We start from the raw sequence: 288,358 nt of genomic DNA, 5'->3' as shown, positions 1-288,358 counted from the left end.
GAGTGTGAACTTTATAAGCATCTTAATGTTTTACCTTCATTTTATTCTAATCTCAAGCTGGAATATTCATGTTCCTTAGAAAAGATTATGTACCACTAGTCAGCGGCACAGAGAAGGCAATGGCAACCCACTCCAGTACTCTTGCCTGGAAAATCCCATGGACGGAGGAGCCTGGTGGGCTGCAGTCCATGGGGTTGCTAGGAGTCAGACATGACTGAGAGACTTCACTTTCACTTTTCACTCTCATCCATTGAAGAAGGAAATGGCAACCCACTCCAGTGTTCTTGCCTGGAGAATCCCAGGGACAGGGGAGCCTGGTGGGCTGCCATCTCTGGGGTCACACAGAATCAGACACGACTGAAGTGACTTAGCAGCAGCAGCAGCAGCAGCAGTCAGTGGCAAGCTGGTAAATGTTTAATAATATCTCTGTAGAAAAGATAACTTAACCCTGTGGAAAATTCTGAAAGAGATGGGAATACCAGACCACCTGACCTGCCTCTAGAGAAACCTATTTGAAGGTCAGGAGGCAACAGTTAGAACTGGACATGGAACAACAGACTGGTTCCAAACAGGAAAAGGAGTATGTCAAGGCTATATATTGTCACCCTGCTTATGTAATTTATATGCAGAGTGCAGCATGAGAAACGCTGGGCTGGATGAAGCACAAGCTGGAATCAAGATTGCCAGGAGAAATATCAATAACCGCAGATATGCAGATGACACCACCCTTATGGCAGAAAGTGATGGAGAACTAAAAAGCTTCTTGATGAAAGTGAAAGAGGAGAGTGAAAAAAGTTGGCTTAAAGCTCAACATTCAGAAAACTAAGATCATGGCATCCGGTCCCATCACTTCATGGGAAATAGATGAGGAATCAGTGGAAACAGTGTCAGACTTTATTTTTTTGGACTCCCAAATCACTGCAGATGGTGATTGCAGCCATGAAATTAAAAGACACTTACTCCTTGGAAGGTAAGTTATGACCGATCTAGATAGCATATTGAAAAGCAGAGATATTACTTTGCCAACAAAGGTCCATCTAGTCAAGGGTATGGTTTTTCCAGTGGTCATGTATGGATGTGAGAGTTGGACTGTGAAGAAAGCTGAGCACCAAAGAATTGATGCTTTTGAACTGTGGTTTTGGAGAAGACTCTTGAGAGTCCCTTGGACTTTAAGGAGATCCAACCAGTCCATTCTAAAGGAGATCAGTCCTGGATGTTCTTTGGAAGGAATGATGCTAAAGCTGAAACTCCAATACTTTGGCCACCTCATGAGAAAAGTTGACTCATTGGAAAAGATTCTAATACTGGGAAGGATTGGGGGCAGGAGGAGAAGGGAACAACAGAGGATGAGATGGCTGGATGGCATCACCGACTTAATGGACATGAGTTTGGGTGAACTCCAGGAATTGATGATGGACAGGGAGGCCTGGCATGCTGCAATTTATGGGGTAGCAAAGAGTCGGATACGACTGAGTGACTGAACTGAAGTGAACCCTAACTATAAGCAATTCATGAGGTTGCAAAGAGTCAGACACGACTGAGCAACTGAACTGAACTGAACCTTAAAAAGGGACTTCCCTTGTGGCTCAGCTGGTAAAGAATCTGCCTGCAATGTGGGAGGCCTGGGTTTGATCCCTGGGTTGGGAAGATCCCCTGGAGAAGAAAAAGGCTACCCACTCCAGTATTCTCGCCTGGAGAATTCCATGAACTATACAATAAAAAGAGTCAGACACAACTGAGTGACTTTTGCTTACTTATGTAGAAAAGGAGGAGGAAGAGGAGATGTTTCTGACTGGCAGCACTGCCAAATACCATGGTGTAAATACTTCCACTGTGGCTAATATCCAGCTGCCAGTGGAATATCAGGGAATGCAGAATTTGGAATAGAGGCTCAGTAGGACACCATTATGTAGTATTTCCACTATACAGATCCAAAGACATCAGTGAACTCAAGAACATATATAATAGTGAAATGGAGTAAAATAGAAAGTGATGGCTTGAGTATTTATTACTTTTTTATACAGTGGATTCAAGTTTATATAATGAAATTTTTAATCATTAATCATGGCTGAGTTTCACAATCACTTTACCAAGTTCCTGAAAATTGAACAAGCATCTCTCATGAGCCAATAAAAGCAGACAGCAGCACAGCCCAGTTATCTTGGTCATCTCTCTCCTTGGGTCTGTTTTTGTTCTTTTCCCTGAAATCATAGATCTAATACTCACTTTATGTTTTTTTGTTTATCAAGACCACTAAGGAATTTAATCATGTGAATGCTACATACCATGGAGATTTTTAAATATTATTTTTCCATCTATCTTATAAACAGTTTGTATTATTGACTAGATGCTATTTAGGAAACTTTGTGGGTTTCATCTTTTGTTTGCTTGTTTTTTACTTCCATCAGTTTACATTTTCTTGAGACTTACTAATTTTTCATTTTGCTACAGTGTGATTTGAGAATGTGGCCCATATCATTTCTACTTTTAAAGTTCAGATTTTATTGTTGTGAAATATTTTTGTTAGTAGTAAGAATAATAAAAGATAACAAAAGTTACTATTTATGGAGTATCTCCCAGAAACATTACATTATCTTCTCAAGAATCTGATAGAAAAGTGTTTTAACTCTGAATACTTATGAAACAAAGCTGAACAAAACCCTCTTTGCAATGCTTTGTTGGTGAGTACAGTCCCAGGCAGCAAGGGCAGGGAATGAGGAATAAGGAAGGAGGAAAGGCTATCAAGACAGCTGCACAGTCACCCAGGACATCTCCAGGTAACTATGTGGAACCAGTACACCTCAGAATGGTTCACTGGGAAGGAAGAAGGGAGTTTGCCTGTGGATCTTGTCCTCTTCCTTCTGATCTCCAAAGTTCACCTTAGCAGGCATTAACACCCTATGGTAGACTGTTTGCAAAAATGGTCACAGTAATTCCTCCCATTCCTGACTGCATGGTCCTTTGAAATGTGAATGTACAGCAACTCCTAGCAAGAGGAGGAATCTATTTCTCCAGCCAAGACCAAACCCTTGAATCTGGGTTTGATCATGTGACTTTCTTTGGCCAAGGGAACATTAGCAAGTATGACATTGAACAGAGGTTGAGAAGTGTTTGCGCATCTGGGTTTGCTTTCTCTTGCTGCTGGGAACTTCTACCACCACGAAAATGACCCTGGGCTAATTTGCTGAGTGTGGAGACAGTCATAGGGTTGTCTCAACTGACATTGAGCCAACTGTCAGATATGTGGGTGAAGCCTTCCCCACAAGGATCCTCCCTGGCAAGAACAACCAGCCTGCCAACAAACAGACCTGTTACTTCATTATATACCCCGCCAGTCCCAGATGAGCCTGTTTAGACTAAAAGAACTGCCCAGGCATCCTTAGAATTATGAGATGTTTAAAGGCCTGAAGTTTGTGGGTGTGTAGCAAAAGCCAATTCATGGACTGTACCACACTTCCAGACTGGATTACCTAGCCCATTAAGTGGGTGCTGGAGAAGCCAGTCCTATGATCAATGTTTCAGTGTTTTCTTAGAGCCCAGAAGAAGTGGGAGCAGCTGTATATCTGGTGCTCCAATACAATCACTGGAACCACGATAGCTCCTTGAATGATGGCTGTAGTGGGTGTCATGCTGAAGCCACACTACAGAGTAGGTGGGGGCAGCCAGTATGTGAAAAGACAAAGTGATGGGTGGAATATCCATAGAGCAAGAATCAAAGTGTGGAGGTAGGGTCAAGCAATATGGAGACCTGCATAAGCTGCACAGACAGCAGCTTTCATTATGTGTGAATTCCATTCAGGTATGACCTTATCAAATCCCTTATGATTATACAGTGGACCTGAGAAATAGATTTAAGGGACTGGATCTGATAGACAGAGTGCCTGACGAACTATGGAATGAGGTTCGTGACATTGTACAGGAGACAGGGATCAAGACCATCCCCATGGAAAAGAAATGCAAAAAAGCAAAATGGCTGTCTGGGGAGGCCTTACAAATAGCTGTGAAAAGAAGAGAAGTGAAAAGCAAAGGAGAAAAGGAAAGATATAAGCATCTGAACACAGAGTTCCTAAGAATAGCAAGGAGAGATAAGAAAGCCTTCCTCAGAGATCAATGCAAAGAAATAGAGGGAAAAAACAGAATGGGAAGACTAGAGATCTCTTCAACAAAATTAGAGTTACCGAGGGAACATTTCATGCAAAGATGGGCTCGATAAAGGACAGAAATGGTATGGACCTAACAGAAGCAGAAGGTTTAAGAAGAAGTGGCAAGAATACACAGAAGAACTGTACAAAAAAGATCTTAGTGACCCAGATAATCACAATGGTGTGATCACTCACCTAGAGCCAGACATCCTGGAATGTGAAGTCAAATGGGCCTTAGAAAGCATCACTACAAACAATGCTAGTGGAAGGGATGGAATTCCAGTTGAGCTATTTCAAATCCTGAAAGATGATGCTGTGAAAGTGCTGCACTCAATATGCCAGCAAGTTTGGAAAACTCAGCAGTGGCCACAGGACTGGAAAAGGTCAGTTTTCATTCCAATTCCAAAGAAAGGCAATGCCAAAGAATGCTCAAACTACCGCACAATTATACTCATCTCACATGCTAGTAAAGTAATGCTTAAAATTCTCCAAGCCAGGCTTCAGCAATACATGAACCGTGAACTCCCTGATGTTCAAGCTGGTTTTAGAAAAGGCAGAGGAACCAGAGATCATATTGCCAACATCTGCTGGATCATGGAAAAAGCAAGAGAGTTCCAGAAAAACATTTACTTCTGCTTTATTGACTATGCCAAAGACTTTGACTATGTGGATCACAATCAACTGTGGAAAATTCTGAAAGAGATGCGAATACCAGACCACCTGACCTGCCTCTTGAGAAACCTGTATGCAGGTCAGGAAGCAACAGTTAGAACTGGACATGGAACAACAGACTGGTTCCAAATAGGAAAAGGAGTACGTCAAGGCTGTATATTGATACCCTGCTTATTTAACTTCTATGCAGAGTTCATCATGAGAAACGCTGGGCTGGAAGAAGCACAAGCTGGAATCAAGATTGCCTGGAGAAATATCAATAACCTCAGATATGCAGATGACACCATCCTTATGGCAGAAAGTGAAGAGGAACTAAAAAGCCTCTTAATGAAAGTGAAAGAGAGTGGAAAAGTTGGCTTAAAGCTCAACATTCAGAAAACGAAGATCATGGCATCTGGTCCCATTACTTCATGGGAAATAGATGGGGAAACAGTGGAAACAGTGGCTGACTTTATTTTGGGGGGCTCCAAAATCACTGCAGATGGTGACTGCAGCCATGAAATTAAAAGACACTTACTCCTTGGAAGGAAAGTTATGACAGCATATTCAAAAGCAGAGACATTACTTTGCCGACTAAGGTCCGTCTAGTCAAGGCTATGGTTTTTCCTGTGGTCATGTATGGATGTGAGAGTTGGACTGTGAAGAAAGCTGAGTGCTGAAGAATTGATGCGTTTGAACTGTGGTGTTGGAGAAGACTCTTGAGAGTCACTTGGACTGCAAGGAGATCCAACCAGTCCATTCTAAAGGAGATCAGTCCTGGGTGTTCTTTGGAAGGACTGATGCTGAAGCTGAAACTCCAATACTTTGGCCACCTCATGTGAAAAGTTGACTCATTTGAAAAGACCCTGATGCTGGGAAGGACTGGGGGCAGGAGGAGAAGGGGACGACAGAGGATGAGATGGCTGGATGGCATCACCGACTCGGTGGACATGAGTTTGGGTGAACTCCGGGAGATGGTGATGGACAGGGAGGCCTGGTGTGCTGCGATTCATGGGGTCGTAAAGAGTCAGGACATGACTGAACGACTGAACTGAACTGATGACTCTTAACTTTTAAATAATGAAAATAACTTGAAATAGCTTAGAGGAAAAAGGTTAACTCCTTGCGGCTTGTGTGTTTTGTGTGTAGCAAGCTTCTTCTTCATGCTGTAGCTGTGCTGTCTGTGCCAGGTGTGGTAGTGGGGCTCCCACTGTGGTCTTTGGGTATAGGTCGGGCAACATATATACAAGCCTCCATTCTCTGGCTCACCAGAAAATTCCATAACCACCTAAGCTATCTGAGGTCAACAAATTTCTTAGCTGCCAAGAGGCACAGACTTAGAGACTGAAGTTATCATTATCAGAGGGGAAGTGGGAGAGGGACACTTAGAGAATTTGACATTGACATGTACACACCACTATATTTTAAATGAATAAGCAACAAGGTCCTACTTATAGCACAGGGGACTCTGCTCAATGTTATGTCACAGCCTAGTGGGAAAAGAATTTGAAAAGAATAGACGTATGTATAAGCATAACCATAACCGAATCACTTTCCTATACATCTGAAACTAACACATTGCTAATCAATTATACCCTAACATAAAACCTATTAAAATTTTCTTATCTGCTTAAACTAACCATATAGATTGTGTCATTGACAGTTAAGACTACTAACTGATATAGCGGGTCATAGGATTACAGCTTGGGAATCATTTTCTCTCAGAATTTGCAAAGCATTTTTCCATGGTCTTCTGTTATGATGTTTCTCTTGAGAAGTTTGATGCCATGCTGTTCCTAAACTTCTGGATGTGACTAACTTTTCCTCTCAGAAAGTTTTCATGTTATTCTTTTTAATCCCTAGAACTCTGAAATTTCTAGTTGAAATGCCATGGCATGGGTCTTCTCGCATTCACTTGGCGGCCACACACAGTTGTATATGTTGTACACTGCACCACTTTAGGGAGCACTAGTCCCATCTCAATCCATAGACAAGCCTGTATGACTTTTCACAAAGACCCTGTGGACACTCAGTGGGACTTTAGAATCTGGAGACCACTATCCTTGAGTTCCAGGAAATCTTTCATATAATCTTCTGAACCATTGTCTCTATCCTATCTCTGGAAAACCTATTTTAGTCAAATATTGGGCTTCTAAGATTAATCTCATTTTCTTATTTTGTCCTTATTTTCCATTCCATGTCTCCTTGTTCCACTTTCTGAGAGATTTTCTCCACTTTATCTTCGAAACTTCTACTGAATTTCAGCTCTGCTATTTTTAATTAATAAGAGTGCTTTCTAAAAATAGCAATTCCTTCTCCAGGATCTTGATCTCATCTCTCTGAAGATATCAATTATGGATTTACTTTTCTCTTATTTTGACTTTTCTCCCATTCACTGCATTCTGGTTCCTTTTTTACTTGTTGTTTCTTTTTCACCTGTCAGTGCCCCTCTTCTGCTTTAGATAGGATGTAAAATGCTTTAATTTGAACCCCAGCTAGTTTGATTCCAAAGACCTTTCTTATGAGTAAAATAATTTGTGCAAGATATGATTGTTATAGCTTCTAGTTATTAAAGATCTACTATAACCTATGAGTTTACATAGTACTTAGCATAGTACCTACTATTCTCCAGGTAGTCAATATTTGTTGAATGTATATTTATTTCCTACTCCCAACAAGTATTTTCCTTTATTTTTCTTCTCTATTCAGTGTACTAGCATGGCTTGCCCAGAGCACCTGGTCACTCAATGAAAGCAAAGAAACACTGACCCATGCATTGTCATCTGTGTTCCTTGAAATTTCTCTAGGCATCTACAGATCATCATTCTTATCTCATCACAATACATTCCTCAAAGAGGCTGGATAGACAGACAGATATATAGACAGGTAATGAAAGACAGGCTGCTGCTGCTGCTGCCAAGTCGCTTCAGTCATGTCCAACTCTGTGTGACTCCATGGACGGCAGCCCACAGGTTCCTCTATCCCTGGGATTCTCCAGGCAAGAATACTGGAGTGGGTTGCCATTTCCTTCTCCAAATGAAAGACATATAGACAGATAATTTGGATATAGATACTTGGGTCAGTAATGACTTTCTCTGTAACAATTTTATTTTTAAGATTTTTTGACATGGACCTATTTTAAAGCCTTAATTGAATTTGTTAAAATATTGCTTCTGTTTTATGATTTTTGGTCTCGAGGCACATGATATCTTAGTTGCCTGACCAGGAATCAAACCAGCCAACCCCTGCATTGGAAGGTGTAGTCTTAACTACTGGATCACCAGGCAAGTCCCCTATATCAACTACTTTTGATTTACTCCTGCTAAGAAATGCTTATAGTATAGCCACTCTGATTCAACTAGGAGAACCCCCTCCTGCTCAAAATGAACTTTAGTGACCATCATCTCTTGGGGTGGGCTATCTTTGCAGTTTGCTGCTCTGACACATGTATACAAAGATTCTTATTAACCTTAACTTCAGAAGTCTCATCCTTAAATTATAAATATGACACTTATATGGAGCCTCTAGCCCACTAATTCCCCACTAATGATATATTTATTTGTTTTCTTTTTTAGGGGTGAAGTGAAGTTTCCTTATTTTCTTTTAAAGACTTAGTGAATGAGTAAACATTAGGAAAGACTACCTAATTTTAAGCAGAGTAGATCACATAAAACTATTCTAAAAGAAAATTAAGCAGGACAGTGTAAAAGAAAAACAATTTGAAAATAGAAAGAGGGAAAAGTAAAACCAGCAAAATCCTAATGAAGCAAGATCTGTAAAAACTGTGGGGGGAAAAAAAACTTTAAAAGGATAAAGTTTTATATATTGTTCTTTCTGAAGAAAACCATGGCTTGTGTGGAATGCCAGGTTGTCAAGATATTTCTGATATACTAAAGAACAAGAATAGAAATAGAGAGGGGTGGGAAAGAGTTTCAAGAGGGAGGGGATATATGTATACATAGGGCTGATTCACTTTGCTTTGTGCCAGAAACTAACACAATATTATAAAGCAATTATACTCCAATTAAAAGAGAAAAAAGAATAGAACTAGAAAGATAGCAGCCTTCTCAAAATACGGAAGGCTTTGCAACATGTATATATTTAATCTGTAGCAATTACATTGTTGAGGATCTAATTGAGAACATTAAATTATGGAAACTATTACTTCTACTTTTATATCTTTGTAATGTGAAACAAGTTAATGTATACTTTACTCATAGATACTTCAATAATCTTCTTCTTGAAGAGTTTTCTTCTTCACTTCTTTTTGTTACAACAGCTTGGCTTAACTATTAAACTGTGCTGTCTGCTCCTGTAGGGTCAAGCTGTTTTCTAAATTGGTATAGCCATCTCTTTGCAGATTGCCACAATTCTTAGTAGTGACATCTGCCAAGTTAATCAATAAAATGAAAAGGTAAAGAAAAAGAGAGCTATTTTCCTTTGAAAAGTTCAACATACATCTTAAATCTCTCTCCTCTTTGTCCCAGAATTCTGTATAAGCTGGAATTACTGAGGTGTATTCTCGGGTGTGCTCACTCAGTCGTGTCCAACTCTTTGCAACCCCATGGACTGCCAGGCTCCTCTACTACTGTTTATTAGACATGAGTTTTGTTTAAAGTAAAAAGCATAATTGTTTACTCCCCCACATCTGCACTTTTCAACAACATGGCAAAGACTGTGAAATGACAGCTAAGGATTTCCTGACTGTTCTACTTCTTTCATCCTGTTACATATCCAGTATAGCTCAAATTTCATTGCAAGAAATAAAAAGTGTGAATGTTTCCTGTTTGTCATTAGAACTGAAACCCTTACTTGAGTTTATTTTACAAATTGGCTGCACAGGTGTTCTATGACACATCGGTATAAATTCCCTCCACAATTACCTAATTTGCACACCACTTTGTTGTACCTTGATAAGCTAAGAAATACAACCACACAGACCATTACTAATTATTCAAGAGAATTTCTAATCTAAGTGGAACATTCATTTGAGGGCTTTCATTCATTTCATTCGAGAAAGAAATCTGCCTACAATGCAGGAGACTTGAGTTCAATCCCTGGGTCCAGAAAATCCCCTGGAGAAGGGACCATTCATTTAAACTTAGTCATTACTTCAAGCAAACATCACTGAGGCTGCCTCTCTACATATTCCCAATCCACTAGACATCAACACTCACTAAAAGCACCCCAATTCAAAGTATAAAAGGCTGGGACACGGTGGGGCAGGAAGTGGGAGAAAGGGGAGAAATTTCTACTTTAACTGCTTTAAAATATAAAATGCACATTTACCACTGGGGAGTTTTTTCAAATTGTCATTGTCTATTCAAAAGCAAACTTATGGTTACCAAAAGAAAAAGGTAGGCGAGGGATAAATTGGGAGTTTGGAATTAACATATACACACTGCTGTATATAAGACAGACGTCCCTGGTAGTTCAGCTGGTAAAGAGTCCACATGCAATGCAGGAAACCCTAGCTTGATTCTTGGGTCAAGAAGATCCCCTGGAGAAGGGATAGGCTACCCAATCCAGTGTCTTGGGCTTCCCTGGTGGCTCAGACAGTAAAGAATCCACCCGCAATGCGGAAGACCTGGGTTTGATCCCTGGGTTGGGAAGATCCCCTGGAGTAGGGCATGGCAACCCACTCCAGTACTCTTGCCTGGAGAATCCCATGAACAGAGGACCCTGGTGGGCTATACAGTCCATAGGGTTGCAAAGAATCCGACACGACTGAGCAACTAAGCATATCACAGCATATAGAAGAGAAATAATTAACAAAGACCTACTGTATAGCATAGGGAACTCTACTCAGTACTCTGTAATAACCTAAATGGGAAAAGAATCTGAAAAAGAATGGATATATGTATAAACTGAAACACTTTGCCATACACCTGAAACTAACACAACACTATAAATCAACTATAATATAAAATAAAAATTAAATTTAAAAAACTGCCCTTATATGGACTAAAAATTGTCATTCTATTGTCTTTTCTCAAAAACTGTCTAAATTCTATTTATTAACACACTAATGCAAGGTGCCTACTCAATCTGTTCAACCATTCTAACCAATATGAGGGGAAAAATTTTTACCTTCAAGGAAAGAGAAGGCCAGGAAATGAAAGACTAACTTATTTACACAATGCAGACATAATATACATTTATTAAAGAAGTATTAAAGAGAGGTCTTCTCTGATAGCTCAGTTGATAAAGAATCTGCCTGCAATTTGGGAGACCTGGGTTCCATCCCTGGGTTGGGAAGATCCCCTGGAGAAGGGAAAGGGTACTCACTCCAGTATTCTAGTCTGGACAACTCCATGGACTATAGTCCATGGGGTCACAAAGAGCTGGACACAACTGAGTGACTTTCACTTTCATTAAAGAGAGGAAAAATTTTTAAAAATTCATATTTGTACTAGACCTGTCTATGTGTACCATGATATGGAGTCTTCAATGAAGACCTGATATTTTAATTACTTTATCATTAGCATATCTTGGTAGAATAAATTAAAAAATGCACAGCATGGGGAACTCCCTGGTAGTCCAGTAGTTAAGAATTGACCTACCAATGCAAGGGACACAGGATTGATCCCTGGTCTGGGAAGACCAGCAGTGGCCATAGGACTGGAAAAGGTCAGTTTTCATTCCAATACCTCAGAAAGGCAATGCCAAAGAATGCTGAAACTACCTCACAATTGCACTCATCTCACAAGCTAGTAAAGTAATGCTCAACATTCTCCAAGCCAGGCTTCAGCAATACATGAACCATGAACTTCCAGACGTTCAAGCTGGTTTTAGAAAAGGCAGAGGAACCAGAGATCGAATTGCCAACATCCGCTGGATCATGGAAAAAGCAAGAGAGTTCCAGAAAAAACATCTACTTCTTCTTGACTATGCCAAAGCCTTTGACTGTGTTCAGTTCAGTTCAGTTCAGTCACTCAGTCGTGTCTGACTCTTTGTGACCCCATGAATCGCAGCACGCCAGGCCTCCCTGTCCATCACCAACTGCCGTTGTTCACTCAGACTCACATCCATCGAGTCTGTGATGCCATCCAGCCATCTCATCCTCTGTCGTCCCCTTCTCCTCCTGCCTCCAATCCCTCCCAGCATCAGAGTCTTTTCCAATGAGTCAATTCTTTGCATGAGGTGGCCAAAGTACTGGAGTTTCAGCTTTAGCATCATTCCTTCCAAAAAATCCCAGGACTGATCTCCTTTAGAATGGACTGGTTGGATCTCCTTAAAGTCCAAGGGACTCTCAAGAGTCTTCTCAACACCACAGTTCAAAAGCATCAGTTCTTCGGCACTCAGCCTTCTTCACAGTCCAACTCTCACATCCATACATGACCACAGGAAAAACCATACCCTTGACTAGAAGGACCTTAGTCGGCAAAGTAATGTCTCTGCTTTTGAATATGCTACCTAGGTTGGTCATAACTTTTCTTCAAAGGAGTAAGCGTCTTTGAATTTCATGGCTGCAGTCACCATCTGCAGTGATTCTGGAGCCCAAAAAATAAAGTCGGACACTGTTTCCTCATCTATTTCCCATGAAGTGATGGGACCAGATGCCATGATCTTCGTTTTTTGAATGTTGAGCTTTAAGCCAACTTTTTCACTCTCCACTTTCACTTTCATCACGAGGCTTTTTAGTTCCTCTTCACTTTCTGCCATAAGGGTGGTGTCATCTGCATATCTGAGGTTATTGATATTTCTCCTGGCAATCTTGATACCAGCTTGTGCTTCATACAGCCCAGCATTTCTCATGATGTACTCTGCATATAAGTTAAATAAGCAGGGTGACAATATACAGCCTTGACGTACTCCTTTTCCTGTTTGGAACCAGTCTGTTGTTCCATGCCCAGTTCTAACTGTTGCTTCCTGACCTGCATACAGGTTTCTCAAGAGGCAGGTCAGGTGGTCTGGTATTCCCATCTCTTTCAGAATTTTCCACAGTTTATTGTGATCCACATAGTCAAAGGCTTTGGCATAGTCAATAAAGCAGAAATAGATGTTTTTCTGGAACTCTCTTGCTTTTTCCATGATTCAGCAGATGTTGGCAATTTGATCTCTGGTTCCTCTGCCTTTTCTAAAACCAGCTTGAACATCAGGAAGTTCACGATTCACGTATTGCTGAAGCCTGGCTTGGAGAATTTTAAGCATTACTTTACTAGCGTGTGAGATGAGTGCAATTGTGCGGTAGTTTGAGCATTCTTTGGCATTGCCTTTCTTTGGGATTGGAAGGAAAACTGACCTTTTCCAGTCCTGTGGCCACTGCTGAGTTTTCCAAATTTGCTGGCATATTGAGTGCAGCAATTTCACAGCATCATCTTTCAGGATTTGAAATAGCTCCTCTGGAATTCCATCACCTCCACTAGCTTTGTTTGTAGTGATGCTTTCTAAGGCCCATTTGACTTCACATTCCAGGATGTCTGGCTCCAGATGAGTGATCACACCATCGTGATTATCCGGGTCGTAAAGATCTTTTTTGTACAGTTCTTCTCTGTATTCTGATCACAATAAACTGCGAAAAACTCTGAAAGAGATGGGAATACCGGACCACCTGACCTGCCTCTTGAGAAATCTATATGCATGTCAGGAAGCAACAGTTAGAACTGGACATGGAACAACAGACTTATTCCTAACAGGAAAAGGAGTATGTCAAGGTCATATATTGTCACCCTGCTTATTTAACTTATATGCAGAGTACACCATGAGAAACGCTGGGCTGTATGAAGCACAAGCTGGAATCAAGATTGCCGGGAGAAATATCAATAACTTCAGATATGCAGATGACACCACTCTTATGGCAGAAAGTGATGAAGAACTAAAGAGCCTCTTGATGAAAGTGAAAGTGGAGAGTGAAAAAGTTGGCTTAAAGCTCAGCCTTCAGAAAACTAAGATCATGGCATCTGGTCCCATCACTTCATGGCAAATAGATGGGGAAACAGTGGAAACAGTGTCAGACTTTATTTTTTTAGGCTCCAAAATCACTGCGGATGGTGACTGCAGCCACGAAATTAAAAGACACTTACTCCTTCGGAAGAAATTTATTACCAACCTAGACAGCATATTAAAAAGCAGAGACATTACTTTGCCAACAAAGGTCCATCTAGTCAAGGCTATGGTTTTTCCAGTAGTCATGTATGGATGTGAGAGTTGTTTTATAAAGAAAGCTGAGTGCCAAAGAATTGATGCTTTTAAACTGTGGTGTTGGAGAAGACTCTTGAGAGTCCCTTGGACTGCAAGGAGATCCAACCAGTCCATTCTAAAGGAGATCAGTCCTGAGTGTTCATTAGACTGATGTTGAAGCTGAAACTACAATACTTTGGCCACCTGATGCAAAGAGCTGACTCATTTGAAAAGACCCTGATACTGGGAGGGATTGGGGGCAGGAGGAGAAGGGGACAACAGAGGATGAGATGGCTGGATGGCATCACTGACTCAATGGACATGAGTTTGGGTAAACTCCAGGAGTTGGTGATGGATAGGGAGGCCTGGCGTGCTGTACTCCATGGAGTCACAAAGAGTTAGACACGACTCAGCGACTAAATTGAACTGAACTCGGAAGACCCCACATGCTGCGGGGCAACTAACTGTGCGCAGCAGCTACTAAAGCCTGCACTCCCTACAGCCCACGCTCCAAAAGGAGAGAAGCTACTGCAAGGAGAAGCCAGAGCACCATAACTAGAGAGTAGTCCCCACTTGCCACAACTAGAGAAAGCCCACATGCAGCAATGAAGATCCAGGGCAGCCAAAACTAAATAAATAATAAAATTTAAAAGTGCATAACATGGTAACTAGACTTACTGTGGTGATCATTTTGAAAGGTATAGAAATATTAAATCACTATGCTGTGCACCAGTAACCAATATAGGTCAACTGTATTTCAAAAACAAATTCACAGAAAAAGTGATCAGATTTGTGATTACCAGAAGTCAGGGGTGCATGGGGGGAGGAATTGGATGAAGGCAAAGGGTACAAACTTCCAGTTATAACTGAGTACTACAGTCGCCAAGTTGTGTCCAACTCTTTGCCACCCCTGGACTCTAGCCTACCAGGCTCCTCTGTCCATTTTTCAGGCAAGAACACTGGAGTGGGTTGCCATGCCCTCCTCCAGGGGATCTTCCTGACCCAGGGATCAAACCCATGTCTCCTGCATTAGCAGGCAGATTTTTTACTATTGAGTCACCTGGGAAGCCCCAGGAATGTACAGTACATGATAAACATAATTAGCATTATTATATATTACATACAAAAGATGCTAAAAGAATATATCCTAAGAGTTCTCATCTCAGTGGGAAAAAAAGCTATTTTTTTTCTATTTCTTTAATTCTGTATCTATTAGATGATGGGTGTTCACTAAACTTGCTGTGGTAATCATTTCATGATGTATGTACGTCAAATCATTATGTTGTACACCTTAGACTTACAGTGTACCATATGTCAATTATAATTCAATAAAACTGGAAGAAGAAAAAAGAATCACAATAACTAAAAAGATCTATTTAAAAAGTTAAAACATTGATATATTAAGGAAAAAACACCATTAGGAAACATAAACACTATCAATAAAATTTCACAAGCAGAAGGAAGACAACGGCAGGTACATGCTATGAAGGATGGCACACAGCAAAGAGGGAGCAAAATATTAACCAGGCAATGATATCAACTCCAATTTTGAGGCTTTGGATAACTAATACATGTTGTTTGTTTAATTTTGATTTAATGTGCCACTGCACACATTCATAAGTCCCTTAATCAAACAAATTCAGCATTTCCAGGACACCATCAAAGGTAAAAAGGAAGACAAAGGCAAAAAAAAGGTCTCTGGTTGACTAAAAAGTAAGCTTAAGCACATTACTCATAGCAGAGCATCCTGGTGCTAAATGAGAAACTCATTTCGTATTATCTTAGAATCAATTCTGACAAACATGCTTGATGGAGTCTCTAATTCAACATGGGAAATTAAAATGGAGAATTAGGGCTAGAGAGACAGTAGTGAGAGGAACAATCAGAAAGTAAGGGAGGAGACAGAAAAGTACAAAACATGAAAAAAAAAGTCCCAGCACTCTGAGATCCTTTAAAGTACAAAGGGACTATCACACATTAGCAATCCACCAAGGTTTCAAGGCCAGAGACCCTGGCCATCAGGAGACCCCCCTCCTCCAAGTCATTAAGGGAAGATTAAACTGTACTGTTATTTTACAAAGGCTAAGAAGTGTACCATAGGTTACCTCTTTAAGAGTTTTATAAAAAGCAGTTGTTCTGGGGACTTCTGGCAGTCTAGTGGTTAAGACTGTGTTTCCACTGCAGAGGACTCTGTTTTGACCCCTGGTAGGGGAACTAAGACCCTGCATGCCACTAGGTACAGTAAAAAAAAAAAAAAAAGGCAGCTGTTCTGTTTTATAATTTACTTGTAAATGGACTATTCAATTATTTAGAAATTTCACTTACGAGAAACCAGGCTAGATAATGTTTTACTATGAGTAATCTGATGACAGTGAACTCTGTGAACTTGACTCACAGAATAATGGTCACTGACCTAATTTACAGCAGGAAGAAATACACTGATTTCCCCCCCCCCATAGATCTGTTTTGATCTGGTGCGTGCTACTCACCCAGGCTCTACACCAATGGCATAAGCATGCAGCTAGGACTATTGAACACAACAACCTAGAGAGCATGTTTGAAATCTGTTCCACCATTCCCACCTTCCAACTAGGTCATAGAAAGAAAACAGCAAAACTAGGAATTGCTGTAGACTAGACTTGGGATGGGTGTTACCCCAAAGCAAGTCAGAGTAACTCCCTTTGGACATGGCAACACCTTTAAAATCACTTTAGTGAAGTTCTCCTTTTAAATAATCTTTCTGAGCTTGGTCTCAAGATGTTTGGAAGATGACACAAAGAGAAAAATCAACAAATTCTAAATTTTGGTTTCAAAAACCTACCTTTTTCCATTATAGAATTCAATACTTTAATCCTCTTTTTATAAAACTACCTCAGTTTAAGATGTTCAGAATTGTCAGTGATAATTCCCAGTAATTTTAGAGTCAAATCATTTTTGTTTCACATCCACCAACTAAACTCCAAAACTGTATTTCCCTTCAGTTTGTTCCTTCATTCAACAAATATTTACTGAATATTTTGTACTCTGCCAAGTACCAGCTTGGAAGGCAGGGGACTAGAGAGAGAACCCGTGTCCATGGCATTGTGTACATTTGGGGAACGAAACTGAATTAAATGCCATCCAGTTTCTTGGTGACTCTTTGAGACAGTTATAGACGCTCTGCTGCTGCTGCTGCTAAGTCACTTCAGTCGTGTCCGACTCTGTGTGACCCCATAGATGGCAGCCCACCAGGCTCCCCCGTCCCTGGGATTCCCCAGGCAAGAGTACTGGAGTGGCGTGCCATTGCCTTCTCCAATAGACACTCTAGGGATGTCAAAATAAAGTCTGGATTTACAATTTCATGTGACAAGTAAATTTGAACATCATACACATTTGAAGGATATAATCTTGAATTGAGAATGTTTTGAACTGTGGTATGGGAGACTTGACAGTCCCTTGGAATGCAAGATGAAACAAGTCAATCTTACCAGAAATCAGTCCTGAATATTCATTAGAAGGACTGATGCTGAAGCTGAAGCTCCAACACTTTGGCCACCTGATGCAAAGAACTGACTCACTGGAAAAGACCTGGATGCTGGGAAAGATTGAAGGCAAGAGAAGAAGGGGACAATAGAGAACAAGATGGTTGGATGGCATCACCAACTCAATGGACATAAGTCTGAGCAAGCTCCAGGAGATGGTGAAGGACAGGGAGGCCTGACTTGCTACAGTCCATGGGGTTGCAGAGTTGGACACGACTGAGCCACTGAAGAACAACTCTTCAATTATTCCACTACATTTTCCTACATATGAAATTATCCAATGTCCAAAGGTCTAAAATCTATTTTTATTCTTGATGCTTTTCCATCATATGAGCACACTGAACACCAAGCTAAAATTTTAAGTTTCTCATCTCTTTCTCATCTCTTCGGGAAAGAGGACAAAACACATAAAGTAGTGAGATTATCTCAAGATCCTTTTTCAGTACAAAAATTATGAAGAAAAGACTGTAACCTAAGACTATATTTACCCAAGCTGAAACTAACCAATTCTGATGTTCAAAGGCTCCTAAGGCATTTCCTCTTCTCTATAAAATGTGGTTTCTGGGTAAAGGCTCTGTGCCTCATGAATACGTTACTATATAAGGCATATGGACTACAAGTTTAGAAAAATGTAATTGAAGAATCACATTTGAATGCCCTTGTGCCAGTTATCAATAGTGGTTTACTTCTCAGTCCAATTAAATATGCTAACACGAGTCTATTTTATCTGAGAAAAAAAATGTGAGTGGCAAATGAATAAAAGGGACTTCCCTGGTGGTCCAGTGGTAAGAATCTGCCTTGTAATGCAGGAGACACAGGTTCAACCCCTGGTCTGAGAAGATCCCATATGCCTCAGAGCAACTATGCCCACGTACCACAAGTACTGAGCCCTCATCCTAGAGCCAGTGGCTCTCCAACAAGCCACCGCAATGAGAAGCCCAGGCACCACAACAGAGACCTAACACAGCCAAAAATAAATAACTTTTTTTAAAGAGGAGAGAAAATGAATAGAGGATCAAATTAATTTTAGATTTTCATCAAAATCTTGACATACTATGCCATTTTTAAATGAGACAATAAGACAAAAATCACACTAATATTTGTATATTTTTATCTGTGTACTACTTTAATACAATTTTCAAGGTAACAGTATGATTTTCATACTACTTTACCTGAAAACACAATTAGATTTCCTTATAGAATCTATACTCCTCCATCATGTTTTACAGGGTAGTAAGCTCTAAAGAAGCTTTAGCTCACAGCATCAACTGAACACATCATTCCTTCATATAGTTTTGAGCCCCTTAGCTGCTATCTGAGTAACTGAAAGAATGAACTGTTTAATAAATGTTTGCTAAAAGGAAATGAGTCAACCACATTTCCATCTCTTCCACTGCTCAAGTCCTTAGTGATCCAGGATTGTTAACTGCTAACATGTAAGTGGGATGGCAAGAAAGAATAAACATGAAGCATAAAGGAGTGACAAATATTACATTTCTTCCAAACAACAGCAACAAAAAACCATAGAAAAAGGATGCTGCTGCTGCTGCTATGTCACTTCAGTCGTGTCCAACACTGTGTGATCCCATAGACAGCAGCCCACCAGGCTCCCCCGTCCCTGGGATTCTCCAGGCAAGAACACTGGAGTGGGTTGCCGTTTCCTTCTCCAAGACAAAGGATGAGAAAGACATAAACCTTTCAGACAAGACAACCAAAATAACATGCTGCCTTGGAATACAATCTTAGAATCCATTTAATGAAAGGTATTATCCTCCTTGGGAATCTAAATCCAGGACTTGGGATTCCAATTTGAAAATGAAACAGAACAACCCTGTGGAAGGAAATTGTTTCCTCAAAACTGTAATAGAAACTGTAATAGAAAGCCTTTTAGGAACTTTTATACTTATACTTTTAGGCCTTACAGAAAGCCTTTTAGGAACTTATACTTAAGTCTATTCATTTCGTGTGTAAACTTCAAGCACCCCAAACTTTATCCACTTCTAATAAAGTGGAGAAAAGGGGGAAAAACACATTTAGCTGTGTAATTCAAACAAGGAATTTCTTTCTTCCCATGTTATGTAATTAGTGAAGCTATGAAGCAAAACTTATCTTAACAAAAAACCAGAGATTCATGGCTAGGTAACATTTTAGACCTTTGACAAACTGCCTTCCCTTAGTAGCCAATGGCATCCTTCCATTGGTTCTTGACCATCTTTCCATGGTTAAGCGATGAACTCAAAGTCAACTGTCTATAAGCATGACATCAACTGAAAAGTAAGAAATTAAACTAGTTGGGTTGATCCTGCAATAAGCATGTCAGCATTATGTGTACAGACACACTTCTCAACTAAATCTGACAACACATCTTAAAATTAAGGTGAAGTCCCTCAGTCTTTGTGACCCCATAGATTGTAGCCTATCAGGTTCCTCCATCAGTGGGATTTTCCAGGCTAGAGTACTGGAGTGGGTTGCCATTTCCTTCTCCAGAGGATCTTCCCAACCCAGGAATCAAACCCGGGTCTCCCACATTGTAGGCAGACGCTTTACCGGCTGAGCCACCAGGGAAGCCTGAAAATTAAGGGAGTCTCTTAATCTCAAGAGGCCAGACTGCATAAAAGGGCATTTCTGTGGTTACTCTAAAACATATAAATCTGGGAATTCCCTGGCTATCCAGTGCTTAGGACTCTGTGCTCCCAATGCAGGGCACATGGATTTGATCCATGGTCAGGGAACTAAGACCCTGCATGCCGCCTGGTGCAGCCAAATAAAAAAATAAATGAAAGTTACTTGAGGCAAAAAGACACCATAAAAGTAAAATTATGCATTTTATTCACTCATTCCATCAGCTGAGAATTGCTCTATTGTACAAATACAGTATTGTACAAAAAAAATCACAAAATGTTACAAAATAAAAAAGTACAAACTGCATTACTTAATAAATACCACTAAAAGTAGTTAAAGTGGAAATGAGATAGATTTTAGGTTGAAAACATTGTTTGACCCAGCAAACCATACAAGCTCTGTATAGACATTTGTACTGTACATAATGCAGGGCAATCCTATTTTGCCTTGTGAAAGAATTTAAAAGGAATAGACCATTAAGACAGTATTCTCCTGCTATAAAATAATTGCCAGGGTTGATTGGAGGCATTTATGCCATTAATTTTCAAATCTCTCAGTTGAATCCAAGAAACTATATATGAAGCAGGAGGCTTACCTTGTCACAAAGTTTTCTATCATGTTAAAAAATTCTTTTCAACAAAAAGACAAATATAAATAAGAACAACCGAGAGCACCAGACAATCTAAACATCAACTGGAGTACAGAATAATCACTCTGCCATCAGCAAATATCAGACTTTCATTCAAGTAAGAGCTGGTACTATTCTTTAAAAAAAAAATCTTCCCACAACCTCCCCTTAAGTATTTTCTCTTTAAAAGGTTGACCATTTCTAGAAAAATAATGATTTTCCAAACAACTAATCTGTCATCAAAACGGAATGGGCCAATTATCTGGTAACATGAAAGCATCAATAGCCATTTGAAATAATTATCTAAGAACTCTAAAATTCAAATCCAACAACATAAAATACAAAATCACAAACTCTGCTCAAAATAATAAACTTCATATAAAGCACTTCTCTGGATTTATGCCGGAAAGCTGTTTGTCAAAATGGATCACATCCTAGATGAAGGTACACCAATTGTTAAAAATGTTGTGCAAAAATACGTTTTTATAGAAAATAGATTACCAGGAATGAACAAATTTACACTGAGAAATCAGCTTGCAAATTAAGTAGTGCCAACTTTATACAGCAAATCATAAATAGCAGTAGGATCACCCAAAGCTACTATGAAACATCATTTAGGTGCCCAGCAACCTTCAGCTCTGAGGAGAAAACATTCAAAAAAATGATTAAGGCATTACACCTACAGTAAATCTACTAGAAAGTTTAAAAGTGCAATTACCCTGATTAAAGTTCATATAACTCTCCAAACACAAATTAGGTATGCAATTTTCCCAGGCCGAGGGTCTCAGACACTTCAAGAGCATGCATTTTGCTCAATATACATTTTGGACAGGGATATGGCCATGGACTTCGCAAGTTCTTCATCGCGTTTTCTCTGCACTTGAGTCTGCCTGCACCAAGTGTCATACTCCGGGTTCGGATACGAGTGATCAAACACCGCGTCATAATGTCCGTTACTGAGCCAACTGAGCCAAATGCTAGGCCTTAGGGAATCCTCCGGGCCCAAATAGTGAATCATGGTAGACACCGTGGGGCTCTCCAGCCTCCCTCCAGTAGTCAGATGGATATTCACATTCAGCATCTGCCCCATGGCCAGCAGTTCGGGGTACCCGGCCCAGGCCCCGTCCTGGGCAGCAGCGATGATAAACTCCCCCACGTCGCCCTCAATCAAGGGGCTAAAGTGGTCGAGATGGTCGGCGATATAGTGCACCGTCTGTTCCCGTAGCTCCCGGTGCAGGCTCTGGTCCCCGTACACCGCCTTGCTTACCGCCCGGTAGAGGCAGTTGCCGTCGGGAATGATGTGAAATCGGTACTTGTTCCTCTGCCGCAGGTACTTGTCCTGCCTCTCCACCTCCGCCAGGTACAGGGCCAGCTTCTCGTCCCTAGGATCCGACCTGGACACGATCACCGCCTCGGTCGCGCCGCCCGGGGCCGCCTCGCCGCTCCGGGCCGGGGCCGCCTCGGCCTCCGGGTCGGGCCGCCCCGGCTCTTCGGCGCCGGGAGCGTCGCCGCGGTCGCCAGCTCTGTCCCAGCCGCGGAGGTTCCTCTCTGCCGGGCGCTCCTCGGCCCACGGGCCAGGGCCGGGCTCCGGGCTTCCCGGGGGCGGCGCGGGGCCGCGGTGCTTGGCGGCGGCCAGGGCCTGGCGGTGCTCGCTCAGTCGGAAGTTTCTGTCGGACCCCTCGCGGGTCGCGTCCAGACCGGCAGGCTCCGGGCCATCGGGCCTCAGCAACTCCTCCAGAAGCCAGGTCGAGGAGCCCCGCCGCGGCGGGATCGGAGCGCCTGGTGCCGGGGCCAGCAGGAGGCAGCGGCCGCGTGGGGCGGCGGAAGCCGCGGCGCCGGGCTCGGGGCCGCGCAGCAGGAGCCGGTCGGCGCCCAGGGCCCGCACGGTGATCTGCGCTGTGGACGTGTAGTGCGGCGGCAGAGGCGGCTTGCAGGACCCGCCGGGCGGCCCGGCGGCGGCGGCGGCCGAGGCGGGGGCGGCGGCCCCGGACACCATCTCGAAGCAGGAGGAGAAGGCGGGCATCTTGGCGGCGGGAGCGGCGGCGGCTTCGCGGGGCTCGGCGGCCGCGGCCGGCTGGCACTCACCGGTCTCGGGCTCCGGGGCGCCACCGGCGGGTCCCGGGGGCTGCAGAGAGACCTTGAACGAGGCGGCAGTGGCGGCGGCGGGCGGAGCGGCGGTTGCGGCCGTGGGACCCGGGCCCCCGGCTGGGTAGTGGGTGCAGACGCTGCTGTAGAGCTGCATGTCCCTGCCCGCCGCTCGGCCCCTTATAGGCGCGCCGAGCCCCAGTGAGGGGACACACCCTCCGGGCCCGGGGGAGGGGGCCGGCCGAGCGCGGTGACCCAGTGCCCTGAGAATAGAAATGACCGAAGGGCCGCCGGCGCGTCAGGAGCTGCAAATAGCGCCCGGGTCCCCGCCAAATTCCTGCTGCGCCACAGCGCGCGGTGGGGGCGGGGAGGGGACGCGCGCTCGACCCCTGCCGGCGCTAGCGGCCCGCAGACCCGGGACGCGTGCGCCCGCCGTCGCTGCTCCGGCCCGCGGCGGCCGCTGAGGACTCTCAGAGGTAGCCGCCCGCCCTGCTGGAGCGCGTCCCGCCGGCTAGCAGCTCTGCAGGGCGCGCGGACGAGCCAGGAGGCGGGGCCACGGTTGTTTACCTCAGGCAGCGCTGCCGCGTCACGTGCCCTTATTGGAATGTGCGGCTCGTCGCGGCGTCCCATTCAACCGCCGGGGCTCGCCCCACCCCCTCCGTCTCGCCCCGCCCCATTCGGTGACGTCATGGGCGTGGCCCGCAGCGCGGGCGACGGGCGCGCGGGCGGCAGAGCGCGGAGGCGCGGAGGCCTGTGCAGCCGTGGCCGCTGCCCCACCTCAGTGTTAGTTTCTAGGCGCCGCGCTTTTCTACGCCTTAGCGGTGGATCTTGGAGGGTTCGGGGCAGCTTGGGGCGGCCAAGAGTGCTGAAAGTGCGTTTCAAAACAAGCTTCCGAGTTCTGCGTGGGGACAGCTGCCCTAAAACCTGCATGGCCTCTGCATGGTCGTTGCACCACTGCCATCTTTTTCACTCAACCCTGAGATTATATTGTTAACGTAGCACTGTGACGCCTCCCTTTCTCCCCAGCACCTTGCCGCCCTGCTAAACCGAAACCAACTTTTCTGCTGTCCTAACCCGTATTTGATAAGCAAATACAAGTCTTGGGTGAAATACCAAATGCCTAACCGGGCCTCTTGAAAATAGGTGCAGCTGTTCACCGTAGGTCAGCGGTAAAGAGGGTCGTGATGCATTGCGAGAATGTTGAAATTGAATAGAATGTTGAACATAGTTCTACCCTATTGTGTTAGATGTCCCTGTTTGTAAAGGAAAGCTAAAATGGTCATGATCAACTTGTATACTGACTGTATAGCAGTGGGCAGCTCTTGCTATATTCTCAGCTTTGATCACATGCTAACTGACAGACCCTAAATGTTCAGAGTGAACCTACAAAGCTGTTTCACTGTTTCAGTGATGAGGAAATAGCTTATGTTATGGTATAAGCCTCCCCACTCCACGTATTGTTTTGTGAATCTTAGGTTCCCTGAATGGAAAGACTTAGTCTTGATGGCTATTATAGTTACAAACCCAGCACAGAGGCTGGCACATAGATGGAACTAATTAATATTTATTGAATGAGTTAATTAATGGAAGAGGAGTTCCCAAAACAGTGGAAAAGGCAGAATTACGATCCTGGTCTCCTGACCCCTAGCCAGAGCTTCAATTTGCCGTCGTGCGTGTGACTGACAGGATCCCAGCTGCCTTTGCCCAGGTCACTTGAACCTGTTAGGTAGGTCAACTGGAAGGAAAAACAACCACATAAAAGTCTAACCGTCTTTTCAGCTTCTGGTGACACCCCACTGTAAGCTTGTAGACCCCACTGGCTAACTAGAAAAAGGAAGTTACCTAAATTTCATCGCTGATTTGGAGATTATTTGTTATTCTACCTTTAGCCTTTGAGTAGCTGGCATTCTGAAACAGAATACAAAACAATTAACAATAAAATAATCCCCCAAATCATATTTACTGAATAGCCAGTGTGCCTAGCAGAGCTAGCAAACAGGAGTGTGGAGGGAGATAAGGAAGCTTTTATTTATTTATTTATTTATGTAAATCCTAAAGCAAGAATATGTTTTGAACAGACTGGAGTAAATACAGGGAGAAAAAGTAAAGCTAGGTACTCAGAGGACAGGCTAGGTCTGATGTACCTAATTAGGAATGTCAAAAAACAAAATTCAATTGAGTAAATTTGATGATCTGATTGATTTTATTAAGCAATTCAGACTTATTCCATCAAGCAATGTCCCATCCAGCAGCTAGAACCATACTTCCACCTGTTGCAGAAAGTGCAAAGTTGTTATTGTTGTTGTTGTTTTGTTTAATAGGAAGAAGGGCGGAGTAAGGGAGTTCTTAGCCAAAAAAGGATAATGAATTATTTTTAGATCAGGGCTTTGGGAGTCAGGAGAGTCCTGTCATGGTTTTATCACACAGACTCCTGCTTCTTCCTCTGGGGAATGGAGATGACCTATATGACAGGTGACCTCCCTGATACTAATAAGATAATTCCAAACCAGTTGATTATGATTACATTTTTTTTAATGTTCATAGCTACTTCCTTTATTTATAAAATTTATTTATTTTATACTGTAGTGTGGCTGATTTACAATGTTGTGTTAATTTCAGGTGTAGAGTGAAGTGACTCAGTTATATATGAACTGAATTTTTTTCAGATTCTTTCCCCATATATGATTAAGATTACATTTCAGCAGAACATTGAAACTGCAATTAAGTCTTGGTTTGTTGTAGTGAGGCCCATTTGGGGCCTATTTTTTCTTTTTTAAAAACAGGAGCAAATTATCAACAGAGATGTGAAGATTCAAATCGTCAATGTATGTGAAGCACCTTTTTTTGCTTTTTAGTTTGTGTGGAGATGATAGACAATATAATGAGGTACTCACTAGGTGTATGTAAGCACCAGTGTAGACGAACATGGCTGTGCATGCATGCGTACAAAGTTGCTTCAATAGTGCTCGACTCTTTTTGACCCTATGGACTGTAGCCCACCAGGCTCCTCTGTCTATGGGATTCTCCAGGCAAGAATACTAGAGTGGGTTGCCTTCCTCTCCTCTGGGATCTTCCCAACCTGGCAATTGAACCCACATCTGCCTGCATCTCCTGCATTGCAGGTGGATTCTTTACCCATTGAGCCACATGGGAAGCCCATGATAGACTATACCACACTGCATATTCTTACAGTGAATATGTGTCCACTCTGTGTCTAGGTCTGGAAAATCTTGCTGGAAGAGATGGTACTTCAGGAAACTCAAGGCAGGGATGATTGCCAGCCTTGGAATGGGATTGTTTCTGGCCCTGGAGTATAAGAAAAGGCAAGACCTTCCCTGTGACAGCAAAGAGATTAGGGTAGGAAAGTGTGTGTGTTCGGGGGGGTAGGCAAATTCAGTTCCTTGATGTGCCATCTGAAAAGAATTCCTAATGATTGTCTTCTGGAAAAATCATCTGTCGAGCATATTTTGGTGCTATGCAGAAGACTGGCTGAAGTATAAACCAAAATTGCATAGTTATTGAACAGGCTAGAAAAGCAGGAAATTTCAGCAACTGTCCTTCAAAAGTTAGCAACAAGACAATCAATAGGTTAAAACAAAACCAAAAGGACAAGGCATTTAATCGATGAATATTTATTGAGCACAAGCTCTCCTCCCAGCATGGTGCCAATTACAGGGATTTCAGACACAGATTCTGTCCTGCAGCACAGGCCACAGAAACCTAAGCCCCAAAGGCATCTTTCATAAATAGGACCCAATCTCAGCATGATTTTTGAAAATATATATCCTTAGATATCCCCATCTCGTAGCTGATTCCTTTAAAGACGAAAAATTCCCAACCTCTTCACCTCCCACCAAATTAAAACTTTTAAACATGCAAACATTCATCCATTTATTCACTTATTAAATTATCATTTCTTTACACACCTAATATGAAAAATGCCCTTCAAAAAGAACAAAGTTGGAGGACTCATTCTTCCCAATTTGAAAACTTACCACAGTGCTACAGTGATCAAAACCATGTGGTACAGGCATAAAGATAAACATATAGATCGGTGGACTAGAACTGGCAGTGCAGAAATAAGGTCATATGCGTGCGTGTGCATGTTCAGTTGCTTCAATCATGTCCGACTCTGTGACCCTATGGACTTTAGCTTGCCAGGTTCCTCTGTCCATTTGATTCTCTCGGCAAGATTACTGGAGTGGGTTGCCATTTCCTTCTCCAAGGGATCTTCCCAACCCAGGGACTGAACCCACGTCTCTTATGTCTCTTTCATTGGCAGGCGGGTTTTTTACTAGTAGTGCCACCTGGGAAGCCCTTAAAAAGGCCATATGTATATGATCAATTCTCTTTGACTGGGTGCCAAGACAATTCAGTGGGAGAAAGAATAGCTTTTTCAACAAATGGTGCTAGGACAACTGGCTATCTGCATACAAAAGAATGAAGTTGGACCCCTTAACATAAACAAAAGTTCACTTAAAGCAGATCAAAAGTAGAAGCTACAACTATCAATTTCAAGAAATTTGAGGCAGAAATCTCAGTGACTGTGGATTAAGCAATGATTTCTTAGTTATGACACCAACAAAGACAGCCAAAGAAGAAAATGGTAAGTTGAACTTCATCAAAACTAAAAACTATGTGCTTCAAAGGGGACACCAAATAGAAAGTGAAAAGACAAACTGAAGAATGGGAAACTGTATTTACAAGTCATATATCTGATAAGGGACTTTGAAATACATAAAGAATGTATTAAAAAGTCTTATATAATTCAACAGTAGAAAGACAACCCAACTTTTAAATGGACATAGAATTTGTATACATATTTCTCCAAGGAAGATATACAAGCAGCCTATAATGTATGAAAATATACTCAATATCATTAGTCATCAAGAAAATGCAAATCAAAACCCATAGTGAAGTCCACCAAATAACCACTAAGACAGCTGTAATGAAAAAAATGACAGACAATAGCAAGCACTGGTAAAGATGTGGAGAAATTAGAATCCTATCCATTGCTTGTAGAACATTTTTCTTTTTGGCCACGCCACATGTGGGATCTTAATTCCCTGATCAGGTTATTAGACGCATGCCCTCTGCATTGGAAGCAGGGAGTCTTAACCACTGGATCGCCAGGCAAGTCCTACTTGTAGAATTTTAAAATATAACTTTGAAAACATTTTGAAAAGCAACTTGGCAATCCTCAGAAGGTTACACATAGAGTTACCATATGATATGATAATTACACTGTTGGGTATATAACCACGGGAAATAAAAAATGTTATATCCACACAAAAACATATATGTCAGTGTTCATAGTAACATCATTCATAATGGCCAAAAAGTGGAAACAACCCAGTTTCCATCAACTAATGTATAGGTATATCCACACAATGAAATACTATGCAGCCATAAAGAGAATGAAGTACAGATCCATGCTGCAACATTGGTAAACCTTGAAAACATTATAAATGAAAGAAACCAGACATGAAAGGCCACATATTGTATAATTTCTTTTGTATGAAATACTCACAGAAGAACTATACAAAAAAGATCTTAATGACCTGGATAACCATGATGGTGTGATCCCTCACCTAGAGCCAGACATCCTGGAATGCAAAGTCAAGAGGGCCTTAGGAAGCATTACTATGAGCAAAGCTAGTGGAGGTGATGGAATTCCAGCTGAGCTAATCCTAAAAGATGATGCTGTGAAAGTACTGCACTCAATTTGCCAACAAATTTGGAAAACTCAGCGGTGGCCACAGGACTGGAAAAGGTCAGTTTTCATTCTAATCCCAAAGAAAGGCAATGCCAAAGAATGCTCAAACTACCGTACAATTGCATGCATCTTACAAGCTAGTAAAGTAATGTGTGAAATTCTCCAAGCTAGACTTCAACAGTACGTGTCCTGAGAACTTCCAGATGTTCAAGCTGGATTTAGAAAAGGCAGAGGAACCAGAGGTCAAATTGCCAACATCCGTTGGATCATAGAAAAAGCAAGAAAATTCCAGAAAAAACATCTGCTTCTGCTTCATTGACTGCACTAAAGCCTTTGACTGTGTGGATCACACCAAACTGTGGAAAATTCTTAGGTGGGAATTCCAGACCACTTTACCTGCCTCCTGAGGAACCTGTATGCAGGTCAAGAAGGAACAGTTAGAACCGGACATGGAACAATGAGCTGGTTTAAAATTGGGAGAGGAGTACTTCAAGGCTGTAATTTGTTGCCCTGCTTATTTAACTTACATGCAAAACACATAATGCTAAATGCCAGTCTGGATGAAGCACGAACTAGAATAAAGATTTCTGGGAGTAATACCAATAACCTCAGATATGCATACGACGCCATCCTTATGGCAGAAAGCAAAGAGGAACTAAAGAGCCTCTTGATGAAAGCGAAGGAGGAGAGTGAAAAAACTGGCGTAAAACTCAACATTCAAAAAACAAAGATCATGGCATCCAGTCTCATCACTTCATGGCAAATGTGAAGTGAAGTGAAGTGTTATTCACTCAGTTGTGCCCAACTCTTTCCTACCCCATGGACTGCAGCCCACAGGCTCCTCTGTCCATGGCATTTTCCAGGCAGGAATACTGGAGTGGGTAGCCATTTCCTTCTCCATGAGATCTTCCCAACCCAGGGATTGAACTCAGGTTTCATGGCAAATAGATGGGGAAACAATGGAAACAGTGACATACTTCCTTTCCCTGGGCTCCAAAATCACTGCAGATGGTGACTGCAGCCGTGAAATTAAAAGGTGTTTGCTCCTTGGAAGAAAAGCTATGACCAACCTAGACAGCATATTAAAAAGCAGAGATATTATTTTGCCAAAAAATGTCCATCTAGTCAAAGCTATAGTTTTTCCAGTGGTCATGTATAGATGTGAGAGTTGGACCATAAAGAAGACTAAGCACTGAAGAATTGATGCTTTTGAACTGTGGTGTTGGAGAAGTCTCTTGAGAGTCCCTTGGACTGAAAGGAGATTAAACCAGTCAATCCTAAATATTCATTGAAAGGATTGATGCTGAAGCTGACGCTCCAATAGACTTTGGCCACCTGATGCAAAGATCTTACTCATTAGAAAAGACCCCGATGCTGGGAAAGATAGAAGGTAGGAGCAGAAGGGGACGACTGAGAATAAGATGGAGGGATGGCATTACAGCCTTGATGTCATGAGTTTGAGCAAGCTCCGGGAGTTGGTGAAGGACAGGGAAGCCTGGCGTGCTGCAGTTCATGGGGTCACAAAGAGTTGGACGCGACTGAGCAACTGAACAACAACAACAACAATGAAATGTCCAAGATAGGTAAATCTATAGAAACAGAAAATAGATTAGTGGTTGCCAGAGACTAGGGAGAAGGGGCAACAGGGAATCACTACCAGTAGGAACAGATTTCTTTCTGGAGTGATGAAAATGTTTTACATTAGATTATGGTGGTGATTGCACAACTCTGTGTGCACTAGAAACCACTAAACATTTTTAAAGGATCAATTTTAGGGCATGTAAATTACATCTAAATGAAGCTGTTTAAAAAATAAAAAACAAACCTACTATGAGCTAGGTACTGTGCTAAGTGTTTGATATAAAAAGATTTTATAAATGTCTCACCAGCAACAACACTTACTTTGTTACATTATTTCATAAATCATGGACATTTTATATATCTTAATGACTTTTCTGGCAGATGCACAGTCCAGTCCAGTTCCAGTTCAGTCGCTCAGTCGTGTCTGACTGTGCGACCCATGAATCTCAGCACGTCAGGCCTCCCTGTCCATCACCAACTCCCGGAGTTCACCCAAACTCATGTGCATCGAGTCAGTGATGCCATCCAGCCATCTCATTCTCTGTCGTCCCCTTCTCCTCCTGCCCCCAATCCCTCCCAGCATCAGAGTCTTTTCCAATGAGTCAGCTCTTCGCATCAGGTGGCCAAAGTATTGGAGTTTCAGCTTTAGCATCAGTCCTTCCAAAGAACACCCAGGACTGATCTCCTTTAGAATGGACTGGTTGGATCTCCTTGCAGTCCAAGGGACTCTCAAGAGTCTTCTCCAACACCACAGTTCAAAAGCATCAATTCTTCAGCACTCAGCTTTCTTCACAGTCCAACTCTCACATCCATACATGACCACTGGAGAAACCACAGCCTTGACTAGACGGACCTTTGTTGGCAAAGTAATATCTCTGCTTTTCAATATAGCACTTAAGGGTAATTGTTATATGATGTAAGGAGTTAAAACTTACTAAAACCAAATCATATATGACCAAGTGAAAGGGATATTTGACAAGCTGGGCTAGTGAAACGCTACTTGAATTTATAATTTGATTTTTAAGCTCTTTATGTCATCATATAAAAAATAATTTTACATTCTGTTTATTAAATGCTTAATGAACATTGATATTGCATAAAACATATAGGAATATGCCCCAGTTTAACCATATATATGTATGCTAAGTCGCTTCAGTTGTGTCCGACTCTTTGTGACCCTACAGAATGTAGTCTGCCAGGCTCCTCTGTCCGTGGGATTCTCCAGGCAATAATACTGGAGTGGGTTGCCATGCCCTCCTCCAGGGGATCTTTCCAACCAAGGGATCGAGGACATATCTCTTATGTCTCCTGCACTGGCAGGCATGTTCTTTACCACTAGCACTATCTGAGAAGCCCTTAACCATATATAGGACCAGTCAAACATAAAATGTATAGTATGTTGTGGAAAAGATTCTGAAAACTGCCTGAGATACAGCAGGCTCTCACTAAATATTTTCTGAATATTGTCAAGTAAAAATGGAACATAAGCAGTAAAAGGCAAGCATCTTGGAAAGTATTGCGTGGGCCGATATATATTCATGCTGTTTAAAGTTAGCAAATAAATAAATAAAGGACACAACTTCATGCAAACACGACAATATTTTCTTTCTTTAGCACATTTCCCGCTGCTGATATGTCACAGTGTGGAAGTGAAATTTCCAAGCAAAAGTGAAAGTTCGTCTCAATTATTGAAACTTTATGGCTCTTCTGAAATATTTATTAGTTGCTGAAAATCCTATTATCTAAAAGTATTATAACTCCAGGAAATATAACTCTATATATGATAATTAGATCAGGTAATCAGAGGCTTTTGCTTTTTGAAGGAGAAAAAGTTAGGACTAAGAATGGAGTGAAAATGGGCAAGTATGTATAATCATTGACTCCTAAATTTAGGCTTGGAAAAGGTGCAGGTCATTTTGATAAATAGCCCACAGTTTGCTTGGTGATTAGAATATGGTTCAACTCTCTACCCATGCAGTGGTATTTTTCTTCTTGTGAATTCAGGGGACTATTGAGAGAAGGGAAAGAAAGAGCTGTCATTTTCATGGAGGTTCAGATCATGTCATTTAGTCAGAATAATCAGTTTGTATACACAGTTTTGAATCATTCCAGCATGAAGGGGAGAAGCCCAAAACCCTAGGTTTCCCTGAATTCCCTTCATCAGATTTGGCATTATGTTAGGGAACGGTTGGTTAGACCCAAAGCAGTTTGTTCCATGCTCTGTTGCCTGCTTCTGGTTGCCTTAACTAGTATAATGATCAGATCTACTAATAATAACTAGGCCTGCTAGTTGCAGAAAGAGAAACAAAGCCTGTGACTCATGATATGGTTTGAGTGTTTGTGTTCCCCCAGAATTCACACATGAAAATCCCTGCAAAGACAATGGTATCAGGAAGTGGGGACTTGGAAAATGCTTAAATCACGTGGGTAGAGCCCCCAGGAATGGGATAAGTGTTTATAAAAGAAGCTCCAGAATTCCCTAACCCGTCTCACCTTGTGAGGACAAAACAAGATACTTGCCACCCCGAAAAGGCCCCCCAGGCGTCCAGCCTCCAGAACCATGAGAAATCAATTTCTGTTGTTTATAAGCTACCCAGTCTGTAGTATTTTTTTAGAGCAGCCCCAACGGATTAAGACAGGCCCTGCTTATAAAGGGCTTAACATAAAGTAGGGAAAACAAGACACCACACACACACCAACGTGAAATAACAATGTAGTGTATGCAGTAATCTGTTGCCAAGGGTGGTTCTATTTCAACTCAGTAGGCTGGATGTGTGCCAACATTTTCAATATCCAGTCTTCAGTGTTTACTTAGTAGTTAAATAGCTATAAGCAAATGAACATGATAGTGTGGCTTACCCCTCTGGAGATGAATAGGGAGAAGGGAGGTACCTTTTTACACTGCTCTCCCTCTATATGGGTACAAGGCCAGGCTGAGCGACACACCCTTAATGACTAAGAGGTCAGTTGTAAAAATGCCCAGCCGTTATGTAACTATTTTGCCAAGATTTAAGAAAAGGAAAATATGGAGAGTAGAAATGAAGTTACTTCAAAATCAAGTTTAATTGTGCTTTAACTTATTACATTCAGAAAACTAAGATCATGGCATCCGGTCCCATCACTTCATGGCAAATAGATGGGGAAACAGTGGCTGGCTTTATTTTTTTAGGCTCCAAAATCACTGCAGATGGTGATTGCAACCATGAAATTAAAAGATGCTTACTCCTTGGAAGGAAAGTTATGACCAACCTAGACAGCATATTAAAAAGCAGAGACATTAATTTACCAACAAAGGTCCATCTAGTCAAAGCTATTGTTTTTCCAGTAGTCATGTATGGATATGAGAGTTGGACTATAAAGAAAGTTGAGCACCGAAGAATTGATGCTTTTGAACTGTGGTGTTGGAGAAGACTCTTGAGAGTCCCTTGGACTGCAAGGAGATCCAACCAGTCCATCTTAAAGGAAATCAGTCCTGAATTCATTGGAAGGACTAATGTTGAAGCTGAAACTCTCATACTTTGACCACCTGATGGGAAGACCTGACTCATTTGAAAAGACCCTGATGCTGAGAAAGATTGAGGGCAGAAGGAGAAGGGGATGACAGAGGATGAGATGGTTGGATAGCATCACCGACTCAATGGACATGAGTTTGGGTAGGCTCCGGGAGTTGGTGATGGACAGGGTGGCCTTGTGTGCTGCAGTTCATGGGGTCACAAAGAGTTGGACACAACTGAGTGACTGAACTTATTACATTCTTTTTTTTAATGTTCTTTTCCGTTATGGTTTGTCACAGGGTATTGAACACAGTTCCCTGTGCTGTACAGTAAGACCTTGTTGTTTATCCATCCTATATATCATAGTTTACATCTGGTAATCTCAAATTCCCTGTCCTGTTTTCCTCTACCCTCCTCCTCGGCAATCTGTTCTCTTCATCTGTGAGTCTGTTTCTGTTTAATAGGTAGGTTCATTTGTGCCGTATTTTAGATTCTACATATGAGTGATATCATATGATATTTGTCTTTCTCTTCCTCACTTACTTCACTCAGTATGGTAATCTCTAGTTGCATCCATGTCACTGCAAAGTGCATTGTTGCATTCTTTTTATGGCTGAGGAGTATTCCATTGTATATGTATGTTGAAAAAAATACAGTGATGCAAATGTATAAAATTTAAAGTGCAATTTCCTGCAGTGTCACAGAGAGCATCTTTGCACTTATATTTGCACTTTTATGTGAGGGACAATTTCTTATAAATATTTTAGAAAGTAATTCATGAGAAGGTTTACCAACCTGAGGAGGTTTTGAATGTCATTGAATCTGATTTGTTTTGGAAATTATTGTATTAACAAAGTACACTTTGTGACTTCAATTTCCTGTGAGACACAGGAATAGCACTTATTGCATTTCTAAAACCTGGCTCTATACCGTATGTACACTTTCAGTGTAATTAGTGGTGCTAATATGTAGACATTTTTGATTGAATGAGTGGATGAATGAATAGAAACAAAATTAAAGAACTCACAGTTGACCTCAGCATTTGCACATTTGAGCTTCTTACTTGATTTTCCAGGAACATTTTACTGCTTAAGAGTTTCAGTCATCCAAGTTATAAAAATAACTGCTGTGAAGCCAATAAGTTTTTTTAAATATAAATACAGTTTTATGAGATTTTTATTTTGAAAATAATACATGCTCATTATAGAAAATTAGAATCTTTAAACAGACAAAAGAGAAAACATTTTTTAAAATCTATTCACTGAAGAGACAAGTCGTTAGTCAATTATATCTGTGGTTCTCAACTAGGGTGACTTGACAAGGTCTGCAGATATTTTTGGTTGCCACGACTAGAAAGGTCAGTGTGTGTGCACTGGGGGAGGGATGTGTTGTGGTGGTGCTGCTACTTGCATCTAGTGGGTAGATGCCAAGAATGCATCTAAATATTCTATAATATAGGACAGCCCCTGTAACAAATAATTGTCTGGCCCAAAACGTCCATAGTACAAAGACTGACAAATCCTGATTCACCATACACACACACACAGTACACACACACACACAATTTTCAACAAAAATGAGATCACACCATAGACCCGTGCTCTACCTATGGCATGATGACTAGGAAGAAAAAGTATACTATTTTTTTTTTACTTGATATGTCAAAATATCTTTCATATTAAAAATATACTTCTACATTTTTCTCTAATAGCATTTTGATGTCAGCTATCCTTGAGTCTTTTAGAAATCTTATAGCATTCTCAGATAAAGGCTCTCTGTAAGTGCCAAATAGTATTTGCAACAGGTGGATTTGCTTTCTGTTAGCTGCTTAGTAACACCCTGGAATATGAAGACAACTAAAACGACTAAAGAATATGAACTTTAAGGTGATTGTTGCTTCTTCTGACTCTAGAATTTCAGTGAAAACTTTAATATTTATTTTTTACTGTGTCTCAAAGTGTGTCATTTTTAGTTACCTTGTTGATACAGCCAATTCATCTAGTAGCTGACTGCAAAGTGGTAAGAACTTCTATGAGCTTGTATCTTCTTTTGTAGAGCACTTTAAGTCCTAGATTTCTCTAAGTAATGTCTTTCCCACTTTTTTTTTTTTACTACAACAAGAAATAGATTTTACATTGAGAACCAGGACACTACTGTATGTATGTATAACCAAAGCAAGTTTTGAAAAATAGCTTGACAGGAGTTCCCTAACAGTGCTGTGGTTAGGATTCAGCGCTTTCACTGCTAGGCCAGGATTCAGTCCCTCTTAGGGGGAGTAAGAATCTTTTTTTCCCATGTGGTGCAGTTGCCCTTCCCACAAAAACAAACCAAAAAAAAAAAAAGAAAAAAAACCCACTTACCTTTACTAAGTATATGCACTCTATTTTATGTACTGTTCTATTCCTCCTTTTAAAGAATTATAACGTGAAATTCATTTCATGGCCCACCAGTGGCTGTGATTTGTAATTTGAAAACTGCTGCCTTATGGCTTTAGTTTTACTCTGATTAACCATTGTATCACAGTTTAAGCCAACTCTTTTACATCAGCACATTTGCTGAGCAAATGGAATCATTGAAGAACAAAGAAATTTTTCATTCAGTAAGCTAACCTATAATTTATGTTCTGAACCAGTACACTTTTGAGAGAGAAAGGGATTCAACTTAATAATTATTCCAGACATTAGGGGTAAATCAGAAGTGTCCTAGACAAAATAACACGTGTGGTCAGCTATCAACTCTGACCGAAGAGAAAAATAGTTATTTTCATATGCTTTCGTATTGTCTGCCACAGCCCTCATTCCTCTGTTATATCCATAAAGACCTAGGATCTCTGATACTTGGTGTAGGTATCTTACTATTTACTAATAGAAGCTAGAATTGGAAGCTCTGGATTCTACTCTCAACTTCAGACCTAAATGACTTGGAGCAAATCATTACCTCTTTCTGGCCCTTCATTATTTCATCTATAAAATGAGGGTTTAATGATCTGTGGGATTCCTTTTGATCTTAAAATTATATGATTTTATGCCATAGGAAATTATCTGAAAGCAGCTTAAAAAAAAGATTAAAGAGCATAAATGAGGTGTCTGGATTATGTAAAATTCTAGCCTTCCCCCAAAATACAATTTCTTCGAACATTTCAATACAAATGCTTGAGTAAGAATACCTGGGTTGGATTAGAAATATAAGCAACCAAATACATAACAGAATTGGAGGCCTCAAGAGAGTTCTTTCTTCTATCAACCCAGCCAAAGTTACACACACACACACAGAATGATTGGGTAAGAGTCTAAGTTTCTTCGATGAAACACAGGAAAATAAGCAGAAAGAATCTGTGATTGAAATAAATGATGCTAAGAGGGTAAGCGGAAAGTTAAACACATTGTCAGCTCCACAGTTTTGTTAAGAGCACACCTATTTTGGATAAAGAGGTACAAACTATTATGTTCAAAATAAGCTACAAGAATATATTCTGCAACATGGTGAATAGAGCCAATATTCTCTGACTATAAATGGAGTGTAATGTTTAAGAATTGTGAATCACTATATTGAACAGCTGCAAGTTATATAATATTGTGCTTCAACTGTGCTTCAACTTAAAAAGCACACCTGTTTAAAATCAAAATTGTTGAATAAGTTAATAGTCATAATTGTGCATAAATCAAATGAGCTATAGCACACATACAGTATAGACAGCATTTGTCATATTTGTCACTGCCCAGCATCTTTTCCAAAAGCATTCTTTTCTTTTTCTTTTGGTGCACAGCATGTGGGACCTGCCACGCTGCACTCCACGGGGGTGCAAAGAGTTGACTATGACTTGGTGACTGAACAACAATAACAAATGCAGGATCCTGGTTCCTTGACCAAAAGCCAAGATCTTGGTTTGCCTGCTCCCTGCAGTGGAAGCACAGATTCTTAACCACTGGGCCACCAAGGAAGTCCCTAAACACCATTTTCTGACATTTCCTTCCTAGCTAGAAGCCTGGATACGCTCTTCCATCACATGAAACCAGAATCGGACCTAGGCTGCAACATCAAACACACTCACAGGCTTAGGACCTGGGGTTACTATTGAGCATACACAAGGCGCTGGGCTAGGTGTTTTCTATACACTGATCATTCCATACAGTTGTCTGTATTTCACAAAGGTGAAACAAGCTCAGATTAAAGGTGGCAGGGTCTGCTAATTGTTCCCCAATATCCAGTTTTTCTTTCTTCTTTTATTTTTGACCGTGCCACGTGGCTTATGGGATCATAGTTCCCTGACCAGACATTGAACCCAGGCCCACAGCAGTGAAAGCACCAAGTCCTAACCACTAGACCACCAGGGAACTCCCTCTTTCTCCTTTTAATACTAGAACCTCCATAGTTTAGGTGAGGATATGACTAACCAACCAAAGACTACAGTTCTCAGCTTCCCTTGCAGCGCAGTATGGCCAAATGATTCTGTAATGGCCAATGGGATGTGACTAGAATTGATGTGTATACCTGGTAGGGCCTGCCTTTTAAAGGAAAACCTTGCACTGCCCTGCATTTCCCCCATTCCCAGCAGGCAGAAGCACAGATGCAGTGTTGAGTCAACTTCTATAGTGCAGGTAAGCCCACACCTTATGGCGTGGCAAATCCCGAGTCCTCCGATGACCACATGAAGCTACCTACCAGCCTGGACTTTTAAGTAAGAGAGAAAAACATGGTAATGTATTTTATTCAAGCCACTCGTATTTTGATCTCTATGAAAGCAGTTAAACCAGTATTTTAACTAATACATTAACTTGGCGGAGATCACCCAGCCCAGTATGGCAGACCTGAGAGACACTTGCTTTACGACTTCTTCCACTGTCCCATCTCCTGACGTACACTTTGACGAGGTCCTTACCAACAGAGAATGTTATTTTTGCTCTTGATGTTCTTGTGTATCCTAAGAGCTCGATAAATATTTGAAAAGCGGAGTTCATTCTGACAATTTTATGTCCTTATTTAGTGAAGAACCAAAGCTACGTTTCCTCTGATGTTGAATGCAATCTATCTCCATCATAATGAATGTTACACTTAAAAAAAAAAAAAAGTTGGGCTCTGCTTATGCTGTTTTGAGGTTCTGACTCATTTTCTTTGGAACATAAAACTATCTGAAGGATGTTAAATTTACTGATTGTTTTCAAGTGCAGTGTTCTCTGAGCACGTTCTTCCCGTACCTTGAGCAGATGCCTACCATCTTGCCATGTTTAGGTAGCTCTTCCTATTCATACTAAAAATAAGAACATGTACAGCTAATATTAAGCCAATATCTACTGCTATGGTCATATGAAAGTGAAAGTGAAGTTGCTCAGTCATGTCCAACTCTTTGCGACCCCATGGACTCTAGTCCTCCAAGCTTCTCCATCCATGGGATTTTCCAGGCAAGAGTACTAGAGTGGGTTGCCATTTCCTTCTCCAGGGGATCTTCCTGATACAGGGATCAAACCCAGGTCTCCCACATTGTAGGCAGACACTTTACCATCTGAGTCACCAGGGAACCCTTCATACTGGTTGGTAATAAAATATTGAAATAGTTCCATATTCCTTGAGAAACAGCCAACAACCTCTGACCTCCAAGGTTTTCCAGCTGCTCTAGCATCTATGGTTCCTCTTCAGCACTCACCCCCACCCTTAGAAACCAGCAGGGAGCCTCCAGCTCTGTGCTCTGAATCTTCTTTGATTAATTGGTGCTTGCTTGTATCCTTTGGCTAGTAAATATTTTTAATGTCACTTCTGGGAGGATGTCCAGACTATGGCTGGCAAAGTAACTTCACGATAGTTTCTGTAATTTCATTTCAGAAAGGTCTTTGAGAAAAATCTCAGTATAAAGATGCTACCCTCATGACAGTTTTATGTCCTCTCAAATCTTTATGTATACTTCCACCCAAGACACACATTTTTAACATTCTTCAAAGGCCTTCCCATGAAATCTCCACTTACTTGTTACACACACACACAATTATTATACTGATATAAAACTGCACTATAGAGAAATGAAAAATAATTCAAACTTATTCAAAGCTACTCTGTAGGGACTTCCCTGGTGGTCCAGTGACTGAGACGCCATGATCCAAATGCAGGGGACCCAGGTTCGATCCCTGGTCAGGGAACTAGATTCCACTTGCTGCAACAAAAGATGGAAGATCCTGCTTGCCACAACTAGGACCCAGCACAGCCACGTAAGTAAATATATTTTTAAAAACTACCCCAATACAGGAGACTTGGGTTAGATCCCTGAGTTGGGAAGATCCCCTGGAGAAGGAAATGGCAACCCACTCCAGTATTCTTGCCTGGAAAATTCCACGGACAGAGGAGCCTGGTGGGTTGCAGTCCATGGGGTCAAAAAGTCAGACATGACTGAGCAACTAAGTACAAGCACTTTGTAGTTTAACCACTTTTCCCAAGTAATTCTATGTTCTCAAAAACTTCAAATCTCATCCTGTTACCCTCCTCTGCATAAGATCCTGTGCGGCTCCCCATGGCTTGGAGGTCAAGGTCTCGGGTTCCTTTTCAGCCCTCACCTCCCAGCACTTTTGATTTGTCTTCCCTTTATCCTCCAGTCATAGGAAATGACAGTAAATTTCCTAATTGAACTCTTTCTCTCTTTCATTTCCAGGATTTTGCCCATACTGCTCTCTTTGCTGAACACTGCCTCTGGGTCACTCGAATTCACCCACAAGGTCTCAGTTTAGACGATGCTTATTCCAGACAGGTCTGTGTACCATTCAGTTACTTGCCCATTTCCTGGATTACAAGCTTTATGAAGCTTAGGCAATGATCAGTTCCTTTTCCTGGTTAATATGCATCTAGTTATATAAATTTTATATCCTTTCTCTATTAATCAACAAACATTTTTTGTGTATTAAAAATGTGCAAGGTATGACTGAATTGTACTATTTTTTAAAGAGATGATCCATATTTAATCTACCACTTCCCTAAATGTCATGATTAGTGTGTCTTTAATTAATGTTGGTGTTGATATATTTTTTTATTCAAGGAACCTGTAATCACATTTATCATACCATAAGAGAGAGATAATTCATATGAACATTTAGAACTAAAAGAGGTAGATAAATCTTACACCTTAAAATATATACTAATAACTAGTATAATTAATTGCATCATATTTAATTAAGAATATTCTTTGAATTTACTTATATATGCCATGATACCTAGTTATGTTTCTACTCTTGAGTGGAAAAACTATTCAGTATTCTTGATGAAAACAATGTGATCAACCTTAAATAATGACCCAGTTCAAAATGAATGCCTGAAAATGAGAAAGGGTGCCTTCAGCCTTCTGAATATTTTCTTGATCCAAATGTCTAGAACCTTTTCTCAAATAGAAAGTTGAATACATTTCTTGTTACAAATAGGGGAGAGTTGCTGTAGTTAGACAATGGGTAGGCTTCCCATTGGGTAGACTGCAAGGAGATCAAACCAGTCAATCCTAAAGGAACTCAGTCCTGAATATTCATTGGGAGGACCGATGCTGAAGCTGGAACTCCAATACTTTGGCCATCTGATGTAAAGAACTGACTCATTGGAAAAAACCCTGATGCTGGGAAAGATTGAAGGCAGGAGGAGAAGGGGATGACAGAAGATGAGATGGTTGGATGGCCTCACTGACTCGATGGACATGAGTTTGAGCGTGCTCTGGGAGTTGGTGATGGACAGGGAAGCCTGGCATGCTGCAGTCCGTGGGGTCACAAAGAGTCGGACACTGAGTAACTGAACTGAACTAAACTGAGGCTTTCCCATTGAGCTCTGAGATCATGTTTTGTGAAGGAAACCAAGGATTAGAGGAGACAATTTTACCAGAACTACTTTTTTTTTTCTTTTTGGTGGGAAAAGACATACAATGAAGTGAGAATGTATTATTAGACTGCCTATTGGGGGAAAAAAATGGGGAGGTTGTAACTAAAGATGCTCAAGTTTAAGGAGAATCAGATCTGTTGAGGTAACCTTGAACTGAACTGAGTTTCCAAGAATAAGGAGTGGTCAAAGAATATTAAGTGAAAAGACAACCACAGAATGAAAGAAAATATTTGCAAATCACATATCTGATAAGGGGCTTCTCCATAATATGTAAAGACCTCTTGTTGTTTAGTCAGTCAGTCGTGCCCGACTTTGCGACCCCACGGACTGTAGCCTGCCAGGCTCCTCAGTCCATGGCATTTGCCAGGCAAGAATACTGGGGTAGATTGCCATACCCTCCTCCCAGGGAGCTTCCTGACCCAGGGTTGGAACCCCAGTCTCCTGAATTGGCAGGTGGATTCCTTACCTCTGAGACACAGGGAAGCCCATAAAGACCTCCTCTATGCAACAATAAAAAAGACAACCTAGTTTTAAAAATAAGCAAAGGGTTTTAATAAACATTTCTCCAAAGGAAGTGTCAGCACATGAAATGATACTCAACTCTATTGTCTTTAAGGAAGTGTGAATCAAAACCACAATTATATATGAGACTTCCCTGGTGATCCAGTGGTTAGGGCTCTGCATTTGGACTGCAGGTGGCATGAGTTCCATCCCTTTTGGGGGAACTAGGATTGCATGTGAAAGCAAACAACAATTAAAAAAAACCTTATCACTGAACAATCTTTAATCAAAATAAACACCAATCCATAGAGACAGAAAGTAGATTAGTGGTTGCCTAGGTCTTAGGGGGCAGCAGGGTGGGGATGCGGAGAGATGGGGAAGTGGGAGTTCCTGATGTTGGGTACAAGGTTTCTTTGGGAGGTGGTGACAACGTTCTAAAATTAGATTACAGTGATGGTTGCACAACTTTGTATATATATTTTTAAACACTGAATGCATGCTTTAAACTGGTGAATTGCATCGCGTGTGAATTATATCTCAATAAAGCTGCTGAAGGAGAATGAATTACTTGGCATTTTATCAACACAGTTTTCAACCTTTTACTTCCTCAAAATGGTCTCATTCCCTTAGTTGGCCATAATTCTTGAGTAAAAGCATGTCCCTTCTACCTGAGTAAATTGAGTTTGAGCATTTTCCATTTTTCTTGTAAAAAAAAAAAATCAAATAACTAAATTGGCATTCTGCATCTTCCTCTTTCTGATGTCAGGGATTGCTGGTCTAAAACTGAGAGCTTAAGTGAAACAATCTCCCCCGAGATATTTGAGTAATCCTCCAAGTTGAAAAAAGCTATTCTTGTTATCCCGTGAGACTGTCTAACCTACACTGTTCTAAATTTGTTCAAACTGCAAAACTTCTGCCGTCACTCTGTAAATCTCACTCATGTAAAGATTTATCACTCGCTGAAATAGCTTCTGGTTAAACATTTCTGGATTGCTAAGTTTATTTTTTCAAAAAGTTGGAATGCAGTCCTCCTTCCCATTTCAGGCACTCATGAGTCTCCAGGGCTAGGAAAATGAGAACAGGAAAAAAAATCTCTAAATACTTTGTGGAAAATAAAAACTTTTCTTTTTCTGTAGGGCTTGTTTTGTGCTTTTGCTTTTTCTTTCTTTTTTCCAAGGAGAAATTCCCTCTATCTCTGGCTCTGTAAGTGAGATCAGAGCTTCAAAAATACCACCCTGTATCATTTACTTGGACACTTTCTCAGAAGAGGATTAACTTTAGGAAGAGTTTGGAAGGTTACAAATGTCTCAGAGAGATGCAAGATGAGTCAATACGTGTTGCTAAAACTGTGGTCCCTTCACTACAACATTAAGGATATTGAATTCGTTTGCAACTTGGCTATCGTGAACATATATATTGATTTGTTTAATGGAATCTTTGTAAGTATGATAGTAGGACATGGGCAGAATGTTCTTGGTTGTCAATCATTCTATCAGTCGTTATTTGATACTTGGGGAAAAAAAACAACAACACTAGTCTCGGACATGGCAACCCACTCCAGTGTTCTTGCCTGGAGAATCCCAGGGACGGGGGAGCCTGGTGGGCTGCCGTCTATGGGGTCGCACAGAGTTGGACATGACAGAAGCGACTTAGCAGCAGCAGCAGTCTCAAGAAGCAAAGTTTTAAGTACATAGAAATTTTTGCATTACTCCTGAAAAGCCAACTGGGAAGAAAGCAACTCCCCACTGGATCTCTGTTTACTCAATAATAAGCCAAGATCAAAGGACTTTTTTTTTAATTAAAAAACAATTAAAATAAATAAAAATAAAACCTGGGGCTACTACCCTAATGGTCCAGTGGTTAGGACGCCATGCTTCCACTGCAGTGGGAATGGGTTTGATCCCTGGTAGGGGAATTAAGATCCCACACGAAACTCAGGGGCAGACTAAAAAAAAAAAAACAAAAAACAACTTATTTGGGGAGCCTACCTCTCCTCAAGCCACTGCTTGAGAAATTTGCTGATTACCTGCACATCAAGAAATACTGTTTTAAACAAAACTCTTTTGAATAAAACCACATACTAATGACTAACATTATTGAACCCTCAGTGTGTTCCAGGTTCTGTTTAATAAGAATTTTCCATTTTATGAGATAAGCACTATATTTATATCACTTTACAGATGAGAAAATTAAGGTACGGAGTATACAGTAAGTGGCAAGAGAGATGCTCGAACCCTAGGCAGTTGCACTCCAGAGCAAGCACTCTTTAATGTTGTGCCATATTGCTCCCAGGTCCAAGGTTTTCCTGAGGAGAAATGAAACTCCATTCACTCTCATGAGCAGATCTTTGTGATGAAGATGACTCTAATTAGCACTGATCCTGAAGATCTTTGGGTGATTTTAGAATGAAATTTCAGGACCCATCTGAAAACCTTATCCAAACTGAAAAAGGAGTGTGTCAGCTGAATCAGATCAGCAATTGCTGTGTTAATTGCTCAGTCATGTCCAGCTCTGTGCAACCCCATGGACTGTAGCCCACCAGGTTCCTCTGTCTTTGGAATTCTAGAGGCAAGAATACTGGAGTGGGTAGCCATTCCCTTCTCCACAGCATCTTCCCAACCCAAGGACTGAACTTGGGTCTCCTGCATTGCAGGCAGATTGATTAATGTTGGAGTCACCAGGCAAGCCCCAATTAATCAGATCAGCAATTAACTAAATAGAGTGATAATCTCTGACATGAGTAGAAAGGAGGCTCCAAATATATAAAGTTCTTGAAAAGTATCTTATTTTAAAGAGTAACTTTAAGTTTATGCCACTAAAGACTGGAGTTTTCCATCCAAGACCATCCGAAGAAAAACTATAATGACTTCAACACCTTGGGATCCAGTTGGAAGCAATCACTTAACTCAGATATGTTTCACAACTTCAAAGTAGTTTATTATATTTCTCCTTATTTTATAACATATCTAAGAGCTCTACATATTTAAGACATGTTTAAAACCATAGGCAAATAATAATAAGACTGAGAATAGAGATTCTGACCTATTGAGACATTGGTGTTAGTTGCTAAAATTTGTGACATAATCAGTGGTCCCCAGCAGGAGTCCAGGAACATAATAATGGGAAATTAGAGCTATTTTTAATGTTTTTGAAAGATGAGTAAAAATCGTAATTTCATAATGTTACACAAGTTAGTTAAATCTCAGTTTCTTTGCCTCACTGTAATATATTGACAGTGTGGTTATTGTTTTGGTAAGTCACTAGACAGCTTATTAAAAAGCAGAGGCATCACTTTGCCAACAAAGGTCCATATAGTCAAAGCTATGGTTTTCCCAGTAGTCATAAATGGATGTGAGAGTTGGACCAAAAGAAGGCTGATTGCCAATGAATTGATCTTTTGAACTGTGGTGTTGGAGAAACTCTTGAGAGTCCCTTGGACAACAAGGAGATCAAACTAGTCAATCCTAACGAAAAGCAACCCTGAATATTCACTGGAAGGACTGATGAAACTCCAATACTTTGGCCACCTGATGTGAAGAGCTGACTCCTTGGAAAAGACTCTGATGCTGGGAAAGATTAATGGCAAGAGGAGAAGGGGGTGATGAGGATGAGACGGTTGGGTGGTATCACTGACTGAATGGATATGAGTTTAAGCAAACTCCAGGATATAGTGAAGGAGAGGGAAGCCTGGCGTGCTATAGTTCATGGGGTCAGTCTCAAAGAGTCGGACCTGACTTGGCAACTGAACAACAACAAAAAGTCCCTGTGAGCTCTCCACAAAGGGCTTGTTTTATTCATCTATCTTGGGACAGTTCTCAGTACATGCCTGGCACATGGTAGGAAGTAAACAGTTATTTAGTCGAATGACTAAATGTCAACAGAAGCTCTGATTGGCTGCTGATGACATCATAGGGATTCCTGAGGTTTATTAGATGGAGCAGATGGTTACCAGTGTGTTCCAACCTGCTAGAGTTATAACAACCCAAATTTTATCAACCTAACACATAATTAACATCATGCATAAGTACAGAGTAACTGCTAAATTTTAGTGAGCAATAAGAAGAGTGAATAGTGCTGAAGTGTCTGTGTTGCTTAAAAGTATTGTTTGTTGGTATCAACATTTTTGCTTATTAGCATTAGAAGTACAGTACTGGTCTGTACAGTTTTTATACTATCAACTCTTTGATAATGATTTTTATCTGATAAGTGTGTGGCTCAATTTTGCAAAAGGAAAAAGGAAATAGAAATTTGCAACTGATGCTTTCCCAATATATGTGATTTGGTCAGATGAACTCTCTCAAAGGATTGCAAACCACTGGAGAAGATAATAAAAGAAATTATCATGGATGGAAAAGAGATGGAAAAAAATCTATATAGATATATATTTCTGAGCCTGCTGGTCATGGCTAACAGTTTCTGAACTGTATGTTAGACTGGGCCACAAGACTTGGACTGTGGTATTGATATAGGAAGCATTCCCCGCCTCCCACTACTTCTCCACCACCTTTCCTGTCCCCTCCACCCCTAACTGTCCCATTGCTCTGCAGCCTAACTTTCAACTTGAACCCTGCTTTACTCATGTTCTCCAAAGTGCAGTCACAAATAGTAAAGAGAAACTTTGTTTCCTGTGGCCATTATTCATGGTGGGATGAACAAACCTAAGAGACAGGAAGGTGACTGGATGATTGGCAAGGCAGAATCCCAGCATTCCTGTATCCTCTCACTCAGTACCTTCGACAGTTCCTTTCTTAATCACCCAACACAATTTGCACTGCTCTTTAAAGCTCTAAATACTTAGATATTGAGCCTCAATCCCCAAAGCACAAAGTGATGTAAACTTGAATTTGGAGGAAAGGACCCTGCTTTGAGAACAGGACATGGATTTACTTTCTTCTTTGTAGCCTACGTTTTCCAAAGTTCCCAAATACTGAAATAGATAGGTATTGCTTTTGTAATTAGAGAGCAAAACAATAAAGCAATTAAGAATGCTGAGGGGTGGGGAACTAAGAAAACATCATCACAGCTGTTGATAGGCACAAGCTGAAATCCAAACTTCAGGGCATGAGTTTTATTACTGCTAAGAGTAATGTTAGGATAAGAGTAAGTATGGTTTATAATGTGGTTTTATATACACCTTCCAGTGTATGTTGTTAGTTCTTCCTTCCCATAGGCTGATGACTACCTAACTGCTGAATTCCTCTCTTCTAGGAGAGATGGGAGGAGCGCAGTGAATCTGAGTTTACTCCCGTTCCCCACCCTCCAACCTTCATTAATATAATATGCAAATATTGAGCATCTACTAAAGTCCAGAGAAAGCCTAGGTACTCTGAATCTAAGAGAGGGTAGCATAGGTCTCTGTCCTCTGGAAGCCTGCTGTCTAGTTGAGGAGATGAGAGAAAATGTAGGCAGATAAAATAACCAAAACATTGGGTCCATGCTGTGCGGAGTCAGTTCCTTCCGGAGGAAGACCACCTGTGGTTGAACAAGTTGGTGTATTACTCATCACAGCCCGGAGAACACACACTGCATAGAGTCACGAGGCATTTCTGTGAAAGGGTGTTAGAACCTGGTTGGAAGAACCCAGCTGGGTAACTTCTGGGAGGGTCTAAGGAAATGGGGCTTCACTCCATATTGGATGTTTCCAGAAAGCAGAGGCATTTCTCTGCCTGGTATAGACACAACCATCATTCATTCAGTAGGGAAGTGAGTGTTTTCTATTCTGTGGCTTGTACAGTGGCCTAGCTTTGTCTGTGCTGAGACAGAATGAAGAAATGGCCTTGCTTTGTTTCATTTGATCCTGGTCTCAGAGTGGCCTTGTCTGAGCTTGATATTCGAGACTGCTTATAATCTAAGAGCAGAATAACTTGGCTGGGCTGTGAATGCCAGGACAGTGTCAGGAGGTCGATGGTTTCCCATTTTTGTTTGTTTTCTTCTTTCTCAAGGGAAACAGATGGCTGGGGGAGGGGCGGGGGGGGGCGGGGGGGGCGCTGCTGCAACAGCTGACCACAGGGGAGAAAACCATATTTGGGTGGGGGTGTTCAGGGATTATTAATAATCTTCCCCTGAATTGTATCATGAGGAATCCTTAGAGAGGCTTCTAGGAAAACACATTAATCAGTAAAACAACTACATATCACTTTGTCTTGTCTAGAAAGAGGCGTGTGTGTGTGTTTGTAAAACGTTCTGGGCTAGGTGATTTTAAAGTCCATTTCTCTCAGCCTGTCTGTGGTATTCTTCCCTGGTAAGACACTTCATGTATATTTAGTGATGGAATAATTACCCTGCAGACCTGATTAGTAAGTAGACAGAGGATCATCTGTCTATAGTTAACAGTAAGATGGGCATAAGACACTCCAAATACACAGAGGCAAGTTCCAGGTGTCTGACTCCATCTGAAGATAGCTATGATATTCACTGAGGCTTAAACAATGGTATCAAACATGGTTAAAAAAACATAATGAAGTATGGTTTAGAAAACATAATGAAGCATGGTTTTTCCTTCAGTGCCCTCGCCCTCCTTGAATTCACTGCTTTCTCAGCTTTCTGTTTTTATTAGAAAAACTATGTTAGGAAGATGTTTGTGCTTTGTGAGTGCTGTAACAAGTGCCATGGCAACCACTTGCTCTTAGTCAAGCATTTTGTCTAGATTATACATTTAGAAAAATTTTTTAATGATGCTTAATGTGATGGGTGTAGCTCAGTAGTAACTTTAGTCATGGACTTCTTGTTCAGAGAGACAGACAGTTCAAAATTCAGTGAGAGGTGCGTGGAAGATACAGATCTGACTGGTGTTTTTCACCAACAATGGAATATATATGAGCGCTCTCTTGTTGGCAGATAAGTTTTCCATCACCACCACACAAGTGTCTGCAAGTATAGAGATAAATGGCTAAAAAAAGGAAAGAAAGAAAGGAAAGGGGGGCTTCCTTGGTGATTCAGTGGTTAGGACTCACACTTCCACTGCAGGGGGCACAAGTTAGATCCCTGGTTGGGAAACTAAGATTTCACACACACACCAAGAAAACCCTAGAGACAAAGGGCAAAGGATTGGTCTGTGGGCCTGGAGACCCTGGTTGCATGCTCTGCCTCAGCTGCTAAGCAGATGACTGAGAGCCATGTGACTCAGTCTCCCCACCTGGACAGCGAAGGCCCACTGGCTCCGCGTCTGTGATCAGGGGATTTCCCTCTTGAAGCCACCCTCTCAAGAATGTTTTCCCTGTGTTTCTTCTTAGATAAAGCAGCATGATTAAGAGTTCAAGCTTGGAATGGAAACAAACCTGAGTTCAAATCCTGCTTCTGCCCACTTACTTGCTATGCATCCTTGGGAAGTTTCTTTATTTGTGAAATGGATCTTATAATACTAGTAACAAGTATTTCCTTGGTGGTCCAGTGGCTAAGACTCCAAGCTACCAATACGGGGGGCTCCAGTTCCATTCCTGGTCGAGGAACTAGATACCATATGCCACAACTAAGACTCAGCACAGCCAAATAAGTAAATATTAAAAAAAAAAATAGTAATCACTTCATAAAGTTGTTGGGAGAGCTGACATGAGCTTAATATTAGTATCTACCTCAGATGCTGTGTGAGCGACATAAGACAGTACATATAAACTTGCTTAGTACTGTGGTTGACCCATCAAAAGCAACCAATAAACATGAACAAATATCAGTAACAACCTTTAAGATGTTAACCTTTAAATAAGACATCTTTCCCTATAGAGTGTCTTTTAGGCACAGTAAGCCGGGTGTGTTGAATTAAAAATACACAAACAAAACTTAAAGTAAGAAAGTCTTCATACAAAGTGTTTGCAGAATACTGTCGCATCTTCACATTTCTTAAACCCTCTTGAAACAATTTAACATTCATTTCCTAATGCTTACTGGTTCATACCATTAACCGTCACCAGTGGGATTATTCAAGCCTGGGTTCCAGGGTGAAACAGCTTTCTGCAGAGCCATCTAAAAAATCAGTCTATGTGACAGTGTCCCAGGTCTCAGCCTTTTCAAGCTAATTTGCCTCTGGTCAATGAATGTTTACCTGGCAGGTGCTCCAGCTTTCACTCCTTACCTTACTTTGTAGTTTTGTTTTGTTTGTTTCTTTCTTTCTTGCTGTGCCCACCTTGTTGTTCCTTTAAGGGCAGCTTACGCCCCCTGCGCTGTTACCTGCACATAGGCGGAGTCATACTTCCATGTCTTGGCCTCATTTGTACAACACCTGTCAATCAGTTATAACAGCACTGTAAGTGCATTAAACTCTTGTTCATGTCATGATTACTTTTGATCCTTCTCAATTTATTTAAGAAAGCAATTTAAAAAATCTATATATGTAAATATCTTTCCAGTTGCAAAATCCTAAGTAATTATTAAACTTTCAAACATTACAATTTCAAAAAATGATTCATGGCACTTGTTAAAGATAGTAAGGCAAACTTTTCTTAAGGGTGAGGAGAAGCTACTATTGAAATGGAGCGGGACTCTAAACATTTACCCATATTAAGGGCAAGAAAAAGAGGAACAAGGATCCCTACCATCCAGTTCTTACTGAGGCTTATCAGTAAGTGTATCAGTAGTTATATCAGCTTGCTTGTCCTTAATTTACCAATCTTGTACTACATTTACTTTGTTTTTTGCTATCTAACCTTAAAATCCTTTTCTTTCATTTGGAGCATTTACTCTATAATAAATTACTAAAACATTTTGGGGGAAAAGCTGGCCTACAGCTGTTTTGTTCATGAATGTATGCCCAGAACTCACACCTACTACAGACTAGATACTCAATAAATGTATGTTAGTTGCAAGTTGAGTGTTTGAATGATTAAATAGCAAAACCGCCACAGACTTCTCAGTGTATTTCTAGAATGATTCTTAAAGCAAAGTTGCTTCATCAAATTTATGAACATCTTGTGTTTTTATAGATACTGCCAAATTGCCCTACAAGGAATATGTACCAATTTAATTTTTACGATTTTTTTAATGACAAAAATATGCAAGACCAAAAAGAGGAGCTATTTTAAAATTTAATTCATTACATCTCTATAATTTTGAAGAGATAAGAAATGTTATTTTGGCTTGAGGGGAGAGAAATTTCTAAAAGTAGAGTCTGCTTTAAATGAGAGATTTGGGTCTATTGGACTTTGTAAAATTTTCAAACATTATTTGATCTACGATACATCTCAATACATATTGTCATGTGTATATGGTATGCTATTGTAATTTTTCGTATTTTTCCTCAAAAAGCAGGTTAAATAGGAAATGTTTAAAACTGTTTGTTGAAATATAATGTAATACAGAAAAACACAAATACTGTAAGTCTTTGGTTCGGTGGATTTTCACAAACTGAAATTACTCTTGGGGATTTCGCTGGAGGTCCAGAGGTTAAGACTCTGCCTTCCAACACAGGAGGTGTGGGTTCAATACCTGTTTAGGGAACTAAGTTCCCACATGCTGTGGAGAGTAGTCAAAATTTTTTAAAAAATAAAATGACTCATGTAAGTAGCACAGGATCAAGAAATGACGCTCTTAGCTCCCCAAAAGCCCATCAATAGCAGTTTCAATCTATACAGATATTTGTCCTGACTGTGTAAGCAAATTGATACTACTACCTATTTTAGTAATAGTAGTATTATGCAATTTTTATAAATATATTTAAAATACCTTTGAATGCACCACATGTACTATTGTACATATGAACTTTGATTCATACCAAAGTTTTCTCCTCACTTTCTTTCACCATTACACTCTGTATTTTAAGACAGGTCAGACTGTGATCCCACGGACTGTAGCCCACCATACTCCTCTGTCCATGGGATTCTCCAGGCAAGAATCTCCTACTGGAGTAGGTTGCCATTCTTTCTCCAAGGGATCTTCCCAACCCGGGGGTCAAACCACATCTCTCAAATCTCCTGCATTGGCAGGAGGGTTCTTTACCACTAGGACCACCTGGGAAGCCAAAGACAGGTCACTGGAGATAAATAGAAGATCTCTCACATCGTGTACAGCTAAAATTAAAATAACCGATTACCCTGCACATTCTTAGAGGTTTCCAGATAGCACTTGGAGCCAGCCACAAAAGTCCTGGCAACAGCTGAGGACACGCTATGACAGGCAGTGACGCAGGATGATTCGGGCTCAGGGGCTATTATTAGAGTAAGCAAGTGCTAGATGTGTAAGCACACTATTAAGTAATCTCTTTGGAAGAGGAAGGAGGAAAGGAAGAGTGAATCTGAGTCCCCTGGCGCTTTCTCTCTCCAAACTGTACTAGTCACAATCCAAATGTAGTGTCAGCCTGTGTCCGACTAGCTCTGGTTCTTGGACTCCATGCGTCTGCAGAATTCCTATGGGCTGAGCCAAGCTCTGTGTGTCTCTGTGTTCTTTGAGTGAACTCAGGGTCGCTGCTCTCCTCAGTGAGTCCCAAGTACTCCCTGAGAAGCTATCCGTAAATGGGGTCCCGAGTACTCTGGAGCATAATCTAAAAGGAGGCATGGGTGCTGGGTGGACCCGTCTCTTTGGCTCCATCTCCTCACCTAGAGGCTATAGCTGGAGGAGAGTGGACTAAGGCTCCCCACGTGTAGGACCCCTCCTGCTGGGGTTTATGTGCAGGAGGTACTGCCTGTGGTCCTCAAAGCCACTTTCAAAGAAGCATCTTTCAAACAGCCAACAGTGCCTTTTATAATGAATTCCAGGGACTTCCCTGGAGGTCCAGTGGTTAAGCGTCTGCCTTCTGATGCCAAGGATGCAGTTTCTAACCCTGGTTGGGGAACTAAGATCCCACATGCTGTGGGGCAACGTACCTACATACCACAGGGAAGACCCAGCACAGTGGAAAAAAAAAAAAAAAACAAAACAGTCTTTTAAACTTGCTTCTGTTCTAAAACATTAAATGTCATCCAGTACAGAAATCCCAGCAATAATTCTTATTTATTTACTTACACTGTAGTATAGTTGACTTAAAATATTGTATTACTTTCAGGTATTTAGCAAAGTGATTCAGTTATATACACAAATTTTTTTCAGATTCTTTCCATTACAGTTTATTATAAAGTGAAGTCGCTCAGTCGTGTCTGACTCTTTGCAACCCCATGGACTGTAGCCCACCAGGCTCCTTCGTCCATGGGATTCTCCAGGCAAGAATACTGGAGTGGGTTGCCATTTACTTCTCCAGGGGATCTTCCCGACCCAGGGATCGAACCCAGGTCTCCCGCATTGCAGGCAGACACTTTAACCTCTGAGGCACCAGGGAAGCCACAGTTTAAATTACTGAATATACCCATGTTTCGCTGTACTATACAGTAAATCCTTGTTTATCTACTTAAAATATAAAGTGCTATAGAGCACTGGTTTTAAAACATTCTCCTGAGGCCAGGAACCCATCTAAAAATGCTAGTCCTTTCTTTCTGATTTTACACATGAATGCCATCCATTTTCAGAGAACACCACTTTAAAATAAGTTCTGCTTTTAGTAAACTATTAGGTTCCCGTTATACTGGGTAGTGGAATAGTAGTTACGCCTGTGTGTGTGCTAAGTCATTTCAGTCATGTGACCCTATGGACTGTAGCCTGCCAGGCTCCTCTGTCCATGGGAATAGTAATTATACTGGGTTGGAAACACTTAGGTGTGAATCTTCATTCTGGCATTCACTAACCACATGAATTTGGGCCTCAGTCAGGTCATCTATAAATAGACTATGCTAATAAAATGTTCCTCACAAAGTTGATATGATTCAAAGCAGAGAATGTATAGAGAGGATGTAATAAACTATCCGACATTCAGTAAACGATAGCTTGGCTAATATTACTAGCAAGAAAAAAAATAAACATATTGTTAGAGTTTCCCAAAGACAGACCTCAGTTTTCCATCAGGAACTTCCCCTGCTATAAAATGCATGGCGATGATGCAAAGACTCTCACTGCAAATTCATACTTGCAGTTGACTGAAATTTTCACAATTTTCCAGGAGGTTACCTTGTTATCAGGTCATGGTCAACAGAGTTTTGAGTTCATTGTGACTTTTAATGTCAGGTCATCCTTCTTTTAAATATAAAACACTTTGGGTATATTTTCTTCAGAATGAGTATGTTTGTTGTGGGTTGTTTGGTTAACTCTAGAGTAAGCAGTCACTCAGTCATATCCAACTCTTCGCGACCCCATGGACTGTAGCCTATCAGGCTCCTCTGCCCATGGGATTTTCCAGGCAAGAGTGCTGGAGTGGATTGCCATTTCCTTCTCCAGAGGATCTTCCCGACCCAGGAATTGAACCTGGGTCTCCCGCGTTGCAGGCAGACGCTTTACCATCTGAGCCACCAGGGAAGCCTTAGAGTAAGCAGTAATGCGGGACTTCTCAGGTGGTGCTAGTGATAAAGAACCTGCATTAGCATTCAGGTTAGATGTAAGAGACACGGGATCTATCCCTGGGTCAGGAAGATCCCATGGAGGAGGGCATGGCAACCCACTCCAGTATTCGTGCCTGGAGAATCCCATGGACAGAGGAGCCTGGCAGGCTGCAGTTCATGAGGTCCTACAAAGTCGGAGAGGACACACACATACACAACAATAATGTAAATTTGCATCAGCTATTCTGGACCTGTAATTTTGCAATAACTAGACTTTAAGACATGAACACATTGTGCCTCAAAAGAATTATCATTACACTTTTTTTCTAAGATGTTTCTGCAGTTTTGAATAACTTTTTCATGAAAAGTGATGCTTAGGTGGGCTTTGAGGTCTTGTTCCACTAAAGTGAACCAGTTTTAAAATTATGACAGTATTTTCATTAAATTATTCAAGACTACCCCTTGAAAACTTCGTTGTTTTTTTTTTTTGTGGAAAGATTGATCATTTTTGAAAACAATTAACAAATCTTAGAGCACAGCATGTAAGAACTGCTCAGTTATTGGCCTCTAAATTTGGTACTAATCATATCCTTGCAAATACTAGATTTAATTCTCAGCTTTGTCTCTAAAAGGAGACAGAAAAACTTGGAGAAAGTTTAAAGGAGAGTCATAAAAAATGATTAAAGGTTGGAGAAGCAGGGCCCATGAGAAAAGGCTAACAAGATGTTGCTTATTCTGTCTGTAGCCACAAGTGTGAATCTAAACTTGAGAAAAATTTTCAGCTTAAGGATAGCTACTGTCTCCAAGCCACCGAGTAGAAAGAATTCAAGGTAAACATGAAATATCCTGACAATGGAGTACTTTACCCAAAAGGCCATAGAAAACCCATGTTCAAAGAATTATTATTACAAATGTAGTAGATTTTCAACTGTCAGATAGAGTTTGACCTAATGATAAGAAATGTATAAAATGTCCTTTTGAAATTTCTTTTAGTTTCGGTATTCTAGGATTATTTCTATTTCTGTAAATGAATGTGCATGCATATTCAGTCATGTCCAACTCTTTGTGACCCCATGAACTGTAGCCTGCCAGGTTCCTCTGTTCAACGGATTTTCCAGGCAAGAATACTGGAGTGGTTTGCCATTCCTTCTCCAGGAGATCTTCCTGACCCAGGGATTGACCCCATGGACTGTAGCCTGCCAGGCTCCTCTGTCCATGGAATTCTCCAGGCAAGAATACTGGAGCAGGTTGTCATTCATTTCTCCAGGGAACGTTTTCAACCCAGGGATTGGACCTAGGTCTCCTGCATTGCAGGCAGATTCTTTACTGTCTGAGCCACTAGGGAAGCCCCAAAGAAGGAAAAACGACTGCAATATAAAAAGTGAAGATTGGAGAAAAACAACTATTTGTTGGAACAATGGAGACATTTTTTGGAACAACTGAGGAAATTCAAATAGAGACTGTATATTAAATGATGGTATATAACTACTGTTAATTGTCATTAAAAATTATTTTATTTTATTTTATTTGACCACACCACACATCATGCAGGAATCTCAGTTACCTGACCAGGGATCAAACCTGTGCCCCATCTTTTGGAAACAGAGAGTCCTAACCACTGGACTCCAGGAAGTCCTGAATTTTTTAAAGTATGATCATTATACTGGGATTGGTTATAGAAAATATATCTTTATTCTTAAACAGTTCTCCCTCTATCTCTCTTTCCTTCCACATGTGTGTATGTGTGTGTATATATATGAATAACAAAGAATTTAATCAAGTCAAAATATTTCAGATATATATTTGTATGAATATGTGCATAGATAAATAAATGAGGCAAATGTGATAAAACATTGAAAAGTGATGAATAAAAAAAATGTTTTAAGTAGAAAGTGATGAATTTAGGTAAAGAAGATACATGTTCATTGTACTATTCTTTCAACTTTTCTATAGATTTGTTTTCAAAATAAAAATGTGGGGAATGCATGGAATTGCTTCAAAACAGCGCGGTTAACAAACCCCAACATATAGTTAAGACTCTGTATAGTATTTGACGTAAAAAGAGAAGTGACCTTCTTTTTGTGTCATTATTTTCGTGCAGACTCTCTTATTCTCAATTTAATAATTGCCATTCAAGAAATATTTGTTTCCAGTACAAAAGTTTCCAAAGCTAAGATACTAAAAAGCAGAGACATTACTTTGCCAACAAAGGTCCGTCTAGTCAAGGCTATGGTTTTTCCACTAGTCATGTATGGACGTGAGAGTTGGACTATAAAGAAAGCTGAGCACTGAAGAATTGATGCTTTTGAACGGTGGTGTTGGAGAGGACACTTGAAAGTCCATTGGACTGCAAGGAGATCCAACCAGTCCATCCTAAAGGAGATCAGTCCTGGGTGTTCTGGAAGGACTGATGTTGAAGCTGAAACTCCAATATTTTGACCACCTGAAGAGCTGACTTGTTGGAAAAGACCCTGATGCTGCAAAAGATTGAAGGCAGGAGGAGAAGGGGATGACAGAGGATGAGATGGTTGGATGGCATCACTGACTCAACGGACGTGAGTTTGAGTAAACTCTGGGAGTTGGTGCTGGACAGCGAGGCCTGGCATGTTGCAGCCCATGGGGTCACAAAGAGTTAGACTCGACTGAGCGACTGAACTGAACTGAAGAAATTAAGTGCTGTAGAAATTAAATACAAATACAAAAAGTACTGTCATTTGGCAATATATATTTATATAAAGTCATTATATATGTTAAGTCATTATGTGGGATGCCTTAAATTTATACAGAGCTCTATGTCAATTATATCTCAATAAAACTGGGGGAAAATAAGTACCATAGAAATTAAAATGTAGAGCCATTGTCACATAACTCACAATTCTTTTTATTCCTGAGTTTTCAGAAATCTCACCTGTGTTTCCCTATGTGATCATATCCAATAGTGAAAAGATGAATAAAGTTTTAGGGAGTAATTATAAAAATGCTTTGAGTTCCTGTTCTGTAAGATGTCAGACTATGGACCAAAGCCTGTAATTTTTAAAATAACTTTAGTAGTGCATAAAATTTATTTAAGCAGATTATCCACAGAGTTGATTCCGTTAATCCAAACTGCCACAATTTTTATTTTTATGTTCTGATTTTGTGAAGTATAAATAACTGATGAAACTGTACCCAATTCAATGCACTTTGCCAACGTTAGCCTTTTTATTATCTTGGTCTATCACGGTTCTCCCTATGTGCATTTGTGCAGATCAGTTGTAACTTGCATATTTTACATCTGGATTAGGGAATTCTTCTGGATGCTACAGACTTGTCTTGCTTTGTTGCTCCAACTCTTTATTTCGAGTCTTGCAGAAAAAGGATTCAACTGGATCATGAAAGGCTACACCCAGTAAATGCTTCAGAAACACAGGTTGGACAGAGTGATCTTGTTTTCTGCTCAGCAGTTACCTGAATCACTAGGTGACTTGTTGGATCTTGAGAGCTTGCTTAAGTAGAACAGGCTTGAGACATGAATCAGAGCAACTGTTTGAAGTGTGCCTATCTCACATCAGATTCAATACATGGTCCGTGGATTTTGTTTCTTGTAATAGTCACATTACCAGATTTCTTCTGAAGCGTTTATAATTGATACACTATTCAAATTCTTTTGTGTTCGCCTATAAGGTATGAAACAATTTGGCAGAGTCAGAGGCTGTTAAAATATTTCAGGAACATGCAACCCATTCTTGCAATGAGATACACAATATTTTACAACGGCATGGGAGTATTCCTCTATGTTTTGTGGCAGGCAAGTTCAAAGTTCTATGATTAATCACCAAGGAGAAACCTAATAATTATAGTATGATGTACTTTCTTTCCTGGCGAAATCAAGATTTGTGCCATGGATACATCTGTAGCCAATTATTTGTTATGCAATATGGCATAGATCAGATTTCAGGGATAACAATAACAATTTTGCACAAGAAAAGGCCACTCCAGTACATAAGGTTTGGGAATTGAATGGAAACATTGCAGGGAACAGATTTATCAGTTGGGTGCCATTTCCTTTCATGGGTCATTTTGACATTAGTGGATAAGAACAACTCAGGAAATCATTAAAGGAAAGAAAGAGAAAGGAAGAAAAGAATAACTCAGGGGTCACAGTCAACATATGTTCCCAAATGAAATGTACCTCCCCTTGTTACATTTTATTCAATAGCAGCTTTATCAAAAGATCTTTCTCCAATATACACTATATATAGGAATGCCTAATTAAATGCTAACAGATTATTAATTGACTGGGATAAGAAGGTATGAGAAAGTAAAGGACAGTTAAATCCCAAATAAAATGTGTTGTCTGAACAGCCAAGATAAAAATGGAGCAAGATACACTCAATCTGGAGCCTCTTGGAACAGCTTACGCTTCATTCTGAGTGTTTATGAGCAAGTAGAAATGGCTGTTGAATGCCTTTCCATTCTTCCCTTCACTTTTGTGATTTGTTCTTTGTGGAAGTAATTGGCTACTGAATTTCTGAGGCTGCAGGAAACATACTGAAGTGACTGAACTTTTGATCCAAGTGCGCTCTCTTGGAAGGCCTCTGGAGGAAATGTTTTATCTATCTGCTTAAAAATGGGTTGTTGTCTATTTAATTGTATCTTTTAAAGTGTCTTTTGAAAACCTTTGGGCTGGAATTCTAAGAGAAGGCACTGCCGGTGGCTCAGGCCCCCTGGTCCTGTGGAGTTTTCCGAGGGTCACCCCTGAACCCTCTGCCTTGTTGTCTTGCTGTGTTAAAGGATGTGTTCTGAAAAAGATGTAAAGGAGCTTCTTCCTCCTCTTCCGCCTTGTCCTCCATCTCCCAAGTGACTTTCCAGAAGACCTTTTCCTGCGTCCCCAACAAGGCTCCTAGCAGTACTATAACTGGCCTGAGATAATCCACTAAAACCTCCAAACACTGGATGTGTTTTAATTTATTATTATTTTTTTAATAATCCCTACCACTTGTACAGACATCATGGATTCACGAGACAATAGTTCATGCCTAAAAGTAATTCATCAACTTCTAGATTGCTATTAGAACAATGTATCTTCTTACGTCTATATTATTTCATGGGTACATGGACAATAGCTTCTTAAAACAACTTCCTTTTAAAAACAGTTTGGTTGAATGGGAAGGAAATCCAAAAGAGAGGGGATGAATATATATGTATAGCTGATTCACTTTGCTGTACAGTAGAATCTAACACAACATTGTAAAGCAACTCTACTCCAATGAAAATTAAAACAATTAGCATTCCAGTTTTTCAGTTATAAATCATATTGATTTAATATCGAGGTCAACATCCAATTTTGTATGTTTCTGTACAATATAGTTTTCATATCCATGATAATGTTTAATCCTTTCCCCAGGTTGTATCTGACAGCTCAAAATTTGTCATTTTATGGACTCATATTGAACTACTTTTCTCTAATTGCATTACTTGTCACTTGCCCTTGATAAAGCCCCTGTGCCACTTTTCTGCCTACAAATGTGAACTTCAAATTTCCTCCCTTCCTTGATGTCTTAATTTCTCCTTAGTGAGTTTACTATAGCCACAAATCTCAGAACTCATGTTATACTGGCTCCTCCAAATTAATTAAAACACTATTATAATTTTTAGGTAAAGAATTGAAGCTGTAGATTATTTTCTATGACCTTTCTTTCAATGCTTTCCCCCAACAGTGTGAGGAATCCTACAACTTGAAGCCTTTAGAGCTGAAGGGATCTTTGTAAGTCTAATCAAAAGCTCCTTATCAGAAGCCCCTGGAATTCAAACAAAATAGAAATTATCTCTATCTTTCCCACTTTATCCACACTCATTTACCATCTCAAAGAACTGTTTTAAATTACTAAGGCCTGATTTCTCCTTTATCTTTGCTTCAAGATGCCTAATACTTCTTTTTCTGGTTCAGAAATTGGAGTTATCTCTGAGGATGTGACTCTGTGTGTGTGTGTTTGAAAGATGTAACAAGTTGAATAAGGTATTAGTATTTCTTTTTCTTTCTTTCTTTCTTTTTTTTTTTTTTTTTTGCATATGGGATCTTGGTTCCCTGACCAGGGATTGAACCCGAGACCCATGCAGGAAAAGCTCAGAGTCTTAACCACTGTACCAACCAGGGAAGTTTCAGCATTGGTATTTCTTAAACAATCGGAAATTCATATTTTAAACTCACACAGGAAAAACACACACTCACTAACAGGTCATGATCTCGCCACATAAGCCAGTTCCAAACTAAAAGACCATGTGCACAAGTTCCCCACATTTTTCTACTTCTGGGAAGACTGGGCTTGGTTCTCTTCCCTGGATCAGAGAGGAGCTGATAAAGCAAACTATAAGCACTTAGTGATTACCCTCCATGACTAGACACTGTACTAACTGTTAGGGATACTCAGAGGCCTTGAATTCAAGGAGCTTGTGATTTAGTAAAGGACACACCAAGGAGACAATGATAATACAATAATATTATGATAATACATTATAATAGGATAAGAGCATATAAGGAGATCAAACCAGTCAATCCTAAAGGAAATCAACCCTGAATATTTGTTGGAAGGACTGATGCTGAAGCTGAAGCTCCAATACTTTGGCCATCTGATGCAAAGAGCTGACTTACTGAAAAAGACCCTATGGTGGGAAAGCTTGAGTGCAGGAGAAGGGGATGACAGAAGATGAGATGGTTGGATAGTATCACCAACTCAATGGACATGAGTTTGAGCAAACTCCTGGAGATAGTGAAGGATAGGGAAGCATGGTGTGCTGCAGTCCATGGGGTCACAAAGAGTCAGATACGACTTAGCAACTAAACAACATCTTCTTTGGAAAAATGTCTATTCGAACCCTTTTTCCATTTTTAAATTGGGCTGTTGAGTTGTAAGAGTTCTTTATATATTCTGGATACCAGACCTTGATCAGATATATGATTTGCAGACCTTCCACCCCATGTACTGTGGGTTATCTCTTTGTGCTCTTTTGAGAGGACTCTTGCATGTGACCCTCTTTCCTCTCCATGTGTGTCTGTGCCTTTCTTTCTTCCAGCACTTTTTCCTTCCAGTTTTCTTGAGATATCATTGACATACAGCACTGTGTAACTTTAAGGTGTCCCTCTGCTTGTTGACATAATTGACTGGTTGCAGCCAGCCTGCTAGAGGCCAGAAAATGAGCTGAGAAATCACAGAGACATAGAGTTGGAACTACTGGATTGAGCCAATGCTTGGGGGAACCTTTTATCTTATGTCTCAGCTCCCCAGTTCATGAGCCTGTACATTGACGTAGTGTTTAATTGGGATGTTCAGTTACCAGCTGAAAGTCTCCTAAACAATGTGTGTGCTCAGTCTCTCAGTCATGTCCAGCTCTCTGTGGCCCCCATGAACTGTAGCCCACCAGGTTCCTCTGTCCATGGAATTTTCCAGACAAGATACTGGAGTGCATTGCCATTTCCTTCTCCAGGGCATCTTCCCAACCCAGGGATCAATCCCACATCTCTTGTGTCTTCTGCATTGGCAGGCAGATTCTTTGCCACTAGCGCCACCTGGGAAGCGCCCTCCTACACAGTACAGGTACCAAAGCCAGCCTGAGAGAGGGGAAGTCTTAAATGTTACCTTCTTTGCCAATCAAACCATAGAGTTTAAGAACTAACCTTCAGGAAATTCTCTGGCAGTCCAGTGGTTAGGACTCTGCACAACACTGCCAGAAACAAATTCACACACAAAGACTCATTCATTAAAATTACTTAAATTTTTTGCTTAGAATAGCAGGAAAAGGATTCACATGGATTCCATACACTTTTCTTGAATCTATTATTGATTAATTTTAAAACGGAAGATTACATTCATGATGCTCCTCTCCCTCAGTTACTATGAAAGGTTCAGACTATAAAAGGAGGACTAATGCCAAGCTTTGCACTTGTGCAAAGTACTCAAGTAACAAATGACACATGCTTCTTCATTACTGCTTGCTATATTATTACCTGGGGAGAAAGTCTGAATTAAGTCTGAACTATTGCCAAGTCAAGGGAGGATTCCCTCATTCAGCTCATTTCTCCTTGAATAATTCATTTGGCAAAGTCCTTTTTACTGCAACAAGCCTAGACCAGAGCTTCTTATTGTGTCATAATGAATTTTAATTGTACCCCTCCTTATCTTAATGTCAACATTGTCTTATTTATGACTATATTTTGATCACTATTCATAATTCTTCAGACTCCAAAGCTTGAAACAATTTGTAGTTTCGTTTTTTGTTTTGTCTTCTCAAACTACTTAGCTCAATGGATAAACTAATGAGGCTAATGTGTCCAAAGTCATGGGCTTGGCTAGCGATGCCTTCTCTCTGGCCACAGAGTGTCCCTCTGACCACCCCCAACTTCACCCCATATTGTTATTTGTAATAAGAGAAATAAATGTTGGTCTTCACTTCATTTCTGGCATGGTTCTTTAAAACTCTTGGAACTTCCTGAAGGGTAAGAGTGAAAAAGATGTCTTTTGTTATTTATAACAAGTCCCTTTACAACACACCGGAATTTATGTCAGTAAGTGACTTCGGGGTCCAATGGTAAAGACATTCATTCACTGCAGGGGGCATGGGTTCATTTTCTGGTCGGGGAACTAAGATTCCACATGGCAGAAAAAAAAAGAAAATAGAAGTGACTTTTGGAAAGCCCTAAGGATGGGGGCTGGTTGCCAGGAGAGCCAATCAGGATTTAATCAAATTAGTAGATTAGAATTTTCCATCCAACCACCAACTCTGAAAGGGGAGAGGAGCTGGAGGTTAAATTAGTCACCAGTGGTCAGAGATTTAATTCATTATAGCTATGCAATGTGGAGAAGGCAATGGCACCCCACTCCAGTACTCTTGCCTGGAAAAGCCCATGGACAGGGGAGCCTGGCAGGCTGCAGTCCATAGCGTCGCGAACAGTCAGACACAACTGAGCGACTGAGCGACTGAGCGACTTCACTTTTCACTTTCATGCATTGGAGAAGGAAATGGCAACCCACTCCAGTGTTCTTGTCTGGAGAATCCCAGGGACAGGGGAGCCTGGTGGGCTGCCGTCCATGGGATCGCTAAGAGTCAGACACGACTGAGCGACTTCATTTTCACTTTTCGCTTTCATGCACTGAAGAAGGAAATGGCAACCCACTCCAGTGTTCTTGCCTGGAGAATCCCAGGGATGGGGGAGCCTGGTGGGCTGCCATCTATGGGGTCGCACAGAGTCGGACACAACTAAAGTGACTTAGCAGCAGCAGCAGCAGCTATGCAATGAAGCTCCAGGGTGCTTCCCTGATAGCTCAGATGTAAAGAATCTGCCTGAAATGCAGAAGACCCAGGTTCCATCCCTAGTTTGGGAAGATTCCCCTGGAGAAGGGAATAGCAACCCACTCCAGTATTCTTGCCTGGAGCATTCCATGGACAGAGGAACCTGGAGGGCTACAGTCCACAGGATCACAAAGAGTCGGACACCAGTAAGCAACTAACACTTTCACTTTCAATGAAGCTCCACACTGTTGTTGTTCAATTGTTCAGTGGTGTCCAACTCTTTGCAACTCCACGATGCCAGGCTTCCCTATCCTTCACTATCTTTTGGAGTTTGCTCAAACGCATGTCCATTGAGTCAGTGATACTATCCAACCATCTCATCCTCTGCCACCCCTTCTCCTCCTGCCCTCAATTTTTCCCACCATCAGGGTCTTTTTCAATAAGTTGGCTCTTTGCACCAGGTGGCCCAAGTATTGGAGCTTCAGCTTCAGCATCATTCATTCCAACAAATATTCAGGGTTGATTTCCTTTAGGATTGACTGGTTTGATCTCTTTATATGCTCTTATTCTATTATAATGTATTATCATAATATTAATGTATTATTATTGTCTCCTTGGTGTGTCCTTTACTAAATCACAACCTCCTTGAATTCAAGGGCCTCTGAATATCCCTAAGAGCTAGTACAGTGACTAGCCATGGAGGGTAATTTTGGAGCCCAAGAAAATAAAGTCTGTTACTGTTTTCATTGTTTTCACACCTATTTGCCATGAAGTGATGGGACCGGCTGCCATGATCTTAGTTTTTTGCACGTTGAGTTTTCACTCTCCTCTTTTACCTACATCAAGAAGCTCTTTATTTTCTCTTCTCTTTCTGCCATAAGAGTGGTGTCATCTGCATATCTGAGAGAACCTAATAAGAAAGGTTTGGAGAGTTTTCCGGTTGGAGTACATGGAGGTACTGGGAGCTGGTTCAGGAGGTCATCTTTGCTCCTTTCCCCAGACCTTTGCCATAGCCTCCCTTCCATTTATAATAATTGAGTAAAGTACACTGTTTTCCTGAGCTCTGTGAGCCACACTAGCATATGAACTGAACTGAGGAGGGGAGTGTGGGAATTTCTGACTTATAGCTGGTCACTCAGAAGCACAAGCGACAACCTGGACTTGCATTTGGCCTCTGAACCGGGGAGGACAGGGACTGTCTTCTGTGACTGAGCCCTCAGCCTGTGGGATCTGGTGCTGTCTCCAGGTAAATAGTGTCAGAATGAACTTGTAGGTCTCAACAACACCCACCTAGTGTTGAAGAATGACTTGATGAGCAGAAAACCCACACATGCGGTATCAGAGTGTTGTAGTAGAATACTGAGAATAGAGGAGACACACAGGAGCTTTTAAGGAGTTTTTCCTTTAGCCTCCTTAAGTCCCATCTCTTTCCCTGGCACATCAGTGGTTAAGACTCTGCCTTCCAAACAGGGGATGTGGATTTGATCCCTGGTGGGAGAACTAAGGTCCCACATGCCTTGAGGTGTGGCCAATTCTCTTTTAATGCACCTGTGTAGTCATCCAGCTGAAGTGCTGGGTTAGTTGAGGGGATAATATACAACTAGCTGAATTCTTTGGTCCAAAGATTTGCCTTTCGTAAAAAGGGTGGCTAACCTTTAATTTCAGAGAAGGCAATGGCACCCCACTCCAGTACTCTTGCCTGAAAAATCCCATGGATGGAGAAGGCTGGTAGGCTGCAGTCCATGTGGTCGCTGAGGGTCGGACACGACTGAGCGACTTCACTTTGATTTTCACTTTCGTGCATCGGAGAAGGAAATGGCAACCCACTCCAGTGTTCTTGCCTGGAGAATCCCAGGGACAGGGGAGCCTGGTGGGCTGCCATCTAGGGGGTCACACAGAGTTGGACACGACTGAAGTGACTTAGCAGCAGCAACCTTTAATTTATTGAGGATGGTCATTAGCAGCTTTCTGAGGCTCAGTTTCTCCACTTATAAAAAGAGGATAATGATTAATATGAATAATTATGAAGACTATGCACCACCACATAATTGTAAGACATGAAATTATGTGTGCCCCATGAGTACAACCATTTAAGGATGCCTGCAGTTATAATAGCCCAAAAATGAAAGGGAAAACAAAAAAGGAAAAGCAATTATTTTTTTACAGAGGTGGGATTATGAATGAGCTTAATCTTTCCTCTAAAATTTCTCTGAACATTGTTTCACAAACAAATGTTTATTTATGAATGAACAGATGTTCAAAACCCCTCTAGACTTCAGCACTCCAACTTTCCTTTTATGTCTAAATAAAATGGCTTAATTATATATCCCAATATTTTCCTATGATATTTTTAAACTCCCAGCTTAGATGAGGGGAGATTTCATTCTCCTGCCCATTTCCATTTGCCCCCCTGCCTGGAGCTGAAGCCCATCCTCAGCACAGCTCCCTGAGCAGAGACCAGCCTCTTTGTCAAGGCAGAATCACCATTAACTCAAGGCTATTCATTCATTCTTATCTTGCTGACTCTTTGAAGAGACAGAGAGGATGACAGAATAGCACAGAACACAAAACAACTTGAAATTTGCATATTATATCCATTTTCAAAATTGTTCCTCCTCCATCTCTGACCAGATGAAATGACCCTATAAATATACTCTTGCCCCAGCTCTTCTTATCATATAAGGCAGTTTTAATTCTGCATTCATGTGTGTGGTTACTTGGATCACTCACTGTATTATACTGTACTTGTCTCTCCCACTGCATTATAAGCTCTATAAGGGAATGGTCTAGTTTTGGTTTTGTTCATCATTGTATTATCAGCACCTAGCTTAGCACCTGAGAAAATGAGTAGTGATTGTTAAGTACATGAGATTTCATAGGCACTCACTGTGCTCATGTGCTATGCCTGATCCAGACATTGTTCTCAGTTCTTTCGGTCAAACATCTCATTTAATACTCAAAAATGAGATAATATTTTTTATTATTTTTGTTACATTAATGACAAAAAAAAAGAAAAAACAACTGAGGCACAGAAAGGTTATGTGATTGCCCAAGGCTACACAGCTTCTAAGTGCAGGATATGGGATTCAAGCAATCTGTGTTGTGAGCCCAAGATCCTAAACTGTATGCAAGCTAAGCTATTTAAATAGATGAATCAGTGAATAAAGAGGCAGATTCTTTGAATTATTTATCCTGTGGAAAATTATCCATCCATTTTTTTTTTTAGGCATTTGGAATAAGGTACAGATGAAACAATTTGCTTTTCTCGAATAGCTTATATTAGTATGTGTGTGTGCACCTGAGTTGCCGGCATGTGAGATAAACAATCAACAAATGAAGATATACTATGTCAGCTGGTCAGAAAATAAAGCAGGAGAGGAAAACAGAGAAAAAAGCAAGTTTTTGCCAGTGTGGTCAGGCAAAGCTTTATTAGGAGAGCTATGTCTAATATCTGAGGATTTAAGTCAAAGAGAAGGTATAGAGATGACTGAGAAATAAATGGCTCCATTAAAAAGATCTGAGAAGATAACATTCAAAGCAAACATTTATTAAAGCTCCTTAAAAGTCCAGGGCTGGAGAAAGCAGCAAAATAACCTGGGAGGTCATTTTACCCAGCATAGCTGTGGTTGTTCTAAATTCCAGGGTATTGGCAATAAGTTGGTCCAGAAGTACTCCTTCTCTGTCTTTGGCTGGTTGACTGGGGTGCCCTCCACTGCTTGGTCCCGCCAGGCTCCAGGTGGGAAGCAGTGCCAACCAAAGAACACAACAGCACCAGTTAAACTCACCTCTGGGGAATTCCCTGTCGGTGTAGCGGTTAGGAAGGACTCTGAGCTTTCAGCGCACAAAGCATGGGTTCAATCCCTGGTCAGGGAACTGAGATCCCCATACTATATAAATAGATAAATGCACGTCTGATTCATTAAATCAAATAGCAGTGCTTAGTCACTTAGTTATGTCCAACTCTTTGCAAGCCCATGGACAGTAGCCTGTTAGGCTCCTCTGTCCATGGGGATTCTCCAGGCAAAATACTGGAGTGGGTTGCCATGCTCTCCTCCAGGGGATCTTCCCAACCCAGGGATGAAACCCAGGTCTCCCACATTGCAGGTGGATTCTTCACTGAGCCACCAGGGAAGCCTGAGAATATGGGAGTGGGTAGCCTATCGCTTCTCCAAGGGAACTTCCCAACTCAGGAATCAAACCAGGATCTCCTACAATGCAGGCAGATTCTTTACCAGCTGAGCTACCACGGAAGCCCAAAGTGAAGTCATTCAGTCGTGTCCGACTCTTTGCGACCCTATGGACTGTAGCCTACCAGGCTCCTCTGTCCATGGGATTTTCCAGGCACGAATACTCGAGTGGGGTGCCATTTCCTTCTCCGGGGGATCTTCCCTACCCAGGGACTGAACCCGGGTCTCCCACATTGTAGGCAGATGCTTTACTGTCTGAGCCACCAGGGAAGCCCAAACCACACGGAAATCTAATATAATCTATGCCTCTCCAGATCAGCCTATATGCTTGCTATCCTGTGACTTTGCAAGGAAAATGTGCTTTTTAAAATGTCTGGTGCGGCAACCCACTGAAGGATGCATGGATTTCCCTCAGATGTTTTGTTGATGCCCAGGTGGTAGGTTGAGCACTTGGACCACCTGACTCAATGCTGTCTAAGAGGAAAGTCTTGGGAACATGATACCTAATCCGAACTTTTGTTACTAAATCTTTGTGAGAAAATGGATTGAGAGAGATCCACAGAACAAAGTGGTGGTGAAAACAATGAAATGTTTTGATTCCTAAAGCAAAGGAGTTCTCTTTTAAGAAAAAAAAAAAATCAGGTAGGTGTTGAGTGGCCTCAGTTTCTAAACAAGGATGAAATTCACCCGCTGGTGGCTTGGATTTTTTATTAATACTATAATCACTTTTTTTTTTTTTTACCTTTTATAATTCAGTAGCAGTCCACAAACCAGCAAAGCCACATACAGGAAGCTGGTTAACCTAGACACCTTGAGGTTTTGGAAAATAAAAGAGCTGAACATTTCCTTTGTGCCAAAGGAGAGGAAGTTAAAACTGACTAAGATGCTGTAATTTATTAAGAAGCCTATTTAGTTAGAAAGGTTTCCTGATTAAGGAGGTAAATTACTTGTTCAGTCTTTCCTCTATTGATCTGCCTAAAAGCCATTAAAATATAGATTATGTCTCAGAAAACTGGATTCAGAGATAAAAGTTCATTAAACCAACATTTCATTAGCAATGCAACAGAAAGGTCCCTAACAACTGTGTCTGAGAAGGTGTCATCATCTGTTCCCTGTCTTTGAGGTGATACTACTTATGACTCTTGGAATGCCTTTTTTGGGCAAAGGTGGGTAGTGAGGCTTGTAGGATCTTACTAATAGTTCCCTGACCAGGGATTGAACACTGACCCCCAGCAGTGAAAGCCTGGAATCCTAACCCTTAGGCCACCAGGGAATGCTCTATGAAAGCATTTTGAGCATCTTTTATGTATCACATGCAATGCCTGTTCCACTTATACAAAGATAGATACGGCCCTTTCCTGGAGATGATCATAATCTGTGAGATAGAGATAGATGTACAACAACTAGGAATAACAGAGACATCCTTGGTGGTCCAGTGGCTGAGACTCCATGCTCCTGATGCAAGGGGCCAAGGTTTGATCCTTGGTCAGAGAACTAGATCATAACTAAGAGTTTGTAGGCCACAAATTAAAGATCCTTGATGCCACAACAAAGATTGATGATCCTGTACATCACAACTGAGATCCAGTGCAGTCAAATAAAGATTAAAAATAAAAGAACTTAAACAGAGTTCAGTCAGTTCAGTCGCTCAGTAGTGTCCAACTCTTTGTGATCCCATGGACTGCAGCATGCCAGGCCTCCCTGTCCATCACCAACTCCCAGAGTTTACTCAAACTCACGTCCATTGACTTGGTGATGCCATCCAACCATCTCATCCTCTGTCGTCCCCTTCTCCTCCCACTTTCAATCTTTCCCAGTATCAGGGTCTTTTCAAATGAGTCAGCTCTTCACATCAGGTGGCCAAAGTATTGGAGTTCCAGCTTCAACATCAGTCCTTCCAGTGAATATTCAAGACTGATTTCCTTTAGGATGGAGTGGTTGGATCTCTTTGCAGTCCAAGGGACTCTCAAGAGTCTTTTCCAGCACCATAGTTCAAAAGCATCAATTCTTCAGTGCTCCGCTTTCTTTATAGTACAACTCTCACATCCATACATGACTACTGGAAAAATCAAAGCTTTGACTAGATGGACCTTTGTTGGCAAAGTAATGTCTCTGCTTTTTAATATGCTGTCCAGGTTGTTCATAACTTTCCCTCCAAGGAGTAAGCATCTTTTAATTTCATGACTGCAGTCATCATCTGCAATGATTTTGGAGCCCCAAAAAATGAAGTCAGCCACTCTTTCCACTGTTTCTCCATCTATTTGCCATGAAGTGATGGGACTGGATGCCATGATATTTATTTTCTGAATGTTGAGTTGTAAGCCAATTTTTTCACTCTTGTCTTTCACTTTCATCAAGAGGTTTTTTAGTTCCTCTTCACTTTCTGCCATAAAGGTGGTGTCATCTGCATATCTGAGGTTATTGATATTTCTCCCAGCAATCTTGATTCCAGCTTGTGCTTCTTCCAGCCCAGCATTTCTCATGATGTACTCTGCATAGAAGTTAAATAAGCAGGGTGACAACATACAGCCTTGACGTACTCCTTTTCCTATTTGGAACCAGTCTGTTCTAAAAACAGACTAAACAGAGTTAGTCATTGATTTACTTGATAAATACTTAAGTAAACACCTACTATGTGGATGCCATGCATTGTCCTGGGGATACAAGGATGAATAAGATACAGATCTTATATATCAAAATCAGTCATATTAAAGCAGCTTTTCTGATCTCCTCTGGCCTCCCAGAAAACTTTGGTTACATGCAGTTATTAGGTTTCTTTGGATAGATGCTACATCCTTGAAAGAAGTTTGATGAAAGCCAAGGTTAGCTATTTCCCCACAACCTTGCTTTCAGCTTACAACAAAAGCATCTCAGACATTTATTTAAACAAACACTAAAAAAATTAAAACAAAACTAAAACAAATTTTAAAAAAAGAGAGAAAGAGAAATAAAAAGCACTCATTAGTAAACAGAGCCCAAATAGTTTATGCAACCTGATTCAGAGAGGTCCACAAAGTCCCACCTTCCTGTTCTTTCAGGTGTTCTGACTACTGTCAGGTATGGATGGTTTCTTTGGTAACTTTCCAGAAGCAATATTCTAAGCCCTTCCGGTGGGGATGAGGAAACTATACAGCAAGGGCTAGACAGAAGGCTATTAGAGGATCCAGCCTGATTCCTCAGGGTTTAAGTTACAACCTTCCTGAGGTTCTTGCATACTATTTCTGCAAGCATGGGAGGATTTCAGAATGATTTTGGCTGACGTATCTTGAAGATCTTTAAAGTTACCAATTCAAGCCTGCTTCTAACATCTATCATGATGGTCAATAAACCATAACATTCGATAAAAACCCACTGCTGGAGTTCAGTGTATTAACTGGCACAACATGGCTTGTTGGTCTAAGCTGTTAACAACAGAGCCTGGAGTAGTCCCTCCTGTCATGCGTGCTTCCTGATTTAAGCGACGGTGGGTGGACCATCCCTGGACTATGTGTCCTGATCAGCACCTTGGTTATATGCTATAGGATAACCCATGTTATATGAATATAATACCTCTCAGTGTGCACTAGGTAAGTAACACACACTGGAAGAATAACAGCCTGAGTTTCATGCTACTGTATTCACCTATGTCCATCGTTCTTCTCTCGTTCTCAAAATTGCTAAATTTGAAATTTTTTTCTACCACTTTTCCAAGATAGGGTTTGAAGCTGAAGCACAATGACGAGTGCCTGTGTTGCAGTTATAGGATGTCAGTGAGCTGAACTCACTGCCCAGGCAAAGCCTGACTTGCAGGTTTGTTGTGGGAAAAGCCTTGCCTCGGAGTCTAGTCCATGAGAAGCTGAATCTAAATCCTTATTTTATCAGTTCATTAGGTCAGGCTACAGGGGAATACTCACACCAATCAAAATCACAGTTTTGCTGCCTAGACCAGGTTTTCTTGGTAATCTATGTACCTGTAAGTCTGAAATGGTTATTGGCAAGCTGCCCTGTGACACCGGAAAAAGAACAGAAATAGATGGTAATATGCGAGTACTTTATTCAAGTTATGGAAAAAAACATAACTTGGTTAAAATACTTTAACTGGGATAAAAATGATCTCATGAGTGTTCCACATCTCATGAGATCAAATCCCTCTATGATCTGATGAAATGGAGCCCCCTGAACAAATTTTGGTCTGATAAATTCTTATTATACCTTATTTCACTGATTCTAAGATTCACATTTTTAACATCTTTTAATATATTGCATGAAATATAGTAACTGCCTTTTTTATTACTCTCCATTCAGACTTCTACCTTTCCTGAATCATCTCACTATATTGTAATGAACATTACAGATATCTTGTGTCCCAACCATGAAGATCCATTCTGGCCACATGATCAGACCTGGAGATTTCCCAAATTCCCTTCATCCCCAGGTACATAAATCTTCTCTCAGATGGACTCTTTTTTTTTTTTTCTTTTTTGGCCTGTGCCCTAAGGTTGGGTGAATCTTAGTTCCCTGAGTAGTGATCAAGCCTGTGCCCCCTTCAGTAGAAGCTTGGAGTCCTAACCACTGGACCACCAGGGAATTCCTACCTCAGATGGATTCACTTCTGCAGATGGCTAAACTCTACCATTTTCTTCACATTTTTATTGATCTCCCTTTTAAAGATCTAAACTTAGCTTTAAATAGATGATACCTTTAGTACAGTGGTCAAAACATTTGGCGGTAAGAACTAAAGCCCATATATCAAATTTACTCCTGTCCAAACTCCCTATCAAGGTTCTTATCTTTGTTTTCAGCTTTAGCCAGACAACAAACACTTCTTGATGCACTTTTATAAGAGTGGACATGTTATCTCATTGCAGCAAAATTTAACACATTAAAATGATCAAGTCTCAGGAGTTTTTCCATGAAGGATTTAATACCGTAATATTGTCATTGCTTCCCAGGTGGCTCAGTGATAAAGAATCCATCTGCCAGTGCAGGAGATGCAGGAGACTCAGGTTCAATCCTGGGTCAGGAACATCCCCTGGAGTAAGAATTGGCAACCCACGTCAGGATTCTTGCCTGGGAAATGTCATGGACAGAGGAACCTGGCAGGTTGCAGTCCATGGGGTCACAAAGAGTCGAACACGACTGAGCAACTGAGCATGCACACATGTCCTGGCTAAGGGGCTTGCTATTTCCTTTTCCAACTCTTTATTTAAGAACTCTGGTTTTGGATGAAGCATGACATAAAACAAGTTTATATAACAGAGCCTGCACCACATAATCATAGATTACAGCTGATGATAAAAGAAAAATAAGCACTTTACATAGGATGACGCTCTAGAAAGAATTTAAATTACAAACCTACACTGAAACCCTCTTGGCTTTTACTAGGCTCTAGAACTGATAATATCCAACTGCAATATATAAATTACTATGTTTAGAGTCAGCACTTGACTCTTAATCAAATCCTCATGCTATTTAATCTGTGATGTTAACACTTTTAATAATTGGTAGGTGATCTTTTCATATAAGGACACATTATATTTATATATGGTTCAGAGAAGCACTTGAAAATTTACAGTTGGAGCCCAAGTCCTATTAATTTAGCAAGTAAAGATGATTGTAGCTAATGAAATATTCAACTTTTTTAAAAATGGAAAACTTTAAAGAATATATTCCTCAGTTGTGGTTTAGAAGGAAAGAATACACTCTCTGAAAGCCTGGGCCTGGTTAGCACTGGATTTGCAGTGTGTTCTATGCTGCCTGCTTTTCTTGCTTTATGGATTATTCCCAATCACCCTAGGAAAGGTTGATTATCTTGTCTATAATGGCGAAAACAGAGAGGCTCAGAGACGCTAAAACACAAACAGAATATTTGTCCCATATACTAAAGCCAGTTTCAGAACTACTATTTTTTTTTTCTTAATGTTTAACCCAGAGCTCATGAGCTTTCCACTAGCAACTATCAATTAATTCAACATGTGATACAAAAGGTCTGCATTTAGTATGACAAATACTCTGACAGTCCCCACCCCAGGTATTGAAGGTGGGAATGTGATACGAAATGAACAATTTTACAAGTCAGAACACCTGAGAGATCAGCGTAAGTAACTGGTAAGAAGAGTTATGTAATTAATAGTTTCAAAAACATCATCATCATAACTTGGTCTCCTAGACGCTGAAATTGAAAGCTCCTTGATATGATACACAGCATGGCTTCAAACAAAAAGGTTTTGTTCAGTACATGTTTTTGTGGGAACATAACTATGCAGCCCCTATAGGTCAACCAACACAGGACAGAGCTGACTAATGACTATGAAATCTATCCTGAGATCTCCCTCCTCAGTTTCAAAACATTCATCCAGCACTGCATTAGCGAAATAGCCAGCAGCTTGTCAGTCTTTCCCCCTATCTTGACCTGGGTTCTGAAGAGATTAGGCTTTTTACTTTAACTTGGAATTTAAGTCATTTAAAACATTTCACCTGCATTTAGGCAAAATAAAAATTCACCTAAGACAAGATAATCTATTATATATATATATATATATACACATTATACTTACATATATATTTTTAAAATACTCTTTTGATTAATAGTAAAGTTTTCCTAAGTAGACTCAGAAGTTAGACTTTGAAAAGAAAAACCACCATAGGGATTTCCCTGGTGGTCCAGTGGCTAAGACTCCATGCTCCCAATGCAGGGGCCTAGGTTCATTCCCTAGTCTGGGAACTAGATCTCACATGGTGCAACCAAGACTTCAGGTGCTGCAACTAAAGACCCCATGCCACAACTAAGACATGGCACAGCCAAAGAAATAAATTCAAATTAATAAAAATTGAAAAAGCCACTATACAGTAAAAGTAGCTATTTTTCTCTTTCTTTCAACTTCCAGAAGGAAAATGAACCTTCACAGAAGATTATCTTGGCACTGTTTATGAACTTTGTCAGGCATTTGGGTCTTTTCACCTTTGTCTTTAAGAGTAGTGATAATGTTTACAGTGATTTATTATTTGTATTTTGAGCTGCAAATACCAGACTAACTTCTTTTTACATAATTATTATGAGATAGAAGAAAATATTTTGTTTTCCTGTGGACAACAGTTTGATATGCTTTGTTCTAAATTGAAATTATTTAGTTCTAAGACCAGGAAATCTAATCACATGGACCACAGCCTTGTCTAACTCAATGAAACTAAGCCATGCCATGTAGGGCCACCCAAGATGGACAGGCCTTGGTGGAGAGTTCTGACAAAATGTGGTCCGCTGGAGAAAAGAATGGCAAACCACTTCAGTATTCTTGCCTTGAGAACCCCATGAACAGTACGAAAAGGCAAAATGATAGGATACTGAAGGAGGAACTCCCCAGGTCAGTAGGTGCCCAATATGCTACAGAAGATCAGTGGAGAAATAGTCGCAGAAAGAATGAAGGAGATGGAGCCAAAGCAAAAACAATACCCATTTGTGGATGTGACTGGTGATAGAGGCAAGGTCTGATGCTGTAAAGAGCAATATTGCACAGGAACCTGGAATGTTAGGTCCATGAATTGAGGCAAATTGGAAGTGGTCAAATAGGAGATGGCAAGAGTGAATGTCGACATTTTTGGAATCACCAAACTAAAATGGACTGGAATGGGTGAATTCAACTCAGATGACCATGACTACTGTGGGCAAGAATCCCTTAGAAGAAATGGAGTAGCCTTCATAGTCAACAAAAGAGTCTGAAATGCAGTACTTAGATGCAATCTCAAAAATGACAGAATGATCTCTGTTCATTTCTAAGGCAAACCATCCAATATCACAGTAATCTAAGTCTGTGCCCCAACCAGTAATGCTGAAGAAGCTGAAGTTGAACGGTTCTTTGAAGAACTACTTGTAGTTCTTTTAGAATTAACACCCAAAAAAGATGTCCCTTTCATTATAGGGGACTGGAATGCAAAAGTAGGAAGTCAAGAAACACCTGGAGTAACAGGCAAATTTGGCCTTGGAGTACAGAATGAAGTAGGGCAAAGGATAATAGAGTTTTGCCAAGAGAAAGCACTGGTCATAGCAAACATCCTCTTCAAACAACACAAGAGAAGACTCTACACATGGACGTAACCAGATGGGCAACACTGAAATCATATTGATTATATTCTTTGCAGCCAAAGATGGAGAAGCTCTATACAGTCAGCGAAAACAAGACCGGAGCTGACTGTGGCTCAGATCAGGAGCTTCTTATTGCCAAATTCAGACTTAAATTGAAGAAAGTGAGGACAACCACTAGACCATTCAGGTATGATATAAATCAAACCCCTTATACAGTGGAAGTGAGAAACAGATTTAAGGAACTAGATCTGATAGACAAAATGCCTGATGAACTATGGATGGAGGTTCATGACATTGTACAGGAGACAGGGACCAAGACCATCCCCAAGAAAAAGAAATGAAAAGAAGCAGAATGGCTGTCTGAGGAGGGCTTACAAATAGCTGTGAAAAGAAGAGAAGCCAAAAGCAATGGAGAAAAGGAAAGATATACCCGTTTGAATGCTGAGTTCCAAAGAATAGCAAGGAGAGATAAGAAAGCCTTCTTCAGTGATCAGTGCAAAGAAATAGAGGAAAACAATAGAATGGGAAAGACTAGAGACTAGAGATCTCTTCAACAAAATTAGAGATACCAAGGGAACATTTCATGCAAAGATGGGCTCAATAAAGGACAGAAATGGTATGGACCTAACAGAAGCAGAAGATATTAAGAAGAGGTGGCAAGAATACACAGATGAACTGTACAAAAAAGATCTTCACGACCCTGATAATCACAATGGTGTGATCACTCACCTAGAGCCAGACATCCTGGAATGTGAAGTCAAGTGGGCCTTAGAAAGCATCACTATGAACAAAGCTAGTGGAGGTGATGGAATTCCAACTGGGCTATTTCAAATTCTAAAAGATGATGCTGTGAAAGTGCTGCACTCAATATGCCAGCAAATTTGGAAAACTCAGCAGTGACCACAGGACTGGAAAAGGTCAGTTTTCATTCCAATCCCAAAGAAAGGCAATGCCAAAGAATGCTCAAACTATCACACAATTGCACTCATCTCACACACTAGCAAAGTAATGCTCAAAATTCTCCAAGCCAGGCTTCAAGAATATGTGAACCATGGACTTCCAGATGTTCAAGATGGATTTAGAAAAGGCAGAGGAACCAGAGATCAAATTGCCAACATCCGCTGGATCATCGAAAAAGAAGAGAGTTCCAGAAAAACATCTATTTCTGCTTTCTTGACTATGCCAAAGACTTTGACTATGTGGATCACAATAAACTGTGGAAAATTCTGAAAGAGATGGGAATACCAGACCACCTGACCTGCCTCCTGAGAAATCTGTATGCAGGTCAGGAAGCAACAGTTAGAACTGGACATGGAACAACAGACTGGTTCCAAATCAGGAAAGGAGTACATCAAGGCTATATACTGTCACTCTGCTTATTTAACTTATGTACAGAGTACATCATGAGAAACGCTGGGCTGGATGAAGCACAAGCTGGAATCAAGATTGCCTGGAGAAATATCAATAACCTCAGATATGCAGATAACACCACCCTTATGGCAGAAAGTGAACTAAAGAGCCTCTTGATGAAAGTGAAAGAAGAGAGTGAAAAAGTTAGCTTAAAGCTCAACATTCAGAAAACTAAGATCATAGCATTGAGTCCCATCACTTCACGGCAAATGGATGAGGAAACAGTGGACAGAGTGGCTGACTTTATTTTTCTGTGCTCCAAAATCACTGCAGATGGTGATTGCACCCATGAAATTAAAAGATGCTTACTCCTTGGAAGAAAAGTTATGACCAACCTAGATAGCATATTAAAAAGCAAAGACATTACTTTGCCAACAAAGGTCCATCTAGTCAAGGCTATGGTTTTTCCAGTAGTCATGTATGGATGTAAGAGTTGGACTATAAAGAAAGCTGAGCACCAAAGAATTGATGCTTTTGAACAGTGGTGTTGGAGAAGACTCTTGAGGGTCTCTTGGAATGCAAGGATTTCCAACCAGTCAATCCTAAAGGAAATCAGTCATGAATATTCATTGGAAGGACTGATGCTGAAGCTGAAACTCCAATACTTTGGCCACCTGATGCAAAGAGCTGTTCATTGGAAAAGACCCTGATGCTGGGAAAGATTGAAGGCGGGAGGAGAAGGGGACACAGAGTATGAGATGGTTGGATGGCATCACCGACTCAGTGGAGGTGAGTTTGAGCAGACTCTGGGAGTTGGTGACGGACAGGGAGGCCTGGTGTGCTGTGGTCCATGGGGTCGCGAAGAGTCAGACACAACTGAGCCACTGAACTGAACCGAAGACCAGGCAATGACATGTGGATGATATCAGAAATATGTTTGCTATCATATCAGGGTGTTACATAATTTAAAATAAAGGATAAGCAACAATTTCCCTCTAAGGAACTTCTCTTATTATTGTAGAAACAGTAATAATGAATTCCACACAACACCTTATAACTTAGTGACTTACCTGGTTGGCCTTACCTGGTTAAGCTTCCCCACTGTCAGTGCAAGGGATACCTCTGGATTCTTGGTTGGGAACCAAGATGGATCCCACATGCCCCAAGACGAGACCAAAGCAATAATAAATAAATACGGTATAGTTTAAAACAACGCATTGGTTCTCACAGTTTATGTTAAATATAAATTTTAACCCTTTTAATTTCTGTAAATAAATTTTTGTCCACAAACGCCTACGTTTATGGGCAAGTGGTAGGTATAGGCAATTCATCAGCGGCCTGTTTCCCTCATATTATGGGACTGCTCTGAGAACCCAGGGATCACTATGTAAAGGGCATCCTTATTAGCCAGGTGCACTATTTTTCATCCTCCTGGAGGTTGACCTTTAGCATTGGGCGGAAGGTCACTAAAACAAGGATTGCGGAGGCTCGTTGAAAGTCGCCTGCAGAGGGTTGTTGACGCAGGAACACAGCTCAGGAATCCACACCCCCTAGTGCATGAGCCTTGCGGGAGGCTGAGCTCAGAGCTTTCGCACAGGGGAAGGCACAGAGGGTTCGGAGCGTGGTGGGCTGCCGCCTGGTTATCTTCAGGAGTCCAGCTCTCCTGGGAATACGTCAGCGGTGGCCTGGCCCGTACACGTCCAGGACAGGAAGCCCTGAACCGCGTGGGCAGTGAAAAGGGCAGTCGGGCTACTCCCGGCCCGGCAGACCCCGGACCTCCAGCCGCGCCAGCGCCCCGGGATTCTGGCGCAAGGCCGGTTGCCCGGGAGTCGCCATGGCAACGGACGCCGGGTTCTGGATTTCGCAGGCGGCGCACAGCCTAGCGGCCACCTCCGCGGCTCCCATGGAGGTCTATGGAGACTGGGCACCCGAAACCGAGGAGTGCTGGAGGATTATCAAGAATCTCGAGTCCACTCTTGAACAGTTCCGGCTCAGTCCCAGGTGACCGGCGCGACCTGCAGTGCCGGGGCCCGCGCCCCTGCCGGCGCTCCACCGCTCCCGGGTTCTCTAGCTGCAAGCCCCAAGGCAGCTGTTTTGATATCTAAATAATACCACCGTGTACCAAGCACGGACTCTGGGGCCAGACTGCCTGGGTTCAAATCCTCATGACACTCTAAGGGCCCAAGACTTGGACGAGTTAGTCAACTTCTCTGTGCCTCCTTATCTCTTCAGGAAAACAGCCAAGATGGTGATGCCCAGCGCCTCCTTCACAGTTCATAGCGAACATTCAATGAGTCAGTCGAAGATCGACATACAAGTAGGGTACATAGTACCGTGGAAGTGTTTGCCAATATAGCTATCTTGTTCTTGACCCTTTTGAACAGTTTTTTCGTCTTATAATCCTTTGCCCTCCTCTGTCCCAGTTTTATTTGGATAATGTAGACCTGATGCTTGGGGTGGGGGAATGGGGAGGGAAGTATTTTTCTTTCTAAAAACCTTTTGAAATCCCGTAAATGGCCCTCACTAGGTTAACTGCTCTAGGTGCCCTAAGACAGGGAGCTTCGTGGTGCCAGGTGGGCTGGCTGAGACACCAGCCCTGCAACTGGCGTCTCCCTAGGGTAGGATGAAGGGCCCAGAGCCCCGTGGTGGGGACTGACGCAGTGAGATGGCGCTGCCAGCCCAGCTGCCCCCGCTGAACTGTATTAAGTGAGTGCCTTTGTGAAAAGGGATGCGGGTGCACTCAGAACCCGGTTGACTGGTGGTGTGAAAGCACATATTGGCGGTAGCGGATGGTGGGCACGGTGTTGAACTGCTCTAGTTGTTGACTAAGAGAGATGAGTTCCTACCCTGGATTCCTTGGTGTTCCTGGTGGGGAGCTTCTCCAGCAAAATGCACTGGCTGTGCTCAGCAGCCAAACTGACAGTGCCTGGGGCTCAGTCAGTGCTTGTCTGAATGAAGGAGCCGCGGACGCCCCTGTGAGTTTCTCGTCATCGGCAGGACCCAGGCCGGTGTTGGTGCTCTGATATCTGGTGTGTGTGGCAGAAGCTGCAGTCTTGTGGTGAGGAGAGAATCGGGCACTGGGGAGGCACCATTCAACAAACCGACAGAAGCCTGTCCTTTCTGAAGTTTACATCCTAGGCAGGAAACCAGCGATAAAGTCAGTTAAGTGGTGGTGAGTGCTAAGGAGGAAACAGAGCAGAAGAAATAATGTGTGGAGTGGGGAAGGGGGTTGTAATTTTATTCTTTTGGTCATACCACGTGGAGTGTGGGGATCTGCCAAGGATGGAACCCAGCCTCCTGCCTTGGAAGTGCTGGGTCTTAACCTCTGGACCACCAGGTAAGTCTCACAGGGTTTTAATTTTAGATTCTGTGGTCAAGAAAGACTTCTTGGAAATGACTTTGGGGAGAAGAACTGCAGACTTGAGGGGGGACCTTTCTCTCTATCAGGGAGCAAGTGTTCCAGGCAGAGGACAAGAAGTAAAGGAGAGTGGGCATAGGTGTCACAGGACCAGCAATGAGGCTGGTGTGGCTGGAGAAGAGTGATGGGGGAGAGCAGCGGTGATGAATGAGCTCAGAGGTAAGGGGATGGATCGTGCTCATGGTGTGGAACCTAGATCATTGTAAGGACTGCAGCACTGACCTTGAATGAGGTGGTCAGATGTGGTTTCCCAACACCCCCAAGCAATTCTCTTTGATTCTCAGCGGACAGTGATTGGGTGTGTCTTGTAGTTTGCTTATTTATTTATTTTACTTAAAGTATGGTTGCTGTACAATATTATGTATCATAAGTCACAGGTGAACAATAGAGTTATTCCTAATTTTTAAAGGTTATACTCCATTTATAGTTATTATAAAATTTTGGCTATATTCCCCATGTTGTACAGTATATCCTTGTAGCTTAGTTCAGTCCAGTCGCTAGGTCGTGTCCAACACTTTGTGACCCCATGAGTTGCAGCACACCAGGCTTCCCTGTCCATCACTAACTCCCAAAGCTTGCTCAAATTCATGTCCATCGAGTTGGTGATGCCATCCAACCATCTCATCCTCTGTCGTCCTTTCTCCTCCCACCTTCAGTCTTTCCCAGCATCAGGGTCTTTTCCAGTGAGTCAGTCCTTCACATCAGGTGGCCAAAGTACTGGAGTTTCAGCTTCAGCATCAGTCCTTCCAATGAACATCCAGGACTGATCTCCTTTAAGATAGACTGGTTGGATCTCCTTGCAGTCCAAGGGACTCTCAAGAGTCTTCTCCAACACCACAGTTCAAAAGCATCAATTCTTCAGTGTTCAGCTTTCTTTATAGTACAACTCTCACATCCATACATGACCACTGGAAAAACCATAGCTTTGACTAGAGGGATCTTTGTTGGTAAAGTAATGTCTTTGCTTTTTAATATGCTGTCTAGGTTGGTCAGAGCTTTTCTTCCAAGGAGCAAGCATCTTTTAGTTTCATGGGTGCAGTCACCATCTGCAGTGATTTTGGAGCCCCCCCCAAAAGAAACTCTCTCACTGTTTCCATTATTTCCCTATCTATTTGCCATGAAGTGATGGGACCGGATAGTTTGTATTATACTGCTTAATCCCCTACCCCTATCTTGCCCCTCCCTCTTTCCCTCTCCCCACTGGTAACCCTAATCTTTTCTTGTGTCCTGCAGTTTAACTGGAGATGGTGTCAGATTCACAGGTTAAGGGCTCAGCCCCACAAGACTGTCCCTGTCCTCCCTCTTGAGAGGCTGATTGCAAGTCCAGGTTGTCACCTGTGCTTTTGACAACCAGGGCTAACTCAGAGATTCCTCGAGTTCAGTTAATTTGCTAGAGTGGCTCATAGAACTCAAGAAACCAGTTTACACACTTGGCTACTGGTTTATTACAAAGACTATTAAAGGACATGAATGAGCAGCCAGAGGAAGAGATACATAGGATGAGGTCTAGAAGGGGGATTCTGTCCCTGCGGAATTTGGGGTGCACCCCATGAATTCATTCTTGTTTACCAACCTGGAAGTTCTCTAAACCCTATAATTCAGGGATTTTTACAAACTCTTCATTACACAGGCAAAATTGACCAAATCATTGACTTTTTGTGATTGATTCTACCTCCAGCCCTCTCTGGAAGTAAGGTTGGAGGAGGTGGGATTGGAAGTTCTAACCCTCTCCTTCTGGTTGGTTCCCCTGGCAACCACCTCCATCCTTAGGGACTTTTCAAAAGTCATTTCATTAACACAAAATCAGGTGTGGTTGAAAGGGGCTTCTCATGAATAGCCAAAGACACCCAGTTCACCTTTTTCCCCTATTTCAGAAACTGAGGACAGCAGACCAAATATTACAATAAAAGATTCTTTCATTGTGCTTGTCGCTTAGGAAATTCCAAGGGTTTGGGCTGCTGTGAGGCAAGAAGCATGGATGAAGACCAATATATGTATATTGTATATATATACATATAGGGCTTCCCAGGAGGTGCAGTTGGTAAAGAATCCACTGAGGAAGATTCTCTGGAGTAAGAAATGCCAACCCACTCCAGTATTCTTGCCTGGAAAATTCCATGAACAGAGGAGCCTGGCAGACTACAGTCCACAGGGTCGCAAAGAGTCAGACACGGCTGAGCAACTGAGCATGCACATATCTATATCTATAAATTATAAAACACACTGCAGAGATGGGAAGACAGGAGGGGAATGGAGCAGAGGAATCACATTATCTGGTTTATCTTTCAACCAAACTATTCTGGCTATTGTTTTGATATTAGACTCTAATGAGGGGAAACAATGGAAACAGTGAGAGACTATTTTCTTGGGCTCCAAAATCACTGCAGATGGTGACTGCACCCATGAAATTTAAAGATGCTTGCTTCTTGGGAGAAAAGCTATGACCACCCTAGACAGCATATTAAAAAGCAGAGACATTACTTTGCCAACAAAGGTCCATCTAGTCAAAGCTATGGTTTTTCCAGTGGTCATGTATGGATGTGAGAGTTATACTGTAAAGAAAGCTGAGCACTGAAGAATTGATGCTTTTAAACTGTGGTGTTGGAGGAGACTCTTGAGAGTCCCTTGGACTGCAAGGAGACCCAACCAGTCCATCCTAAAGCAAATCAGTCCTGAATACTCATTGGAAGGACTGATGCTGAAGCTGAAATGCCAATACTTTGGCCACCTGATGCAAAGAACTGACTCGTTGGAAAAGACCCTGATGCTGGGAAAGATTGAAGGTGGGAGGAGAAGGGGACACAGAGGATGAGATGGTTGGATGGCATCACCGACTCGATGGACATGAGTTTGAGCAAGCTCCAGGGTTGGTGTGCTGCAGCCCATGGGGTGGCCAAGTCAGACACAACTGAGTGAGGACAGGGGCAGAAAGAGGGAAACCAGTTAGGGGACTATGACAATAAGCCTCGTCGAAAATGACTGTGATGGTAGCAGTGGTTGGAGATCGTGAGACTAGTCAGATTCTAGATTTATGTTGAAAGTAGAACTGATAGGCACAGAGTGCGTAAGATTCGATTTTTTGAACTGACTAACTGGAAGGATGGAAGTGCCATGAGCTGGGATGAAGAAGATTGAGATGAATAGCTTTGTGGGGAATATCATGAGCTTACTTTTTTTTTCCCCCCACCTAATTTAGCTGCACCAGGGCTTAGTTGTGGTATGCAGGATCTATTTCCCTGACCAGGGCTTGAACCTGTATCCCCTGCATTGGGAACTCAGAATCTTAACCATTGGACCACAAGGGAAGTCCCTCAGAAGCTTACTTTTGGACATAATATCTTGGAAGTAACTCTTAGTCATCCATCTAGGCTTTTTGGTTGTATGAGTCCTTAGGGCAAGAACAATAGTTTACCCTGTATTCTTCTCAATTCTTGGTTAAGACACCTAAAAAGTTTAACATGCATATCTCATGTGTACGTAGGAGCTACCTAGGAAAAATGACTAAAACTCTAAGATGGCCCAAACCACCACCTTGAATACCATCTTCAGCTAAAGACAAAAGATGTTGAGTGGAGGGAAGCCAGTTATGGGAGGTTACCAAGAAGAGCAGTAAGGATAAGTTTTGTTATGCAAATTTTAATAAGTGCCTTCTCCATTAGTAAGATTCTCTTGTGAATTAGAATCATCTTCTGGTAGGAGAGGAAGACACTTATAAGTGGAGATTTCCTTTATATTTCCTTTATAAATGTAAATTTCTCTTACAAACAGATAACTTCTATTCTGCTTCCAGGGTTTCCCCTGCGTCTGCAGTTTCTCAAAACAATTTACTCAAAACTGTTACAACCTCACCAGAGCCATGATAGGCTCAGAGAGGTGCACTAGGCCAAAAATAATCCCTGAGTCATGCTTCCGGGGCTTCCGGAGATAACTCTGGCCAGTCAGAGAGATGATAACTCTGGCCAATCAGAGGGATGATAACTGGCCAATCAGTAAATACCAGGAAACCCCTGCAGCCAATCAACCCTTGCCAACTCCCTGTCTTTTTCTAAACTTATAAATACTGCTGTAAATCTGGGCTCGGGGCTCTTGTTCTACTCCACTGTGTTGGATGTGACAGGAGCCCTGGCTCGAGCTAGCAATAAACCCCTTTATGCTTTTGCATTGCTGTGGATGTCTTATTCTCTCAGTTTTGGGGGACTCAGACACTAGACAAAACAAAAATCATCCTTATGCTAAAGCATCATATTTAGGGGTGCTATATTCTGCTACCCTTCAAGCCTAAGGTTCAGAAGAGAGGTCCAGCCAGGTTGGATATACCAGTGTGGGAGTAATTGGCACACAAATGCACCTAGAAATGGGAGACTTGGTGAGATCACTCAGGAAATGACTGAAAAGAAGTGTGTGAACCTTGGGACACCTCAAACTTATATGTTCTTTCAAGAGGAAAAAAGTGGAAGCAAGAGTGCTTTGTTGTTTGTTTGTTTTTTCCCTTATTTGAAATTGAGCAAGGATGTTCTTTAGTGGTCCTGTGGTTAAGACTGAGCTTCCCGTGCAGTGGGTGCAGGTTTGATCCCTGATCGAGGAACTAAGGTCCTACATACCTAATAGTGTGGCTGAAAATAAATAAAACATTTAAACTGAGCAATACACCATTGTGAAAATTTAGTGCACTTAATGCCACTTTCTTTGACTAATTCATTAATGAGCATTTGTTAAGATAGACTATTCTAGGATTTAGTGAGAAGTGTCACTGCCTTCTGTTAATAAATATTCATGGATCTGTTTTCTGTAATAAGACAACATGTTAATTTTGTATCTCATTTATTTAAAAAAAGAACCTGTAATTGCTATTTTTCCGAGACACTGTTTTATGCATAACAACCAAGCTATTATTCAGAAATCAGATTGCTGAGGCTATAAATAAGGACTGTGTAGGAACCACTTAGCTAGTTTGTTGTGATGTGGGTTTCCATTCTAGGCAGAGGGGTTGTCATCTAAAATTAGAGACATTTGGAATTTAAGGGGAAGCTGAAGAATGAACTTTCATGTTTCACTTGGATTCTGAATGAGTCAGAACTTTCTGAATCAGTCATTCAGAAGGTTAGGACCAGTTAGGGATAGTAGAGCATAGACATGTTCTCACAAGGGATGGAGGATAAGACTCTCACTTCAGGCTTATGATTTTTTCTTTTCGGCTGCACTGTGTAGCTTGTGGTATCTTAGTTGCCCAACCAGGGATCGAACCAGTGCCCTTGGCCATGAGAATGTAGAGTCCTAACCCCTGAACTGCCAGGGAATTTACAGGCTTGTGATTTTTAGATGAATTACTTACAATCTTTGAGCCTCAGCTTCCATATCCTCAAAACAAAGAAAGGTAGATAACCTGAAAAGAGATTGTGTGTATTAAGACAGATGCCTTGACTAAGCACAGGGGACAAGTTAAGCACTCAGTTGTTAAAAAACAAAATTTAACTGAGTAGATTTGAAGATCTGGTTGGCTTTGTTAGGTGGTTCATGAATTGGACAGCATCCCATCAGCAATTATAAGGGTGCTCCAAGGGGGCGGTACAAAATGGGAGGTTTTTATAAAGGAAAGGGTGGGACAAGGGAGATGTTAGCATAAAGGAAAAAAGCAAGAAGAAAAAAAAAGCATTGTTTTTAGGCCAGCACTTACCCTTGCAGGGCAAAGGGCAAGGCAGGGGTTTTATCATGCAGATTGTCTCTTCTTCCTCTGGGGGCAGAGTGGAGAGGGCCCACACGACAGATGATCTTCTTGGTGCTGGCTAATTAAGGTTAACATTTCTGGGGAAAGTTGAAACCGAAATTCAGTCAGGTATTATGTCTGGGTTTGGTATCATGCGCTTTAGAATAAGTAATGCCATTTTGAGCCTGTGGTTTTCTGTTTCACACAATAAATAGGCACTAATTTTATTTTTAACACCTGGAGGAGGTATCTATAAAATTCTTCAAACTGGTTTTAAAATATCAGACTGTATTACTGTAATATGATGGAACCAGAGAGAATAACTGAAAACATTATTCTAAGTTTCTAAATCATATCCTAAAGATACATGTATTGGGGGTGATTTTTTTTTTGCACTTCTATTCTTTTTCCAGCTTTGATATATAACTGACATGTAACATTGTATATTTATCATAAAACCTGCTCACATTCATAACTTACCACCCACCCTAGATCTTTAGCTTAAAATGGGAAGGAAGGAAAGAACATACATGGTCAAGCTTATTGAAAGATGAAGCTGAATAATAAATAGAAGCTGCTTGGTGCTAGGGAAGGGGAGGAATTGCATTTCTCAGCTGGAAGGATGAATCACGGAGGTCTGTTAAGTGGGAGGCATTGCAGAAAGAAACAGTTTTAAGTTTAGGTGGTGTTTGTATTTATCGTATTGATGCAGCACTCCTGGTTCAAACAGGAGATAGAAACCTCACCAGTGTTTGAACAAGGAACAACTATTTCTTGTTTCTTTAATGTTGTTATTTATTTGTTTTTGGCTGTGCTGGGTCTTGGGTGCTTTGCAGTTGGCGGGGGCCACTCTTTGGTGAGATCCATCGGCTTTTCATTGCAGTGGCTTCTCTTGTTGTGGAGCGCGGGGTCTAGGCATGCAGGCCCAGTAGCTGTGGCTCCCAGACTCTAAAGCACAGGCTCAGCAGTCGTGGCACATGAGCTTAGTTGCTCTGCCGCATGTGGAATCTTCTCGGGCCAGGGATGGAACCCATGTCCTCTGTGCCACCAGGGAAGTCCTGTTTCTTGTTTCTAATTAAATATTAACAAGGATTTTTAGTTCAATTTAAAAAACCCTCTAAGCAGCATTGCAATAGCAAATGTAGCTGTGACCCCGAGGGCAGAAGAGTAAATGCAGACAGAGCTAAGAATTTAAAAGGTCCCCCACTCCCACCAAACGCTGAGATTAAGACCTCTTGGGAGAGGATGTGGCTGGTGATAGAGACACTTGCCAGAGGGTATTGGCCAGAGCTGGTCCCTGGGCATGACTTGTTGTGTGGCCATGGTGAACTTGGTGAAAGATACAGACAGGCCAAGGTTTTTTATGTAGCTGGGAAATCCAAATAGTCATTCCTGAAGGTTCTGAGCCCTCAAAAGTCCTGCCTTTCCGGGGAGGTTGGTTGTATTTTTTCATTAATCTTTCCTATTGAATGTGGAAATGCTCAGAGTCACTCCAGAGAATCTCCTAAGTTCCAGATGTAGTCCTTGACTCCACTGTGTACCAACAACCTGCTTTCCTGATGATCAAAATTAATCACTTCAACCAGTAGTGTGCCCCTTTTCTCTGCCTTTGGTTTAGTGGTGTAAGGATCACACGGTGGTCAGGCGCCAGTTCAATTCACTCTCATCTATTTCAGTAGAACCATTGTTGTGCTTCCCAGTACAAGCAATCTCCCTTTGGGAACTAAGACCTCCAAGCCAGTAGGTCATAAAGTTTCTGGGAAAGGAAGCAATGATTTCAGGGGTGGGTTATTAGGTATAATAGTGAGAGGCGCCTCTTGCATTTTTACCAAGATTCTTGGACCTACAGCTGTGCGAAAGATGGTCCCATGTGCTGAGTGAAGGAGAAGAAGAATATCTCTCCCACCATTTCTGCATTCTTGGCTGAGCCCCCCCTCCCCCCATAATAAAAGATTAACTGGAGAAAAAAATAACAAGTTTAATAACATCTATTACTCCTGTGTACAAGGGAGATACCCAGGAAAACGGAGTAACTCCTTGAAATGGTTCAAACCACTACCTTAAATAGAATCTCTACCTAAAGACAAAAACAGATGTTGGGAGCCAGTTATGGAAAGTTCCAGAAAAAGCACAGTAAACAGGGGGATGGTTGTAATGCTGGTTTAAGCTCATGCCTTCTCCATTGATAAGAGTTTCTAGAAATTTATGCCTAAAATACTGACAGTTCTTACTGAGTGGAATTGGCAGAATCTGAGCTTGCTTGAAGGTTGCATCTAACTTTTAAAAAATAGTTTACTTTGAAATAATTTCAAATATACAGAAAATTTGTCAGAACAGAACTAAGAACTCTTCACCTAGATTCAGTTCCCAACATTTTCCCGTGTTTGTTTTCTCTCTTCTTCCTCCTCACCCCCGCCTCTATACACACACACACACACACACACACACACTCACACTCACCCAGACATTCATTATCATCAGTCTTTTTAGAACCTTCTGAAAGCCTGTTACAGACATGTTTCCCATTAAGTGTGAATTTCCTAAGCATTCAAGTGTGTTTTTCCTAAAACGGATACTTTTTCCTGCATGACCAGCACACACTCTCAAATCAGCGGATCCACACTGCATGGCCCTATCGCAGCCTCCTTTCAAGCTGAGCCAAGAGTACCAGCAATGACTTTTTTTCCCTTTCTGGTCCAGGATCCTATCTAGCAGTGTGCGTTGTCTTTAGCCATCCTGTCGCCTCAGACGCGTCCGACAGGAAGAGTTCCTCAGCCTCTCCCCACTGTTCATGTCCTTGACACTTTTTTTAAAAAAGTACAGACCTTCTGTAGCATGACCAGCGCTACCTGGGTCCATCTTCTGTTTCCTTATAACCAGACTCAGGCCATGTGTTCTTGGTAGGAGTGCCACAGAAGTGAAGCTGCGTGTTCTCAGGGCATCACTTGAGCCAGGGAAGGTCATTCATTCTATTCCCTCATTGGTGCTTTAACCTTGACCTTGCTGGGTTGGTGTCTCCCAGGTCTGCCATAAATTCACCATTCTTCCCTTTGTAATAAATTACTATTTTGTGTGTGTGTGTGGTAAGTTGCTTCAATTGTGTCCAACTCTTAGCGACCCTGTGGACTGTAGACCGCCACACTCCTCCGTCCATGGGATTCTCCAGGCAAGAGTACTGGAGTAGGCTGTCGTGCCCTCTTCCAGGGGATCTTCCGGACCCAGAGATCGAACCCATGTCTCCCATCTCCAACACTGGCAGGCAGGTTCTTTACCATTAGCACCACCTGTAGGGCCTAAGTATTACAAAATTTCCTTTTCCTCCCCTGCCTCCAACTTTATTGAGATATAACTGACACAGAACACTGTAAGTTTGAGGTATACAGCGTGATGATTTGGCCCATTTTTATATTGTAAATAATTATCACAATAAGGTTATTTGAAACTTTTGTGTGTATGAAAACATTTCAAATTGACTCTCTTAGCAACTTTCAAGTGTACAGTACAGTATTATTAACTGTAATCATCATGCTGTACATATATCCCAGTGCTCATTCATCTTATAACTGAAAGGTTTTACCCTCTGGCGAATATCCCCCCATTTCCTTTACCCTCAGCCTGTGGCAACTGTCTCTGTACTCTCTGTTTCTATGAGTTTGACTTTTTTAGATTCCACATATAAATGCAATCAAACAGTTGTCTTTCTCAGTCTGCCTAATTTCACTTATGTAATGGCCTCAAGGTTCATCTGTGTTATTGCAAATAACAGGAATTCATTTTCTTTTTTCATGACTTTTCGCTGTGCACACATATGCACACACTACATTTTCTATTTTTTGATGTTTGTTTTTTATTTATCTGTCTGTTTGGTTGCACCAGGACTTAGCTGAGGCTCGCAGGATCTTCGATCTTCGTTGAGGCCTGAGGGATCTGTAGTTGAGGCATATGAGATCTTTCACTTGTGGCATGTGGGAATCTAGTTCCCTGATCAGGGATTGAACCCTGGCCCCCTGCATTGGGAGCATGGAGTCTTACCCCCTGGACCACCAGGGAAGTCCACTACCTTTTCCTTATCCATTCATCTGTCAGTGGACCCCTGGCTATTGTGAATAACATCGCAGTGAACATGAGAGTGCAGGTAGCTCCTCGGGATAGTGGTTTTGTTTCCTTTGGATATATGCTCAGAAGTGAGACTGCTGGATTATATAGTAGTGTTGTTCAATTTTTCAACAAAATTTCCTTTTCCTAAGCAAACTTCCGCTGAGGAGTTGTAGCCTTTCAGCTAAGCTTAACCTTAGCTACCATTGATAACTTGCACCCTGCTCCATCACCTCTGTACTGGCTGCCCACTGGTGGTTCTCTGTGTTCACCATTCTTTCCTACGTTTACTAGAGCGTCTCATTCTCGTTTGGACTGCTAGATTCCTGGTTTATTCAATAGGCTGTAATCTGATACTTTCATCATTTATTTTGATGCTCAAATTGTCCCAGATATGGCCAGTGGGAATCTCTTCAGTCTAGTTTCTGTCTCTATCATTTTTTTTTCACTCTTTCCCAACTTTTTGGAATAACAAGATGTTCCAGGCTCATTTTATGTTTTTGTTCTCCCAGCTTTGAAACCAGCCATTTTCCCAAGAAGCCCTGGTTCCTTTTAATGCAGAATGGTATTTAAAAAATCAACATCTGTGTTTTTGGTATGTTCATTGCTCCTGGGGTGTCATCGCTTCTAGGTTCTCACACTGGACAGAACTAGAAACAAATGTCCATCAGTCTGTGCACACGTACGCATGCACATATTTGTACCTATCACTATTTATCTATGCACATAATTATAAAAACCCTGCCTTCATACCCAGACTTCCAGTTCTGTTACATTGTCTCAGGGTATATCCTATTCTACTTCTTTTTTATGTTTGTAAATTTCATTTCTGGAACTGGAGATCTTGACTTCTGTCGCCTTCAGTACATTTACATATTTGTTCAACTTATTCAGTCTCCCAGCCATGTTGCTTTGTTTTGTTTTTGCTCCCACCACTAGGCATACAGGATCTTGGTTTCCCAACCAGAGACAGAGGCTACTCCCTTTGCATTGGAAGCCCGGGGTTTTAACCACTGGACCGCCAGGGAAGTGCCTGTGTCCATCTTTTTAAAAGTGCATCATCTGTGCACTGGCTTTGCCCTCTGGCTGACCCCCTTGTGGTCACCAGAAAACTGTGCCAGTTCCTGGCCTCATTTCCACATGTGGCAGTGTCCAGAGTCACAGACGGGACCTCTCCCCTGGTGCTCCTGTGTAAAAAGCTTTACATGCCCCCGACAGGCCTTTTCTCCTATCACGCTCCTCAGAACCGAGTCCCACTCCCACTCCTAAAATACCTGCCCAGAAGATCGGGATCACTGCGGTGGGCTGAGACCACACAAGTGTTGCCCTTGACACTGGGCATTTCCTCACCCTTCCCTGAGTTCTGTAGGAGATGTCTGAGGCTCTGCCAGCAGTAAAAAGAGGGAGATTGCCGTGGGGTACCCCCCAGCGTGGTCTGCTCCACCTGGTCAGCAGACAAGGGAGGGCAGAGCATGGATGCTCTCTCTACAGAGGCTGCACTGAAAAGCCTGGGAATGTTCCTCAGGCGTTCCTGGTTCTCTTTTTTTAGCTGACATTTTAGAAACCAGTGCTTGTGGTAAGCTTGGTCAAATTGACAAAGGACATCTAGAAACTTGGCCTTCTTGTTATGGTTTGAGATGTCCGTTATTAAACGTCTGCAGGAGGATTTTACAGAATACTTCTTTTCGCTTTGATTTGGCGGGGGGTAACTGAGTTTAAAACCAAATATAATAGAGTGGTGTGATTATCTTAAAGAAGTAGTTCTCAAATTTTTGTTTTGTTTTGTTTCGGGGTCTCTTTACAGTCTTAAAAATTATTGAGGCCCTCAAAGATCTTTAGTTTATGTTTTACTTATTCATAGTTACCATATTAGAAATTTTAAAGGAGAAACGTTTGAAATAATGATAAACCGATTCTGTATAAGTAATCTATTTTAAAGAAAATTGAGCTCTTTTCAAGACAGAATCTTTAATGAGAATAGTATCGTTTACATTTTTGTAAATCTTTTTTGCCTGGCTTAATGGAAAATAGCTGAATATCTCCTCTCTGCTTCTGCATTCATCGGTCATCCAGGCACATAACCTGTAGCTTCTGGAACTCCACTGAACACTTGGGAGAGAATGATAGCAGAAAAGATAAATCCAATCTTAATAATATTATGAAAATAATTTTGACCTGTGGATTCCTTGAGTGTTCTGGAAACTCCAGGAGTTCTCAGACAACATTTTCAGAACCTCTGCCTAAAAGGAATTTTGCTTGCTATGCCCACGCATGATTTACAATAACCTCAAGCAGCAGCATACATAAAACAGTGGATGAGAGTTTAAAAGGAGGCTCATAAATTGGTCATGTCTCAGAAAATGGAAGTCAGATCAGTGTAGAAATGTGAGATAGTTCAGAGAATCTGAAAATCCAACAGAGACCTAGGGAAAACCCCAAATCATGAGTAGATAATTAAGTGGTTTTCTCATTTCACCAATCCTTTGAATCTTTAAAATATGATTTACACAAAATATGTGTAAATATATATCACTGCTGCTGCTGCTAAGTCACTTTAGTTGTGTCCGACTCTGTGCGACCCCATAGATGGCAGCCCGCCAGGCTCCCCCATCCCTGGGATTCTCCAGGCAAGAACACTGGAGTGGGTTGCCCTTTCCTTCTCCAATGCATGAAAGTGAAAAGTGAAAGTGAAGACACTCAGTCATGTCTGACTCTTAGCGACCCCATGGACTGCAGCCTACCAGGCTCCTCCACCCATGGGATTTTCCAGGCAAGAGTACTGGAGTGGGGTGCCGTTGCCTTCTCTGAATATATATCACTGAATATATCTTTAAGGTAATATCTATTATATAAAGCACATTTAATCTCCCCCCTCTTTTATTTTTCAGATTTACCATTTCAGATGATTTGAAGGTTGGCTTTTTCAGCACAGACCATGCCACTCAGACAGATTCCAGTGAGATTCTGCCATTGAAAGAGTTGAGCTTAGCTACACAAAATCTAGTGCAGGTAAATCCGGATTTATTTAGAAACTCCTGAGATAATTTGTATTATTTGCCTTCATGTTTCTTTCATTGACAAAAGTAGAATGATTAACATTTTAAAAATATTAGCATCTTCTATAAACTGAGGTGGATAACAGTTGTGTGTGTGTTTTAATTAATAGTATAAACAACTACTTCAGGGCATGGCTACCCACTCCAGTGTTCTTGTCTGGAGAATCCCATGGACAGAGGAGCCTAGCAGGCTACAGTCCATTGGGTCGCAAAGAGTCGGAGACAACCGAAGTGACTGAGCGTGCAGCATACACGCTGCTTCTATCTGGGGCTTCCCAGGTGGCCCTAGTGGTGAAGAACCTGCCTGCCTATGCAGGAGACATAGGAGATGTGTGCTCCATCCCTGGGTTGAGAAGATCCCCTGGAGGAGGAAATGGTAACCCACTCCAATACTTTTCCCTGGAGAATCCCATGGACAAAGGGGCCTGGCGGGCTACAGTCCCTAGGGGTGCAAAGAGTCGGACACAACTGAAGCCACTTAGCACGCACCCACTACTTCTATTTGCATCCTATTTATGTCATATATGTTAACTTTTTTTTTCTTCCTGGACTGCATGGTTTGCAGGGTCTTAGTTCCCCGACCAGAGAGAGATTAAGCCTGGGTTCTGACAGTGGAAGCCAGGGTCCTAACCACTGGGCCACCAGGGAAGTCCTTATGTTAACTTGTTTAGTGAAATGTTTTCTTACTCTCTCTGTAATTCTTTTGCCATCTGTGAACATTTTCTGTTTAGGATACTTTAAAAATTTTATAAAGTATTTTTGGCATGTAGAAAAATGTTGAGAATCATATAATGAATAACTGTGTCACCCATTGTCAGGGAGGAAGAAATTTTCCTCTATCCCCCTAAATTCTTCTGGCTAAGCTAAAAATTGAATTGATATGAGACAGATTAACAGAAAATCCAACAAAAACTTAAGTACCATATACATAGGGGAGACCCAGGAAAATTGAGTAAGTTGTCTAAATAACCAAAGGTCTCACCTTCACGTAAAGACAGAAGAGGATGTTGAGGGTAATGGTATGGGACTTCAAGGAGAGGAAGGCAATTCACGTGAAGATGGAAAAGCAAATGTCTGTAAACTAACGTTTGCTGGGCCTGCAGAGACAGTGAGACACAGAGAGAAACTTTAGCACAATTTGCTGGGTTCCTATCTGTCTACACACCTGTTGTTTGTCAGTTGCCAAGTTGTGTCCAGCTGTTCTTGACCCCATGGACTGCAGCACGCCAGGCTTCCCTGTCCTTCACTGTCTCCCAGAGTTTGCCCAAGTTCACGTCCACTGAATCAGTGATGCCATCCAACCATCTCATCCTCTGTCTGCACACCTAGTTCATGTTATAATACAGGTATCTACGATGCTAACTCCCTTCCTGAAGCAGGTCCTCCATCTCATTCTTTTAGGAAGTTAAGGGAAAGTTTATGGGTTCTTCCTGAGTCTTTGGGTCCTTAAAAATAATCAGCCTAAATAAATACTCTTGCCAAAGAAACAGTTTGTGATGGCACATTTTGCTCCCCTGTACCACTATACACCTTTGTCAAATCTGATGCATATGTCCGTGCTAAGTCACTTCAGTCATGTCTCATTCTGTGCGATCCCATGTGTGAACAACTCTGTAGCTTGCCAGACTCCTCTGTTTATGGGTTTCTCCAGGTAAGAATACAAGAGTGGGTTGCCACGCCCTCTTCCAAGGGAACTTCCTGACCCAGGGATCAAACCCTCATTTCTGAACGTCTCCTGCATTGGCAGACCAGCACTTTACCACTAGTGCCACCTGGGAAGCTGCAAGTCTTAATATTCTATCATATTCCTTTGGGACTTTAAAAAAACTTTTTTTGAAGTGGTGCTTCTGTGGTGGTCCAGTGGCTGGAACTCCAAGCTCCCAATGCAGAAGGTCCAAGTTCGATCCCTGATCAGGGAACTAGATCCCACGTGCCACAACTAAAGACCCAGTGCAGCCAAATAATTTTTTTAAAAAAATAAAATAAGTAAATAAAAAATAAAATAAAATTTTATTGAAGTATAGTTTATTTACAGTGTTGTGTTTCTTTCCTCTATACAGCAAAGCCTTGGTGCTTTTTTTGATTGTAAAGAAACAGAACATTTCATAGACATCAGATATTAAGAGTTATTATTAAAAGTACTAACCAATAAAGCAGTGACATAGAGTGGTATACTACTGTAAATAGTATTTTGCTTCTGCTTTTTCACTTAGTAACATAACTTGGAAATCAGTTATATACATTGGTGCATAAAGAGCTTCTTCATCGATTTTACAAGTACATCATACCACAAACTGGCATCATTTATTTAGCTATCCTCTCCTGATGGACATTTTGGTCATTTCAGATCTCTTTATCATGATGAATAATTCTGTACGTACTCACATGCCAGTAAATCTGGGGTGTAAATTCTTAAAAGTGAAACATCTGAGTCAGAGGATGCATGCATTAGTTATTTTGGAGGATGTTGCCAAATTGCCCTGCATAGAAATTATACCAGTTACACTCCCACTTTGGAGGGTGTCTCTTTTCCCACACACTTCCCAATGTATTGTATTTTTTTTCTTTTTTACTGCGTTCTGTGGCATGGGGGTTCTTATTTCCCAGACCAGGGATAGAACCAGTGGCCCCTGAAGTGGGAGTGCAAAGTCTTAACCACTGGACCGCCAGGGAAGTCCCAAGGGATAACTTATTCTCTCTGGTGGCTCAGATGGTAAAGAATCTGCCTGCAACATAGGAAACCGGGGTTTTTTGATCCCTGGGTCGGGAAGATTCCCCTGGAGAAGGGAATGGCAACCCACTCCAGTATTCTTGCCTGGAGAATTCCATGGACAGAGGAGCCTGGCGGGTTACAGTCATAGGGTTGCAAAGAGTCAGATGTGACTGAACAGCTAATACTACTATGGGAGGAAACTGCTGGAAGCCTCCTTTCCCTTCCTCCATCAGCATCTGTTAGTTCTGCAGATTAACTGGAGCTCCCCAACGCACATGACTCTGGAGATGCAATCTTAGATTCAGGACAGGCCCCTGACCAGGTGCCCAAGTTTTCTGCCCAGAACCAGGCCAGGTGTTAGAATCTTTACACAGAGTGCCCTTAAGCTCTATAATGACCTATGTTTTCCCACTTTTAGATTACTAAATCCCTACAGGTGGATTTTGGGTTCCTCAAGCAATTGATTCAACTGAGATTTGAGGACCGTCTTAAAGAGGAATCTTACAGACTCTTCGCTTCTCTACGTGACAGGATCATGACCATTGAAAAACATTACCAACAGGTAGAAGTTCTCTCATTTCCTCTGTTTTAAAAGTATTAATTTTGTGGATTAATTTTGTGTTTAGTTGTGTAGGCACTACAGTTTTTAGCTTGGCAACTTATGAGGGTAATTTAATTTGTATATGTTGTCTCTAATGATAGTTACAGGGCTTCCCTAGTGGCTCAGATGGTTAAGAATCTGCCTGCAATGTGGGAGACCTGGGTTCAATCCTTGGGTTGGGAAGATCTCCTGGAGAAGGAAATGGTAACCCACTCCAGTATTCTTGCCTGGAGAATCCCTGTGGACAGAGGAGCCTGGCGGCCTACAGCCCATGGGCTCATAAAGAGTCGGACACGACTGAGTGACTAAGCACAGCACATGATAGTTACATAAACTGTGGCACTTATAACTTTACTATGTGCAGGAAGGTTTGTGTGTAGTCTGTGTACAAACTCATTTAAGCCTCACAACTAACCTGATGAAGTACATACAATTATTATACAGATGAGATCTGTATTATACAGATACAAAGGAGGAAACCAAGGCACAGAAAGGTTAATTCACCTGCTCAGTGTCACTGGTTAAGAAACCACTGGGGTTTAGATTCTAGGTCAGACAGCTTCATGCTTGAGTTCCAGCCTTTAACTGTAATTTTATATGATGTTATTTGTGCTTTAATGGCTCTGTAGAAGCCAAAGACATGAAAACTCTGCTGTTCTGAGGAATTCCCCAAAATCTTTGATCATGTTAGCATATTTATCTGTCATTAAAAATGGGCATTAGTGTTGCTTTTCTGCAATAAAATAAAATACGTGTTGTTGGCCCCACCATTTTTTTAAAGTATTTTTAAAAATATGGACCATTTTTAAAGTCTCTGTTGAATTTGTTACAATATTGCTTCTGTTTCTTGAGGGGGAGGGGGTTGGCCCCAAGGCATTTGGGTTCTTAGCTCTCTGACCAGGGATCGAACTCGCACCCCTTACATTTAAGGTGAAGTCTTAACCACTGGACCACCAGGGAAGTCTCCAGAGAAACTTTTAATGCATTTCCTCTTTAAGTCCCCCAACAATCCTCAAGTGGAAATCCTGTTATCCCTACCTTACAGATAAGGAAATTTGCTTAAAATGTAAGCGTGCTTAAAGTCAGGCAGGTTAAGTTCTTGCTTAATGTCAGAAAGATGGTAAGTTGCACAGTGACATTGAAATCCAGTTCTGTCTGATTCTGAAGCCCACTGATCGTTTACACTCCATGCTGGAAGCAAAATTGATAACAGAATCAAGAGTATTTTTTAAATATTTTCTATCTTTCGTTTTTATGCATAACAGATAGGACTAAATAATTTGATTAATCAGAAAATCTATTTCTGCTTTATTGACTATGCCAAAGCCTTTGACTGTGTGGATCACAACAAACTGTGAAAAATTCTGAAAGAGATGGGAATACCAGACCACCTGACCTGCCTCTTGAGAAACCTATATGCAGGTCAGGAAGCAACAGTTAGAACTGGACATGGAACAACAGACTGGTTCCAAATAGGAAAAGGAGTACGTCAAGGCTGTATATTGTCACCCTGCTTATTTAACTTATATGCAGAGTACATCATGAGAAATGCTGGGCTGGAAGAAGCACAAGCTGGAATCAAGATTGCCAGGAGAAATATCAATAACCTCAGATATGCAGATGACACCACCATCATGGCAGAAAGTGAAGAAGAACTAAAGAGCCTCTTGATGAAAGTGAAAGAGGAGAGTGAAAAAGTTGGCTTAAAGCTCAATATTTAGAAAACGAAGATCATGGCATCTGGTCCCATCACTTCAGGGGAAATAGATGGAGAAACAGTGGAAACAGCGTCAGACTTTATTTTCTTGGGCTCCAGAATCACTGCAGATGGTGATTGCAGCCATGAAATTAAGACACTTACTCCTTGGAAGGAAAGTTATGACCAACCTAGATAGTATATTGAAAAGCAGAGATATTACTTTGCCAACAAAGGTCCGTCTAGTCAAGGCTATGGTTTTTCCAGTGGTCATATATGGATGTGAGAGTTGGACTGTGAAGAAAGCTGAGTGCCGAAGAATTGATGTTTTTGAACTGTGGTGTTGGAGAAGACTCTTGAGAGTCCCTTGGACTGCAAGGAGATCCAACCAGTCCATCCTAAAGGAGACCAGTCCTGGGTGTTCATTGGAAGAACTGATGCTGAGGCTGAAACTCCAATACTTTGGCCACCTGAAGCGAAGAGTTGACTCATTGGAAAAGACTCTGATGCTGGGAGAGATTGGGGGCAGGAGGAGAAGGGGACAACAGAGGATGAGATGGCTGGATGGCATCACTGACTCGATGGACGTGAGTCTGAGTGAACTCCGGGAGATGGTGATGGACAGGGAGGCGGTGATGGACAGGGAGGCCTGGAGTGCTGCGATTCATGGGGTTGCAAAGAGTTGGACACAACTGAGCGACTGAACTGAACTGAACTGAACTGAGTTGCTTAACAATACTGTGTTAATTTCTGCTGTGCAGCAAAGTGAGTCAGTTATGTGTGTATACACACACACACACACACACACACACACACACACACACACACATCCCCCTTTTCAGATTTCCTTCCCATTTAGGTCAACACTGAACTTTTGTTGCCTGTGCTATACAGTAGGTTTTCATTAGTGATCTGTTTTATATAGAGTAGTGTATATATGGGGGCTTCTCAGGTGGCTCAGTAGTAAAGAATCTGCCTACCAATTCAGGAGATGCAGGAAGATGCAGGTTGCATGCCTGGGTCAGAAAGATTCCCCTGGAGTAGGAAATGGTAACCCACTCAGTCTCCTTGCCTGGAGAATCCCATGGACAGAGGAGCCTGGCAGGCTATAGTCCATGTGGTTGCAAAAGAGTAAGAAAGGACTTAGCATCTAAACAACTACAACAACTAAGACACTAAAAATCTGTGATGTGAAGATGAGAGAACATGGTCACATTAACTGTGGTTTTTTATCCATAGACACTCTCTATTGCTTTGGTTAAGTGTAAGTGAAAATGGAATGTGGTGTTTTAGGTGGAAGCACAAGGGAGATGATTTTATAGTGAGGTTTGAAGAGAATGTGATGATTCGAATGATGGATACTTAGTGCCACCCTCCCCGACCCTCTGCCCCTTGTAGGTGTGATAATTATATTTGGAAATACATTGTGGTACTCTTTGTATTTATTTTTCATTTGCAGAATGAAGAGAGCTTACGAAAATGCTATAATCAGCAGCTGGCCGATGCCATAGGTACTATCAAAGGAATGTACCAGGTGAGTTTTGAGTGCTGTCAAGGGGCGAGAGCAACTTGATATCCTGGGAGTACCCAGTATGGGGCTCATCGTGGACTGTCAGTCAGCATTTTTTAGCTTTCAGGATCTGAGTCCTTGATCTTCAGGTCACCAGAAAGGGATCAGGTCCTCGACTGTTCATGCTCACTTTAAATTGACCACTTGATGGTGACAGAACTTTCCAGAGACTGGAAACTTCCAGTCGGGTATCTAGCACACCTGGGCAAGTGATGCAGTTTGCTGGGTGAGCATGCAGTTCAGCAGAAGGAGGTCAGGGAGTCTCCAGAGAAAGTTCATCAGGTCTGTAGTAAATCCCAGGGAGCAGTCTCAGATCCTCAGTGGAATAACTTCTCCAATGACGGGGACACTTCTGTGTGTCAGAAACTGAGCGTCCCTCTCCTACGTGATGGGGAAATTCATCATTTCCCATTATTGTATTTTCCTCTTAGTGAGGACCTTGAGATTCTCTTAGTCTCTATAATTATCATCTTGTCTTTCATTGCGGTATATTTCCGTAAAGAAGCAGTGTTGTCTATGTATTTGGCTGCATCCGGTCTTATTGAAACATGCAGGATCTGTTGTTGTGGCACACAGATTCTCTAGTTTGGGACTTCTAAGGGGAGGAAGTGGGAGCTTCCCAGGTGACACGGTAGATAGGAATCTGCCTGCCAATGCGGGGAACACAGGTTCCCTGGATCAGGAAGATCCCACATGCCGTGGAGCAAGTAGCCCCTGAGCCACAACTCCTGGAGCCCACGTGCTCCGAAGCCACACACTGCAGCTATAAAGCCTGCGTGCTGATGTGCTGAAGCCTGAGGGCCCTGGAGCCTGTGCTCTGCAACAAGATAAGCCACTACAATAAGAAACCTGGGCATTGCGACAGAGTAGTCCCGCTTGCCGCAACTGGAGAAAGCCCGAGACCAGCACTGAAGACCCAGTGCAACCAAAAATAAATAATTTTTTATAAAGGGGGTTGGGGGAGGAAGGAAATGAAGATGGAAAAGCAAATGTTTGGTAAACACATGTTTGCTGGGCCTACCGAGACAATGAGACACAGAGAGGACCCTGATCTCTAGGCCCTGCCAAGTTTCCCCCACCGCACCTTGTCTATATTTTTTTTTTACAAAATATGGAAACAGGCCCTTTATCTAAATTCCTTAGGCAGCTAAGGGGAAAGTAACAAGAGAAACTTTCTGAGTTTTCTGTTTCTTAAAAATAATTAGCCCAATTAATCCTCACGTCAAAGGGACACATTTTGGGGATGGCAAATTTTGGTCGGCTACAATTTTCTCCTGCCATTTCTTCATTTCTTCATTCATCTCTGCCAACTGCACTGTTGGAGCACTTAGTAAAATGTTAAATAAAAGGGATGACAGCAAGGATCCTTCTTTTCTATTTTTACGTCCTTATTTTTATCTAATCTTACAGGTAATGAATATAGCATTTCAACATTACACACAACACTTGCTATAGGAACTTTCAGGCCATTTCTTTTACTGTATGACTCGAAAAGATCACAAATACATTTTAATTTTGTAAAATGTGGGGTTTTATGAATCTATTGAAGGGCCATATGATTTTTTTCCTTAATCTCTTGGTGTGGTAAAATTAATTCCTTAATTTTTATTTGAATGTTAAGTCAACCTTTCTTACTTTGTATAAGCCCAACTTGATCATGATGTCCTTTTGTTTGTCTCTCAAATTTGTTTCTGAACTTAGTGTGTTTATATTTTGCTTAGGATATTTTAAATCTGTGTTCGTCAGTGTGGTGAGCTGTACTTTTCTTTTTTGATGCTGTTCTTATTGGGTTTGGGTATCAGGATTATGGTAGCTTCACAAAATGAGTTGCAGGATATTATCTGCATCCCTGGCAGCATCTGTGTAAAATTAGAACTATTTCTTCCTTAAATATTCTAAACAGCCAGGAAAGCCACCTGGGCCTAGAGGTGTTGATTGATGGATATATTGACATATTTTGAAGTCCCCATTCAATTTCCTTAACTGATTATGAGACAATTTGGGTTCTGTATTCTTTTTGAATCAGATACAGTGAAATATTATTTGTCTAGGGCATTTGTCTTTCCTTTAAACTTAAAACTTTGTTGGAATAAAGTCTTAATATGTATCTTACTGCTCTCAAATATTTTAATCCCACTAACCCTACTGTTTGTTTTTATTAGTATCACCTTATTGAGTTTTTGTTTGTTTGTTTGTTTGTTTTTGGAGTAGAGAGGGCACTGCTCTGGTCCCCATTGTGGTGCTCAGGCTCTTCCCTTGTGACTTGCAGGGGATCTAATTGCCCTGTGGCAGATAGAATCTTAGTTTGCCAACCATGCATTGAACCCTGGTCTGCTGCACTGGAAGGCGGGTTCTTTACCACTGGATCGCCAGGAAGTTCCTTGATTAAGTTTTAAAATATGACTTACTAATGAAACGAGGTCCTATGTTTGGCTTGTTTGGTTACTTTTTAATGGTTCTTGCTCTATACCTTAACTCATCCTGCTATTTCTATGCATATATTTCAATGTATGTGATCGATATTCCACATCTTCCATCTCTGAGGGTCTGATAAGTACTGGCTGTCGCTCATGATATGTCCTTTACGTTCGGGTTTCATGGTGTTTGACTGCAAGCTCATATTTCTATGGAAACTCTTTGAGGCCTGGAATAGAAGTGAGTCTCTACAGAGAAGATTCCTGTTTGCTTCTGTGAGACTCCTGTGTCTGTGACCACCTTAACCTGATTTTCAACTTGAGGCATTTTAAACCACCAAGATGTATGAATGTGGGCCATCTCCACTTATAAAACTCAGAAGAGATTTTGTTCCCTCCTCCATACTTTGAGCCAAGTTTCCAGATAGGAGCCGATTTCACCTTCCCTCAGGTGGGAGGCAGTAGAGGGTTCAAGGTGGTTGCTTCTGTTTGTTCTCACACTGAACAGATCGCCCTTTGGCGTCTCAGCCTTCATGAGGTGGTGTCCCATCGTTGGGAATCCCCATTTGGAAGGGACCTTTGGGATGCCTTTTCTCTGTGTCCTCTAAAGACATGTAAACCAAAGTTTAAATTTTTACCTGGTTTAGTGATGCCCTGGAGTCCAGGCCACCTTCAGTGTTCCACATACTTCTCTGGATGCCTGCATTCACTTAATTTTGGCCTAACTATTCCTTACTTTGTCAGCTCATAGAAGCATTTTACCTATGGTATCCAGATTTTTTGTTGTTTACAAAGTAAAAGTCAGAATAACATGCTTTTTTAAACAATTTTTAAAAAAATTTTTTTTTCATTTTAACTTATTTATTTTTGGCTGTGCTGGGTCTTCCTTGTACACTTGGGCTTTCTCTAGTTGCAGGGGACTACTTTCTGCTTTCAGGATGCGGGCTTCTCACTGTGGTGGCTTCTCTTGTTCCTGCGCATGGGCTCTAGGGTGCTCAGGTTCAGTAGTTGTGCAGGCTTAGTAGTTTTGGCATACGGGCTTAGTCGCCCCTCTACACGTGGAATTTTCCCAGATGAGGGATGGAACCCAGGTCCCCTACGTTGGCGGCTGGATTCCTATTCACAGCACCACCAATGAAGTCCTGACTTTTTTGAAACGTTTTTATTTTTTTCCAGACTATTTACTTGTTTATATTTAGTAAAGTATAGCTGCTTTACAGTGTTGTGTTAGGGTCTGGTATACAGAAAAGTGTATATATATACGTGTATATATATGTGCATGCTCAGTCACTAAATTGTGTAGGACTCTTTGTGACCCCATGGACTATAGCCCATCAGGGTCCTCTGTCCATGGGAATTCCCAGGCAAGAATACTGGAGTAGGTTGCCATTTCCTTCTCCAGAAACGTGCTTTTATGAGTCTTTGTGTCTTTAACAATTTCTGGGTCACTAATAAACTTTTAGTGTGTATCAAATGCTCAAAACATATACGGCAGAGTAAGTGACTATTACTGGCATGCTTCGATTCATGGGGTCACAAAGAGTCGGACACGACTGAGCGACTGAACTGAACTGAACTCTTTTCTACGTACTTTTTGTATGTCTAGGAGTAGAAAACCCTGAAAGGATTAGATGCTTTATATGCATCAGTGTTTCATAAACATGTGCTGGTTAAATATGCTTAGTCAACAGTGTATTAATTGTGATTCATTGGTTTATCTAATTAAAGAATTATTTTAAAGATATGAAAGTGATTCTTTGAATCTTTGCTTTGGCTTGTTGGCATCACTTTGATCCATGACCTCAGACAGCTTTCCAAATCCTGGCCACCCAGTTTGTTAAGGCTTAGTCATAAGAAAGAAGAGTTGAAAAAAAAGCCTGGATACACACACTTTTGGTTAAGAGGGAACTTTTGTTAATGTGAATGACTCTCTGCTGCCCTCTGGAGACCAGTTCAGGATACAGGTCCAGGTGATTTTTCAGCTGTGGAACAAGGTTTTAAATCTATTTAAGAAGGCAATGGCACCCTACTCCAGTATTCTTGCCTGGAAAGTCCCATGGACGGAAGAGCCTGGTGGGCTACAGTCCATGGGATCGCGAAGAGTCGGACATGACTGAGCGACTTCGCTTCGGCTTTTCGCTTTTGTGCATTGGAGAAGGAAATGGCAACCCATTCCAGTATTCTTGCCTGGAGAATCTCAGGGATGGGGGAGCCTGGTGGGCTGCCGTCTGTGGGGTCGCACAGAGTCGGACACGACTGGAGCGACTTAGCAGCAGCAGCAACTATTAAAACAAGTTCTTGTGTGCTATTATAGTACCTTATTTTCAGATAAAAGAAAATGTTTTGTTAAAACTTGCACTTTATTTAGCTTCTTTTGGTCCTGGAAATGTATCAGCTCTGAGTCGGATAGGAAAACATATTACTTTAGGTCCCTCAGACACTGAGGGATTTAGAAGCAAACAAAAGCCTTTAGAGATACTGGAGGAATAAAAGCTTGGGAGACTGCCACTAGCTTTCAAATCAATAAGCAATTTTTCCAACATCATTTATTGAGTATCTCCGCCTCTTCTACTGATTTTTGATGTTTTCTGCATGTAAAATGATAAACTGAGGCATATTAAATTTTTAAGAGTTTGAGCAAAAATAAATAAGTTATGGGGTTGTATGCAGAGGGCTAAGGAATGAAGTCACTACTTCCTTATTGGGTATTTTTTTCTTCTGGAGGAAAATTCGGGCTAGATAGAGAGCCTTAGGAACTGACTGTTGAGGGGACTTTGGAGGAGAGAAAGAGGAGCGGAGGGAGGCCTGCATAACCTAAACATGCGTCGTTCTGCACAGACCTGATCTCTTTGAATCTGACATGGCTGGGGCTCCAGTTCTTTGTCATAGGCGGCACTGGTGATGGAGCATTAGTTATAGAACCGTGAGTGGCAATGCTTGGGGAAACTTCCTCCTTTTCCCAGGGCAGATAATTAATGACAGTGAAAGCAGCTATCACTTAGTGACTTCTTTACGATGGCCCAGGCACTATGCAAAGTGCTTCATGTGCTCTTATATTTTTGCAGAAAGACAAAAAAGACTCGTTAGGCTCAAATGGATTGCAGGAAGATGTAAATTTTAATACCTAAGTTTTTATCCCAGTGCCTTCCTTTTTGGTGTGACTGTGATCAGCGTTCAGAAGGAAAGGTGGGTGGGACTAACCCTCTTCTTCCATGAGTCCTCACTCGATACTTGCATAAGACCCTACTATCTCATGTCTTCTCCCCTCTGGCTAAGCCACCATCTCCTGGAATGAAAATCACTATAAGTTGACTTCAAATATTCTCCCACGATATCTTCCTCATCAAATAATCACATCTTTTTTGGTAACTTTGAAGAGATCGTTGCAAACAACTCTTAGTTCATTTTTCAGGACAACAACGCTTCTATGGATAGCAAGTAGCAGTGCTTATTTCAGGGACAGCATTTCAGGTTTGTCTTCTTCCATACTTCCTGAAATATGGATGAAGGTTCAAGGAAGAATTACCCAAATCCATTTCAAGGCTATTATGTTAAACATGAGTCTGTTAAAATGTTAAAATAGTAAAATTATAATTAAAAGTCTCTGAAGGGAGATAGTATGTATCCTTACAATAGAAGCCTTGCTGTGTTGTCATTGTCTTCCATTTTTGGAGGATTGCAGAGGTATAGAAGATCCCATTCTAATGAGAGCACTAGCTTTAGATTCCGAATTTTGATGCAGCAAATACTATCCAGGTGTTAAATAATTTTTATTTCAGATTTAAAAAATTCCTAATGCAAAAAGATACCAATATTTTGTTGTTTGGAGGGGATTAAATTTTCTAGACTTTGGTTTATGAAACCAAGACGGGCTTCTGCCAAGGGCAGGGCGCATCCTCTTGGATCGCCGGTAATGCAATGGCCTGAATTAGGCTTTTGTTGAAAAGACAGCGAGAGAGAAAACTGCTTAGATGAAATGATAAGAAAATAAAGACTATAAAGAAAAGAGTTGCAAAATAGGTCATCTCATACTCACTATGACACAAGCTGTACAAAGCATCTTCCCCCTTAACTCTGCCCTTTCTCCTGAGTGATCACCCCCTTGCATCCTTGAGTGCGAGCAGCAGGATGTGGGCACCCTTGTGATTAGGGTGTCCTTCTACCTCCAGATGCTGGGAGAGCACCTTTCTTATGCAAGGTTGATTTTCTGCTTTCAGGGAGACAGAAAGGAGGGTCAGAGTGTCCCTCTTGCATTGACCATTTCTTAAGTAACTTTAGTTCAAAATACTCAATATGCCATGAAGGCACATTTTAGGGCTGGTTGCACTGGTCCCCCAACAAAGGATGATGAAATTTTGACAAGCGTAGGGAAAATGGGGACAAGACAGGGAAGTGGCCCACTTGACATCACAGAGGCAATTAAGTTTCAGGGCACAGCCAGGGAACTGCCAGTCCTTTGGTATAAGAGGGCTGAGAAAGTGGTGAGAGCTGATATAGGAAAGGGAACCCATGGAATTTTTTTTTTAAGTCTTTATTGAATTTGTGACACAATATTGCTTTTGTTTTGTGTTTTGGTTTTTTGGCCATGAGACATGTGGGATCTCAACTCCCCGACCAGGGATCAAATGCACAGACCCTGCATTGGAAGGCAAAATTTTAGCCACTGGACATCCAGAGAAGTCCATGGAACTTATATTTTATCTCGAAGACATCAAATAATCATTATAGAATTCTAAGCAGGTTTTTTTGTGAATTTTTACTGGAGTATAGATGATTTAGAGTGTTGTGTTACTTTCTGCTGTACAGCAAAGTGAATCTGTTATATTGTACATGCACATATATCCACTCCTTTTTGGATTCTTTCCTTATACAGGCCATTCCAGAGTATTGAGTAGAGTTCCCTGTGCTGTACAGTAGATTCTTACTAGTTATCTACTTTATATATATTGTGTATGTTTTTGTGTGTGTGTGTAGATGGCAACCCCAATCTCCTTGTTTATTCCTCCACTCTGCTCCACAAGCAGCTTTCATGACCTGCTTTAGGTTTGCAAACCTGAGAGAGAACTGTTACTGGAGTATTTATGGGACTTGATAAGTAATACTTGTCCTTCCCACTCAGGTTCTGGACCTGGTGAAATAAAGTCAGGGAGCCAGCAGACAGAGGTCATCTGCTTCGCTGGTAAAACAGGCTACGCTATACCGAAACCCAGAATCTGGCAGATTAACTCCCGTCACAGGCAGAATTGGGCTGGGGTGGTCTCTATCTGTCAGGGCAGAGCATCGGCTCTCCAAAGAGAAAGGCAAGGGGCAGGAGACTGCCAAGATGTGACCATGTTCCTTCTGCTCAGGTTTTAATCAGATAAATGGAGGCATCACTCCACGTGGAAGGAAACAACATTATTTAGGTTTTTCTTCTTCTCTTAACACATTGAACTTAACCACTTAGCCTGTAACCAACTAGGCGTGTGTCTGAGTCTTAGAGGATGTGGAGAGGAAAGCCCTGCTCCCACCTTCATGATGCAGATCCCCCAGTACCATCCCCCGCTCCTCTGGGCATCCTGAGACCACTGGTGCCCTGGAAGATTCATAAATTGGGTTAGAAAGTGCCTCATTTACATTAAACTCCAAGGTCACTTTGCTCCCCATACTGAGAATTTACCTCCTGGTCTGTTTCTCACCCCAGATTATGTCCAGCTGTGTTGACCAATATTATCTGTCAAGAGGTTGTAACTGTGAGGTCAAATAAAATCATAAAATTATTCTAATAATAAAAAACCAACAGCTATATCCCAGATTTGAATATGAACAACTTACTTTCAATTGCCAAAGGAAAAATATTAAATTTTCTTGTAAAACCAAAAGAATGAAAGTCCAAAATAAAATTTTCTTGCCGTTGTGAATTAAAATACCAAAGACACACCCCTGCAGCCTTCCCCCTCGCTGTTCCCTGTATCAGAGCCAAGTTCTCAGGGTGCACTGCGGTCAGGAGATGGGCGACATGAATGGAGGATGGAGTAGACGTCAGTGCATCAGGCACCACAGGCTTTCTTCCTGCCGGAGGAAGGGGCTGTACTATGGGAAGGAGACAAGCCATCGTCAATGCTGTGGTGTTGGACAGGAGAGGAAGGTATTGGTGTGAATGTATGTTGTTTAGATGTAGATATTGTATTAGGAGAAATTGTATTAAGAGATAGAGAACCAATAGGATGTATGGAGAAGAGATGGAGATTTAAGAAATTGGCTCCTGTGGTTGTAGAGGCTGGCAAATCTGAAATCTGAAAGGAGATTGACAGGCTGGTGACCCAGGGAAGAACTGATGTTACAGCTCAAGTCTGAAGACACTCTGAGAATTCCATCTTCCCTGAGAATCTCAGTCTTTCTCCCAAGGTCTTCAACTGATTGGATGAGGCCCACCCACCATATGGAGGGTAATCTGCTTTCAGTTCAGTTCAGTTTAGTCGCTCAGTTGTGTCCAGCTCTTTGTGACCCCATGAATCGCAGCACGCCAGGCCTCCCTGTCCATCACCAACTCCTGGAGTTCACTCAGACTCAAGTCCATCGAGTCAGTGAGGCCATCCAGCCATCTCATCCTCTGTCGTCCCCTTCTCCTCCTGCCCCCAGTCCCTCCCAGCATCAGAGTCTTTTCCAATGAGTCAACTCTTCACATAAGGTGGTCAAAGTACTAGAGTTTCAGCTTCAGCATCATTCCTTCCAAAGAAATCCCAGGGATGATCTCCTTCAGAATGGACCAGTTGGAATCTGCTTTACTCAAAGTCTAATAATGTAAATGTTAATCTCATATAAAAAATACCCTCACAGCAATATCTAGGCTGGTGTTTGACTAAATCTGTGGCTACTAGAAAAGGACCCAGGCTCAACCCCTGTCCTCCCTTTTGGGCTGCAAGTCTAAGGGAGGCCAGAGCTGGGAAAGTTCAGATTTGATGTGTAAGAGTAGGCTGAATAGGCAGAAAGAAAAACACCAATACAGTATACTAACACATATATATGGAATTTAGAAAGATGGCAATGATGACCCTGTATGCAAAACAACAAAAAAGACACAGATGTGTATAGCGGACTTTTGGACTCAGAGGGAGAGGGAGAGGGTGGGATGATTTGGGAGAATGGCATTGAAACATGTATACTATCATGTAAGAATCGAATCACAAGTCTATGTCCGATGCAAGATACAGCATGCTTGGGGCTGGTGCACGGGGATGACCCAGAGGGATGTTGCGGGGAGGGAGGTGGGAGGGGGGTTCATGTTTGGGATCGCATGTACACCCGTGGTGGATTCATGTCAATGTATGGCAAAACCAATACAGTATTACAAAGTAAAATAAAGTAAAAATAAAAAGTTAAAAAAAAAAAGAGTAGACTGAATAGGAATTTGGGACTTTGAGGGTTTTTGTTGGTTTTTTTTTTTGCTTGTGCTTCTTTCCTTTCTTCATTACTTTCTTTCTTTTATTCAACATGGCTATTACTATCTAAGAGTTTAAAAAAAAAAAAGCCATGGCACTTTCCTGAGAGTTCTTCTAAGAGGTTGAAACATGAGACAGGAGATTTGAAGGCGTGGTGAAAAAAAAACAAACCTGCTTTCTGCTTACTTCCTCTTGAGCCCAGCTCATTTAGTACTCATAAAACATCAGAAACATTCCTGGAGATGAAGAGAAATGAATCCAGTGTGTTTGGGCCTTACGATTACTTTATGAAATGTCAAAAAGTGAAACTTTCTGTTCTTTTAAAGAACTGTGCCCTTCCTCCCTTCACCCCACTCCCACCCCTACCCTGAAGTCCAGAGGGGCTGAGCACATCCTAAAGGCAGGCTGGCCCCAGTGATGCCAAGTGTGTACAGCATCACAGCACAGTTTCTGGTGGGACTTTTTAATGTTTTTATTTATTTTTATTTTTGGTTGTACTGGGTCTTTGTTGCTGCTCAGACTTCAGTTTGGGCAAGCAGGGGCTACTCTCTGGTTGTGGTACACAAGCCTCTCATTGAGGTGGTTTCTCCTGCTGTGGAGCACAGGCTTTAGGGCATGCAGGCTTCGGTAGTTGTGGTGCACGGGCTTAGTTACAGCTCGACACGTGGGATAGTCCTGGATCAGAGATTGAACCCACGTGTCCTGCATTGGCAGGCGGACTCCCTGCCACTGAACCACTGGGAAACCCCAGCAGGCAAATTCTCTACCACTGAGCCATAGGGAAGCCCCCTGCTGGGGTTTATTTTTTAATATTTATTTATTTGGCTGTGTCTGGTTTTTGCTGAGGCTTGCAAAATCTTTCTTTGCAGCACACTGGAAGCTTTAGTTGTGGTGCACATGGGCGCCATTTACTGCTCCTGGGCTGCAGAGCATGCAGGCTTTGGTAGTTGTAGCATGCAGGCTCAGTTGCCCCAAGGCATATGGAACCTTCGTTCCCCAACCAGGGATTGAACCCACATCTCCTACATTACAAGGCAGATTCTTAACCACTGGACCACCAGGGAAGTCCCATGGTGGGATTTTAAATGAGCTCCCAGTGGCTTTTGTCATGTTATCAAGGAGACGACTCAGCCAGTTTATCAGAAGCATCTTTGTTAGGGCTTCCCAGGTAGCACAGTGGTAAAGAACCTGCCTGCCAGTGCAAGAGACCCAAGAGATGTGGGTTTGATCCCTGGGTCGGGAAGATACCCTGGAGAGGGAAATAGCTACCCATTCCAGTATTCTTGCCTGGAAAATTCCATGGATCGAGGAGGAGCCTGGTGGGCCATAGTACATGGGGTCTCAAAGAGTCAGACACGGCTAAGCACGCATGCACACATGCTAGAGGAAGCACTATAATTCACAGTCACATCACATGCCCTGGTGACTCAGATGGTAAAGAATCTGCCTTCAATGCAGTAGACCAGGGTTTGATCCATGGGCTTGGGAGATTCCCTGGAGGAGCGCTTGGCAACCCATTCCAGTATTCTTGTCTGGAGAATCCCATGGACAGAGGAGCTATAGTCCATGGGTCACAAAGAGCGGGACACATCTGAGGCAACTGAGCGCATGTGCATGCACACACACACGCACGCACACACACGCACGCACACACACGCACGCACACACACACAGGTGGATATGCCTGATGAACAGGCATATTGTTGCCTGATTGAGATGCAAAAATCCTCAACAAATTACTAGTAAATCAAATTAAACATTTTCCATTTTACACATGATAAAACAAACCCAGGGAACCTAAGAAACTTGTTCAAGAAAACAAAGCTACTGCTAAGTGGCAGATTCATCTGCAGACCCAAGCCAACCTATTCTAATGCCTTTCAGAAGATTGACAAGTAAGAGCTTAATAGGCGGCCTAGAAATTCCAAATGCATGGAGACCTGTGGTCCCACAGTACTCCTAAGAAATTGCGTGCTGAGTATCAGCACTGATAAAATTCCCAGTCTGGTGAGGGAAGGGGAGAGAAGGCCAGCAAAAGTCAGGGATGCTATTTTGTCCATCATGCTAAGGGAGTTAGACTTAAGCCTGTGAGGCCAAGAAGCACTGCATTTTAGAAAGATCAGTTCAGTCACAGGGTGCATGCAGATTGGCTGGAGAGGACAAAAGAAGAGTCAGGGAAGTCCATGTGCTGCACAGCAGATTCTCATCAGTGATCTGTGCTGCACAGCAGGTTCTCATCAGTGATCTGTTTTGTGCACATATCACTAGTGTATATGTGTCCAATCCCAATCTCCCGATTCATCTCAGGGCTCTGTGGTAACCTAAGTGAAAGTCACTCAGTCGTGTCTAACTCCTTGCGACCCCATGGACTATACAGTGAGGGGGATTCTCCAGGCCACAATACTGGAGTGGGTAGCCTTTCCCCTCTCCAGGGGCTCTTCGCAACCCAGGGATCAAACCCAGGTCTCCCTCATTGCAAGTGGATTTTTACCAGCTGAGCCACAAGGGAAGCCATGGTGACCTAAATGAGAAGGAAATCCAAAAAAAGAGGGATAAATGTATTTGTATAGCTAACTCACTTCGCTGTACAGCAGAAACTAACACAACATTGTAAAGCGACTACACGCCAATAAAAATTAATTTTTAAAAGTTAGATAGGTATTAAAAAAAAAGAAGGAGGAAGTGAATTCAGAGATAATGCAACAGTGCAAGTGAACAAGACAGAGTCCGACTGTTACCGAACGGGACCCTATGGGGCCTTTCTGGAACAGACCCCCTCCCCCATGTCCTCTGCTGCAGCTCATCTCTGAAGCACCCGGATAACAGTATCTGATGCACACTTCCTGAGCTATTAAACAGATGCTAAAACCTTCACCAAATGGGAGCTGTTAACTACTTAAAGACCAGGAGCGCACAGCCTGCCGGCCTCCCGGATCCTAAGGAATAATAATATTAATCCCCGTGACACCTCCCAGTTACCATCAACCAATCTGAGAATTTTGCACAAGCTGATCGCACACCCCGGGGCTCCCTTCCCTCACCTGGCCTTTAAAAATACCTTGCTGGGGAATTCCCTGGCAGTCCAGTGGTTAGGGCTCTCTGCTTTCACTGCTAGGGGCCAGGGTTCAGTTCCAGGTTGGGGAACTAAGAGCCCACAAACTGTGCACAACATTGTCAAAACAAATAAATACATTAAAAAAAAAAACTGTTGAAACCCATTGGGGAGTTCAGGCTTTTGAGCATTAGCTGTGCTGGACTCCTTGCTTGGCATTTAATAATAAACACTGAACTTTCCTTTACCACAACCTGGTATCAGCAGATTGTGTGTGCTAAGTCGCTTCAGTCGTGTCCAACTCTTTGCAACCCCCGGGACTGTAGCCCTCCAGGCTCCTCTGTCCATGGGATTCTCCAGGCAAGAATACTGGAGTGGGTTGTCATGCCCTCTTCCAGGGGATCTTCTTGACCAGGGATCAGACCCAGGTCTCCTAAAGAATTGCAGGCAGAATCTTTACCATTTGAGCCACCAGGGAAGGCTGATGTCAGCAGGCCCAAATTTTGGTGGTAACATCAAGGCAGTGGATCAGGAAAGGAGAGAAGTAGGTTCAGGAGTGACTTAGAGGTCCATTGAACAGATTTGGTGAGTTAGTGAGGGAATAGAAGGTGCTTAAAATGACAGAAAATGGGTTTCTGGCTTGGGCTGATGTTAATGGGAGAGGCAGAGAGGAGGAGAGTGAAGATGGGGACCTCTGTTTGGACCTGTTGAATTTGAGATGCCCAGGAACTTACACTCAGGGCACTCAGGTAAGTGTCTTAACCTCTGCAGAGCATTTAAGCTGGAGACATAAAACAGAGTAGATGTGAAGAACAGACCTGCATACTCAGTGCTGTTCTCTAGAATCACCCAGTTAAACTACGAATGTTGTCATGTGCGTGCTCTGTTTTCACTCTCTCAAACTCTACCGCATGTGCATCCACTGCTTTTCTTATTAGTGAGGTATAGACTGGCAGTTATTTGGGGTGTGCCGTGCAGGCTGTTCTCCAGTTTTGGCGAGCAGGGGCTACTCTCTAGTTGTGGTGTGCGGGCTTCTCATGGCAGTGCCTTCTGTTGTGCTACGTGGGCTCTCGGGTGTGTGGGCTTCATCGGTTGTGGCACATGGGCTCAGTAGTTGTGACTCCTGTGCTCTAGGACCCAGCTCAGTTGCTCCGCAGCGTGTGGGATTGTCCCAGAAATGGAACCCGTGTCTCCTGCATTGACAGGCAGATTCTTTACCACGGAGCCACTAGGGATGCCCTAGCTTGACTATTAAATGCTACCCGGATATAATTGTATTCTTCCCAGTCTGCGGGGATTCATCATATAATATTAGAACAATTTTAGTTTTTAAATTTAACTCTTTAAAATACAATATTATGTATATTAGCAGATATGATTAAGTTTTACTATGTTTATTGTAAGTCCATGTGTCCAGATATATTAGTAACAAACAGATGATGAGAATAAAAAATTCTTCCATAATTCCAAAAAGAGTCCAAAATGGACAAAATGCTTTTGCATGTCTGTGTTGAAAATGAGATTTTTATATATTGGAAGTAAATAGCAGCATCCATTTTATAGCATTTTCCTTGCTTTGATTTTGTGACACAGTTCTTCAGAGTCCTGCCTGTGAATAGGCTAGCACCTCAATGCTTAAAATAGGTTCAAGAAATGGTTCTACTTCTTTTCCACCTCTCCATTCCAAACCATCGAGGGAATTAGTTACACCATTGAAGTATATTTCTCTTCTGTTTTACATAGTTAAATTTTTTGCTAGTTTCCTTTCTAGAGGAAGAGTGAAGTAGGACATTCACAATCATGATGTAGATTTACTGCTAAGGCTTTTACTACTATTATTATTGGCAGACTATATTATTACTATATTATTATTGACAGATACAGTCCGTGTAAGACATTGTGCTTTGTCTCTTACAGGATAATAGTGTGCTGTAGTGCCATTGACACTTTTAGTGTATTGGTCAATATAAACATCATAATTTACTAAAACTTGCATGCAAGTTGCAAAAATAAAACAACTTGACAAGACAGGAGCTTAAATAAAACATGAAATGGTCTCTGCTGGTGCTAGCATAGTATCTGACTAGTATCTTTCTCCCCGCAGCAATACTTTGAGGTGGAAGAAGAGAAGACATCCCTGCATGACGCAATGACTGTCAAAATGAACATTTTGTCAAAAAGACTAAGGGAGAAAGAAGAAGTCATTAAGGAATTAAGAGAAGAACTAGATCAATATGAAGAATATGGATTTCAAAAAGTTGTAAGTTTCACAGCAAAGAGTAATTTATGTTAATATATGTAAATGAGGTTACGGCTGTCTGAAAAGCTCGGGTTTGGAATAAAGGGACTACAGTGGATGTATCTTGGGTATCTTCACAAAATAAGACAGTTCAACCCTTTTTTTGCTCAATAACATAGTCTAGAAAACCCATAATAATTATAAATAGCAGTATAATTGTTCTCAATTTTTATTTGTAAGGGAAATAAAATAACCTATCTTCCACCCTCGAAAAGCATGTAAATACATTTTTGTTTTAATACAGAAGAGTCCCACCCTTTTTTTTTCAGTCCAATTAATCTGAAAGACACAAAACAATCTCAAGTCAGAGGCTTTCAAGAAACCAGCTTGTAACAGGATGACCTTCCACAGAAATGTCAAGAAGGAAAATTCTCAGAGGAGTTTCGCCCTGTTCTCCCTGTTGTAATGGGAGCCAGGAGCTGCTTTACTGCTCCAAGGACTGAAGAGAACAAACGTGGGGAGAGAGAGAAAGCCGAAAGGAGAGCTTAGCTACCTGTTGAGGAGATGAATGAGAAGGATCTTGAAACTGTGGACCCTGAATACAAGTTTGTTTTAATCCCCAGTCAACTCAAATAGCCATAGCAGGGTTTTCATACTAGGTGCTGAGAGCAAGAAGTAGGTTGTTTGAGTAGGAGAGGTGGCCAGAGAAGCCAGAGGGTCAGCCTGCTGAGTGCCAGCTGGCAGAGGCACTTCCTCACCTCAGCTCAGTCTCCCGGCGAGGGGCAGAGGCTCACCTGGAGCACGCAGCTGGCAAATGCTGATGTGGCATGGAAACCAGGGTCCATTCGAACCCAAAGTCCCACGTAAGGAGGTAGCTCTTCCCTCTGTATAGAGTAAGAATTAAAGGTTGCACTATACATGTATATATATGTACACACACACATGCACACACACACACACACACACACACACACACACACACAGGGTTGGCCAAAAAGGTTTGGGTTTTTCCATAGAATGTTATGGAAAACCCAAATTAACATTTTGGCCAACCCAATATATACACTCTTATAACATATATTTCTTATATGTACATTATATTATTGTAATGGATTATAGTATTACAGTATATATATAAATCAATATAACATATATAATTATTATAATTATAATTAAATGTATAGTGATCCCTGTGTATGAAAGTGAAAGTTACTCAGTCATGTGTGACTCTTTGCAACCCCTTGGACTATATAGTCCATGGAATTCTCTAGGCCAGAATACTGGAATGGGTAGCCTTTCCCTTCTCCAGGGAATCTTCCCAACCCAGGGGTAGAACCCAGGTCTCCTGCATTGCAGGCGGATTCTTTACGAGCTGAGCCACAAGGGAAGCCCAAGAGTACTGGAGTGGGGAGCCCATCCCTTCTCCAGAGGATCTTCCTGACCCAGAAATAGAACCAGGGTCTCCTGCATTGCAGGTGGATTCTTTACCTGAGCTATCAGGGAAGCCTTGGTCACTAAGTGTGTATCACTAAATATACATCATTTAGTGTACATCACTAAGTGTACGTTAGTGTATACCCCTAAGTGTACATCACTAAGTGTATAGTGTAGATACACATAAATATTGACTCATGTGTGCATGTATACATGTATGTACATGTATGTGTATGTACATGTATATATACACATATATATGTATGTGTATATATAGATAAATATATATATGGGAAATCTCTGAGAAGTAATACATCAAAATGTGAATGCTAGGAAGAAACACTTCCAGGTTCCAGGTTGCTGGGCTATTTAAGTGCAGTCCTTGGTTTATCTAAGTCTCACACTAGTATTCTTACTTAAAACCCTCAAAGTTAGAAAAGATAAGGAATTGAACTTGCACCATTCTAAAGGACTTTGTTTACTAACTGTGGAAAGAATACTTTGTTTAATCTATTAGAATTCTCTGTGTTCTACAAAAACAACAACAAAAAATACAAAAAACAAAAAAAGAATTCTCCATGTTCTAAAAAATACAGAGCATCTTCTAAGCAATTTAGTATTAAGTATTCTTATCATCAGAGAAGGCAATGGCACCCCACTCCAGTACTCTTGCCTGGAAAATCCCATGGACAGAGGAGCCTGAAAGGCTGCAGTCCATGGGGTCGCTGAGGGTCAGACACGACTGAGCGATTTCACTTTCACTTTTCACTTTCACTTTTCACTTTCATGCATTGGAGAAGGAAATGGCAACCCACTCCAGTGTTCTTGCCTGGAGAATCCCAGGGACAGGGGAGCCTGGTGGGCTGCTGTCTATGGGGTCGCACAGAGTCGGACACAACTGAATTGACTTAGCAGTATTCTTATCATAGATCTAATATAATTGAATATTATTTCTTTTTACATATTCTGATCACCTTGGAGGAAGAGACACATCCAATTTTTGAATTTACTTTTCTTATCTTGGATCTACATTTACTCTTAGGTTTTTGGAGAAAATAATTTAATAGAATTATTAGTAGAAAATTTAATAGAAAAGTTGTAATAGTTTTGGCTTTTGCTCCTGCCCTTGACTAACGATATCCAGCATTGATTAGCAAGGCAATTTTGATCCAATTATTTCCCACTTGTGAAATGAAAAGTGATCTCTGCCTAGCCAACAGTGTTATGAGGAAGATTTGTTGTGAACCTGAATCGCTGTGAGTTCTTTGAAGAAAGGCATGCATATAACTTCTAGTTATCATGATGCGGAAATACACAAGTCCTTACTACCATCTGGTTTACTGTTGAAAATATCCCAGTTCTGTAATTGAGCTTCCAACACGAGGTCTTTCTTGGTGTGTTTACACCTCCGATTGTCCTCAGCCTGTTAGCTGGTCTGTCTGGACATCCTGGGTAAAGATCAAGATGAGGTGGGCGGGGCTTGGTGAGGACCACAGGAAGTGGGAGGGTCCACCCCTGCTGTTGTATAAGTGGGTGTTCTCTGCATCTGGTGACATTCTGAAGACCTTGGTGGTGGTTGTCATTCAGTCGTGCCCAACTCTTTGTGACCCCATGGATTGCAGCATGCCTATCCTTCACTGTCTCCCAGAGTTTACTCAAGACATGTTCATTGAGCCAGTGATGCCATCCAACTATCTCATCCTCCATCACCCCCTTCTCCTCTGCCCTCAGTCTTTCCCAGCATCAGGGTCTTTTCCAGTAAGTCAGCTGTTTGTATCACGTGGCCAAAGTATTGGAGCTTCACCTTCAGCATCAGTCCTTCCATTGTATATTCAGGGTTGATTTCCTTTAAGATTGCCTGGTTTGATCTCTCTGCTGTCCGAGGGACTCTCAAGAGTCTTCTCCAGCAGAAGACCTTGGTTGTTTCACTGTAATTTGTCTCCATGGACACCACATCAGTATTGCTGTAAACAACTTAAGATTTGAGGAAGGTGAGACTCCTGATTAACTGAGTGTATACGTTTTCCCCAGCACCAGAGGACCCTAGTGAAACACCATGCTAGGGCAATGCAGAGCAGGGCTAGTGTACCTTTTGGTAGGATGGACATGAACACTGCAAAAGCAGGCTATATATTTTTTTAAAAAATCTGAAATTTCTCTTAAAAAATCTTCTAAGAGCTAGCTTTCCTAGAACTCCATGCCTCTCAAGTTCTAGGTGAAGTCACTCAGTCACGGCCAACTCTTTGCGACCCCATAGACTGTAGCCTGCCAGACTCCTCCACCCATGGGATTTTCCAGGCAGGAATACTAGACTGGGTTGCCATTTCCTTCTCCAAGGGATCTTCCTGACCCAGGGATCGGACCCGGGTCTCTCGCGTTGCAGGTGGATTCTTTACCGTCTGAGCCACCAGAGAAGCCCTAAGTTTGAAATTTCATCTAATACGACTGCTCCCTCTAGCGGTATAAAAAGCTCAATACAGCAAGTATCTGAAATTATATTTGGAAAACCAAATTTGGAGAAACAATTAGAAATTCTCAAAGCAGCAGTTGAAATAACTCACAAAAACAACTTGAAATAAGCAAATTGAATAAACAATAAGGGAACACTCTAGTTTGTTCTTCCTCATAGTCTGATCACATAAATTACTTCATCGTTACTAGTCATAATCTCTCTCCAGATTGTTTTAGAGTAAAATCTAAGAATGACAGGAAAAGGAAGGTTTAGTAAACATCTAGCTTAGCTTATATTTATGACAAGATGGAAATCAGAAAAAGGAATCTCGTCAAGTTACAGAAGCCTCATCTCTCCAGGTCAGAACATCCTTAATGTTGAATTTTCCCCGAGAGGGCTTCACTTGGTGTCTCAGATGGTAAAGAGTCTGCCTGCAATGCGGGAAACCCAAGTTCAGTCTCTGGGTTGGGAAGATCCCCTGGAGAAGGAAATCGCAATCCACTCCAGTATTCTTGCCTGGAAAATACCATGGATGGAGGAGCCTGGCAGGCTACAGTCCACGGGGTTGAAAAGAGTCAGACATGCCTGAGCGACTAACACACACACACACATTCAAGGGCTGAGTGTCTTTTCAGGCTCTGTGAACCCCCTCAATGAGTTAATGGTACTCTGCTATAGTCTGCAGCTTGCCGTGCTATATGCTGATAAATCCACTCAAGAATTGCTGAAGGAGCTAGCTGGTCAGGGTAGTGTGCCTGTGTGTCTGTGTACCCACGCACATGCCTGTGTGCTTCAATTGCAATTAGAGTTGTTTCGAAAAGACTTCATTTTTCTTTCCTACCCCAACATGGATGCGCTATGCAACCATCATGCCCACCCACCCCCGCCACCACTACGGAAACATGACTGCTTGTTGCTGACAGTTTTGAAACAGAGCCGTCATTCAAGAGCAGCAGCTCTGCAGGGCTGCACTGCCCCAGTGGGCCGCTCTGTTGGCTGTCACTCACTGGGAAAGCACCTGCTCGTCTCTGTGACTGCCACACAGCATGGGCATGCAGCGGAAACCCCTACCCCCACCCCCAGCATCAAACTGAGATGTCCAAACACTGTACGCAGAGCCTGCAGAAGTGAGACGCCAGTGTGGCAAAAGGGAGACTGCTGGGAAGGCACCTGCGATGCCCCAAACAGTGCTTCTTTCTCAGCCTCTGTTGACTTTCTGTGTGTATGGGTCACCTGCCGCTCCTGTTAAGATATAGATTCAGACAGGGCTGAATTGGGGCCGGAGATTCTGCATTTTCAAAAAGCTCCCAGGTGATGCCAAGGCTCCTGGTCCTTGGACCACGTTTGGAGTAGTGAGGCTCTGGAGAACATCCATTTCCAGAAATGGTTCTTTCACTACTGTTTGGGATTCTGAGGCCTTGGGCAGGGATACTGCACATCCTGTGGCTGTTCACAAGAGAAAAAGCATGTAAGCTGGCACTTGGAAATCCTAGCGTCCACTGCATGATAGAAGAACTCTAAATTGACAAGGTCCTTTATAAATTTTAAATCCCAGAGTGACCATGGATCACACTGCAGGCTGTCTTGGGCAATAATGTAGCTTTAAATAGCTTTAACTAGTTAACCACCTTTTAATGATCTCCATCCTTCTTAACTTCGGTTTATTAACGCAGCTTGCTTTAAAGGAGTCTCGTGGTTTCAGTGAGCCCAAGCTAGTGGTGTGGGCAGATGGTAGGAGAAACACCACCACAAAACCTGCCACTCAGAGTGTAACAGATGACCGCAGCCGCCCAGAACTATCCCTTTGTTCATTTTGCTAATGAGTGTCCCCATTGCTGTGGGAATCTGAATAGTTAATTACTTGCAGTTCCTGCAGCTGACAGATGGTGGGGACAGAGCTAAAGGTTGACCTCTCAGGAACTGGGGCTGTCCATGGATTTGTGGGAGGGGAGAAACCCTTGAGTTGGAAGTGTTGCCTTGTTTCTTGCTTTTCTACGAGATTTTTAGAAAACCCATTTAGGTGCTAGCTGCCACCTCTTGTAAATTTTACACTTCATCTGATTATTCAAATAGTTCTCATTTAGTTTATTATAATGGATGCTCACGTAATCCACAATGGATGTTCATTTTCTGCCACTGTTAGGAAATGTACATTTAAGCCAATTAAGGCAAATGCTGCTGGCTTTTTAAAAAGCTTTTTCAGTCTAGAAATTCATTGTTTGATGTTCTCAAGTTGAACCATGTGGGACAAGAAAATAATGACTGAGATTCTTTCTTATTAAGAAAACAGTGTTATCAGTTATTAAATTTGTTAGTTCTCATGAGTTAAGAATGAATTGGGCTTAAATAATTTAAGTGGAATGGTGAATCAAAATCATGAAGATTCACAACTGGGCTTAGCGCAAAATTTAACGTCATCATTATAAACATTAAGTCTGGTATAACTGACTTCATTAAAAAGTCCCTTGTTGTTTTTCAAGAGTTTATTCATGTACTATAAAACATGATAGCTACATATTTTTCTTCTGAACCATTATGATGACCACAGAGGAAACCTTTTTTCAATAATTTACTTTCAGTTATCTCTAAAGTTAAATAAAAGTATACTTTCAAAAGGACACTAGTTATACTGGGAGGAAAGACTTTTTGGGAGGAATGATTTTGTTTTTGAGGAGAGGAGATTTTATCCTTATGTATTTGCAATCATGGCATTGCTACTAAAAGAATAGCTTATAATTCATCTGAAAATTAAAGTTTAAAAGTATTTCTAGTGTCCATATTGATTTTGAACAGAGGTATATAAATACTTTTGTCTCTTTTAATGTAATAATACAATGACTTTCAAGCATGTTCTTTACTATTTTGAGATTGCATAATCAGTTTAATATTTTACCATCATGAAATATAAAGTTTTGCATCAGCTTCTCCAACTCATTACATCTTAATTTTAAAAAGAAGTGCAGCAAGTAAAATCTAGACAGCCATAAGCAAGTATGGTCAGATGTTTTCAATAGCTTTGAAACAGAGGAGAAGAAGAAAAGAAGAGTTGCTGTCCCAATAAGCTTCTACTGCGTAAGAAAAAGCGTCTCCGTAATGGACATGGCAAGATTTAAACAAAAGACGCACATAATAAAAATGTAAATGAGTTTGCTTTACCAAAACTATAACTTTAAAGTCTTTTGTTGTAAGTTATCCTGAAACCTTCTTACAAGGTAATCACTGTTTGCATAGAGATTTAAACCGAAGTCTTCAATAGCATTCAACGCCTGCACAGTCCCAGTGTGACAGGCATGCAAAGCCACGTTAATGTTCAGAATATGAATTGCCTCTGGGTGGCTCCTCCACCAAGCAGAAAACCCAACTGTGTGGATATCCGTGTGCCTGATGGGCTCCATGCGGCTCCCAGCCTGGAAACGTCACCACTTTGACATGCGGTGTGCTCCTCTTGACACTGGCAGCGCTGACACTGGGAAATGCCACAAAGGCAACAAGCCCCCCTCCTTAGCCGTGCACTCTGCCCCCGCCCCCGCCCGCACCCCCTTCCCCCGGCGCTGCTGCCGGTCCGCGGGCTCCCCAGCCTGCCTGGTTACAGCAGCACTTCAGACGCACACAGAGGGAAGTGTGGGTGGAGGGGCCCCAGCTGCCTCCCCGGACGCAGCCTCCATGATGAATTGACCTGAATGATGAGGGCACACAAACAGTATGATATGCATTATTCCTGTCAATAAACTGTCCCCATGTGCTGTGGTCTTTGTACAGAAGGTACCGCAGCCTTTCTTCCAGCAAGCTCTATTTTACTCTCCTTCCCTTTTTACTATTCATATTATAAGTGTGTAATAGAATTCAGAAAATTATATGATAGCTCTTCTGTATCTGTATTGTCTCGTCTTGCATATTTAAATCCTTGGCTCCCTGCTTAGAAATATGGAATTCTCCCTCTTTTAGGATTCTTTTATCAAAGAGAGCAGCCCTCTGAAAACAACTCTAGAAAAGGAAAACTTGGAGTTCAAAATGGAAAATGAGAGACTGCTTCAAGTCATTTCAGAACTCGAAGAAGAAATCCAGCTCAGTGTAAAAGAAAATTCAGTATTAGGTAACATTTAGAGTCATTTTTGAGAAAACTCTATACACTGGGCACGTTTATAAAATTCATGGCCATGCTTGTCCTTTTCAAACATGTGTTTGTTACCAAACCATAGTTACATTTAAAATACCAGCTTGTTGGCCACTTCTAATTTGCATTCTTTTCTTGGGACAGGAATTGGTCATACTCCCCTAGCCATGCCTTTTTAACTCAGGGTGGTTGTTTGTAAATCCAAGCATTGGCCTTTGAAAAATGTGCTCATCAGTGCTCAATATCACTTAGAAATATCATAAATATTAAACAAAATTTCATGTGCTTGATATAAAACCTAAAATTTCTAACATTTTCATATTTGAACATATATATTGAGGTGTGCTTTGTGAAGAAACAGAATTGGCCCTTCAGGAAAATATGCTCCTACTTACTACTTTATCTTCAATTTTTGGCACAAATTTTAAGTACAGATTTCCATCTGTTGACCCTATGCCCCCTTCTTATATACCATAAACATTGGTAAACATTGCATTTAAATCATTGAAGTTGGATTGCTTAAAAGCATTTACAGGCACTGCTATCATTGTATTTATGTTAGTTATACAGTTTTGCCCTTTGAGTAGGCAATATAAAATTTGTAGCGAAACATTAATAAAATCAGATATGGGGCAGTGTTTCTTGGCTGTAAGTTACACCAGGCCAGTGTAGTTTTATTTCTCTCCTGATGTGTAATAATGCGTCTTCAGGTTTTGCTAGTTCTTACAAAGTCCATAAAGTGCCACCTGCTAAAGCAGTTTGTATTGGCTGTGACTAACAGCAAAAATGTCCCTTGCTAGACTCGATGAAAAGCTTTCAGCCTTCAGCCACACTTGGATCTTGAACTTAGTTCTTAATCCCTATCTGACCAGCCGTCTGAACAGCAGGAAGAAGGCTGTGAATGTCAAGGGCAGTTGTGAAGGTCGTAGTCCTGCTAGGACTTGCGTCCACCATGCCTGCCAGCGGTGTATAGCCTGCCCTGAAGCAGGCAGATTGAATACAGGGCCATAAGCTTGTAATTTCATGGTTGGCCTCTCTCTCCTTTTGTTTACAGAAGATGAAATTATAAGTCTGAAAGAGATAGCAGAAAAGGATCATAAAACTATTCAAAAGGTACTGTAACTTTTTTACATTGATGAATGACTCTTTTCAATGGAAATATCAGCATAATTAATGAAATAACACTATGCCCCCGCCTTGTCTTGTGATGTCGAGAAAAGCTGATTCCTGTATTTAGTGTTGTTTGGGGGTGATTTCTCTAGTAATGAGAAAGGATTCCGTCTTGAAAATGAGCTCATGTTTTCTTTCATTTGGCATAACTGAGTGTCTACCTTGTTGACTGTAAGGAATTGAAAAATCCCATGACACAGGGAGTCCAAAGATATGCTTGTGGAAAAATGATATTAGGAACGGGCAGCCTGTTTTCATATCAGATGTTGTTTTATCTCCATTTCTCTGTATGTGAATGAACTGGGTTTGTATTTTGCAGAAAATCTGTATTTAGAGCAGGGAATGCTTTTGATATCATAAAAATCAAGATTTCCTGGGGCATCTGATGTCACAGAACCACAGCAATTCCTGCCCTCCGCACCCAGGTTAGAGTCCTGCTTTCACATTTCTCAGCTCTCAAAACCCTCTTCTGTGATGGTCAGTTTGCACTGCCAAAGGTCCTACAACCCAAAGACAGAACTGGTCTCTGATCTTTTCCCGGTGCTGAGCACAGGTACACTTAAAAATATTCTTTGAGTGATTTCATAGAATACAAATGTATCTTTAGATAGAATTCATAAAATTTACAGATAAAAATGTGAATTTACATCCTCGAATTATTCCAAATAAAGTTTTCCACAAACTGAATCGAGTATCAATTTTTAAATGAAAGTTAAAGTTAGATAAAATTAAAAATTGAGTTCCTCAGTCATGCTGGCCTCATATCCAGAGCTCATAAAGCTTAAGATTCGGATTTCAACCTAGATTTTTCACTTCTGGTATTCTTAGGTTTTATTTTTCATTTAAAAAAGTTTTTTTTAAATTTTATTTATGTACTTACTTACTTTCAGTGGTGCTGTGCACATACAGGATCTTAGTCCTCAGACGAAGGATTAAACTCACACCCCTGCAGTGGAAGGGTGGAGTCTTAACCACTCAACCACTAGGGAAGTCCTAGTCTTAGGTTTTAGATAAAATCACTTCCAAGAACTGATTTTTATTTTTTGGCCACATGGCGTGAGATATCTTAGTTCCCCTACCAGGGTTCGAATTTGAACTCCCTGGATTGGCAGTGTGGAGTCCTAATCACTAGGCTGCCAGGGAAGTCCCAAGAACTATATTCTAAAGAAATGCATACTGTGATGGGTCAGAGTTGGGAGATGTTTCCTATGATCACTGAATCCATTGCAGGTTTTCACAACATGAAGTCATTTTCTGGTGCTTGAGCCTGTTTTTCAATGGTGAGGGTACAAGTGTCATTCTTACAGAGATAATGAGAGTATAAGAATAGACCAGTTTAACCTTCTTGGCATCAACCTTTAAGGCTAAAAATGAAATCTCAGCTTTCTAGTTTTACTTAATAACCTGCAAGGGCATCATCTCAGTTTATGTAACTATTTCTCCAGTGTCTCAGTCTGTGCTGTCATTGGTGAAGATGAGTCAGACAAGCCTACTCTTCTCTGGGAGGAGTTCAAGGAAATTAAAAAAAAAAAAAAGTCTCACCATTAAGGCATCAATTAGAAAGAAACATCCTCACTGAGTGGCTGGTCATACCTTGTATGAGCTCAAGTATTCTGAGTAAATGCTGCCTTCGTTCTCTAGAGCTGCACTGCCCAGCATTAGCCACATGTGTCTATTGAAAGCCTATGTCTAGTGCAACTGAGAAAATGAATTTTAAATTATGTTTACTTTTAATTTTTAAATTTCAATATAAAATACTGATATTTGTTTCAGTTACTGAAAAACTTTTATGTATATTTTGAATAATTTGAGCACGTGAATGTACATTTCTATTTGTAAATTTTATGAAATCTAAATGCAGAACAAGTATCTGCCATAAAATTTTAGCCTTCAAATTGAGATTTACTCTAAGTGAAAAATACACACTGGATTTCAAAGACTTAGGTGCTGTAAGAAATGTGAAATATTTTGCTAATGATTTTTAATATTGATTATTATATACTTAAGCTATCTTACATAGCTATTGGTATAAATAAAATATATTATTAAAGGTAATATCACCTTTTTTACCTTTTTAAGAAAGCTGTGTAAAATTCAGTTATATATATGACACATATTTTTATTTGACAATTTTGTTCTAGACAAATATAGCAAATCTGTAGTTTGTTTGATCATATTTTTTTTCCTATCTCTCTTCTTTTTTTTCTTTATATGCACTAGGCCTCCACACAGATGTTGAATGTAGACATGATTTGGTTTTGAGCAGGAAAAATCTAGACCCTTGGGTCTTTGTTCCATTTCTGACACCATAGTTACTTGGGCCAGTTTCTCATTCTCCTTCTTCCTGAGTTTCACAGATTTACTGTGTGGATAGAATGAGATAATGTACGTCAAAAGGCTTTGTCAATTGGAAAGCAGACCAGGAGCTGTTGACCAAACTGAGAGCTATTATTTACTGGTTTGTTTCCAATATCCTTCATTAAATCAATTGATTCAGCAATGTTCATTAGATGCCTTTTAGTGACAGACACTGCTGAGATACAGAAATTTTATACACACATACGTACAAACACACACACACAGGCTTGTTGTGAAAGAGATCAAGTCTAGAGAGAGAGACAATAACCATAGGGGAGTGTGATGGGGCTGTAATAGACGTATGTACATGGGGAAACAATGAAAACAGTGAGAAACTATTTTCTTGGACTACAAAATCACTGCAGATGGTGACTGCAGCTGTGAAATTAAAAGACGCTTGCTCCTTGGAAGAAAAGCTATGACTTTTTTTTATATTAAAAAGCAGAGATGTTATTTTGCTGACAAAGTTCCATCTAGTCAAAGCTGTGGTTTTCCCAGTAGTCATGTATGAATGTGAAAGAAAGAAAGAAAGTGAAGTTGCTCAGTTGTGTCCGACTCTTTGTGACCCCATGGACTGTAGCCTACCAGGCTCTCCATCCATGGGATTTTCCAGGCAAGGGTACTGGAGCAGGTTGCCATTTCCTTCTCCAGAGGATCTTCCTGACCCAGGGATCGAACCTGGGTTTCCTGCATTGTAGGCAGATGCTTTACCGTCTGAGCCACCAGGGAAGAGTCTCGAATGAATGTGAGAGTTGGACAATAAAGAAAGCTGAGCATTGAAGAATTGATGCTTTTGAACTGTGGTGTTGGAGAAGACTCTTGAGAGTCCCTTGGACTGCAAGGAGATCCAACCAGTCAATCCTAAAGGAAATCAGTCCTGAATATTCATTGGAAGGACTGATGCTGAAACTAAAACTCCAATGCTTTGGCCACATGATGCGAAGAACAGACTCATTGGAAAAGACCCTGATGCTGGGAAAGATTGAAGGCAGGAGGAGAATGGGACGACAGAGGATGAGATGGTTGGATGGCATCACTGACTCGATGGACATGAGTTTAAGCGTGCTCCGGGAGTTAGTGATGGACAGGGAAGCCTGGCATGCTGCAGTCCATGAGGTCCCTAAGAGTTGGACATGCCTGAATGACTGATCTGAAAATTGACCTGGAAGGTTCTAGAAATGCTTCACAAATTGTTCCAGACCTATCTCCTACTCCTTTCTCTTGAACTGATTCCAGGTGTTTAGGGTTTCCCTGGTGGTTCACACAGTAAAGAATCTACCCGCAATGCAAGAGACCTAGTTTTGATCCCTGAGTCACCCCTGGAGAAGAAAATGGCTACCCACTCCAGTAATCTTGCCTGGAGAATCCCATGGACAGAGGACCCTGATGGGCTACAGTCCATGGGGTTGCAAAGAGTTGGACACGACTGAAGTAACTTGGCATGCATACATGTAGGATGGTGGAAGGCTACATACAGAGTATGAATGCGTAAAGTGTAAGTTACCCCCGTGGAATTCTGGTGTGGCTAGAGCAGGAGGTAGGATCTAGTGAGACCACGTGGTGAGATTTGTATGAGTACAGGAAGAGGGGGGTGTCTGGGGTGTGAGGAAAGAGTAAACAGAAACCAGAAGAGTATAAAGGAGCAGCTCAGAAGCCTTTGGATAAGCTACTTGTTCCCCTTTGCAGCCCTCTCTCTGCTTGCAGGCTTGTCTGACTCTTTGTGACTCCATGGACTGTAGCCCACCAAGCTCCTATGTCCATGGGGTTTTCCAGGCAAGAATACTGGAGTGGATTGCCATTTCCTCCTGCAGGGGATCTTCCCAACCCAAGGATCAAACTGGCATCTCCTGTGCCTCCTGCATTGGCAGGCAGATTTTTTTTTTACCACTGAGCTGCCTGGGAAGATTTCATCCCTGGATACAATTAAAAATGAGTTGAAAATGGGACTGAAACACTGTTAAGATTCAGCAGCTTTCATGTTTAAATTTTAGTAGTCGAATAACAGCTGAATCTGTTTGAGCTGTGGTTACAAGATGAATTTCCTTCTGAGAGGGGACAGACCAGCAGTCAGAGATTATATCCCAGGTATGGCAGTGTCAGGATACAGGGCAGCGTTGGTTGCTATGTGGATAATTGGGGGCACAGCCAGCCTGGATCATAAGAGATCAGGGAAGTTCAGAGGAAGGACACTGAGCTGGCCCTCGGAAGAATGGTTAGAGTTCTCCAAGAAAGGACGAAAGGGAGAGAAGTGGGAAGAGCCAGAACACGTGTATGGGGAAGGCACATGACTGATTACGGCAAGAGGATGTGTGGGAACAGGGGTGGCTGGAAGCAGGGGACATGGCTGAGGATTGTTATGCATTTCAGAGGGAGTGTGAGTTGACTCCTGAGTGAATGGGGCGTCTTGGACACTGGGGCAGGATGGGATTCATGTTTCAGAGAAAGAACAAACAGAAGAAAGGAAAATCCAGGGCCAGAGAGACACCAATTAAAAGCTTTCTTGTATAAACTGGGATAACTTAATAGAAAGTCCCAAAACAGGAAGAAGACAGTGACATGGGGATGAAGAAGGGGGTAGCTGAATTCAAGAGATGATTAGGCAATAAAAGCCGTGGTCTTTGATAAGACAAAGTGGGAGAGATAAAGGAAGAGAAGTGGAAGGCTGATACTCAGATGAAAATGAGTGCAGTGGTAGAGCAGCAGAGAGTGGATTTCGCAGAAACTGAGCAAGAGGCTTGAGAGTCCCTTGGACTGCAAGGAGATCCAACCAGTCAATCCTAAAGGAAATCAACTCTGAATACTCATTGGAAGGACTGATTTGCTAAAGTTGAAGCTCCAGTACTTTGGCCACCTGACGCGAAGAGCCAACTCATTGGAAAAGACTCTGATGCTGGGAAAGATTGAGGGCAGGAGGAGAAGAGGGTGGCAGAGGATGAGATGGTTGGAGTCAGTGGACATGAATTTGAGCAAACTCAGTAAACCCTGGGAGATAGTGAAGGACAGGGAAGCCTGGCCTGCTGCAGCCCATGGGGGTTGCAAAGAGCTGGACACAACTTGGTGACTGAACAACAACAAAGCAAAAGGCTCAAGAAGAGAGGATCCATTCCAGCACTTCCCAGAGGCCAGGTGTGCAAAAGACGAGAAACGAAGGATTGGACAGTTAGCTTTGGCGATTAAAATGGCCCTGGTAATTCAGTTCAGTTCAGTCACTCAGTTGTGTCCGACTCTTTACAATCCCACGGACTGCAGGCCTCCCTGTCCATCACCAACTCCCAGAGATTGCTCAAACTCATGTCCATTGAGTCAGTGATGCCATCCAACCATCTCATTCTCTGTCATCCCCTTCTCCTGCCTTAAATCTTTCCCAGCATCAGGGTCCTTTCCAATTACCCTGGTAATTAATGAGGTCGTTTTACTGGAACATGGTAGTAACTGAGGAATGGAGTGAATGCAGACGTGGAGACAGTGTTCATGGGCACTTTCTAGAAGTTTGATTGTGGATGGCCAAAGAGAGGTCAGAGAGTGGTTGGAGGAGGACATGAGGTTGAGGAAGGAATTTTTTTTAAGATGAAGCTAGAGCATTATTAAATGACATCAGTGGAAAGAAGAATGAGCAGGTAAAAGTACAATAGAGAGAAGAGATCACTGATAAGAGACCCAAGGAGGCAGGAAGACTTGGGGCCAGTGGCTTTGGTGTTTGCCAGTAATTGATGCCTGTTGGAAACTTAATGATGCTTCTTTTCAGACCAAGGTATAATGACTCAACAAAAAATCTTTTCCTTTCCTTCCATTTCTCATTCCTTTACTTTCTCTAAACCTGCTGTTCAGCCTTTCACATCTTCCGCACCACCACCGCCTCCCCTTTGGAGGCTCTCATGTACCCAGACCCAACTTTCCCCAACCCTGCCACTGGAGAAAACAGATCCCTGCCTTTAGGGGACATTGCACGGTGGTTACGGGACTTTTAGCTCAGAGTCACTGCTCTCTCCTTCTACCCATCCTTTTACTTGGATCTAATTAGCACCCTTTGACAAAAACACATTTTATTAATTTATTCAAGTACCGTTGGTTTGCAGTGTTATGTTTCTGCTCTACAGCAAAGAGATTCATCTATACATATATATATTCTTTTTCATATTCTTTTCCATTGTGGTTTATTGCAGGATATGGAATATAGTTCCTGTGCTATTCAGTAGGACCTAGTTATCTATCCATGTTATATATAGTCATTCATATCTGTAACCAGCACCCTTTCTAACCGCCCAGTGCCTCTCTTCCCATCATGACTACTTTCCCCAGCTCCATTCGTCTATGCTGTTCTCTAATTCCCAGAGAACACGGTAGACGTGGATTTTTTCACCTCTGCACGCTCTTGCTCACCCTGTCACTTAGCCTAACCTCTTTTCCTTGTCATCGGAAGAGGGGACCTTCCTCTTTGCCCTGACCCGTCCTTCCACTTACTTGCCTGACTCCATCTTCTCCTTCCTTCTCTTCTGAGATCTTTCTTCATCAGCCAAACTCTCTCTCTTTCTCCCTCTCTCATGCCTTTAAGCATCCCCCACTAGCCTACATACCTAGCCAAGCCATCATTCTGGGTGGTGTTCCTTGACTCTGGTCACCCCTGAAGCCATTACCATTCACTCTTCAAATGTCAACTAAAGTAAACTTGTCTATGTATCTACTAGCCTCTTCTTCACACTGCCGCCGTTGATAAGTTCACAGTGAGATTCATCTTGCCCTCAATCCTTGAGGTCAAGAACTATGTCTTATCCTTTATTACCTTTATATGAGCCCTCAAAAATGTCTGCTAGAAAAAAAATCCTTACATGTTCATCAAAGTCAGTGTCAAAACTTGATCTCCTTACTCCTCAAATCTGGACTCAGCTGTGCTTCCCACTTAAATGGATGACATTGACATCTGTCCCAGAGGACACACTGACAGATCAAGGGTCTTTCTCTGCTTTCTTCTTTTTTTTGGCTGCTCTGTGCAACTTGTGGGAGGGATCCTAGTTTCCTGACCAGGATTTGAACCTGAGGGCCAAGTCTTAACCACTGGACTACCAGGTAATTTCCATCCACTCTGTCCTTTGTACCTTATATCTGGTTGCTCACTAGGTCTGGAGACTTTCCTTCCAAAATTTACCTCTCGTCCCTTTTCTCCACAACAGTGTTGTCACAGAGTTGGCTGTGACCCCATCATTTGCCCATCTGTATAGATTCCTACTTCATTTTCCTATCTCCACTCTCTTCTCTTCCAAGTCTAGCTTCCACACTGCTGCCATGGTGACCTAATACCCCAGTCTCACTTACATGCTACAGCCTTCAGTGCTTTCTTTCCTATTGTTTTCAACATAACATCAGACTGTCTCAAAATGTTCTACTTGATTTTGTTGTGCTGGGAGCCACTAAGCCCTTTCACATTTGCTGTCTCAAATTCTTTCCAGAAGAACTCTTCTAAGTAGGTGTTATTATCCTAATTTTATAGGTGAGAAAACAGACTTGAAGCATAGAATTACATAAAAGCAAGAAAAAAGACCTGAAGCATAGCATCACTTCACCCACACATCGTAAGCTGCAGAGCTCTCTTTTGAACCAACTCTCATTCTGTACGTTACACCAGTCTGCCCTCCCCTCCTAATTGAGGTGAGCAAGGCCCCTTGTAATATCACCCTGAATTTCTCTCTCCCTTCATTTCCTGCCATTCTTGTCTATATGCATCCTGGGTCCAGAAACACCAAACCTTCCCCAGTTCCTACATTACTTCAGGCTTTTCTGTCTTTATTACCATTTTCTGGGCCTTTTTCTTTCTCCAACTTGTTGAACTTCTACAGATACTTCAAGATCTTTGTCAAATAGCCCTTCTGTGCCATTAACACCAGGGATAGCCGAGCTGTTTATAATTACAGGATTACCAAGTTATGTGGATGTTTAGGCTTTTTGACTCCAAAGACTTTATGCATTAACTTTTTTCTTACATATTACAGTCATTTTTTTCACAGTGTTCTCCTAGTATACTGTAGGTGCTCTAGGGAAGGGAATTCTTCTACCTCACTTCCGTACCTCCACAGCCGAACAAAATGTCTGGCATCTCAAAGGTGTTCCATACATGTTTATTAGATTAGTGAATATATGAATTAATTGAATTGAATGGATGTCAGAATGAAGGGTTGAATTTTGTCGGTGTTATATACCGCACAAACACTATATCATTTAAAATACTGAGGCAAGTCAAGTTGGTCCAAAGGCCCTACAGTATATACTTTGACGGTTGTTTTCAATTGATACGAATATGGCTTGATATGTATATAAATACAGCACCAAAACCTAAAATAAGAGAAATGGTTCATATAAAGGGTAAAGCAAAATTGTTCTTTTTGATAGACAGACTTACTTTATTATATATTGATGTCACATTTTGAGGGGGGATTAGGGTGAGAAAGGTTATAAATAAATAAACTGGCATTCTCTGTATGTGTTTTGCCTGCTTATATAGTTAAGAAGTAATTATATAATAGTATGTTATTATTACATGGTAATCTGTGACCATTTAATTTTTGCTTTGATCATATTGGGATCCATTTTTCTCACATTTGGAATCAAGATCTTTCACTAAATTTGAAAGGGGAATCTCAGTTGTTTTGTTATCTTTAATCAGAATGAAATATTCTTCTCTTTCAGCTAATTGATGGCAGAGACAGATTAATAAGTGAGCTTGAGCTTGAAAAATCATTAGTTCAAGATATGGTAAGGGGATTTACATTATTTCTTAATAAATTTGAATCCAGGAATTTGATCATGAAAGTTTTATAAACTTTATTTTTAACTGTTTGCTGTGAACTTTTTATTTCACTTTTATCAACAGTCTAAATGCATGCATAATTATAAACATTTTTAATGATTGTTTTGTAGAAAACAATTTGAATAGTATTATAATAAATATGCTTACCATATAGAAGAGTCTTATACAAGAAACAGTATTACAATTTAAAGCAGTGTACGAAATTTTTGTATTTTATTTTAGGGATTAAAAAAACAAATATGAGAGCCCAATATTTTGAAGGATTTGCTATTTTTAGTTACAAATTGCCATAAGCAACAACAAAAAACAGCCCAGCCAGATATTTTGGCATTCTGTGTTTGTCTCATAAGAAAACACTGCCTTTTTATGTTCTTTTAAGAGAACTTTCCAGACGGCTGGTCTTTTATCAGTTGACTACCCACCCCCCACCCCCAGGCTCCCCACCTCACCCCCCACCCAGCTTATGGTGTCTTAACTTTGGCTTTCAAACTGATCACCACTACTATGTCTTTGTTACAGTAAACTGACTGTGTTTATTATAATCAGAAATAAAACACAGCTTGACTTGCGTTCTAAATGTGCTTGAAAAGAATATGATACTGTTTAGAAGAGAAAAGGTTGTTCATAGGAAATCAGCGCCACTTCAGATATTGAAACGTTGCCTTTTCTGCAGCTTGTCACACTTTGTGCCAAGTCATGACTGTTTCCCTAACTCTGTTTTGTTGCTCTCAGCACCATGTGTTTTGGGTGCCTTGTCATAGAAATTAATGCAAAACAATGCTCTGGGATTACAATAAAGCCTTCTATGAAACCAACTTGGGAATGCAGGCAAGGAAAAAAATAATTATGGCTAGTAATCTACAGAAACTGTGTGTTAACAAATGTGTTGGTTAGAGCTCTTTACTGTTTTTCTAAAATTTTTATTTTGTTTTGGGGTATAGCCGAATAACAAATGATGCTGTGATAGTTTCAGAACAGCAAAAGGACTCAGCCTTACATATACCTGTATCCATTCTCCCCTGAAACCTCCTTCCATCCAGGCTACCACATAACATTGAGCAAAGTTCCATGTGCTCTACAGTAGGTCCTTGTTGCTTATCCATTTTAAATATAGAAGTGTGAACTCTTTGCTTTTAAATACCTGGTATATAAAAATCATCTCCATGAATTGAATATACTTGGTCAATTTCTGCCTTACCCTCTTCTTCTTCTGTCATTCGCCCCTCCCCAAGTCCCAGAGTTGCTTCTGAAAACAAACAACTAAATGTGTACATTGTCATTAAAATGGAAAGTGTTTTTATCGAATGAGAAGCAAATGTCAAACTGTCAGTCTGTTAGCAGTGGTAGAGAAGAAACTGAACTAGTTCATCAGTGAGTTCGTGCCTATGCTAGGAACAGACCTCACAGTTTATCAATTACTTTGCCTCTTTATTTGAACTGTAAGTGGTTAACCGGTGCTATTATATTGCCCTCGGGGGAACCAACTGTTTTATTTTGTTGTTTAGAAGTTGAGAAGTTGAGCACTGTGCTTGTTGCCAAGCAGCAAGATTTTGCATTGCAAACCTTATGGCAGCAGCAGAACCTCCAGCATGTTCAGAACTGGTCTGGAGGGTCATTTTTTCAGTAGAGTGAGTGCACTTCTCATGTTGAGTTTCCATGGCATACCTTCGGGCCCAACAAGGTCACTATTTGACACTCCCCACCTACCACCAAGGGATTCTGCTATTCACTTGGAGGGAGACTGGCTTTGTGGATATCTAAACTTTGTTGCTACAGTGCTTCCCCTGCCCCAGAAATGGAGATTTGCAATGGGGGCCAGATGGAGGAGTGGGAGAAGGTAGAGTTGACCAGAGTCACTTTGCAAAAATTAAAAGACTTTCACCCTCCCTGGTCTGTTACTGTTTTCAATACAGTGTATGTTCTGACCTTTTAAGAGCCTAGTTTAAAAGTCAAGGAGCTTGGAGTAAAAAGGCAGGATCGGTAAGTATAGGTAAGCAATAAAGTATGGATTAGCTTTAGAAGAAGAATATGAAATAGTTTTGAATCTTTCTATGATTCCTGCGCTCTGTGGCTTTTATTTATCCTTGTTTTGTTCCAATAGAGATATAATTGCCATTTAACAGAATATTGGTTTCAGGAATACAGCATAATGATTTCATATATGCGTATATTGCAAAATCTTCAGCACCAGAAATCTAGTTAGTTAATATCCATCATCACATAAACTTACACCATTTTTTGTTTCTTGTGGTGAGAACTTAATTTATCCTCTTAGCAACTTTCCAATATACAACATAGTATTGTTAACTAGAGTCACCATGCTGTACGTTACATCCCCAGGACTTATTTATCTTATAACTGGAAGTTTGTACCTTTTGAGCTCCTTCACTTATTTTGTCCTCCACCTCAGGCAACCACCAGTCTGTTCTCTCTCTGAGTTTGGCTTTTTTTGTTGTTATCATCTATGTTTTTTAAGGTTCCACATATAAGTGAGATCATGCAGTTTTTGTCTTTCTCACTCTGATTTATTTCACTCAGCAAAATGCCCTCTAGGTCCATCCATAGTGTCTCAAATGGCAAGACTGCTTTCTTTTTATGGCAACATAATATTCTGTCATGTAAATATACCGCATCTTCTGCATCCGTTCATCCGTTGATAGACTCAGGTTGCTTCTGTGTCTTGGCTGTTGTAAATAACAGTGACCATGGACTGCATATATCTGTTTAAGATAGTGTTTTGATTCCTCTGGATAAGTATACAGAAGTGGAAATGCTGGATCATATGGTAGTTCTATTTTTAATTTTTTTGAGAAACACCTCTGTATTGTTTCACATAGCAGCTGCACTAATTTACATTCCACCACCAAGTGCACAAGAGTTCCCTTTTCTCCACATCCTTGCCAACCCTTGTTATCTCTTTGTCTTTTTGGTGACAACCATTCTAACAAGAGGGAGATGATCTCTCATTGTGGTTTCAGTTCATATTTTCTTGATGATTAGTGATGCTGAGGACCTTTTCATGTATCTGGTGACCATTTGAATATCTTCTTTGGAAAAATATCTACCCAGATCATCTGCTCATTTTTTAATTAGATTATTTGGGGTTTTGCTATTGAGTTGTATGAGATTATTTTGTATGGCGAATATTAACCTCTTGTCACATGTATGATTTGATATGTTTTCTCCCATTCTGTAGTTAGCCTTTTCATTTTGTTGGTTGTCTCATTTGATGCGCAGAAGTTTTTTAGTTCAATGTAGTCCCAAATCGCTTATTTTTTCACTTGTGCTTTAGAAGTCATACTTTAAAAAACACCATTAGAAGCTTTCCCCCCATATTTTCTTCTAGTTTTATGTTTTCCTGTCTTACATTTAAGTCTTCATCCATTCTGGGTTAATTTTGTGACTGGTATAACATAGAAGTCTAGTTCTGTCCTTTTATAAGTGACTATTCAATTTTCCCAGCACCATTTATTGAAGAGATTGTCTTTTCTCCACGGAATTTCTTGGCTGCCTCATCAAGTATTAGTTGGCCATCTTCTTGATTCTGTTCCATTCTGTCTCTGTTTTTAATACTGCTACCATACTGTTTTGACTCTATAGCTTTATAACATAGTTTGAAATCAGGAGGTATGATTCCTCTAGATTTGCTCTTCTTCCTTAGGATTGCTTTGGTTTGGGGGGGACTTTGTGGCTCCATATAAATTTTGGGGCCTCCCTGGTGGCTCAGAGGTTAAAGCGTCTGCCTCCAATGCAGGAGATCTGGGTTCAATCCCTGAGTCAGGAAGATCCCCTGGAGAAGGAAATGGCAACCCACTCCAGTATTCTTGCCTGGAGAATCCCGTGGACGAAGGAGCCTGGTGGGCTACAGTCCATGGGGTCGCAAAGAGTCGGACATGACAGAGAAACTTCACTTTCATAAATTTTATGATTGTTTTTTATACTTCTGTAAAAAGTGCCGTTGAAATCTTAATAGAGATTATACTGAATATGTAGATGGCTTTAAGTAGTATGGACATTTTAACAGTATCAATTCTTACAGTCCATGAACATGAAGTTTTTTCCCTTTACTTGTATGCTCTTTGATTTCTTTCATCAATATCTTGTAGTTTTCACTCCCTTGGTTACATATATTCCTAAATATTTTACTGCCTTTGGCGATATTGTAAATGAGATGCCTTTCTTTTTACTCTCACAGATAATTTGTTGTTCATGTATAGAAATGCTATTGATTTTTATATGTAGATTTTGTATATTGAACTTTCATTTATCCTGAAGCTAACAAAAAGAAGATCCCTATCAGAAAACTACCATAATTGAACTCTTACCCTTAACTAATTTTCCATCTGTTTCATCTCAGTGCACCTTATTTCTAGGAAACAATCCAGACTTCAGATAGAAAGGAATTATGATGTCAGGGCACAACACTGACTTATCTCTGCAGTGGCCTTGATCTCATACTGGGTTCCTTGTTGCCCAAGTTCCCTCTGAGACATGCTTCAAATCTATCTGTTACATGTAACATGCCAGTGTTTGGCCATTTAGCTAGAAAAGTCATATTTTGGTAACCCAATCATTTACTCTTTTAAAATACATGTCTCATTTTCTGTGCCTAGGAGCCATCACAGATTTCCAATGGAAATAGATGAGTCCTTGACCCAAGGGGAGGCTCTTTAGTGGTTATCTTATGTCCCACCATGGTATGTTGACTGTGGAGTCAGATAACTTGTCTCTTTAATTGCTGGGTCTTCCGATCAAGATAAAATTACTCAAGGAGCTTCATCTGCACTTGAACCTAATTTATGTAATGAGACCTTGACCTCAAGCAGATGCTCTCAGAGGATGAGATTTTTTGAGGTCTTGAATAAGGATGAATGTATTTTGCATATGGTAAAACTGGAAAGTGTTGGAGCCAGAGGGCAAATATATATATAAAGCATTTGAGAAAGTCCAATATACATTTATGATAAAAGCTCTCAGCAAACTGGGAATAGAAGGAAACCTTCTAAAGTTGATCACAAATACCTATGAAACATAACTGTTAGTATATTTCATAGTGAAAGGCAATGTTTTAAGTCTAAGATGAGAAGTGAGACAAGACTCTGTTCTTATAACTTCCATTAGACATTGTTATTTAGGTCCTAGCTAGTACAATATTCAAGAAAAAGAAATAAATGGCATACAGATTAGAAAGGGAAAAGTACAAATGTTTTTATTCCCAGATAACCACGATAATTTATATAGGAAGTCCTAAGGAGTCTACAAAAACCTACTAAAATTATAAAGTGAACTTAGCAAGAATGCAAAGATCAAAATAATGTGTTTCTATATACTAGCAATGAACAATCAAAAACTGAAACTTTAAAAAACTTGATTTACAATAGCATAAAAATATGAAATAGTTATGGATAAATTTGATTAATTATGTGCAAAACCATATGAAATACTGAAGTTAAAGATTTAAATAGATGGAGAAACATACCATGTTCATGATTCAGAAGATCCATGTTGTTTAACTGTTATCTCTGAATTGATTTGTATATACAAGCCTAATCAAAATCTCAGTAGGCCTTTTTTTTTTAAATCAACAATCTTCTGTAAAATGTATATGGAAATTCATGAACCTTGGTTAGCTAAAACAATTTTGAAAAAGAGCACAGCAAGAGAAAGAACTCCCATAACCTGATTTTAAGACTTACTGTAAAGACACTAGTCAAGACAACATACTACTAGTATATGGATAAACATATAGATTGATGGAATAGAATAGAAAGCCAAGAAATAGACTCTTTGGGTCCTATAAGATGAACTGATATCTAACAAAAGTACCAAGACAATTCAAGCAGGAAAGGATAATCTTTTCAACCAGTGATGCCGATATAATTGGACCAGTTCAGTTCAGTTCAGTCACTCAGTTGTGTCCAACTCTTTGCGACACCATGAATCACAGCATGCCAGGCCTCCCTGTCCATCACCATCTCCTGGAGTTCACTCAGATTCACGTCCATCAAGTCGGTGATGCCATCCAGCCATTTCATCCTCTGTCGTCCCCTTCTCCTCCTGCCCCCAATCCCTCCCAGCATCAGAGTCTTTTCCAATGAGTCAACTCTTTGCATGAGGTGGCCAAAGTACTGGAGTTTCAGCTTTAGCATCATTCCTTCCAAAGAACACCCAGGGCTGATCTCCTTCAGAATGGACTAGTTGGATCTCCTTGCAGTCCAAGGGACTCTCAAGAGTCTTCTCCAACACCACAGTTCAAAAGCATCAATTCTTTGGTGCTCAACTTTCTTCACGGTCCAACTCTCACATCCATACTTGACCACTGGAAAAACCATAGCCTTGACTAGACGGACCTTTGTTGACAAAGTAATGTCTCTGCTTTTCAATATGCTATCTAGGTTGGTCATAACTTTTCTTCCAAGGAGTAAGCTTCTTTTAATTTCATGGCTGCAATCACCATCTGCAGTGATTTTGGAGCCCAAGAAAATAAAGTCTGACACTGTTTCCACTGTTTCCCCATCTATTTCCCATGAAGTGATGGGACTGGATGCCCTGATCTTAGTTTTCTGAATGTTGAGTTTTAAGCCAAGTTTTTCACTCTCCTCTTTCACTTTCATCAAGAGGCTTTTGAGTTCTTCTTCACTTTCTGCCATAAGGGTGGTGTCATCTGCATATCTGAGGTTATTGATTCTAGGCAAAAAATGAACCTTAACGCTTACCTCACACCTCATATAAAAATTTACTTGAGATGATTCATGAGTATAAATGTAATAGTTAAAGCCACAAATTAATAAAAGAAGGCCAAGTAGGGATCTTAGTGATATCAAATTTGGCAGAGATTTCTTTAAATAGTGTAAGCTGCATTTTATCAAAATTAAAAACTTTTGCTCTTCCAAATATTGAAAGAAAACAGAAAAGGTGAGCTACAGAATTGGATTATCTTAGCAATAGTTTTTGCCAAACTGATCTCTATATGCAATAAAATTCCAGCCAAAATTACTATAAGGCTTTTCATGGAATTGACAGGCCTATTTTGAAATTAGTATGGAAGGGACTTCCCTGATGGTCCAGTGATTAAGAATTCACCTGCCAATGCAGGGGACATAGGTTCAATCTCTAGTCCAGGAAGATCCCACATTCCATGTAGCAACTAAGCCCATGCACCACAACTCTAGAGCCCAGGAGCTACAACTGCTGAAGCCTGCACACCTAGAGCCCGAACTCTGCAACAAGAGAAGCCAGCACAAGAGAAACCCATGCACTGCAGCTAGCTCCTGTTTGCTGCAACTAGAGAAAGCCCTCAAGCAGCAATGAAGACCTAGCATAGCCAAAAATAAATAATAAATAAAATTTTTAAAAATGAAATTAATATGGAAGAACAAGGGTCAAGAATAGCTAAGAAACAAGGTGAAATAATGACATGATGGAGTAGGGAGAGACTTCTGTGAGTTATTAATATAAATTTAAGGTGATTAAGACATCATGGTTCTTTGGGAAGAAATTGAGAACCCAGTAGCAGAACCAAACATACCTAAATACTCAGTATCTGTCAGTACCACAGATCAATGGAAATAGGTTGAATTTTCACTAAAGATGCTTGAGAATTGATTAAACAGTTGCCTAAAATAAAATTGGCTCCCCACCTCATACCATGCATATCCATTTTGTATGAATTAAGGATTCAAATATAAAAGGAAATTTTCTTTAAATTTTAGAGGAAAATTGTTAAGCTCAAAGTAGAAATTATTGTCTAAACAAGACATAAAATAAACAAGGTATAAATGGAAAATTAGAAGTTTCAGGGACTTCCCTGGTGGTCCAGTGGCTGGGACTCCACACTTCCAATGCAGGGACCCGAGTTCAACCCCTAATAAGGGAACTAGACCCTACATGCCACAACTAAAGATCTCGTGTGCCGCTATTAAGACCTGGTGCAGCCAAATAAATTGATTAATTAAAAAAATCAACCCCATGAAAATTAAGGGCCCCTTTTCATCAGAAGATGTCTCAAAGAAAATTTAAAGATCTAGCCACAAATATCCAAAAATATTCACACCATTTATGTATTCACAAAGCTGTTTTCAAGAGTATGTGAGGAACTCCTTCAAATCAATAAGGAAAAGACCACCCAGTAGAAATCTGGGCTAAAGTTTTTAACAGGCCCTTCACCAGAGAAGAAACCCAGTGACCAATGAACTGAAAATGTGCTTGGCTTCATGAGTAATATAACAGTGCCAAATGTTGTTAAGTATGTAGAGTAAAGAATTCTCATAAACTGCTGGGGAATATGTATGTTGTTACAGAAACTTTGGAAAACAAATCTGGGTTATCCGCTGAAGCTGATCATTCTCTTAAAATATGCCCCAAAGTTCTGTTCCTAGGCATATAACATCACCAAGGAGCTCCTAGCACATGTGCCTGGGGGAACAGGTTCAAGAATATTTAAAGCCGTATTATATAGAAAAGAAGAATCCTGGGATTTCCCAAATGTTCATTGACAGGGAATGGATAAATACATTATGCTGTACTTGTACTCTTGAATAGTATATAGCAGCGAATATGAATGAACTGCTTCCAGTATCAACATAGGTTAATCTCAGAAATGATGAAGTGAACGCATTAAGGGAGAACACATAAATAATGATTTTTTAAAAAAGTTTAAAAGTAAGTGAAACTAAATGTGTATATTGCTTAAGGATACCAATGGGATGAGGTGGTAAGTCTGTAAACCTGATAAAAAATTAATCAAGAAAATAAAAGGGAATTCTAAGCTCAAAATTCAGAATAGTGGTTTCCTGGTTTGGAGTTGGTTATAGGATCGTGACAGTTACACAGGGGGCTTTAGCACTGTGGCTGTTGTTCTCTTTCTCAAGTCAGATGGTCATATTAATTTACTTCTAACTTATATTTGCACTGCATACATTTTTGGTATATATAATTTTTTTTTTAGAAACTCATTTTCTGCTAGAACCTAAATGCTTGAAGGCAAGGTTTGTGTGTATGCTAAGTCGCTTCATTTGTGTCTGACTCTTTGAGAATCCCCTGGACTCCTCTGTGTTATTTATTCTAAGAGCCTAATACAGTGTGGCTGAATAGCAACACAGTGCAGTGCCTGGTACACAATAATGTTAATAAAAACACATAAGCAAACAATTGCATGTTTTCCTATAAGCTCTATTACAAAGTACTCTTTCTTCTAGGAGTGAATATATTTTCTCTCCTAATTTATTTATATTCAATATTGTGACTTATATTCCCATAATAGTTTGGGCAGTGAAATGGTTTAAAATGCTACTCTTTCATTGCTTAAGGAAGATTGACCGCAAATTCTCTTTTTTCATCTTTGCCAATGATAACAAATGACACGAGTCTTTAATTTCACAGGTTAATAAGCAGAAAGAAGACCTTGAAATGAGAAGAAAGTATGACGCCATAGTTGCCAAGGTTGGCATTTAAGTTCTTGACTTCTTTCCTTTGTTTCTGTTCGTCTCATATTTGGGCAGCTGAGTTGAAGAACCTATACACATCATCCAGAGGCCTTTCACTTTCTCGCATCTGAGTTTGAAGGAGAAAATGCTTAAAAGTGAGGCAAGGCATGTGAGCGGGAGGCAAGGACCTGGGAGGTTAGAGAGTGAGAGCGGGAAGTATCGCTGGCGCCCCGACCGCCAGGCTCGGTGCCCTGGCCCTTCTGACGCCTGTCCTGTGGCTTCCACCTGCCAGCCCTGCCCCTCCTGCCTTCTTAGGAATACGAAACATTCCTCAAGCTACCGCCTCATCCCACCCCGCAAAAACCCCACCTCCCCAGGAACTTTAGAAATCAATGGTCTGTTGGTATGTTTGTCTCAGTACTTGAGCATCAGTGGGAGGGGTGGAAAAACAGGCCCCACCCGCAGACTAAATCAGGCGGGGTTTGGGCTTGCGGGATACGGGATGGCGGCACTGAGAGCAAGACAGATCTAGGCCCCTTGGGACTGAAGACTCCCACCTGCGGTTCTAGCTCAAGAGAGGAGGGCAAGGGAGCAAAAGTGAGGGAGGTGACTCTGAAACACGAGTAATGAGAATGGCATTATGGGTAATAACAGAATGGTTCTTCTTCTGTGCCAGAGCCCCAGAAGCATCAAGGGGAAAGATGCTTCATCCCAGTGGCCCTCACAGCCCAAGAGTGCAGGTGTAATTTCTCTGAGGCCACGTTCTTCCTCCGTCGGTTCTTCGCCTTCTAAGACCAAGAGGGTCAAGAGTTCAAAGAAGCCTTTCAAGGAGGAGCCACCCACGGTGAGACTGGTTCACAACCCGTGACACCCTCACCTGCAGAGGGCGCTGTTAGCACCGCTGCAACCTCAGCGTTGCCCCTCTGGTCCAGCAGCAAGGCCAGTGTCAAACACTCCACTCTCCTTGCCTCCTCTGTGGGCGTCTGTACAGAAGGCTCTGGCTGCTCTTTCCACACCAGCGTGTCCTCATCAGGCCCCTTACCTTACCCAGGAGGATGCCACCTCTGTGCTTAGCTTGGTGGTTTATTTGGCATAGTCAGCAAGCCTTCATGGATCTCTGTTGAATTAGTAAGATAGAGAAACCTTCCAAGCACTTTCAAGGTGTAAAATCTCTAACTCATGACTGCCCAGTATCTATCACAGGCTTGCAGGATCTTAGTTTCCCGACCAGGGATTGAACCCATGTCTTCAGCAGCAAAAGTGCAGAATCCTAACCACTAGACTGCCAGGGTACTCCCCTAGTTATGGGAATAGCTGCATTTCTCTGAGCAACTGATCTATCCTGTGGGCACTGTGAATCGTGCAACCAGTCATAACTCCTTTTCCACACCATTTGGAAGCTTAGATGCTGATTGGTGACACGTACTTGCAAGGTACAGCATTTCCTGGAGAGAGTCAGCCCACGAGCACGTTTTGGTTTCCCAGACTCTTGTTGCTGTGTGTCCCCGCATTCTTCCTCCTCCCCTCACAGAGGGCAGAGACTACCGCTCCAACACTCAGGGCAGGAGGACAGAGTAGAATCTTGCTCACTGTGTCATTCTGGCTCCAGACAGGGGAGGAAAAGGCATCACCCTCTCTCCATCACTCACCAGGCAGGAGGCTCACCACTTGAACCCAGCAGAGGGAAATGAGGGCAGTGGAGCAGAGGTGGAGGGAGGCAGGTGTAATGCTTAGTGGGGAGTTGCTCCACTTGGAACGAAAGCCCAGGAGCTGAGAAAAAACACTCTCCTCTACAAGCACTTCCACTCTGCAGAGAGTTAAGATATATCAACAACCGGAAACCGATGTAATTTCCCAATGAGGAGAATGATACTTGGAGAATATGGCACATGCCTGACCAGTGACTAGGTTCCATAAGTAAGATTTTTTGGAATCCAGGTCTGGGAAGTATTTTGGGCAGTGGGGGTTGAGGGAGGCAGGACAGGGGGAAACCCACACACACAAGGAAAACAAAGCAAAGCAAAACAAAACAAAACAGAAAGGTAAAAAGCAAGTGCTGGGCTTGAGTTTGCAGTGCTGCCTGCTAACCAGGGTGGAGGGGCCCAGCCTTACTGGGTAAGGGGCTCTAGTTCAAGCCTGAGACTTAGGCAGCCTGTGGCCGCAGTGGCATCCCATTCCAGAAACCTCTGAGCTGCCGTGAAATCAGGGTGCATGCCAGGGGTCTGTGGTCTGAGGCTCTGAGATGATGGTGGGAGAATCGTAGAGCAGGGTCAGAAACCCAGACAGAGCAGCCTGGTCCCTGCAGCAAACCCAGGGCTCTAACTCAATCCTAGCATTGCAGACTAGACACTCCAGTGTCCCCAGTTTACAGATCAAAACTGAGCTTCCAAAGTCCCAGCTACAAGGGGCTAAAATACTGCCCATTCTCCCCCAGGGAAAATGTATCATGAAGGGGAGACAAAAAAAAAAAAAAATACACCATGATGAGGAGAAAGGATATCTGAGAAAGTGTCATGAGGATTTTCTCTTAAGTGTCCCAGGCTTTCCTTCTGACCAAAATGATTGTTATCTAAATGTTTCTGAAGCTTAACAGTACATTTTGTCAGCTGCAGAGACTCAGAAGTTAATGTGTAACAGTAAGTAAAAATTGGACTGGGGGAGGGGAGAGATGACGTAAGCTGGACTTAACATTTTCATGGGAATTGACTTGATTTTTAATGTGAAATATATTTTTCTGGCACACTGTTATTACTTTCATATACACTTTTGTTAATGATAATCCTATTATAGTGAGTGTTCCCTTCCATCACCTCCCCATGCAGTATATTCTTCACTGTAGATGAATTCTCCATATATGTACTCTGGTTATCATTTTCCTGTTTCTCAGAACTCTTGAATATTTTGTCAATACCGAGGTAGTTGGACTCCTTAAAAATTGTCTCTAAAGGGTTTTATCATCTTGACCATGTGTAGATGACCAAACAGAGGGCTTGCTGCAGGAACATTTTACATCAGTCATTTACCTTATCTAATTAATCATACTTATTTTTTGAAATCTGTGTCATTCTGTGGGAACAGCACACGTGCTTCACCCAGTGGCGCACACGGTGATAAACGGAGTATTTAGCCAGTCTGAAAAGTGTGATAGGAACATTGCTGTCTGATTTCTGTTTATGAAAGATTTCACAACGTGAAATTTGTGTTTGGACAGCGTTTTTGTGTAAAGTTTATTTTTTGATAGCTGTAAAACATTTCAAATACTGAGGTTTCACAGAACAAGGTTAAAACTGGGTTCCTAGCTTCCCCTCCCCTCCGCACCCCCAGCCCTGCTCCAGGGTAATTAGTGAATTAAGGCTGCACCCAGTAAATGCTTCTCTGGAAGACTTCTGAGCTTCCACGGGGTCACCTGTCTGTGCTGATGGAACATATGGCGTGTGCTTAGATCTGCAGAAAGCATCGGGACCTTTCCGTGTGGGAAGTGGGACAGGGGACCGTCAGTCGTGTTCCCATCCGTAAACTTCACTAGATACAAAGCAATTTGGACAGCATAAAAGAACTTTCATAAAAACTCTGGAATACTGTTCTTTAAACAATTCAAGAACTGCAGGGTGAAGTACTTTGCAATAGTTTTATAAGTATGAGCATAGTCATCCTGCCAGCTAGTAATTTTTAAAAATTATTATGATTATGTGATATGGAATTATTATGGGTGTAGAGTATTCTAGGTAAGGTGGATGAAAGGAAGATCTTTCCCTATAGCTCTCCTATACATTCCTTTTACTGAATTGAATTGCACGTGAAGTGGAAAATAAACTCCACCAGAGAAGAAAATCATACAATCTGTTCGTCGTTTCGTTATTTTGTTATTTTTTTCCTCTGGGCTCGGCTTGATAAAGCAGGCAGTTCATAGCTCTGCAGAGCTATGTGAAAAAGCCAGTGTTTTGCTCTTTGTTGATCTGTACCCCCACCCCTCCACAAGGTGGTGGAGTAATACAGAGCTGGGACCGTCCTGAACACGTATACAGTCTTCAGAGACTGTCAGAGGGAATTTACTGTATTTTGATAGATTGCATGCTAAGTCGTTTTAGTCGTGTTTGACTCTTTGCAACCCTATAGACTGTAGCCCACAAGACTCCTCTGCCCATGGGATTCTCCAGGCAAGAATGCAGTGGGTTGCCATGCCCTCCTCCAGAGAATCTTCCCAACCCAGGCATCGAACCGGTGTCTCTTATGTCTCCTGCATTGTCAGGCAGGTTCTTTACCACTGGAGCCACCTGGGAAGCCCATTGATTATGTTGACACAACAACATTTTTCCTAATCATACTGAATCTTTGTTTCCTGATAGGAATGACTCTTTTCTTTTTTATTTTTCTGACCATGCCAAGAGGCTTGCAGGATCTTAATTCCCCCACCAGGGACTGAACCTGGGGATCATGGCAGTGAAAGTGCTGAGTCCTGACCAATGGACCACCAGGGAAGTCCCAAATAGAAATAACTTTAAAATGCAGAGATTAAATAATAATAATAATAATAAAATGCAGAGATAAGTGAAATCATACACTACAATTACTTGTTTTTGTTTTTAAATCAAAGTTGTCATTTGCCACTAAAGTGAATGCGTCTTTAGATTCTGCTCTCAGAGACCAAAATGGAAAAATTGGAGAAATATCATTCAGCCAAAAGGTGGCTTTGACTTGTGTTATATTATTCTAAGTAGCTGGATGATAAATAAGTACTTATAGTATATTTGGAACTGAAAATATTTTGGTGAAAATAATCTCCAATGTCTCTTGCACAAATGAAAAAATTTTTTGTCAAAAAATCACTTGAAAGGTTTTACACTTTGCTTCTTGTTTATTTTCATTGGGGAACAATGATAACATTTTACTTGTAAAATTAATGATATCTTAGTGTAATTTAATTTAAAGCCCTAAGATATTGCTATGGAAACCAGGGAAGAAAGAGATTTGTATCAAGTTTTATTCTTCTGTAGACACTCTGAACCATGGGGCAGACACTAGGTCCTGACATGTATTAGTAATATTAACTATTAATAATATTAATTGATAATACCACCTGGTAGTAACAGGAAATGTCACCCAGGAGCTCCCAGGGCAGTGTTCTGGCTCCGCACTGCGTCGTGTTGCTTTATTCCATTTTCCTGGGTTTTAGCTGTGGGCTTCTCCCCAGTTCTCCCTGGAAGTCGGGGCCAGTCTCGAACACCAGGTCATTTGGTCAGAGTCCTGACCCTGCCCAGACGTGGGGCTCACCCCCTGAGCATTTGACATGCGGTCACTCACCTAACTGCCATCGTTGCATCCACCAGTTATGCTGTGAATTCAATCACAGGCAGACGTCATAGAACAACTTCAGTACCAACACTCCCCAGCATCAGCCCAAGGCCACTACACCCCACCCCGGACGCTAGCAGTGCACTGCTGCCCATCCTCTTTGGATCCAGCTCTTCCACCCTGTCAGTGTCTTCAGCCCTGACCTCTGCAGTCCTAGGTCCCAGGTTTCTCTTGAACTCCTAGGGTTTAGTTTTTATAAATTACAGCAGACGTCAATTTCCTTTTCTTTAGGCATGTATTTTCATAGATTTCTCTAGATGGAATGCCTCAGTGTAGTCTCTGTTCCTCAAAAACCTGAACTACTTAAAGGAAAGCTACTGTTTCCCCTTATTCACCTGTTACATATGACTGCTAACTTGCATTTCCAATCAGCCTTAGGTGACTTAAGGATTGCTCACTGAATTGATTCTATGCCAACCAAATCCAAAGAGTTTTTTCATTTTGTTAGCCTATGCAACCTTATTAGGGAATCAAGGTACACTGATTTTTAGGCTTTTTGAAAAATTTGAAAATAGCCTGAAGATCTCCTTCACCACTTTCTATGTGGGAGATAGTGCTCTGTTCTATCCAGAATAGAACAAGGAGTTATTGTAACCCGGGCCCTGAAGTGTTATGGAGTCCAGTTAATCCAGTGGCTGAAAGCATTACGGTGAACCCACATTGGACTTCACGCCACCAGGACTGATAGACATGAGCCTGAGCAACCTAGGGAGTCATTCTGATGATCTGTCTCTCTAGCTGAGAATATACAAGTGAATTCTGATTAAGAAACACACCATTTTCGTCTAGGATTCTGGCTTTCGCTGCTGATGCCTAGGTTCAGTCCCTCACTGGGGAACTGAGATCCCATCAGTCACATGGCTGTTCAGTGCCACTGAATATATAATATGTAGAGAATCAATTGCATACAGTCTTTCACTCCGAAGAAGTAACAGTTTCCTTGAGCAATTTCGGTCAGTTTGCTAATGGTTTCTTAATGCTTTGTTTCTATCCAGAGGCTGTTCCTCCTCTCTTCCTATGCCTGTGACATTCTCCATTCCATGCCCCTCCTCCCCCGCTGCACTACCCACCACACACTGGCACACTACTAGTGTTCAAAATTAGTAGTTTGCTGAGAAGATAATTAGAAAGAAATGATAATATCAAAGTCAAGCTTATTGAAATTTTAGAGACAGAAGATCATCTTTCTTCCTGAGTTAGAAACATCATTTTGATGATAATGTATTTGATGGTTTAAAGGAGAGATTCAAGGTGGTTTTAAATCCAGAATGAATGGCCCAAGTTTAAGAAGAGGGATGTCTGTGGAAATTGGGAGAAATTAAAGAATGGAATGATTCTTTGAGAACAAAAGGAGAAAGGGGGTATGATAAGGAATATGGTTGATCTTATGACAGCTAATAAACATAAGTGTGCTTCTGTTACTATTAATAGAAACCTTGGCTACTGATTCCAGATTTATATTATATTTATTGAATGTTGGTTTTTAACCTGTTGTAAATGCTTAAATATGGGAAATATTTAACAATCATGATTTCTGTTATGAATAAAACTTATTTCTTAATTTTATGGATTTTAGTTATATATACATATAAGGGGCTTTCCTGTGGCTCAGAGATTAAAGCATCTGCCTCCAATGTGGGAGACCCGGGTTCGATCCCTGGGTCAGGAAGATCCCCTGGAGATATATGTATGTATATATATATATATATATATATATATATAGAGAGAGAGAGAGAGAGAGAGAGAGAGAGAGCCCTGGTGACTCAGATGGTAAAGAATCTCCCTGAAGTAAATTCAAGACAGTATGAGAAATATTTTTAATGAGTTATTTCTAGTCACAATGTTTGGTTTTCCTTGTAATAATTTAATGTATATTTTCCTACTTAGGAAGTTATCTACTTTCTATTACCACTCATTTTTACCTCTGTCTATTGTTTAGCAGTCCGGTGTTTGCACCTGTCAATGAAGTAACCACATAAAGACCAGCACATGTATTCCAGTGAAAGTGGAATGCCAGCAGCTGGCAAAACAAAATGACAGTTTAATGTGGACAGAGTCAGGATTCAATATAACGTGCTACAGCAGAGTTGAAAGTTCAACTCAAACTGGAGAGCAAACACTCTAGTCTACATGCGGTACTTTTTTTTTTAAATGAAAAGAGAAGCTATCTTTGTCATGCTAAGAGTATTGTCTTTGGGAGAGATTGAATAATTATTTGCTTTACATAAGATATGCTTTAGCAGGGTTTTATCTCTAGTTATTACAGAGTTGATCATTATATGAGCGTCAGGAAAAGGGAGCCTTGAAAATTGGAACTAATTTTTACTGTACACGAATTTAAACACAGAATCAATTTTTAAAATAAACTTTCAACTACTGATATGACTTCAGATAGAGTGAAATAAATATAAATGTCCTTCTCAGTGGAAACTTATTTTGCTTTGCCAGTTTGTTTTCCTAACTTTCTGTGGATTCTTTTTATTTCACTTAATTAATTTGTTTTTTCACTTATTTTTACTATTGGCCACACTGGGTCTTTGCTACTGTGCGTGGGCTTCTGCTAGTTGGGGCAGTGGGGGCCACTTGATAGTTTGGGGCTTCTCATTGCGGTGGCTTCTCTTGTTGATGAGCGCAAGTTCTAAAGATCATGGGCTCAGTAATTGTGGCACAAGGGCTTAATTGCCCTGTGGCATGTGGAATCTTCCTGGACCAGAGATCCAGCCTGTGTCTCCTGCATGGGCAGGCAGATCCATTCGTATACAGCCCCTCCAAAGCTTGGGGCTGTTATGCCTATGGTTCTTTGGTCCCCTGTTAACCAATGGCAGTGTTCACAGTGTGTACTCCTTGTGCCCTGGTCAGAGAGGCATTTCAAGTGGATTGTGCTCTTTGAGAACAGATAGGTGGAGGGAGCCCCCAAAGTGCATGCCTCCCATAGCTTGAGTGATTCCCACATATTGGAAGCCAAGGAAGGCTGATGAGAATGAAGACTTTCACTGTTTTATTAAACTAGTGTTGCTGTGCCTCTGTTTTTTGGGTTTTTTTTTTTTTGGTTCCTTTCCTGCCACATGGGCCTTGGGGAGATTGAGTCACTATGCTGGTGATGGTAGGTGGTAGTTTTCTCCAGGAAGGTGTGGAGACAACCAAGGGAACGATAATTTGGGTAGTTCTAGGACCACCAGAAAGCTCTGGAGGATGCGGGGGACTGATGGAATAGAAGTTAGAGTTCAGTGAACTAAGGTAAGAGCTGAGGGTTACGGTCAAGTTCAGGATTAAGTCCTGCTGAGAATTCACCTGTCAGGGGATAATCAGAAATTATCAGCAGAGGGTTCATAGACCACAATATAGACATTCGTATATTGAAACCGTAATAAAGGCAACCCCAGTAAGAGCTAAACATTTGCAAATAAAAAATAGAGCATGTGAGGAAAGAGAGAAGGTAGCAGGTAATTTGAATGCTCTAAATTATTTTTTTTAATTAAAAATTTTTTCCATTGGTTTTATTTTTATTTACTTTTTAAAATTAAAGTATAATTGATTAAAAGTAAATTTGTAAAGTAAAATTGATAAAATTAAAGTACAACACTACAGTATTGTGTTAGTTTCAGGTATATGGCAAAATGATTCAGCCAAATTTTTTCAGATTATTCTTCCATTGCAGGTTATTTCAAGACAGTGAATACAGTTCCCTGTGCTATATAGTAAATAAACGCTCTAAATCTTAATCTTTATTTGTGGAGAGCCCAAAGCAATAAAGGCCACTATTTATAATTATAACAATGAGAAAAACTAAAAACAAAACCTTTGGCTTCTGGGAAGTGAGAGTTTATGTTCATATATACTATCTGCTGTTTACATTTTTTAAATTTGCATGCTTTCTCCATTATTAAATATCTAAAGTAACAGGGATGATGAAATTAATGTTAGTATGTAGAATAAATGGCAATATGTGTGACATACCTGGCACACAGTAGACACTCAAAAATAATAACTTTTATGACTGTTAATTACAAATTTTGTCATTTTTTATATGTGGCAGCTAATGTCAGCTGCATCCTCACTGTCCCTTCAAATGTAAGTAAAGTTGGCTCAAGCCTATGTTCTTCGCTTTATGGGAGCCAAAAGGGTGTCCACTGGTTTCCGCAGATGCCCATGGCATCTTCTCATGGCTTCTGCTGGGTTTAGGCTCCTTCTCCTACTGAAACAAGTCAGTTCCTGAGTTTCATGGCACTCTGTCATCCCAGTTCACATTTTGTTGAATCAGATTCTGAACTCAATCCAATTCTTCAACTGCTACTAAAACCACCCACTCACAGGACACCTTTTAGATGGACAAGGTTGCCGAAGGTGAGTGACAGGGACAGTTTGCATCACCCAGGCACCATTTCACATTGAATGTTGGGCATCACCTCTGGGTACAGGTCACCTTGTGCCTTCACCACACACCAGCGCCTCTTGTCTTAGGGTCCTGCCTGGCCATCCTCTCCTTTTAAAGCTCTTCTCATTGCTCAGGGGAGTGCTGGATTCCTTTCACTTTATTCAGCAGACCTGGCTTCAGACCCTGCTTGGCTGAACTGACCCCCTTAAGACAGGCAATAGATCAAAAGATCTTGCATAGCCAAATAAGTAAGTAAATTTAAAAATAAAGTTTGTTTATTAGTAAATAAATGAGCAAATAATGCATTACAGTCTAAAAAACAAAAAAGTAGAAGTGATTTACTTAAGTATTTTGAAATGCAGCATTTTTATATCTATAAGTGGGATTCATTTGATGTAATTCAAAAGATAGTTGAGGAAAATAATTTTTTTAAGCTTGTGACTTCACTGGGTGATAACTGCCTGCTTATTTAAAAATATATACATATATACATGTTGACCCATATACAATTTCAGAGTAATGCATTTAAAAAAACAAATTTTTAAAAAAGCAATAGTGGGAACATTGGTTTTAATCAGTTATAACTGTCCAATTGCAAATGCAGTGTGTAAACCCTGAGTCTTGTAAATTAATTGAGGCCGTCAAGATCCCTATGGAACTAGTGTTGGCATAATTTTTCTCACTTGCCTTTCTCTAAACTACAGAAAAACCACACCTTCATGCCTTGATTTGAAATGTTATATTTACCTTAGTTTATTTTCTCTCCAGGCTACACATGAAGTACCTGCTGTGATGCAAGGGGAGAAGATAAAACAATCAGTGGCTAAGGTATAGTAATGACTATGTGACCATTATTATTAACCTATATGTTGTTTATATGGATGCTGACTATTCTGAGAAAGTAGCAATGACTTCGAAAGCTACACCAAGAATCAATCTAATGAAGAGACAGAGCACCTGATTGCCTCTATAGGGTGATTGCCTCTACAGATTCTGGGGTATCTCCCTGCCACATCCAGAGAAATCTCATGACGTGCCTATAACTCCACTGTTATAGATTCATTCCTTTGCCAAAACTTCATCCCCTTGTAAAATATAAACAACAATGAGAAATAACATATAGCTCTAATGTGATTGAGTTGGTCAGATCCTTTCCTGAGGATAGTTTTGATAGAGGAAATACAGTAACTGGGGGAAGCTGCCGCTATAATGAAGAGATTTAGAAAATGCAATACCTAGTAGGGGAGGGGTGATGAAGAAAAATTTTGGTTGTTTCATAATGTTGTCTCACAGTGGCTGCTTTGAAGTGAATCATTTATGGAAAGTGGAGGCATGGGATCTTACATTCTTCCAATTCATGGGAATTTGCAAGTAAATGTAACTCATTGTTCTCTCAAAGTATTTTTGATGGTATGCTATTTAATAGAAATAACATTTCAGATTTATGGATAAAACAATACAAACAGAATTCATATCATTAACTTTGTGATGTATTTTCTACTGAAAGATTGAAGAAGAGAAACGTGTTTTGGAACAGCAAATACAAGTATTAACGTCTAAGTTAGAGAAAGAGAGAAAGAAATCAGAAAGGTATTGGTAATAATAATTTATAATTGTTCATTTGCAGCTAGTACATACTATATATATATAACCATCTATAAATTTATTACAGGATTAAAAAGGAATCAGAACATATCAACAAAAACTGGGAAAAGAAATTCTTAATTCTCAGGAACAGGTATAGTGTGGTGATATACACAAAGTCTATTTGTAAAAAACATGACTAATCATCTTTTAAGGAAACTGGGAGCCTAGCATTTTTCATGTGTATTAAGTAATATAAAATGCCATCACATGCTTCTAATAAGAAATGCAAAATAACTGACCTAAAGTAGAAGAGTAGTCAAAGTCACTTCAAATAAAAACTAAATTCCAAACTCTGTTTTATTCCTGATCTCAGTGTTTAAATGTAAATAATCAACAGGATGGACAGACTCTCTTAATAACTGGTTTAATCGGACCCACAGAGTCATCTTCCCCCATAGGCCTATTAAAACATATTCCTGCTTATTTGCACATGATAATAGTTATCTTCAGATATAGAGATCTGAGTGAGTGAGGGGGGTGTGCTGTCCGGTTGCTTAGAAGAGACTCTCCCCCTCCCCCCAAAGAAGCCTCGTGTGCAGAAGTGCTGGGATGAGTGTTGGCTCATGTGTTCAGAACAGTGAGGACACCAGATGGCTGGAATGACGTGAGCAGGGGCGAGTGGTAGAAGAGCTCAGAGAAGAACATTTGAGGTTTTGCTCCGAGACGGGAAATCACTAGAAGCTTCGTTTTTCGTTTTTGTCTTTCTCCCCTGCGGTGGGTCTTCGTTGCTGTGGACCGGCTTTCTCTGGTTGGGGCAAGCAGGGGCCACTCCTTAGTTGCGGGGCGCCGTGAGCTTCTCCTGTTGCAGAACATGGGTTCTAGGTACCCCGGCTTCAGCAGTTGCAGCACACAGGCTCAGTAGCTGTGGCGCACAGGGTTAGTTGCCCCATGGCATGTGGAATCTTCCCGGACCAAGGATCGAACCCGTGTTCCCTGAATAAATTTCTCCAACATTTCGGCCTTGAGGGAAGTCCACTCTGGGACTTCATATTACCAGTTTATTTTAAAAGGATATAACTCAGGAACAGCTGAATGGAAGAGATGCACAGGGCGAAGTTTGTGGGCGGGCTCTCAACACTCCTGCTCCCTGGGCAATGCTGCTCTCCTCATACCTCCACACGCTCACCAACCCAGGAGCTCTGGTTTTTAATTGGTAAGAAAATCTCTTTTACATGCCTACTAGGTCATTACCACACTTAAGAAACCTAGCAATATAAATCCGTTAATATTTCTTATTAACCAAGTCGTATTCAAATTTCTTGGTTATCTCAAGGGAATCTTTTATAGTTGTTTGTTTAAATCAGGATCTGGAATAAATAGACCACTGCATTTGGCTGTTACATCCTTTAAACCTTTTTTTTTTTCCCTATAATGATCCCACATAAGCCCCTTTCTTTCCAGTCCATTGATTTGCTAGAGAAATGTGTTTATTTCTTATGTAGAATGTCCCCCATTCTGGATTTGGCTAATTGTTTACACGCATGTGTATGTGTGTGTGTGTGGTGCCTTTTAGCATGTTCTTCAGTCTGTACTTCCTACAAACTGATCTTAAATCTAGAGAGTTGATTAGATTCAGATTCAATATTTTAGGCAAGATTATTTCACGCGAACTACTAGGTGATTCTTACGCATCCCATCATAGGGCACTTTAGTGTCTGGCTTTATTTTAATCATGTTATCAGCCTGATTCATGAATTTCCAGGTTTACCAATTGACCTTTCTCCAAATGATCTTAACATCTATTAATAATCACAAACCGTGAGTCAAGATTTCATTAGGATGGCAAATTGTTAATACTTCAGTTTTATCTTTCTTTCTGCATTTCTTAGCTAAGTTCTATCAAAGAAAAACATTCCCCTCAACTGGTTACCCTGAAATATAGTTTCAGACGAGATGAGGCAAGATAAATGCTTGATCCTCTTTATTTATCAATATTCAGAATAATGAGTTGGTACCCTGAAACCTCATTGGAGAGTCTTGAACTAAGGAAAGACCCAAATGATCTGATGTCTTGAAAGAATAATTCTGACTTCTGTATTGATACAAGGCCATAGGGAAACCAAAGGAAAGGCAGGGAGAAAAGTTAGGAGCTCCAGAAAGAATAAGCCTCTTTTAGGCAAAACATGATGGTGATTTGACTGGGATGGGAGACGTGGAGGTGTTGCTGCTGCTGCTGCTGCTAAGTCGCTTCAGTCGTGTCCAACTTTGTGCGACCCCATAGATGGCAGCTCACCAGGCTCCCCCGTCCATGGGATTCTCCAGGCAAGAACAGTGGAGTGGGTTGCCATTTCCTTCTCCAATGCATGAAAGTGAAAAGTGAAAGTGAAGTTGCTCAGTAGTGTCCGACTCTTAGCGACCCCACGGACTGCAGCCTACCAGGCTCTTCCATCCATAGGATTTTAGGAGGTGTTGAGAAATGATTAAATGTGGGCTATGTTTTGAAAGTCATCTATGGGGTCACACAGAGTCGGACACGATTGAAGTGACTTAGCAGCAGCAGCAGCAGCATGTTTTGAAAGTAGGAGGTACTGAAAGATTTGCAGCAAGAGGGGAAAGAAAGAAGTAAAGTTTGATTGCAAAGATTTTTTACAACAGAAAAGATGAAGTTGCCTTCAACTTCAAACAAGCAAGCTCATTTTGTCAGGAAATCAGTTTTGATATGTGAAATTCAAGATGCCTCTTAGTAACCTAAGGGTAGATGTCTAGTGGCAGATGAATATATGAGTCTGGAACTCAGAAGAAAGTTGAGGCTGGGGGCATACATTTGGGGTGCATTAGTATAGATGGTATTTAAAGTCATGGGATTAAATGAGATTAGCTAAGAATAAGTGTTGGAGAAAAATGGAGAGATACAAGGACTGAGTTCTAGTATTTGGTGGTATCTGACTTTCAAAAGTTTGTATTGAGCTGATGTTTTCCCTTTAAAGGATGTCCTCTTTTGTGAACTCTTTTCATCTTCTTTGCTTTCTTCTCAGCTTGTGAAATTTGTTTGTGTATTCTTATTTTTAATTCTTGTCAATTTTGAGTGAGTGAGTGAAGTCACTCAGTCATGTCTGACCCTTTGCGACCCCACAGACTGTAGCCTACCATGCTCCTCCATCCATGGGCTTTTCCAGGCAAGAGTACTGGAGTGTATTGCCATTTCCTTCTCCAGAGGAACCTTCTTCCCTGGAAGAAGAAAAGTCCTGACTTCCCTGATGGCTCAGAGGGTAAAGCATCTGTATGCAATGCAGGAGACCTGGGTTCAATCCCTGGGTCAGGAAGGTCCCCTGGAGAAGGAAATGGCAACCCACTCCAGTATTCTTGCCTGGAGAATCCCATGGACAGAGAAGCCTGGTAGACTACAGTCCATGGGATCGCAAAGGGGCGGACACCACTGAGTGACTTCGCTTTTGTCAATTTTAGATGTTACAAATACCTTTTCCCAGTCTATGAACTTTGTGTATGTTGCCCTTATTGTACAGAAATTCTTAATCTTTATCCATCGGTATTTTTCCTTAGATGTATTTAGAAAATCTTTCTCCATCTTCACTAAGATATTCTCCCACTTCTTAAAACAAGCCTTCTTGACTTACCTCTCACATTTAGGTCTTTATTCCAGTTCTTTCTGGAGTGAGTTGTGGTTCCACTTTGGTCACGTACTATGTTCTAGTATATTCCTGAATCTGTTTCAGTATTCCTATTCTATTCCATCTATTCTTCCTTTCCAGGATATTACTATACTATTATTTTGTGATATATGTTAATATCTAGTATTATTAAGGCTGTTCCTCCTTATTTGCTTTTCACGGCTGGAAAATATATAATTTTAGAAACCAAAGAGTGATAAGTTTATATTAATATTTAAAATTTTTTACTTGCATTTCTTTGTGCTTATACTGAAAATTCTAGTTTCTTATCACATGAACATCATACCAATTTGCTCTCTCCTATGATTTCTGCTCATTTTAATTCCATTACATGTTTTATTTCAGCTTTCATGTCCTTAAGAATGAGATGTTTACTAGGCACACATTATTTCGTCAGTTTGCAGTGCTGGCTGATACATCCTTCAATTATGTTGTAAGTACACATTGGGGTAGATGCACTTTGTCTCTTTGATGTCTCTTTTTGAACTTAGCTTTTTGAGAATCCCTGATCTTAGCCCTGGAGATAGTACAGAGAGGCACTGTGCTAGATGCTGATAGCATAAGACAGTGTTTGAACCCAAAGAGCTCAATGTAGTATGAGACATAGATGTGTAAACAAATGGCTTCCATGCGATATGGTTGAGCTACAGTGGAGGCAAGTGAAAATTTTAGAGAAAGGTGACTCATTCCTCCTGGGAGGAATCTATTAACCTGACCACTGTGCACATGGATGGAACATAGGAACAATCACAGCTAAAGATCCAAGTATCTAGTCACTTCCAAATGGAAAAAGGAGGTAAAAGAATCTGTTCCTAGTACCAGGTCATTCATTTTTACACTAGAAGTAACCTATAGAAGAAGCCCAGTTCCAAAATAGACTTTTTTAAAATTGAAGTATAGTTGATTTACAATGTTGTCTAATTTCTAATGTTCAGCAAAGTGATTCAGTTATTATTTATATACATATGTGGTGGTGCTGGGGGGCTTCCCAGGTAACTCAGTGGTAAACAATCCACTTGTCAATGCAGGAGACTTAGGAGACTCAAGTTCTATCCCTGGGTGGGGAAGATGCCCTGGAGGAGGGCATGACAACCCACTTCAGTATTCTTGCCTGGCAAATCCCATGGACAAAGGAGCCTGGCAGGCTACAGTCCATGGGGTCGCAAAGAGATGGACGTGACTTGCGACTGAGCACACACACATGTGTATATGTATATACACATGTGTGTATATATATATATATATATATATATACACACACACATATATATAACTGAACATATATACAGTGTATATATATTGTTCTTTTTCAGGTTCTTTTCCATTATAGGTTACTACAAGATATTAAGTATAGTTCCCTGTAATATAAGTAGGTCCTCATTGTTTATTTTACATCCGCTCAGTTCAGTTCAGTGGCTCAGTCATGTCTGACTCTCTGCAACCCCATGAATCGCAGCATGCCAGGCCTCCCTGTCCATCACCAACTCCTAGTGAGTATCTATTTAATCCCAAACTTCTAATTTATCCCTCCCTGCCTCTCCCCTTTAGTAATCATTTTTGTTTTCTATGTCTGAATCTATATCTGTTTAGTAAATGAGTTCATTTGTATCATTTTTAAAGATTTTATGTATAAGTGATATCATAGACAAAATAAACTGTGAAATTATATCTATGATATATACTATATTGGAGAAGGCAATAGCACCCCCACTCCACTACTCTTGCCTGGAAAATCCCATGGACGGAGGAGCCTGGTAGGCTGCAGTCCATGGGGTCACTAAGAGTCAGACATGACTAGGCGACTTCACCTTCACTCTTCACTTTCATGCATTGGAGAAGGAAATGGCACCCCACTCCAGTGTTCTTGCCTGGAGAATCCCAGGGACGGTGGAGCCTGGTGGGCTGCCGTCTATGGGGTCGCACAGAGTCGGACACGACTGAAGCGACTTAGCAGCATGACTATCTTAGATATAAAATAGACTATTTTTAAACCTGTTTAATGTTTTTGCTTGGGAGTTGTAAAAGGAATGATGCCCAGGGTAGAAATATAATCAGTAAATTGTAAACAATGAGTAAATTAACATACTATAAATGCCATTTAGAAACTGCTGTGATGCTAAGTGTTTTGGGGACAAATAAGGTTTGTGAGAAAGGTCACAAGAAATATAAATTTTGGTTTCTTGCTTCAAAAGGCTTACAACCTAAAATCACTTTCTTTTAAAATTTTTTTCCACAATTTTCAATTTAGGATGATTTTTTAAATCCAAGTTGCTGCAAGAGATCAAAGAACTTAAGAACATTGGCAAGATGATATTATTTCTAATTTTTAGTTAAATTTACATAGCAAAATGAACCTTGCTGTGCTTCGCAAATAGCACTAGTAGAAAAAAAAAAAAACACAAAAAACACACACACAAAAAAACCTGCCTGCCAATACAAGAGACATAGGAGACATGGGTTTGATTCCCGGGTTGGGAAAATCTCCTGGAGGAGAGCATGGCAACCCACTCCAGTATTCTTGCCTCAAGAATCCCATGGACAAAGGAGCCTGATGGGCTATAGTCCATAGGGTCACAAAGAGTCATACATGACTGAAGTGACTTAGCATGCGCACATGCGAGAAACTTGCTAAGGATTTTTAATAATTGACTCCCCCAAAGTGTTCCAAAACTGGTCTATATATACAATAGTCTCTTCTCCTTCAGTTTTTTTCTCTTCTCAACCAAAGATTACAATTTTTTAGATGTTTCTTTTTATTTATTTATTTGGCTGTGCTGGGTCTTAGTTGCAGCATGCAGGCTCTTTAGTTGCAACATATGGGATCTAGTTCCCTGACCAAGGATCGAACCCAGGCCTCCTGCATCAAGAGCTCGGAGTCTTAACCACTGGGCCACCAAGGGAGTCCTCACATAAATATTTAAATGGTTTATTTGTTGAGGGGAACAAAAAAGGAGTGGGAGCAGGCTGTAGAGGGATAGAAAATGCATGCAAATGAGTATGCATACATACAAACCAACCAGAGAGAAGCCTTGAATAGGGAAAACGTCACATAAACTCCCAGGGTGCACCCACAGACCTCAGACCTCTTTTTTATAATAATGCTTGGTGTGCTTTTGGTCATTTTCACCAGCATATTTTTAGTGTCATGATTGACTGTGCAATATATGATGTTGGTGGCTGTTCTGCTTATGTGCTGCTGCTTCTGAACTCCTAGAAGAGATGCTTTGGTGTTTTCACTCTTCAGTTCCTGGGAACCGGGACCACTACTGTGTAGCTTCTAGGAACTGAGTGGTGCTGGGGATGACCTTGTGAGACCTGGCCAGTTAAAAGGAGTGAATCCCAAATGGCTTAGGGAGAAGCAAAAGGAAGAAGAGTCAGAAGAGACATTGAGGAAAACATTTTTGCTTGAATTTTCTCACAAAGTAGCCTGAATTAGGAAAGGATCTATTCCTTGCGGCTCAGTTGGGAAAGAATCCACCTGCAATGCAGGAGTTTCAGGAGACTCAGGTTCGATCCCTGGATCGAGAAGATCTCCTGGAGGAGGAGATGGCAATCCTCTCCAGTATTCTTGCCTGGGAAATCCCATGGACAGAGGAGCCTAGAAGGCATCAGTCCATAGGGTCACAAAGAGTCTGACATTCCTTGGGTTTAAAGGAAATTATTTCCCCAGTGATATTTGAGCAATTAAGTTAGAAGCATAATATTCATATCTCAGTTAACTAAGGACTGAAGAGCATTCTACCTCCATTTGAGTTGATCTTTATTTCCCCTGGATAACAATGGTACATACCCTTTGTGTCTTTCAGAGAGTTAAACCTTTATTTGTGCAATCCAAAACGAACTTGGCAACAGTGACGACGTCTTCTACAAGTGTTGATCATTCATCTTCGGTAGGTAGATTACTTTTTTCCTATTTAACATTTAATCAGTCAGCATTATTCAGCTTCAGTAATTAAACATCTCATTTTACCTACAGGTAAACATCAAGTATGAAGATGTAGACAACAATCAGATTTCCTTCCCACTTTCACAACAAGGTAAGAATCCTTATTGTTGAAGAAAAGGTGCACACACACAGGATGGGTAATGAATCAAGATTAGTAGCACTTTTCTTTGTCATACTGAGATGTTTGGTTTCTGGGTGAATGCACGGCTTTTTTTCCAGCCACTTTATAAGACTAGTGCATTGATAGGATGAATAAAAGAATGTTAATATGTATTTCTGAATATGTATATCTGTTAATTAAAAATGAGAGTCATACATCAAAACTAGAAACTGTCTAGCTTGAAATTCTGTTTTCTTTTTTTTTTTTTAACTGCCAACAAACCTGAGGCTCCTGTTAAATTCCTAGTTTCCAGTTTAATAATAGAAGAAAAATCTGACCATTTCTAGCATTCTTTATCTCCCACCAGTCCTTGCAGGGCCTCAAATTGGACTGTTTGGGAGGTGGAGGTACATTTTGTTCATAAGTTTCTATACGTCTTTAGGAAGCAACCGTGCTTGCTTTTCTCTAATGAAGAGGTTGTGTTAACAAAATGCAACATTCTTCATTTGAATTATAGATAGTAATCAAAGGGTGTCAGTAATTTCTGATTTCATTTCTTGGATTCTTTAAAAGTAAAGTTTTATCATGAATATTTATACAGGGAGGAAATGTGTGAAATGAGTTTAAATCCTAGACCCTAATTTTAAAATCATCTACTTTTTGAAAACAAGATTGAGAAAGGAACCTCTCTCCTGGGCATCCACGCAATGGAGAGACTTTTTCTGTAGTGTTTACAGGTGTAGGTAGTATCTTTTCCAGAGGTGCTTGCCTGGGTGCTGGGAATCTTTTGGCAGCCACAGTCCTCTCTACTTCCTAGACTGACATTTTTGATCATAGTAACACCCAGATATGCAGATGACACCACCCTAATAGCAGAAGGCAAAGAGAACCTGAAGAGCATCTTGATGCAGGTAAAAGAGGAGAGTGAAAAAGCTGGCTTAAAACTCAACATTCCAAAAACTAAGATCATGGTATCCAGTCCCATCACTTCATGGCAAATAGATAGGGGGGGAAAAACTGAAAACAGTGATAGATTCTATTTTCTTGAGCTCTAAAATCACTACAGACAGTAACTGAAACCATGAAATTAAAAGGCATTTGCTCCTTAGAAGAAAAGCTATGACAGACCTAGACAGTTTATTCAAGAATGGAGATATCACTTTGCTGTCAAAGGTCCATATAGTGAAAGCTATGGATTTTCCAGTAGTCATGTATGGATGTGAGAGTTGGACCATAAAGAAGGCTGAGTGCTGAAGAATTGATGCTTTCTAACTGTGATGCTGGAGAAGACTATGGAGTCCCTTGGACAGCAAGGAGATCAAACCAGTCAATCCTAAAGGAAATCAACCCTAAATATTCATTGGAAGGACTGATGCTAAAGCTGAAGCTCCAATACTTTGGCCACCGGATGTAAAGATGGAAACTCTTTACAACTCACTGGAAAAGTTTCTGGAAAAGATTGAGGGAAGGAGGAGAAGGGGCAACAGAGGATGAAATGGTCAGATGGCATCATTGACTCAATGGACATGAGTTTGAGCAAACTCCAGAAAATGGTGAAGGACAGGGAAGCCTGGCATGCTACAGTCCATGGGGTTGCAGAGTTGGACATGACTGAGTGACTGAACAATGACAGCACCCAGACTGGATTCTATAGTGGCTGCCAGCTTAAACCATGGCAGCTTTTTAAAGATATCAGCATTTGAGGGGGGGCACACCACGTGGCTTGGGGATCTTAGTTCCCTCACCAGGGATCAGACCCAGGTCCCTGCTGTGGAAACGCAGAGTCCTAACCACTGGACCACCAGAGAATTCCCAAAGATGTCAGCATTTAAATAAAGGGCTAGATCTGCAGACTGTTGGAAATTCCAATCCCTACAGTAAGTTATTTCTAAAATATCATAATGTATTAGGGGAAGAAAGAATATACTCAATCTGATTTTGGTATTGACCATCTGGTGATGTCCATGTGTAAGGTCATCTCTTGTGTTGTTGGCAGAGGGTGTTTTCTGTGACCAGTGCATTCTCTTGGCAAAACTCTGTTAGCCTTTGCCCTGCTTCATTTTGTACTTCAAGGCCAAACTTGCCTGTTACTCCAGGCATCTCTTGATTTCCTACTTTTGCATTTCAGTCCCCTGTGATGAAAAGGACATCTTTTTTTGTGTGTTAGTTCTAAAAGGTCTTGCAGGTCTTCATAGAACTGTTCAACTTCGGCTTCTTTAGCATTAGTGGTTGGGGCAGACTTGAATTACTGTGATATTGAATGGTTTGCCTTGGAAACGAACCGAGATCATTCTATTGTTTTTGAGACTACACCCAAGCACTGGATTTCAGGCTCTTTTGTTGACTATGGGACTACTCCATTTCTTCTACAGAACTCTTGCCCACAGTAGTAGATATAATGGTCATCTGAGTTAATTTCACCCATTCCTGTCCATTTTAGTTCACTGACTTCTAAAATGTTGATGTTCACTCTTGCCATCTCCTGCTTGACCACTTCCGATTTACCTTGATTCATGAACCTAACTTTCTGGGTTCTTATGCACTATTGTTCTTTACAGATTCAGACTTTACTTCCATCACCAGTCACATCCACAAGTGGGCATTGTTTCCACTTTGGCTCAGCCTCTTCATTCCTTCTGGAGCTATTTCTCCACTCTTCTCCAGTAGCATATTGGGCACCTACCAACCTGGGCGGGGTAGGGGGGGGGCAGTGGTCATCTTTCAGTGTCATATCTTTTTGCCTTTTCATACTGTTCATGGGGTTCTCAAGGCAAGAATGCTGAAGTGGTTTGCCATTTCCTTCTCCAGTGGACCGCGTTTTGTCAGAACACCATGACCCATCCATCTTGGGTGGCCCTGCATGGCATGGTTCATCGTTTCATTGAGTTAGGCAAGGTTTAGGTCCATGTGATCATATGGACTGAGCACCCAAGGCTGACCATGGAAGAACTGACGCCTTCAAACTGTGGGGCTGGAGAAGACTCTCAAGAGTCCCTTGGACTGCAAAGAGATCAAACCAGTCAATCCTAAAGGAAATCAACCCTGAATATTCACTGGAAAGACTGATCTGAAGTGGAAGCTCCCATACTTTGGCCACCTGATGCAAAGAGCTGACTCATTGGAAAAGATCCTGATGCTGGGAAAGATTGAAGGCAGTAGGGAAATGGGACCACAGAGGATAAGATGGTTGGATGGTATTACCGACTCAATGGACATGAGTTTGAGCAAGCTCCAAGAGATGGTGAAGGACAGGGAAGCCTGGGGAAGAAAGACTTTCATGATTTATCATTAAAATGTAAATTGTTAAACTTGCAATTTTGTTCTACCTGACATTTTAATTAGAGCCTTAATTAACAGCAAAAATCCAGTTGAGAATTTTACATCCAAAAATTATTTTTCTGAGCCAAGCAAACCATTTTCTGAGGGTCCATTTGTAGTCATACAAACCAACTTTGATGGCTACCTGGGTCGTGAGGGAGCCTCAGCCAAAACAAACACTGGCATTCCCTTTCTTCTATTCTGAAAATGCAAAGTGTAGAGTTATTTCCACCCTGTCTACTGAAAACCCTCCTAAAATTCATTAGCCCCCTTTCTCCAGCTTACTAATAAAACTGAAAGTAAGTGCTATTTTATGATCCATAATTTTCCAGGATGCCACAAAGCGCATCATACTGAATACGACTCTGAGCTGCAGAGAGGGAGTGGGTGAGAGTGTCACACAGAAAGTCTCTGGGCATAACCCTGACATTTCTTTCTACAAACTCTCTGATTTAACTTTGCCGTGTCACATTCTCCCCTCTGAAGGCAGTGTAGGGAAATCATTCAGTTAACGAAAGTTTCTGGTTAATTGGGTTCCAGTTAACCCCAAATCAACTAGAAATAAATTTTCTACTTGTAATGGCCCAAAAAGCCAACACATAAATGCCAGGAGGAAATTGAATTACAAATTTACTAATTTGAAAAGTAAATGATTTTTTTTTTCATTGGAAAGCTGTCTTTTACGGTTATGGGGGTAGAACAGTATGCACACTAGATGTTCAAAAAGCCAAACCATCTTCACAAAACAAGTCACTCCAAGCTTCTCAGGTGCTTCAGAAGGTGGAGAAACCCCTCCAGGCCCCTAGGAAATAGTTCAGTATATTATCAATGTTTTCAAGCACTAGTTCACAAATTCATTTTCAAGGAGGTGTTTAGCTACGTGACTCATGTGAGTGAATAGACAAATCATTACTTTCTATAACGTGGGGGTGACTGTAACCTATCTGGTGACAGAAGCCAAACTGAACCCTTTAAAGTCACTGTGTTATTGAGGTCTGTATTTTAAATTATGTAAATGGAATATTAATATTTTAAACACCCTATGGAATATTTATCCTCCCTGTTACCAGAATCCTCAGTGTTGCTTTAAAGATCAAGGTTTTTATATTATATATTTATATAATAAGATACTTCTGAAAATTATGGATAACTAACATTTAATGGGTGTAGGTACTATTCTAATGACTTTCCCTGGTGGCTCAGTGGTAAAGAATCCACCTGCCAATGCAAGAGACAAAGGTTTGATTCCTGGATTAGAAAGATCCCCTGGAGAAGGAAATGGCAACCCACTCCAGCATTCTTGCCTGGGAAATCCCATGAACAGAGGAACCTGGTGGGCTATAGTCAATGGGGTAGCGAAGAGTTGGACATGACTTAGCAACTAAACAACAACCAACTATTCTAAATACTTTTCAGGTTTTAGCTCTAACCCTCACAAAAACCCTATAAAGTCAGCACTCTTGCCTTCTCAAGTCTATAAAGGAGACAGTTGGATACAGAGGGGCCTAGTAGGCTGCCAAGGTTATGACTGCAAATAAATAGATTATTATTATTTTTACAAAAAAGGCTGGGTTCAGACTCAGACAGTGTGGCCCCAGGGGCCAGGTTTGTCACCAGGCAATTATACTGACTTACTCCAAGACACATGCATGACAATGTGTGTGGTCCCATTTTCAGCAACACACAATGGGAAAACATGTGATGTAGCAGAAAGGCTTTGCAGGTAGACAGGCTTTGGTTCCCATCTCATTCCAGCTACTTACTCCCTGGGTGACTTCATCTCAGCTCCTTCTGCTGTGTAAAATGGAGGTGGTGACTCTAACTCCTAGCTTTGTTATGAGGATTAAATGAAGTGACTTGCCTAGCTAACCCCATCCCTACCTTTCCTCCTGACCTATGGATAATATAATCCCTGGGTTCTGAAAATAAAGTCTGGCAAACCTGCTTTTCAACCCATTACATGAGAATTATAATGTTCTCAGAAGTAGGCTAGTGATTTAAAAGAACTGGTGTCTCCTTTAATTCTTATGTCCACCATGCATAAGAAAGAATAAAGTTTGTCATTAGTATCAGATCATACTGTAGATATTTTGAAAAGGGCAAAATAAAACATAAAACATAACTTAAAATCGCATCAGAGGATATATTCTTCCCAAGCAAACTGAACTTTACTCTTTGTTACGTTGCAAGCTTTACTCCAAAAAATTCTAGTGTGAAGCAGAGAGTTGCTCTTGCAACAAAGAAAATTTAAGAGATAAAGAAATCCTCATGAATATAAAGAAATTTTAAAAAATGAGGTATGATACTATTGACAGAATTTCAAAGCAGTCTTTTTTACACAGTAGTAATTATCCAAGGAGATCCCAGGTGACATTATTAATTTGTTTGCTACTTTGCTGTGATAAAATTTGGGATCTGAGCAGCCCATTGTATACTGTGCACTGCCACAGATTTTATGTACTTAAGAAGACCTTTCTCACAGTCCAGTAATTAGGTGCTATTGACATTGTAATCTTCGAAAATGTTCCTAATGGGCCCCAAAGACACGAATCTCATTGATAAAACCTCAAAGTAACAGTGACCCTTTAAGTGGCTTGTCGGTAAGAGAAACCTCAAACATAAATATCTGAAACGCAGGAGAAACCCAAATTTAAACCTAGATTACATTGTATTGTTAATTTTCTGAGACTTTTAGTGAAGAAACATGGAAGAGATGATCTTAAAGGTTTTTAAAGAATGGTAGAGCAATTGTAGTACATTGGATAGGTTTTTAAAATCTTTCTTTTCACCTTTTGAAACTTTAGACCTGAAAAGTGTTTCATTCTTAAGTAATTGTAGTGTGCACCAAAAGTGGAGTTCAGTTCCCCCGTTTTTGTTTTAAACACAAAAATAATTTTAAAAATCACACAAGAGAAGTAACTTAAGAGATAAAAAGGAAAGCATTTTAGGCATAAGTGTTAGCATTGTTTTACATATTCTTTCTAGACTTCAGCTATAATTAATATAATTTAGGAAAGTATTCATATTCAAATGCATATTTTATAATATTGCTACATATGTACATTCATACACAAGCAATATATATAACTGATGGTATGTAACATCACTTCACATGTAATTGATGGCTATTAAAAATGTTAAAAAAGGACTAACCTGATTTACTAAATATAATGTATTAAGGTATCTACTAATGTTTATGATGTCACTGCCACCAACTTTTCTACTACTTCCCTTATTGTCACCAATTACTTAAAATTCAGATGTTCTATTTCTAGCTTATATATGTCATCCTTGTCTTTCAGGTTTGGGCTGACTCTTCACTACCTTTTCCTGGGAATTTTCCTTTCTCTTTATGCCTTTGTTCTTTTTGATACTTTCTATTTGAGGCATGAGATTTAAGATATTGAATGACAAATTAAAGTCTGGAAGACCAACAGTGTGTCTCTTAACATACCTTTCCAAATACAGGGAATTTTCAATGGCATAGGGAAGAGTCAAGATGACTAATTGGATTTGAGAATTAATTGCAAAAATCCAAAGTTTTCTTTCTAACTGAAGCTTTGTCAATTGATCAAATAGGGAATTGCAACATGTGAAAAATTAAAATGGATAATCCATGCTTTGAAAGCAAAAGGCAAAGAAGAAAGGGAAAGATATATCCATCTGAATGTAGAGTTTCAAAGAATAGCAAGGAGAGATAAGCCTTCTTAAGTGGACAATGCAAAGAAATAGAGGAAAACAATAGAATGGGAAAGTCTAGAGATCTCTTCAAGAAAATTGGAGATATCAAGGGAACATTTCATGCAAAGGTGGGCACAATAAAGGACAGAAATGGTATGGACCTAACAGAAACAGAAGGGGTGTCAAGAATACACAAAAGAACTGTACAAAAAAAGGTCTTAATTACCTGGATAACCATGATGGTATGGTCACTCACCTAGAGCCAGACATCCTAGAGTGTGAAGTCAAGTGGGCCTCAGGAAGCATTACTACAAACAAAGCTAGTGAAGGTGATGGAATTTCAGCTGAGCTATTTTAAATCCTAAAAGATGATGCTGTTAAAGTGCTGCACTCAGTATGCCAGCAAATTTGGATAACTCAGCAGTGGTCACAGGACTGGAAAAGATCAGTTTTCATTCCAATTCCAAAGAAAGGCAATGCCAAAGAATGTTCAAATTACCATACAATTGTGCTCATTTCACATGTTAGCAAGGTAATGCTCAAAATTCTTCAAGCTAGGCTTCAGCAGTCCATGAACCGAGAACTCCCGTGTGTACAAGCTGGATTTAGAAAAGGCAGAGGAACCAGAGATCAAACTGCCAACATCCTCTGGATCATAGAAAAAGCAAGGGAATTAAAAAAAAATTTTACTTCTGCTAAGCCTTTGACTTTGTGGATCACAACAAACTGTGGAAAATTCTGAAAGATATGGGAATACCAGACCACCTTACCTGTCTCTTGAGAAACCTGTATACAGGACAAGAAGCAACATTTAAAATAGGGCATGGAACAATGGACTGGTTCAAAATTGGGAAAGGACTATATCAAGACTGTATATTGTCACCCTGCTTATTTAACTTATATGCAGAATATATCATGTGAAATGCTGGGCTGGATGACTCACAAGCTGAAATCAAGATTGCTGGGAAAAATATCAACAACCTCATATATGCAGATAATACCACTTTAATGGCAGAAAGTGAAGAAGAACTAAAGAGCCTCTTGAAGGTGAAACATGAGAGTGAAAAAGCTGGCTTAAAACTCAACATTCAAAAAACTAAGATTGTGGCATCTGGTCCCATTCAGTTCAGTTCAGTTCAGTTCAGTTCCATTGCTCAGTCATGTCCGACTCTTTCAGACCCCATGAATCGCAGCACGCCAGGCCTCCCTGTCCATCACCATCTCCTGGAGTTCACTCAGACTCATGTCCATCGAGTCCGTGATGCCATCCAGCCATCTCATCCTGGGTCGTCCCCTTCTCCTCCTGCCCCCAATCTCTCCCAGCATCAGAGTCTTTTCCAGTGAGCCAACTCTTCCCATGAGGTGTCCAAAGTACTGGAGCTTCAGCTTTAGCATCATTCCTTCCAAAGAAATCCCAGGGCTGATCTCCTTCAGAATGGACTAGTTGGATCTCCTTGCAGTCCAAGGGACTCTCAAGAGTCTTCTCCATTACTTCATGACAAATAGATAGGGAAAAAATGGAAACAGTGACAGATTTTATTTCCTTGGGCTCCAAAATCACTGCAGTGGGTGACTGCAGCCACAAAATTAAAAGACACTTGCTCCTTGAAAGAAAAGCTATGACCAGCCTAGACAGCATATTAAAAAACTGAGACATCACTTTGCTGACAAAGGTCCATATAGTGAAAGCTATGGTTTTTTCAGTAGTCATGTATGGATGTGAGAGGTGGACCATAAAGAAAGCTGAGCACTGAAAAATGGATGCTTTTGAATTGGAGAAGACTCTTTAGAGTCCCTTGGACTGCAAGGAGATCAAACCAGTCAATTTTAAAGGAAATCAACCCTGAATATTCGTTGGGAGGACTGATGCTGAAGCTGAATGCAAAGAGTTGACTCACTGGAAAAGACCCTGATGCTGGGAAAGATTGAAGGCAGGAGGAGAAGGGGATGACAGAGGATGAGATGGTTGGATGGCATCACTGACTCAATGAACATGAGTTTGAGCAAACTCCGGAAGGATAGGGAAGCCAGGCGTGCTATAGTCCATGGGGTTGCAAAGAGTCGGACACAACTTAGTAGCTGAATGACAACAGTACTTTGAAAACGGTGTTAATAGTTGAAATGGGGGCTTCTCTGTGGTTCAGTGTTAAAAGAATCTGCCTACCAATGCAAGAGACACGGATTTTATCCCTGATCTGGGAGGATCTCATATGCCGCAGAGCAACTAATTTTGCACAACTACTGAGTCTGTGCTCTAGAGACTGAGAGCCGCAACTACTGAGTCCATGTGCCTTAGCTCTGCAATAAGAGAAGCTACCGCAATGAGAAGCTCACATATTGCAACTGGAGAGTAGCCCCCTCTCACTTCAACTAGAGAAAATCCTGTGCGGCAACGAAGACCAACACAGCCAAACATAAACCAATAAAATTATTTTTTAAAATAGTTAAAACAAGTAGGCGGGCAAAAAACTTTGAATTTGTAAGATCATAACAACTTAGCAGAAAAAATGTCACAACTAATACATATATTTTATTAATTTGATGGACTGTCTCATATTAATTCAGTCTAGTGATGCTTTTAAGTATGCCTGTGTGCTCAGCCGCTCAGTTGTATGCAACTCGCAACACTGTGGACTGTAGCCCACTAGGCTCCCCTGTCCATGGAATTTTCCAGGCAAGAATACTAGAGTGGATCGCCATTTCCTCCTCCAGGGGATCTTCCCGACCCAAGGATCAAACCCAAGTCTCTGGTGTGTACCTGTATTGGCAGGTTGATTCTTTACCACTGCATCACCTGGGAAGCCTGCTTTTAAGTATATGTAGGTAGAATTTCCTCAGACAGTAAAGAATCTGCCTGCAATGCAGGAGACCTGGGTTCAGTCCCTGGGTTGGGAAGATCCCCTGGAGGATGGCATGACAACCCACTTCAGTATTCTTGCCTGGAGAATCCCCATGGACAGAGGTGCCTGGTGGGCTACAGTCCAAGGGGTCACAAAGAGTCAGACACGACTAAGCAACTAAGCACAGCACAGGCAGAATTTCATTGAATAAATGCCACAAAGCATATTCCTAATTATGCCCCAAACTGGTACTCAGAGCTCTCCAAAACATGAAGCATGAGGCAAGAATACTTTCTGGTGTGTTATTCATTTATTGGGCCATAAATTGGATTCCAGCTGCCTCTCTGGATCCTGTGGCCACTGATTTCATCCCAAACCCCAGAGGCTCATTGCTGCCCAGTTACTTAAGAGTCATTATAAACCATATAAGCCTTTTATGGTGGTTAACCAAATATTGAGAAAGGTTTTAGGTAGTGGCAATGGCACCCCACTCCAGTACTCTTGCCTGGAAAATCCCATGGACGGAGGAGCCTGGTAGGCTGCAGTCCATGGGGTCGCAAAGAGTCGGACACAACTGAGCAACTTCACTTTGACTTTTCACTTTCATGCATTGGAGAAGGAAATGGCAACCCACTCCAGTATTCTTGCCTAGAGAATCCCAGGGATGGAGGAGCCTGGTGGGCTGCCGTCTGTGGGGTCGCACAGAGTTGGACACGACTGAAGCAACTTAGCAGCAGCAGCAGAGTGGGTATTAATTTTTAAATTTAGTAATGTTTCTGTTAGAGAAATGGCAAAATGTTGCAAGATATTGTGTATGGATTCACACAAATTCATGGACATATCAAGTACACTCTTAAGTGAACTGGGAGTGACATCTTTGTTAAAGGTTGTTGCTGAACCACGAAAAGATGCCAGGATTCTTGGCCTCTGGAGGAGAAGAATTCAATCTGGGGCCAGAGACGAGGCTTGATCGCTCAGAGCTTTTCTGTAATAAAGTTTTATTAAAGTATAAAGGAGATAGAGAAAGCTTCTGACATAGGCATCAGAAGGGGGCAGAAAGAGTACCCCCTTGCCAGTGTTAGCAATGGAGTTATATACTCTCCAGTTAGTCATTACAATGAATCAAAAGAACGTCCGGAGTTTGTAAAGACCTCAGCAGACCTACCCCCATAATTTACATTTTAAGATTTAACTTATATGCAGAGTACATCATGAGAAACGCTGGGCTGGAAGAAGCACAAGCTGGAATCAAGATTGCTGGGAAAAATATCAATCACCTCGGATATGCAGATGGACACCACCCTTATGGCAGAAAGTGAAGAGGAACTAAAAAGCCTCTTGATGAAAGTGAAAGAGGAGAGTGAAAAAGTTGGCTTAAAGCTCAACATTCAGAAAACGAAGATCATGGCATCTGGTCCCATCACTTCATGGCAAATAGATGGGGAAACAGTGTCAGACTTTATTTTTTTGGACTCCAAAATCAGTGCAGATTGCAGTGATTGCAATCTGCAAAATCAGTGATTGCAGCCATGAAATTAAAAGATGCTTTCTCCTTGGAAGAAAAGTTATGACCAACCTATATAGTATATTGAAAAGCAGAGATATTACTTTACCAACAAAGGTCCATCTAGTCAAGGCTATGGTTTTTCCTGTGGTCATGTATGGATGTGAGAGTTGGACCATGAAGAAAGCTGAGCGCCGAAGAATTGATGCTTTTGAACTGTGGTGTTGGAGAAGACTCTTGAGAGTCCCTTGGACTGCAAGGAGATCCAACCAGTCCATCCTAAAGGAGATCAGTCCTGGGTATTCATTGGAAGTAATGATGCTAAAGCTGAAGCTCCAGTACTTTGGACACCTCATGCGAAGAGTTGACTCATTGGAAAAGACTCTGATGCTGGGAGGGATTGGGAGCAGGAAGAGAAGGGGACGACAGAGGATGAGATGGCTGGATGGCATCACTGACTCGATGGACATGAGTCTGAGTGAACTCCAGGAGATGGTGATGGACAGGGAGGCCTGGCGTGCTGTGATTCATGGGGTCGCAAGAGTTGGACATGACTGAGCGACTGAACTGAACTGGACTGAAGATAACAGGATTAGCCAGAAGGCTTAATCCAGACACTGTCCTCAGGCAGGATACATTGTTGTTATAAAATCCTAAGGAATGTAGAGGAGAAAGTTTGTCCTTTCTTCCTCCTTGAGAATTCCAGACCCCTCTCTCCTTGGGGACCCCTAGACTTTTTATCAACCTGCTTAGGAAATGACTCTCATTTGTATGTGAAAGATACCATATGAATATTCCTTTCAGCAGGAGGAACTCCGGGTTTGGAGTTTGAGGAAATAAATTGAGAACCAAAAGCAGATATTTGTAGGTCGTGTAAAGAAGTATCACAGGACTCTAGTCCTCAGCCTGTCCCATTCCTGGCTGGTTCAGCTTCTTTAATGCACATTCCTCATCTTGAATCAATCACATGAAAAAAAAATAGGTCATAGGAAAAAATAAGTTGTGTACTATTGTATTCTACACAAACGTAAACTAGAGTGACAAAAAATCATAAAGTAATCTTATTACTTGTGTTCTCATATTAGTAAGAATGCATTGAGGGAAGGCTTATAGGTTTATTTAATTTAGAAACTTTTTTTCTATGAAATATTTCAAATATTCAGAAAACAGAGAATTATAAGTTGAATACCCTCTGTGTATGTGTGCATCTTAGGGTATGTGCATGCTAAAAAGGATCATTACTTCAGTAATTTGGTAAATTCTGTTTGTCTTAATTTTATCTCCCTTTTGAGGGTAGTTTAGCAAGATATGATGTTCAGGGTTAGCAGTTATTTTTTCCTCCACATGTTGTTACTGTGCCTTTGCCTCTGAGCCTCTGCTCAGGGTCATTGAAGTCTGTTGTCAATTTTATCCACCATTTGTTGTTATTCGATTGAATCCATGCCCCCTGCCTTGGGAGTATGGAGTCTTAGCCACTTGGACCACCAGGGAAGTCCCCGAGCCTCCCTTAACTCGTGAAATGTTCTCCTCTTTACTCCAAGACACCAGCCTGTTCTTGCTCTCCCCCTACTTATCAGAGCATCCTTCTCAGTCTCTCCTGATTCTCAGTTCTGCCACCAGCTCTGAGTAGTGAGTGTGGGAATCACTGAGGATTTCATTCTTTGATTCACTTTTGTTATTCCTCTGCTTAATCCTTCAATAGATGTCTGTGGTTTTTAGGATAGAACTAAATTCTTGAGTTTAGCTTATAAAACCATGCATAATCCCTGCCTCTCTCCTACATGAGCTGCCTAATCTAGTCATAACAAACCACCAACTGTTTGTTTGGAATAGCTGTTCCCTGCTATTCCATGTTCTTCTATGCTTCTGTGACTTTCTACATGCCTGCACCTAGGTCATAGGTCTTCTGCCTGCTCTTGCTGGGGCTCACTAATATCCCACAGTTAGCTGGCCATCAGGCTGGGTGTCTGCTGAGATGACAGAGGCAATCATACCTTATATTTCTCATCATTGATCAGACAAACCTAGTCTTGCTTTCATGGTAGTGTCAGGGTTCTCAGGAGCAGCAAAAAAGAGCAAGTGCCAATGCACACACAGGTCTGTTGAATCTGCTGGCACATTTGCTCCTGTCCCATTAGGGCAAGTCTCGGGACTAAGACCAGTCAACATGGGAGGCAACGGGAAAGGCCGTGGATGCCAAGGGCCCACACTACTTAACCTCCTAGGTTTCACCTTCTTTTTGTTAATACATTCATTCATTCATTCATTCCCTAGACTTTATGGGCACCTACTATATTTTTTAATTGAAGTATTGTTGACTTTCAATGTTGTGTTAGTTTCTCATGTACAGCAAAGTGATTCACATATATAGGTATATGTGTGTGTACATACGTATGTATATTCTTTTCCATTACGGTTTATTACAGGAAACCGAATACAGTTCCCTTCGCTATACAGTAGGACCTTATTGTTTATCTGTTTTATATTCAGTTCAGTTCAGTCGCTCAGTCGTATCCGACTCTTTGCGACCCCATGAATCGCAGCACGCCAGGCCTCCCTGTCCATCACCAACTCCCGGAGTTCACTCAGACTCACGTCCATCGAGTCAGTGATGCCATCCAGCCATCTCATCCTCTGTCATCCCCTTCTCCTCCTGCCCCCAATCCCTCCCAGCATCAGGGTCTTTTCCAATGAGTCAACTCTTCGCATGAGGTGGCCAAAGTACTGGAGTTTCAGCTTTATCATCATTCCTTCCAAAGAAATCCCAGGGTTGATCTCCTTCAGAATGGACTGGTTGGATCTCCTTGCAGTCCAAGGGACTCTCAAGAGTCTTCTCCAACACCACAGTTCAAAAGCATCAATTCTTTGGCGCTCAGCCTTCTTCACAGTCCAACTCTCACATCCATACATGACCACAGGAAAAACCATAGCCTTGACTAGACGGACCTTAGTTGGCAAAGTAATGTCTCTGCTTTTGAATATACTATCTAGGTTGCTCATAACTTTTCTTCCAAGGAGTAAGCGTCTTTTAATTTCATGGCTGCAGTCACCACCTGCAGTGATTTTGGAGCCCGGAAAAATAAAGTCTGACACTGTTTCTACTGTTTCCCCATCTATTTGCCATGAAGTGATGGGACCAGATGCCATGATCTTCATTTTCTGAATGTTGAGTTTTAAGCCAACTTTTTCACTCTCCTCTTTCACTTTCATCAAGAGGCTTTTTAGTTCCTCTTCACTTTCTGCCATAAGGATGGTGTCATCTGCATATCTGAGGTGACTGATATTTCTCCCGGCGATCTTGATTCCAGATTGTGTTTCTTTCAGTCCAGTGTTTCTCATGATGTCCTCTGCATTTAAGTTAAATAAGCAGGGTGACAATATACAGCCTTGACGTACTCCTTTTCCTATTTGGAACCAGTCTGTTGTTCCATGTCCAGTTCTAACTGTTGCTTCCTGACCTGCATACAGGTTTCTCAACAGGCAAGTCAGGTGGTCTGGTATTCCCATCTCTTTTAGAATTTTCCACAGTTTATTGTGATCCACACAGTCAAAGGCTTTGGCATAGTCAATAAAGCAGAACTAGATGTTTTTCTGGAACTCTCTTGCTTTTTCCATGATCCAGCAGATGTTGGCAATTTGATCTCTGGTTCCTCTGCCTTTTCTAAAATCAGCTTGAACATCAGGAAGTTCACAGTTCACGTATTGCTGAAGCCTGGCTTGGAGAATTTTGAGCATTACTTTACTAGCTCGTGAGATGAGTGCAACTGTGCGGTAGTTTGAGAATTCTTTGGCATTGCCTTTCTTTGGGATTGGAATGAAAACTGACCTTTTCTAGTCCTGTGACCACTGCTGAGTTTTCCAAATTTGCTGGCATATTGAGTGCAGCACTTTCACAGCATCATCTTTCAGGATTTGAAATAGCTCAACTGGAATTCCATCACCTCCACTAGCACTGTTCGTAGTGATGCTTTCTAAGGCCCACTTGACTTCACATTCCAAGATGTCTGGCTCTAGATGAGTGATCACATCATCATGATTATCTGGGTTGTGAAGATCTTTTTTGTACAGTTCTTCCGTGTATTCTTGCCACCTTTTCTTAATATCTTCTGCTTCTGTTAGGTCCAGACCATTTCTGTCCTTTATCGAGCCCATCTTTGCATGAAATGTTCCCTTGGTATCTCTAATTTTCTTGAAGAGATCTCTAGTCTTTCCCATTCTGTTGTTTTCCTCTATTTCTTTGCATTGATCGCTGAAGAAGGCATTCTTATCTCTTCTCGCTATTCTTTGGATCTCTGCATTCAGATGCTTATATCTTTCCTTTTCTCCTTTGCTTTTCGCCTCTCTTCTTTTCACAGCTATTTGTAAGGCCTCCCCAGATAGCCATTTTGCTTTTTTGCATTTCTTTTCCATGGGGATGGTCTTGATCCCTGTCTCCTGTACAATGTCATGAACCTCATTCCATAGTTCATCAGGCACTCTATCTATCAGATATAGGCCCTTAAATCTATTTCTCACTTCCACTGTATAATCATAAGGGATTTGATTTAGGTCATACCTCAATGGTCTAGCGCTTTTCCTACTTTCTTTAATTTGAGTCTGAATTTGGTAATAAGGAGTTCATGATCTGAGCCACAGTCAGCTTACACTGGCCAAAAGGTTTGTTCCAGTTTTTCCATAAGGTATTATGGAAAAACTCAAAATGTTTGGCCAACCCAATATATAGTAGTTTGTATCTGCTCATCCCAAACCCCTATTTATCCCTCCTCCACCCCCTTTCCCCTCTGGTAACCACTCTATGTCTGTGAGTCTGTTTCTGTCTTATAAATAAGTTCATATTTTGGATTCCACATATAAGTGATATCATAAGGTATTTGTCTTTCTTTGTCTGACTGACTTAGTGTGATAGTCTCTAGGTCCTTCTGTGTTGCTGCAAATGGCATTATTTCATTCTTTTTTATAGTTGAGTAATATTCTATTGTATATATGTGCCATGTCTTCTTTATCCACTCATCTGTTGATGGACACTGAGGTTGCTTCCATGTCTTGGCTAATTGTGAATAGTGCTACTATGGACATTGGGGTGCATGTATCTTTTTGAATTATTATTTTTTCCAGATATATGCTGGGGAGTGGAATTGCTGGATCATCGAGTAACTATGAGCATGTACTATAAACAAAGCCTTGGGCTAGGTACTGAGGATGCAGAGAATCTCCTCAGTGCTTGAAACATCTATTCTAAGACTGATTCCCAAATACCAGCACATTCAGTAAAAGTAACACCTGTATTTACAGAGGTCCCATGAAGCAGGGTGAACCTGAGAATGCCCCTCAGCATTTGTCACCATTACTGCAGCGATGGCTACCTCATGAAATAGGATTAGCCTCTTCCTGGATAAAAATCATAAAAAGCCAAAATACAGAAACAAGATTTAAAATATTTTCAGTGTGTAAATTTTTTCAAACTGTAATTGAAAAATGACTCTATTTCTCTGATGGCCTATAAATTCAAGCATGAGGTCATGTGAACACAGCATTTCCTCTAAATATCAGCTGTGGGTTAGAGGAGCAGTTAACATTTTAATCTTCCCTGCTTGTTTCTAGGAACAAATTTGCTTGCAACTTCAAACTCATACTTCTGCAAATTACAGAGACCAAAAGTTCAAATGAAAAAAATCCCTATTCAGATAACTATCTGAAGCTTCCATATTAGGTATAATGATTTTTTCCCCCCAGGATTAGGACAGATTGCATGGGGAGCCCAGGCTTTCATAAAGAGGGGGGTGGGAATTGACTTGGGCCTTCATTTTCTCACAAAAGGCACAATGCAAAGCACATCTGTGAACACTGCATAATTTGTTATGTTCTACAAAGAGGTGGGTTTTTGTTGTACACATACCAAAGCTATTTGGTACTGTTCACCAATAATCTCTATTCAGGTCCAGAAAAGAAATTGGTCTCAGAAGAGTGAAAGGAGAGTAAATTTTTCTTTAAAAATTAGATACAGATTATCACTTCAAAATGCAGGAGGGAATTTTACAAGTGACGGTGCACTGATTAGCTTTCCAATGGACATCCAGTCCTTTATGAATCGCATACTAGCTGTGGTCAGCTGTGACCAATGTGGTTTATTACTCTCCTGAAGAGCTGAACTGAGATTACCCATCTAATTTAATTGAGAAATGTTGGGTGAACTTGAACTGTTTCATGGACATGAATGACCAGAGAATTTATTTGATAAGACATTAAAGGCTGAATATGGTAACTATCTCTTTGATGGTTTGATACTGTCATTTCTTTAGTTCATTAGCAAGTCTCTCGTAGATTTTTGTTGTCATTATTATTCTTCGGGTGATTATGTGAGCAGCTGAAATGAAAAATGAATGTTTCTGTGCAACATCACTAGAAAAAATTTTAAAACTTACCTTTACCGTAAATACTCATGACAGTTTTTGATGTAGGCTGAAAAGTGACATCAACTTTCAAGGGAAGGAAGCTAACAGTAGTGAAATTGTGGGCAAATTAATAAATTCACTGTATTTTCATGTGATAGTTCCTAAATTATTTTTAAATGTTGTCTTCTGATTTCGTTTATTAAAGGGAAAAAAGACTTCAGGAAGCTAACACCCTTCACATTTTCTTTGTAAACTTGGGAACTTTTGTTGATGGCACCTCAATGAAACATTTAAGATCACTTTATCAATTACATAGCACACAAGGCAGCGTCAGATGAAAAGGTGCTTTCTCTTCATATGTCTGTTAACATTTAACATAAATTCTGCTGTATTCCCAATGACCATTGCTAACGTATAATTTGGACGTTTGCATCTTTTCTAAAAACTGTATTTAAATAAGCTAGTTTTAAAACTACTCAGAGAAACTCAGAGATGTAAACTCTTAAGAATAAATGACAAAAATCCCACATCATGTTTCTAGTGACTCTTTAAATGGAATTTTTCGCTGAAACTTTGTCATTAAAATAGGAAGGCCTTTTGGTTGTGCTCATACAAGCATAATAAATTGTATATGTTTGTGATACTGAATGACTCTTGCCCATATGCTGCACTGCAAAGCTACATGAATGAGGCATTTACCAAATCAGGCCCACCACATTAAACAGAAAAACAATCTTTATTCATGGTAACTTATCAGTTTCAATTAATCAACCTTAACAATGGAAATTCTGATGTGTTCAAGCAACTTGAAAGCAATAGGTCATCTTGAGGGCAGCCATGTTGTGTCTTTGTGCCTAAGGTTTCAAACAAAGGGACATCTCCAATAAATATACATGCATATACATACATACATGTGCATATATATACATACCAATGGATGGCCATATCTATGCCGGTTACACCAGCCAGAACACATGTTAAGTGTTTATGACTTTTATCATAGCAAATGTAATTGTTTTCCTCCTAGTATACTTTTTGAGCTCTGTAAGTGTAAACAAAAGGAAAGAAATTTCCATTGGATGACCATCCTTTCAGTTTCTCTGCTGCTATGTGAATAGCATTGTGCAGACCATTCCAATGGTTTTGAAAAGGGGTAACCATTGGTTTGATTTGGTTACACGGTTTAGTAAAGCACTCCCTCCCACTGCCTTAGGGTCTGTGAAAGGTCTGTGACCTGTTTAGAACTGCCAAGTGAAATGTCATGTCGCCCCTCCCAAATGGGAGTATCTGCATTCATTTGATCAGTATAAAAAATGATTGGGGATGGTGAGAGCAGTGCTTTTGAATTGCAATTTATAGCAGTTTACAAAAATGCACATTGTTGGAAAAGAAAACATGGAAGTGTTTCTTTCTAAATTGCATTACCTGTGAAATGTCATTAGTCTTTTTAGGATATTTACATCCTTTTTTAAAATTATTATTTAGGAGGCTTACTTCAACTAAGGAAAATCAGAATTTTATTATATGATCATTTTTTTAAATTTGTATTTTGGTTCTAATACCAGAATTTAAGGCACACAATGTGTCCATGTTCTTAGGATAAACATAATTTGTTGTCATTTCCACTTACTCATTCTGTAAGATGATCTTTGCTAATCAGTTGCATTAGTGGAGGATTCTCAATTATCTTTCCCAGATTCTAGAGGAGATTCATTTGCTGGTTGATGTCTTCTCTGCTGGATTTCTAATAGGGAATCTGAAACCACAGTCATATTTAATTCTCCCAGGTCTCCATTATCCTTTCAATGGTTTCCTAATGAAACTTCTTCATTGGATGAATACTTTCTAAATTATTTTACCTGTCAATTCATCTACATGTATGAACAGTTTCACAAAAGAAAATTATTTCTTTTCATGAAATGCAGACAAGAGTCCATGAACTTTATCCTGAGAGTTAAGGTAGGATGTTCAAGTTCATAAGTCTTAATACAGCCACTTGGGTTTCTGAGGTCTGGAAGTCTTGAAAACTCCATCTCTTCACCTTAGGCAGTGGGTAGAGTCAGACATTATTTTGAAGAATTCTATCAGTAAGAAAAGTTACCTCAGGAAAAAGGCCTCAGAACTTCCCTGGCTGATAATAGGAGAGAAAGAGGAGCCCTGCTTCAGAAAAGACTTGACCCAGATACACTCCCTAGCACTCCACTTTGAACCTCCCAACCATTGAAAGCTGAGCTTGTCACGTTTTTATCTTTGTTCATGTTAAGCCTTGGAATGACAGCGAGGCTCTGTGTTCCCCTCTCCCACTGCCCCGCCGGCCATAAGTGTCCACATTGACACCTACCGGTGACCGCAGGCTGCAAGTCTTTGTTGCCTTCTCCACGCTCCTGGCTTTCACTGGGATTAGCTCAGGGCCTTTGTTCCCCTTCAAAGCTGGAACATCACATCCCATGTTGTGGCTTTCCTGTCTCAGACCCCCAACGCTTTCCTCACAATTTACACACCAGGTAAATGTCCCTCCCTAGGGAGCAGAGAGCCCAGCCTGGGGTGAGGGGTGGGGAGGGCAAAACCTCCCCATCCCCAGCTTTAGAACCGCCCCCACCCCAAGTTGATTTTCTTTCCTTCTTACTCAAAATTGTCTATTTCATAAGAAGGAAAGATTGAAAACACAAACGGAAATGTAAACCTGAGTTAGGTCCTTGAACCCAAACACAAGTCCACCCCTGCCTTGTTGTATTCTCATAAAGGGCTACTAATTCTAGGGCGGTAACTTCGGAAGAAGATCATTTACTGGCCCTGGTCACAGGCACCTCAGACCGTTTCTCCAGTCTGGGACAACAGGAACACTATCTCAGGGGAAACTTCACCGGCACATGCTCCTTTAAAGGCCTTGGAGGAGCTGACCGCCAGACTGACCTGCCCCACCCTCCCCTCCAGTTTACTGAGGAGGCCCCCCCAGCCGGGGCCAGGCCTTGGAGAACCCACTGAAAGGGAGGCAAAGAGTGAAAGTGTGTGGGGAGTGGTTTAAGTACAGTTTACAAGTACTTACTTGTAAATTTACTTAAACAAGGACTTGTTTAAGTAAAGCAAATTACACCTCTTTTCATCTCTCCCTCTGTTTAGTGAGGTCAGAATATCTGGAGGAAGAATCTCGGAAGGAGAAGCAGTCAACGCCCCAGAACACCACAGAGAGCAACACGGCTGCTCCCGAGTAGCAGCAAAGAACACTGCGCTGCTCAGAGCAGGGGGTGGGGTGGGGGCAGGAAGAGGGCCCTTACCACCCTGGCGTAAGGCCTGCCTCCCTGACGAAGGACACTGTCTTCAAGGCGTTTCTAACCTAACTGTACCGTCTTCAGATGCCGCATACTCATTGGCGCACTTGAAGAGAACGCGAAGTGCGCGCTCTGCGCGCACCTTTCCAAACCCTTCAAGAAACCGCTGGCTGGTGCGTGGTGAGCGGGGCGCACAGACCGTGAGCCGCCGCCACATCCATCCGGGCGCTCCCTGGGCTCAGCAGGGCGCCCCCAGCGCCTTAGGGTGGGAAGGAACGAACTTCAATTAAAACTTAAAAGCTTGAGGCACTAACCCTGTGTCATTCCCACCTGGAATCCCTGTAACGCTAAGTCAAACTGATTTGCTGTCTACTCATCCACCAACTGATCCATAAAGACGTACCAGAAAACCTCGAAGGAGATTTTAAATGTCTTCCAAGGAGGTCCACTCTTACATAGGCGCGGGCCTCCTAGACATATCTTAAATGCCGTAAACAATTTTTTAGTAAGTGTGGAAACTCTTTGGGGTTGTGTTTCCTGGTAAGTATCGAGATGAAGATTCACGCATCTCTTCTTTCTGAATGTCAGGCACCATTTTCTGAAAGCCCGGTTTGCTTTCATCCGTGCGTAATGGTCAAACCAGCCCTTTCGGTTCCCTTGTCTACAAGTCAGGCCCGGACTGCAGCCCAGTTTCAAGATCGTAAGCTCTGGCTTACAGATTTATAAAGACGTTTATTAAATCTCAAGAAATATATTTGCGGTGGCCATCACATAAAGCTGATGTACTCTGGTGCAAAAGAAAGCTACAGAGGCGATTTGTTTGTGCGTAAAAGGCACCAGATTTAACTGGAGAGAGACGTGGTGTTTTCAACGCGAGGACACAGGGTGGCATAGCGCCCTGAAGCATTATTCGAGCTTCATCTACTATGCACTATATGCCACCGTCTCCAAAGGAGTGTTGCCCTAGAAACTTGTTTTAATCTGCTGCTATATATCAACACCTTGTTTTAGCAGTCCTTGGCTGAATTACAGTTACACAGTTTGGCGCTTCTTTCAAATTTCCTCCCATCAGTTTGGCTAAAGAAAGGAATTTTTCTCCTTTAGAAATGAATTGGCTTAATTAGTAAGTAGATTAATGGCAATTGCTGGTGAGTTGGTTTCCAGCAGAGTTTCACCAGAGAGGGTTAATCGGAGTCAGGTCTGGAAGCTTTCCCAGAACTGGCTGCCAGCCATTTCCACCAACCAATCAACCCTACAAGAAGCGGAGGAAGTGAAATAGAATTTATATTCTCTGGGCTGTTATCCTGGACGGAAATTCCTTGGAAGCAGCCTCCTGGTTGAGTGTAGGATGGACTATTTCACTTTAGAATTTTCAGAGAAACCTCGAAAGGTTTCACCTTTAAGATTTATCTGGGTACCAAAGAGGAATTTCACATGGCACAATGAGTGACTACAAAACACTGAGGGCACATTGAAAATGCTTGTGAGGCTGTTAGTCAATTTCAGGTTTTACAGAAGTTGTGCAAACCTCCCAAGTTCCACCCTAAATCTTATCTACCAGAAACTTTTTACAAACTTCAGTTGTGTGTTCTGCAGCCTTTTCACTTATTTTTTCCACAGTGATAAAAATGCATTCATAGTTTAACTTGCAGCTGCATTACTCTTGCAAAAAAAAAATCCCTGCTGAGAAATGCATATAATAGGAAAAACAGATCGGCTGGACAGCAGTGTAATTAATGCCAGAAAGGGCTGAGGCCGGTTTCATAGTTTGTCTTTTGAGGATATTAAGACGAGACCTGGTGAAAAATGACGCATGCTTTAGCATTTCAGAAAGCTGGCAACTGGCAGCGCTTTTCCTTTTTTCTTTGACTTTCTGCCTCAGAACAAAGAGGTCGGCAGAACTAGCTAGGTTGTAATGAGTTCTATGTCCCTAGCACATTAAGTGCATCATGGAAACATATTGTATCGAAATAGTTTGGAGGAGAATACCGGGGATGAAAGAGAATGGGTGCTTTGATCAGCTCCCTGGGGTCCTGAGCTCGCACAGACTGACTTGCAAGGCGTTATTCAGCTCCAGCTAGACACACTTACAACACCATTCAAAGAAATTTGCATATCTGTAATTTATCACATTGGTCCAGAACATTTTTGCAAGGTAAATAAAAGTTGGCTGAATAAAAAAAATCAATCATCGCATATATAGTGGAAACTGTGAAGCCTGTCTCCATTAAAAGCATAAATAAATATGTCCATGAAACATGATGATTTAGAGGCTGATTTTATTATAAAATGTCCTTAGAGCAACAGGTTATGTGCTGACAGAGTGGCCGCCATTTCTTTGTGCTTCTACTTTAGGGGAGTGGATGTGCAGCTTCTACTGGAATAAAGGCAGAAAGTTGAATAGATGTGTGGCTATAACCAGCCCGAGACATGCAGAGCAACATTAGTACACACTTGGAGGAGATATGAAAGGTGGTTCAGTCTCCTTAGTGTCTGCAAATTCTAAGGTTAAATTTCATTTCTTCTCCTGTTGATTTCGTTGCCAAGCCCTGGTTGCTGAATTTAGAAGCTCAAAGGGATGAAATATCCCGACATCCGGTCAATAGGAAAACTTGCTTTGGAATGCCCCATGAGAACAAGTGAAAATTTAACAGGCAGGCATTGTTCTGAGTTTTTAAACAACCCAGTTAAACAGCAAACAAGAATCTTCAACTTGACCTTGAAAAAGGCTGTGGGCCTGCAGATAATCTATCAAACAACTGTGGATGACAATGATATATTTCAAAGTATTGTCAGATGAAAAGATTGATAAATTTGCTGCTGCGAAGGGAGAACTTTGGAAACAGGCACAGGCGATTTACCGCACTCCCTCTGCAGCCTCCTCCTCGGTCCTCGCCCCCCGACCCCAACCCTACCCCTCCACCCTCCAGCCTTGGGGCCAACTGAGAGGAAGAAGGCCAGTAAATCAGCACTGTAATATTTCTTAAGGGGCACAGAAAAGCTGTGAACAGTACTTCTCATATTAAACGCAATATTTCTTTGCTTTCGTGGGGAACAAAAGTCATAGCAAGACGTCTTTATGGCCAATTCAGTCAAAGGCACATCTCCGTTCCCCCTGCAGAAAGGTCAGTGTCGTTGTGTTTGGTCCACCGAGGGGGTGTTTTCACGCTGAAAACTGAGCCAGCTGTCCCTGTCACACCCTCGCCATTGGGGAGCACGCACTAGCTATGGTTATTAGGCACATTCTACACCTGCAAAAATACCGATTTCCAAGACTTTTCAAGGAAACCCTCCCCAGTTCTCATGCCCCCCTCTTCTTTACTAAATTTTGACAACACAATTCAAGCGCTGGATGAAAGCACTGCACGCAAAAGGAAGGCTGGGGAGGAGACAGCTCAGCCAGCCCCTCGTGGTGTCTATTGAGCAGCCATCAAAAAACAAGGCATCAAGGATGTTTTCCAAAGTATGGAAAAACTTCCAAATATTTGCTTTAAGTCATCTCACATTTGTTATGTCCACACATGCTGTTGAACCCCAATATTTAGATTTATGCACCAGTGTTAGGTGTGTGTTGGGAGTGGTGGTGTAGCCCAGAGTCCTTCCTTGAGAAGTGGTTCTTTAACAAATTTTACTTGGAGTTAGCATGTCACTGACCAAGGTCAGGAGATAATTTTTTTACCCCCCAGGACTGTCCCAATTCGAGTCCACATGACTCTTTGAAAATCCAAATGCCAACACACTGTTGCTATCCATTTCACAACGCTTGCCCAACTGGATTTCATAATAAAACTCCTTCTAGAAACATCCACTAGCCAGCCTTCTCCCAGGAAACCAATTCCATAGGCTGGCACTCCAGGTGACTACCTAGCTATTTGGGGGACATTCTGTGGCCCAAACAAGAGAGGAGCTAAAGGGGATCCTGTGCAATTGCTGAAAAGAAATGGGTAAAACCAGAAATAATTCAGGAAAATTCACTCTAAGGGTGAGAATATTTCAGGCGCCAGCTCTTCCAAGATAGGAGCGGGGGCGGGGGGGGGGGGGTGGTGGTGGTGGAACTACCGTTCTCTAGGAGTACTTGGGAGTGGGGTGGGGTACTAAAGAGTCCTATCTGGCGGAAAGGGGTTGGGGGACGAGAAGGAAACGAGGGTTCAACGAGTCCGTGGTGTGTTCCTAATCCAGACCTTCGTCTAGTCCTTCCACTCAAAGTAGAAAGAGATACAGAAGTCCCCAGAGCGGCCAAATGCAGAAGTGCCCGGGACGCCTTGGTTTTCCGGGACAAAGGCAGGGGTGAAGCACACCGCGTGCCACGAGAGGCAGGGAAAGGGTGCCTCTCACTAGCAGGGACCCTAAATTCTTCCTGGCGCCTGGGGGTTTCTGCACAGCCCACCACCACCAAGCAACGCGCCGGCGCCTCTCCAAAGCGACGTCAGCGCAACAGCTTGTTGGGAACAGGTGCCGACCCCCCCACCAGGGAAAGCGTTGGCGTGAAGCGGCGGGGGTCTGCCAAAACCCAAGACCCCCCAGTGGAGCAAGGGGAGATTCCCAGGTCTCCGAAAGTAGGCGCGGGCTAGAAACCCGCGCCCCGACCGCTGCCGCTGTTTGCGCTGGCGCCTCCGCCCAGAGGCAAAACCAGCTCGCCGCAGCCTGCGCCCCGGGCCACGGGACCCTCTGTAGGCGGCCGTCCGAGGGCTTCCCGCCCGGCCAGGGGGCGTTGTTACCCCGGGTCTCCCCAAAGGAAGCCTTGCGTCCCATCTCCTGCCCTCCTTCAGGCCGTTCGGCCCCCTCTCTGCTCGCCGCTTCCTGGAGCCCCTCTTGGAGACTTCCATGCGCAAAGATTGCAGGGCTGCGGAGAGCCCGGTGCCGGACAGCCACTTCCAGCCTCGAGGGAAGACAGCCAGCTCCCGATCCCCGACTGCCCTTGGAGCACGGGCTAGGCGGGCCTCGGGGGATTCTGGTCCGACTCCACCCCAGCTCTCCGGAACCCTGGGAACGCAGAGCAGCGGGCGGGGCGCATGCGCGCCTCCGGCTAGGGTCCCTCCCCAGCCTGCCGAGTTTGGGGAAAGTTTGGTGAGGTTTGCCTCGGCAGCGGCGGATGTCCCAAAGGCCGAGTTGCCCTGGGGATGGGACCAGGAGGCCCCCGGAGTCCCGGGAGCCGGCTCGGCGGGGGCCCGAGGGCTGAAAGGCGGCAGAAGGTGGGGAAAGGGAAGCCTTTTGTGTGTGGCACAGGAGAGTCGCTTGCGCACAAACGCAGCAGCGCGCTCCGCCGCCGCCTCAGCCTCCGCCGCTGCACCTCCGCCTCCGAGGCGCTTCATTACAGCCGAGCCCTTCCCCCGCCTCCCCCCGGCCCCGGCCTTTGTTCGGCTTGAAAGTAATGCTGTGAATTAAAAGAAATGACAATATTTTCTATCTGCTTGAAAGTCCAAGAGAAGAGCCCTTGAGCTTGGCAAAAATCAGGCAAATCATTCATCATGCCACCCCGCACCTGTGGTCTTGGCATTGAAAACCCTCCAGACCTATTCCTATTAAACTTAATTATTCCCCCAAAGCACACAATGGTTGAAATGGAGCAGGTTGGAGTCTGTTTATTGGTGGTAAATGTTTTTCTGAAGATCTTCTGAATCTCATTGTTAGCTCGTTGTTTGAGGCTGCCCTCTTTCTTTCAGACTAGAGTAGCCTTGGACTTTTCAATTTTCAATCGTAACATCTGCTTAATCGTACGGATCAAAATATGGAGACACAAAACATATGTAATGGTTGATTTGTTAAATCCTGGTAATGAGTTATTAACAAGGGAAAACAATAGGCCAGGATGGTGAGAGCCTTATGGTAACAGAGTCACTTTATGTAACGCCTGACGTTTCCCTTCTTGATAAATGGAACTAAGGTCTGAGCGCCAGGTGATAGCAAGAAAATCAATGTCTTTAGGGGCCAGCACGGAGACTTTTTTTCTATGTGAAAAATTAGGAGACATAAAATTTAATTGGCTGATCAGGAGGGGGGGAAACAGTGGTCTTAAGTTTAATTGCCAGTAGGCTTAGCAAGGGAGACAAAACAAGATTTGGGCCTGTTTGTTTTCTGCACCCCAGCCTCAAGTCCAAGTGTATCATTGAAAATGTGTTTTATTATAACACATGTCATGCTTTACAGTTCCCATATTGTCTAAAGACAATAGTTAATGGTACATTAAAGACAGGCAAACCATGCCAACACGTCTTGGAGACATTGTAAGGGCCTCTCTCTTTGCTTGTTTTAGGCAGCTGCAGCCCAGGACCCAGAAGCACAAAAAGAACAAGTTTGAAATACCAGGTGCACCCTGGAGAACCACGACAGGGATTGATATGTTATAGCCCAGGACATGAACCTAGCAATAAAGATATCATTGCAATTGTCTGCGGCTTCCACGGCCTGTAAAGCCGGGAGGCCCTGAGCGGCCTGCATTCTGGCAGCCCCAGTCTCCCTCCCTGGGTTTCCCCATCTCCCTGGGCCAAATCCGAACACCTGTTGGCCAGACCCCACATCCCTGTCGTGGGAATCGCTTCCTCCGGGTGGTTCCAGATCTCAAAAAACGCAATTGGTTGTGGAATTATTTAGGACCATTCCCACAGGCTGCAGAAGGCTTTGGGAGGCGATGGGAGGGGAGGGTGAGGGAGAGAGGGAGGGCAAGGGCGCTTCCCAGAGAGGTTCTCGCCAGGGAGTGCTCAACTGGTGTTTGTTCAACCCTGCAGCTGGTACTCGGTGCCACCGAAAAGGCCCATTAATGGAAATAGGATGATTTTATGGATTTAAGAGGCTTCACACCCTCTCCACCGAGGGGCGTTAATCCTGGTCCTGGCAGATGAGCAGTCCTGGGAATCACCCTCAGCCGATTTCACAGGAGTTCCCACACGGCTCTTTGTGCGCCCTGCTCCCAGCCTGGGGCGGGGGGGGGGGGGGGGGGGGGGGGGGGGGGCGCGGAGCTCACCCTCTTTCCCACCTACTTTTTTTCTACCTTACGTGACTGAAGGGCTCCAGAATTCAACTTCTTTATGAGGGCTTTTAATTAGTCCATAGTGTGCCCTCTCTGGGAAGGGAGAGGCTTCACAAGGGGGCTCCATCGCAGAGGCCAGCCAGCTCAGGATGAGGAAGAGGGCTCCGCTCTTCTTGTCCGTATCCTCCTCCCCCACTCAGGAGCCAGCCCACTTCACCTCACCTCCAACACGAGAACCTCCTGATGGAAAAACAATGTGGAGGTTTGCTACCTTGGCTCCCAGCTTCTGAAAATGGAAAGCTGCCCTTTTGTGACATGTAATTTCTCTTAAGGCCCACATTGAGAAGATCCTGACCTCCACATCACCAGAAATGTAGGGGAGAGAGAGGGATGGGAGGAAGGGCTTTTATGGACTAGAACCCTAGGCACTCTGACACCAAGGCAGAATGGCTGAGAACCTGGAGTGGAGACCAGGAGGATGAGTGGACTGGAATTAAGGATGTGTGTCTGGTGGGAGGTGCTAAGATATGGGGGAAAGGAGGCCCTCCTCAAACTCCAATCTTTGACTTTACCGAACCCTCTTTTGTATGCCTCCCCACCCCATGACTGCTTGCAATGGAGTCTGGGCCACTAGGGAATGCCAGCTTGCCAGTGGAGATCAGAAAAGGCCTCCCTTCTGGGTTTGCAGCTTCTTTATTATGCTAAATGGACAAGGGCAGCCAGGAAGGACTTTAAACTCTTTCTCCTGGTGGTCCCAGGCTGGGTTTCAGGGCAGGGGCTGGTGAGTATTCAGAATAGGAAGGCCAAGCAGAGTGTCTCCACAGCCATCCAGAAGCTTGGCTTACTGAGTTATTTTCATATGCATTTTTGTTTAAGTTGGAAGAAAAATCTGGACTTAGAAGAACCGCTGAATACCTGCCACTCAAGCTGCCCCCACAACAATCCTTCCAGTGCCAGGCTGGATTTACTGGCCAGAGTTGCCCCAGGCCAGAGGCTCTCCAGCCTGGCGCTGCCACCGGGAGAGCTGCTCCTGCACCAAGCAGGGCGCAGCTCGGCCTCTCTGACGCCAGAGGAGACCCTGAAATGATATGTTTGTTCTGCTGCTACCGCTGCTTTTTTTTTTTTAAGAATTGCTACACTAGGATGAATGGATTATGAGTAAATAAAAAGAAGCTGTCAGTCTCTTTGAAGGTTGTGTTTAAAGGGACTTGCCAAGTCAGGACAGAAGAGTGACAAGATAGAGACCCTGGTGTTTTACATGCTCAGCCTGGCTCTTCCGCTTCATCTGCACCGCACTAAAGGGTGTCGTTGAAGCATTGAATCACAAAAAAAGTGGCACGCAAAATAAAAGGTGCCACATCACAATGATGGTAGTGTTTGAAGGGCAGAGTGCCACATCCCCTAATCCAATTGAAACGCAGGTCTACGCAGCCGACGTAAACAGTACAGAACTTACATAACTTATAATTAAGTTGAAGTCTGCCTACCATTTGACTTTCTAATGAGTGTAATGAGATTACATGCCTGATAGAAGCACTTGTGCAAAAGCAACTTTCGTGTTTAATGAGGCCCTAATACAGGACAAAATCGAATTATTTTCTCTCGTTCCCAAATTCTTCCTCCAGTGTGAAATCTCCATCTTTTTAGGGGGAGGGACGAGTGGGGCTGGAAGGGGTGAGAGGGTCCATGGTCAAGGGCCTCCTGGGAGCTTGGCGACCCAGAATCTCCGCGCGTCTGGCCAGACCGCGCTGCGGGTCGGGCTCGCGGCCTCGCTTTAATTGCTCTTGGATGACGTCCATGGCACCCGCGGCGCGCGGGGAACCCCTCAGTGGGTCTGAAACTAGGTTAAAGCAATTAGCATGCTGCCGACATATTGTCCCTCGGAAGGGCCTTGGGTACCAAGGGAGATGCGCCATCGTACCTTGGCCGACCAGGCGGCTGCGGGCCGGGGAGTGGCATCTCGGTTCCCCAGGGCCTGCGGGGCGCCGGCGTTGTGGATCAGCCAGGAAGAGCGCGCGGGACGCGCGAGACCTTGCTCCGCGCCTCCCGCTCCGCACCCGCGCGGTCCGAGCGCGCGCGGGGTACCGCACTCTGAGCCGCGCGCCCAGACTCCCGCTCGCAGCCGAGCGCTCCCTGAGGGCCAGGGAGGTGCCCCTAGAGGCCTCGGAGATTAGTCCAAACCCTAGCTTCCCGGGCGCTCCCCGCTGCGCCCTCGCGCCTCTCCCCTTCGCTAGGGGGCGGCTCTCCGCCGGAGCCTCGCCTTCACCCCAGGCTGCTTGCCTCAAAGAACTGGATTCTGCTGGAGGCAAAACCGAGTCAATTTCAGAAATTACCCAGTTGCAGAAGCGGCAGAGAGGGCGTGCTCCTTTCTTGTCTTATCCCAAAGACCCTGGGTTTTGTTGGGAAACATCCGAGAGGGGGGTCTCCGGCCTCAACCTGGTGGCTTTTCTCATTTCCTTTGAGTATATCTGAGTTCCATGTACCTGATGCTGTAACTGCAGAAGGGATGGGTCACAGGGCAGCTTAGCAACCCCTTCTCCCCAGCCCTTGGAAGCAGAAAGGCGTCTTCCCTTCGCTAGCCCAGAAATTAGCCCACTGTCGCCACCGGACCCACAGTGTCCACTTTATACACTATGATTACGCAGGATGCCCAAGACCTTGGATAAGTCAAATGTCTCCCAGCCTTAGCTTTCCCATCTGAAAGAATGAGAGCAACAAACACTCCGTGACCCATTTGCTTCCTAGGGTTTTAGGACTGGGATGCAGAGGAAGGGCTCTCCCAGTGAGGCCTAATCCTCTAACCCACTCCCTTTAAACTAAATCTAAAAGGTGTCTCTTCCTGTATAGCTTCGTTTGGGGTCTCTGATTCAGTTTTTTTTTTTTTCCTTTTTACAAAGTAGGTTAATTCATCTTTAATTTAAAGATACAGCTACACCTATCAAGTTTAAAACAACTTTTAGAAAACGGTATGAATAGCATTTATTAACATTGCTTAGAAATAAACCGTATCTGTCAATAAATTAGCATGACGTTTTCTGGTCAGAGTTCTTCCAATAATACAGAGTTCTGCCAAAGGTGCTGGGTAAGATCATAGACTATTGCATATTTTAAGAAAATCAGGATAAATTATATAAATTATATATTTAAAAAGAGATCATCTATTTCATTAACTCAACAGGATAATAAATAGATAAATAACAAACAGTTGATTGCCATTAGAAAAATGTGATTCTTAAGTTACATTTACATTATAGATATTTACATGTACAATATGCACACAGACGGAAGCGCGTCCTCAGGCAGGTCTGACTCTTCTCAGGACACAAACTCGAAGGGCGGTTCGTTTTCTATGTTGTTGAAGGAAGACTTGCTGTTGAGTTTTCTGGGGTCCTCTGGGGTCCACACTTTGGCTGTTCGGATAATATTTTGTTCTTTGAGTTGTTTTTCATCAGTCCAAGAGAGAGAGTGTCCTGCAAGGGGAGGGAGGCCATAATCCGGGTCGCTGGGGGAGGGGGACCCTGAGGGGGTGAGAGGAAGAAAAAAAAAAAAAACCAGATTGTGAATGTCCAACTCTGCTCCCAGCACTGCCCCTCCGGTCCTCCGAGATCCCCTTCTGGGCGCTTTGACAGACAGGCGTCTTTGGTTACTCTGAACAACACTCTCCACCTCGCGAGCCCCCAGCGCCCTCATCCCGCAATCCCAGAAGTTGCAAGTCTATCCGGGACGCGCACCCTCAGGGCCGCTGTCAGAGTGGCGGAAAAACCTCAGAAACGCCAACTCCGGTTCAACGTGGCCGGTACCCACAGCCCGCCCGTCTGTGCGTCCGTCAGTCAGCTGGTCGGTCCGTTCACCCAGCCCCCGCCCCGGGACCTTCCCGTTCCCGTCCCCCGCACCCTCTATGAGCTGTGAGGCGGACGCACTTACGAGTACCCCGGTGGCAGATGATGACCTTCTGGGCCTGGCTGCTCGGGCAGTCCGCGCCCAGGCGCCCTCCGCCGCCGGGCCCCCTGCCGCCGCCCGCGCCGCCGCCGCGCAGGGGCAGGTCGGCCTGCACCAGTTCGCTGAGGAAGTTGATGTAGCCGATGGCCAGGCGCAGCGTGTCCACCTTGGAGAGGCGCTTTTCGTAGGGCAGCGTGGGGATGTGCGAGCGCAGCCCCTCGAAGGCGTCGTTGATGGACTGCATGCGCCGCCGCTCGCGCACGTTGGCAGCCTGCCGCAGCTGCTGCAGCTCCGCCTCGGAACGCACCCGCCGCCGCCGCCGCGCAGCCGCCGCCCCGCTCAAGCCACGCAGCCGCGCCCTTGGGGACAGCGCGGCCGCCCCGGCGCACCGGTAGGCCAGGCACGAGGGCGGAGAGCCGGGCGAGTAAGGGAAGCCGCCGGGGGGCGCCCCCGCCTCGCAGCAGTAGCCGCCGCCGCGGCTGTCCTCCGGCTCTCCAGAACCCCCCGGGGGCGGCGGGGCGAGTGCGTGGGGGGCCGCCGGAGGCGCGGACTGCAGCAGCAGGCACGCCTCGTCGCGGTAGCAGTACTCGTGCAGCTGGTGGCTGAGGAACTCCACCTCGGCCTGCTCGTCGGCCAGTAGCTCATCGCCGTCCTCCAGAGGGTCCCGAGAAGACTGGTCGGTGAAGAAGTCCTCCTCGTCAAAGTAAGAGGACGGGAAGGCGTCCAGGCCCCCGGGGAAGTGCTCTAGCAGCACCGCGTCCATGCTCTGCGCCGCCGAGGGCCCGGGGGACTGCGGGCCTAGGGTAGGGGTGTTCTCTGGAAGTTTGCGGCTGCAGCTCGGGCTCGTCGGGCAGCCCCCGCCCTCCCGGTCTGGCGCGGGAGGCAACGAGGACCGCCCCACCCCCGCCCCGGCCTTCCTGGAGTGCCCGCGGCCGCTGCGCTCTGGACGGCGCCCGCGCGGCGTTGGGGAGGGCTGTGGCGACCGGCTGAAGCTGAGGGCCGGCACGCGAGGATTCTTATAACTACATCCACAGGCGCGTGCCAGGGACCCGCGGCGCCAGCCAATCACCAAGAGCGGGGTGCCGGCGGGGAGGGGGCCGGGAGGCCGGCTGGGGCCGGGGAGGCTTTCCTCCCGAAGGGAGCTCCCGGGGCGAAGGGGAGGCGGGGCCGCGCGGCCCGGGGCTCTTCACGCCCCTCCCCTCCCCTCCTCCGGCGAGTACCTGCCGGGCGAGCGGCTCCAGGGCACCTGCGGCCCCCGGCGCCCGCCGCCCGCTGGCGCGCGCTGCGCCCAGCCGGGCCCTTCCGTCCCCGGGCTGGGGAAGTGGCGCGCGGCGTCTCGGCGCAGCCACAAAACGCCCTAGGGGGGCGCGTCCGCGTCCCGGACGGCGGGAGCGTCTCAGGCGGAGCTCGCTGCTCCTCCGGGGTTGGCGCAGCGACTGCGGGCAGCCTGGACAGTGCCGGCGGTGGGTTTCGCCACCCCCACCCCCGGAGCGCGAGCGGGCCTCTGGCCTTCTGTCTCACCGCCGACCCTTGCCAGGACTCTGGTCAAGTTCGCACAGCGTGTGCCGCTGGGGTTGGAAGGTGATGCGGCGCCTCTCCAGGCGCGGCGCGGGTTTGAGGGGCGCGCGCCTGCCCGGCGCTGCCCGGGATCCTGACTCCGGTGCCCCGTGCTCTGCGGCCGGCCTCTCCTCCCCTCCCTTTCCCCGCCCCGAGGGAGAAGCGGGAACGCTGGAGAGGCCGCCTCCGAGAGCGGCTCGGCAGGGCACATTTCTTGTGAGACCCTAGGGGTCCGGAGCAATAAAACCGGATACAAAGGGACTCAGTTGAATCGTCTGTTTTGGAGCAGTCCGAGGGAGGGCATGGAAGTAAATGGGCAGAGTGTGAACCGTTTTCAAAGCCAGAGTCGCCCACCTTTCCGACTGACCACCGGGACCATCCTTGAACGACTTTTTCCTTTCCTTCCCGACCTTAAAAAAAATAAAATAAAATAAACAACACACACATATATATACCAAACACAAAACATTTGTACTCTGGCCCATGACAGTATTACAGCGATGCAACACGAATTCCTCTGTTGAAAAGTAACAAACACTTCCAAGGTCGAGGCAATTCTGTTAAAAGCTAAGTTCCAGAGGGTTCAGAAGTGCAGCCGACCGCGCGAGTTCTCTCAACAGAAGACAGAGAGCCATTGCCTTCCTGGGTCAGCCACTTCCTTTTTCAGACACTTGTCCCACCAGAGGCTTCTTCTAGTGGGTGTTTGAACTCCTCTCAAAAGCATGTCTCATAGAACAGCGATTTTAACAGGCATCCTAGTTTTAGAAATTTACATTGTGTTTAACTGAATCCTGAAACCAAAAAAAGTTAAGGGCAAAAGATACATAAGAACACCAGAGATTACCTTGAACCGCCAAGGACACAGAGAATTTTAACCCAAAGACTTACTGTTTTCCAGCCAGTTCTTTCCTTTGTTAGCTCATCCTTCCTAGTGAGGTGATTAAGTTAAACTGAGGCAAATGTGAACAGTTTTCCTGTGTTCAAGACTGGGCTGCAATTTCCTGTATTTAGATTTATCTTTCTCACCCCAACGAAAGGGAAGCTGTTTGGGAAGAGGAGTTCAAGACCCTAGATCTAGCCAACTGTTGGTGGCCCTTCCTCCCCTCCCCTCCCTTGGTTAGATTAAAACCCAGTAGGGACAAGCTCTTGGATCAATCTGAGGCATAGAGAATAACCAGACTTCAAAGCCTTATCCGAAGTATTGATAATCATTCAGTGGAGGAAAGACTGGGGTTCCAGCCTACATAGGCTCTCTTTAAGAGGCTGAGACACCTTCTCTGATGGATACAGATGGCTCTTGAGAAAATGTGTCATGCATATGTCAGGGAGCAGGGGCTGGGGGACACAGGGAGTCTGTAAGGGTATATTTGGGGGATCTTTATACCCAGTGTGATTTTAACAGTCAGAGTCCACAGAAAATCATCTTCCATATGCTTGATGAGTTTATAGAAGGGCCCAGAACTTTACCTTGGGCACCCAAGTGAACTATGGGCACGTCCAGTGCTGGTGGGAAAGTTTACTGTCCTGTGAAGCTGAGCAGAGCTAGTGTGGAGGTTCTGGGCAGCTCCTAGGGCTGCATAGATGAGCCTGGAGGAAGAGGAAAAGAAAAGATAGTCACTTGATCCCTCCTTGCCCTTTCCCTCCCTACCCCCACCATTTTTTCCCTTAGAGAACTGTCTGCTGACTGGTCCTTTGGGGAAGCAAGGGTCAGGCCTGCAGATGTTGATACTGGGGTGCTGGTGTGGGCTGGCATGCTCACATACACACACACCCATGCACACACACACACACTCTGTCCTTAAGTAAGACATGATTGTTCTTTTCTCTACTAAAAAGAAGAAAGGCTTCACTGATAATAAAGGGAATTTTCTCTGGGTCACTGGAGGTCACAACAGTGTGGATGGCTGCCCTCTGCCTCTCGAAGCAACAGGTTGGCGGAGGAGATGGCTGGGACAGAGCTGTCTACAGACTCCAGCTCTCATTCCTCCCCCGCACTGCCGCCCACCCCACCCCACCCCACCCCACCCCACCCCACCCCCGCCCCAGTTGTGCACACCCCGGGTCCTCTAGGCAGTGGGGGAGTGTGGAATCAAGAACACAAGGTTTCAGGTACTTCAGGGCGGAGGGACAGGGCTGGTCCCAGAGCCAAAAGTTTCTCCACCATCTGCTAAGCCCAAAGCTTCTCTGCTCTATGCTCTGTCCTCAAGAGAGACTAACCTTGTTCCTGCCTCAGTATGAAACATCTGGCCCCTAAGGTTGGACAGTGGCGAGGTGCTTGACTTTTTTTTTAGCGTCAGATCCTGGTGAAGCCTTGAGATTGTTTTCAAGTCTCTCAGAGGCACCTGTCCTCCTAGGCCCAGAAGGCTCCTACCACACTGCCTTTGGGGCTGCCAGAAGCCTCAGGCCATCTTTAAGCTTCTCGGTTTCAGGAGAATGTCTGGCAAGGGCTGGGGGCATTGCTGTGTCTGTCTGCCCTTGTGTCCATCGTCTCTGTCTCTCTCAGCTCTCTGTCTGTCTCAGGGGTCACCGACCTGAATACTTGCTCCTTGCTTTCCCAGAAAACATTTCTAGAGTCTTCCCTTGGCTTTTCAGAACCATGACTGGAGGGTTGGAGCCCAGATCCCTGTCTCCTGCCCAGAATGGATTCTTGGCAAAGCAGCCATAAAGGCTGGGGCTCCAGGTTCTCCATCGTTTGCCCCGCCTTCGTGTGGCTCCACAGTGCTGGACACTCCTTGGCACATGTCCTCCCTGCAGGAGAAATAGGGTGCGGGTGTCTCCCCACCAGCATCCCATGCTCCTCACTTAGTGCTTGCAAGCAGGTGTGTGTGATTCATGGTCTGTCTCCCAACTTGAAAATGGGTCCATGTTAATTTCTCATTGACCTAAATTGTCCCCGTTCCCCACTCTTGAACACAAAGGTGATACCAGGTGGCTGAATTGTGCTCACAAGTGTCTTATTTCCCCTTTCTTTACCATTCCCCTCCCCCATTCTATGAAAACTTTCTCTTTTCGCTTGAGGGCCCTTATCAACCCACCTTCATTGGAATGATGATGCTGAAAGGCCTCTGAAGCCCAGAAAAGTCTGGTGAGTTCCCTAAGGTCACACAGCAGGTTACTATCAATCCCAGTCCACGCCAGCCCAGTGCTGGTTCCACTGGCTGCTGAGAGCAGATTCATAAAAGGTGAATTTATATTGATGTGCAATGTAATCGGCCTGGGTCCCATTCTGAGCCAGCCCAGATTACCATACACCCACCACCTTCCTGGCTCTCCAGAGTCCTTGCTACACTGTGGATATCACCACACCTTCTGATGTGCTGAGAAAGGAATCACTGAATGGTGCAATTTCCAGCATCAGACAAAGAATACAGAATTAAATATGGGCTCATGGGACTTTCTCTGCCCCCCAAAGTCGCACTATATAGATTATGGATGATTTTTCCACTCAGAAATTGCACTCTGATCAGGTGCCATCTTATTCCATCCTGGAAAGGACTGGCCTAGTGGATGCCAGACTCCTTGACATGACTTCAAGGGCCTTCCTTAAACTAGCCCTGCCTACCTATCATCTTCCTCATCTTCTCTTTACTTTACCCTTTATTAACTTCCCGTGTCTTCCAATGCCACAGTGACTTCTCTCTAGTTTTCTTTTTAAAATTTCTTGCATTAAATCAATTAATTTGGCTGCACCAGGTCTAGTTGCCGAACGTGGGATCTTTGTTGCAGCACAAGGGTGCTAGTTCTTCTAGTTATAGCATATGGCATCTTTAGTCTCGGCATGCCAAGTCTTAGTTGCAGCACGTGGGATCTGGTTCCCCCACCAGGAATTGAAACTGGGCCCTGAGTCTCAGCCCCTGGACCACGAGGGAAGTCCCTCTCTCTGGCTTTCTACTGTGCTTCCTACTAGCCTGCTGCTGCTGCTGCTAAGTCACATCAGTCGTGTCCGACTCTGTGCAACCCCATAGACTCAACCTACCAGGCTCCTCCGTCCATAGGATTTTCCAGGCAAGAGTCCTGGAGTGGGTTGCCATTGCCTTCTCCATCCTACTAGCCTGAGCTCCTTGGTTTGGTTTGAAGCCCTTATGTTTATCACAGGATGGGTGGAAGGAATAATACAAAGGTAGAAAAGATGGAGATGAACATTTTGGAGGGCTTTTACTTCTGTTTATCCCTTGTCCTCAAAATGCTGCTGGAGGACATCCTCCTTATTTCAACCACTGAACAGAAGAAACTCGGCCATAAACCTAGGGCTACGATGGTCCGTCAGAGAAGGGGACCAAATGCCGCCCAGGCTGGCTGACTCCATCTCTCACTTGCCTTACATAGCATCTTCCTGCCCCTCCTGTCTCTACACTGAATGTAGCTGATGAAATATGATTTTCACATGGACCCTCTTGTTTGCTAACACAGCTCTGGGAGATGAACTGGTCAGGTGTTTTGATTGTTTGCAAGCAGTTAGATTCAGAAAGACTCAGTCAGCACCCTGGAGTGATACAGCTGGCAACATGGAGCCACAAGAGCAGAAATGTAGGTTTCCAGCACGAGGGTGTGGGGAGGGGTCAGCGTTGTTTTCCAGGGTTTCCGTCAGACATTATCCACTCTGAAGCTACTCAGCCTTAAAGAGAAAAAGAAGAAGCTGAGCTGTGTCCCACCTGGGAATGAGGGCAGGACGCACGCAGCTGCCGTGAAACAGACTGAAAAGGCCAATACCCAACACCCACTACATTCCTTCTTGCATTTCCCATCGTTAAACATTAATCTTTGGAGGGAGAAACACCAAAACGCTGATATACTTCTCCAAATAAGTGTTTTCTGGCATGCCATGGTTTGTTTGATGAATAAAGCTTCTGAGCTTTGTCCTTCAGTCTTGTTATTCCAAAAGGTGTTTGGTCTTTAGTAAGGTAAACATAGCAGGTCATTATAATCAGACTTCTGTGTTTTGGCCTCCATGGTGAGCAGTGAAAAGGAAAAAAAAAATTAATGAAATTTGGAGCTTTTTTCTGTTTGTTTCTCTTTAAAGCTGTATTGTTTGTTTGTTTGTTTCATGTCCATCCATAGGGCCTTAGTGAATTATGGTTCTATACTGTGGAAAATTTGGGCTTCCCAGGTGGCACTCGTGGTAAAGAACCCTCCTGCCATTTCAGAAGATGTAAGAAACATGGGTTCAATCCCTGGGTCGGGAAGATCTCCTGGAGGAGGGCACAGCAACCCACTCCAGTATTCTTGCCTGGAGAATCACATGGACAGAGGAACCTGGTGGGTTACAGTCCATGGAGTCACAGAGTCAGACATGACTGAAGCCACTTAGCATGCGTGCATTGTGGAATAGTCAGCTTCCATAACAGAATAAGAATGGATGTAACAATGTGAAGTGATCTCCAGGATACATCATTAAAGTGAAAGGAACAAGAATAGCTAGTATTTTTGCATTAAAAAAAGAAAAAAGAAGGCAGTGAGTATATGTGAAAGCATTGTTATGCAGCCATCCAATAACTCTAGATGGAGATGCCAGAAACTGATGACATTAGCTTCACTGAGAAAGGAACTGAGTGGCTAGTGGATAGACTTTTTCTTTAAAAAAGAGAAAAAGTTTTTTTGGCTGAGTCTCCATTACTGCATGCGGGCTTTCTCCAGTTGTGGCGAGCGGGGGTGCTCCCTGGCTGTGGTGTGCAGGTGTCTCACCGCGGTATCTTCTCTTGTTCTGGAACACGGGCTCTAGAGTACAGGCTTAGTCATTGTGGTGCACGGGCTTAGTTATTCTGCAGCATGTGATATCTTCCCAGTGCAGGGATCAAACCCATGTTCCCCGCATTGTCGGGCAGATTCTCAACCACTGGACTACCAGGGAGGTCCTAAAAGAAAGTTTAAATTATCCATTAAGCCCACCGCATTGTTTGCATGGTCCCCAGACTCCACGTGGCTGCTGCCAACGTTTTGGTCTCTTTCCTCTGGTGTTTTTAGTTTTATGTCTTGCACTTTTCACTTGACCATCTCTCACCACCATTTCCCCGTATCTTTACTTTAACAGACAGGTTTTAATGGTGGCATGATGGACTGTAGGACTTCACCATCAGATAATTTCATTTTCACTTGAAGGACCACTCACTCCTACGAACTCACAGTTGAGTCTCTCTCAGAATAGCCTTTGTGTTCCGCTTGTGGACTGACTTTCTTCCTTGCCTAGCAGACCACTGATTGTGATTCCCTTGGAAATTTTCCTACCTCTTCTCATTGATACTTTAGCTTTCACTCTTTTCAATGGTCCTGAAAACATAGGGTACTACAGTGGCATTTTATTCTTGTTCCTTAAAATCCTGCCTAGAACAAAACTCTCCCTCAGCCAGGTTAATCTGTACTTGAAGAAGCTTATGCTGGCTGGTGCCCAGCTCAAGCAGGCATGTGCCTACTATCAGTCAAGTGTGTGTATGCTCAGTCACTGAGTCCTGTCCGACTCATTGCAACACTATGGACTGTGGCCCTCCAGGCTCCTCTGTCCATGGGATTCTCCAGGCAAGAATACTAGAGTGGGTTGCTATGTCCTTCTCCAGGAGATCTTCCTGTCCCAGGGATTGAACTCACATTTCTTAGGTCTTCTGCACTGGCAAGCGGGTTCTTTACCACTAGCACCACCTGGGAAGCAATTCCAGTTATTTAGAAAAGTTGCCTATAAGTCTGGAATACAGTTTTTATGCTTGAACATTCCAAGAAATAAGCACTCTACACAGACCTTAGGTGTTTTTTCTTTTTAATATTTATTTATTTGGCTGCACCAGGTCTGAATTGTGGCACATGAGACCTAGTCCCTAACCAGGAATTGAACCCATGCCCCTTGCTTTGGGAGCATGCAGTCTTAGCCACTGGACCACTGGGGAAGTCCCTAGGCCTCAGGTTTTGCCACCACAGGACCCCTCTCAGATTGGACCATGCTAGAGGTTTGAGCCTATTTTTGTTGCAGAGAAAAGGGCATCCCACCATCCACTGGCCCCCCAGAGAGGCTGGGAAGCACAGAGCTCATAAGTATAGGCTCCGAAGACTGGCTGCCTGGATTCCAGCTGCCCTGCCACTGACTAGCTGTTTGGGCAAGTTAGCCAACATCCCTGAGCCTCCACGCCTGCATATACAAGAAGAAATTATTAATATAACACTACTACCTCAGGACTTCCCTGGTGGCCCAGCGGTTAAGACTTCACCTTCCAATGCAGGGATTTCAGGTTCAGTCCCTGGTCAGGAGCTAAGATGCTACGAACTTTGAGGTCAAAAAACTAAACATAAAAAACAGAAGCAATATTGTAACAAATTCAATACAGACTTTAAAAAACGGTACACATTTTTAAAACATCTTAAAAAATAACAACAACTACCTCATTGAGTTATTGTGAGGATTAAGTGAGTTAACAAATACAAACATCTACTCAGCGCCAGGCAGAGTAGTGTTTGTCTGACTTTATTTGCTCATTTCTGTTTATTTATTTAGCAGCAGTAGGTTTGTTGGGCTTCCCTGGTGGCTCAGATGGTGAAGAATCTGCCTGCAATGCAGGAGACCTGGGTTCGATTCCTGGGTTGGGAAGACCCCCTGGAGAAGGGAATGGCAACCCACTCCAGTATTCTTGCCTGGAGAATTCCATGGATGGAGGAACCTGGAGGGCTATAGTCCATGGGATCACAAAGAGCCAGACACAACTGAGTGACTAACACAAAGCAGGTTTGTAGGCTCAGTAAACATTGGTGGAGTGGATGAGAATGGATCATTAAGTATACATAGGAGTCATTAGTCAAGTAGGAGTCATTCCTCTTGGCTTCACCCACCTCTATGTGATCTCCTGGATTTATAGTGGACCAGTATCAACAAGGGCTTCCCAGGTGGCTCAGTGATCAAGAATCTGCCTGCCAATTCAGGCGATGCATGTTTGATCCCTGGGTCTGGAAGATTCCCTGGAGAAGGAAATGGCAACCCACTCTAGTGTTCTTGCCTGGAGAAGCCCATGGACAGAGGAACCTGGCGGGCTACAGTCCATAGCGTCATAAAAAGCTGGACATGACTGAGCAACTAAGCAATGAGAACAACAACAAATACCAACAAATCTATCACCCAACACTGAGACTGACTCACCACAGACACTGGAAGAAGCACCGGATCTCTATTCAGCTGTTCTGACAGCTTTGGGAGGCAGTTAGGATTAGGCCTGGTGACAGTATCTTGCTAATGCTCTTGGTTAGAAGTGGGGGGAGCTGGAAAAGTGGTCCATTCACAGAGGATGCCCCCACAGCAAAGCCTGGGAAGGCATGGAGCAGGATGCCAGCCCTTAGCTGGGGGCGTTCACGCAGGCCCGTCTCTGCTGCTTCTCATTTGCACCGTCCTCTCCAGAGACACTGGTTAGCTGAACAAACACCAGGGCCTAGAAGGCAGGAACAGGGCGAGAGCTGGAATTCCTCTCTTACTCCTCCCTCCTCACCAGCCCTGCAGAGAGAAGCCAGACACCTTTCCTTACCTGCAAGGAAAAACTAGCCAGGCTTGTTACAGAAAGTGGTCGCTTTGTAATCCGCCCCTGCCTCTGTATTTATAATAGCTCATATTTATAGACTTTTCCCTCTTCATAACTAAGGGACGCTTTCCATACCCAGGAGTTTGATTTTCCTGAGGAGCGTCCTATCACTGGACCTCTCTCATTTTTGCAGATCCATACTTCTCAAAGGAAGGCTTCACAAGTCAATTATAATTTTTAAAAATATACACTTACTTTTGCTGCTCTGCATCTGCTGCACGAGGGCTACTCTAGTTGCCATGCATGGGCGCCTCATCGCTGTGGCTTCTCTTGTTGCAGAGCAGGGGCTCTAGAGTGCAGCCTCAGTAGCTGTGCTGCACCGGCTTACTTGCCCCAAGGCATGTGGGGTCTTCCCTGACCAAGAATTGAACCCAGGTCCCCTGCATTGGAAGGCAGATTGTTATACACTGGGCCACCAGGGAAGTCCAATTATAACTTTTTCCCCCAATCTTGTGACCGTGCATAGATGGTAACTGTTTTTTTAGACATATTTATTTACTTGGCGGCACTGGGTTTTAGTTGTGGCATGTGGGATCTTTAGTGGTGGCATGTGAACTCTTGGCATGTGGAATCTAATTCCCTGACCAGGGATGGAACATGAGCCCCCTGCGTAGGGGGCAAGGAGTCATTAGCCACTGGGAATGTGGTCTAGTCGTTAGACCATCAGGGAAGTCCCTGGAGATGATAATCTTAAAAAATGCTGACAACAAAGGGTGATCATATTCTGGTCCACCTGAATGGCCACCCGAAAACTTAGCCCCACCTTGAACTTGGAGTCTGAACCTGAATTTATATTTAAGACTGTGGTGTGTGCTTTATGTTCTAAGTTGCTTCAGTCGTGTCCGACTCTTTGCAACACCATGGACTATAGCCCACCAGGTTCCTTTGTCCATGGCATTTTCCAGGCAAGAATATGGGAGTGAATTGCCATTTCCTCCTCCAAGGGAAGACTGTGGTGGGGCCAGTCTGTTTTAATTGCTCTGGCCTAAAGAAGATATACAGACATTGTGCTGGTGCCAAGAAACCAAATAACTACAAAACAAGCTAGATAAACAAAGCTATCATGGTAGTTTAATTAAACTGGTAGAGAAATGAATGAGACCCATAGTGGGCTGAAGATTGGGACCAACATCATGTCAGCTTTGTAAGGGGCAAATGTCATCACAAATAGGTCGTATCACAGTAAATTAAAGTTAATTAGAATCTTAGTGACTTGAAGTTTTAAAATTATTTTAATGTGTTTAGTTTTGTAGTTATATAAGAAAAACACACATAACGAGTTTATACCAATATTATATCTGCAAATATTTAAGCAATTCTGTTTAAATCTTTTATTGAAATAGTTTACATTGTTGTGCTTGTTTCAGGTGTACATACCGCAACGTGATTTATATAAATATACACACATTCATTTTTTGCATTCTCTTCCATTGTAGGTTATTAGGAGATACTGAGTATAGTTCCATGTGCTATACAGTAGGTCCTTGTTGGTTATCTATTTTATATATAGCAGTGTGTATATTTTAAATCCAAATTCCTAATCAGTCCCTCCTCCCCTTTCCCCTTTGGTTACCATAAGTTTGTTTTCTGTTTCTCTGAGTCTATTTTGTAAGTAAGTTCATTTGTATCATTTTTTTAGATTCCACATATAAGCGATATAATACATTCGTCTTTGGCTTACTTCAGTTAGTGTGATAGTCGCCAGGTCCATTCATGTTGTTGCAAATGGCACGGTTTCATTCTTTTTTATGGCTGAGTAGTACTCCATCATGTATATATACCACTTCTTCTTTACCGTTCACCGATTTCATTTTAATGATCATTTAAGCTGACATTCAGGACTCATGAACACTCTTATTGTTGTTGCTTTGCTTTGTTTTTCTGTGGAATATGGGGCTTATATATAAGGATATATATACATCTGTGTGTTTATAAATGTGTATATACACATATAAATGCATACATATATTCGGAGTCAAGTTTGAAGAATACTGTTCTAGGTGATTATCAAATACATGTATTTGACTTCAGGTGAAGGATTAAACGGCAGAGAGGAAAGAGGGCAGGGAGTAAAGTAAAAAGGACATGGAGCAGAATTAGAAAGGGAAAGAGACAGGAGAAGAGTCTGACAGTTTAGAAGAGGAAGTATTTGAAATATTTTTGTGTGTGGATGGACAAGCATGAAATTTGAGTCACATAGTTCTGAGTTCAAATTCAAGCATCTGCTCCACTTCTTCCAGTTCTGTTTTACTGTATATGTTATTTAAACTTGCTGAGCTTTAGTTTCATTGGCTATAGATATGGGAAGAAATAATATCTACCTTCAGGATTGCTGTGGGAAGTGAAATGATGTATGTAAAATATCTGATACAAAGCAGGCACTCAAAAAATGCCAGTTTCATCCTGTTTCCCTCTATACTCAGTGGGTTAACCAGTAGGTTTTTTTCCTTCCCCCCTCAAGCTTTATAAAAATATAATTGACATATAACATCATAATGTGTCCAATGTGATTTTCTGATATATGCATATATTACAAAATGTTTACCTAAATAAGATGAGTTAAAACATCCTGTTGTTTCTATTATAGTGGGAACATTGATACTCTGTTCTTGTACCAACTTTCAAGTATACCATACAGTATTGAATAAGTTTTTATTAAATGTCTATAAAGTATAAGAGGAAATGATATGAATAAGAGGTAATATCATAGATATTAGAAAAAACCTGAAGGGTTCTATACCATCGGTAGCTTTCACCTTGAGGCCCAACTGTCTGTATAAAGGAATCATTTAAAAAGTTCAGTTCAGTCAGTTCAGTTCAGTCGCTCAGTCGTGTCCAGTTCAGTCGCTCAGTTGTGTGCGACTCTTTGCAACTCCATGAATTGCAGGACGCCAGGCCTCTCTGTCCATCACCAACTCCCGGAGTTCACTCAGACTCACGTCCATCGAGTCCGTGATGCCATCCAGCCATCTCATCCTCTGTCGTCCCCTTCTCCTCCTGCCTCCAATCCCTCCCAGCATCAGAGTCTTTTCCAATGAGTCAACTCTTTCCATGAGGTGGCCAAAGTACTGGAGTTTCAGCTTTAGCATCATTCCTTCCAAAGAACACCCAGGACTGATCTCCTTTTATTTTTACTGCAAACCTTGCATTATTCTGAATAAAGCTCTGGCTTCTGTAACAAATATATAAAGACAATATAACATTTTTGTCTTTCTAGTTAAAGTCCAAGCATAAACAACCTGAAGTTTATATGATGGTTAAATGCCTAGGGGGTAGGATCAAACTTCCTTGTAATTTGTTGCTCTATCTTCCTGAAACATGGCTTCAAATCCTGAGTCCAAAATGGCTGCTCTAGCTCCTGCCATTATGTCTGCATCCCAGCCAGCAAGAAGAAGGAAACAGAAAGGGTATGTGCCTTTCAAGACCATCGCCTGAATGTGGCATATATCACTGCAGTTCACATTCGGTTGGCCTGAGCCATCATATGGCCACATCTAGCTATGGGGGAAGGTGACAAATGTGGGCTTGAGTTCAGTGACCATATTCCCAGTTAGTACTTGGGATGTTAGCGAATGAGGAGAGAGAAGTATTCTGTGTGTCCATGGAGGGGGTAGGATTAGCACACCTTTGTTCAGCTGCTCAGTCATGTCTGTCTCTGCGACCCTATGGCCTGCAGCAAACCAGGCTTCCCTGTCCTTTACCGTCTCCGGAGTTTGCTCAAACTTATGCCCATTGAGTCGGTAACACCTTATCATTACCATTTTTGATTATCTGCTCTACCAGTGAATTTATCTATTTATGTATAGAAAGTCGCATAGAAATAAGACTGTATTAATACACTGTATGTGCTAGTGGTAAAGAACCTGCCTGCCAGTGCAGGAGACATGAGTTCAAACCCTGGGTCAGGAATGTCCCCTGTAGGAGGGCATGGCAACCCACTCCAATATTCTTGCTTTAGAGAATCCCATGGACAGAGGAACCTAGCAAGCTAAGGTCCATGGGGTCCAAGAGCTGGACACAACTGAAGCAATGTATCATGCACACATTACATTTTTAAACATGCCCCATACCAAAAGAAATTTTAGGAAGATGAGTATATTAGGTATCCTAAATGTTTTCCTGTATCCCAATGGAACATCTTGTTCACTTTGGAGATTCTTAGTCTATATATGCCAATCAATTACATTTTTTCAAGCTGAATTGTCATGTCATGTTAAAAGCATACAAAGTTAAAAGCAATGTGGAAATACTGAGAAAATGTAAAGGCACCCTGTTTTAAGGCTTAATTTATTGATCTCTTTGAGAACGATGTCTTACGCATCAACTATGTTCAGTCACTGTGTTAAATGTTGGCGATCAGAGAGAGTCTCTGTGCCTTAACACGGGACAGGGGTCCCAAACCTCCAGGATCTAATGTCTGATGATATGAAGTGGAGCTGATGTAATAGTGATAAAGTGCACAATAAATGTTATGCGCTTGAATCATCCTGAAGCCATCCTCCCCACCCCCTCAGTCCATGGGAAAGCTGTCTTCCATGAAACCCGTCCCAGGTGACAAGAAGGTTGGGGACTACTGCCTTAATGCATTCTTAGGGTAGTAAGAGAGAGGGGAGAGAGTATTATAAACCAGCGTAGTAAGGGCTGTTGTTGAGGTTTAAAGGCTCGGCGTGAGGGTGAGGGGTTGCGGGGGGGGGGGGGGGGGCGCGGGGGTGGTTCATAAAGGGAGCAGTATTGAGTTAGTTGAGTCTTGAGTGAGTCTGACCACAAGAAGAATGGAAGTATGTCCCTAGGAAGCTGAATAGGTTGATGAAAATGGAAGGCCTGCAATAGCATGGTTTCCGGTGATTTAAGGATGTGTTTGCCAGCAAATCTGTGGGATGCTATAGACCCTACTGCAAGCAAGCTAGGGTCAGCACCTCTCAATGGTCCTTTACCCATCTCCTTTCTTGGTCCTGCCTCCATCCACATTTCCATGCGAGGCATGGTGTGGCCTTATGGTGATCACATCTATGCCCCACCAAGACCCGTGTCCTCAGAGAATGCCCAGTGCTTCAACTTTTCCTTTTTGCCCCGTTAAAAGCCAATTACTTCTGGGTCATCCATCTCAGTCAGAGGTCACCAAAGTGTAAACAACATATAGCTACCAGATAGTCATCTCTCTGGCATTTTATTAGTGCCCTTGAAAGGTAATGCCATCCATCGCAGGGCTGAGTTCTTACCATGTAGCCTATTGCAGTCACTATTTGGGGGATCATCAGACACTGCCTCAAGAACCTTGAATCTCACCTTTATGTAGCCTTCAGCCAGCCTTGGAAACCCATTTCCCAGCATTGACCTTATGGTAGAATGTCTTCCTGCTTTTTCGTCTTCCTTGTATTTTTTTCAAACATTTTACAAACCCACTCTAAAAATCCAAGATGGAGCTAGGAAAATGTGCAGAGACTGCTAAGAGTGTTGAGATGTCCTGGGGGAAGCTGAGCTCTGCACACCGGTATCCATTTTATGACTTTTCCCTGCCCCGGTTTAGAGCGACGTGAGAGATTTCTATTGTCATTGACCTTACAGCTCCCCAGTCCTTAAGGAACACTTTTCCTCTTCAGCCAGGCAGGTATGAGCAGAGAAGAAGGGAGGGTGTGGAAGGATGATATTATGCTTTCTGGGTGCTTTGCAGTAAGAATTAATCCAAAAAGCTTCCATTGTAAGACATCCCCTCCAGAATAGGACATCCCCTCCATCATAGGATGTCCCCTCTGTCCCTGGGAGCTGGACAGACAAGCCACAGGTCTCTGTCTTCTTCCAGGTGGGTCATAAGCTTGTATTTCCCTCTCTTCTTTGAGATGAGATGTGGCCATGTAATTTGCTTGGGTTAGCAAAAGATGAGTGAAAATGCCATGTCACTACCAGGAGGAAGCTTTTCTTTTCCTTCATGTTCAATAGTGAAATTTTATTGTTGTAATTTCCCTGGTACTTAAAAAGTATTATTCGTAGTGATAATATTTGGGCTTCCCTGGTGACTCATCTGGTAAAGAATCCGCCTGTAATGTGGGAGACCTGGATTTGATCCCTGGGTTGGGAAGATCCCTGGGAGAAGGGAGCGGCTACCCACTCCAGTATTCTGGCCTGGAGAATTCCGTGGACTGTATAGTCCATGGCGTCACAAAGAGTCGGACATGACTGAGCGACTTTCACTTCTCTTAGTAGTGATCCAAGTACCTTTTGAACACGTTATATTCAGACCCAGGGCAAAAAGAACTATAAATAAATTCTAAACTGCTTTTGTAGGTCTAATTTTCACAGTGGTATAGGTTAGCAATTTTAAAACAACTTTCTGTGTGATCTAGGAGTGAATAAATGAGTAAATATATTGAAAGTAATGAGAACTGGGTTTTTCATTGTTAGAGAAGAAGTTGTAAATGTGGAAAGGAGAAAGCCTAGAAGGTATAGAGACCCGTGGACATAGATATCAACATAGAAGTACTTGTATATGTACGTTCTTTTTGTTTCCTCCTAGCTCTGTCTGCTAAAAGGGTCCTTGTAGCAGTGAATACATTTTGTTCTTAGATCTTGGTTTCTAAAAACCATTCTCCACTTACAGATTCCAGAGATCCTTAGAGAAATGGCTGATTCCAGGCAGGCGCAGACCAGGAGGAAGCTTTTTTTTTTTTTTAAGATTTATTTATTTATTTGTGGCTGTGCTGGGTTTTCGTTGCTGCACCAGGGCAATAGCCAATAAATAAATAAATAAATAAATAAATAAATATAAACCTATGTAAATTAAAATATTTTATATATACATATATAAGAATGAGATTAAAAATACAGATGACAGTTCCAATATTTTCCACCAGGGAAACCCCCAGGAAGAAGCTTTAAGAGCCTGTGTACTATTTGGCTCTGTTGCTTCTCTTTTCCGTAAGGATGGCAGAAACACAGCTTAAGGCCAAGCATCTGTCATCCTGGGACCTTAAATGACTAACGATGAACAGGGTCCCCCTGCAAACTCGAGTGGAATAGGGAACCTGGACTAGAAATAAACATATGTTTTGTGAGGCCACTGAAATTTGGGGGGTGGCTACTCCAGCATCAATTGGCTTATCTGATGTACCCGTGTCAGTTTTAAATCTCTTGGTCTCAGGTAATGGAAATCAACATGAACTAACAGACATTAAAAGGGGGCTATGATATGGGATTCAGGGTATGTCCTAGAATCCATGAACAGGAACATAGCTAGGCCTCAGGAAAGCAGTAGTACCAGGAGTCTCAGAGACTGAAAATTCTCCTCCATATCAATATGAATAGAAACCCATAATTTTAGCTGGGCACATGGACACTCAGAATAAAAACCACGTTTTCTAATCATTCTTGCAGCTCCGTGTAGTGATGAAACTGGCTTTGGGGTATAAGTGATATTCACCTTTGGGGCTCTTTGAAGAGGAAGGACATGTCCCACCTGGCTACTTCCTCTCTTCCTCCTGGTGGGAATGCCAACGCAAAGGCAGGAGTTGGAGCAGCCATTCTGAACCATTAGTAGAAAGCTGCGTATTTAGGATGGACAAGTAGCTAGCTAAAGGAGTCTGCGTCTCCTACACCATCTAGATCCCACATGAAGCCTGGAATACCTCTTCAGTTTTGTTTTAGTTTTGTGAGAGGGAAATAAATTATCTAATTTAAACCACTATATATTTCAACTCTTTTATAGGGCAGTCTAACTTGTATCCATTCTGAAGGAGATCAGCCCTGGGATTTCTTTGGAAGGAATGATGCTAAAGCTGAAACTCCAGTCCTTTGGCCACCTCATGCGAAGAGTTGACTCATTGGAAAAGACTCTGATGCTGGGAGGGATTGGAGGCAGGAGGAGAAGGGGACGACAGAGGATGAGATGGCTGGATGGCATCACTGACTTGATGAACGTGAATCTGAGTGAACTCCCGGAGTTGGTGATGGACAGGGAGGCCTGGTGTGCTGCGATTCATGGGGTCACAAAGAGTCGGACACGACTGAGCGACTGAACTGAACTGAACTTGTATCCTAGTTAGCACACCATGATCTGGAAAGATGCTGGGACATTCCCTCCACCTTCTTTGTGCTTCTTTCTGTTCCCCTCTGTGTCCCTGCTTCATTCTTTTCTTTTTCTGTGAATCCGTTTTTCCTCTGCTTTCCAGTCTCTTTATAGAAAACATGGCTTCTTCTAAGAAGTACCATGTTTATTTACAGAACAAACGTTGAAGACCAATTCTGTGCTGAGAACTGTAGTCACAGAACAGTAAATAGAACAGATCCTTTTTTCATGGCTCTTACAGACTAGAGGGAACAGAGAGTAGAAGTTGAAATAAACACAAAGCAAAGACAGAGAATGGTTATCATGGCATTCGGAAATATAAAAGAACTTTGTTATGGATCAAGTAAAGAAAGATATGAGAGTGGAATTGTAGGCAGGGTCTGCTGCTGCTGCTGCTAAGTCACTTCAGTCGTGTCCGACTCTGTGTGACCCCATAGACGGCAGCCCACCAGGCTCCCCCGTCCCTGGGATTCTCCAGGCAAGAACACTGGAGTGGGTTGCCATTTCCTTCTCCAATGCATGAAAGTGAAAAGTGAAAGGGAAGTCGCTCAGTCGTGTCCGACTCTTAGCGACCCCATGGACTGCAGCCTACCAGGCTCCTCCATCCATGGGATTTTCCAGGCAAGAGTAAAAGGAAATTTCTAAGCTGTGTGAAGGATATTGGCATAAAATATGGACCAGATATTTCCAGAGTGTAGAAGTAGGTCCACTGGGGTTTTGGAAGAAAATATCTGAACTGTCATCTGTATTTTTATCCCATTCTTATATATATATATTATATTTTATTATTTATTTATTGGCTGCACTGGGTCCTCATTGCTGGGCAGGGTTTCCTCTAGTTGCAGCAAGAGGGGGCTACTCTCTGGCTGCAGTGTGCGGCTTCTCGTTGTGGCGACTTCTCTTATTGTGGAGCCCAGGCTCTAGAGCTCATGGGCTTCAGTAGTTGTGGCACGTGGGCTTACCTGTTCTGAGGCATGTGGGATCTTCCCAGACCAGGGATCTAACCTGTCTCTCTTGCATTGCAAGACAGATCCATAACCACTGGACCACCAGGGAAGCGGTATCTCATTCTTTTAAAATCTGTCGGTCTGATTCTTTACGATGTATGTAATCAGTTAGTATAGTAGCCCATGTTTATAATTCATATGTAATTAATCAGGGAAGGGTTCGAAGCCGGAGGTAGTGCGATCAAGTCTGCCACTTAGAAAGGATACAGAAGCTGCAGGACTGGAAAATAGATTGAAGTAAAGCAAGATTAAAAGCAGGGAGTCTGCTCAGAAAACTGCAGAACAGCTGAGAGATTATGAAGACTTGAACTAGGTAGTGGTTGAGCAGATTGGAGAAATGGTTTGCAAACAGAATTTTAGGGCCTGGTGTCTTACTGACTGTGGGCTTGGAGGAGACAGAGAAACAAAAGATGGTACTGAGGATTCTGCTGTTGGTATCAGGATGGATGGCAGGCCTGTTTACTGAAGTTTTAGGTATGATGAGGTCAAAAAGTGTCCTTAAACTGGGGGCCATGAAAGTTCCTGGTGAAAATGACTAAATGAATGAGAGTTCCCCAATGAACGTGGGCCAGATGCAGTGTGCTGAGGACCAAGCAAAGGTGAGGCAATAGAAACCTCCTCCTTTGGGTAACTCATTCAAAAAGTTTAGTTGTCACCGTGATGATAAAACAGTGGTAACTTTTTGTTTGTTTGTTTTTCAGATGGGAAAGGCTTTCTTTCACCTTGCAAGGAATCTATTCCTTCCCCTTCATTCTCTCAAACGATTCTTTTCAGACACACCCCCCTTCTTCATCCTCTTCACCATTCCTTATCCAATTTCTCTTACTTTAGGAAAAAAGCCTTCAGTCATATTCAGAGGCTAATTGTAATCAGAGGTGACATGTAGAAATAATGATGATGATGATGGAGCTGCAGAAGGAAGACGATTCCAGACGGTATTAGATAATGAAGCCAGGCAGACAAGCTCGGAAACCTTTGGGAGTATCTGGAGGCTCCCTACAGACAGGCCTGAGATTTCTGTCTGCTCATTCTCTTTTTCTAGTTGGCTCTGAAAATCATTAGGTCATTTGTTTTTGTTTGTTTGTTTGTTTGTTTTTTTAAAAAACTGTCTTGCTTAGCATCCTGGCAGTGGTGTTTGGGTTGTCTGGGGGTACTATTTTTCTTAATTAGAATTTTGGCCCTGTGAAGGCTTAAGGACCGACTTAGATAGTAAACTCCCGTTAACAATCTCCTCCCCAAAGGAAAAAGCATTTCCAGGTGTTCCTTTATAGAAGCCAATTCTCTGCTTGTCGGGTCTTGAGGGGCAGATGGGCCCACGAGGCTACCTACTGAGGGTAAGGTCTTCCTTGGTTTCCTCTGGGTCGAAAGTGACTGCTGCTGGGGAGGGGCCTCAGGCCCATCTGTGCACAGAAAGATCGACAGGGAGACGATGGACCGAAATGGGGAAAGTTCGAATTAAATCCGGGCAGGCCCCTGGGGGCCCAAGTGGCCCAAGCAGCCCAACAGGCCGGCAAAATGCCTCTTCCTTGCCCGGCCCAGCGCTGGCCTCCACTGGGGAGTTCCAGTCTCCCGTGACCTCTCTGTGCCCTTAGCTTTGAAACTGGGTCGGGGCTGGGCAGAGGCTCAAAGCCTCCCCCGACCCCCCCCCCCCATCAAATGCAGCCCATAAATAACGTACTGTAGGCTCTGCCCGATTCCCCGCCCCCACCCCGCTGCTTTCTCTACCACCCCCAACCCCCAGGACCTGGGTCTGCGCCCCAGGCCGGCTGTTCTCGCCGCAGAAGAGAAAGAGCGAAATTGCGCGAGCGGCTGGCGCGGCGCGGCCTGGCGCCCCTCCCCGGCCCTCCCCGGCGTCCTGCCTCCTCCGGGGCGTTTGTATAGTGGACACCTGCAGCACGGGCGGCCGCCGGGGCTTCCCGACACAAGGCGCTGGTACCTGAGCCCTTGACTGGTAATGTACCATAAACGGCTCCTTTCAGGCCCTTTCAGAGCGGGAGCGCGGAGGTCAGCGTGTCTACAAACCCCTCTGTGTCCGCCCCTTCTCCCGGGCCCCGGGTGCCCGGGCCTCCAGCCGCAGAGCCCGCCGGCCCGTGGGAATCGCAACACTTGTGCCACGGCTCGACCGGCAGGGCGGGCGGGGGAGGAGACCACCCGCCCTCCCCGGGCCCGGCCTCCCCCGCCCGCCCCGCGCTCGTTCACAGGGCGCAGTGAGTGGAACGAATGGGTGCTGGCGTCCTCGGACGCTCGCGGAAACCAAATGATGAGGCGGCAGGGGCCCCCGCCCCGCGGCCGACGCCCACTCCCGCCTCGAAAGGTACCGGATGCCCGCCTGGATGGGCCTCCCTCCGTCCCCCTCTCCTGCCAGCGGGCGCGGCCTGCAGCCAGAGGCCGGGCTCCCAGGGGCGCGATCCCATTAGGGGCGTTAGAAGGTGGTGGGGGTACCTGTGGCTCCGGTGAACTAGAGCACGCGACCCAGGCCGAGGCGGCCCGCAGACCTGCGTATGCGGGGCCAGCTCGGGCGCCGGAGGCGCTGTTGCGAAGGTCACTGGCCGTGGGGGCGAGGCAGCCATTCGCCATCTCCCAGGGCACCTTTGCGCCCTTTTAGCGCACGCGGTGCTGAGACGCAAAGGTGGATAAAGGGGAAAGTGTTTCTAGTGTTTCCTCAAAACATCGTCCCAATATTTCCCCGAAATGGGGTGAGGGGATGACATGTCATGGAGAGGACACCCCCTCGCAAGACAGTTAGGACCACCTGACTTGCCAACCAAGTTTCCATCTCCCCGGCTGGCAATGGGGACAGAGAGGCGAGAAGACATCGCAGGCGCCCTAAAACTGCTCGCGTCCGGAATCCGCGGGCGCCGCTGGCCAAGGCTACTCAAGTCCGCCCAGCGAGCCTTCGGCCAGCTGGAGAGCCGGCCCGGGGGGCAGGTGGGCGGACGGCGGCGGCGCGGGAGGGAGCGCACGGCCAGAGGCCAGTGCTCAGGCGCGGGGCGCCCCCTCCCGGGGCCGCAGGAACCCCGGGGTTACCTGGGGAGCCGGGCTTTGTCGGCCGCGCTGGCTGTCGGCGGCCCCAGAACTAATTAAACTTCTCTTTTGGCGGAGGGAAGGCTCGCGTCCGGCGGGGGTGGGGGCAGCCCGTGGGCACGGGAATAATCAGCGCCATTCTTGCGCTTCCACAAAACCCGCAGCGCGGCGAGAAGTGAACAGCGGCTGCCTGAATGGCAGTTTCAAAAGGCGACACCTGCAAGCGCGGCCGGTTGTGAATTGAATGGAGTCAAACGCGGCGCCCGCTCGTACCTGAGCCGCGAGCTATTAGTGTCAGGCGCGCCCGGGAGCCGGGCAGGGAAGCGCGCGGCCAGGCCGCCCGCGCTGAATGCGACAAGCTGCGGCGCGGCCGCTCCATGGGAATGTCGCCACTTGTGCCGCTCGCGGTCGGGAGGGGGTGCGCCGCCCTTTCAGAGACAGACACAATTAGGCAAAATGCTCAATGAACATTATAAATGATGTGCGATCGCTCTGCAGATTGCCTGGCAAATCAAATTATATGGTCGCTCGCGGGCGATTTCCATGTGCTTTAAAAACTTAAACAGGTATTCGCCGATTTAAAAAAAAAAAAAAAGAGCCGACTCAGGGATTCCGGAAAATACGACTGAAAGCCTCGGTGTTGAATATTCACACGTCCCCTTTGTTAGAGATTGACTTCACAATGGGCTTGGGGAGGGGGCGCGTTTGCATGAGACACATTTTTTACTGTCTTACATACTGCAGAGGACGGCACCAGAAGTTCGCATTTATTACAACTCACAATTACAGTGGAGCCCTCTTTTTCTTTTAAGACTAAAATTCTTATAATGAATGACTTGAAAGCTACTGTCATTCTAATCAGATGGGCGAAACATTCTAATCAGATGGAAGCTGGCCCGGTGCGCTTTGGGGAGGGGTGGAGAGAGATCCGCGCTTCTGCCTGGCACTGAGTGCGAACACAGGAGGGAGCTGGCTGGGGGAAGCCGGGGCTCCGCGCCCCACACAGCCCAGACTCTGGGCCTCGGGCGCAGCCGGAGGCTCCCCGGCTGCCCACAGACCTCCCCAACGCCGGCTGCGCTCCGGGAGGAACAGCGCGCCGAGTTAGCACAAGCGAGCAGCGCCCTGCGCAGTGCGCCCAGGGCGGCTCCGGCAACAGCACTGGCTTCGGGGGCACCCCGGGCACCCTCACTTCGCTCCAGCTTGGCCCTGCACTCTGCGGCTGGCGACTCTGGAGAAGGGGCAGCTGGAGGCGCCCAGATTGCTCGGACCCCCGCCGAGGCCGGGAGCTGCGCCTCAGGCGAGGGGCTGTCACCGAGGAAGAGCACAGTCGATTTTAACTTCTGAAAAAGGGGGCAAGGAAGCGGCAGCAATCCGCTGCCTCACGTCGCTGCCGATCTCCATCTCATTTTCGATTTTCTACTCTTTTGGTTTTCAGATAATTGGGCCAGAGGGAGGGGTGCACAACCTGGATGCTGGGGACAATTGGCAGATATATATCTATGTATCTTGCTGAGGAAGGACCAGGAGAAAGGAAGACTGGAAATCTGACTGTTTTGGTTGGCTTTTGTCACTTATCCACTGTGTTCTCTTGGGCAAGTAGCTTAATCTCGGGCTTAGCTTCTTTATCTGTGAAATGGGAATAGTATTACCAACGAGTGATGTTTGCCTTTGAGGATTTTTATTACTTAGTAGCGAAGGACAATCTTTATGGTAGGTTGTTATTGTTTGTTAGCCTTAAAGTCAAGAGCTATACACAAACTCCAAGATAAAATATTTCACAAACACGAATCTTGGAAAACTATAAAGTGCTGGGCGAGGGGTGGAGGGCTTCTCACCCATCTCCCCTCCCTGTCCCGGCAGAGACTCACCAAGTTGGGAGGAGGCCAAGAATGCTTTCCCCAACTGCTTCTACGTGAGAAGAGGTGCTGGGAGTGACAGGAGGAGAATTTAACCAACATACAGGCCATCTGACAGCGTTTGTGTGAGAGTGTGTGCGCGCGCATAGGCGCGCGACTGTGTTCAGAAGGATTAGATCTCCAATAAATTTACCATTTTCATCTATCATTGTCAAAAGCTTTTCTGCTGGTAGCAGTGACTACTCCATGAATAGCAACTTATGAAGCTCATTTCAAGAGTTAAGATGGCATGTTTCATTGAGAAAGGGCATTTCTTTATTGCAGTTCTGCGGCGTGAGAGTTCTGCAATGGGGAAAGCTGGGGGATCCTCGAAGAGCCAGGTACGCTGGCCTTGGTGCTGAAGGTAACGGCCAGGCCTCTGGAGACAAAAGTCCCTCAAATTAAGGGCCATTGTTAGGGGCTGCTCAAGGAAACGTGATTACACCCTCTTACTACCTCCTGCCTAGAGTGTGAGCTTGTTTCGTGTGTGTGTGTGTGTGTGTTTAAAATGAGAACCGCATGTTAAAGCGCAGTGCCTGGAATATAAACAGGCACTCAATAAATGTCAGTTACTAAATTTCAGTTAATACTTGGACACCTTTCTCTTATCCCCTTCCATGAGTTACTTATTAAATTCAATGTGGGAAACTTTTTACTAAGTAATAGTCTTAGGATATCTTAAAGGTACATGAATTTTTTTCTAGCTGTCTGTCTATTTGGATTTAAATATTATTTTGGGAGAGTTTGGATAGAGAGCAACATGTATCAAAGCCAAGAGTTGTTCACCCAATGTTCTACTTTTGAATGGTAATTTGGTTCTGTATTATCTCTGGGTGCAGAATATGGTGATTCTATCTCAAGAAAAGAGATGATGACTGGGGCAGAGAGTTGTTATAAAGGTACATATGGTTTTAATTAGTGATTTTTTATGAGGTCGCTGAGAAAACAGTTTGTACTGAGTTACGCTGATGATTAAGGCTTCATGCATGTCATTTGTGGGGAATATTTCCCTTGGGCTAAAACATGGTCAGAAAACTAAGAACCAATATTTCTGTTCACTTTTCTGTCACAGGATCTATTCAACCATTAAAAAATCAACCTGCTCATTCAAAACAGATATCAAGTGGAATGTGCACATATGTGTATTTTAGTAAGATGAATAAATGTGAATATTTGGGTTGAAAGCAGGAAAAATAAGATGTATTTGGGATTAAGTTCTGTATACTTGCTAGGGGCAGTCTCAAGTTCTGGCTTCCAATTTCCCAGCAGTCAATACAAAGAGGAAACACAATAAATCCTATAAATCCTATGATTCACCAAAAACAAACAGCTATTTAAGTTACTGATGCCTGGGAGAATTTCTTCCATGTGTCCCCATAAAATGATGATGCCGTGAACATTGACCTCAACAATGTCCCTAAAGCAGAGAGATTTGGGCTGTGAGGACTGGCTTCTATTTTTGCTGTTCATTGTAGCCCTGCACTATCCTCTTTGTCTGAGGAAGGATAAAAGTGCTGAGAAAGGAACCCAGCAAATGTCATGCTTACCCACATTTTTAAAGGGATACTGGAATCTGAGTGTTGAAGACAAACTGTTCTGGGAGTCCTTACAGTACAGTTGTTGCAGCTTCTGAAAAATTTGCAAAAATGCTCTGAGTACCCAGCCTGGAATCTAAGGGAAGATCAATGGCATGGCTGCCCTCGGAGAAGACGTGTTTGTGCTGGAGCCCTTGTAGCCATCTCTGGGCTCCAGCTTTAGTGCTGATAAAAACCATCTGTTTAAACTTCACATTCCTAGGCCCCTAACATTCTGATTTAGTAGGTCTGGGTTGCCTCAAACATACATCAGATCTGAGACTACCCAGACCTACTAAAAAAAAAAATATATATATATATATATATATATATAATATATATATTTATTTATTTACAATCACTCTAGGTATGCAATGAGATCACCAACATCATTTCCATTTCCTCTGGGACAGAGTTAAACCACAGTTCCTAGCCTCTTCCACAGCTGTGTGAGACTGAGTAATTGAGTCCTAACCAATAGACTGTCAGCAAAATGATGTAGATCCCTTCTAGCACTGGTCCCTGAAGCCACTTTTCCCCACTTTGACCATACCACGTGGCTTGTGGGATCTTAATTCCCTGACCAGGGATTGAACCCCTGCCCATGGCAGTGAAAGCATGGAGTCCTAACCATTGGATGGCCAGGGAAGTCCCTTAATCCACTCTTGAATCCTCTAAGTTGGTTTTTCCCCTGTCTCGTTATCTGCAGCTGGCTACAGAGCATCTGGCAGAGGACTCTGTAGCCCTGGATGACTGCAGAGACATCTGCAGGTGGGGAGATCTTCAGCCACTGGGTGGGGAGACCATCCTTTACAAGTTGCTAAAGACCCCTGGACTATGAAATGAGCAATGACTAGATCTTCACGCTGTTAAGCTACTGAGACTTGGGGACTGTTTATTACAGCTTCTAGCTTTACTGGCCCTAATACACCAGGTTGATTCTAAAAAGGTCCCATAACCATGTTCGGTGAAGCACTACCTTAGACAAAACTATGGAGAAGAAACTCATTCAGCCTTCTGATGACCATTCATTGATCCGACTCTTTGAGACCTCATGGAAAGTGGCCCACTGGGCTCCTCTGTCCATGGAATTCTCCAGGGAAGAATATTGGAGTGGGTGGCCATTCCCTTCTTCAGGGTATCTTCCTGACCGAGGGATCAAACCCGGGTCTCCCATACTGCAGGCAGATTCTTTACCATCTGAGTCACCAGGGAATTCATTAGCTTGTAAGAATATCTCAGATGATAAAGGCTCCCAGATGTAGTCCAAGAATGGGGGAGAAGTTTCTCTCTGGTGTGCCAAGTCACTTTAGTTGTATCTGACTCTTTGAGAACCTATGGACTACAGCCCACCAGGCTCCTCTGTCCATGGGATTCTCCAGGCAAGAATACTGGAGCAGGTTGCCATGCCCTCCTCCTGGGGATCTTCCTGACCCAGGGATTGAACCTGTGTCTCTTATGTCTCCTGTATTAGCAGGTGGGTCCTTTACCACTAGCGCCAACTGGGAAGCCCATATGCTTGGAAGTCATGACTGCTATGTTTCCTGAATATTTCCCTCTTCTTTCTCTCTTGTCCTTGATCTTGTAACCACTGAGGGAGAAAGATGGGTCTCAGGAAAAAGGGAAGAAGAAGCACTCACATATCAAGACTGACTGTTATGGGGCAGACACTGTATTTAATACTTTCCATGCATCCTTTCATTTATGCTTACACATATTCCTTCAAACCTGACAGTCATATTCCCAATCTCATATTCATATTCATTTTACATTGAAGACTCTAAGGCTTTGTTGGAATTATTGCTCTAAGCATTTGGAAACTTACAGGTGAGCTTATGGCTCTGCTCTTTTAAGGAATCTGGCTTGGTGCTAGAAGTAACCCTGAGCTGTGCATCTTCTCAATGGGAAGATAAAGGGGTGTAAACTAATGTTTAGTGGCATCTGTGGACTCAACCAGCAGTTTGGGGAGATAAACAGATGAACTGACCTGGTTCTGGGAGGAGCTATTCCAAAGGGACCCAAGATGAGCCTGTTTGGACTTGATAATCTCCTTGAACTCCTGGGAAAGGGACATGTTTTGTATAAAGAGCCTTAGAAAGGCACTATTTTTGGCTCTTGAAAAATCCATCTCTAGGGATCAATTCTAATGAAGCATTTTGAAATAGGCAAAAGGCTGTACATGAAAAGCTGAGCCATGATACTGCCTATAGATAGAAAAAGAGGAAATAGCCTAAATATTGTTCAAGTTGATATGCCAGTTACTGATACACCACTGAGTGAAAGATGTGGTCATTAAAATAATTACATGGAGAGTTTGTAAGAACTTTGAAAATGCTTACAGGATAATGTGAAGTGAAAGATATTAATATACAGGTTTGAATACATCTGACTACCATGAAAAATAAAACATCAAAAACTAGTCATGGAGAAAAGATTAGAAAGAAATATACCAAGATATTAACAGTATTTGTCTTTAGGAGAAAGAATTTAGAGGTCCTCTCCCCCTACCCACCCTTATCTGATGTTTTTCAAATGTTCTCTTAAGCTCTTGAATATGTTTTCTAATGGAAATTCATAATAAAAAAAGAAAATTTCAGGGAATTCTCTGGTAGTCCAGTGGTTAAGACTCTGTACTGCCAAATCAAGGGGCATGAGTTTGATCCCTGGTCCGGGAACTCAGATCCCACACAGTGTGTGGTGCAGCCAAAACATTAAAGAGAAAACTTCAAGTGCGAGGAATTTGTTTCTAGGGAAATAGTTAAGAATTAACACTTCAAACTTTTCATCTTGGAAGTGTGAAACACAGCACACAGACAGTAAAATGTGTAAAATATACAACTCAAGAATTTATCAGACAAGCACCCCAGTGGTCAACACCAGGGTGAAGAAAGAGAGCAGGACCTGCCCCCAGAAGCCCCCTCACGTCCCCTCCCCCCACCAGCCCCTTTCTGGCCCCTAGGAGCAATTCATTTTAAACTTCTCTGGGAACTCCTTTCTTTTCTTTAGAATTTTGTCTCTAAGTCCAAATCCACAAGCGCTCTGATTTCATCTGTAGTTTGGATGTCATGTAGATGGACTCAGACAACCTTCCTTTCTGTCTGCTTTCTTTTCTCCAGCACTCTGAGCAAGTGCATCATCCGTGGTGCTGTGTAGTATTGCCTTGTATTCATGCGAATACACCCATCTTCTGTAGCATTCTGCTATAGATGGTTCCGGTGTGCACCGCTATGAGTGAGCAAGTCCCTTCGTGCACACCTGCAGACACTTCTTTGACTATGAACCTAGAAATGGAACTTCTGGGTCATGGAGTATGTGTGTCTTTCACTTCAGGAGATAACTCCAAACTATTTTTCACAGTGGTTCTGACAGTTTATACTCCTGGGAGCAGGAAGCATGTACTTGAACTCTTTTTGAAGTGGGAGCATATGGTTCATAAAAGGAGATTCAAGGAATTGGTTTTCAGCCCTTTCCTTTTCTGGGACAGAGTGGGGAAAGTTTTTGTATCAGGTTATAGGGTCTCCAAGGCTCACCATGGGGGCCACCACCTCTGTATGTTGGCTGACCAACATCTAAGCTGACCTCAGAGTAAATCTGCCAACACAGAGAAAGCAATTCTCCACCCAGAGAACTCAAAGACAGTCAGAAATGACACTGGGGTGAAAAGACTTAGATGCTGAAGAAAGAGTGAAACTCTGGATCTAAATGGATCTCACAGATGAAGTCTTTTTCTGTAGTTCTCAATCTGGGGCCGTTAGGAGGCCATAGAGGTGATAACTGGGGTTCACTGAGCATTATTTTCAATAAGAAATAAAAGCTTAGAGAAACCAACCATTTACTGAGGATTGAAAAGGGTAGGATTTCTAAAGCTTTCCAGCTTGACTCTTGCCTGGAATTATTAATAGATGAATTCATAGTGAGAGTCTGGTTAATTCATTCTCATTACAAGCTTTGGCTGAAAGTCATCTGATGAATAAAAATAGAAAAATTCACTAAAAATTAACATATGCATAATTCCCCCCCCCCTCTTTTTTTTTGGGCTGTGCAGCACATAGGATCCTAGTTCCCTGACCAGGGATGGAACCCTTGCCCCCTGCAATGGAAGTAGGGAGTCTTAACTACTGGACTGCCAGGGAAATCCCCATGCATAATCCCTTAAGCCTTGGGCCCATGAGCTCCGTGATGATGAAGAGGTTGGGAAGCATGGAAGGGTTTATCAGGCAGAACATGGGAGCTCTTGGCAACCCCTGAACACGCCCACAACTGCTGGCTCCAATAACTCCTTCTTGGTCATTCTTACTTCCTTGGGCAGGATCTCCCAGGGGTTCCCTCATGTGATGATGACTTTTAACTATACCTGGGGGCCACAGGGTCTTAGCCTCTAACTGGCCTGTTCCATCAAAGTACAGTAAAAATCACGGAGATGATACCTCCGTAGGAAATACACCTTGGGAGACAGAATGGATGTCACGAGATGATGAGTGGAAAGACTGTATTCATTTTCTGTGGCTGTCATTCAAATGACTGCAAATTTGGTGGCTTCCAACTGTGCAAATATATTGTCTTACGGCCTGTAGGTCCAGCCTGACACAGGTCTCAGTGAACTAAATCAAGATGTCAGCAAGGCTACATCCCTTTTGGAGGCTGGTGAGGGGTGGGGAGTGGGTGAGGGGAGAGGAATCTGTTTTCTTGCCTTTTCTGGATTCTGGAGGCTCCCACATTCCTTGGCTTGTTGCCTGTCTTTCCAGGGACATAGCATGCCTCTAACCAATTTTCCCCCTTGTCATACCTTCTTCTGCATCCTTTTCCCACTTTTAAGAACCCCGTGGTCACATGAGTCCATCTAGCATTCTCTGGGGCCATCTCTCTTTCAGCCGGCTGATTATCAGCTCTAATTCCATCTGCCACCTTAGCTGCCCCTGGATGTGGAACCTACCATAGTCACATGTTGCAGGAACTAGGGTATAGCTATTCTCAGCTTGCTATTATTCTGCCTGCTGCTGCTGCTGCTGCTAAGTCGCTTCAGTCATGTCCGACTCTCTGCCACCCCATAGATGGCAGCTCACCAGGCTCCCCTGTCCCTGGGATTTTCCAGGCAAGAACACTGGAGTAGGCTCAGACCATTCCTTACACAGGCTTGATTGACGTGGGGGTGGTCTCCAACGGGGAAGAGCCCTGGGCAGAGGCGGGGAAAGTGTAAAAACAACTGCCTCCCTGCTTGTTCCTGATCAGGCAGAGGTGCAGAAAGACGAGCAAGTCCTAAGTCCTGTAAATGACCTGACTGTGCACTGCGGTCCTGGAGGGGACATCCTTGTGTTAACTGAAGTATATATCGACTCTCCAGGTGTTTTCAGGCCACTGCCTGACTTATTGCTGAGACGCTGATGTGCTGGGTAGTGGTATGTTTGAGCCCTCTCCTCTTGCATCTCAGGAGACATATTGTCTGGAATGTTTCCGGGTGATTGATCGAGGGACTGTGTGTGTGTGTGTGTGTGTGTGTGTGTGTGTGTGTATGCGTGTTAGTCGCTCAGTTACGTCTGACTCCTTGCAACCCCATGGACTGGCTTCCCATCAGGCTCCCTGTCCCTGGAATTTTCCAGGCAAGAGTACTGGAGAGGGTAGCCATTCCCTTCTCCAGAGAATCTTCCGGACCCAGGCATGGAACCCAGGTCTCCTGCATTGCAGGCAGGCTGTTTACCGTCTGAACCAGAGAAGTCCAGAAATACCAAGTGGAGGGACTAAAAAGACTATATAACAACGTGGTCATAACAGCTACAGTGAACTGCTATGTGCCAGACGTCAGCCGTAAGTCCTGCATAGGCTCTGTCTTAATATTTGCAAAAGTAGGCATCATCTCTTATTACACAGATTTAGAGATGAGGAAAAGAGGCAGGTAGCCCACCCTGTTGGCCCTCACTCTCCCGCAGGCAGGACCACATCTGGGTCTTTTCTGGAGAATGCTTTCCTCTCTGAACCAGAGGGCTTTGGGGTTGCGCTTTCTCAGCTTTTGCTAAGCCTCGCGGAGCGCACTTGGCTGTCTGTACCTTCTTCCTTGCAGCCTGGCAAATGGAAGCAAGAAGTCGTTACATTTCTAATTGAGCGGATTTAAAAAATGCCAGTTCCCAGGAACGGATGGCAGACTGGCCCTAGGTGCCACCTGGCCCCTTTGAGGCCGCAGCGAGGCTGAGAGGGGCGGGGGGCAGGAGTGGCCAAGGGATTTAGGTCTCCTTTGTCCCCAAACTCTCTTGTTTGGGTGGGGCGGCATCTGTTGTGGGGGACGGCTGTCCTGTAATGAGGCTTGTGGCGTGGCAGTTTCTGCTCCCTGCCCTCGTTGGCATGGGACCAGCCTTTCCAGGATGGGTGTGAGCCTGGTGCCCTCTTTTTGGAGGAGGAAGGGCAGAGCTTTGGAGATTGGCGTTCCAGGCCTTCATTCTGATGCTTCTTTTTATTACTATGGTTCTCACTGATCTCTCCTGCTGGAACCCCCACACGACCAAGGTAAGGTGCCTGGCTTCCGCCTACCTCAGTATCTAAGCTTGTACTGTTTCCAGGTTCAAATTATTTCCTGCGTGTTACTGTTGCCGCTGAAGGAATTTTCTACAATGCAAATACCATCCTTACTCTTTGAAGTGGTATGTCTTCACTCACTCCAGTGCTGAAACAGAAGAAGCACATATATAGTTGCTCATTTATTTGCTCATTTATTTATCCTGCTGAATTCTAGCAGAAATTAAGCTGTCTGGATTGCTGGCATACATGGACATCTGGTAGAAGTAACAGATCAGCAACTTATGAGTAACATGTATAAATATAAAATGCTTTTCCTGCTTTACTGAAAAATGATTTTCCATTACGTACATTTTATCCACTGAAACAAAGAATCATGTCAAAAAATTCTTTCAGCTGTTGTGTCAGTAACTGCTTTATATTTCGTTAATGTGGTATGGCTTCTCCTTCTTGAAAATGAAAGCAATTCAGGCAATTCTGTTTTCCTTTTGTCAGCAATCTGAGAGACCCCCAAACTTAGAGCAGTGATATGAAGAAAGGGAAAGTGGATGTTATAGGAAGCTTAGGGAGTGTGAGTCTGGCTTACTGACAAGGAAGCATCACTGGAAGATGTTTTTAAAGCATTATACCTATGTTTTAAAATGTCTTAAAACATTATACCATAAACAAAGATGATTGTCCTCTTGTTAGAGCCACTTGATTCCTGATCCCCTGCCCCAGCTTCCTTCACTGGTATCCACAGGGAGCCTGGCAAGATGGTTGCCATTGCGGACCCCCAACCAGCAGCCCTGAATGAAGGAGACCTTCCACTCAGATCTGTGAAGCCTCTCCTCACCCTACCTGGTGATGGGAGTCACAGGCCAGCTGATACCAGTGAGTCAGAAAGCCTGAGGCCAGAGCAGAAGACTCCTCTGACACCAGAAGCCTTGGCAATAACTGCTGTTAGGATTTCCATCTTTCCTTTTTTTTTTTTTTTCCCAGTTGTGAGTTTAGAGCTGTGAGTGGGCTCTTTTCCAGAGTACTCGGGGCTTTAAAGCTCGTAACAGCCCTAGGAAGTTCTGCCGGGAGAGGATGGCCTTCACTTCAGCATGTTTAACTGTTCTGGTAGCCCCATCCTGCTGTTTGCTCATAGTGAGCTTAGGATATACTGCAATCCTGACTCCCCGCCCTTTCCCTGGTGTCACTATCAACACCTGTCTCCCCATCCCATACTTGTGCAGAGGGTTTTCAGAATCTGTGAGCTGGATGTTAGACAGGGCAACAGTGCATTTCATTTATTGGTGGGAGCCCATCGTTCGACCTGCTTGTGTTTTGTCTTGTTCTTGGCCATGTGACATGCAGGGTCTTAGTTCTCCAGCCAGGGGTGGAACCCATGCCCCCTGCAGTGGAAGCTGGGAGTCCTAGCCACTGGACCACCAGGGAACTCCCGTGATTTCTTTTAACAGCTTTATTGAGGATTAATGAACATACCATACAAACCCATTTAAAGTGTACAATTCTGTGGCTTGTAGAATATTTAATATACTCTAATATACTATATACTGTACTCTAATATACTATATCCATCGCCAGAGTCAATTTTGAACATTTTTATAATCTCCAAAGCAACTCCACACCTCTTAACTGTCACACCTCTCCCCGGCTTCCTCATCCCTCCAGCTCTAGATAACCACTGATCTCCTTTCTCTCTCTGTACATCTGTCTGTTCTGGACATGCCATAGAATTGGAATCATGCAACATGTGGTCCGTGTAGCTGGCTTTCTCCTCTGGGCTTAATGCTTGCAAGGTTCATCCATATTGTACATGTATCAGTCTTTTACTTCTTTTTTAAAATTTGGACATACATTGTATAATTTATTTTTAACTTTTAAAAGTGGAATTGTACTTGTCTTACAATAGTACATTAGTTTCATCTGTACGACATACTGATTCACTACGTTTTAGATTATACTCCATATAAAATTATTATACAATATTATTCCTTTTTTTCAAATAATATTCCGTGATACAAATATATCACATCAGTTGATGGCCATTTGGGTTATTTTCCCATTTTGGCTATTATGAATGATACTGCTGTGAACATTTGTGTACAGATTTTTGTGTGGACATATTTCTCTTACGTGTACACCTAGGAGCAAACTAGGGTAATTTTATGTTTACACATTTGAGGAACTGCCAGAACATTTTCCAAAGTGGCTGCACCATTTTCCATCTTTACCAGCAGTATGGGCTTCGTGGTAAAGAATCTGCCTGCCAATGCAGGAGACCTGGGTTCAGTCCCTGGGTCAGGAAGATCCTCTGGGCGGAGGAAATGGCAACCCACTCCAGTATTCATGCCTGCGAAGTCCCATGGGGGAGGAGCCTGGCTGGCTACAGTCCACAGGGTCACAAAGAGTCAGACATGACTTAGTGACTAAACAACCAGCAGTATATGAGTTACAGTTCCTCCACACCCTCTCCAACACTTGTTATTATCTGTCTGTCTGAGAATAGCCCCTGTAGTGGGTGTGGAGAGCTGTCTCATGGGTTTGATTTGCATTTCCCTGATGGCTGATGGTGTCGAGCACTTTTCATGCGCTTATTGGACATTTGTATATCTTCTTTGGAGAGTTAGCTATTCCAGTAGTTTGCCAATTTTAAAAATTGGGTTAATTTTTTAATAATAATAAGGTGTAATAGTTGTTTATATATTCTAGATAGAAGTCCCTTCAGTTTAGTTCAGTCACTCAGTCATGTCAGACTCTTTGTGACCCCCATGGACTATAGCACGCCAGGCTTCCCTGTCTATCACCAATTCATGGAGCTTGTTCAAACTCATGTCCATCGAGTCAGTGATGCCATCTGACTATCTCATCCTCTGTCGTCCCCTTCTCCTCCTGTCTTCAGTCTTTCCCAGCATCATCTTTTCCAACAAGTTAGTTCTTCGCATCAGGTGGCCAAAGTATTGCAGCTTCAGCTTCAACATTAGTCCTTCCAGTGAACACTCAGGACTGATTTCCTTTAGGATTGACTGGTTTAATCTCCTTGCAGTCCAAGGGACCCTCAAGAGTCTTCTCCAACACCACAGTTCAAAAGCATCAGTTCTTCAGTGCTCAGCCTTCTTTATGGTCCAACTCTCACATCCATACGTGACTACTGGAAAAACCATAGCTTTGACTAGATGGACCTTTGTTGGCAAAGTAATGTCTCTGCTTTTTAATATTCTGTCTAGGTTGGTCATAGTTTTTCCTCCAAGGAGCAAGCATCTTAATTTCACTGCTGCAGTCACCATCTGCAGTGATTTTGGAGCCCCAAAAATAAAGTCTGACACTGTTTCCATTGTTTCCACATCTATTTGCCATCAAGTGATGGGACCAGATGCCATGATCTATTTTTTGAATGTTGAGTTTTAAGCCAACTTTTTCACTCTCCTCTTTCACTTTTAGCAAGAGGCTCTTTAGTTCTTATTTGCTTTCTGCCATAAGGATGGTGTCATCTGCATATCTGAAGTTATTGATATTTCTCCTGGCAATCTTGATTCCAGCTTGTGCTTCATTCAGCCTGGCATTTTGCATGATGTACTCTGCATATAAGTTAAATAAATAGGGTGACAATATACAGCCTTGATGTACTCCTTTCCCAATTTTGAACCAGTTAGTTGTTCCAAGTGCAGTTCTAACTGTTGCTTCTTGACCTGCATACAGATTTTAGAACGCAGGTACGGCGGTCCCATCTCTTTAAGAATTTTCCACAGTTTGTTGTGATCCACACAGTCAAAGGCTTTAGTGTAGTCAATAAAGCAGGTAGATGTTTTTCTGGAACTCTCTTGCTTTTTCAGTGATCAGCAGATGTTGGCAATTTGATCTCTGGTTCCTCTGCCTTTTCTAAATCCAGCTTGAACATCTGGAAGTTCTCAGTTCATGTACTATTGAAGCCTGGCTTGGAGAATTTTGAGCATTACTTTGCTAGTGTGTGAGGTGAGTATAAGTGCAATTGTGTGGTAATTTGAACATTCTTTGGCATTGCCTTTCTTCAGAATTGGAACGAAAACTGACCTTTTCCAGTCCTGTGGAAACTCAGCTCCACTGCTGAGTTTTCCAAATTTGCTGGCACATTGAGTGCAGCACTTTAACAGTATTATCTTTTAGGATATGAAACAGCTCAACTGGAATTCCATCACCTCCACTAGCTTTGTTTGTAATGACGCTTCCTAAGGCCCACTTGACAAGTCCCTCACCACATATATAATTTGCAAAAGTTTTCTCCTATTCTGTATGGTTTCTTTTCATTTTCTTGATATCCTTGGAAATGTAAAAGTTTTAAATTTTGATGATATCCAGCTTATTCTTCATTCGTTGCTTGTGTTTTTGGTGTCATACCTAAGAACCATTTCCTAAGTTTATGAGTTAGAAAAATCTTTAGGGCTTCCCTAGTGGCTCAGTGGTGAGCTGCCCATGCAGGAGACTTGCATTCAATCCCTGGTCTGGGAAGATCCCGCATGCCCGCAGACTAGCTAAGCCCGTGTACCACAGGTACTGACCCTGTGCTCGAGAGCTCAGGAGCTGCAACTGCTGAGCCCATGTGCCACAACAAGAGAAGCCACTGCAATGAGAAGCCTGCACACCACAACGAGGGAGTAGCTGCTGCTCTCCACACCTAGAGGAAAGCCCAAGCACAATGAAGACCCAGCGCAGCCAAAAATAAATAAAAATTTAAAAAATCTTCATCTATCATCCAACATATATTTTCTCTTTTCCATACTGGTGTCATCCTCTAATTTAACAAGCTGATAATGTCTGTCCTTATGGACGTGAGTAATACCCACTCCAGTATTCTTGGGCTTCCCTGGTGACTCAGCTGGTAAAGAATCTGCCTGTGATGCATGAGACCTGGGTTCGATCCCTGGGTTGGGAAATTCCGTTGGAGAAGGGAACAGCTACCTGCTCCAGTATTCTGGCCCAGAGAATCCTATGGACTGTATAGTCCACGGAGTCGCAGAGAGCTGGACACAACTGAGCGACTTTCACATAGTGTATAGTCAGTAAGCAGGTACACATCTGTGTAACCACCCTCTCTCTTATTTCCGGGCAGAACTCTATGCTAATGCAGTGGGGGGTTCAGGCAGTGGCAGCACCATCCTGGGGTTCAAATCCCATTCTCAGCTTATATTATTCATGACCTTGGGCAAGTTACTTAACCCTCCTCATCAATCTGAGGTCAGTTTTCTCAACTTTAAAATGTAGGTAATAGTAGTGAACATAAAGTGCTAGTCACTCAGTCATGTCTAACTCTTTACGACCCCATAGACTGTAGCCTACCAGGCTCCTCTGTCCATAGGGATTCTCCAGGCAAGAATACTCGAGTGGGTTCCAGGGGAACCAGGGGATCTTCCTGACCCAGGGATTGAAGCCAGGTCTCCTGCATTGCAGGTGGATTCTTTACCATCTGAGCCACCAGAGAAGTCCCAGGTAATTATAGTACTTATTACTGAGTTCATAGGGCATTTCTGAGGATGAAATGCGTTAATACACAGAGAAAGCCCTTGCTTGTTCCTTCCTTTTCTTATTTTACACCATGTTCATGAGAATATTGTTTATTCCATAAAAACTAATTAACTCCTGATGTGCGCCTTGCACTCTGTTGGATTCTGAGGCTAAAACTTTTTGGAGAAAATTAAAACAGATTTCTTTCCTCAAGACATTAACAGTTTAATAAGGAATTCAGATTTTAAATAATCATATAATGGACTTTGAGGTATAATTTTTTACAGAGTGAGTGGGATCTCAGAAGGATCCACTAGCCCCTGGCTGTGGGTTGACAAGGTTTAAGGGTGGGTACCAAGAAGGAGGGAGGGTGTTTTAAGAATTCGGTTGAAATTCAGAGGCACTGTTTTCCCAGCAGTTCCTGGCTACAGAATGGCCAGTCACAGCCAATAAGAGGATGTTGTTGAACTTGACGGACAGTCTGCTAGGCCTAAAGCACAGCAGAAGCAGAAAAGATGCATTTGTGTAGGTGGTTCTTAATGCAGAGCCAGCCCCTACGATGTTGTTGTTGTCCAGTGGTTCAGTCGTGTCCAACTCTTTGCGACCCCATGGACTGCGCACGCCAGGCTTCTGGGTCCTTCACCATCTTCTGGAGTTTCCTCAAACTCATGTCCATTGAGTCAGTGATGCCATCCAACCATCTCATCCTCTGTCGTCCCCTTCTCCTGCCTTCAATCTTTCTCAGCAGAAGAAAAAAAATCACAGTCAAGTCCCCTTGAAAACAGATCCTTAAAATGTTGTCTGTTGAAAATATATGAAAAGTGATCAGCTCAATCTGGTAAACTGTTTATACTCATAAACCATTCTCCCATCCCCTACTCCACCCCCACCCCCCAGCATTCTTGAGGATTTATTCCTCACTGTGCATCCAGTTAATGGTCTTTCTAAGGCAAGATTTCTCTAATTATTCTACTCCCTATTAAGAAGGCAGAGAATCTTCACATTGTTAAATACATCACCACAGCAGTATTATTTGTTTGTTTGAAGTCTGTGGGTTGCTAGGTAAAAAGATACAGAATACATATTTCTAGCTATGATTACTTCTGATTTTTTTTTTAAATGTCTGGGGGAGGGGGAGAGATGAGGGAGGAGGTTGGCCAGCAGCTTCCCAAACCTCAGTGAATGATTCTAAAGCAGTCATTTGGCTCCCTCTGGTGGACTTTTCCAGAATTACTCATTCCCCCTACTAAAAGCTTGTTACAAACAACAAACTCACACTCGTTTGGAAAATGGAAAGGAGCAATGTAACAGTCTACCAACCCAAACTCTCAGTTGTATGTCAAGGGTGAGGGGAATTGGCTGATGTCTAGCCAGAGAAAGAGCTTAACGGAAGAGAGAAAATTGATTCAACTCTGCCCCATGCAACAGAGATGCAGCATTTTAGCAATATTCATATATCAGTTTTCTAGTTACCAATCCTATCTATACCCTACCACCCTAGTCTACAGCAAAAAGCCCATTCAGATTCAGTACAACTCAGGGTCACACTACCCCTCACAGCCCTCAGTAAAATTGAATGACGCCCTCTATTGGCTCAGATAAGTCACATTTGTGAGATTTTTTTTTTTCTTCATTTGGAATACTCAGAGTCTATGCCTAAACAGAGCTGTTTCTGAGGCTCTCAGACTTCCAGGACCCCCCTCCGCCCCCGCCCATTGGTTGTATGTTTCTAATTGTTTGATAAAAGACACTTAATTATAAACAGTCAGTGAAGCTCATGCGCAATTTGCATTCTGTGCACTGTGTGTGTACTTGGCTTGTTGGTGGGATATCACAGGGGTGGAAGATCACTGGGGTGCCAAGGCTTTCTGGGGTCCAAGCAATGCCCCCTGGAGGACAAAAGTGGGTCGGGTCAGACACTGCTCACCCCCTGAGTATTTCCTTCTACCTGTGGGGTCCTCTGAACTCCCTCCTCAGCCCCCATTTCCTGCCCACCTCTCTGTGATGCTATGTTATTAGATGGGACCAGTTGTGCCTGGAGCCCATTGTGATGGCTGAGCCATGGGACTCCAGGGAAGGGGTGTTTGTCCTTGGTGGCGTCTCGCTGTCCACAGACTTTGGCTTCAGTCCACTGACTCAGGGCAAACCGGAGGCTAGTTTCTCATGCGTTCTCTTCTCCTCAGCCCCACATGCGTCTTCTCTAACCTCACCAGGGCTGCCCTCTACCCCCACCCCCATACAACTTCTAATTGCAGTAGGAGAAAGTACTGAAAACTTAAAGGAGACACACTAAGCATTTGGGCTGTTAAATATATTTTTAGCGATCAACTCTGAATTATAAAGTTTATCTCAGATCCAATAGAGAAGGAGAATGACCCAAGAGGAAGGAAGCGGGGTGAGAGAGACTTTAATTAAACAATTTATATACACATATACATAGGTGTAATAGGATCTATAAACGAAATGTACATATATATGTATATAAAGACTTCCCTGGTGGCTCAGATGGTAAAGCGTCTGTCTACAATGCAGGAGACCTGGGTTTGATCCCTGGGTTGGGAAGATTCCCTGGAGAAGGAAATGGCAACCCACTCCAGTACTCTTGCCTAGAAAATCCCATGGACGGAGGAGCCTGGTGCAGGCTACTGTCCATGGGGTCACAAAGAGTTGGACACGACTGAGCGACTTGTACATTAAAAAAAATGTATATATATATATTCTCTTTTCCTCCAGAAAGGTCTTGAAAAGGGGAGGCATTTTTCAATTTATCTAAATATGAGTTCCAGCACTTCTTATGATTGTAACCACAAAAAAAAGTGTTGACAGTGATTAAGATATCTAGGGGTTTACAGATGCTTAGAACACTTTCCTAGATTTCCTCAAATAGGGATACAGGGTTGAAAAGAATCTTCAGAGATCTTGTTGGCCAGATCCTGCTAATCTTCTGGATGCCCCAGTGATCTCCCCCTTAAAAGAAAATTGTATCTATTGCTTTTTTGAAAAGTCCTTGTTGTTCTCGTGAATGACAAAACCCAGCTCTTATTCCAAAAATGGAGCAGAGTAGGTAAAAGGAGTGGGAGATAGCCCCGTGCTCGTGCATAGGAAAGACCCCCAGCCAAGGTTCTCCACCTGACTGCTGGCAACGTCCCGGGGTGGGAGTGGCTGACTGCTTGGGGCATGGCCCAGGCTGACCAGGTACCCAATCAGGTGCACTCCAGCCCGCTCTGGGCCAGATGGTACATCATCTGAACAAGATGTTGGGGATCACACAGGTTGCATGCTGTCTGACAACTTGCATGTTGTAACGGTGCCCACCCTCCACCCCTGAGGATTCTCTGACAGATAGAGCTTTTGATTGGTCAGTGGCCTGAGTCACAGATCAGGCTCTCCTGTTATCCCGCCGTGAGCAGAACACACGGCCTTTGCACCTCCACCATCCTGGCACCTGGGCTTGGCCACAAAAAGTTCGATAAAACCTCAGGTTGACACCCCCGGTCATGTCTGGAGCAAATCTGCATCCAGAAAGGGGTGACTGGGGAACCAGCAAAGGCGGCCCAGCCATGCACAGAGAAGAACTGCGGTGTGGACTCCAGGGAATGGAGCGTGCTGAAGGGATGGGACTTCTCATTTACCACTTTTCGAGATTCCAGTTATCCTGTCTCAAAATGGCTTGAAGCACCAGCCAGTGCACACCTGTGGCCTCCCTTGTTTTGTTTCCACAAATCAAGCTGACTGGCATCTAGTTGTGTGACCTGGGACCAATTGTTAATTCCTCTGAGCTGCGTTTCCTCCTTCGGAGCAAATCGAACTTGACTGTGCAGATCCACTTGGGTACCCACATTCTATCTGGTTTCAGTTAGACTTGAATTATAGGTATTTACCAAATGCTAGTTACTCGTATATGCCACATGGTGCAGAAGCCCTCTGCTCGGTTGCACCCTCCTTCCAACAGCCTTCTGAGTTAGGTCCTATTATTGTGTCCCGTTTTACAGGTGAGGAAACCATGGCACAGAGAAGTTAAAGGACTTTCTTAAGGTCACGCAGCTGTTGAGTGTCAGAATCAGGATTCAAATCGTAGCTGGCTTTGGAGGCTGAACTTCAGCCACCTGCTGTGCCGTGAGATCCTACAGGGACCTGCCCCGGGCTGCACAGCGGGCAAGTAATAGATTCCGAATGAAAGCCACATTTCCTCTGAATCTAAGAGAGTCCATCCTTTCAGCACTCTGCTGTACTAGCTCTCAAGTGCTGGTTCTAGTAGCAAACTTTTGTAAACATAAAGGCAAACATCTAAGGGCAGCACATTTGTTAATTAAATAAACAGTGGCATAGCCATGCAAAACAATACACTTTAACATTACATGGTAGAATATTTATTTACACGGGAAGGTGTTTATGATATATTAAGTGCAGCAAGCAGTTACAAAACAGTGTGTGGCTTAGATTTACATGCAATCCTGGAAAGGGTCATGAAAAAAATCATGAAATATGATTTCTAGCCTATTAGCTTGTAAACATGTAGACGTTCTGGCGATACTGATCCTGGTGGTATGTGGACATTGTTGTTGTTCAGCTGCTAAATCATGCCCATCTGTTTGTGACCCCACGGATTGCAACACGTGAGGCTTCCCTGTGCTTCACTGTCTCCCAGGGTTTGCTCAGATTCATGTCCATTGAGTCGGTGATGCTATCTAACCATCTTACCCTCTGCCGCCCCCTTTCCTTTTGCTTTCAGTCTTTCCCAGAATCAGGGTCTTTTCTAATGATTTGGCTGTTTGCATCAAGTGGCCAAACTATTGGAGCTTCAGCTTCAGCATCAGTCCTTCCAATTGAATATCCAGGGTTGATATTGACAGGCTGTTGCTGAGCTGTGAAAGATGCCAGGGTTCTTGGCCTCCAGAGGAGAGGAATTCAATCTGGGGCCAGTGACGAGGCTTTATCACTCAGAGCTTTTGTGTAGTGAAGTTTTATTAAAGTATAAAGAGGCAGAGAAAGCTTCTGACATACACATCAGAAGGGGGCAGAAAGAGTGCCCCCCTGCTAGCCTTTAGCAATATGTTATATACCTATCAGCAAGCTGTTAATTAGAGAAAGGAGATGTCTCAAAAAACTCGGAGTGGCACCAGGCCCCTCACCCACAACATGCATTTTGAGATAACATTGGCACCAGGTGAGTCATCCTGGGCCAAAAATGATTGACATGAATCTTGAAGAAAGGCAGGTTTCCAAGTAAATATATAGTTTCATTAACATAGATTAGGAGAACAATGTGTGAGTAAAACATACAGATTTGTTGAACCCTTATTGGTTCTGAGTCTTAAGTGAACCGACTTGAAGAAAGACAGAGTCTAGGGTAAACACATAGTTGATTAGCATAGCTTAAGAAAAACATTTCCATAAGAAAAACGCATTGGTTAGCTCAAGGTTTGAGAAAAATTAAGTTCAGGTGGAGCGAGATATTGTCATGGCAACACAAAATTTTTTTTTCTTTACATTTTAAAAAAGTTTTAACTGGAGGCTAATTACTTTACAGTATTGTGGTGGTTTTGGCCATACATTGACATGAATCAGCCATGGGTGTGCATGTGTTCCCCATCCTGAACCCCCCTCCCACCTCTCTCCCCAGCCCATCCCTCAGGGTCTTCCCAGTGCACCGGCCCTGAGCACGCTGTCTCATGCATTGAACCTGGGCTGGCAATCTTTTTCACATATGATAATATACATGTTTCAATGCTATTCTCTCAAATCATCCCACCCTCGCCTTCTCCTGCAGAGTCCAAAAGTCTGTTCTTTACGTGTGTCTCTTTTGCTGTCTTGCATATAGTGTCATCGTTACCACCTTTCTAAATTCCATATATATGCGTTAATATACTGTATTGGTGCAACACAGAATTTTAAGAGAAATCTCCTTTTAATTTTGTATACAAAGGATCATGTGAAGTCGTGTCCGACTCTTTATGACCCCGTGGACTGACTATATATAGCCTGGCAGGGTCCTCTGTCTGTGGGATTTTCCAGGCAAGAATACCAGGGAAGCCCCTTAATTTTGTATAGAGAAGGGGAAAAGAATCTGACCCTTGTAGAGTTTCCTCTTGCCACTCAAGAGAGAGATAAAAAATGTCTGAAACTTGCAGCTTATTTCCTCCATTTGGAGACCCCTAGTCTTTTTGCCTGTTACCCTCTCAATATCCTTTAGGATTCACTGGTTTAATCTTGCAGTCCAAGGGACTCTCCAGAGTCTTTTCTAGCACCACAATTCGAAAGCATCGATTCTTCTGTGCTCAAGTCTTCTTTATGGTCCAGCTGTCACATTCATACATGACTAGTGGGAAAAAACATAGCTCTGACTATACGGACCTTTGTCAGCAAAGTGAAGTCCCTGCTTTTAAATATGCTGTCTAGGTTTGTCATAGCTTTCCTTCTAAGAAGCAAGCAGGAAACGTCTTTTAATTTCATGGCTGCAGTCACCATCCACAGTGATTTTGGGGCCCAGGAAAATAATATCTGTCACTGCTGCCACTTTTTCCCCTCTCATTTGTTGAAAAATGATGGGACCGGATGTCATGATCTTGGTTTTTTTAATCTTGAGTTTTAAGCCAGATTTTTTATTCTCCTGTTTCACCCTCATCCAGTGACTCTTCACTTTCTCCCATTAGAATGGTGTCATCTGCCTATCTGAGGCTGTTGATATTTCTCCTGGCAATCTTGATTCCAGCTTGTGATTCATCCATCCCAGCATTTCACATGATGTACTCTGTATATAAGTTATATAAGCACGGTGACAATATACAGCCTTGATATACTCCTTTCACGGTTTGGAACCAGTCTGTTGTTCATGTCTGGGTCTAACTTTTACTTCTTGACCTGCCTACAGGCTTCATAGGAGACAGGTAAGCATTTTCCACAGTTTGTTGTGATCCACACAGTTACAGGCTTCAGCATAATCAATGAAGCAGAAGTAGATGTGTGGGAACTCACATGCATTATGGGAGGGAGTGTATGTTGGCAAAATTACTTTGAAAATTAGCTAGTCAGTCTTGAAATATTTATACCCTTCAACTCAGAAATTCTAGTTTTAAATACATATCTTAAGAAACTCTTGAAGAAGTGCAGGAGGCAGTTTGTGCATGGGATTTCCTGCAGTAAGAGTAAAATGTTGGGAACAACCTAAATTTTAATAATAGAGGAAGAAGTAAGGTGCTGTATTCATACAGCAATACTACACAGACCTGCCGTTAACCTGCATAAAAGTTAGTTCAGAAATATAAACACCTTAAAAGGATTTTTATTTCTTTACTAAGATGTTTTTATTTAATAGGAAGAAGATGTTGACTTGACTGACACTTCTGCAGAGTAGTCCAAATATGTTGTCATCCAAACTAGGACAGTCTTAGGAAGGATGGGACAACTGACAGATCAGTGCAGCCCAGCACATGGGACATAAGGTCATCCTAAGGACAACCATCAGAAGTACTTTGTGTAGCCATGAGCCAGACGGCCAGCCACCCAACATGCATTGTCATCCAGTGGGGTACTTACTGGGCACCTACTGCGAATCAGACACATGTAGGTCCCGAAAAAACTGCAGTGACCTTGATAGCCTTGGTGGCTGAACTAATAGCTTCTGAGCTAATACCTTCACTGAGCAGACTGGCCCTGCCTAGGGCCCATTGCTCCAAGGCAGGACAACAGCAGACGGTGGCTTTTCAGGCTATACATGAGACTGGCTATTTACACCAGGGAAGGGAAGGGGGGTCAGGAGGGACTGTGGCTGAAAGGAAGCCATCAAACTGTAATGGGGATGTTTGCAGCCCATCATTGTGACAGGAAGAATAAAAACATTCTCTTTTTTCTATCAATATTTACTTTAACATTTTTAAAATTAATTTTTATTAGAGTATAATTGCTTTACAATGCTGTGTTAGTTTCTACTGTACAGCAAAGTAAATCAGCTATACATATACATATATCCTAAGAGGGGAAGAATGTTAAGTAATTATATAATTTATGAACTGCAAATGTAATAAGTGATTTCAGAGAGTCCAGGGTACATGAATGGGAGGATCTGACGCTGCCCAGGACCTCACAGGTTTTCCTAAGGAAGTGACTGGAAGCTGAGACTTAAGAGAGAGAGAGCAATGAGGCCAGTGGGAGGGACAAGGGATTCTACCAAGAGGCCCTTCTCACATTGAAAAGAATGAGCACGCAGCATGTCTGTGGATTCAAATGAGAAGTTCATGAGCTTGGTTTATTTTTTATTTTCCTACATTATTAGAAAAAAAAATTCAATCCTGCTGTTCAAAGCTGCACTTCATTTTGAGTATTTGACTCGGCAATAAAAGGCAACAAAGGGGACTTTCTTGGCAGTCCAGTGGCTAAGTCTTCATGCTCCCAGTGCAGGGGGCCTGGATTCGATCCCTGGTCAGGGAACTAGATCCCACATGCTGCAACTAAGACCCGGTACAGCCATATAATAAATATTAAAAAAAAAGAAGGCAACAAGGATAAATCCTAAAGCAAGCACAGAGAATCATACCCAGTGTCTTGTAATAACGTATAGCCGAATATAATCTGCAGAAATACCGGGTCACTATGCTCACCTGAAACTGACGCAGTATAGTAAATCAAATGCACATCAATAAAACTTAAGAGGCTTCCTGGCGATTTCGAGTAAAGCAGTCTGCAGACTCACTGGTTTCCTGGGATGTGCCCAGAGTTCCACGGCAGCCAGAGAGTGGGGAGAATCCCTTCCTGATGCTGACCCTGGGGATGGACCCACCCCTGCTCCAGCACCGCATGGCCAGGCGTCCTGGGACGTGTGCTGCTGGTGGCCCCGTGCCGCCGCAGGCCAGCAGCTGTGTTCTGTCATGGCCCCTCTGCGTGTTTTTATGAGCTGACTGGTTTTGATGTCCCCAACTCCTGCTTGCTGCTTCCTGTGTTAGGGTTTTATCTTTCAAGTGGCCCCGGAATTCTGTATGCGGAGGAGCCCACAGTGATGGGACCCAGCTGGGATCATCATGCTGCTGCTGCTAAGTTGCTTCAGTCGTGTCCGACTCTGTGCGACCCCGTGGACTGCAGCCTACCAGGCTCCTCTGTCCATGGGATTTGCCAGGCAAGAGTACTGGAGTGGGTTGCCATTGCCTTCTCTGGGGATCATCATGAGACGGGCAAATCCTGCGCTGATGAAAACAGTCTTCTTGCCTCTGCCAGGCTGGCTCTGCCCTTTTCTCTGGGGCAGTAGTTTCACTGCCATGATCTTCCTGGGAATCAACCTGGGACGACTGATCCAGGATTCATGACTGACCAGGGACACTGGGAGCTTACCTTCTATCTCTGGAGTGCTCCTTATTTCTAGGGCTGTTCATGGACAGTTAGGGCATTAATTTTGCTTAAGATAAAATGAGGATTTTTTTAGAAAAATAAAAAATAACTTTTTTGACTGCCCTGAGTCTTAGTTGCTGCATGTGAGATTTAATTCCCTGACCAGGGATCGAACCCAGGCCCCATGAATTGCGAACATGGAGTCTTAGCCACTGGACCATCAGGGAAGTCCCAAGTCTCCTTATCTTTAAAGATCTTTTTACAATATTTATTTATTTATTTATAAATAAGTTGGGTTTATTGGGTTGGGTCTCAGTTGCAGCACACCTTTCGTTGGGTCTTTTGTTACAGCGCACAGACTGTTTGCCACACAGGCTTAGTTTCTCTGTAGCATGTGGGATCTTAGTTCCTCCACCAGGGATGGAACCCACGTCCCCTATATTGCATGGCAGATTCTTAACCACTGGACCCAGTGAAGTCCCTCTCTTAACTTTTAATGCCCAAATTACAATAATTAGAGGTTCTCTGGTGCCTTTCCTGGTGGCGCAGAAAGTAAAGAATTTGCCTGAGATGCAACCTAGGTACAATCCCTGGGTTGGGAAGATACCCTGGAGAAGAGAATGGCAACCCAGTTCAGCGTTCTTGCCTGGGGAAAAATCCCACGGACAGAGGAGCTTGGTAGGCTACAATCCATGGGGTTGCAAAGAGTCAGACACGACTGAGCAACTAACACTTAAATACACCTTAAAATGGACATTGCTATCTTTCTGTCTCCCAGTTGTTCTGGGGAGTCTCGGAAAGGGGTCATGGAGGCAGCCTCCAGCCAGTCTCTGGTGCAGCCACCAAGCTGTGCAGCTCCTGTTGGAGGCTCCTGGGGTGCAGGGTGCAGTGATGTATCAGTGGCGGCTGCTACGGGGACACCAACACTGACCACTCCCTCACCCCACCACTGACCTGCGAGGGAACGAGACACCGCTAGGACACCTGAAGAGGCTGGTGTAAAGGCTGCCCCCCAGCACTCTGCTGGACTATTTCCTCCCCTCTCTCCTAGTTTGTACTATTCTCCTTAACTATCTCCAGAAGACCTGCTTCTGATCCTTGTCCAAAATCTTACAGAGATTTTCATGAAAAGAGTTCCTTCCCTGGATGGTCCAAACCCCATCGAGGAGGCCTTCCTCTGTAACACAAATGCTGTCATGCGTATGGATGAACGCAAGCAGATCTGGGAACATGAGTTCCCTATACTGACAGCGTCACCTATACTAACAGCATCTGTGTTTGCCCCACCCCAAATGTCCCATCCCAGGGGCACCTCTGTGCGTCTCATGAGCGCACAGCAGAATACACCGTTAGCTGGCTCTGATTTATAATAGGAAGGAATTAGTGATTGGAAACCAATTTACATCAGTTTATTTATTGATTAAAGGTAAACTGAATCACCCATATATTTTTTTCCATATTTATTTAGTTGGCCGGGTCGGGTCTTCATTGCATCACGCAGGATCTTTATTGCATCACGTAGGATCTTTTGTTGTGGCGTGTGGACTCTCCACTTCTGGTGGGCAGGCTTTGGTAGCTGCAGCACGCAGGCTTAGTTGCTATGGGGCATGTGGGATCTTAATTCCCAGACCAGGGATGGACGGAACATGAGTCCCCGGCATTGCAAGGTGGATTCTGAAACCTGGACCACCAGGGAAGTCCCACATGTTTAAAAGGTAAAATAATTGACAAAAGTGGATAAAATTACTGGAAAATACATTTAAATGTAGATTATTCTGGAGTGCACAAACATTAATAATAAAAAATACTAGTGATCTGAAAGATTCATTTTGATCAACAGTCATTCAGAAGTTTGCTTAGAACTAAGGAGGAAATTTTAAATTCATTCATGGAAAACAGTGTTAAGCAAGCAGAGTAAGCACAATGATTCAAAAGCATTAGGAAAAATACCCCCCAATTTGGAAACAGTTTTCTTAAAAAATACAAAAATTCATAGGACTTGTAAATGTTATCCTCATTCAAACTCTTACATTAAAAAAAAAATTATGGTGAGTAAAAAAAATGCTTAAAGGCTCATAAAAGTTTGCCAGAATTTTGTTTGCAGTGATTATTTTTTAATTTGTTCACTGGTTGCACTGGGCCTGGACTGCCCCACGTGGGCGCTCTCTAGCTGTGGCAAGCAGGGGCCATTAGTTGCAGTTTGAGGGCTTCTCATTATGGAGCACAGGTTCTAGGGGTGCTCGGGCTTCAGTAGTTGCTTCCTACAGGCTCTATAGTTGTGGCTCAAGGGTTTAGTTGCTCTGCCACACTTGGAATCTTCCCAGACCTGGGATCGCACCCATGTCCCCTGCATTGGCAGGCAGAGTCTTACCCACCATGCCACCAGGGAAGTCCCTGTATTTATTTTTATTTATTTTACTATTTTTTACTTTAGTTTTTACAATTGGTTATTTGGTGTCATAAAGCTATCACGTATTTGGTTTGGAGGTGGAGCCACTTTTGTTAAGTGGAGACCACCATGGGGGTTCCCTGGGCTCCTGGCTGCTTCTTGTCTATGGCAAAACATGTGACACGTTGCTCAGCCATTCTAGAAGCATTGCTGAACTTAGACTGAACCACGGTCTAGGTTTCACTGAAGCCCTTTTGGAGGGGGTGTGATCACCGTGGATGTCATGGGGGCCGTGCTCTTGCCCATCCTCCCTGCTTATGGATTTCCTGAGGGTCTCTGGGCCAAGGAGGAGACCTCAGGGAGCAGCTCTGCCCCTGCAGTCATTGTTCCCATTCTAGGATCACTTGTTAGCCTAGGATCTGGGGAGGTGCCACGTTTCATGTTCAGTGGAAATGGCCACCCCAAAGACCTCTCAAAGGGGCTCCTCCTCCCAGTCCTGGCTCAGGGCCCAGACCCAGGTAAGGGAGGCTCCACTCCTGCTGGGGACGATTCTTCTCCATCGTCCCTTCTCTTAGTGGCCCTCCTCAGTGCCCACCCCCAGTGAAGCTCACCCTGCCCCTTGTCCTTTTCATCCCCCTGTTCCTACGCCCTCTGGGGTACCTGCAGGAACAAGCATGAGGCCAAAAAGGCACCTGGAGACAGCATTTCAGCATGGGCTGCCTCGAATGCTCTCCTTCCCAGGGCAGGGCCTCTCCCATCTCATACTGTCTAGGTGCTGAGGCAGATCTTGGCCTCAGTCCTCAGTGTTCCGGCTCCACGAAGGCAGGTCTGAGGGGGTGCAAGATGGCCACCCATTTACATGGTGGAACACTGCTGAAAATGGAGCACAGAGCTTGAAGCTCTCAGAGACTCCTGGTGACCCCTGACGGTGGCCTTGCAAAGTCCTCAAGTCCATTCTTCTGCCCGAAATCAGGACTGTACCTGAATCGTTAGGCAAATTTAACATCCTAGAGAAGCCACCTAATGCAGTTTCCACCCATGAGGACCACCTTGGGAGAGGCTGTGAGGTGTGAGGGCTCAGGAACCTTGGGTATCCCAATCGTCATGAGCTAGTTCAGTCTCTCTGGGATTCAGTTTGCTTAACGGAAAGACGCTTGCTCCTTGGAAGAAAAGTTATGACCAACCTAGACAGAATATTAAAAAGCAGAGACATTACTTTGCCAACAAAGGTCCATCTAGTCAAAGCTATGGTTTTTCCAGTGGTCATGTATGGATGTGAGAGTTGGACTATAAAGAAAGCTGAGCACCAAAGAATTGATGCTTTTGAACTGTGATGCTGGAGAAGACTCTTGAGAGTCCCTTGGACTGCAAGGAGATCCAACCAGTCCATCCTAAAGGAGATCAGTCCTGAATATTCATTGGAAAGACTGGTGCTGAAGCTGAAACTCCAATACTTTGGCCATCTGATCCAAAGAACTGACTCATTGGAAAAGACCCTGATGCTGGGCAAGATTGAAGGTGGGAAGAGAAAGGGACAACAGAGGATGAGATGGTTGGATGGCATCACTGACTCGATGGACGTTGAGTTTGAGTAAGCTCCAGGAGTTGGTGATGGACAGGGAAGCCTGGTGTGCTTCAGTGCATGGGGTTGCAAAGAGTCAGACACGACTGAGCAACTGAACTGAACTGAACTGAAAATGTACAGGGATTGAACCTAGTGCCTTCTCATTCTCTTCTCTCAGTGGCATTTTACGGTGTTTGGAGTCTGTTGGTGTCTGGGGGAACAGTCCTGATGACGGGATACTCTGTGTAGGCGAAGGAAGGGCTTTGCAGGCGATGGTCAGGGACCAGGGAGAACATGGATAGCCCTGGCCTTCTGCCAGCACCCACCCTGGCAAGTGGTTTCTTACCAAGACATCAGTCCCCAGCAGTGGAGATCGCAGGGGAGTCTGGTGACCCCTAGAAGCAAGTCCGGTTCTCAAGTTAATGATGTGCTAAGAGATTCACAGACAAGAGCATCCTCATTGTTGGAGATGCCTTCAGTGGTTCTGAGAGCTGGGCCATCGATGAAGATGCTGATCCCGAGCAAAGCTTGAGACTGAAATCAATCAAGCAGCCGTGTTTATAGAGTAACATGTAGAAAATAGATGCATTTAATTGCTAATTGTTCTTAAGACCCCTACTAAGATTTTTTTTGTTTTAATGTGGCCTAAATGTTCTCCTCGCAGGCATGGGTGAAGGAATCACAGTTTATTCAGAGGCTGACATGCTGCTGATTGAAGTACAAAGCAGGGTAATCAAGGTTGGTTTTGTTTTTTGCATATGGCTTTTAACATTTACAAAGAAAATGATTTCAAGGGGTACATGCTAGAAAGAAATAAGCTGTAAACAGTTACCAATCAGTCAAATACTCCGATTACTAAGAATATCTCCCCCTCCCACCCTCATTTCTTACCACCCCTCCCCCGTCATCAGCATATAAATGCAACAGGAATTATTCTTTTGTTCATGACTCTCGGTGGGGAGGGGATAAAGGGTCAGACTAAAGGGTGTCCCAAGCTCTGAGACTCCAGTTCCCTGGCTTGGATACCTTCACACACACAAACCTCCTCCCTGACTCGGGCAGGGAGGCAGCCTCATGGGATTACCTCCAATTCAGGTGAAAAGAACAGAAGCCTCTTTGTCTTCCATCTCTGCTCCCCAGAACTAGACTCGGGGGGCTCCTCGATGGTGCATTTTAATATAGGAGAAAGGTCACAGAGCATGAGGAAATTGAGCTGACATAGACAGCAAGTCTGCAGAATGCCTATTCTTGGAGGAATTCCTCTCTTGCTGGAGTATTGAGAAAATAGCCTTTTCCTGGAGTCCTGCAGCCCCAGGAGTATCTTGCGGGACACCTTACAATGTCAGTGGGTTGACAGGCCTGGGAATCTCAAGGTCACTGGTAATATAATGTGTTCAGATCACCTTTACATTATGGAGGATGGATAACGCTGTTCAACCACGCCAGGGCAGAATCAAGCCATGGTGACCCTTGAGAAACATCCTTGGACTATTTTTCAGGATAGGTGGTCTTAAAACCCCTCAGAGTGATGGGGTTTTCCATTGCTCCAGTACCCCTCTAGTCGTCAACCAGCCTTCAGACTGAGGTCTGCACCTTTTTAAGGCATGAGTGCCTTGTTCAGTTGTGTTTTTAATTAACAGTTATTTATTTGGCTTCCTCGGGTCTTAATCGTGTCATGATCTTTCCTTTCGATGCATGGGAGGCTCCAAAGTGCAGTTGCTACGTTGTGTCTGACTCTTTGTGACCTCATGGACTGCAGCTCACCAGGCTCCTCTGTCCTCCATTGTCTCTTGGAGTTTGCTCAAATTCGTGGCCATTGAGTCAGTGACACTATCTAACCATCTCATTCTCTGCTACCCCCTTCTCCTCTTGCCCTCAATCTTTCTCAGCATCAGGGTCTTTTCCAATGAGTCAGCTCTTCGCATCAGGTGGCCAAAGTGTTGGGCCTTCAGCATCAGTCCTTCCAATGAATATGCAGGTTTGATTTCCTTTAGGATTGACTGGTTTGATCTCCTTGCAGTCCAAGGGACTCTCAAACTGGGTCACTTTTTAAGCTCAGTTTTTTAGCCAAGCCTAACTTCAGGACAAGATGTGTACACAGGTGGCAATGTGACCTGTGTCTGCTCCCTCCTTTCCTAAGTCCAATATTAGCCCACAGGACTATTCAGGTCTTCCATTGCCTCAAAGGAAACCACGGTTCAGAGGAACGTACGCAGAGCAAGAAGAATGTCAGAGACAGACAAAATGGAGCTCTCTCTACAAAAAGCAGCCCTTCATCCTCGGCTTCACTTCTGTTTTATTTTTTGTTTTAATTATTTGTTTCCAAGTGTAATGGGTCTTTGCCATTTTCCCTGGGAGGTAGTATTCTTCTGGTTTACTGTCTTGGTTGGGATGAGATGGGGGCACAGTTTGAACCTTCCTATCACGGTTGCCCTTGCTCAACAGATGGGGTGCTGCCAGCTGGGAGGTATATGCATCCTGAGTAAGTAAGGACTGGCAATGACCACAGGGTGGGCCTTCTGGCTCAGTGATCCCCTGTTGAATGAATCCAGACCAGGCCCACGTGCTCAGTATACTCCGTGACTATGGTGCTTCTGGGGTCCCTGGAATCAGTGACAGCTCAGATCCCATATCCAACAGACCTCAAAAGTTCGAGGTTTTCTCCTCCCTAGTGTTCAGTGACCACAGGACAGGACTCTATTTCTCTCTGGGGAAAGATTAGGGGAATTAGTACCACCCTCAGAGACTTGTCTCAGATAATAAAGAATCTGCTTGCAATGCGGGAGACCCAGGTTTGATCTCTGGGTCTGGAAGATCCCCTGGAGAAGGGAATGGTCACCCACTCCAGTATTCTGGCCTGGAGAATTCCAGGGACAGAGGAACCTGGTGGGCTGCAGTCCATGGGGTTGCAAAGAGTCAGACATGACTGAGCGATGAACGTTTCCACTTTTTTCAGAGACTTAAAGGATGTGGGGTGGTGTCCCCAGTTCATCTCCATTTAATGCAGCCTATTGAAATGGGCTTTGTGAGAGGCCTGGGTTCAACCCCTGGGTTGGAGAAGGGAAAGGCTACCCACTCCAGTGTTCTGGCCTGGAGAATTCTAGGGACTGTATAGTCCATGGGGTCCCAAAGAGTTGGACATGACTGAGCGACTTTCACTTTTTTCATTGAAAAGAGCAGACACCACCTTCTTCTGGCTCCTCTTCAGTCACACAAGTCTCCTCTGTTTTCTAAAGAACATCCCTCCATGCAACCTTTACAGGGTGCGGCTCCCTCTGCCTGCAATGGCCCCCCTCAGCTCCAGGTCTTTTCATGGTACTTCTTAGTGATACATCTCCTGACTATGCTATCTAAAACTATAACCTAGGACTTCCCTGCTGGTCCAGTGAGTAAGAACCAGCCTTGCAATGCAGGGGATGTGGGTTTGATCCCTAATCAAGGAACTAAGATCCCATATGCCTTGGAACTACTGAGCCCACGCACTTTGGAGCCTTCCATGCATCACAAGGAAAGATCATGACACAACACCCAAGGAAGCCAAATAAATAACTATTAATTAAAAACACGAACGTGTAATCCACCCAACCCATCCTATGCTCTTTCTAGGCTTTTCTCCATAGCACTTAGAACCACCTAAAATTTTATTGTATTTATTAACTGATTCTGTTGCCTGTCTCCTTTATTAGAATTGATGCTCCAAATGAGGGCAGGGATCAGTTACTGTGTTGGTGATGGCTGGGTCTCCAGTGCCTAGAAAAGAGCCCAGCACAGGGCAGGTACCCTTTGGTGGTGGTGGTAGGTTAGTTGCCAAGTCATGTCTGACTCTTGTGACCCCATGGACTGTAGCCTGACAGATTCCTCTGTCCATGGGGTTCTCCAGGCAAGAATACTGGAGTGGGTTGCCATTTCCTTCTCCAGGGGATCTTCCTGACCCAGAGATTGAACCCAGGTCTCCTGCACTGCAGGCAGTTTCTTTACTGACTAGGTTACCAGGGAAGCCCAGGTACCCTTTACATATTAGTTAAATAAATGATTGAATGATGACTGATGTGGGCTTAATTACTCTCCACCCCCAGGAGACCCAGTCTTTTCTGAATGCTCACTGTCTCACTTCCTGTTAGAGCCCCACCCCCACCAGTCCCAAGTGCCTTCTGGTAGGCAGTGGAGGCCAAGCAACGTAATTCGAGACATGACTGTTTCATGCAAGTTCTATTTTTGTTTTGTTTAGTCTTGAACTGGGAGGGACATCCAAAGAATCTAATTTTTCATATTGATCAGAGTAAAAGTGAATGATTCTTTTAATACCCTTTGAAATCATTTTGTTAGAAATTTGCTTCATGTTTTCACACCTATTTTCTTGGGTGAAATGGGTTTATAGATCTCCTTTCTTTGTGCTATACTCTACCTGTGACATGATTTAATGTTTATTGTTATGTTATTTCCCCAAACATTAAATTGACTTTCTCTCCCTCTGCCCTGCTTCCAGGATCTATGTTATGACACAGGAATTACTGGATGTTTGAAAGAACTCGCTCAGGAAACTCTCCAGGTCCAGTTATTTTTGCAGGCAACTGTGAGTAATTTCTCAGAGAAGACAATGGCACTCCACTCCAGTACTCTTGCCTGGAAAATCCCATGGACAGAGGAGCCCGGTAGGCTGCAGTCCATGGGGTCACTAAGAGTTGGGCATGACTGAGCGACTTCACTTTCACTTTTCACTTTCATGCATTGGATAAGGAAATGGCAACCCACACCAGTGTTCTTGCCTGGAGAATCCCAGGGACAGGGGAGCCTGGTGGGCTACTGTCTATGGGGTCGCACAGAGTCGGACACGAAGCGACTTAGCAGTAGCAGCAGCAGTGAGTAATTTCTAGTCTCCTTCATGCACAGTAGTCTGTCCAGTATTATAGATTTTATTACAGTAATTTTGGTAATGTAATATTTCCTGCTAAAATTATCTAGTTCACCTATATTTTTCAATTGAGCTCTACAGAGCATATGTTAACAATTTTAAAAGTTGCTGTATCTGTTTTAATACATTTCATATCTAATTTTAGCTCAGATATTCTTCTAGATTAACTACCAGAAGTTTGTTTTATACTGTTGTGTTTCATTGATATTTTACTCTACATTTCTTTGGTTTACTCTGCTGTGTTTCTCTCCTAACTCATTAATGTCTCCTTTTAATTTGTTATTTCTTTATCCTATTTTCCTTAAGGTTACCTTACTCTTTTCTTCTAACTTCTTTATATGCACTTTTAACTTCATTTATTTTCTCTTATAAATAAAAAAAGCATTTAAGTCTATGAATATAGTATTTAAAAATCTATATATTTTTTATATGTAGTGTTACTGCCTAAAAGTCCTATAATAAAGAACTTGTCTGATCTTTGTCCTGGGTTTCTGGGCTGGAGCTCCTAAACTCTTAGAAATTCCCAAGTGATATCTGAATCTTTGTTACTCATGATGAGCACTGGATTCTACCTTAGTTTGTGCCAAAGAGGTGACTCAGGTGGGGGCTGGTTTTGCTGGAAAGACCAACCATGTGATTAGCGGGTTTCTGTTTTAAGCCATGAGATACAAGCCCGCCCAGCCTCCTGCCCTCCAGATAGGGAAGGTGGAAGAGAGATTGAGTTCAATCACATGAGCAATGCAATCAGTCATGCCAGGGACTGAAACCCCAATAAAAACTCTGAAGACTGAAGCTTGGGTGAGATGCGCCAGGATGGCAGTGCATCCTGACCGCACAGGGCGAGGGCGCTGAAGCTCTGTGCTGGGACCTCCCCTATTGTCTCTTCACTGACTGGTCTTGGTTTGTGTCGTTAAGAATAAAGCTGTAACAATAAGCATAGCACATTCCTGAATTCAGTGAGTGTGGCTAGTGAATTATTGAAGCTGAGTGTGACATTGTAAGAGCACCCCTGGATTGTAGCCAGTTGGTCAGAAGTGTAGCTGGCCTAGGGATCCCCAAAATTTGCCACTGGAATCTGAAATGAGGGCAGCCTCATTGGGGATCAGGCCCTGAACCTGTGGACAGGGTGCTAACTCTGGATGGTTTGCGTCAGAGCCGCACTGCAGAGTTGCAGTCTATGCATTATTTAATACTTTATTTTTTAACATGAGCATATATTTTAATCTCTTTGCTCTAGGAGTTGTTTGATATTCCTTCCAGATTCTCGATATAATTCGGAATAGTCGTGGGGTGTTTTGTTTTTCATTTGTTGCTGTTTTGTGAACAAAGAGGAGCAGAGGTGTAACCAGCTCACCAGTCCAATGGCCATTTCATCAGTCATAAGTCTCTGTAGCTATTCAAAAGAGTCATAGTTTCAACTTCTTCATGACTCTTCTATTTTTCCACCCTGTGTTTATGTGTGCTGATTGGATGGTGACAGGTAGGCGTGTTCCTGGATATGAGGTTAATCTATAAAGTTGCTAATCCAGTAAAAAAAAATGATTGAGGTTCTCTTCAGTGACCAAAGAAAGACCTGCCTGGAGAGGAGATGAAAACAACTTTCTTATATTGCTATTATTCCTCTGCATGCATGACTTGGTGCTTCAGTGGGAGAATGCTCACACAGTTAGTACTTGGTTGGAATGAGTGTCGGAGGCCTCCGGAAAGCAAAGTAGATTAGGGCAGCAATCACTATTTCTAGTTTTCAAATTTATTTTATTAAAAAAATTTTTTTTGGCCATGCTACATGGCATGTGGGATCTTAGTTTGCCCAGGGGGGATCAAACCCACACAACCCCTGCATTGGATGCATGAAATCTTAACCACAGTTTCTATTTTTTAGTAAAAGTCTTAAATGAAAATATAGTCAGAGTGGAAACATTAACATATATGTGGCAAACATGCCTGAAATCAGGGAAATCGCCTGGAGAAAAAGTGCTGCAGCCGTGGGCTTTGAATGAGGCAAAGGATCTTTTCTGATGAGTCATTATTTTCTAATGGGTCTTTCCCACCCTCTTGCTCCAGGAGATTCTATCTGAAATGCTATGAGAGCCCAAGAGCTTGAATCATAGTCTCTGACAATAAGAGCAACTTTAATTTCTTTAAGTTGAGAGATGCAAAGAAAAAGAGAAGGAGCAGAGACAAGCAGAATGGGACCCCTGGAAGTAAAAAGAAAACAGAAATAAACATTTAATATCAAGGAAAAATGGCCACAGATAAATATACAACTCATCTTCCTGGACTTCCTTCTTTTCTAAAATAAATACATTTCCTCAAATTCTTACATAGTGATAAAAAAATAAAATATTAGAACCCAGCTGACAGAGGCACAATGAAATTGGCACCAGGGATTCTTTTTTTTTTAAGGGACTTTTCTTTTTTTAACTGACAACATAATATCTAGCAAATGTAATCTGTGAGCCTTAACAATGATTTATATTTTTTAGAATATGATAATAGCCAGCTGTTAAAAGGAGTACGTCAAGGCTGTATATTGTCACCCTACTTAGTTAACTTATATGCAGAGTACATCATGAGAAATGCTGGGTTGGAAGAAACACAAGCTGGAATCAAGATTGCCGGGAGAAATATCAATAACCTCAGATATGCAGATGATACCACCCTTATGGCAGAAAGTGAAGAGGAGCTAAAAAGCCTCTTGATGAAAGTGAAAGAGGAGAGTGAAAAGTTGGCTTAAAGCTCAACATTCAGAAAACGAAGATCATGGCATCTGGTCCCATCACTTCATGGCAAATAGATGGGGAAACAGTAGAAACAGTGTCAGACTTTATTTTTTTGGGCTCCAAAATCACTGCAGATGGTGACTGCAGCCATGAAATTAAAAGACGCTTACTCCTTGGAAGAAAAGTTATGACCAACCTAGATAGCACATTCAAAAGCAGAGACGTTACTTTGCCGACTAAGGTCCGACTAGTAAAGGCTATGGTTTTTCCTGTGGTCATGTATGGATGTGAGAGTTGGACTGTGAAGAAGGCTGAGCGCCAAAGAATTGATGCGTTTGAACTGTGGTGTTGGAGAAGACTCTTGAGGGTCCCTTGGACTGCAAGGAGATCAACCCTGGGATTTCTTTGGAAGGAATGATGCTAAAGCTGAAGCTGCAGTACTTTGGCCACCTCATGCGAAGAGTTGACTCATTGGAAAAGACTCTGATGCTGGGAGAGATTGGGGGCAGGAGGAGAAGGGGACGACAGAGGATGAGATGGCTGGATGGCATCACGGACTCGATGGACGTGAGTCTGAGTGAACTCTGGGAGATGGTGATGGACAGAGAGGCCTGGCGTGCTGCGATTCACGGGGTTGCAAAGAGTCGGACACGACTGAGCGACTGAACTGAACTGAATGGTGATTTATATTTTTGTAACGTGCTCTCAACTGGCTGTAATATAATGAACATATTTTAAAACCCACAAAAAGTTTAGGAGCCAGAATATAGCACATAAATTGTATTCATAGCCAGCATGTAGCACAAAATATCTTGATTCATCAGACACCACAGGAGGAGTTGAAAGGCCTTTGGCTGGAACCTCCATCTGCCAGTAATTCACCAAAATGATGAGCTCAAGCAAAAGAAAGGAGGAGCCTGCTGTATGTTCTTTAGACCTTTAGAAAGCATGGAGTTGTTTCTTTGGCCATGTACACATAAATCTGCCAGAAAGGTGATACTGCAGAGGTCAGGGGAATGGGGACTGTTAAAAATGCATGCCTGGGACTTCCCTGGTGGTCCAGAGATTAGGACTCTGAGATTGCACGGTAGTAGGTTCAGGTTTGATCCCTGGTTGGGAAAATAAGATTCTGCATGCCACGTTGTTGCTGTTGCTAAGTCGCTTCAGTCGTGTCCGACTCTGTGTGACCCCATAGACAGCAGCCTACCAGGCTCCCCGGTCCCTGGGATTCTCCAGGCAAGAACACTGGAGTGGGTTGCCATTTCCTTCTCCAATGCATGAAAGTGAAAAGTGAAAGTGAAGTCGCTCAGTCGTGTCTGACTTCTAGTGACCCCATGGACTGCAGCCTACCAGGCTCCTCCGTCCATGGGACTTTCCAGTCAAGAGTACTGGAGTGGGTTGCCATTGCCTTCTCCTGATGCATGCTATGAGGTGTGGCCAAAAAATTAAACAAATAACACATTCTTTTTTGTTTGTGCATGTATGTGCTCATCCGCCAGCACTCCCATTGCAAAACTGGAAGATTCTACAGTGTCACTAGCATGCCTTTGATGCTGAAAACCAACAAGGGTAAGATTCTTGCCAAGAGAATCAATGTACATACTGAGCCTATTATGCACTCCCAGACCTGAGACAGCTTCCTAAAACACATGAAGGAAAATGATCAGAAAAAGAAGAAAGCTAAAAACAAAGGCAGCTGGTTCACCTGAAGCCCATGCTACTCCACCCAGGAAGCCCACTTCATGAGAACAAGTGGAAAAGAGGCTGAGCTGCTAGAACCCATTTCCTGAGAATTTAGGAGAAAAATGATCCCAGGTTAAGAAGTGAAGCCACAAAGGATAGCCATGAGAGTTTACAGGCTGGAAAATATTTAAATTAACAACCTTTGGCTTTAGAAAAATTTCTCAATGATGAGCCTCTAAAACATCAATTTTGAATCTGTGTAGCTTTCTGGCAAATTCCCCAGGACATATCAGCTGAAGAATGGATAACATCATCGAACAAAAATCCAATTAAATTTCTGGAGACTATGCCAGAAAGGAGGATACACCACAAAGAAAAGTACTGGCAACTGAGAGTCTTACGTCTCCACTTCCACGAATAATGACTAAAATGCCTTCAGACGATTGTGCTTCTGCAGAAAACTATGAAACTGGACATCATACAAAGAGCAACTACCTGGAGGAACCAGAGAGTAAAAGGAAGCAAATTACCTCCAGTGAAGAATGCCAGCTTGCTTGAAGAAGGCACAATGGAACCACACCGGCAAGTCTCATTGGCCCAGATTTTAGCCCGAGGCTAAGAAAAGCCTGTGGTGCACCCTAGTTGGGGCAGGGAATGGTGGGTGTCCAAGAGGAGTCATGGGAATATTAGAAAATATGTTGATAGTATATCATATAAATATGATAATTAAAATATGCATATCAAAATTTGTGAGATGGCAAAAATTAGGTAAACAGGGAAATTTATTAATTTTTAAAATATTTATTTGACTGTGTTGGGTCTTAGTTGTGGCACTTGGGCTCAGTAGTTGCAGTGAGTGGACTTAGTTGCTCTGAGGTATGTGGGATCTTGGGCTTCCCAGGTAGCTCAGTGGTAAAGAATCCGCCTGCCAGTGTAGGAGACACTGGTTCAGTCCCTAGGTCAGGCAGATCCCCTGGAGGAGGAAATGGCAACCCACTCCAGGATTCTTGCCTGGAAAATTCCATAGACAGAGGAGCCTGGTGGGCTACAGTCCATGGGGTTGCAAAGAGTCGGACACGACTGAGAACACACACACATGTGGGATCTTAGTTCCCCAATCAGGGATCGAACCCGAGTCCCCTGCATTGCAAGGTGGACTCTTAACCACTGAACTGTAGGGAAAGTCCCACAGGGAAATTTGGAATTTTAAATACCTATGTGGGAAAAGAAAACCCTAAAACTCAATGATGTAAGCTTCTACTTTAAGAAACTATAAAAAGAAGAATAAATTATACCCAAAGCAAAGTTAAAAGGCTTTGGAGACTAAAATTGTGAGCTGTTATCCATGGGCAATGAGTGGCTAGCAGCATACCAGCACCCCCACCCAGGACAACAAGAACAGCCAGGCAGAACAAGGACTTATTAATTTATAAATATGTATTAAATCTATTAGATTATAAATTATTGATGAGAAATTATTATCTCCATAGGCAGCAGAAAATTTCTGAGGTGACTAGAACTAAAGGGGTAAGATTCTTTTTTTTTTTTCACTGTGGCCAAATGGGATTTATTTCTGGAGTACAAAGATAGTTCAACATGCAAATATTAATCAACATAATACACCATATTAGCAAAATGAGGGAGAGTGGGGAATCCATAATCATTTCAATCAACAACAACAAAAAAGCATTTGACAAAATTTAACACTTTTTCACGATGTAAATACTCAACAACCAGGAATAAAAGGTAACTACCTTAACATAATAAATGACACATATGAAAAGCCCAGCACTAACATCATACTCAATGGTAAAAGACTGAAAGCTTTCTCTGTAGGATCAGCAGCAAAACAAGAGTTACAACTTTCCTCATTTCCATTCAACATAATACTAAAAGTCCTAGCCCAAGCAATTAGACAAGAAAAAGAAACAAAAGGCATTCAAATTAGAAAAGTAAAATTATCTCTGGTTACAGATGACACGATCTTACACAGAGAAAACCCTAAAGACTCCACAAAGAAACCATTAAAACTAATAGATGAATTCAGCAAAGTTACAACATTCAAAATTAACGAACAAAAATCAGTTGCCTGGCTATGCATTGTTCTTGCCTGGAGAATAGCAGGGATGGTGGAGCCCGGCGGGCCGCCATCCATGGGGTCGCACAGAGTCGGACACGACTGAAGTGACTTAGCAGCAGCAGCAGCAGCAGCAGAAGCGACTTAGCAGCAGCAGCAGCAGCAGCACTTTAAGTCAGCATGGCAGGGGTGGCATCAATCCGTATGCAGGACAGGGATCAACGGGTTGCAACTGAAGGACAGCCGAGGACAAGCAGAGGGCTGAGAGCCCATGTAAAGCACTCCCGAAGACTCCGTAGGTATAGCTGATTTTGCACACTCTTCCAGCTCAACGAACCATGCTCTGCAGTGAGACCAAGGGCAACAGGAGTCTGGTTTTTCCTGAGCTTGTAAGTGTCTCTCACTGTGGGTGCATCTGTGTCAGTCGTTCAGTCGTGTCCAACTCCTTGCGATCCCATGGACTGCAGCCAGCCAGGCTCCTCCGTCCATGGAATTCTTCAAGCAAGAATACTGGAGTGGGTTTCCATTCCTTTCTCCAGGGGATCTTCCCAACCCAGGTATCAAACCCGGGTCTCTTCATTGCAGGCAGATTCGAAATGAAGAAATAAAATGAAGCCAGTGTGCATCTGACTGCACAGAATATGAATCTAGGGTTTAAAGATATGTATTTTTTAAAACAACATAGTTCTTATATCCAAGCCAACTACTTCACCAGATGCCCAATGCAATGGAGGTCAAGGACATGGAGGAAAAAGGGGAATCCTATTAGTGGATTAAATAAAAGATGTATGTTAGTCTCTGTATTGGATAGGATGCAGGCATATAAGCAGAACCACCATCTAAGAGACAGAATAAGGAACATAAGCATTAGACCTTATACAATTATGGACGTTGGTAAAAGGTCTATGCAAAGCTGTTGTCCCAGGCATCGGGAAACGGGCCTGAAGTTGCTGTAGGTCAGGAAGACCGGCAGTGAGAAGGAAAACTCAGATAAGATTCTTGTATTAGTTTTCTGTTGCTGCTGTACCAACCAACCACAAGCTGGGTGGTTTAAGGTAAGGTAAGGTAAGGTGAAGTCGCTCAGTCGTGTCCGACTCTTTGCGACCCCGTGGACTGTAACCTACTAGGCTTCTCCATCCATGGGATTCTCCAGGCAAGAATACTGGAGTGGATTGCCATTTGCTTCTCCAGGGGATCTTCCCGACCCAGGGATCGAACCCAGGTCTCCCGCATTGGAGGCAGACGCTTTAACCTCTGAGCCACCAGGGAAGATCTTATTAAGACAACACATTTATTATCTTGCAGTTACACAGAAGTCTGAAGAGCATCTCACTGGGTTATAAAATAGATAACCCATGGGGCTGGTTATCAGTGGGGCTGTGTTCCTTTTGGGACGCTCTAGGGGAGAAGCCATTTTCTGGCCTTTTCCATCTCCTCGAAGCTGTTCCCATTCTTGAGCTCATGGTTCTCTTCCTTCATCTTTCAAGCCAGCAAAGCAGTATCTCTCTGACCCATATTCCACCACCACCTCTCTCTCTGACCCCAGCCAGGAAAGGTTCTCTACTTCTAAGAACTCGTGATTAGAATGGACCTATCAGAGGATCCAGGATAATCTATTTCCCTGCATCAAGGTCTTTAATGCATTCACACCTGAACAGTGATACAGAGAAAAGTGGAACACTTAAGCTTCCTTTCTGTCCATAAACTCTCAAAGAAAATGATGTAAACGTTTTCAGTAACAAATCATTAAAAACTCAGTTTGTGAAACACACTTGAGTTGCTATTACCATTGATGTAACCAATAGCTACTACCAGGTGATTTAATTATTTTTTGGCATTTGATTTAGTCACTTTTGTAAGAGAGAAAATTCACAGATTTAGACAAAAAGCAAACAAATGTTAGTAAATATTTTATTTGGACATTTTAAAGTTTAACTTTGTAGCCACTTGCATTATCACTGAAATCTAGCAGATTCCCATTGTAATTTAGTTGCAGGTAGAGAGGTTGGAACTAGAATGTTCAAGACAGTTTATTAACATTTTGGAAAAAAAAATCATGCATCCCATGGATCTCCAGGCGTGCTCCCAAAACCCACCTTGTCCACAACCCTCCTCTTCCTTCTCCTCAATGCCTCCTTCCATGCTGGAACTGTGGAGTACTCTAATGCCATATTTTCCTTCCTCTTTTCACTTGATCTCTCATCTGTATATGTCTGGGAAGAACTGTGATGGAAAGTTCAGGGTTGTTTTGTAGGAATTTTTTTTTGGTTTATCCATCTGCCTCCAAGCATCCCTAGAGAGTCATGTCCTCCGGTCCAGGCAAAGCCCACAGAAGTCGATTTAATGGAAATAGTTGTCCCTCTGTCATTTTGTGAAAGTCTAGTCAAAACCAGAGCCAGGGCTGAGTTGACTCCAGGTAGTAAATTAGAGAAGGTGTGGTTTGCATGGTGCCAGCAGCGAACTTAGCCTTGGTTTGGTAGTTAGTAAAACTACCATTCACAATGGGTAGTCATTCACACCGGGCTTCCCTGGTGGCTCAGACAGTAAAGGATCTGCCTGCAATGTGGGAGATCTGGATTTGATCCCTGGGTTGGGAAGATCTGGAGAAGGGAGTGGCTACCCACTCCAGTATTCTTGCCTGGAGAATTCCATGGACAAGGAGGCTGGCCGGCTACACCTCTTGGGGTCACAAAAAGTCATTCACATAAGTTCTGCAAATTGAATTTGGAAGTGAGGGAGTGGCGAGGGAGGGAAGGGAACTCGGAGGTGGTCAGTGTGTCTTTGGCTTGAACCTGAGCGCCACACTGTTGATGCAGAACCTCTGCCCAGCAGGCCCAGGTCCATCGGGGAACACATGGCCGAGGTGAGCTTCACACTGCAAGGAGAGCAGCCTCTGTCATCTCTCACCAGGGACAAGGCTCTTTAAGTAAAACCCACACAGATGAACCCCACATGGCGGGCCCACTTGAGTCTTTGAGCTCAGTGTTGGGAGAAAGTCTATTGTATCAGAATCTGATTCAGAAATGAAAGGATGTAGACCGCATGGGGTGGTAAATAGCTCTCTACTTGATCAGTGAGAATGTGAGCAAGTGATTTAACTTAGGCCTTGATTTATTCATCTATGAAATGGGGATGATAATTATACCTACGTAACAGAGCTGTTATTATGATTCACTGATACAATGCATTGGGACTTCCCTGGTCCCAATGCAGGGGCCTGGATTCTATTCCTGGTCAGGGAACTAGATCCCACATGCCAAAACTAAGACCAGGGGCAGCCAAATAGATAAATATTAAAAAAAAAAAAAAAGCAGTAGCACAGTTTCTGAGTGGGTGAATCTTGTAGCCAGTATATTATTATTGTGTTTTTTTTTTTCACTGAAGACAAGACTAAGCTACATTTATCTGCTTACAAAACCAGAACATTTGAGCACCCAAAGATATCAAGTTGAATCTGCTGTCTGGATTTAAGCCACTCTCTCCTGCCAGGCTCCCAGGAGAAATAAGCCCTGATGTCACCTTTAGTACTGCTCTGCTCTGCTTGTAGGCGACACGCTGCAGAGCGGGAAGGGGGCAGAGAGATGCCAGCCACCCTGGACCTTCCTGCCGTTCTCCCTGCACAACAAAATGTGAAGGGCCAGCTCTTTCTTTCAGACCTTCGCTCACTCCCATGTCTGCAAGGCTAGAACCAGGCAAGGCTCCTTCTCTGGTCTGCAGTGCCGGGAGTGATGGGAGAGAGGAACTGGTAGCAGCTTAGGAGAAACCCAAAGTGCTTCCGTGACAAAAGTGCTCCCGTCCATAACACCAGATGTGCAAGGACAAGTGAGCTCTCCACTGCAGTCAGGAGGCACAGGGGAAAACAAAACACACAAAGCAAAGACACCCACCTGCTTACAGACGACCTCTGTGCGAGCTAGTCCCAACGAGGTGTCAGCACGTCTCAGGATCCCCGTGTTACTCTCATCAGAGCCAGAGGTCCCGTGAGCCTCAGAGAACGAAGGCCATCCCGTGCCGGAGCAGAACTTCTTCTCAGAGCTGCGTTAGAAATCAGGACACCTACAGCTGTGAAAACTGCTATGAACAAACAAAGCACTGTGTGCCCCAACCCGCGTCTCTACAGAGCACAAACTGATTCCCTTCTTATCTGCCAGATCTCAAGGCCAGTTCTCTGAACCACAGGGGTCTTCCCACTGCACCTCCACTATTCAAGATGCTGTCTTGTCACGTCAAAGATTTCTTGTTCCTTTGATGTTGAAGGCATCCCTCTCAAGCTTCGACAAGGACCAAAAACACGAGGAGCTTTGTGAACTGCTCCATGTTAGGAAACAGATTAAATGCCTGTGTTTGAAATGTAAGAAAGGGGGAAATCAAAGTGAAATGAGTGGTCAAAGGGTTTAGCATATCGTGGGTTCAGCAAATCAGAGAAACGTGAGAACTGATCAAATGGCCATGTTCAGCCACAGGAACTTTTGGTTATCTGAACACGGAGCCTGACTGCCTTTGGGGATTCAAGAGTTCCTCTGCCACTTCTTAGCTGTGTGAAACTGGACAGGTTGCTTCCCTGTCCAAGTCAGTTTTCTTACCTGTACCATGGGGACAGTAACACCTACGTTATAGAGATGCTCTGAGGGCTTAGGGAGCTATGCAGTGGAGCACGTAGTGACTAATAAGCCTGGGCACCCAGACTCGTCACTGCAGGGCAGTGACCTTCCTGGGAAAGCCCCACAGGAATGAATGATGCTGGGGTAGGGGGTGGGGAGAACAGAGGCGCCAACAAAAGGAGGAGGAGGGCAACAAGCAAATCTACTCATCAGAGACCCACTCTCTAAGTACTTTGTTAGGTGAGCTCCTCTTCTTTCTTTTTTAAAAAAATTTTGGCCACACTTTGCAGCATGTGGGATCCTAGTTTCCCTAGCTAGGGATCAGACCTGCGTCCCCTGCATTGGAAGCACAGACTCTCAACCACTGGACCACCAGGGAAGTCCCCAAAGATGAACCCCTTTATATCATGCTAGAAAAACAAATTCCAGAAATTTAGATGGCAGGGAAATGGCTCTCTCCATCTGGGGGAGAGACAAGAAATGAATGGTAAATTCTGCAAAGCAAAAATAAAACCTGAGTGAAAAGAGGGGCAAAGTGGCAAATAATCAACCCCCTAGACTATGACCACAGAAGGAAGCTCAGTTTAGAGCACACACCCAGCAGAAAGAGGCCAGGGTAAGTCAGTGACTCAAACACTCCGGTCTTGGGACCCATCTGTTACTAAAAAATTATCGAGGATCTCTGAGAGCTTGGTTTACATGAGTTGTGCCTATTAGCACTTAACAAATTAGAAATTATGAGTGAGAATTTTAAAGACATTTATGCATTGAATTATTTTTAAAAATAATAAATTCATTATAGGCTAACACAGCCTATTGTTACAACAGATAATTCTTTTTTCCAAACTGAAACAAACATTTAGTGGGACGAGTCGCACTGTTTTATAACTTTGCAAATCTCTGTTTACAAAATTACTTTTATTGGCGTGTAGTTGCCTTACAGTGTTGTGTTAGTTTCTACTGCACAGCAAAACGAATTGGCCACACACATACAAACGTTCTTTCTGTTTTTGGATTGCCTTCTCATTTAGGTCACCACAGAGCCCGGGATAAAGTTCCCTGTGCTACACAGTAGGTTCTCACTGGTTATCTGTTTTACACATAGTATCAATAGTTTATCTATGTCAACCCCCATCTCCCAATTCGTCCCAATCCCCCTTTCCCCCTTGGTATCCATATGTTTGATCTCTATGTCTGTCTCTATTTCTACTTTTTGCCAATCTCTTTAAGGTCTAGCCTTAAAAAAATGGCAACTGAATCTCCAGATGTGCTCACCCATTCAATCTGCAGCATTGTTTTGACTAAGTGTAGGAAGAGGATGTAGTCTCTTGGACGTGTGGGTGTGTGCTAAGTTGCTTCAGTCATGTCCGACTCTGTGCAACCCTGTGGACTATAGCCCGCCAGGTTCCTCTGTCCATGGGATTCTCCAGGCATGAGAACTAGAGTGGGTTGCCACACCCTTCTCCAGGGGATCTTCCCAACACAGGGATCGAACCCGGGTCTCCTGTGTTGCCAGCAGATTCTTTACCATCTGAGCCACTAGGGAAGCCCCAGTCTCCTGGATACACAGTTAGAAAAGAAAGCACCTCGAAGAGCCCTGGAAAGATCCCAAGAACTCAGGTACAGCTCTGAGGTTGACTTCTGAGAGCCTGGGGTGTGAATCCGGGCTCTGGTATGTCTGTATGACCTTGGCAAGTTATTTAACCTCATAAAGTCTCTGTTCCCTCGTCCACAGAATAGTAACAGCATTGTTACCTCACAGGGTTGGGGAGGATTGACTGAGATGCTTTCTTCATTTAGCATTTTTACCATTGTGTTGGACACATGGTACCTAAGTTAGTGGTTATGATTTTTAAAATATCATTATTATTAACAGTAACAGGAATCCATGAAATTTGGGCAGCTGTGGGTCCAATTAGAAGTGTCTGCACATTCAGACTGGGGCTTCCTAGGTGGCTCAGTGGTAAAGAATCTGCCTGCCAATGCAGGAGATGCAGGTTCAAGCCCTTGGTCAGAAGGATCCTCTGGAGAAGGAAACAGCAACCACTCCAGTATTCTTGCCTGGAGAATCCTGTGGACAGAGCAGCCTGGTGGGCTACAGTCCACAGGGTTGCAAAGAATTGGATATAGCTGAGCACATGTGCACACACCTATTCAGACTGGGTTCTCTGCAACCCCTTTTCTTTTCCAAGGGTTCAAAAATATTCATCTGAGCCACTTTGGTCCAGGGAAAAACATTTTAAATATCCTTTAATCACAGCTTTTCCATCCTCTACATTATATATAAACTAGTGATCATTAAAGCAAATCTGATGGAGAATTATGAATATAATATTTTTTTTAATGAATGAATCTAAGACTAATAAAAAGTCATTTAAACATTTTATGGGAAACAATAAACTTTTATTGATGCAATTAACAGAATCTGGAGATTTTACCAGGTAATATGAGAGGCCCATCATATATCATTTAAGAGGGAAAACTTAAATATTAAGGGCAATTAGAAATTGCAATATATATATTTAAATGATTAGCAGATTGTAAGGCCCGCCCTTGAGAAACTAAACCCATTCTGGACCATCTTTACTCTTAAAGGGAGTAAAGATGTATATCATGTATACTCTTTAAGGGATTCCTTTTATTTAGTTTTGTTATATGTTTATTTGCTTTGTTTTTGTCATTGTTTCTAGAAACTCCATGGCCCCCAGACCAGCAGTAGAGGCACTTGGTGATAACTGACAATCCTCATGGTAGAAGAATTCCCATTCATTTCAAGGAACAGGAGCACAGAAAAGGTTAACAATATTACCTAGTTCCTACAACACGTGGGATGCCAGGATATTCTGTAAAAAGGGAACTAACATTAGGCTCTCAGTTTCCTTCTATTCTAAAAAGATTTATGACCGTGAAACATGTGATCTCACAGTAGATTTTAATAAACACATCCATAATTGGAGAGGAGGAAGGAAGGGGAATAGAGGAAGGGGTCGAAGTCACATAATTCCAAGGTTAATGAAGTGACAATCTGGAGTCCAGTGCTCTTGACCTAGAAACCCTGGATCAAATGACTCTGAGTTGGAGAGTCAGCAGCTCCCCTGAACCATACTGATTCAGCTCGAAGAGAGGTCTGCAGGCAGCAAGGAGCCCAGTGGCCAAGTGGCTGTGATCCCTCATCCACTTAATTTCTTAACTGTTTAGTTTTGGTTGACTTTTCACCTCCTTTCGACTGTGTGGGAGTATTTGAAGGGATGTTCATTTCTTCTCTACCCCTGCTCTCTGTTACTGAGGATGGAGACTGGGGACAGGAAGAGAGCAAAAACGAGAGGTCCAACAGGAATCCTGACAGTTATCTACCCTCTTGAATGGGAAGCACTTTCAGGAATATAGTCTTCATTTATAGATTCTCATTCATTAGAAGAGATTTCTTAGGAGTTCCTCATTATCAAAAACACTTTCATGCATAAGGCCCTAAGAAGGCTCTGTCTGCAAGAATCTCATTGCTAACATGTATCTGGTGCTTGGCAGGGGTTAGGCATTGCTCTGGTGCTTTCATGTGTATTAACGCATAACTCAGTTACTCCTCCCAATAGCTTTATGAGTTCAGTACTACTAACATGCTTACTTTACCAGTGGGGAAATCAAGGCACAGAGGGGTCAAGAAACTTGCCCAAGGTCATACAGCAGTTAAGCCAGGATGTATATCTACAGACTTCACCACTCTACTACATCGTCTCTCTTATAAACAAATGCATCTTTCATAACACAGAAGATTCTAGAACATAAAAGATTCTTATGAATATATTCTTATTTTTCTCAGACTAAGCTGCAGGAGGCAAAAAATAGAACAAACTCAAAAGTCCTTAAGAAATGAAAATGGGAACCGCCACTAAAACTAAATGATTAAAAAGAAACAAATAGGTTGGCAGATTGGCAGGTCAGTAAACTAGCCACGTGCTGAAAGGGCTTTTGGAGACCTGGCTGGTTTTATTAGTCTTGGCTGCCGTGGGGATGGTCACTCAACTTCCTTAATTTGGACTAGCAATGTGCTAATACAGTAGTTACTGCTCATGGTGGTCTTTCAAGTTTAAATTACCTTAAATGAAATAAGATAAAAAATTCAATTTTTTAGTCGCATCAGCCACATTTCAGGTGTTCAATAGCCACACGTGATTAGTGGCCACCAAAGTCCGTGGAGCAGATATAGAACATTTCCATCACTGCAGAAAGTTCTACTGGACAGAGCTTTTTGCTCTGGTCTCTCCAGTCCCTCCCTGCCCCAACACTCTGATTCCCCAACAGAGCCTGCGAGGTGCCCATGCTGGGCAATGGGTAGTAAGAAAGTGTCATCTTTACAGGTGCAGAAACTGGAACACCAATGAAGTCAACACAACAAAGACTAAAACGTAGGAACATGTTCTCGCAAGGATGACAGTCATAAGCTAGAAACAGAACCTCTGGCGGCTTACTGCAGTCACAAAGCCATCTTTTCTATGTTTACAACACGGTTATTTGGCTAAAAGCAGGTTGGCCATCTCAAGGTCCCACCTCTCCCCCTTTAAACAGAACCAAAGGTCAAACAGTAACTGCTGCTGCTGCTGCTGCTAAGCCACTTCAGTCGTGTCCAACTCTGTGCGACCCCATAGACGGCAGCCCTCCAGGCTCCCCCGTCCCTGGGATTCTCCAGGCAAGAACACTGGAGTAGGTTGCCATTTCCTTCTCCAATGCATGAAAGTGAAAAGTGAAAGTGAAGTCGCTCAGTTGTGTCCGACTCTTAGCGACCGCATGGACTGCAGACTACCAGGCTCCTCCATCCATGGGATTTTCCAGGCAAGAATACAGGAGTGGGGTGCCATTGCCTTCTCCGAAACAGTAATGGTTCAGAAATCTGTGTGCATTTTACCATTCACAGCTTCCCCCAGGCCATCTTCTCAGCCTGACTACCATCTTTGCTGTCTCTTCACCAGCCACTGACAGAGTGAATGAATCCCAGCGAAGGCCTGCCCTTCTGTGAGCATGAAGGAAAATCAATCCTGATCGTTGCTCATCTTTGCAGGCGGGGTTTGGCTTTCCAAATTCAGCCCCCATTAGCAGCCAGCAGCCCAGGAAAGCCCAGTCTGCTGAAAGCCCAGAGCACATAATGAAGCACTGCCTAATGGAAGATTCACAGAGCTGGCTTGATTTATATTTTATTCTAAACCAATTTAGGGTTGATGCAAAAGAAATAAAAAACATCTTTGAACTTCTGAAAAATGGGACTTCAAAGATGTTTTCCTTTCTTCTTCGTCGAATCTACTTTTTTAAGACTGTTTCCTGCATGTCTAAACAAAAAAGCCTTTGTTGAGAGATTTCAGATCCTGATTGACTTAAAAGAGGCTTTGAAATCAAGGGACAATTAAATTTACTTTTAGCTACATAGAAAAGGCATGGTATTCACTACTGTCAAGCACTGTGGGGAATCTATCCTCATAAAATTCTACATTTCCTAAATTAAATTATAAACCCATTTTTTCCCTGGGAGAGATATAGTTTTAATCACATGGGTCAAGCAAATACCATTATGGTTTAGATGTCTTTAAATACTTTCCCAGGGAAAAACTAATAGCTTTATCTTAAGGTGCCCACCAAGTGGTTTTTTTTTGTTTGTTTGTTTGCTTTTTGCTATTTCTTGCAGATACAGAAAGAAAGAATATAGGCTAATAATAATAAGACAGGCAAGAATCTTAAATGAACAGCCCTCCTTATGGTAACCAAGTTAATCGGGAAGGGCAATGAAAACCATGGTATGTATTGGGTTGGTCAAAAAGTTTGTAAGATCCTATGGAAAAACCCAAGTGAATTTTCTAGCCAATCCAATATTTATCCAAGGCCCCAAAAGACAGAGCACTACGACTTTTGAGGCTCACTTTCCTTTGGTACCTCTTGGTCTTTATCTCACCTGAAGAGCGGGCTGTCGCAACACACACAGTGATACATCCCTGGTTCCTTGTTATTCAGGTAGATCCCACTGAAAGGCTGAAAGTAAATGAGATATATCACTGTTCAGGTTTCTCATAACACCAGCAGGACATGATACAATAGGTCTAAATCCAAGATTAAGTTCTCCAATAAAGGAATTGTTGTACTAATTTCACAAAGTGCAAGTATCACTGGAAAGAAAATTACAACATGCCCAATGAAGCAGTCTGCAGGCTTGTTTACGACTGGCCTTTATTGTGCCAAATATTCAAATTATGACATTAATAATGCTTTGTATTTATATAGCACCTTTCATCCAAGAACATCAAAGCCTGTGACAAAGCAAGAGAATGGGCCTCTGGATTGTGTTAGATCTCGGCCTCCATTTCAAAAGTTAATACAACAGGAATCTAGTCCACTGACTAAAACACTCTGAAATCTCCAATTAAAGACAGGATATAGATACATTAAAAAGCAAAGCTCAGTGAGATTGGGGTTGCGCCTTTAATATGCTTCACGTGGTGTTTAGGATACTTCATACTGAATAAATGCTAAATAATGAGCAAGATTCTCCCAGTGCCTTAGTTACTACTTAGACGAAATTACCATGTTAAATTGTGGCTTAAGGAGTTTGCAGGTTCCGAGAACAGGAGTGAGCCAAGACTATTATATATATTTTTTTAAATGTTATTTGGTAAACTGATCTCATTGTTTGGAACAAACAAAGACCATTTTTGCCCAATTCCATCTTTTCTATCAAAGAAGTTTCAAGAAAGAGAAACTGTTGCATGAGCCTCCTGTGAAAATCCACAAGCAGTGGCTGATGGCAGGCAATGTCCTACTCTGGAAGAGAAGCTGAACACGGGATGGGTCACTGAGTCTCAGAGCTGATTCAGGAAACAGGCGGCCCCTTCAGCCCTCTCTAGACAAATCCCCAGTCAAACGTTCACATTCCCTGTGGTAAGAGTAACAGCACATTTTCAGGGAACAGCGTAACAGTCAATTGCAAATTAACCTACTGAGCCCACCATCTGGGCACACTCGGATGTTTTCCCTCTAAAATCCCTAAACTTGGCTGCAGACATCAAACAGTGGTGAGCTGGTCTTTTTCTGGCCTGTCCCCTTGAAGGCTTGCACCTCACGCTGGCACAAAGGGGTATCGGGGTGAAAAGGAAGTTTCGCCTCCCTCCCACCTGTGCTGAAGAGACAAACACACCAAAGGGCTACCCAGATGTGAAGCTGATCTAGAAATGCCTACTTATGGGATCTGGACAGCATGCTAATATTCACAATATAGTGTTTTGTTATTGCAGGGGCAGTTGGACAGAGGAAGTGACAAGGAACTGGTAACCACAATAAGTTAAAAAATCAGACATAAAAGAATCCTTCACTGACCTATTTTATGAAATGACATCTCTCCTCTGCCTCCTTGCCTGATTTCCTACTGTCTACCCTCTCACCCTTTCTCCTTAATTTTATACAAGTCCTGTCATATTATGTAGGGCCACACTCAGCTTCTATTTCACTCGCTCATTCCAGTATTACTTGAAAACCAAGTGTGTATCCAATGCTGCACTGGGTACTAAGGTTGCAGAGGTGGAAAAACAAAACAGAATTAAACTAACCATGGTTCCTGCACTAGGAATTTGCCAGCAAGTCGGGAAGAGATGTGAGCTGGCAGTGGTCACACCATGTGACCGCAGTTCTGATGGGGAAGTTAGCAGCGAGTTGGGGTACCACTAGTCCCTCTACTACTAGGGAAGTCTTCATGAAACCTTTCTGGACCAGGTAATATATGAGATGTCTGAGATCAGGGTTTTCTTTTTCTTTAACCTTTTATCATCATGATTTTTCATTGCATGGCTGACTGGTGTTTATTACAGGAAAATGCCAAGACACTAAAGTGAGTTTTGAAGGATGAGAAGGAGTTAATCAGATAAAGGAGTAAATCAGATAAAGGAGTTAATCAGATAAAGAAATTTCAGACAGAGCAGCCTGGGCTGGGTGGCTCACATCACAGAACAGAGCAATGTGGAGAAGGAAGACGAGGTTGCTGGAAAGGCAGGGAGGGCCAGATCATAGCAGCTTTCATCAGACCATGCTTGTTGTTGTTGCCCAGGTGCTCAGTCATGTCTGACTCTTTGCCACCCCATGGACTGCAGCACACCAGGCTGCTCTGTCCTTCACTATCTCCTGGAGTTTGCTCAGACTCATGTCCATTGAGTCGATGATGCTAAAGAGTTAAAGTGCCAGCTTACTGAAGATGGAAAGCTATTGGAAACTTTTAAACTGGGTTGCACACACAATCAGAGCTGGTTTTTAGAAGGAGCGCTCAAAGGACAGTCAAACGGCCACCAGTTCAGGCCTGGTTTTAACTATGGCAAGAATAGTGGAAATAAAAAGATGAGGACGGATTTAAGAATTGTTTTGAAGAGAGAACTGAAATGAGTGACTGTATAGGGAGGGGTTCAGAGACAGAGACAGAAAGATACCCCCATCCCTGGGTTTTCAAAATCTATCCTATGGACTAAATGTTCTGCACTTCCACGGACTGTAGCCTACCAGGCTCCTCTGTCCATGGAATTTTCCAGGCAAGATACTGGAGTGGGTTGCCATTTCCTTCTCCAGGGAATCTTCCTGACCCTGGGATTCCTGACCCCAGGAAACCTTTGTTTCCTGCATTGCAGATGGATTCTTTACTGCTTTACCACAGGGAAGCACCTAAATGTTTGTGTATCCCCCTCCAAATTCATGTTTAAGCCCTAACCCCCAAGGTGATGGTATTGGAGGTGGGGCCTTGGGAGGTGATTAGTTCATGAGGGTGGAGCCCTCAAGAGTGGGATTAGTGCCCTGGGAAGAAGAGACATGGGAGGGATGACCTTTTTCTCCCCCACATCGGGACACAGCAAGAAGGTGACCATCTGCAAACCAAGAATAGAGTTCTTATCAGAACCAGATTGTTTGGTACCTTGATTTCTCAGCCCTCAAAACTGTGAGCAACAAATGTTTGTGGTTTAAGCCTCCCCGTCTGTGACATCCTGCTAGAGAAGCCCAAACTAAGACTATGTGTGCACCAGTGAGGCCTTTCCCTTCTTTGATCTTGTCAGTACTACACACCTGTTGGAAACGGATGATACACTTAATGATTTGCAGGTTATTTCACAGAGAACTATTTACAAAGATGGGGACAGGGCTGATGGATACCAGCCAGGGAAGGTCCCTGGGCCCGTGACTGAAAACACACTGCCCTATCGGCCTGTGGGGCACAGAGTGGGCAGAACCCACGAGGCCGAAGCTGGAGGGGCAGGCTACCTGCAGGGGTGGGGGGTGGGTAGGCTGCAAGCTGCGTGGGAGGAACACAGCCCCAGGGGACCCTCAATGCCTGTTTTTCTACTGTGTCCTCTGATCCTGCTGGCCTCTCCCAGGGGCCTAACTCAATCAGGAGTCAAGAGGGCAAGGGAGCTGCTTAGCCTTCCCAGAGTTCAGAGCAGAGTGAAGCACATGGATGGCAGATCTGGAAGGAAAACAGTAACCTGCACAAAACCTAGCTTCTACTGACATTTGACTTTTTAAAAAAATATTTATTTATTTGACTGCACTGGATCTTAGTTGTGGCACGTGAGACCTTTAGCTGTGACATGTGAACTCAGTTGCGGCATATGGGATCTACTTCCCTGACCAGGGATTGAACCTGGGCCCCCTATGTTGGGTGTGCAGAGCCTTAGCCACTGGACCACTGGGGAAGTCCCTGATATTTGATTTTTAGTTACTGCTCAACTAGTCTGTGAACCCCTTCGTCGTACCTGGCAGAGGACTAGCAGGTTACTGCTGCCCAACAAAAAGCACATGCAACTGAATTTTAATTTTGAGTCACCAAATAGAAGGCTGAGGTGTTTCCCTTCTCTTTTCCTAGCCTCATGGAGCTTATGGAGGCTTATTGTTCTGCAGCATTCTAAAAAGTTACATGTGGAAATGAATCAACTGAAAGGGATTTATAACATTACTTAAAATAATGGATGATGCTCATTTTGTAAAATGGCCAAATGCAGAGTATAATACACCATCTGTTTGAGAATCCCACGTATTTATTCTCCTAAACATCTGGCAGCTTATCTTCAGGCTGCCATTTCCAACTCCAAACCCTGTGTGGCTCTGTCCTTCAGAATAGGGCTGACTTACAATGCTCCGGGAAGACACACAACTGCTCGGGGAATCACAGGTAGCTCTCTTGTGCTATCTGCATAATGGCTAGTTTCCTGTGTCTTTCCTGGGCTTACCTGGCTCAGTGGTAAAGAATCCATCTGGCAATGCAGGAGATTCGGGTTCAAATCCTGGGTCAGGAAGGTCCCATGAAGGAGGAAGTGGCAACCTGCTCCAGTATTCTTACCTGGAGAATCCCATGGACAGAGGAGGCTGGTAGGCTACAGTCCATGGGGTTACAAAGAGTTGGACTCAACTGAGCACACACACACATAAGGAGTACTTGCTCTATGCTGGGCTCTTTTCCAGGCACTGGAGAGAGACCCAGCCGTCGACAACACAACTGACCAGCTAAACAACAACAACAGTCTCTTTCTGAGAAAGCCTTTATTAAAACCCCACCCACAGGAAGTTTTCAAAAATACCAGTATTTCACCAGAATCTATGGGATCTCCTGGTCTATCTAATGACTTTGGATTGGCAGTGAAGTTGAAGGTGAGACCATGATTATATGGCTCCAGCACATGGATAGCTTACCTGAATTTTGCAGGGACCTCTAACTTCAAAGATATAAATATCCTACAACATTCAAAACTGCTGTGCTGGGGTCCGCTCTAGGGGGTCTGATTCACAAATGAAAATATCTACTAACCTGGCCCAATAGCTATTTTCCAGTGGTCATATTTGGACCTAAGACAAATGACTTGCTGTGAAACGCAGCATGGTAAAAATGGTACTATACTGAGTAACCACTGAGGGGTGCTTTCTCAGGAAAGGAAAGAAAGCCAGGGTTACTGAAGACAGTTTCAGTAATATGTCCCCCTCTTGGCCTGTAGTGGTTCAACAGTCCCAACGCTTGACTTTTTGAGCCCCCACTACCTGCAGGATATGTCATGTGCTAGGATGTCAGGTACTGAGCAGGGAAAACCCAGCTTGGGGCTGGAGAAAGGCTTCCCTTTGGGAGTGAGATTGGGGCCAAGAGCTGAAAGGTGGGTTTGAATGAGTTGGAGTTGGGGGAGGACACAGGGTGAAAGGGCCTAAAGTGGGGAAAGCCCAGGGTCTTGGAGCTGAATGAGGAAAAGTGGCCAGATCTGAGGATGGGGGTGGGAGGTAGGGACCAGAGCTTTGGGGCCTTATTAGCCACTTTTAAACTTTTTTCTTTTACTTTGAAAACAAGAATTTAGAGTAGGGGGTGATGTGGTCAGATCTGTTTACAAAAGATCTGTTTCGAGGCTGAGAGAATGGCGAGGTGAGCAGCAAGGACGGATGTGAGGAGCACAGCTGAGGCAGCTGCTTTTGAGCCAGGGATGGTGGGGCCTGGGCCAGGGCGAGCGGCAGAGAGAAGGGGGGGCGATGAGAAGGTCATTCAGGAGGCTGAGTGGGTAGACCGGCCGCCGGAGGGCAGTGTGTCCAGAGAGAGGTTTCTGGCTTGCAGAACTGGAAGGATATTCGTAGCCAGAGGAGAACAGTGGAGGGTGCCAGATTAGTAGAAAAAAATGATGAATTGTTTTTTTTTTAAATTGGAGGGTAATTACCGTATATCATGATGGCATTTACCACACATCAACATGAATCGGCCATAGGCATACATGTGTTCCCTCTCGCCTGAGCCCCCCTCGCACTCCCCGCACCCCTCCAGGCTGTCTCAGAACACTGGCTTTGGGTGCCCTGCTTCATACATCAAACTCCCACTGGCTGTCCATTTTACACATGGTAAGGAGAAGGCGGGATGAACTGAGAGAACAGCACCAAGTTAGGTTTTGTAGTGAGATCGATTCCAATTTCTCATGCACCACACCCAACACATCTACTCAGGAACCGTAAATGAGTGTAGCTTACCGGCTCTGTCCCTTTTTCTCTCGTGACATGGAACTGCTCTGGTGTCAGCTTCTTCTGCCACTCACTCTTGGAGAGAGCCGGCTGATGTTTTGTAAGAGACCCTGTATTGTTAAACAGGAATTTCAAAAAAATGAAAAAAGCAAGGAACACAGGTTGACTTCCTTGGATTTGTCTAAGAAAATTTGGTTATTTCTCCCAAAGAATTAGAGTCATGCCTTCACTACAGATATTTGTATTTTAATTGTTTCTTTGTATTTCATTGCATTGTTTAGACTCTCCAAATAACTACTCTATAAGAATGTATTTAGTAGCAGTGGTTGACAAATTGCAAATTATTAGATGGGTGCTATTAGCTTCAAATGATGTCTTAGATCAAGTTACAGATTTTTATATATTTCTATAGTATTAAAATATATTTTGCTTCAAGAAAAAGCCAGGAAGGCACAATGACCTTTTCTTGCTAAGCCTCTCTCCTGAAGTGCACCAGTTGCCAACAGAACACACCATTACGTCCCCTCCACTCCCAACCTTTCCTTCTTCACAGAGACCAGAAAGTTCAGGTACAAAATGCTTTGATTGACTCATTAGTAAGAGATGAGTAATAAGCAGAGAGCCAGTTTTCCAGTTGTCCTGGGGCACAGAAGTTAAAGAGGCGGCTGAAATATGAAATAAAGCAGAATAAATTCTCCTTGGTTTGCTAAGGGTAGAAATCAATCCTTCTTCCATAACTACGTTCAAAGGAGTATTTCCTGTCAGGATACAGCTGGGAGTGGCTGTGAGACTGGAGAGAAAAGATCGTTGAGCCAGTGGGTTATTAAAACCCTCTTCCTTGTTGGTTTATAAAGATATCTCTGATTTTGTTCATCAAAGGAGGTCTCTATTAAAAATTCTTCTTGTGTGAAAAATAGAAGACTCCTACAGCACACATTCCTGAAAGGGAAACTGAGACCTACCATACTCTATGATTGGGCTTCATGGTTTTTATCCACTTGTGTCTTCCTTTCTTCTGCTTCCTACAGCTTCTATGTTACTTTTATTCCAATGAGCATAAACAAAGTAACTAGCATAATACTCTCTTTGGCCAAAGGGTTGGGAGGTGGGGAGGTGGGAAGTCTAATGTCTATTATAATGTTCTAATCATCCAGTGTTAAGAATATGAAAGGATCGTATCATCTGCACACCTCAGCTTACACAGGAGAAAACAGAGTAGTGATCGAAGGCTTTATTAGGAAGGTGGCCTTTCGGCACAGAGTTGAAGGAAATGTAAACAGACACATCAGATGACTACCTGGAAGACCACTGCAGGCAAGAGAAGCAACAGGCTGGGTGTGCCTGGCATGTCCCATGAACAGCAAAGAGGCCCGAGCGACTTGGGTAGAGCCAGCAGGGAAGGTTAATAGAAATGAGAACAGACAAGCAATGGGGGCCAGACCGCTTAGAGCCTTGAAGATTATTATTTCAATCAGTTGGTTAAGGCTGAGCTGGGTCCTCTCTAGTTGCGGTGAGTGGAGGCTGTTTCATTATTGTGCATGGGTTTCTCACGGCAGTTGCAGAGCACGGGCTCTAGATGCGTGGGCTCAGTAGTTGTGGTGCATGGGCTTAGCTGCTCCAAGGCACATGGGATCTTCCCAGACCAGGGATCAAACCCATGTCCCCTGCACTGGCAGGTGGATTCTTAATCACTGGCCCACCAGGGATGTTCAGGCCTTGAAGGCTTTTGTAAGAACACTGGCTTTTGTTCTCAATGAGTTTGGAAGGCAGTGGAAGGTTAGCAGAGACATGGAATGACCTAACATATTTTAAAAGAATTAGTGGCATTCGTTCCAAAAAAAAAAAAACGAAGCAGGGTGAAAGCTGAAGCAGGAGAACCATTACAGAGGCAGGCCAGCTCTGGGAACTGCGGCAGCGTATATCACGGCTGCAGTCTAACCATCATGTTTACTTCTTCCACCTGGTGGGGGTTTCAGTATCTATAAGACAGCTCACAGGCTATGGCTCAGAATATTATCTGTATCCCTTGCTGAAAGGCAGAGACCTGGATTGGGGTTGCAGCAGTGTAGTGGCTTAGACGTGATCACACGGTGGACACAGTCTGATGGCGGAGTGGGGGATCTGCCGATGGGCCAGTTGTGGAGGTGAGAGAGAGCAAAGGTCAAGAGTCATAAGCCACAGCTTCTGGGCTCTGGAAGATGGGGAAAACTTCGGGAGGAGTAGGTTTGGAAACATGGTTTTGAATTTGTTAACTTTTAAAATGCCTATCAGGTATTCAGGTGCAGGTGTCAAGTAGGCAGTTGGCTATATGGATACAGAGAGGGAGAGGTCCAAGGTGGAAATGTGAACTTTAGGATTCCTCAGCCTGAAGCTGTCTTTTTCTTGGAGGCTGAAAGATCCTCAAGTCAGTGAGTGAAGACAAAACAGAAAGGCCTGAGGATTGTACTCTGAGGCTCTCCTCGATATACAGGTTGAAGATACATGGAGGCAAGCAGGCAGGTGGGAAGGAAACCGAGATGCAGTGTCCTAGTGAAATGGAGCAGGATCCTATGGTCCTTCCCCAACATGTCCTCAGTCTGCCTTTTGTCTGTAAAATAACTTTAGTCAAAGAATAAGTTTAATCAGGAACTTCCCTGGTGGTCCAGTGGCTAAGACTCTGAGCTCCCAGTGCAGGGAGCCTGGCTTCAATCCCTGATTAGGGAACTAGATCCTACCTGTCACAACTAAGATCCCAGAATAGCCAAATAAAAAGTGTATTTTAAAAAACCACCAACATTTAATCAGAGAAGTGAGAAAATACAGAAACAAAAGCAAACAGTCAAATTAGACAAAATAATAATAATTTAGTCATTAAGCAAAGTCAACGACTTTTAGTTCCTTCTCAAGGGATGCAGATATTATTCTGAGCCGTATAGCCCGTGAGCTGTCTTATACCGAAACCCCCACCAGGTGGAAGAAATAAACATGATCAGACTGCAGCCATGACATAAACGACCACAGTTCTCAGAGCTGGCCTGGAAATAGGTACAGACCTGCCCCGGAACTGAAGATGAACTGTACGCGAAACAATCAATGGCACCGATTAGATCGCCGCATACGCGATTTCAAGATGACTGTCAGAGCTGACTGTGCTGTTTCTGCCTGTAGCCCCCTCCCATCACCTACTAAAGCTCTTGCGCACTGAAGGGGGGCGGGGGAGTCAACCTTCGGACAGGAGTCCTCCTCGCCCCTGCCCCGCCAAGCCCAGGTGGCGGGCCTCTGAAATTAAGCAAATTTTTCGCCATTCTCGCCTCTTTACTGGCTTTTGAGCAGCGAGAAGTGGGACCCTACTTTTAGTTAGGCTTTTCAGCTCTCACCACGGGACCGCTGCGCTCTCGCAGCACCTGGCCCTCGGGATTTTCCTGAGCAGCGCTGCGGCCATGACGACGCGCCAGGGTGGCTGTGAGGAACTGCTGCTCCTGGCTTGCTGGCCCCAAGAGGCGGGTATGAGGGACATTCTTAGCAGCTGCCGAATCCGTTTTGTTTCGGGGATCCTCCCTGTTTCTCCGCTGCTCGGCACTGGCTGTCAAAGTACACTTTTCCTCGGTGGAATGGAAACGTGTCTGGATGAGCTGATCTCCAAGACCCAGTAAGTCAGTCCACCCGTGTGCAGCCGGGCTAACTTCTCTTTGAGCACAAAATACTCTTTGGGCATTTCGCCAATTGGTTCTGACATGGGTGTGATGTCGAGGAGCATTTGTGCTGGGGACTCTGTATTGGTTATCGTCTTGAAGAATTTGTGACAGTTCTGTCTTCTGGTGTGTGAGTGTATATTCCATTTGTGTGAATGGTATCTTTCTTGTCTTTTATAAAAAATGGGAGATTTGGGTTCAATTTATTTGAAAATTTTTAGCTATGAGATTATGAATAAAGAAAAAGAATTTTTTTTAACAACATATGGCAACAGTATTCTTTAGACTCCAAGAAAAAAAATGGGTTAAGATGAAACTTCTGAAATTCCCAAACTGGTTCTCTCTGCATATGCAGTTATGAAATATGTACATAAGTCTGCCTTACATAAGTATTGGTATAACAGTTCAATTAGTTTGGGGGGGTTAAGGCTTTAAAGGGTTAAAAATTATAATATGTAATTAAAGTTACTAAAACTGATGAGGGAGCACTTCAGTGTGTAAAGCGAGGGGGATACATGTTGTTGGTGAGAGGAGGTATAAAGAATGGAGGTATTTTTTGTTGAGGAAAGATGATGATAATAATTTTGTCCTAGAGCTGGTTGTGATCTCGGAGGGGAGAACAGTGAGTGGTTCTGAAGAGAAAGCTTAGTTTCCTGCCTAGGAATTGAACCTGGGTAACCTGGATGAAAGCCAGGAATCCTAGCCAGCAGACCACCAGGGGCAAGAGGTTAGAAGCAAACTGGTCCTGGCTTTTTACCTCATTTGAAAGCAAGAATGTCTCAAGGAGGCAGAAACTGTAAAAACAGGTACAAAGTTTATCATTAGAGTATACAGCACAATAATGGGAGGGCATACAGATAAATCATTTGTTATTTAAGACAGAAGAATACACAGCTGGAGAGAAGGGGCAGGGGCACCCTCTCTAAGGAGGAGACGGGCATAAGAAGTAAGGCAGAAATACACACCCAGAGAGGAGTGTGGGTGTCCTAAATGAGAAGCCAGTAAAAAGGTGATTTAAATCCCTTAATTGGACAGTCCTTCCCCATCTTTGTTTACATTTGGCCAATTCTTTTTTTTCCACAACTGACTGGTCCTTGAACCCTCCCCATAAGTGCGCAACTTTTTGCTAAGATAGATCCCATCGCAGAGGCCTGGGGGGTGCCTGTCCATGCTTATTATAGGGTGGGGCCCCTCCCTTTTCGATCCCCAAGAAGCCTTCCTGCGCATGTGTAGACAGGGAAGTTTTCTTTGACCTCAGGAGTCGACACCTTATCTCTTTAGCCAAGCTCAGTTTTTGCCACTAGCTTTGTCATTGGAGGGTTTGGGTGAGAAAAAAAGGTTGAATTTTATTCCACTTGACAAACACCAGCTGTCCAACCCAGGGGCCTATGTATCTCCTACCTCAGTTGTTTCTGGGTGGGGACAACTCATATGGATACAAAAACTGACAAAAGGTTTGTGAAAAAAGGGAACTTTGAGAAGAGTTTTATATGTTGTCAGGAGTGATTAAGATTAGACTGGATTTAATTAGGTAAATATACTTTGTTATTAATAGTAAACTGGTATAAAAGTAGAATTTGGTTTTCTTTTTCCTTGTTAAGAGATAAAAACTTTCCTGGAATATTGTGGTGCTTTTGACAACAGGTTGTAAGTTTCTTTCTCTAGCTAACTTTGAGTATCCCAAAGGGCTTATAGGCATCTCAGAAGAAATGTTAAAGTAACCAGGATTATTTGGTATGTTAAATTATATGGAACACATTTGATTAACTTTCAGGTCATAATGCTGAACTGGGTGAGAAATTTAAAGGATTCTAATGGAAAGCTATTGTTTTGCTTCAAAGCATATTTTTGACCCCAATGCTTGGGATGGAAGTTATCACAGAGTATAATTACTTACGATGTGTACCACTGCTGGTTTTAAGTTTACAGCTAAAAGTACATGTACAATGCTTGAGTGACAACTGTATATAAGTGATAAAATGTATAGACTATAAAATGTCTCCCTGTCAGCATCTCTCTGTACTTGTTATGTCTGATTAGTTTTCCCTCAATGTGGATAATTAAGTACACAGCATAGGGTTAAATATAGCTACACTTTTATCCTTTCCATTCATTTATGTAATTATAACTAATGCTTATTGTATAGCTACTAAGCACCAATACTGTAATAAAACATGTTTAGTTTTTTCATTTCTGTATAATAACCCTATTATTATCATTATCCTTATTTTACAAAGAGAAGAAAAAAAAAAACAGGCTTAAGCTTACCAAGTTCAAGACATGCTCAAAGACACACAGCCAGTGGGTGTGGCACTGTCAACACTGAAACCCCTTAACCACAAAACTATTAGCTGCCTATCATTCTCAATGGTTGCCTACTAGTTTGTTGAATTGAACTTTCATGGTTTACTTAAGCATTCCTTAACTGATGGACATTTGGGTTATAGCCAGTTTCTCCTTCTTAAGAGTAGTGCTGTTAAAAGCATCTCTGCACATATAACTTTGTTCTTCTTTGGAATTATTTCCTTAGAATAAATTCCCAAGGGTGGGTGTCTGATAAGTGGGCAGTTCCTGTTAAGTATTGGTGTCTGGCCAAATTTTAATGTTGCTGAAGAACCTCAGATTCCAGGGCAATTTATTAGGCTGTTTCCGACAGCACTAAGTACAAACATAAAGGGCAAATTTCCGCTGAAACCACCACCCTCTAAAGGGGAATGAGGAGGGCTCCAGCTCAGAAGTGTGATGCCTGAAGCACCACCTGTGGTTCTCAGGAAATCAACACTTAGTACTGAGTGGGCAAAGAACAAGTAGGAGATTGGCTGACTAGAGACACCAGGAAGGGTCTGAAGTCAGTGACCCCAAGTCATATTTGATCAGCTCCCATTGCACCCTGGCAGGGCTTTTATTTATTTAACACTACATTTTCAAGTTTTCAGGGGATAAAAAGAATTCCGAGTGACTGGGGACATTTATAGCACAGATATTTATCTTTAAATATCTTCAATGGACACATAACAAATGGATTTTAAGATGGGCTAGCTGGGGCAGTTGCCCAGAAAGGCAATCAACACATGGCACTGTGTCCCCCAAACTGGACGTGAAATACAGTGCCAGCTGACCCAAGATCCCACTAGAATCCCCTTTAGTGACTCTGTACTAAAGGATGAGGTGTCAGCGTGCCCCAATCCCACAGAGCAGCCAAAGCTATGTCGTAGAAGAAACGCACACTTTCCCCCGTCTGTGTCACAGCCACTGACTAACGATGGTTATCAGGTTAGAGGGGGGAAGGGATTACGAGTCCCCACATTCCCCCTGGGTCCTGGAAACACAGATATAGAGGTCAGGGAGCAGATCCACAGGCATGCAAAGTTAGAACTGCCTGCTTCCGAGACGCAGAAAGCAGCAGGCATAACTGGATGAGGGGGACAGTGTAATTAACAGCGCAGGGGGTGGCTGCAGCAGAGAGCGCTCTGGGCGGGCTGCTGACCCAAAACCGCCGTCCTTCACCTGGAAGCCCGGCTCCAGAGTACATTTTATACAAAACAAAACAAAACAAGTATGTGTGCACGTGGGAGGAGAGGACCTGTACTTTTCCACAAACCCTCATACGGGTCAGGGACTCCCCCGCCCACGCCCCTGCAAGTTTACAGCCCGCAGTCCTTAGATGGCAGGGGGTGGGCGGGCAGGAGCTCTCCGACGGAGCTTCCGGAGAATCGACGAGTCAGGTCCAGGACCAGCCGGCTGGGGCCCCCGAAACAAGGCAAGCGAACAAAAATCGAAAGCCGGGAGGTGAGGGCGGGGCCTGCGAGGCCTACCTGCTTGCGGGGATCCAGCACCTGCGCGGAGGCCGCCGCAGTCCGCTCGGCCCCGCGCAGTCCACCCGGGCGCCTCGCGGAGGGCCAGGCCCCGCAGAGCCCGCAGCAGGCGCGCCATGACGTTTAGCGCGGCCAGGCGGAGCCCACGCCACGGCCCCGCTCACTCACGTAGAACCCGCCCCCGTCTTCGAGACTCGGTTCCGCCTCCTTCCTCTTTCCGCTCCTGTCTGCACTACAGCCACCGCTCCGCTCCGCCTATTTTTAACCTTCCCGAGCTCCTGCCCCCGCACTCCTCCAGTTCCTCCATCCCTCCTGCTAATCCCTTTCTGCTCCTGTCCCTATCTGCCTCCCCTTGGCCTTGTCTGGTACCCTCTACTCATGTACCACCCCCCAGCTCCCTGCGTGCCTCCACCACACCCTTTCCTGCCTCTACCCTGCGGCTCCTCCTCTGGTCCCACCTAACTGCATGCATTCCCACTCTGTTCCCCACCCCCAGCCCACTAATCTGTTTTAGTTGGTTTGCATTTTCTAGAATTGCTTATAAATGGAACCATTTGGGGGAGGGGGGTGGGTCTAGTTTCTTTCATGCAGAATAAATGTCTTGACACTCCTTCCAGTTTTTGCATATAGCAACCGTTCTTTCCTTGTTAGTGCTGAGTACTATTCCGTTTATAGCCGTACCACATGTATTTATCTAGTCACTTGTTGATAGATATGTATAGTTACCAATTTTTCCTTATTAGAGATGAAGCTGCTGCGAACATTTCTGTACAAATCTTTGTGTTACCGACCACAGTTCTTGGACTAGAAATTGATAAAGAAGCCAGATAAGAAATTCAGACAAGGCTTAAGTGGGACTTGTGCTCCACAGGAGAGAGTGAAAACAAGAAACAGGTGCCCTTGATTCCTCCCTGAGCAGGGGTGAACTGCTTCCTTATATGAAGTGAGGGTAGGGGCGGGTCCAGGGGTCATGCTGGAGGGGTTCTTTGGGTGGTTTGCCCACCCTCTTGATGGTGCTGTGTGCAGGGTGTATGCACAGTACCCTGTTTTTGCTCCTGGCTCCGCAGCAATGGCAGTTGTGATTTTGGTCTTTTTGTACCTTGTTGTTCATAATTTGTCCCAAATGCATGCACTTATTTTTCAGTCCCTTATAGTTTCTTTGTATTTTGTTACTGGAGGAGACATTTGTCCAGGTGCAAGCACTATAGCAAAGTGTTCAGAGTCCCAGGTCCCAGCCTGTCTCATTTGTATGAACATGTGATTTCCTTTCTGTTGGGTAAATAACTGGGAATGGAATGGCTAGGTTATAAGATAAGTGTAACTTTTAAAAACTACTAAAATGTTTTCCAAAGTGGTTGTTTCACCTTCCTTTCTAGGGAGGGCCACCAGTCTTACTGACTCCACCAAGGCTCCTGTCTTCCAGAAACACCCTGGCAGATACACCCAAATTATATTTAACCCATTGCCTGAAAATCTGCTGGCTCAGTCAAATTGACCCATTTAATTAACCATCACAGTCCCAAATTGGAAAAATAAATAGGAAAACAGTAAGGGGAGTGATGTAATGATATACAAAGATTTACTGTTCTGAATGTAAGGAAAATTAATATCTATTAATAGCTGGACAATACTCAGCTCTGATTGGACAGATGGCTAAAGGATATGAGCAGATGGTTTGCACAGGAGAAAATACAAATAGTGAACAAACACTTGGGAAAATGTTTAGCTTCCCTAATAATTAAAGACTTGCAAATTTGAAGAGCCCAATACTCTACTTCCTATATATTAAATAATAGATTTTTTTAAAAACCAAAATTAACAGTGCTTTGGAAACTCAGATATACCCATGCATTGCCTCTATTTAGAGGCATAATTTTTCTGGAAAAAAATCTACAATATTATAGAATTCATCATATCCTTCCATGTGGCAAATCTGCTCTGGGGAGCAAATCCCAAGGAAAGAATTCAGTAAGGGGAAACACCTGATTTTTGCATAGATATTTATATTTATACTTTTCATAAAGTGAAGTCACTCAGTCGTGTCCGACTCTATGCAACCTCATGGACTGTAGCCTGCCAGGCTCCTCCATCCATGGGATTTTTCCAGGCAAGAATACTGAAGTGGATTGCCATTTCCTTCTCCAAGGGATCTTCCTGACCCAGGGACTGAACCCAGGTTTCCCACATTGCAGGCAGATTCTTTACTGTCTGAGCCACCAGGGAAGCCCTACAACAACTTAAAAAAAAACAAGTTCAAAAGCATCAATTCTTTGGCACTCAGCCTTCTTTATGGCCCAACTGTCATATCCATACACGACTACTGGAAAAATCATAGCTGTGACTATATGGACCTTTGCAGGCAAAGTAATGTCTTTGCTTTTTAATATGCTGTCTAAGTTTGTCATAGCCTTCCTTCCAAGGAATGTGCTCTAAAATCTGTCAGTATGCGTTTACAACTTGATTTTATCATTCAATATTTTGGTTTTTCAAGATTTATTGTAAAAGACACAGATACGGATCTACTTCATTCATTTTAAATGCTGTATAGAATGCATTGTACTGACAAAGCAAAGGATATCCATTATCTTACTTAGAGACAGTAGATGTTTTCATTCTTTGCTATTGCAAACCAAACTAACATGTTACAAATGAATGACTTTGTACAAACCTCTTTGTTCACCCCAGATTACTTTAGAAAAGACATCTAGAACGACTGAATCAGAGATTAATGCATCTTCCACTTTCCTGCTGCTGCTGCTGCTGCTGCTAAGTCACTTCAGTCGTGTCCGTGTGACAGTCTGTGTGACCCCATAGACAGCAGCCCACCAGGCTCCCCTGTCCCTGGGGTTCTCCAGGCAAGAACACTGGAGTGGGTTGCCATTTCCTTCTCCAATGCATGAAAGTGAAAGTGAAGTTGCTCAGTCGTGTTCGACTCTTAGCGACCCCATGGACTGCAGCCTACCAGGCTCCTCCATCCATGGGATTTTCCAGGCAAGAGTACTGGAGTGGGGTGCCATTGCCTTCTCCTCTGCTTTCCTAGAACTTCAATAATTGCTCTCCAAAGTGGTGGTACCTATAATTTGTATAAGTCCATTTCCCTACATCTTAACCAATATTTGATGTTATGAGATTTACTAATTTTTGCTGATATAATGGGTGCAAAATCATTTTCAATTTCAAAATCAGGTTTCAGTTTTCGTTTCCCTGATTGTTAACGGGGTTGAGAATCTTTTTAGATGCTTAATAGTTACCAATTCACAATTTTTGTGAATTGTCTACATTCTTGTCTCTTTCTCTTTTAGATTGTTGGTTACAGCCATGTTGGAATTCTTTATTATTAAGTATATCAATTATTTGATGATTATATGGGTTTTAATTATTTTCTCCCATTGTGAGAATTTAATTTTTACTTTATCTTTTACTATATCTTTTATGCAGAAGTTTTAAGTTTTGAGTAGTCAGAGTTATCTGCCTGTAGAGTTTGCTTATGTTCTTCTATTGCATTCGTTCCCATACATGTGCAGACATAATTTTACACAAACAGCGCATACTACTATTATCAAAATGTATTCATTCTTTTCCAACTTACTTTTCTTACTCAATATTTTGTTTTAACATTTTACCTGTATCAAGCAGTTAGTTCAGTCGCTCAGTCGTGTCCAACTCTCTGCAACCCCATGGACTGCCGCACGCCAGGCTTCCCTGTGCATCACCAACTCCCAGAACTTGCTCAAACTCATGTTATTTGAGTCAGTGATGCCCTCCAACCGTCTCATCCTCTGCTGTCCTCTTCTCCTCCTGCTCCTCTTCTCCTGCCTCCTCTTCTTCACAGCATCAGGGTCTTTTCCAGTGGGTCAGTTCTTCACATCAGGTGGCCAAAGTGTTGGAGCTTCAGCTTCAGCATCAGGCCTTCCAGTGAATAGTCACTGATTTCCTTTAGGACTGACTGGTTGGATCTCCTTGCAGTCTAAGGGACTCTCAAGAGTCTTCTCCACCACCACAGTTCAAAAACATCAATTATTTGGTGTTCAGCCTTCTTTATGGTCCAACTGTCACATCCATACATGACTACTGGAAAAACCATACCTGTGACTATATGGACCTTTGCAGGCAAAATAATGTCTTTGCTTTTTAGTAGGCTGTCTAGGTTTGTCATAGCTTGTCTTCCAAGGAACAAGTGTCTTTTAATTACCTGTATGGATTTTTAAAATCTATTTCTTTTAACAGATCTTATATAATAATGATATTCTCTTATCTTCTAAAGCTTACAGTTTTGTTTTCATATTTAAGTCCACCTGAAATTAACTTTTGTGTCTAGGGTGAGGTAAGGATCTAATTTTGTCTTTTTCTGTATGGAGAGACAATTGTCAGAACCATTTTATTAAACATCCGTTTATTAAACAGTCTATTCTGTTCCATTATCCTATTTGTCTTTTTCTATGGCAATACCCACTGTTTTAATCCTATAATTTTATGTTAAACCTTACTATCTAGTGAATAGATGTCTCCCTTCTTCAAAAGCTCTTCTCAGCTCTTCATTCATCCAAATGAAATATACGATCACCTTTCACGTGAAATTTAGTTGTATAAAAACAATGTTATTGAAGTGTTCATTGAAATTGCATTGAATTTACAAGTTAAAGGGCAGACAACTGCTATTTTTGATAGTATTTATTAAAATAATATGGCTCATTTATTTAGGTTTTACTTTATATTTTTCTGTAGGTTTATTTTATTGATAAAGGAGTTGATAAAGTTTATTGATAAAGGAGTTTCCCATCTTTTGTTAGATTTATTCATAGAAAATTGGTAACTTCTGTTGCTATTTTGTGTTTCGTTTCATGTTCTAATTTCTAATTATTTGTTATTTGTGTTTTTGAATGCAATTCTAATACATCGTTATTTTATCTAGTTGTCTTGACAAATTCTCTTCGTATATTCCACAGTTTTTCTTGAAGAGTTTCTTGAATTGTCTATGAAAACAATCTTATTGTTAGATCATCTTTCTTTCCAGTCCTTATATCTTTTATTTCTTATTGAACTGGCTTGGACTTCCAATAAACGTGGAATAGATGTAGTGAAAGCAGGCACCTTTGTTTTGTTCCGACTCTAAAGAAAATGCTTCTAATGTTTCTCCAATGCACATGATATTTTTTGTAGATTTTTGGTAAACTTTACTAAGATGTGGATATTTCCTTCTATTCTTAGTTTACTAAGAGATTTTGCTTCAGTGAGTGTTGAATTTTATTTGCTGGTTTTCCAGTATCTAGTGATATGGCCTTTCTCTTTCACTATGTTAATGTAGAGCATTACATCAATAAACTTCCTCCTAACGTTAAGCCATCACTGAAATCTTGAGATCAACCCAGTTTAGCCATGTATTGAGTTGGCCAAAAAGTTCATTTGGGTTTTTCCATAACATCTTGCAGAAGAACCCAAATGAACTTTTTGGCCAACTCAGTATTTTTTTTTTTTACACATTTTTAGACAGTTTGCCAATATTTAGTTAAGGAATTTCCACATCTATATTCAAAACTGAATTGACTTTATAAGTTTCTTCTCTCATTGTGCCACTGCATGGTCTAAATATCAAAATTATGCCACCAAATGAGTCTAGAGGCTTATGGATATTGTTCACGATCAATCAATGTATCTTAATTTTAATGGCTTCAGTATTGTTTATATCATAGTTGATTTATAAATTGAAGACAATACCATGTGTCTAGTTTGTCTATAATTTTAATAGTGAAGATGTTACATATTTAATAAAACTTATTTTTAAATAATCTGTTATTTTCCTGATTGATCTGACTCTGCCTCCACATCACAGCAGTTTTCAGGTCAAATTGGTATGGCTGGCACTTACCATACCAAGAACTGAAGAGGTTCAGTTCTTCTTCCAGAAGACTAACATATTTTCTGCTCTGAAGACTGGCATGATTTCAGATGACCTGGGTTGGCCCAGGGAACTTGAGGGTGGTCTTTGACCTCCTGGGCCATCTTCTCTCTATCCCTGCTGCTGCTGCTGCTGCTGCTGCTAAGTCGCTTCAATCGTGTCCAACTCTGTGTGACCCCATAGATGGCAGCCCACCAGGCTCCCCTGTCCCTGGGATTCTCCAGGCAAGAACACCAGAGTGGGTTGCCATTTCCTTCTCCAATGCATGAAAGTGAAAAGTGAAAGAGAAGTCACTCAGTCGTGTCCGACTCTTCACGACCCTGTGGACTGCAGCCTACCAGGCTCCTCTGTCCATGGGATTTTCCAGGCAAGAGTACTGGAGTGGGGTGCCATTGCCTTCTCTGTCTCTCTATCCCTAGATTATGCTAATTCATTTTCTTCCATTAAAATGTGAAGGCTTTCTCTGCCTTCCATACTCCTTTGGGTCCTCTGCTTTCTAAGACTAGTCTAAATTTGTTTCTGTGTTCTTTTTTTTTTTTTTTTTTAATTAAAGGATAATTGTTTTCTGTCAAACCTCAACATGAATCAGCCATAGGTATACATATATCCCCTCCCTCTTGAACCTCCCTCCCATCCCAGCCCTCTAGGTTGATACAGAGCCCCTGTTTGAGTTTCCTGAGCCATACAGCAAATTCCTGTTGGCTATCTATTTTCCATATGGTAATGTAAGTTTCCATGTTACTCTTTCCATACATCTCACCCTCTCCTCCCCTCTCCCCATGTCTGTAAGTCTATTCTCTATGTCTGTTTTTCCATTGCTGTCCTGTGAATAAATTCTTCAGTACCATTTTCCTAGATTCCGTATATATGCATTCGAATATGATATTTATCTTTCTCTTTCTGACTTACTTCACTCTGTAGAATAGATTCTAGGTTCATCCACCTCCTTAGAACTGACTCAAATGAGTTCCTTTTTATGGCTGAGTAATATTCCATTCCATTCCATTCCACAACTTCTTTATCCATGCATCTGCCAGTGGACATCTAGGTTGCCTCCATGTTCTAGCTATTGTAAATAGTGCTGCAATGAACAATGGGATACATGTGTCTTTTTCAATTTTGGTTTCCTCAGGGTATATGCTTAGGAGTGGGATTGCTGGGTCATATGGTGGTTTTATTCCTAGTTTTTTAAGGAATCTCCATACCATCTTCCGTAGTGGCTGTGTTAGTTTACATTCCCACCAACAGTGCAAGAATGTTCCCTTTTCTCCACACCCTCTCCAGCATTTATTGTTTGTGCACTTTTTGATGATGGTCATTCTGACTGGTGTGAGGTGACATCTCATTGTAGTTTTGATTTGCATTTCTCTAATAATGAACAATGTTGAGCATCTTTTCATGTAGTTATTCGCCATCTGTATGTCTTCTTTGGAGAAATGTTTGTTTAGGTCTTTTTCCCACTTTTTGATTGGATTGTCTGTTTTTCTAGTATTGAGTTGAATGAGGTGCTTGTATATTTTGGAAATTAATCCTTTATCAGTTGTTTCATTTGCTGTTATTTTCTCCCATTCTGAGAGCTGTCTTTTTACCTTGCTTATAGTTTCCTTTGCTATGCATGCAAAAGCTTTTAGGTTTAATCATGTCCCACTTGTTTATTTTTGCTTTTATTTCCATTACTCTAGGAGGTAGGTCATAGAGGATCTTGCTTTGATTTATGTCATCGAGCATTCTGCCTATGTTTTCCTCCAAGATTTTTATAGTTTCTGGCCTTACATTTAGGTTTTTAATCCATTTTGAGTTTATCTTTGTGTATGGTGTCAGGAAGTGTTCTAATTTCATTCTTTTACATGTAGCTGTCTAGTTTTTCCAAAACCATTTATTGAAGAGGCTGTCTTTGCCTCATTTATATATTCTTGCCTCCTTTGTCAAAAATAAGGTACCCATAGATGGATGGGTTTATTTCTGAGCTCTCTCTCTTTTTCCATTGACCTATATTTCTGTTTTTGTGCCAGTACCATACTGTCTTGATGACTGTAGCTTTATAACATAATCTGAAGCCAGAAAGGTTGATTCATCCAGCTCCATTCTTCTTTCTCAAGACTGCTTTGGCTATTTGGGGTCTTTTGTGTTTCCATATGAATTGTGAAATATTTTGTTCTAGTTTTGTGAAAAATGCCATTGGTAATTTGATAAAGATCATAGTGAATCTGTAGATTGAGTTTGGTAGTATAGCCATTTTCACAATATTGATTCTTCCTACCCAGGAACATGGAATATCTCTCCATCTATTTATGTTGCCTTTGATTTCTTTCA

The 288,358-nt window shown here is 42.8% G+C and overlaps 4 protein-coding genes across 14 annotated transcripts; 1 reads left to right on the top strand and 3 right to left on the bottom strand.

Annotated features, from left to right (window-relative positions):
- Positions 1-20,249: 20,249 nt before the first annotated feature.
- OTUD1 (OTU deubiquitinase 1) lies at positions 20,250-23,337 on the bottom strand. The gene has a single exon (XM_069547432.1). It carries the CDS (start codon positions 22,927-22,929, stop codon positions 21,481-21,483), a length of 1,449 nt encoding a protein of 482 aa, XP_069403533.1. The 5' UTR covers positions 22,930-23,337; the 3' UTR covers positions 20,250-21,480.
- Positions 23,338-78,970: 55,633 nt separating this feature from the next.
- On the top strand, positions 78,971-183,189 carry C13H10orf67 (chromosome 13 C10orf67 homolog). The gene is made up of 17 exons (XM_069547431.1): positions 78,971-79,093; positions 93,198-93,318; positions 96,497-96,640; positions 99,835-99,909; positions 114,937-115,092; positions 122,903-123,050; positions 124,126-124,184; positions 133,278-133,343; positions 142,780-142,839; positions 143,500-143,667; positions 153,319-153,378; positions 154,058-154,140; positions 154,223-154,288; positions 158,172-158,259; positions 161,633-161,716; positions 161,803-161,863; positions 182,728-183,189. The coding sequence occupies exons 1-17, from the start codon at positions 78,996-78,998 to the stop codon at positions 182,817-182,819; spliced, it is 1,629 nt and encodes a 542-aa protein (XP_069403532.1). The 5' UTR covers positions 78,971-78,995; the 3' UTR covers positions 182,820-183,189.
- A 9,608-nt stretch (positions 183,190-192,797) lies between these two features.
- Positions 192,798-194,767, bottom strand: PTF1A (pancreas associated transcription factor 1a). The gene is made up of 2 exons (XM_069548853.1): positions 193,768-194,767; positions 192,798-193,361 (listed from the first exon to the last, which is right to left on the bottom strand). The coding sequence occupies exons 1-2, from the start codon at positions 194,543-194,545 to the stop codon at positions 193,159-193,161; spliced, it is 981 nt and encodes a 326-aa protein (XP_069404954.1). The 5' UTR covers positions 194,546-194,767; the 3' UTR covers positions 192,798-193,158.
- Positions 194,768-231,611: 36,844 nt separating this feature from the next.
- On the bottom strand, positions 231,612-280,648 carry MSRB2 (methionine sulfoxide reductase B2). 11 transcript variants are annotated; one of them, XR_011248107.1, is made up of 6 exons: positions 280,150-280,605; positions 272,673-272,773; positions 266,614-266,690; positions 259,965-260,112; positions 245,029-245,216; positions 231,612-232,212 (listed from the first exon to the last, which is right to left on the bottom strand). XR_011248107.1 is itself a non-coding variant. In XM_069547421.2 (6 exons), the coding sequence occupies exons 1-6, from the start codon at positions 280,265-280,267 to the stop codon at positions 251,736-251,738; spliced, it is 609 nt and encodes a 202-aa protein (XP_069403522.1). In that variant the 5' UTR covers positions 280,268-280,605; the 3' UTR covers positions 251,329-251,735. The 11 variants fall into 11 exon arrangements, 7 of the variants coding, with proteins under 7 accessions (XP_069403529.1, XP_069403523.1, XP_069403524.1 ...); XR_011248106.1 differs by having other exon boundaries at positions 231,612-232,147; XR_011248105.1 differs by lacking the exon at positions 231,612-232,212 and adding an exon at positions 242,128-244,302.
- Positions 280,649-288,358: the final 7,710 nt, after the last annotated feature.

Source organism: Ovis canadensis, chromosome 13 (assembly GCF_042477335.2).
Source record: "Ovis canadensis isolate MfBH-ARS-UI-01 breed Bighorn chromosome 13, ARS-UI_OviCan_v2, whole genome shotgun sequence".
Classification (NCBI taxonomy): Eukaryota; Metazoa; Chordata; class Mammalia; order Artiodactyla; family Bovidae; genus Ovis; species Ovis canadensis.
This window is presented reverse-complemented; position numbering and strand designations above follow the sequence as displayed.

Coding starts and splice junctions, on each gene's coding strand:
- OTUD1 (XM_069547432.1), bottom strand. CDS start 22,929: ATGCAGCTCTACAGCAGCGTCTGCACCCACTACCCAGCCGGGGGCCCG.
- C13H10orf67 (XM_069547431.1), top strand. CDS start 78,996: ATGGAGGTCTATGGAGACTGGGCACCCGAAACCGAGGAGTGCTGGAGG. Junction 123,051..124,125: donor AAAAGAAAATTCAGTATTAG/GTAACATTTAGA, acceptor TTTTGTTTACAG/AAGATGAAATTATAAGTCTG. Junction 161,717..161,802: donor GTGTTGATCATTCATCTTCG/GTAGGTAGATTA, acceptor TTTTACCTACAG/GTAAACATCAAGTATGAAGA.
- PTF1A (XM_069548853.1), bottom strand. CDS start 194,545: ATGGACGCGGTGCTGCTAGAGCACTTCCCCGGGGGCCTGGACGCCTTC. Junction 193,362..193,767: donor CATCTGCCACCGGGGTACTC/GTAAGTGCGTCC, acceptor TCACCCCCTCAG/GGTCCCCCTCCCCCAGCGAC.
- MSRB2 (XM_069547421.2), bottom strand. CDS start 280,267: ATGGCGCGCCTGCTGCGGGCTCTGCGGGGCCTGGCCCTCCGCGAGGCG. Junction 266,691..272,672: donor GAGAAAAAGGGACAGAGCCG/GTAAGCTACACT, acceptor ATTTACTTTCAG/CCTTTCAGTGGGATCTACCT. Junction 260,113..266,613: donor TGCGACAGCCCGCTCTTCAG/GTGAGATAAAGA, acceptor TTTCTAACGCAG/CTCTGAGAAGAAGTTCTGCT.